General features: G+C 39.4%; 3 protein-coding genes across 6 annotated transcripts; 2 read left to right on the plus strand and 1 right to left on the minus strand.

Moving 5' to 3' along the window:
* Window positions 1-583: 583 nt before the first annotated feature.
* On the plus strand, window positions 584-9,769 carry BAG2 (BAG cochaperone 2). Its single transcript, XM_075747396.1, has 3 exons — window positions 584-974; window positions 7,759-7,868; window positions 8,892-9,769. Exons 1-3 carry the CDS (start codon window positions 820-822, stop codon window positions 9,290-9,292), a joined length of 666 nt encoding a protein of 221 aa, XP_075603511.1. The 5' UTR covers window positions 584-819; the 3' UTR covers window positions 9,293-9,769.
* A 2,177-nt stretch (window positions 9,770-11,946) lies between these two features.
* Window positions 11,947-59,131, minus strand: RAB23 (RAB23, member RAS oncogene family). 4 transcript variants are annotated; one of them, XM_075747412.1, is made up of 7 exons: window positions 58,917-59,131; window positions 27,301-27,502; window positions 26,350-26,435; window positions 20,559-20,715; window positions 18,928-19,010; window positions 17,570-17,662; window positions 11,947-16,700 (listed from the first exon to the last, which is right to left on the minus strand). In XM_075747412.1, the coding sequence occupies exons 2-7, from the start codon at window positions 27,453-27,455 to the stop codon at window positions 16,561-16,563; spliced, it is 714 nt and encodes a 237-aa protein (XP_075603527.1). In that variant the 5' UTR covers window positions 27,456-27,502; window positions 58,917-59,131; the 3' UTR covers window positions 11,947-16,560. The 4 variants fall into 4 exon arrangements, with proteins under 4 accessions (XP_075603527.1, XP_075603526.1, XP_075603528.1 ...); XM_075747411.1 differs by lacking the exon at window positions 58,917-59,131 and adding an exon at window positions 29,156-29,338; XM_075747413.1 differs by lacking the exon at window positions 58,917-59,131 and adding an exon at window positions 29,152-29,330.
* Window positions 59,132-62,906: 3,775 nt separating this feature from the next.
* PRIM2 (DNA primase subunit 2) lies at window positions 62,907-182,637 on the plus strand. Its single transcript, XM_075747397.1, has 13 exons — window positions 62,907-63,373; window positions 64,075-64,178; window positions 64,488-64,567; window positions 70,253-70,373; window positions 89,411-89,503; window positions 90,340-90,477; window positions 130,353-130,420; window positions 139,224-139,296; window positions 140,430-140,615; window positions 164,676-164,802; window positions 165,652-165,734; window positions 178,157-178,225; window positions 182,014-182,637. The coding sequence occupies exons 1-13, from the start codon at window positions 63,220-63,222 to the stop codon at window positions 182,239-182,241; spliced, it is 1,524 nt and encodes a 507-aa protein (XP_075603512.1). The 5' UTR covers window positions 62,907-63,219; the 3' UTR covers window positions 182,242-182,637.
* Window positions 182,638-259,292: the final 76,655 nt, after the last annotated feature.

Genomic DNA, 259,292 nt, shown 5'->3' on the forward strand with positions numbered 1-259,292 from the left:
TGAGGCCTGTAGCTCACTTTTTTGATAGCTTTATATAAAAATGACAGGTGGTGGGGGTTTTCTTGCTTTCCTTAAAAAAAGGAAAGAGCAAGCCAATGAACCAACCATGTAGAACAGTTCTGGAAGGCAAATCCTCATACTAACAGCTACCTTCTTGAATGAGGTTAATATAGATACTGAAAACCTCGTTATTCCTCCCTTAGCTTCCGGTTTAGCAAGAGCCAGGGTTAGTGCTGCTTTGGTCACAAAGGAAACTGGGGCCGGGGCTGCTCAGGGTCCCTCTGTGCCCCACAAAGCTCTCGGGGAGAAGCAGAGGTGCTGCGTGGCTGCCCTGCGTCGGGGTGCATGGCGGCCAGGTACCGCTTTCGGTGACCTGTGTGGGTGACACCGAGGTGTGGGTACCACCAGCAAACGCTTGTCCCTCAGCGAGTTTAATCTCCACGTGTCGCTGGTGCATCCAGCCTGCCATGACCAATGTTTCTGCTGCGCAGGTGGAGCGCACGGAAGGGCTGCCATGAGGGGAGCGCTGCCTTGCCCCGCTGAGCCGCCCCGCAGCCGGCCGGGGGCAGCAGCGCGGCCCCCCGGAGCGACCGGCCAGGCCGCGCCAGGCTACGCCAGGCGACCCGGCGCGCTGCGTGAGGCGGCGCCCGCGGGGCCGCGGCCCGGCGCGGAGGCGGGGTGGCCGCGGGGGCAGGCGGCGGGGCGGGCTCCTTCTTTGGCCATGAGCGAGGCGCCGGCATTCGGCCGCCGCCGCCGCCTGCGGGACGCGGGGAGGGAGCGGCCGCAGCGAGGATCCGCCGCCGGCAGCGGGCGGGTGCTATGGCCCAGGCCAAGATCAGCGCCAAGGCCAGCGAGGGGGCGCAGCAGCAGCAGCAGCAGTCCGGCGGGCAGCTCCGAGGTCGCTTCTACCGTTCCACCTCCATGGCGGACCGCTCCAGCCGCCTGCTCGAGAACCTGGACCAGCTGGAGCTCAGGTGGGGCCCCGGAGGGCGGTGGCACCGCGCTCCGCTGCGGCCGGGCAGAGCCGGGCCGGGCCGGGCCGGGGCCGGGCGGGCAGAGGGGAGGGGGTCGGAGGAGCCGCCTCGCACCGAGCCGATGGCTCCTGACAGCGGCCCGACGGCGGGCGCAGGGCCTTCCCCCGGCGGGAGGCGGGGGGAGCGGCGCGGCGCTGCGGTGAGGCTTCCTGAGGTGACCCAGGGAAAAAGGCTCCCCCTTCGTCGGGGGCAGGGGGGACATGTCTGTAAGTAGCAGATGCTGCGCTAAGGTGAGATAGCGTGGTCTGGAAATACGTGAAAATAGGAATATGTGTGTGACTGTATGAAAAACAGACGTTTTTCAGAGAAAGAGCAAGAGGCTTTTTCGGATTTGTTACCCATTTCGCTTTGGGGAGTCTTTAGCAAACGGGATGGGGGTGCCGGGGCAGCAGTGACGGGACGTGTCCCAGCCCCGTGGTGGATCGTGTCCGTCGTCCTGCTCTGCAGAGAGCCCCGGAGCCCCGTCCCGCGTCCCTCGGGAGCTGTTCCGTAAGATGCAGGAAAGCCGAGGATGAACGTGGTGTCGTTCGGGCTCTTGAAGGCTCTTGCAAAGCCTTTAAGCCGCAGAGCTGAATGCCAGTGTGTGAGGCTTCGTGCCTCCAAACCTGCCTTTGCACTTACTGGTTCAGCTACAGATGTTCTCGTTACCTCTGCTTCTGTCGACCTCCTCATTGATGTGTAATAAATCATGTAACTATAATGTGAATAGCATTGCATTCTGCAGTTTAGGTGTATTTTTCTGAAGTAATTGTGAATACAATACATATTTCATCGTTGCACCGAGACGTGTCCTGTCTCCTCCTGCTACTTTATGTGCCCCAAAAATTCCCATTTGATTTTTTTCCCAGTTCGGCTGCATTTCCTTGCCTTTAATCATCCTTCTCGTCCTCTCAGCTCTGCCTAATTACAGTGTCCTTTCTGAGGTGGATGGATGTGCGGGGTGCTGTGGGTGTACCCCTGATTCACCTCCTGCTGGTACTGTTTCAACACACCCTTTCCTTCATTACAGTTGCATATTGATCAGAGGCTTTCACAGAACCACCCAGAATGTTTCTAGGACTTTCCTGTAATTAAAAGAACTCTGTGGGATACAGGAGTTGGTGTTTTCCCCTTTCTGCCTGCGTTACTTTGCATTATTCAGGAGTGGACTCTGTGTGCTATTATATTAGCCTTTCACTTAGCTTGATTAAATCTCCTTGAAGTCCTTTGCAGACTTCTCTGAATTTGACTAAACAAAATCACTGTCTGCAAACAAGTCTCGCTGCTCACATCCAGGTCTAGCGCATGAATATATATGCTCTCAAAATGAGCATCAGAATATGCAAAAATCTGTTTTAAATTTGCCAAGTGACTCTGAAACAAAGCAGACAGTTTGGTTAACCAGAAATTAAACCCCAAATTAAACTTCCCAGTTTACTGTGGGTCTTTCAAACAGACATAGTTCTAAATGTGGAACAGTTAGGAAAAAAAAAAGAGTCAAACTGCTTGGATTAAAGTCACTCAAGTCTTATTTTTTTGCCATGCACAACTAATCAACATGCCACATTTCGAAGTTATTTGAATGACAGGAAGAAGAGCTTCCACGCTTCTTCCTTCTCCAGCCAGTTTAGTTCAGCTATTGACCCTTGAGATGCTGCTTGTAAATACGAGTAAAAATTTGTCAGAGTGAACTACAGCCTTTCATTAAACCCCTCAACAATCCTCAGTTCTCAAGTTGCTTAAGGTTGGCCCAGACCCTGCGGCAACCCTCGTCCCTTCGGAAACACTCTGGTTTGAGCAGCCTTCCCTTCCCTCCACCGCGGGAGCTGCGGGGTATTTATGTACCTCCCTGCTAGGTGTCTGCAGAGGGACTTTCTTCTGTAGGGAAAGTGAGCGGGAAAGGGGGATTCATGTGGCTGCCAGGGAGCGAGCCCCCGGCAGGGCGGCAAGGGGGGCGGCTGGCACGCTTGTGCCTTGGAAGGGCTTGGACCTTCGTGCTGCCCTGGCTGCTCGCAAATGCCGAGACATCTCGGGAGCAGCTGGAAGTGGGACCGGAGTCTCTGTTTATGAGTCACCATGTCCCGGTGGTTGCGAACACACAGTCCTAGGTGTAATGGTACATGAGATACGTCAGACTCCTGTTTAATGTTTGTACTTTTCCTCCTGTTCTCCTTTGGAACAACCAGTTTCCCCCACCATCCATTTGTATGTTCATGGGACCGCTCACCTGCAAACAGAAACTCAGTTTAAGCAGCTGAGGTGGTGCTGGGCCAAAATCGCCTGCTTTGTCTCGGACCAGTGTGCTCAGCTCCGTTTCACGAAAAGAAGCTGTACCATCTTCAGATCTTTCTTACTTCCTTTGAAAACTTATCTGCACCTCCGGCGCGCAAGCTTAATAGCGAGCTATTTAAGTCAGTCATTAGTTTAAAGGACGGAGTTATTGCAGCTGTCGTAAGAAAGCGGGTATCGAGTTTCTCATCTGGAAACAAAAGCGCAGGCTGGTCCACCTGTTCCGCGGGGGAATGCTCTGCTCATGTAAATGGTATGTAGGAAAGAAAGGCACTGCGCGGCTCATCGCTCTCCAACTGGGGAAAATCAGAAGTAAGGAATGTTTTGGGGGTTTTTTTAGTCTTAGGTAATAGATGGAATATTTAGTTGACGTTCAAAGCAACAAATACACTCCAAGGAAAAATATGATGGGATGTTTTCATTTGGTAGAAAAAGACCATACTGCTGCATCAAGAGAACTGATGTTTGGGCATAAATACAAATATTTTGTGTTCTCTTTTCTTTCCCTCCCTTCTTTGGTTGTTTTTTTGAGACTTGGACTGTGTTTCCACCCTTTTCCATGGCAGTCACCTCTGCTAGAAGTTTATCTCTTCCAATCTTTTTCTTTTTTTTTGTCCCCCACCCCAAAAAAGTAAAGATTTGCACAAACCTATGAAGTCAGAGCACACTTTAGGAAAGAAGTTATGAGAGCCGACCGTGAGGTGTGGACCTGACGCTCTTGCAGCGAGTAAGGAGGGAGAGGTGTGCAGCTGTGCAGTCCCTGCCGGGGCCGGGGTCTCTCCCACGCTGTGGCCTGCCTGAGCCGGCAGCCAGAGGCCTCAGGCGGAGAAATAGGGTGAGGCCATGGTGGATATCTCACCTTGATAAAGCCCCCCAGCATCTTCTCTGGAGCACTAACTCTTTTCCTGAGGCTAGTGTGAGTGGTTTCCTTGGGTTTTGTGGGTTTTTTGGTTGTTGGGGTTTTTTTCCCCCTAGACCACTTTCTGAAATGATCCTGTCCTGTTGTTTCGACCTCCGTTCCCTCTGCTGCCTTGCCTCACCTTTCTCCGGCCGTTTTCCCCATCTTCTGTCGGAGCGTGTAACTCCCGCATGCGGCTCGCTGGCTGCTGCGATGCTGCCCTTGCTGCCAGTACGGTGTGTTATCACGCTGTGCCTCCACCCTGCCCACGAGAGGTCTCTGAAACCCGAGGAGTTTATTTTTTAGGGTTATTTAGCCCTGTCACGCTGCTAATAATTGGTCAAGATGGAAATTTTTAGAAGGGATAGCAGAGGGGTGCGGGAGTCGTGACGTGCTGCGTCCCCTGCCCCTTTTCCCTGGAGCAGGAGCCAGTGTGGGTCCTTCACATGCCGTTACACCATGCCAGGGTAGGCACTCATTGTGGCTGCCCTTTATGGAAGCAAATACACTGAAATGAAAATCCCAGCGGATTTTAGTTGCGTTGCAGTTGAAACAAGTGGATAAATTAATTCCCAAGAAGCAATTATTGCAAATAAAATAGTTCTCGAGATTTGGCTATATGACTTCTTTAAAATAATGCCAATCAAAGCTCTAGTTGGTAAATTATGGGGGTTTTTTTTCAGTATACAATCATTAATTCTGATAATTTGGCTTTTTGGTCCTATCACACATACCAGCAATGCTTTGGGAAGCAGTGCTGGTTTAGGCACTCTCCTTTGAATTACACCAATTCAGGGTGCATCTCTGCAATGCAGTTTTTCCACATTCTTCATCGGACCCAGCAAAGCCTGTGGAAATCACGGATCAATCCATCCTTTAGTTTTAAGTCAGTACAATGATACACTAAATCTGATTTAAAAATACTATTATAGTTGAAATTCTGCACTTCCAAATTTTAATTTTAAGCTTTCCAGGGACCACAATGCATTTTTAAAATGGTGAAAATACTAGTTTTTTTTAAAAGGCATGGTGAGGCATTTATGAAAATATTGCTAGACTTCCTAAATTATAAAGTGCAGACATCTGAAGTATGAAATGACTCCACCTGCCTCATTGCTCTTACTAACCAGTCCAAAATAATAATTAAAAGTATTTGCTCTTGGCAAGAATTTGCATTGCATTAACTTTTCCCACCCCTCCTCAGAATGAACATTAAAGGCAAGGCCTGAAGCTTGTGCTTTCACTGACTAAATCAGGCTAAATATTTTGTAAAACAGAACCATTTCATGAGCAGGCTGCATGTGAAGTGACTACTTATAACCTCAAATGGTCTCATTCTACCTTTTTTCCCCCTCTTTTCTCTCCCTGCCGTTTTTCTGAAGTTACCTGCCCTCAGCCAGCCTTTGAGGAAGGAGCGGCAGCTCCATACCTATCTCATCAGATAAGTCTTTATCTATAGAAGCAGCGATGATGAGCCACCACCATCTTGGGGCTGCATCCAGTAATGCTGAAGAGCGCAGAGCATCTAAGAGGCTTAACGATGTTTTGGTTTGTTTCCCCTTTTCTGGCCAGTTTTAATAAACATTTCAGGATAGATGGATTCCCATGCTGCTTAGAGCAGTTAGACCTCCCGAGCTGTGCGTTGAAAGCATTTGAAACTGTCAGCCCCATTCACGTGATGATACTCTGTTTTTCTCTGGGGTCTGGGAATGCAGCATTGATGGTTTTTGGCATGACTCTTGCAGCTTGGCAGGTCCTGTGCGAGCCCCTACCCTCCCGCCTCCAGGTCAAAGCCAAGGGAGGGGAATGTTTCCCTCTTCTCCCCAGTCTCCAAAGCAGACAGGTCCCCAATGTGCTTTTTCCAGATGGCTGGATGCAAAAACCCTCTCCCTCAAACCATGGTGGGGAGTAAAACGTGAATTAAGGAACTAGACTCAAATTTTTAGCATGGCATTTTCATGTTGCCCATCGCCAGGTTGGTCATGGATACAATGGGTATCCTGGGGTGCATTAAGAAGAGGGTGGCCAGCAGGTTGAGGGAGGTTCTCCTCCCCCTCTACTCTGCCCTGGTGAGGCCACATCTGGAGTACTGTGTCCAGTTCTGGGCTCCCCGGTTCAAGAAAGACAAGGAACTACTGGAGAGAGTCCAGTGAAGGGCTACAAGGATGATTAGGGGACCAGAGCATCTCTCGTATGAGGAAAGGCTGAGAGAGCTGAGTCTGTTTAGCCTGGGGAAGACTAAAAGGAGATCTGATCAATGCTTAAAAATATCTAAAGGGCAGGTGTCAAGAGGATGGGGCCAGACTCTTCTCAGTGGTGCCCAGCGACAGGACAAGGGGCAACGGGCACAAACTGGAACACAGGCAGTTCCATCTCAACGTGAGAAAAGACTTCTTCACTTTGAGGGTGACGGAGCACTGGAACAGGCTGCCCAGAGAGGCAGTGGAGTCTCCTTCTCTGGAGAGATTCAAAACCTGCCTGGATGTCATCCTGTGCAACCTGCTGTAGGTGATCCTGCTTTAGCAGGGGAGTTGGGACTAGATGGTCTCCAGAGGTCCCTTCCAACCCCTACCAATCTGTGAATCTGTCTGTACCTTATGGCACGAGGATGGGGGCAGACTATAGCCACGCAACCACACAGCTTACCAAGACCAAAGAGTTACCAGGGAGAGCCGTTTCTGATCTGCTTTCCCCTCGCCCTCACTGCATCACGTGTGAGCTTCAGCACAGTGAACAAGACTGGAGTAGGGGTCCTGTTTCAGGAGGAACTGGGTATCATGCTTCCCTGCAAGCCCAGAAACAGGAGCTGCTCCTACAGAAGCTTCCTCCCCGTGTGAATCACAGCGAGCATCGCTCCATGGAAAACACCAGTAATCGTGGGGATAGGTGGTCCAGCATCTTCTCCCAGTGACCAGAGCACACTGCTTAGGGGGAAGCCCTTGTCACGTTAATAAAAGTGTGTGAGCTTTGTCCCTCTTGCCCATTTTTCTCTCCCTGGGGTCGTTTGGCTACAAGGCGGCATTTGAGTTTTCCGGAGCGTTTGTTGCTTTGTAGGTGGGTCACAGGGGTTCTGCGCTGCTGGTGGGGGGCAGTGGGGGGGCTAGGCCCCCTTGCTGCCTCCATCCTCGCAGCTGCAGCTTTTGCCCTCAAGTGCCCTGATGGGGGCTCAGTTCCTTTTTCTAGTTAAGCAGTTGATGATAATTGCCAGTTAGCTACAGCACTTCTGCTACAGGGCTGTAGTACTGTCCAGCTCTGGATGTCCAGACTAACCGCGGAGTAGGATAGAATGGCACTGTCAGTAAAATAAAAGATTTAAATCTGATTGAATTACTGTTGTTTTGGGTTTTATCTCCCCCCCATTTGTGTGGTTTTTAAAATTATACTGAACCTGGGAAAAAAAAAAAAGTTAAGACATGGGAGAGGGTCATGAAATCAGAGAGTCTGGCTTATGGATAATTAAGAACTGCCTGTACTACTTAAGCTGAAGTTTAAAAAAACCCAGTTCTCAGCAGCTATATAGGTGAACAGCCATTTTATTAAACATTTTGTTTGGTTCAGGGTAGAGGCTTTCCGTGACGCAGCATCTGCTATGGAACAGGAGAAAGAAACCCTGCTCGAAATGATCCACAACATACAGAACAGCCAGGACATGAGGCACATCAGCGAAGGTGAGAGGCTGCTTTGCCGTACCCTGCCACCTGACCTACAGCCCAAACAGCCCACGCCTGAGGGAGCAGCACCGTTTGTTTGCTCCTTGCTGGTACAGGCAGGGGTGTTGGAGCCAGCTGCAGTTATTGAAGGGCCACGCGCTACCCCGGGGTCCCCTTTGGCTTCACTCTGCACATTCACATACTGTTCAGCTGGGTGGCCTGCCATCGATGTCGCAACTGAGATGTGAAAGCCCAGACCCAATTCACTGATTTATTTTCGAAGTTGGGGTTAATAAAGCTCAGCTGAGGGAGAGAAGTTGATGATTATGATGATGATTAAATGCAGTTGAAAAAAACCACCATTTTAATGGTTTTGACTACTGGACAGCTGTGACTGCTACAGTGTGCAGCCTGCAAGAATGATTGTTGTGGTTGTGTGATATATGGCTTTAAATATATTCCCTAAATCTGTATGATTTATATTTGGTGCTTTAAAAGTTGCTGGTTTATTGGCTCTTCAAGAGCCTCCATGTCAAATATGTTGTGTCCGTATTTTAGGAAAAAAAGTTTTCAGAAAATAGAAACCCCTTTTTTCCATGGCCCCTAATTGCATTGATGATAGTCAGAAATCAGTTTTCTCTTCACGGTCTTCCGGAGTACTGGTAAATCTTTCCCTCACAGTGGCACAAGAGGTCCTTAATGTGCCAGTTCTGTAAATGAATAATGTTTCCTGATAATATTGTATGCTTCGGTTTAATGTGACACAGCAAGGACTGTGTCAGGAGCGGAAAAGCATTGCTTACGTTTTTAGCAGAGCTTAATGCCTCACTTCAAGTCAGAAGATCTGCTTCTGTGAAACAAGAACTTAAATGCAAAAAACTCATTTCTGGCCCCTGGAAATCTGCTTGATTGCCACTTACTTAAAAAGCCAATCTATCTTGTTTATTGCAAAGTTGTAGCAGTTTGATTGTCTTGATGATGTTATTTGCACAGGAAAGTATTCACCTGTTACCTAGAATACTTTCTTGGTTTTTGGTTTAGGTGAGAGAGAAGAACTTAATTTGACTGCTAATCGTCTGATGGGCCGAACCCTCACTGTGGAGGTTTCTGTAGAAACCATCCGAAACGCCCAGCAGCAGGAATCCCTACTGCATGCCACAAAGATGATTGATGAAATTGTCAATAAACTTCTAGATGATTTGGAAGACTCCAAAATCCGCTTAATGTCACTTTATGGTGCGTGCACATCTGACGTGCCAGCAGGACCCATCGATCAGAAATTTCAGTCTGTGGTAATTGGATGTGCCATTGAGGATCAGAAGAAAATCAAAAGGCGGCTAGAGACTCTGCTCAGAAACTTAGAAAATTCTGAAAAGTCAATCACATTGTTGGAGCACCAGAAATCATCCGTTCGACAGTCTTGCAACAGCAAACAGGATTAAACTATCCTCCTGGCTACTTCTGGCAAAGGGCAGGAAGAGCAAATCTCCGTAAAAAGCACACAGAAGCTAAGAAAAAAAAATTGTCTGTACAAGCACGCGCGTATATACGCATGCACACGCACCAAAGTACCTTTGTTTTTTTGGGAGGTGCGAGCATTTAGTGGGTTTTGGTAGCATTGGCATTTTCTTTTGGTAATAAAGAATGCTATCAGGTGTTCTTCTGTAGAGTCGATACCGCTCTATTGCAAATTGTAATTGTGCTTCTGCTGAACTGTCAGAAACAATCAAAATCCAGCCTTTCCTCCATTCTCCTGGTTTGTTTTTTTTAAAACTAAAGTTGTTCTGTCATATAGTGAGATTTCAGCTTTTTTCTGCTGTATAGATGGTGTATGAACCAGACTTTTGGGGACAAAAGACAAATCATTGCAATAAATTGAAAACATTAATAAACTCTATATTGTATTTTCATAAACAAAACACTGTCTTACTCATTACCATTTATCATTTTAATAATTGGGACCTATTCATAAGTAATTCATAAGTAGATTGCAATAATTTCAAGCGCCAGCCAGCCCACCACTGAGGCAGTGAAAGGTGCCCCCTCCATCCAAAGGGCATGACCATGGCTAGAAATGAACCTCATGGTACCCCCTTCCACGCCTGCCACTGAACCATCCTGCCTCCCACCATCCAGCGGGAGCTGGAAGTTGCTGTGAGGTTTTTTTTAAAGGTAATATAAAGGGGAATGGTATTTTTCAGCTGCTATGCTGCAAATTGGTTTTGTGTTATCATCTGTGACTCAAAAGAGCAAAATGATTCAATTCTCAACTAGAAGATACCATTGTTTCTTGTGTAGGACAATACTACACTTCTTTTTAAATTTAACCTTACTCTTTGGAGGAAGGGTTTTATTGTTTTGGGGTTTGGTTTTTTTCCCTTCCAACCCCCACACCCACCCACCCAAAATTTCAGCTCATCATTGCCACACTGATTCACCAGCTGTGGGTCAAAAGTTGCAGATGTTAGGGTGAGCCTGGAGTTTCGCACCCCCTCCATTGCCTGTCGTCCTGCACCAAAGGGCAGCAGCCTCCTCAGAGGAGCTGGGCGCTCTGCGGTTCAGCCTGGCTCTTGGGCCTCTGGGCTACTGCTCAGAGACCTGAGCTTGGCTCAGATGAAAGCTCAGCATTTTGGTCGCAGAAACAGCACTTCAGGTGGGGGCTTCCAACCCAAATTTTCAGCTTTGAGGTTGTGAAAAGAATCTGGTGAAATTAATTCTATAATTCCACTCTAAAAATATAAAAAGAACCAGTTTATTTTCCTATGGCTTAGATCCTGGTGAACTTTAGCAAACAAAACTTCCACCTATTTTAACAGCATTAAACCCCTTGACAATAATATATTGCACAGGTTGTTCTCAGATACCATGCTGTGAAATAAAGTTGATCATAGCTTATGGATGCCTAGACTATTCCTTCAATATTTATGGGTTTAAGGCCATTATAAGGTTATCCAGGCCAAGAGTGCCAAGGGTTTTTTTGTTTTCTTTTTTAGATCCTCTTCATTGCACCAATAGCTAAAAGTATTTTTATTTTTTATAAAACTTGTACAAGTGTGTGTGTTCTCAAGGACAAAATGACATGATCACAACCAGCATATCTACAGATTAGTTAATAGCGTAGATTTGACTTAGTTTGACCTAAGTTACTAGTTTTATTAAAATTCTTTCTTGTTCACCTTCCACTTTCCTAAATCCTATCTCCTCTGACTCCTGTGATTTACAATTGCATACTGACAGGTTCCATCCATTAAAGAGCCTGTAGATTTGAACAACTGAATTTTAAAACCAGCGGTAACTGTCCTTAACATTTCTTTCACACAGTCATACCTGTAAGGCACAGCAGAGATCTTTTTTACTGTCGTTTCATATGGGCTGTCAGTACATACAACCCCCACCTCGATCACGTGTCAAAGCTTCAGTTTTCTCAAGGTTTTCAACTCAACTGTAGTTAAGCACTTCACTGACCTAAAAATACCTGACCATAAAAACGTGAGTTTTCTCACATTTCAGGATTTTTTCTTGCCTAAACCATTACTAATTAATCCTTATTGGATTAAGCCAACAAATTGGTTTTCTGTGTACAAGACTGCATGCAAGAGGAAGCAGGAGCACCTTACTTCACAGATTCCTCAAATACCTGGGTACAGGCAGACCCAGATGCTGCAAGTTCTGTTTTACTTTAAAAAAGTAGTAAAATAAGTGACTATCTACCTGTTTCTTCTCAGAAAATGCATCAGGCCTCTTTGATATATTAATCATATTTTAATACCACTCCCAATGTCTACAACCATTCACTTAAACCTTGTCACTGCATTAGCAAGACCAATCACAACAAATAAAATGACGAGAAAGAGCAGAACAGAATCTGCGTTTTGTATTTAAACTGTGCGCTGGAGAAATGAAAGGCAAGAGCTCAGAAACAGCATTTATATGAGACTGGGCTGCCCACACTTGGTCCTTTGAGAGTATCTACATGTACTGCCTTGGATCCCCACGCACGGACTACAATCAGGCACACACGGTTCTTGAGCAGATTCAGGTTGCACAGCTACAGGGTTACGGCACTTTTTTGCAGTTTAATACACTGACACTATAACCATGGAAGTAGTGACCTGTATTGGATCAAACAGCGATCAAATCAACATGCTTAAGTTGCATGATACAACTCATGTCACGTACAAGAGAACAGAGTTAACTGGTAGGGATTTTACAGGAACAGCATACACAGAATATTCAGTTTTAAACATTTATTTTCCCACTTGAGGATTTACTGTAAGTTATGTTGAGTCTTTTATCTAAAAATATATTACATTTACTTGAGATCACGATGGTAATAAAGAGTTATGTACATTATCTGTATTAACCATTCAGATTCATGTGAACTTGCAAGTCATTTATTAGTAACGATGCATCTTTATCCTAGCAACGAGAGTGGGATTTCTCCTGATCCAGATTAGTTTTTACTTTTTTTGATGAACTTGAGTCAGTTCTGCTAAACCACATTTATCTCAGTAAGCGAAAAAAGAATACTCACTCCACAAATTATGTATCAGTATTACCCTACTACTAGAAACCTGAGAATGAGTCTAGTTCAGTACTAGGACTCACCTGGCTTTGAGATGACTCATACAGAACACTTCTTCCACACATACTGTTTGAAAGTTTCTCTTATTCTATTATAGCACCTTTCATCTTAAATCTAAAAATTGCTGCATTTTTTCTTCTATAGTTTTATTTTCTGTTTGGATACCATATTTAACAAAGTATTCTCTTCTGTCAATACTACTTGAGCATTAAAAAGAAGATGTGCACAGTTGCTGCTTCCTACAAGATGGTACGGTAGTTTCGATGAAATCAAGCTGCTTGGACCACACTTGTTCTCTAGCTTACATCCAGTTACAGTTCAGGTTCTGCAACTTCAGCCAAAGGTTTGTGATTACATTTAGAAAAGCAGTAGGGGCTTAGGCACCATCACTGGAATCCCAAAAGCACATCTCTTAGTTTACTGTATGACTCAACTCCCACAAGAGGGTTCCGCAGTGCAAATAATTAATTCTGTTATTAACTGGTAGCTATCAACTTGAATAGATTCATTAACAGGTTCAAAGTGCATGTACACTGAGTATTATGCATGTGCCTCTGCATAACCTCCAGGCAGTACGACGTGCTCACCTGCTCAATTCCCTTTAGTGTAATGTACATCTACAGAAGTGATGCAAAGGAAAACTATGTGTCAGGTATGCTGTAGCCCAATATTGGGGGGGGGGAAGAAAGAGCATTTTTACTGGAGCATAAAAAAATGAAACAGAAAATGAGACTGACAGTATAGTAATTCAGGCATTCTGACTAAAAAAGGTAAGTGTTCTCTTAAGAAACACTGAAAATAAGAAAGCTCCGAAATTGTCTTAATCAGAATATTTAATTTTTTAAAAAATTATCCACATACACACAAGCACAAAAATCTTAGTGTGATCGGTCTTACAACTTTGAGATTTGTCATTTCCAGTTGGAAACACATCTCTAGCGTTACTGCTTTGCATCGAATGATGCCCCACTTACTGGGAGAACACCCATTCACTGAATGGACACAACACGGGAGCGGGAGGTGCTTTAGCGTCATACTCTTTAGTGAATGCTTATTTCACTAAGGCATTAATGATTACTGAAGTTTTCTACTAGTGGTAGCGTTATCAGTTGAAAGCACAGAATTCTGGCAAGATTCAGATAATACATCCAATGAGCTATTCAAGAGATATTAACAGATAGGAGTGCAATTAGCTTAGTCTCACAGAAGAAAACTTCATGTTTTGTGGTGTGAACATCTGTTGCTCCTAATCCAGGATGCTGATCTGCCCCAGGTGTAACAGAACTACATCCTCTCCCACCATGCAATCACACAGATGCACAGAGAAGGGCATTTTTATTACCAGCCCGGCACCTGTAGGTTTTGGAAAGTAAAACATACGATATTTTAATGAGAACACTTTGAGCGGAGAGTGGGGCGATGTTTATAATAAAAATGATTCACACGGGACAATGCAAGTGCTGCACATTTAGGCACCTCTCTTCATCCAAAAGGCAAAAGTTACTCCCACTGAATAGTGATGTGAATACTTAAGGATTCCTACAATGTGCAAGTCATCTGGTTTACATCTACACGCTAACCCCAGCGGGATAAAAATTAAATTTTCAAGCAGCGTACATGCAGAGCACTCTCCAGAAAAATGCTAATTTGGACAGTCTCCATCTCAGTCGTATTGGAGAACGAGCACTGCAAAGTCACAACAAAGAAGAGCCACTTTAGATTTAAGACGGGCATGAAATTAAAACTCACTGTAAATATATATTCCTACGTTAAAGTGTATGTGTACTAAATTTCAACATATCCTAAATTTAGCAAGTCTGTCAAGTTTCCACCTATGAAAATTTCTACTGAGTTTTCAGTCCTTAAAAGAGTGGTTTGTAATGACAGACTTTTAAATACAAATGGCTTAAGTAATAGCACAATGTCTACAGTATAACATGCAATAGTACAAATGGTCATTAAACGTAATAAAACTTATTTTTCAGTACTCTGTACAAAGTCAAACAAGGCAAAAAAGATGTTCCAGACACTTTGTGGTTTTCTTTTTCAAGAAAAATGAATAAAAAAATGTGAAACTGGCAGACAGACAACAAAATGTAAAGTTTCCATATTAAATACAATCGTCAAAATTCTTCACGCATACGCGCTATCCTACATCCTGAAGTTGTAGGTGGCCCCATGATGTACAATCATAAGTCTTATCCTAAGTACCTTACTTCTTAAATTGCTAAGACAGGACTCGACGCCATTTGTACATACATAAAGTGATTAAATGCACTTGTTAAAAAATAAAGGCCTTTATCCAAGAAAAAAGTCAGGAAACGTTATGGGAAGAATGCACAGTTTTGCTGCAATAGCAAAGGGGGTCGAGCACCTTCTTGCCAGCAACAGGAGATGCTCTAACAACTTGTCAAAGAAACAACGGTACTCGTAAAAAGTCTAATATAGTAAACATAAAATACAGAGTTCAGAGATCTTTAGTGTTTGTGCATAACTTGCCACCCACTTCTCTCCCTGCAGACAGTGGGAAAAAGAATACATTTCAGTTTTCATACTCATTGACTTAGAAACAAAGTAAGTCAAGCTTCCTACATGAATTCACACAGTGAAAAGTCCTTCCCCCAAAAATATACAGGATCACTCAACTCATTTTCATTCTCATAAACCATTTAAAAAACTATTAAAACTCTGAATTCATTCAAGCAGCATATTTTGCATTTGTCACCGGCAGGTTTGTTGTAGAAATCCTAGAAAGTTAAAATTATATCATACCATACAAAAACATGTAAACAAAATGGATATTTTTTAAAAAGGCATGCATGCTCTTGAAGAGGATTAAAAAGTGTTCATTTTTGGTAAATAAAAGGTATCTTCCTTAGCATTTTTAAAAGCACCTTAGTGATTTAGGACCCTAACCCCAAATAACTGTAATTTAGATTTGGGCTCCTGAACATCTAAATCAATTCTGTAAAATTACTTTAGCACTTTGAAAAATTTTTGCCATGTCTCTGATCTTGCAGAATTAGATTTTCTGTAACCAGCAGCTAACTCTGAATCTGAGAGAACATTCAAGAATGTCTTGTTAATGTTATTCAGTCATCAGCTGCAATTTTTTGGATCCTCCATAACTTAGTTTACGGTATCTATGAAAATTTTTTTCAAAGATGATCAATATTTTGTGACACCACTTTACAAACTTGTTCATAGACAACACAGGATACAACAATCAAATTTGAACAGGAATATGATTATATTATATCTTCCTTCTGAATAGCTATTAGTATCAAAGACTGTGTTATTTGTTCAACTTGTTAAGACTGACAAAAACAAACTTACAAAAACATCTGTAGCGCAGCATTAGGTAAAAAGAAGGAGCATTTTTGGCACCATACATTTTTAAAATCTAAGCTTTTAGGCCCAAAGTCTAGCAAGTTAAATGTACACAGCAGCAGCTGGAAAAGCCTCATCTGAAATGCAACATTTTTAAAGGAATTTTTTTTTTGGAAGATGTCATTTTATGATCATTAGCTGATCTCCAAGTAATGTATACATTGGAATTTAGCCTAAATATTCATACCAAATGTTTGTATCTATACCTTAGCACTCATATATATAATACAAGTATATTGCACTGACAGAACTGCCAGAATCCATATTAATACAGTCAGGCATAACATGTAGTGTCTTCTTGTTGCTCTTCATTTATCTTAGTATCCTGACCAACAAATTCTAACATTTTCTTTGAAATTTAGTTGCAAGGTTGCTACTGTACCTTGGGCCAAGGTGTTACGGTCTGTACCTATATTTGTAAGTATTACCCCTATGTTAAACGTGCTTTGCGATTCAGCAATACCTAGTTGATAGCTCTGTAAATAATTCCTTGAAAAAGGAGAAGCTTGCCTAAATTTTACAAAGTGCATGGGGCAGCCACGGTTCTGTGTTTTGCCACCAGGTGTCTCATTCTACACACCAAACCCACAGCATCAGCAAGTTTATCAAGGATCCCATTGCCACAAGATTTGCTAAAGCACTGGTAAAAATACCTCTACAGCTGGCTTTATTCTGTACCTAATTGCACAACTTCATCCAATTCACCGGACTGGGTTTTCTTCCTCCCAAAGTGGTCTAAGGTATGCTGCAGTTGCTAAAAGGACTTCTGTTTTTCTTGGTCCTCTGTTTGTTTGGTCTAAGGTTGATGACATCTCCACCATTAAGAGTGCTAGAATTCTGGCTGGAGTGACTTCCACCAGCTGTATTAAAAACACCTACAGAATTTAAAGAGAAGAAAAGTATTTGCATTTCTTTACTTCCTTCAGCATAATACATTAACACGTAAGACGCAACACTTACTAAGGCATAGTAGTGCACCTCAAATGCATACTCTTAATCTTGAAAGGCTTTATCTACTTCTGGGTCAATTTTGCAGCTAAATTTGAAATAGAGCCAGCTGGAATTACTAGCCAGGCAGTATTTAAAGCTGGTATACATCTATGTAATTGAAGGGCAGCATATGCACTCATCTGCATATGCATATGCTACTAATTGCATGGTAACAAAGTTATGGTTAGTTGAGTAATATAATAAAAGAAAAAACACGACAATTTTGAAGTTAGAAACTTTGCTGAGATAAAGGTAAGGAAAAAGCCTGAATAAAAAGGGAGTGCTTTAAGGAAAATAAACGAACTGACTCAGAAATGCTTTAACGGAGGACTACAGAAGTTCAGTGTTCCCTTACAAAAGACATTTTACAAAGACGACCTGATTACACGCCAGATTCTTTCACCGCGAGTCTCCTGTAAATCCACACCAAGATGAGTAACACAAATACTAATTGCATTAAAAAACCCAAGAAGCATCCCTTCTCAAGTCCTTACACAATATTTAAATGAATTTACTAAAAGGGCACTTGCCAAACATTAGCTAGAAACTTTAGTACATCAGTTTGACAGTCTTTTCACTTTAGAGAGTCACAAAGTTATTTTATGGAAGGAAAGGCGGCAAAATCCTCAGACAGGAAGGTAATAATTAGACCCTGATTCAGCCTCTATTAACTCCATAACGACACGGATGAGACTATAAGCTTTGATGGCAGAAAATACTGTTTCTGGGGGTTTTTTTATTACAGTATACATACCAATCTTGTTACTGCTTGTATGTACTAGTTCTGGATCTTCAGCTGTTTGTTGCTTGAGCCTTTGAAGATATTTATCAGCCAAATACTTAAAAACTAGAATGTTGAAATGAAAAAAGGTACATCAGAGTATGCTTAAAAATAATCTGCACATCAATAATAATACCTTTGTATCAAACTTCTATGTGGTGACAAAAGTGCACTCGACACCACAGGTTTAGCACGATCTGGTAAGTGATTCTCTCTCGGCAGGCCTGCGTACCGGAGCAGAATCCAGATTAGTCCAGTGTCTACCCAGGTCTTACAGTTTCCAGTACTGGGGTCGTGCACAGCAGACAGAAACATCTCAATCGTCCTGTAATAAAGCTGGCACATACATATTGCCAAATGTTCCAATTAATGCAACTTGGAACTCTGTAAAGTTATGTAGAAAATTAATATACATATATTTTGCAAAAAGTCTTAAGAATAACAGCAGTCATGTAAAGTAAGGCTCTTAATAAAATTTAGCAGCAGCATTTTTCTAATTAACTCATGCTACCCTCATTTGTATTGGGATATCAAAATTCTACCGAGGATTCTGAAAAATCTACAGGAGAATTTTCAGAATCTGTATGTGTTATGATTATTTATATTTGTAATAAATAACTCATGGAAAGATGATACAGAAACATTTTCTCTTGCAGAATTTTTTTTCCAAAGTGAATGATGTTAACAGAGAAGAAACAATTTGTTTACTATTCACTTTGCCTGATTAAACAAAAAGTTATCAGAGACTGTAATTCATTATTATTGAAACCTACCCCGCAAAAGACAGTGACTGAATTTTATAACAGTACTCTTACGAAATTAAATATGTACATTAAAAAGCGCTACTTGGGAACCAATAAACCATCACCAGCAGACAAAAGACTGCAAGAGATCCAATCTTTTGATGTACTTTACTTGAATATAACTAAACTATGAAATAATTGTTTATATTGTTTATTAACTATTAATAATTACTAAATAACTCTCCAAAAATTTGTATATTGCAATAATTGAACTTCTACATATAATTTTTTTAAAAGCTCAGTGCTTACTGACAGCCATTAGGACTAAGCAGCCTTAACACACAGCACTTCTAAACATTGAAGGTATGCACGGTTTGTGTAAGAGAAAAGTAAGACATACACAGAGAAATGGGCCTAACACACTGATATCAAGTAATTCTAGTTATGTTTAAAGCGTGCTGCTAAGAAATATAAAAAGGATCGCCAAGAGCATGCAACAACATAGGAAGTAACAGATCAGCTCCAAACTAGAGAGCCGTACAGTGCTACACAGCAGCAGGCAGGACAGACACCTGCTCTAGCTCGTACCTTCGGTTACGTTTAGGTCTTCCTTCACAGACGCTCGGTAGAACCTTAATTTTAGCTTTTTTGCCAGTGCTTCTGCCTCTTCGCTGCACAATAGAAGATGACTTTGTAAGTACTAATTTCTATTATTTGTCAGCATTTATTCTTACAGACAAAGTGCTTCCTGGTAAGTTAAACATTGCAAGATGGGTTAAGAAAATCAGACATTCAAAAAAACCCCGGATCCTTAATTTCTTTACAGTATCTCCACTATGACAAGAAGGTATTTTACATGAAGTTTCTTTATGACCAAAAGTGATTGCTTTTCAATATTTATTGACTTCATTAACTAAAATTTCCCAGGGTCAAAGATAGGTGTCAGTGAAACCAAAAGGAAAGAGGCTGTAATTAACAACACTAGAATCAGAACAATTACCACTGCGAAGTTGAAACAAGAACAACAAAGTAAATCTTAAATATATTTTAATGAAGCAGTAGACTATGCAATCAGATGAGTGCAGAGATGAAATCAAGAATTACTTCTGTGAAATGAAAAAGAACTTGTGCTACATTTTAAGGAAAAGATGAAGAAAACTATGAAAATTTCCCCAAGGTAGATCACATCCCCAGAAAGATGAAGTTACTGAGGCAGACAGAGTATTCTGAGAACAAGATGAAGTTACTGAGACAGAGTATCCTGAGAACAAAACCTAAGTGACACACCATGAAAAAAGGAGGAGTTCAAATGCAATTTTGCTTTTCCTTTGAAAAATCCTCAGTATTCTTTGCAGAGGGACTAGAAGCTGATTTATGCCATCAATGATAGCAAACAGAGAAGAAAGCCAGTGCAGAAAACAACAAAAAGAAGAAATAATGTAAATCTCTCAGGGAGATGGTATAAATAAAGAAGTAGAGAATGATCAACTTCATCATGCAATATTTTCTACGTGATATGCTGTGGTAAAGTAAAGTTAGCATTTGTTAAGCTGATTTTATGGCAAGAATGAAATTGGTCACATATACAAAGGCAGAATGAACTGACAGTAAAATCTATAGAGAAAAAACACAGTGAAGAGCACCATGCACAGTTTGAGAATACTAACAGATAGAGTTATAATGTTTTGATAAAAATGAGCAATAAAAACAAATTAAAGTGAGGCAAAGAACATGAAGATACTTTTTCAAACAACCTGTTTAATACTACTTCATCATTTTAGCTAGCATTCACCAGCCAAACTAGACACTGTAACTTCACTGGTGCACAGCACAGTTTCACAGTAACTGTAAATTTTAACAGGAGAAAAAATTTACAGTTTTAGAATTTCTGATTTAAAAATAAAAAAAGAGAATCAATCATATCATGGCACAACCAAACTCTTCATGCTATTCCTCCATTTTTTGGCTGACTCTTCAGAAGGCAGCGTGAAGCAAAAACAAAGCTCCTAGCTTGGCAAGCACACCTGCCCAACTAACTACACTCATGCAGCAATACCTGTCACCTGTGCTTCTAGGGCACATTTTGATGCAGAGTATAGGTCTGACAAACTAAGTATCGTAAGTCTTCACCAGAAACTCCCATAGATTTTTTTTTTTCTGAACACATGTATACAGCGGGCATATATTGTTCATTAAAAACAGTAAGATAAAACTCCTACTTCTTTATACAAGAGTCATCAAGAAGATCAATCTTATTCTGGACAAGAACTGTGGGAATGTCTCCAACTTCAGTCACAACTTTTTCCTTCCAGGTAGGGATTGCTTTGAAAGACTCTCTGTCAGTTGTAGAAAACACAAGAACACAAGCCTGGGCTCCTAAAAATATACAAATCAATTACAAATAAATACAAATCAATCAACAAACATTAAAAAATAAGAATCAAATATCATATTTCAAATATGAGATTTTTCAAGGTCCTGCCATAAAAGTGCACTTATACCACCAGGCTGTGTCAAACCACTAGTCATAAATTCCCCAAATGAAAACAGATTACCGTATTATTTTGATCAACATACCCATTCTTCATGATGGCTATGGGTCTGTTACCTGTCAAGCTATTTCCAGCATGATGTATATATGCAGGAGAAAGGAATAGGAGAGGGCGTGGAAAGGACTAGAAAAAGGGAAAGGGAGGTTTGCTTATTGCTCACTGTTTTCCAGACTGCTTAATGGGGGCCAGAAGGCAAATATTTTTCTGTATGCAGTATCTGTAAACCACACTTGACGTTATTCTTTAATTTGGATTTTGAAAAGCAGAAAACTTTTTCAGAGAAAGCTGTGAATATTTCAAGTAAATTGCTTAGTAGCTTTTTGGAGAAAACAAGTGTGTTTCTAATTCGTATTCATTCTATCACAGCACTATGGTAAGTTATACAAAATGTTTTGTACCATTTTTGTTATTGTTTTGTAACAGCCTTAACAAACAATAGTTAAAACCACATAGATACTGAGAAGGTAATTCCATGGCTGAAATAATACTTAGTGGTGTTTTGACCGTCCAGTCCCTTTGTTATCCTCAAAAACTACTTTTCTTTGCACGTAAACACATGGAGAAACACTTTATTATTTATATGCCTTTTATATATGTGATATTTAGTAACAGACTGTAAAAGGAATAGATAGCTAACGTCTTTAAGACTCTAGTATTATCTTGTGGTGAGCATCCCAACTTAATTACATATAGCATGAAAAATTATTTCATCAGTATGAATTGTCTTTTGAGTTTCACCAAGTATCCTTCATTCCTGTATTCTGTTTGTCTTTGTATTTCTTAGACACAAAGCACTCGAGTTCTTTTATTAGGTTTCCTTTTATTTACCTTTTCAAAGCCAACTTTAGTCTACCTTTACGGAAGTTTTCCTATGCTCTTTAACATTCTTTCACATACCCTTAAGACCCTTCTGGCATGGTTTTACACAGAATAGTAACAACTGCCCTTGGAATTTCAAATCAAGCTCTACCAATAAAATAGTAGCTATGTAGTCTTCCATAACTTTCCCTATTACTTGTGGTTTAAAATTTTGTTTTCCCTAATGTCCAGACAATATTCTAATGTATGCAGTTACTCTGATGCAATTCCACTTAGAATCTTGTGAGATAGATGTAAAATTAATTAGTCTTCCCAAAGCAGGCTATTTTGCATTTGTCAATACTGAATTTAACCTATGGTCTTGCAGTCTAGCTTAATACAGCCTCTCAAGTTCTTTGCTCTACTGGAGATGAGAATATTTATTAAAAGACTCTCACCATCTGATAACATCATCTTGTTCAGTTTTAAGACTAAGAAATCCATTGCGAAGTTTCCACTCTAAGGCATTTTCACTTCATCTCTCTCCTTCCACTCATTCCTTCTGAATGCCAAATCACGGGGATAACTTGGTAATGGTAACTTTAGAGGGAAAAGTCCTAGCATGTGGTAGGTGAAAAGGGGGTGACTTACAACATCAGACCTTATCTAATTAAGATATAATACATGTAGAATGCAGTGGACAGAGACAGTAAAAATAACTCGGCTTGGTCATACTGGTCATTTTAAAAGACAATTATACAATAGGCTCTAATTAGGAATCAAAATGAAATATTCAAGATTCTGACATTTAAAGGTTCTCACCGGGAAGTTAACAAACAACAGTAAATGAAAGTGTCTTTCCTCATCAAGAGATATACCTGTGTATCAACAATGACAAATTCTATACATATATACTATATGTAATTGTGTATTTCCAAATGTCTGCTGAAGGTTTTGGTCACTGGATTGGAAAAAGTATCAGAATTTACTAATCCAGTAACTCTGCAAAATGCTTATTTAAGAAGAGAAGAACAAAAGAACAAAAGGAGTATTCTTCTCATACTCAATTCAAAACAGTATCGAATGTAATCCTTCTGAAAGTATACTTCAGTTTAGTGCAGAAGTTAGTATGGCCACAGAGTTCACCAGAAGATGCTGCACGACGGAGTTCTTACTACGTAAATTAGTTTCATCTTCCAAGAATATTGCTAAATACTCAATATTTAAATTGAGAACATAAACAAGTTTAAGAAATTATAATGTCCATGAAGGAGCTCTAAGGAGAAAAGAAAAAAGACAAAAACCAGGATTTACACATGTAAACACCTTTCTGTATGCAGTCACTGACCGTATTCAGGAGAGTCAGTGACATTATCTCATCCCCTCCAAACAGAGTCATACGCTACCTCTGTCATACCACAGATTGTGTACAACAACAGACACCAACAGCAAGGCACAGGATAGTGTCAGGCAGGAACATAACAGCTAAACCCGGGACGTTCTCTATGAATATTTTAAATCCAAGTTCTTTTGTACAAAGCTGTTTTATAAAGTTACTTTAAAGCACTAGAAAAGACATTGGATTTTTTTATGTGCAATTACTACTTTGATAACCCCTGTATCTTTATTTTAAAAAGGCTCCAACTGGCTGCAGAATCACAGATACAATATTCCTAGACTAATTCAGAAAAAACCTAAGAGAGTAGTGCTACCATCTGTATTTGACTGAAGTACAGCATAAGCTTGTCAGCTGAGTAGGTCTCAAAGATCTTCAGCAGACTATCTCATCCTCACAGACTCCGTAACCATATTTTCTCCTTTCATAATGGTACAAAGCCTATGTAATAGAAAATGTGTAAAGAGATTCCTTGCCAGGAGTGGACTCACACAGGGCTTTATACCTATTCATTTCACTCTTCTGTTCCTTGCCTCAGCTTTTTCAGGCGATGACAAACCCCACATGTTCGCTGTAAAATTGATGGTGGCTGCTTCAACCTTAAACTGAAATAAAATGCAAGGTCAAACGATATCATCCTCCAGAAGTTCTTGTTTACTGTTGATGGTCTAACCGTTGTGGATCCTGGCTGTCTTTAACAGGCTTAGCACGGTGTAAGGTCTCACTAACAGCATTCAAAAAGAGGGCTGCCTTGTTCCAAATTGGACCAGGACAGTCTTGCAGCCTCCCCTTTATCATCATTACTGCAGCTGAAAAGGGTGACAAGTGCAAGTTAGAGCAATGCTATGAAGCCTAACAAAATATGAAGCCTAACTATTCTGCAACAAAACGAGGAGTCTGAGAATTTGACTAATCAGCAACTGAATAACAGACTAATGAGCAAGGTGTCTGTTTTCCATCAAAAACAGACAAGATAGCAGTAGTAGTGGCTGAAAGAGGATGCAGGCATGAAATGGTGTTCAAATACCACCTGAGAAACATCTGTAACATGGACAGAACATGTGGTGCTGCTAATGACAGCCACTTGTGTATGTACCTAGCCAATCAGAAAATGTGTTATTTCCATCGGACAGAAACTGGTAAGAAGACACATGATACAATATTAAAAAAGAAATTATTAAATACATACAGAACTTCCTCCAACTCTTTGAATTTAGGCTGCCGGACTCCTTACATTGTGTGATCATGGGCATGCAGCTACACCAGCTGCACATATTCACCTGTACATAGAAAACCACATGACAAATCCACTGTCCACTCCAATTTTCTCTGCAAGGCTGAATGAATTCGGTCCCTGGACAAGAAGGGCTCAGAAACAGGCTCCAAAGCATTCATTATGTGACCATGGAAGAGCAGCTGATCCCTGAAGAACTGACAATACACAAGGTTCCAGAAGAGTGTGTAAGCCCTAGTGTAATGATAGTGGGACAGTGACCTGTGGGAGAGGCAGACCTAGAAGTAAGAGCCAACATCTATCTTACCTAACTTGGAGGCGTCCTCCCCTTATCACCAATAATTGGCAATGAAATCCTTGCTTTTCCAAAGTAAGCTTGACCTTTTGCTTCTATAATATTGTACTCGCAGACACGATGCTACACCAAAATTTCATTCCAGGCTCTTATACTTTCCCTTGTCCTTCATGAGTCAAAGTCTTGTGTAGAACAGGAGCTGTATTTAATAGCTTGAACTGTTAGTACATCCATCACAGAGTCATAGAATGGTTTGGGTTGGAAGGGACCTCAAAGATCATCTAGTTCCAACCCCCCTGCCATGGGCAGGGACACCCTACACTAGACCACGTTGCCCAAGGCCCCATCCAACCTGGCCTTGAACACTGCCAGGGAGGGGACATCCACAACCTCTCTGGGCAACCTGTTCCTGTGCCTCACCACCCTCACAGCAAAGAATTTCTTCCTAACCACTAATTTAAATCTACCTTCCTCCAGCTTAAGGCCATTACCCCTTGTCCTGTCACTACCTGCCCTTGTAAACAGTCCCTCTCCAGCTTTCCTGTAGGCCCCTTCAGGTACTGGAAGGCTGCTATAAGGTCTCCCCGGAGCCTTCTCTTCTCCAGGCTGAACAACCCCAACTCTCTCAGCCTGTCCTCATTGGAGAGGTGCTCCAGCCCTCTGATCTTCTTTGTGGCCCTCCTCTGGATTTGCTTCAACAGCTCCATGTCCTTCTTATGTTGGGGGCCCCAGAGCTTGATGCAATACTCCAGGTGGAGTCTCATGAGAGCAGAGTAGAGGGCGAGGAAAAAAATAGGAAAAGTAGTATCTTTCTCCAAAGAAACGGTAATCATCAATTATGAGCGAAAACCAGAAACATTAAAAAATCCCAACCCCCTATTAGTTGCCAAAACCAATCATGAAATATAAAAAGGTCAGAGGACTATACCACCCTGAAACGAAACAGCATGGCATAACTATTGTTTTATCTCTAAATGAGGTATTTTTTCTAAGATTTTGTACCATAGTAATAGATTTTTCCCAGCCATCAGGTAATTAGTTTGACAAGAACTGAATGATGGAATCTTTGCCAAGACATTTGTATCTCTCATGTTAAAAAACAAAAAGGAAAGATTTTCACAACCACTGTTAAATTATATGGAAAGAAAGCCTAAGTATGCAATTTGTAACTGGCTAAATAGATAACCTACCTTTATATGACTGAGTAATATAGTTTCTATTTTATGAAGTACATACACTTTCCTTCTTACTCCATTGTGTTAATATGTCCAAGGCAGTCTGTATTAGCAAGAGAACTGCTGTGCCTAGTAAACTACCTTTCTGGGATGACTGGTGGATTATTTTTTTTCCTTGGATTAATTTCTAAACGCCTCAGCCATAGTTTTTGGAACGTTGACAAATATATGTCTTACAGAAGTAAGAAGGCACTTTTAGAGGGAAAAAAATAATTTTGCATTTGATTGTCTGAATGGCGATTGCAGATATTTGTCTCATTTTGTTCTATGTTTTTTAAAGGGCACTATTGAGCATCCTGCATAAAGTGACACTTAATTAAGGCAAGGATCTTACACGAAGGGGAAAAACATTTAAGAACTGTAAAAGGTGAACTAAAAATGCTTTGCACACACACAAACTAACTACAATTCTTAATACAGAGATAGGAAAATATCTTAGAGATGCACAGACAAAAAAACCCCACAAAACAACCACCAAACAACAAACATAGCATTTTCACCTCTATAGTAGGCCTTAGTTATTGCATCAAATTCTTCTTGTCCCGCAGTGTCCCACAACATTAGCCTGACATCTTCATCATTAACTCTGAAATAAACGACATGGTTTTGTAATAAATACAACAAACAAGAGCAATTCAAAACAACAGACATGGAGATACTTCTATGTCTACAATATAAGAGTAATTCAGTTCAAATTTAACGTCATTTAAATACAATGTAACTTAATTTGATAATGGTTCACCTCTGTAACATGCTATGGCAGTAATCCCTCAATTACATTACAGGCTCTTTCCTGACAATCCATGTTACATTTTCCTCTCCTTTTCTTCTTCTTCCTCTACATTTCCCTCTATGAGGAAAAATAATATAGACTTCAGAACAAAACTGAAGTGCCTGAATAACGGTCCTTTTGTCTTTTTAATCAGCTTACAAAATTTATAGTATTTTCTTACTTGTCATTACCACAGTATTTTCCATTTTATCAAATCTAATTGGGTATTATCTGCTTATATTACATAAAGACACTAAATCTATAGTGTATTTAATTATTTTTTCCACAGTCATTTTAATCTATATTGGCTAATAAATTCTATTTATTCATAGAATAAATCATTCTATCGTAAGCACTTCCACTTCCTCCACAAGAAATTAAAAATAATAATAATAATAAAAATCAACAGGTGGTAGAATACAAAGGAAACTTGTCAGAAAGCTTAGTATGACAGAGGTTCCAAATTTTATTTTGCTTTTGATTTGTAATTCTAAACCTTGTATGGAAAATAAAGCGATATAATTTTAGCCCACTGTGTAAGACAGAAAACAACTCCCTTTATTGTGCTTTGGAGACAGCAGGCCTTGTTTCAAGCCTTTGTAAATCTCAGAATTACAACAGAACAAAGAAACAGAGGGAAAGGTAAAAATCAGTAGTATGGCATCTGTTTAATACATACTGGATTTGTCTTTCCAGGAAATCTACACCAATAGTTTTCTTGTAGTCTTTTGTAAAAATCCCCTTGCAATATCGCTGAATCATACTGGACTTTCCAACAGCTCCATTTCCTACTACCACCACCTTGATGGCCACCTCCATATCTTCTTCCAACATCTTTGCAGCCCAAGTGACTCTCTAGCTTATTCAGGAAACTATTGATTCTGTAAAAAAAAAGTAAACAGCTATGTTCATAAAAATGCTGTGAATAGAGAGCAAGAGGAAATACAATCACACATTAGGAGTCACAAAGATTGTAGTTTATTTTCAGCTCTACCAGACTGCTTAAGCAACCTTGGCCAAGTTATTTAGCCCATCTGTACTTTGATTTGCCATTTATTAATTGGAAATTAATAGAACTCTTCATAAAAAATATCCTTCCACTGTACAAATGTATTGTCATATGTTGATGATGTTCCTCATGTTTCACTGCTATCACATACAAGACACTCAACTGATCAACCTAGCACACGTAGCATAAGTCTGAAGTACAGCAACTTCTAACTCCAGCCACTGTGCTCTTAGACCTAGTTCAGATATCGTCACCCAACCCCAACACTGATGCTTTGAAGACATAAACCTGCATCATTCTGTGATTATATCCCTTACTCCAGTTCTTATGAACTTGTCTAAATGTGTCCTTCTGAGGAAGTCAATAAAAATCACGATCAAATAAATTTTGTGCACTCTTACTAATTTTTAGCACGTGAATCAAAACACTAAACGTATAATTACTGGGTAATTCTGAAGAAAACACATTTTCCAAAATTCTTTTTTTAAACAAGAAATTGAATAATCCGTCTTAAAAGATTTCAAAACGTTTTCACTTTTAGATAATTTAACTTATCAACACACAATACACAAGTTATTTACATTTAAAAAGTCTGTATTATAAGTATATTAGGTGTGACCACAATCTCACATCACATGGCCACTGCAAGGAAGCCACCTAATTTCTCTCTGATTTAATTTAGTCGGAGTACACCATCCAATTAACCAGAGACAAAGCCAAGTGGCTGAAGTACACGGACAAAGTTCACAGCGCAAGCGGTTATAACAGACACAGAACTCTTTATATAAACGAAAATTCCAGTGTGCAAAAAAGGAAAATAATTTACTGGGCTTACTGTAAAAATATTTCATTCAAGTTTTGGTGAGTTTCTTTAATGAGGAAGAAACAGAGGTGCGCGTAAAAGTTGTTTCCCCCACAACTTTTTGCTGTGCTGGGATATCGCCACAGTAGCGCTTCGCATCTGCAGAGCGGCAAATTTCCTCCCAAGAGGTAAGTGGTTACTCTCCTTCGAAAGGAGGGGAAAACACACCTATTTTAAAGACCTTGCCCATCACCACACACAGGCAGCCCGTGCTGGAAGAGCTGGGCTACCCGATACCCTCGCTCCGGCTCACCCAGGCAGATAATGTTTCTGGACTGCCTTTGGTTGCATTACACATTAGTATACGCGGATTTTTATCAGGTATTCGGCAAGCACCGCTAAAACTGCCGCTACGTCGGCCCCCAGGAATCCGGATGGCCATTTTAAGCGAGGACCTACGCTCGGCAGAGACAGCCCTTCGGTGGTCTCCGGGAAAGGAGCTGCCCGCGGCCACCGGCGCAGGGAACGCCGCCGCCGTGGCCGCGCTGAGGGCGGAGGCTCAGCCAGCCGCCTCGGCCCCCCTCCCGCGGCCCCTCCGGCGCTCGCCCCGCCGCCTCCCCGGCTCCCTTCCCCGCCAAGCCCGGCAGCACCCTCCCGCCTCGGAGCACCCCCAGCCACCGCTGGGGCCCCGATTCGCGCCCGCCCGCGGCCCCTCTCACCAACCCCCAGCAGGAGCGGGGCGGGCGGCGCTCCCTCAGAGGGCACGGCGGCGGCTCCACCTCAGCGACGGCGAGGGAGGGAGGGAAGCAGGGAAAGGGAGAAGGAAGGAAAGCGAGAGGAAACCGCTTGCTGGGGCCGACCCAACCCGGACGCACATCCCGGCTGCCCCGCCCGGAAACGCCGTCAGGACTGGGGGCGCCGCTCGGGGAGGTGCCCGCCTGCTGCCTCCGCCCCCGCGGCCCCCGGCTGGGGCGGCGTGGGGAGGCGGCCGGGGCAGTCGGTGGGTACGGGACGGGATGGGCAAGCGCGGGGCTGGCGGCTGGCCAGGAGCCCCTGCCGTGGGGTTTGGCTTCGGGGCCGTTGGCCGCCCGACTCGGGGGAGAAGCGAGGGAGAGATGCCGATGGGATCTGCCTCTGTGAGAGGTTTTCATCTGGGTGCCTGAGGAAAGACCCGGGCAAGGCTGATCTTCCCGGCTCCCAGGTACTCTCATCCCTCCTTCACTCCCACCCGTCCGCCTTTCTTCCTCATCTCATCTTCCATGGCAAACAAAACCGTGTTTGGCCATCCATTAGCTTTCCTCAGGCTGTTCCTGTTCCCTTTTTTTTTTTTTTAACCAAGGTGTGACCGTGTCCATTTTCAGTCCATCACCGTGGCACATAGTCATCCAGCTTCCACACTTTTTATAAAACGGAATATGATGGGGTTTAGCATAATAGATGTGATAGCCTTAAGATCTGAAGATGTTCCATTGTGGGTTATTTTTGAAAGTTAGACTGATAAAAGATGTCCCCTGCCTTAAAATCCCTTTCTCTCTTCCTGTTGCGAAGCCCATGTCGTTGGCTGGGGTGGCTGCTCTCAGTGCCCCCCAGCACTCCTGCTGCTCAAGTATGGCCAAGGAACACTTGGGTATTACAAGTTCAGGTTGCTGAAAACTGCCTTGCACTACTGAGGTCTTTTTATCCCTGTCCCATGCTTCCCAAGGCTATGTCTTCCTTCTAGAGCCAATTGGTGTTGCCTGTGCCTAAATAAATACCTTTTGGATTAGCGCATTTTTTAGCTACACCTCAAAAGAATAGTTAAATTTTATGCATGGTTTTTATTCTGAAATTTGTGCTTTCATTTTGTTAGTGCTGACCCTGGCTGCTAGTCTCAGAGTCTGTCTGATGCCAAAAGGCCTTGAATTAGAGAGCCCTCCTATTAGCTGTAACAAATTTTTGTTACCTGCCTAATACCAAAGTTATTACATCAGAAATGCACCTTATTGCACTTCCCAAGTTTCACCATGGGAGACGTGAGGTGCATGGCTGGGATTCATCTCACCTAATACCTATATTGTAAACATTTGTATGGTATGGTTCACCTGCAGATGGCTGTCAAGTAGCCCAGGTGAACTACTCAGTTCCCTCCCTTGACTGGAAAGGGAGCCTCTGGCCACAGGTGTGTAAGATTAGAAGAGGAGATATATCCTAAATGCCCTAATTTAGGCAGTAAGTTAATGACTGCTGTAAATAATTTTGGTTTCTAATTTCCTGTTCTTTAAAATCCATATATTGGGTAAAGCTTTTATGAAGTATAAGGCTAGAACATGTACTATGACCTGTCTGTCATATTGGTGATGTGCAGATATTTCATTGTGAAACTCCAATAATTCAGCAAGGCTAAACCATTCCAGCATGTCTTATGGGTATATTGAGAGCAATTCAGGAAACTTTTCATATCATGTCTCACAAAGGAAAGAGAAGAATGGAGGAACTGATGCATTCACAGATTTCAAGGCTTTAGCATATATGTGATTCAACGACTTGTGATATCAGCCAGCAGCGTGACTTGGTTGCAACTAAAGAACTGTATCTCTCTTCAGTTTGTCTAAATGAAAATTCTAGTCACTGGATCTTACTACATCTTTTCATGGTGACTGACTAGCACCTAATCTTTTGGATTTGCAGGTATCAGGACGCACTAATGAAATCAGCCATGAAACTTCTGTTTGACAAACAGGATATCCCAAGCCCCGTGAGACACCTATTGTAAGGCTAACTTTTCAGCATCCAGAGTACTTTCTGTGATACTCCTTTGAATGCTTCCCCATATTTTGATGTTGTAAGCAGATACACCAAATTAGGAAGCATATTATACCAAATTAGATGTGCAGAGGTAAGGCAACTTCTTACCTTCTACTTTGTATTCCCATTTACAGAAGCCCAAAGGATCATGCTAATCCCTTTTGCCATACCTTTTCTCCAAGGTCTCCTATTCCGACAGTTTTCTCTACAGTCTCCTGTGATTACTGCCTTCCAAGACATTTTTTTAATGTGAGCATATAGCCCATATTCTTTTTTTTTTTTTTCAGATGTATTATGGTGCAGTTAGCTACAATGAAATTATTTTGTTTGACTGCAAGGCAAATCAAATTGATCTATAACAGGAAAGTAGTGCCGTCCTTTATTAAAGTCATATGTTTGCTAACAGCAAGCTTTAAATGAATATCGTTGTCTAATTAATCAATAAAAATGTTAAATAATCCTTCACCAAGAGTCCTTGGGAGTCCCATTAGAGTCACTCTCGTTGCTGATATCTCCATAATCACAGCTACATTTTGAAATCTCTCAGTGAGCCAGTTCAATGCATCTGCTGCATGTCCTGTTTTTTTCCACACAATATATGCATTGCGGCCAATGTAATCCTGAAAAAAAAAAAAAAAGAGCAACTTCTTGATATAATTTGTTTTCTGTGAAAATATGCTGCATGCTGGACTTTTAGTCACTATATTTTTGTTAATGTGATGAAAATATCTCCATTTATATATGTTTATATTTTACTGTATTAAATCCTTTTGAAGCTGGATTTTAATGTAGTCGCTCATATAGAATATCTAGGAGCTGAACTGCATGCTAATAAGTCATTAAGAGTAAGATCATACAGCTGACGTAGAACCTACAGTGTCAGAGACACAAGTGAACTGTGATGCGCTCCTTTGAGTGGATGACTAAGATCCCCAGTTCCCACAAGCTCCTAAACTTGCTGTAGTGAGGTATGCAATGAGCTGCAGTGATTCCCTGTCCCAGGCTCTCTCTCCTCTGTACTCCACCTCTTGACAAAGAGATGAGGTTAGCACTTACCAAAAAAGATGCTTCTCCATAATTCAGCAACTCAGACTCATAGACACAAACCATCTGGACTTTTTGAAAGGTTTGAGTTGGAAGCCAAGGTTCACCTCTCAAATCTGCTGCCACTGATATTCTTCATTATTCTTTTCTCTCTCTCTCCCATTACTAAGAGCCTTGCAAATTTACAATTCTGACCTCCCATTTTCTTCCAACCTACTATTTCTTGTTATCACTTATTTTTGTAGATTTTATGTATTTTCCTCTCTATAGTATCAGAAGAACTAATTTTCCAAACTATGCCTGTAAAGAATCATCTGAGTAGCCTAAAATAAAAATGATCCCAAGCTTCTCATTAGATTACAAGCTTACACATCACACCCAGTATAGTGTCTTCTCATAGCAGTTTTATGTTTTCTTTCTTTCATTAAACAGAACATATGCTGAAAGTTGGAAAAAATACACAATCCAATCACAGCAATATCTAGGTATGAAAAAAAAACATCCACTTGAATGCCACAGTGTAAAAGTGTCAATAGCTATGACGTGTTTTTTCACATAAAGCCTATCTGTGAAATATAAAGTCCCATTTTTAATCAATATTTGCTTGCATTTTTGACACTAAAAATTTATTCTACAAATAATCCAGTTTTGCTTGGCATATAAATGGAAAAACAGGCAAAAAAAAGTTCTTAGAAGCTATACCATTTTTCATTGCCATTTATTTTTAATTTTCATACTTTTCATTTATGTATCATATTCAATTTTAATTTTTATATACTTCACAAACATCAAAATATGAATTTTGAGTATATTCTTTTTGTATTTTTTGAAACTGATGATCATATGATACAGCCTGACATTGTCATTTTGTAATCCCAGGGTTGGGGCTATGTCAACAAGGTCAGAGAAAGTAAGATGTGTTGCACTGAAGTATTTTTATGGCTATTTTTGTAATTCTGAGCATACTAATGTTTATGACTGCAGTTATTAATGCATTGTTATGTAAATCTTAAATATGCCCAAACCAAATGTGATCTATGAGTAGAAGTTAATGAGCCTTGAGATGTTAACAGTTCTGAAGATGTTTCTCATGCTGAAGGCAATAGTTTCCATGCTTAAGTGTAAATAAAATAAATAAACCAAGATAAGTTGCTGGCAGCAGTGCTTTCAGCTAATTTCAACCAACATATTCAGCGACGCTGTTGAATTATCAGGTACAAACAATATATCATACAATGACAAAGTAGAAATTCTAAATACAGTTATTTCTGTTAACTCTATAGAGATTGATAAAAATATCAGAATACTTGAACTGTGTGCTCTATGTTTTTTGAGTAATAAAAATGTAAAGAGAAGAGAAATGGAAATATTTGAGGACAACATCTGGACTGAAACACTAAATAGTAGATAATTCATTTGTAAGTATTGAAGAATCATGCATAGTTTTAGTATTTGCTATAGCTTACTTCATCTGGAAATTCATTTGCCCAAAGAAAATGCTGGAAGTGTTTAAAGTTGTTGCATTCAGAGTTTCTGATAAACTGATATTAGCTGAGTTGTTTGCAGTAATGGACTTGCTTCTCTTTTCCTGCTCTTTCTACTTTAAATACGTATCTGGTGAATGAAATATAATGGCTGCTTGAGAAAGAGAGATCTGCCACCAAATGAGAAGGAAATGAAGATATTAACCCAAATTGGGTAATCATTTGAAAGTATTTCCTGGTAGCACAGAAAATGCTTATTTAACAGTTGACAGACAACAAAGGTATGAAGACATAGATAGCAAAGGAGGGAGGAACTGAGTCAAAATTAGCAATAAAGACCATGAAGTTAAATATTTGCTATGGCATTAGCACCACATTCCCCTGCCAAAGCAGGTTCTGAATACTGCTTATCAATCTTTCATGTGATGGATCTCCAAATCAAAATTTTAATGACCAGGGGCCAAAATGAGGAGTGCTAGAAGTAGAAATTTATTTAGGGGATAAGAAAACAAACCAAACGTCCTTCTGATTAAAATTTGCCGCTGCAGGTAGCTGAAGAGAACTGTCTAAATGATGATCAGAAGGCTTAGCAGTCAGATTTTTTTTATTAGTAATTCATTCCTATATTTAAATTTGGCAGGATATGAAGTATTTTGGAGAACACAGTGCTTAACTAGAGTCAGGCAAACTATAGGCTTCTTTTTACTTTCTTTTCAGGGAATGTTGTTGATTGGAGCATTACATCTGAGTTTCCAGAATTTGGAGTGACAGAAATAAGTTTCAAGTTCACAGTGTTACATTTAGGCACCTGAGTTCATCTAAAACCATGTAACAGAGGCTATATGAGTTTTGGGTATGGTGAGGACTTACAGCTTGCCTGGAAATCAGTGGAGCTGAAGAATCTGAGTAACCTAGAAAACTATTACCTGTATATGCACATGCATGCACATATAGATGTACCTTACAGTACATGTGCATGTGTTGACTGAAATATCTTGTGCAAATGCACTTTTTTTGTTCTGTGTATTTTGTGAATAAACATTTTGACAGCATGTCTGGGAAGAATTAAGCAGACAGAATAGTAACAAGGTACAAGAAAGGTGACAATAATCCTGTGAAATTAAACACATTCCAATTAACTGGTTTCTTAAAACTGTGAAATGTCTAATACAAAAAAAAAATTGAAATATCAACAGCAATCATTACTGTGGGGAAATTAGCTTGCTATTCAACAGGGTAAAGTCAAAAGATCTAAGAAGATCAGAGGAAAGCAGATACTTCCATTGCTTTAGTCTTGAGGACTTGTTATGAAAACAGACACAATTAATTAAAAAAAAGCTACCCCAAGACCTGAGCTATGAAGAGTTTTTCTTGCTACCCACTGTCATTTGTAAGTGCTGTTCAGACTATGCAGAGCTGTATTTTAATCCTCATGTGAAATTAGAGGAAAATGTTCCTGTGAAGTGCAAAACCTTCCTAATGATAAACTGATGCCGTTCAGGGACTGGAATCACCAGAATGCAATAAGTTATAGTTAAGTGAGGTCACTCTCAGAGGCAATTACGGGTTTTACAATGACAGTAATTTGCTTCTTTTCTTCATAGATATATTGTCACTCATCAACATTTAGTTTCCTCCACATTTTTCAAGTTCTCTTTTGAGTCACTGAAGGCTTTACAGGGAATAGATGATTTGAGAAATACCTTGTGTGACCTTATCTATTTTGTGGCCCAATCTTGGCAGTCAGTGGGATGTACTTAAGAGTGTAATAGTATTTGAAACTTGCAGTGGCAGGAATTAGAGAAAAAAAATCATACACATGCAGATCCCTGTAGCTAGGCATGTAATGTATTTGCCTGCTTGCCAGAGTTTTATTACTTGAGAAATTTTTCAGGGACTGGAATAATTCATAGTTGTCACATTAGAGAAGTGGAAAAAATCAGCTTTGTGTACAACAAGTCATATGTGTGCAAACTATTTTTGAAGTAAGCTAATGTCTTATGTGAGACTGATGTAACCTTATTTTAAACCTGCTCTGTTAGATAGAAGGTGTTCATTTACTGTATTGAGTAGTCAGCATCTTTGTATCCTTATTTTTGGAAGCATTAATTCTCCACATTACAAATTTTGCATGCTGACGGGTGTCTTTGCAGACACTTGTTGCTAGAAAGCAGTTTAAATGTGAACTGCCACATTATGTGCTGTTATTCCAGTCCAGTCTGTGAAGTTTAGCCCATTTCAGACAAAAAATACCACAAACAAGCTAAATGTTTGAGATTATCATAAACCAATTTTCTTTCAGGACATATATTTCTGAAATCAAGACACTGATAATCACGGTCTGAATAAAGCTTTGAAATATTGCACTACTACAAAACAACACAAGTATTTGGGGAAAATGTTGCTATGATCTACCAGAGTCAGGAAGAGACTTGTATTTACCATATGTTACAAATTTGTCTATGTGATATCTCATCTGGCTACTGTGACATGCCATCTGTCTTGTACTCAAAATCTATGGAAAAGTAACTGCTGAACTCTGTAGCGAAGAGATTGTGGATAAATATTTTGAGGTTAGGGCAGATGTCTAGGTATTTTATATTATTAACTTTGTATATTTTTGTAGACATACAGTTATCTTTTAGCAGCACACAAACCAAAATGAAAGTGTAGAATTATTAAGATGTTACCCTTTTGATATTTGCAGCTAAAGGAGACCTGTAAGGTATTTGTGATGCCACTAGTAGATCAGATGGCAGACGGTATCTAATAAAGTATTCCATCTGCACTTACATTTTAAACTTCATAGCACTGTGAGATGAAGGTGTCCTAATATACAAGTTTATAGATGAAAATGTTTTACATATCAACTAGGATGTTTTTGGCAGAGATGAAAATGCTCTACTTAGGTTCTTACAGAAATACAGATTTGTTTTTCCCCATGGTTAAGTCAGCAGTCATGTAATGGTTTTGGTAATGATGTGGGACTTTAGAAAGTTGTTCCTGAAGTATGTCAGGACTGAGTTTAGATTGATTTTTAGATACTTTTGTACATACATTTACAAAATTTAACAGGATCTGTTTTAAAAAACCTGAACTCCAGTTATCGCCATTCACTTTACAGAAACACAAAGAAAACTGTAAAATATAAATGATGCCAAAAAGGACACTCTACAAGAGTGAGGCAGGATATTTTGCATTAGAGCAATCAGAAAACTGTCAGGCAGAATTGTCAAGAAAACTGGTGCAAGGATAACAGGTCAATTTGCTATGAAATCTGTATCATTTTACTTTAATTCACACTGACTTAAACTGAATAAATCTGCTGCAAATGAAATGAAACCTTGTATTTGATTAAGTGTACAGACAAATAAGTACCAAATGTTTTGACTTTAGTCAGTAAAAAACAATGTTAAAATAAACTTGGTATTTTTATATAATGCTTTAGTACCCTTCCTTTTTCCTTCCAGCTTCGCTTGTGGCTGACAGAATGACAGTCCTTTCTAGGCTCTGCCTTGGTGCTCTCTAATGAAGATCTAATTTTCTCTGAAGCTCCCTTAAACACTTATGGTTTGAACAGCGGAGCCTGAAGCTGAATTGTGTTAATTCCCATGAGGACAACAACTGTAAGTCACAATCAAACAGCTCTTCCCCCAGACTGTATGGCCTGGTGAAAGCACACCCTGTGCAGTGTTACTTCTGAGCGTCTAAGGCGGGGCGAGGATGAAATGGCCTCTCTGGATTATAGAATCATAGAATGGTTTGGATTGGAAGGGACCTCAAAGATCATCTAGTTCCAACCCCCCCTGCCATGGGCAGGGACACCCTCCACTAGACCACGTTGCCCAAAGCCCCATCCAACCTGGCCTTGAACACTGCCAGGGAGGGGACATCCACAACCTCTCTGGGCAACCTGTTCCAGTGCTTCACCACCCTCACAGTGAAGAATTTCTTCCTCATATCTAATCTGAATCTACCCTCCTTCAGCTTAAAGCCATTACCCCTTCTTCTGTCACTACTTGTCCTTGTAAACAGTCCCTCTCCAGATTTCCTGGCCCCCTTTAGGTACTGGGAGACTGCTGTAAAGTCTCCCTGGAGCCTTCTCTTCTCCAGGCTGAACAACCCCAACTCTCTCAACCTGTCCTCATAGGAGAGGTGTTCCAGCCCTCTGATCAGCTTCGTGGCCCTCCTCTGGACTCTCTCCAACAGCTCCATGTCTTTCTTGTACTGGGGACCCCAGAGCTGGACGCAGTACTCCAGGTGGGGTAATGTTCCCTTGTTGGAGCCACTGGAGCGGGGACTCGGAAGCCACAGAGGGAACTTGTGTGGTTCATACTCTGCCTGAAAGACTGAGGTGCAGATTTGTTTGGGGAGCAGAGCAGGGGGAGGAGAGCTAGAAAGCATATCTTGGCTGCATGTAATTTTATCAAAAGCTTTGGCAGATACTTGGGTATGTATTTACTAAGCCTCCAATTAATTAAGTGTTCTGGTTTTTGGCTAGGATAGAGTTAATTTTCACAAGAAGCTGGGAGAGAGGACAGCCAGGAATAGCTGACCCAAACTAGCCAAAAGGGTATTCCATACCATATGGTGTAATGATGCAGGGAGGAAGGCTTGTTGCTTGAGGACAGGCTGGGCATCGGGTCGGGTAAGCAAATTGCATTGTGTCTGACCTGCTTTGTATATTCTGTTATATTGTTGTTATTTTCCTCTTCCTTTGCTGTCCCAGTAAACTGTCCTTATCCCAACGCATGAGTTTTACCTTTTTTCTTCCAATTTTCCTCCCCATCCCACCGGGAGGGAGTGAGTGAGCGGCCATGTGGTGCTCAGCTGCTGGCTGGGGCCGAACCATGACATTAAGAATAACTTATTTGGGATTAAAAGATTGTAACAACTGACAAAATGCAAAAATATGCAAAGTCATTAAGTGTACTATTAAAATAACATAACTTGTTTTCTGAGATTTTATTTAGTGTTTTAATTAAGAATGGCAGAAATTCACTTATTCACTGTGAAGGAGATATTAATAGAAAATTAATAAATTACTAATAAATTCATATACAGTTCTGACAGTAGTTATGATTCTTTCTATGCCTACATAGTTATTTCTATTGTTCTTAACATGTTGTATCTTATACTTTAAATGCTATAGGCTTGTTTTAAATAACCGCTGAAAAGAGCAACAAATATGAGTTATTTGATAAAAAATGTTGATTCCTATGTCCCAGTAGCTGACCTGACTTCTGTGCCTTCTCCATAATGCTGGGGTTTTGTACATTTGCCATCAAGTGTAGATTTCTTAGGATTTTTTGTGTTTGTGATTATACAACATGATGAGCTTGGAGGGAAATTTATGTATATTGAAGTTGCTGTATATGTTTCATCAAAAATGAATTTTTGTAAGGAAATAATTTGCTGTGGGAATGCATTAATTGAGGTAAAATGTCATTTGGACAAACCACCTCTCTCCGCTCAAGTAACTTGAGTCATATTTTTACCAGTATGCTGGAAGGACATACTGGAGGGATAAAAGATTTGAGTCCAGTCAGAGGAATGTGAACTAGATTTCAGTTTTCCAAATTATAGCTCTAAGCAGTGGGCAAGTCAGCATACAGAACTGCCAAAATGCTGCCTCATGCTTTGTGTGAGGTTGGAAGCTCACCAGATGATGACTCCTAGGGCAAACAGTGCATATTGTTCTTTTCTCACTGTCCTTGGGGACATGATGGCAAGAGTGCTTTGTGATAGGAGAGCTTAACTCTTCATCCTTTTCACCCTTGTACTATGTAGATTTTTAGCACACTTTCTGTTTCTTTATCACCTGATTTGCATATGCCCTGTGACCATGTCAACATATTCTATGTAAGGAGCCATGACTGCCACAGCCCCTTGGCCTCTAATTTGCCCTAATTTGCTGATTTTTTTGAATCCTGACTAAATGAAGACACTTTAAAATGGGAATTAGTTTTGGGGTCTAAAGCCATTAAAATAGGCCCACACAGGAGAAAATCTCTCTCTGCCATTTGTTATTGCCTGGTTCAATCATCTCGCAGTGCCAGCCGCTGCAAATCCTGACTGGGGAGTGTTACTCTCTGCCTAACTCTTGTTCATTTCATATATGAAATGGCCCTGATCCTGACCTGGTGATGTGACTTTGGACCTGCCTGGTCACCAGGGACTTGCCTGGGCTGTGACTGACCCTGGTTACCATCACCAGACCTGTCTTGCTCTCCTGGCTCAGGCGTGGTTGGACTGTCCCCTTGCTGGTGTCCTGCCACCTTACTGTTACTGCAGCTCCTGACTGGCCTTCCCTGGGAAGCAGCCCACTCTTTGCTTCTCACAAACAATTTATGGAAGACTTTTTTTTTTTCATGTCAGAGTTTTATCCTTTTTTACCTGTATTATTTGTTGGGGTTTCTTTGCTGCACTGTTTTCGTGCATCTAGATATTATATTGAGCTAGGACTAAGAATATATATAGCTGATTTTAGGAAAATAATAAAAATAATTAATAAAATACAATTATATAGAAGATTTGTGGTCTATGGGTAAAGTCGGTCTTTTAGTGCTTTTGGAAATATTTGTCCAAGAAATCAGAAGTCACAGTGGAGGAGGAAAAACGCCTGAAATCCATGAGACCGTAAGTCATTCCTGAACATCAGCTCGAAGACTTACTTTTCCTGTTTTCTGTTTCACATTCATACATTGCTATTGTATGGCTGGTTACAGCTGAGACAGGGTTACAGGTCTTACCTCAGTATTCAGTTCAGATCATAGAATCCTAGGATGTCCTGAGTTGGAAGGGACCCATAAGGATCATTGAGTCCAACTCCTGGCTCCACACAGGACCAGCCAAATCAGAGCATATGACTGAGAGCGTTATCCAGACGCTTCTTAAACTCAGTCAAGCTCAGTGCTGTGACCACTTCCCTGGGGAGCCTGTTCTAGTGCCCGACCACCCTCCCAGTGAAGAACCTTTTCCTGATATCCAAGCTAAACCTCCCCCATCGCAGCTTCATTCTGTTCCCACAGGTTCTATCACTGGTCACCAGAGGGAGATGTTCATGTGCATTGCCAGATGACTACAAATCTCAGGAAAGCTCACAAGTTATTTTCCCAAAATGCCTTTTGGAGTCAGCTATATAAATTAACCTTTTGATGGAAAATATACATTGATAAAATTGATGTCAAGTAAAATGTGACTGAAAAGAGGAGGAAATTACCACATAGCTTGTCACTGCAAGGTGTGGTAGGTAACCTGGTAGAGTGCTGCATCTTGCCTTACACAGGTAGCTTGTCTATAGCTCCTGTCAACAGAGGGATTGACTTTCTCTGCCAGGGGCTCTGTTGAAATGAATACAGCTCACGCTTGACTTCCTGGTGGCATGGTGAGTCATTGAACTTCTGCCAAATGAGCAGGCCATAGCTTCAAAGGAAGCTGTAAGTAACTTGTATGTAGAAATCCGCCATTGACCAACATGTCAAAATAATTTGGGCTGAAAAAAAATCCCTCCACTGATATCTGTTGGATTAGGAAAAGATTGTATTTAGTCAAGCATAACTGTATGGTCATTTTGCTAGATTAGAGATGAGATTTCTTTATCTTGAAAATGTGAGGATTTGTACATGAGGGTATCACCAGATCCAAATTCCAAGTCCATCTCTTAGCAGTACTCTTCATTTGGGGTATGCTGCGCTTCCTAACTTCTCCTAAGTCCACAGGAACACTGCACCCAACTGATACTGCTTATCTCCACTATTAACAAATTCACCTTTGTAAATTCTGCTGTCAGAAAATTGAAATAGCCTGTTCTTCCAGTATTTGAGTATTTGGTATTTGAGACCCCACTATAAGGCTAAACCCCTTTCTTCTGACACTGCATCCATTACATGAGATGCCTGTCCCATATGGGCCCAGAGATGAAATAAAAGCCTTGTATTTTTTTCCCCTCTTTTCCATACACTCTTGCTCCCATATTGTACTGAGGGTTTTGGTTTTATTACTGGATTGCTTTTCAAGCTTTTCTCCCCCTAGAAAGGCTAATGAAACTCAGTAAGTGCCAATGTGGGTCTGGAAAGTCTGAACAGTTGGGATAACTAATCTACTTTCAGGTTTGTCTTTTAGAGCTTTGCTGCAGTACAGCCTTCAGTAATAAAAGACATATTAAGCTCCATAAAAAAAATCTTCTCAAAAAGCAGTAAAATGTTCTTCAGGAAAAGACTTTTAAATGGGCAACTCTAACAATGTTATACTGAATATCTCCAACTCCCCGGAAGGAAGAATAAAAGTAAAATGTACTAGCCAAATGGCAAGCATCAAGAGCCCAATATATCTCTTTCTCATTATATGAGGTTTTTAAAAGGTGACTGGGAGACTAGGGACCACATTTTTATTGTAGAGTTGCAGGAGAAAATTAAAAAAATGGCTCTATGAAATGTTCTCACTAGCTAAATTAAGAGACATATAATGAAGCACTTCATCCAGCTGGCTTTTATAGCCAATGGCAATAGTAAGTCTTTTAAAAAGATGATAAAAGAGAAAAAATGAAATATTGCATTTACATGTTGTGTGGGGAGAAGCTGTGGCATAAAGAGGATCAGTTATCTTGAAATTTCACGTGTAGAAAACAGAAAAGATTATTTTTGGTGGCTATTTTAGACTTAGAACTTTGCTATTTTATCTTGAAATCACAATATTTTTTGTGCTGCTTATTTTCATGTCTATTTACTGATACTTGATACCTTCAGGTAAATACCAATCTTCTTTAGTAGCCTCCTTGTGCTTCCAGAGTGCATATTCTTGCTCATCACTTAGACACCACACACTGAACATAGTAACAGTACTGACTGTCTTTTCACAATCATTATATGTAAAGAAGAATCTTTGACAACTGAAACAAAATATTTACATCACCTTAAAGACCAGTAAATGCATTAGAAATAGTTTAAGGAAGTTAGGGCAAGTTGTGGCATGCCTGTAAAGAAAGAAATCAGTGAGTTGTATTTATATGATAGATTAAAATGAAGGCATTATTCTGCAGGAGGTGGAATTAGGAAGGTGGTGTAAGTAAGCTTAACTTGGATGGGAAGATTCAAATCAGTTAGGAAAGTTTGGTTTTCAGTACCACAAGGCAGAAGTGAAAATATGGAATCTGAAAATGTCTTTTTTAACGTTGACTCTTGCTTCTGATAAGAGGTTAAAACAGAGCTTATGTATTTAGGTAAAGTAGATCCAGATTGTCAAATGTAATTATCAATTAGAAAAAGACCAAATTAAAAACAATACAAAAAGGTTACAGAAATGCAAAAAGGTATTACTAACACGCTAATAAAGTTATTTCATTGGCAAACCCCTTTTTGTTATGTTTCAGAGTGTCAGTGAATGAAGATTTTGTTACATTGTCTCTAATGTTTAAGTAAACTGAGGACTGGTAAAAATGAAGCATTTGTGAGACAGAGAGTCATTGCTTTACTTAAACATTATGACTATTGTAACAAAATCTTCAATCATTTACTTTAGGATTTTCTCTGGCATACTCTAGAGAAATAAAGACCATAATTTTGACAATCTGACAGGCTATGTTTTAGCGCCTGTTATACAGAAGCTTAAATTCTGTCAGGGAAAAAAAAAAAAAGCAACCTTTATTCAGTGGGCTGTTAAACACCGTTAACTCCTTGGGAGGTCAGTGGAAGCTGAGCAGGGACTCAGCCTCCAAGGAGCTCTCTGCTATCTGTGTTCTACAGCCCTTGGCCAAGATTCATCCCCTCCTGCCCGTAAACATGGGCACCTAAACTGGGAACTCTTTGTACAGGTGTCAGAAAAAGACAGACAAATAGAGAAAGAGCAATTCAAGTAATATTCAAAGTTGTTCTGTGCATCTGCTTACTCCCCCCATTGATTACAGAATCACAGAATGGCTGAGGTTGGAAGGGATCTCCAGAGGTCATCTGGTCCAACCCCTCTACTCAAGCAGGGTCATCTAAAGCCAGTTGCCCAGGACCATGTCCAGATGGGTTTTGAATATCTCAAAGAATGGAGACTCCACAACCCCTCTGGGCAACCTGTGCCAGTGCTCAGTCACTCTCACAGTGAAAAGGTGTTTCCTGATCTTCAGAGGGAATCTTCAGTGTTTCAGTTTGTGCCCATGGCCTCTGGTCCTGCCACCGTGCACCACTGAAGGAGCCTGGCTCTGTCCTCTGTGCACCCTCCCTTCAGGTATTTATATGCATTGGTGAGATCCCCCTTGAGCCTTCTCTTCTCCAGGCTGAACAGCCCCAGCTGCCTCAGACTTTCCTCACAGGGAGAGATGCTCCAGTCACTTAACCATCTTCGTGGCTGTCGTGGTTTTACCCCAGCCGGCAGCTGAGCACCACGCAGCCTCTCATTCACTCCCTCCCCATCGGGATGGGCCCTGGTCTCTCTCCAGTATGTCCATCTGTCTCTTGTACCAGGGAGCCCAGACAGGACACAGCACTCCAGGTGTGGCCCCACCAGTGCTGAGTAGAGGGGAAGGATCACCCCTGCTCTACCTCCTGGCAGCACTTCTCCTAATGCAGCCCTTTGTGGCACGGGCACACTGCTGGCTGATGATCAACTTTGTGTCCACCAGGACACCCAGGTCCTTTTCTGCAAAGCTGCTTTCCAGCTGGGTGGCCTCAGCATGTACTGGTTGGTGCCTGGGGTTGTTCTTCCCCAGGTGCAGGACTTTGCACTTTCCTTTTTTGAACTTGTTCAAAAGGTTCCTGTCAGCCCATTTCTTATTTAGAAGAAATTTATAAGAAACAGAGAAATAAGAAATAAATTTCTTCTAAATAAGAAATTAATTAGATAATGGAAGCTTATAGAGGAAGGATGCATTTGTTCTATTTCCCTTTCCCTTTCCTAGGGCAGAGCGCCTATGCCTAAGTCATTCATGATAGACATTTGTCTTGTTTAGTTTTAACAAGCTCCAGTAATGAAAACTGGGCAAGTCCCCCCAGACACTTCTTTAGTATGAGCTTTTTCCTTATGTCTACCCTGAAATTTTCCTTGCTGTGATCATTGCTTTTCCTCCATGATGGTTTTTGAAAATCATGAAGTTCCCACTCTTCCCTAACTGTCTTCTCTTTATTAAGCTAAACAACCCCACTATATTATATCCTTTTGATTTTAGATCTTTGACTTGTTGTTGGACTCTCCAGTTTTTTGTGCCCTTCTTGAAATATGATGACCAACTGCAAAACCATATTCATGGCCTCACTTGTGGACTTGTGGTCTGGACTTTTGATGATGGCTCCTACTGAAATTTAACCCCTCACCTCCCCCCCAAAAAAAAAAAAATGAAAAAAGATGAACTACCTTGAGCTGAACAGCCATGCAAAAGACTCATTGTGCTCATCAAATTCAGTGAAGGTTCATCCAATTTTCATCATAACAATGCAAAAGACAGAGACCTGGGCTTTTGTTTGTTTTGGAGCAGAAAATCTCAAGCTTGCTTCCTATATCTCTAAAATAATATGTATCAGCTAACTGTGATTTCAAGCTGTGTCTATGTTGTTTCTTTGCAGTCCATCTGCAGAGAACTTCATATATACACTGCATAAAAGCAAGGGTGGGCATCCAGTTTAAAATTATCATTTTGACTACCTCTGTACTCAGCAGAAAGAGGGAGGACTCCTGGAGGGTGATTCATAGTGGGATAAAGTAAGTATCAAAAATATGCTGGAGATCTTTTCCTCTCTCAGACCTCTCTCTCTCCAGTAATCACTGAGGCAGCCAAGTCAATTAGCTTAAATTAGACACCTAAGCTTTAGATGGCTGAATTAGGTGAGTGAAAGTAATTAGCAACAATATTCTATTTCAGAAATTCTCCTTACTACTGCAAAAAAATTACTACTGTAAAAGATGACCTCATGAAATATTATCCTGCTGAGTGCTTTGTCCAGTGTGAGTGAACAAAAATGCTTGTAAAAACAAAATAGGCGCAGTTGTGGGCTATCTACTCCATAAACTACACACACATTGCAACTAATGACCTGTGGTGAATCTGCTAAAAATGCCAAGGGTTGAATTACTGCAGTATGAGCAAATTGGGTGGTAGGAATTGGCTGGTTTTGCAGAGATTAAAAAAATAATATAAAACATCATGTTGAAAAAGATTTGCTTCAGTCAGGCTTCTGCAGCACAGACTCAGAAATATGCAATTTCTCTCAGTTTACACAATCATCACCGGTGGTTTATACAACACATCATGGATTTGATTGTTCAATAAATTACTGAGGTTAAGAGCAGATTTCAGAAATAAGGGTACATCAGTTGTTATGGTCCCTATTTTGAGTTGGTTTGTTTGGGTACGCGTAGCCATACCCTGTGATCCTTTACAAGCAGGATAGGCACAATATACGAGTACTAAGCAAGTGCTTATCGACTCACACAAAAAATAGCTTGTATTTAATGACCCCTTAGGTTAAGGATTAATACACTCACTGCTCCAGGCATGGCACGCAGGGTCTTTCCTGCCCAGCCAGGTATCAGTCATGATGGGGAGGGCAGGCTGGTCCCACACCTCCCCGCAACAGATGCATGGGGCTGCTGAGCTGCTACTTACCACCAGCTCCACCGACACTTGTGACACTGGTGACTTGTCCCAGCAGCTCCTGACTAGTCCATGGACCAACAAGCCTCCCTCTCTTTTTTAATGTAGGATTATACACCTTTCCATGCCGGTGTTTTCCCTCTTGAATTCTTGACCTGCTATCACACCAGTACCTGTCATTTTAATTTTTCTCATCTCTGTACAGACTCTCAGCTCATTTTCAGCAGTCTGAGCAGAGGTTGTGCAGCTGTGGTGTCAGAGCTGGCCCCTGGATCCTTGGTGCACAGACTGCTAAAGCCCTGGTGATGGGGGAAGCTTGCAGCAGGGTACAGAAAGAGAGACAGGGTTCAGTAAACAGGATACACATTATTAAGGTGATGGGAGAGAATGAATTTGGAAAGGGCATAAGATGCCATTCTTCAGGGCATGCACCAGCTAAACAGCAAAGTTAGGAAGAAACTGTCCTTATATATCCGTTCGTCCATGACTGATTACCTTGTGGATTCTGTGGAAATTTCCTTTGCAGCATCTGGTACCAATCACTGTCAGAAACAGATTGCATTAAGTAGATGCTTGGGCTGCTCCTGTATTTGCAGCTCCTGCCCTGTGCATAGATGCAAGTATATGTAGTGATAGGACAAGGGGTAATGGTCTTAAGCTGGAGGAGGGTAGATTTAGATTAGCTGTTAGGAAGAAATTCTTCACTGTGAGGGAGGTGAGACGCTGGAACAGGTTGCCCAGAGAGGTTGTGGAGGCCCCATCCCTGGCAGTGTTCAAGGCCAGGTTGGATGGGGCTTTGGGCAACCTGGTCTAGTGGAGGGTGTCCCTGCCCAGGGCAGGGGGGGTTGGAACTAGATGATCTTTGAGGTCCCTTCCAACCCAAACCATTCTATGATTCTATGATTCTATGATTCTATGTGTAAAAAGACCTACAACCAACCTATGTTCTGTATTGTCCTGATGTGAGTGAGTAGACAGGTGTAGAGAGTGATTGTAAAAGATGTATCAATGGCTACTGATGTTTTGCACCAAATAGTTCAACATTTCATTTATCAACATTACAGATGGAAACCAACCCACTTTTACTTCACTTGTAGAAGGATATCTATCTGTTCACATTTTTATATCACATTTTTATGTAACTGATGTCCTTGGTGATGGTTGCTATGAAAGAATTTTGGCATTTTACAATGTCCCACTTATGGGGCTAGTGCACAGTGGTCCTCTTGCTTTAGATTTATATTTTCTACTTTAGTAGCTTTAGATTTCTTTCAGTACTGAGGCTCTTTGCCTAGTGATGGGTTATCAGTCACCTTAGCACTGGTAGGAGTAAATTTTTATTATTTATTATGTTGCCTTTCTCTTTAGCACTTGTCTCTCTTGCATTTAAAAAATATATGAAACTGATTTCTGTCCTAAAGCATCACACAGCTCAAACTTTTTTGGCAAAAAAAATGTCAGGAGGACATGTTTTTGTCACTTACAAAAGGGATTCAATCATCACATGTTTTCCCTCATGTACAAATTTATAATAGTTAAAGCTCAATGCTACCTTCAAGGTAGAATAACTATGGTGATGCAAAAATGATGCCTGTGAGAAGCCCACTGACTGGATCGAGTTAACCCTGGCTCTCATCCAGGGAACTCCTTTGTTTCTCAGTAAGAAGGATTCAGAAGTACCATTTGATCCTCTTTATTTGCATGTGACTTTTGACTTTCCTTTTTGCTTCCCTACAAACAGGAGATACTATTTATTATTTTCGGATCGATATAACAGTAATGAAAGAAATAACTTCATGCAAATCAGGGTAGACTGTTGCTGTGAACCCTGGAAAATTCCAGGCTAGAACAAGTCTCACACAACATTGCTGAGTGTGATTAGGTGATGCTAAGGACTAAAAATCCTGTGGACTTTGCTATTTCCTTGAGCACTTCCTTCAGATCAGCAGCCTCTGCACTACTCTGAGGTAGCTAGGATGTCTGCATATCTTGGATGAAACTGCTAAGTAGATGTGGATAGGCATATCAAGGAAATTAAGAGGATAAGCTGTTTAAAAGCAAGGGCAAATGGGTATGATCTGGTAACTAGAACTGAAGATTGTTTGAAGGTGGTGTTTTGGGGCAAGGACTATGAGTACGCATGGAGGTTCAGGTTGCTAAGGCTCCTAATGTGAACTGAAAGTCCAAGGAGGGTTGGGGTTCAGTTGCAGAAGGAGCCCGAGACTTCAAGCTTACGTCACTGCTCCATCTTTTCTTCTTACAACTTCATGGCAGGGATCCAGCATGGGAAGCAAGGAGACAGAAAGTGTTTGCCTAGTCATAGCAGCTCCACATACCCTGAAAACCAGTAAGTATATGTAGGAGCTTAACATTTGAAGGAAATACTGAAGATACTGCTATCTGCCTCCCCGTGCTGTGCCTCTCACTCAGTTGCATGGGAACAACAGTTTGTGTGCTTACAATGGAAATTGGATGGTGAACTGAACTAGTGTTCAAAAAACACTTTTTTCTTAAAGTCAGATCAGTTTCCTGATCCACTTTGCGTCATCACACAGGGATAGAAGAAAATGCCTATGTTAGCATCACTGCTGAATTTGCCATAAAGTGAAACTATGGTGTGAGAAACAATGTGAGATATGAAATATTCTATAGAACTGAATTCTGGTAGTCATAATTCTTAAGGACCTTACAATAAAATACCTTCTTCTGTAAGACATACAAGAGAACTGAGAAAGCAATATTGTGACAAAAAGTCTTGTTTTTTCCTCATCAGAAACAATGTGCTGTTAAGTTTGCACGATGGCCACCATATGACCTACCGGCAATTGTCCCCATTCCATGTGACATACTGTGGTGAAGACAGGGACTTACTATTTGAGTAGCAAATGTTGTCTACACAGCTGATCTCTGCTGACTGCCTTTGCAGACTGTTGCTAATGCAATTGCAGAAGAATAATTCTATCTCTGCGTTGGCAGCTGCTGATGGTGGTGAATGATTCCTCCTAATAAGAGTAGATTCCAAATAATATAGATAGAAACCAAATAATATAGATAAACATCTCAAAGATGGTAAACATTAAACACATTGTCTGAAAATTGGCAACTAAGTAGATGAAAGAGACCCAGATAAATGAGTGTGTTCACCACAGACAAAAAAAGCAGAAAATATCTGTCACTTTTGATAGAGCCACTACTTAGCTTATCAGTGTCCAGGCTATGCTCAGCACATGTACTGTCTTCTTCTGGCAGCAAGGAAGAAGAGGACTTAGGAAACAAGAACAAGGAAGAAGATGAAGTGGTTGTGTGTGAAATGGAGCACAGGGTTGAAGACATGGTAGGGATGGTGATCCATAAAAAGCCAAGTTGTCTGTGTTCTCTGAATCATAGAACAAATGCTGTCCTTCTAATGCCATAGAGAGATCAGGAATTACACCAGGTCCCAGATGCTTCAGGGAGATCTTCTTTATTCAATGACGTATTCCCGCAGCCTGTGGGGGTCACTCTCCATTCCCAGCTGGAACGAAGCTACTGAGAAATCCAGCGCTCTACACCACAGCAGGGAGTGCTAGCTTTCTAGCTACACAGAGCTGGAATTAGTAGTTTTGAAACATCTGTGTGGAGTCATGGGTATGGAGAGGAATTGATAACATGGCTTGTTATCTTTTCCCTTCTGTTTTTAGTTATTTCAATTCTCAGGTGGATCTAAAATTCCAGAAATAGTGTTATTAATGCCTGTAAGAAATACAAGATACACTATCTAGTCAGGTTTGCTCTCTCGAACTTTTGGTTTACTTATCTACAATTATAATTGCAATGAAGAAGCCAAAAACTGAGATGAGAAACTGGGCAACCATGTCACACTTTAATGAGCTGAAACTGGTTTAGACACCCTATCACTGACAAAACTTCAGCCTAAATATGCGAGCGTTGCCTGAAAATGTTCTTCCAGCTGACTGCCAAAGGCTTTTTCTGTATTAAATGAGACTCCCATCGCTTGATTGATTTTTTCATAAATTTCAGTCCTGACTTTTTTGTGGCTCATGTAAGTACCGCTGTTATCATCCTAGCCTCTGTGTCTGTAGTCCAAAGTTGTCATAACTTGTCTGTACTATTTCTTTTGTTTTAAATGTCTGTTTTCATGAATCTCATATGTAAAAAAAGAAAATTCCTTCATTATGTTTCTAAACTTTCAGGAATTATTAAAATGCAAAGAAATGGAAAAATGTAAATTAGTCACAATTCATTTATTCTTTTTTTTTTCAGTCTGTAAATGCGTGCAGTAAGAAATAGCAATGCTTTGCCTCCCAGGGTCAGGATGTAGGTGTTTTTACAGTATTAGTCACAGAACTTATTGCATATCAAGCTATTATTGGGACATTTTGAGATGTTGATGCCACGACATCTTTCAGACATGCTGGTTTATACCTGTATAATGAATTGCTTCTCCAAGAGCATGGTTCCTACACTCCACTGCAATACAAACAAGAAGGAAGAAAGCTAATTTCCTATCATCTTTATACAAATATTCTCAACTAAAAATGTATCCAGCATACATAAAATCTATTCCTTTTTAAAAAATAACCCACAGTTTCAGATAGTTGAAGAAATCTGAGTAACTCGGCTCTAGTCAGGCTTGTGTAGCAAGCACAGCTGGACTCCAGACATTGACTCATTCTCCAATTACCACTACCCAGCTTTTTTTCCAAGCGGCTCTCTTCTGCCAATAAATCTTCCAGCTTCCCATGATGTACTGTCAGGCTGAGATCATGTCAATGTAGACATAAAAACTAAATCTATGTCCACACCCATAAGGAGGAAAATAAAGAAGAAATTTGGAACTAACCAGCAACCATAAAAGCAAAAACCCCCAAACAACTGGGAAACATACAGACAACTTTAGAACTTCCTTGTATAGATAACAGTGGAAATATTCTGCATCTGTGTTTACCAGGCCACCCTCTGTAAGTCTTCTGTATTTCTGTTGGAAGCAGGAGAGGAAAGTAATTTGTACTTAAGAAAGGCTACCCTTAGTTAAAAGCAACAACACAATAAAATTTGACTTTGTAAGATGTTACAGCCAAACTATAGGGAAAAACCCCTATGTTTTGGTAAATATGAGAAAATAAAAAGTGGTCTCCACCAGCCCCATTCTTGCTGTTATAAGTGAATAAATAATTATTGATCTAAAGGACCTTTTGCAATGTCTTGCTGCAAATTTCAGATATGTAATATGTTCCACATTCTTGTGACCACAGCATGTGGGCTTTACTAAGTTTTGGCACAACCAGATCTCCCTTTTACTTCAAGTTTACTCCAGAAAATTTGGATTTGAGTTTAACTGAAAGATCCTAAGATCCACTCTTTCCTAAACCAGTTTTCTTAGACCAAATTTAGTTGTACGGATGGATACGGTGGATGAAATTCTATAGCCTGTTGTATGTAGGCAGTTTAAATATATTTCCTTCTGGCTCTAAAATCTATTAAAAAACAAAGCAAAAAAAGTAAATAATAGAGCATATTCTATTTTTTCTAATTGTGTAACCAGTCTCTTTCTGTAGGCCACCAGCAAGCACCTTACAGTCAACCCATCATCAGTAGACCGCAACTTAAAATAGGCAATTGTCACTGATGGAAAATGTTGTGTCAATCAAAAAAACCCCAATTTCTATAAATTGTTCTGTTGAATTTCCAGAGCTATCTCATTTTTAAAGAGTTTTTACAGATATCCAAAGATTCTAGCCATATGACTTCTTAGTCCTGTGCAGCATGGGAAAGACAATATTCCAAAGTAAAAATGTGGCTGAAAAACCAGCTAGTTTTTCAACAAATTTATATAAAAACTTGGTTAGTTTTGCAAAAGCTCAGCCAGGCATTTTTTTGTCTTTTCAAAGCTCAAAAATGTCAAGGAGAATGAGTTTCTGACATCTTCTTTGGCTGCTACTGAAAACTCATCTGTATTCAGGCTATTACTCTTGAACTTTGAAGATTCTGTCATAGCAACCTTAAAAACAGTTAATGAGTCCAACTTTAGCTTACTGAGGGAGACAGGAACCTTAGAAGTCAATGCAGGTGTTTTTATACCAGGCTCTGAGGAAAATGCTCAATTAAGAATCATAGAAGTAAAACACTATGAAGGAGGATAAATGAAATGGGAAGTTATGCTACTATTTTGCCTCCAAAGCCAATAATCTGTAAAAGCAAATGTATTTGTAATTATCTAAAATGTCATTACCTCCCCTCCTCTTCTTTTTATGTGTCACATCACTGAATTTTCAGAAAAGCCTTTTGTCCGATGTGTTCCTTTGAATTTCAGTACTGTCAGGAGACTGCACCAGGAAGGTCCAGCTGTGCCGGTGTTGCCTACTTGGCCTATGCCTACGCTTGGAGGGACAGTGGGCTGGGAGGTGGGAGCTCTGCTCCTCTTCCCCGGACAGTCTGAACTCCTTGGATGGCAAGGCTGAGATGGAGCCACAGTGAAGAACAGGGTCTAGATCGCTTCAGCTGCGACTGCTGAACGGGGAGCGCCTGGAGATGCAGAGTAAGCAGGTAAGTAAGTCTGATGCTGGTGAAAAGAAGTGTGGGAAGAAATAGGGCTGGCTATAGGGCTGCGAGGGAGGGAAAGAAGTGAACTATGGTGGCATTATCCATGCCACTGGGCTGGGTTACTACTGTTACTCCAACTACTGAGTTACTGCTACCTCAAGTGAGGCATGCCTAGGCAGGAGAGAGAGTGGGCGAAGAAAATACTGAGGGGATAGGGAAAATGAGCATCACAAGTTCCTCGGGCCCAGAAACTGTCAGTGAGTGGACTGAGATGTTTTAAGTGAACTGGGATGACAGATGAGGAGACTGAGGAGGTAGGGATGGCAGCCTAACCAGCATACCTGTGAGGACACCTGAAATTGTCCCTCTCATTTTGATACTGCCTGCTGTGTAGTCCCCTCCTACAGTTTTGGCTTTCCCAGTGCCCTGTGTAGAATTTGCAGGATGCCATGGGCATACAAAGAAAAATGAGATGTTCCCAAGCCTGTAAATAAATTAACACTCTTGGCTGTGTTCCCTGAGAGTATCACCTGCTCCCTCCTGCAAGGCAATGAGATCAGTTGGCGTTGGATGAGGAGGTGTAACACGGAGGCTGTGCTGCCTGCTCACAACTTGCCACCAAAATGCTACTGGCAGCTCTGTCACTGCCATAAAACTGGATTTTGATGTAGAAAATTCTCTGTTCACCTCTGTGCAAGAGGTCCCTGAGAGATGATACCATGAACTTTTAAACACTAAGCCCCAGTTACTGTCACAGAAGAGCATATTTCTAATTATCTGATTTTCTCATTGTCCTTCTCATTCCATTAAATCTTCAACTAGTTGGACTTTCTAATCAAAGCCAAATACAGTTTTTCTTTTATTACTCTTCTGGTATACTTAGCTTTTTCTACTAACAAATATATTATTGTTATGTAGTAGCTATTTGTACACCGTACAGGGTTTTGTTCTGTGTAGTTTCTTGTACTAGCCTCATCTCTCTACTGTGTGAACAGCTTCTAGGGATACATGCAATATTATGAATTTGTTCCACATGGTTGGTTCTTTCTCTCATACCCTTACGAGAGGGAGAATTGTATGTGAAGTTTAGTGCTTTGTTGCTGCATGCTATTGTTTTATTTTAAAAGCATTTATATTTATTTAAAAATTTATGACAGGAAGGCAAAGAAATGCCTGTACTTGAAGTGAAAGCATGGAAAAGTGCCTCCTCAAGCCTCTGTCATCTTTTACCTTGTTAGAAAGATGCTTTATTCCCAAGGAACAGAGTTATTGACCTTAATCTTAGGTAGTCCTTTGGCCATGGAAGTGTTTGTCCTCAAGAGTAAGAGAAAGACTTTGCATTCAATAGAGAGCCAGAACAGGGAACAAAGAAAAGACAGAACCTTTTTTTTTTTTTTTTTTAATTAACAATGGGCATATGCTTCGCTGGGTAAAAAACTGGCTGGATGGCCAGGCCCAAAGAGTTGTGGTGAATGGAGTTAAATCCAGTTGGCGGCCGGTCACAAGTGGTGTTCTCCAGGCCAGTTCTGTTTAATGTCTTTATCAATGATCTGGATGAGGGGATCGAGTGAGCCCTCAGTCAGTTTGCAGCCAGCACCAAGTTGGGCGGGAGTGTTGATCTGCTTCAGGGTTGGAAGGCTCTACAAAAGGATCTGGACAGGCTGGATCAATGGGCTGAGGCCAATTGTATGAGGTTCAACAAAGTGCAGTGCCAGGTCCTGCTCTTGGGTCACAACAACCCCATGCAATGCTACAGGCTTGGGGAAGAATGGCTGGAAAGCTGCCTGGTGGAAAAGGACCTGGGGGTGTTGGTCGATAGCTGGCTGAATATGAGCCCTGTGTGTCCAGGTAGCCAAGAAGGCCAACAGCATCCTGGCTTGTATCAGGAATAGTGTGGCCAGCAGGACTAGGGAAGTGATGGTCCCCCTGTACCCAGCACTGGTGAGTCCACACCTTGAGTACTGTGTTCAGCTTTGGGCCCCTCATTACAAGAAAGACATTGAGGTGCTGGAGCGTGTCCAAAGAAGAGCAACAAAGCTGGTGAAGGGTCTGGAGCACAAGTCTTATGAGGAGCGGCTGAAGGAACTGGGGTTGTTTAGCCTGGAGAAAAGGAGGCTGAGAGGAGACCTTATCACTCTCTACAACTACCTGAAAGGAGGCTGTAGCCAGGTGGGTGTTGGTCTCTTCTCCCAAGGAACAAGTGACAGGACAAGAGGAAATGGCCTCAAGTTGTGCCAGGGGAGGTTTAGATTGGATATTAGGAAAAATGTCTTCACCAAAAGGGTTGTCAAGCATTGGAACAGGCTGCCCGGGGAAGTGGTTGAGTCACCATCCCTGGAGGTATTTAAAAGACATGTGGATGTGGTGCTTAGGGACATGGTTTAGTGGTGGACTTGGCAGTGTTAGGTTGACCGTTGGGCTTGAAGATCTTAAAGGTCTTTTCCAACCTAAAAAATTCTATGATTCTAGGAAATATCAAACAAATTTGTTGGAATACAACAAACAGTTCAAACTGAAGCACACACTAAACCACTCTGTGAGCTCTTTTTGCTATGTGACCCCTCAGCTGTGGACTTTGTATGAAAAAAAAAAGTGCTGTGTTGCCTTGAGACTTCCAGTCTTCAGAATTGTTGAAAAAATCTCTGAAATAGTAGGTGATTGTAAACTACAGCAGCTCTAACACATGGAAATTTTCTGTTATTCTAAACCAAAACTTGGGCTGGCACTCTGAAATGGAGAATTCAGTATTTTTGATGTGCAACCGACCATTTTGCTGCAGCTAAACTGTGCTCATTTTTATTTCCCTGCCTATATGTGCCCATTTATTGGTAGCTTCCCTCGCAAGGTGAAGGTGGACAAGTGTGCCATGCTGTACTATGCAGTCAAGAGAGGAAGGAATTGAGAGAATATTCAGGCTGCCAGAGAACAGCAAGAACAAAGAGCAAAGAGAAATGTTGATTTTTACCCATGATGACTGCCACTGTAACTGTTGTCCCTGCCTGACTGATACTTGCTTTATTCTACTTTCAAAGTCGACTTTGCCTAAAGTCTGGTCCAGAAGACCTTGGAAGAACTTTCTCCCACTAGCATGGAATATCAAGTTATTGCAGATATCATCACATTAATCATAAATTGGCAAGGCACTCAACACCTGCACGTGTACTCAACACTCAGTATATAGTTACATATCTGCCATCATTTGTACCCATATTTAACTGTATACAGTTAATTGAGAAGGCAAAACTGCAGGCACTGAAGTGTGCAGTACCATGCAGATAGCCATGGATGTAATGGGTCCATAAAAACTAAATATATACAAAGAGAACATAGTCCCTTTTGAAAGCATTTGGGACACTATATGCTAGGAAGAAAAATGCTGCTGCTTTTTTGTTTTTTTGCAATGCATCAGTACTACCTAAAATATGACAGTAAGGTATACCAGCTGGATTCATTTAGATTCATTGTGATCCACCCTTGCCATTTACCAGATTTGTTATAAAAATGTTAAATCTTCAATATATCTAATAACCTTGTGGTTTTTTAAAAGCCGTATGTTGTTAATAGCTGCACAACTGATAAACTTGGTTTCCTAACCAAGTATAAACATAGTAACCTCTTCTAATTAGTGTGGCTATATTGTAGGCAACTTTAACAGTGATTTAAAAGTTATTAGGATGAAACTCAGCTTCTGAAATTTGTTATGCAAAGGTACCACGTAGTTTTCAAAACAATAATGTGTGTACCAGATATCTACATATTCACATAAGTGATCTGAAGAAAGATTGCCAAGATAGTGGTGCCAATAGTTGTTCTAGCTCTGAGGTCTGAAAATAAATCAACAGTTTTATCAGCAAGCTCTGAATTTTAAGGAGCGCTACAGTAGGAACTGACATCCACTCTGCTGGAGGATGGGGTTTTACATTCTGCAGCTACATTCTGCTTCCAGTGAAACCAATGCAGTTTTAGATAAGACTTAATGGGGGGAGGAGCCATTATTTGAACTTTTCACCGTTACTTTTTAATAAACTGGTCAGTATTCCTTCTTGAGCTCAACGTCCACAAAGCCTCAGCCAAAGAAAATGCTAGAACAAGACAAAAGTAACATAAAGACAAAATACTAAGAACTAAGACAAAGTATTGTATTTGTTTTCCAGTAGGAAGGTAGCTCAACAGTTAGCTAGTATGTTAATAATCTTGATCTCATATGTCTTGCTCAGGCAACTTCTAATCAATTTGGAATTTTGCTTGCATAAGGAATGTAGGAGTTATGTCTAACTCCTTATGCTGGTATAAACTCATAACTGGGAACAGGACCCAGTATTATGTACCAGGGAGACTCTTTTCCCCAAACTTGCAAAAATGCTTAAGTTTCCACTCCTATGCATCACTTACATTTGAAAAAGACCACAAAACCCAAAGCCAGAAAACAAAATAAAAAAATCCCCCAAACAAACTTGAGGTAAACAAATGGAAAATAAATCAGCTACCCAGGCACCTAAATTTAGGCAGGCTTGATGTTCTTTTGGAGGCCACCAGGATACCTACCTCTTTCCAAGCATTCCATGGGAAACTATTCCTTTTAAAAGAAGAGCTTAAAAGGTAGATGCAGGTTTAGTGGCTAGATTAGGCAGACCGGATCCCACCCTGGTGTTCATTTTTGTAATGGTGAAAGTGCTCTGGGTAAGTCTAACACAGATTTATTAGCAATGGGAAGGCAGCTGGCCACTTACGTTTAGGTTGGAATTTTGCAGACTGTTTTACACAGCGACTGGGTATTTGAAAACTCAGTGTGTGTCAGTACTGAGCAGGACATTTTTTCATGATCAAGTCATAGGCTTAATACGGGAAATCTGCTTGGCCAAGTCTGTATTATTCAATAACCCTAAATAAACACCAAAAAGTCTGAAGAAAATCCTTAATCTGCAGTAGGTATCTTTTAATAGAGATGGAATAATATTTTGGAATTTTCAGACAGTAAGAGATTCTGCTTGTAAAAATATTTTAAGCCTTCTTCGCATTATTCTGAATCCTGACAATTATTTTTTTGTATGATTAAAAGAAAAAAAGTCCTAGATACATAGCTATGTCTAGTTTTTATGTTGGATAGCAATACTTTTGAGGTTAAAGAAATTTTTCAGTTACCTACAGATTATTTGATAAGAAAAGATCCTATTCTTTACCTGCTATACAGGTAGAAATTTGATTAATCTCAAGAGAGTATGAGAAATGAAGCAAATTTTAAATGTTATGTGTAACAAATGCATTTTTTTTCTTGTAAAGTAGTTTAGTGGTAATCATTTCTGAGAAAAGAAAACATCAGTATTGATACAGATAGACTGAAAAACTGTGTGTTTCAGAAGCTCACAATTTAAATATGGTAAAGATAGACATTAGACTAGGAAAAAGGAGATCCTTGTGCAACAGAATACATTAAGTCTACAAATTAATTCTACTTTCTTTGTCCTGATGCTCAATAGTTCGAACCTTCCCTGTCTGTCTGTTTGGAGCAGTGGCTGAGCTCAAGCTGTATTTGCGCTGCTCAGCCAGGATGTTTGTGTTAACTGGCTGGTTGCTGCTGCTCCCTGCACAGAAGAGGCTGAGTTCTGCTTTTCTTTCTCCTCATAGAAATTTGAATCTCTCTCTCTCTTTCTTTTACCCAGGCTCTAATTTCTCAAATTTGCAAGTACTTCTTATCTTTGATGCTTCAACCCGTCTCTCTAACATTGATCGAATGCTCAAAAGTTATCAGTGGAAGATTAACAAGAGAAAAAAAGAAACAGGTCAAAAAACTCCCCAAGCCCCAGCATGGCAGGCAAAATTATTTAAAGCACATGGAACATCTTATAATGGAGTACAAGAGTGGCATCCTTTCGGAGAAGCCTAGCACAGGGACACGGCAGATTCTTCCTTAGTACGTAACCTGAAAAATGATGCTAAGGGATTGAAAATATGATATATAACAGAACAAGGATCCAGTGAGCATATTTGCTACAGCAGCCTAAACATACTGAAGAAGGTGCATGTAGTGAGAGGCAGAGGTGGATGATAGACCTACCTGTCAGGATAAATTCAAGAAGATTGTGAAGATGTATCCAGATTTCTTCCACCTGTGTACTACAGTCTTGGACAGGGGACTTGTGGAATAAATCCAAGATCCAAAAGCCCTGGACGAGTGGTGCCAGAAAGAGCGTCACTCCCCACTTAAACAAATTAACACTGAGAGACCAAGAGCGTATTCTGACTAAAATAGCCCCCTGAACCTCTCTTCACTGCATGATTCACGCTTTACTCACTTTGGAGCCTGCAGGAATTTAAAGGCCAGCTGAGAACATTTACCCTGCTATTTATAGTAAGTACAGAGGTATCTGTGCATCATGGTCAGAAAAAAAATCTTGGTGTAACCTGGATGGCAAATATTTAAAGAAATAATAAAAAGCATGGAGCAGAGAACTGCAAAACAGACATACAAAGATAAGTTGGGCTAGCAATGACACAAATACACTACAAGAAAAGTGCAAACTTGCCAAGACTTCCAAAGAAGCCAGATCAGTAAAGGAATTCAGTTAAATGATGGAAAAATCTATAAATAAATATTTTGAATAAACAAAAGTTAAAAAATAAAACCAAGAATAATATTTTAAGAGGTGAAAACATCAAGAAAGCAAGTTATGAAGGCAATATATATAAAGACTGAGTTACATGGGAATTCAATCAGGCTGATGATACATGCAGTAAATGAGATTGTAGGTAAATTAACAATAAGAGCTGAAAGGGAGCTGGAAGCAGAGAAGGGACATTTTGCGCTAATCCCTGCTATCCATAGAGATCCAAACAGCCCAGACATGATGGATGAACGGACAGCTTAAAAGAGAGGCTAGATATTGGCATCACCATGTTTACCCTCCTATTAGCAGTGGTAATCATGCAAGTAGAGAAGAAATGGGCTCCGATGGATTAGCATGGGGCACTCTGCTAGTTAGTGTAACAAAAGTGGGAGTACAAACTGTGCGATGATATATATTTAATGCAAATAAGTAATTGGTTTTTGTTAATTAGGTGGCAGAACAGGTTGGGGTATGATGGATTGGACTGTGTTTGGATGGGATGATGGGGACAGTTTGACAGCTGACCATATGGACGTTGTTGTAAAACATTTGTGAGGTGGGCTGTTGCAACATCAATGATTGTGTTAAAATACCTAAAAAATCAGTCCCTGTTGGTAATGTTACTGTGGAATTGTTGAAAATATACATTAAAAAAAATAACTAAAATACTATTGAAACTGTCTGTAGGTTTCAATAAATACATCAGTAAGAAAGTTTGGGTTATGAGATTGTTTGAATTATGGTTTTGGGAGTTTTTCAGTAAGATGATATCTTGTCACTTCTTTGTCTGTTTTCCTTTCCCAAGAAAAGGATTTTTGTGTGAAAGGGCTGACAAACCCCTTGTAACATTTTCCATCTTAAGATTTATTTAGGTCTAGTAATATAGATGTTAAATTTTGCTTCTTAATATCTGCTGAAGTAATCATATGACTTTTTGCAAAAATGTTAGTGGTAATGGTTAATTGAAATAAAAAAAAGAAAGAGATTAGGTCTTCACATAATTTCAGACAATTCAGGGATCATTACTCAGCATTAAAGGAACAGAAACTAGTAGTGAAACAAACAAAAAAAAAAGGCAAACGTAGAAACTTTAGGGTTTCTAAAAGCATGGTACCACTTATGTGCCAAACCCTAAACATTAAGTGAAATGAAATGAAAATGAAAAGCATTCCTGGTTTCTACAGAGTGCTCTGCAGCATTGTCACACTTTTTCTGCTCCGGTCCAGGCTGGGTGCAGCACGCAAAGCGAGTGTGTGAACTGTTACCTTACTCCTAGACCTGCCCTGGATGGTGCACTGCCAGTCTCAGGAAGATTTCTTGGATATTAATGTGCTGGTCAGCCAAAGGCAAAAACTCTGCCTTCTTGCAGCTACTAGCTGGATTTTGGCAGATTCACTCCTACTCCTGAGCAACTTGTGTAGCAGCTAGGTGGAGAAGGGAAGAAACTGCAGGGATGAGCACCTGCTATGCAAAAAAAAAAAAAAAAAAAAAAAAAAAAAAAAGTTGGTTTGGGTTAAAGTTGCTTTGTATGTATATAAAGATATAAAGGTGCTTTGGGTTAAATATATTTTTAAAAATACAAATATATAGTGATAGAATCCCAAGCACAACTACAGGCTGGGCAGAGCATGGATTGAGAACAGCCCTGAGGAGAAGGACTTGGAGATGTTGGTTGATGAGAAGCTCAATGTGAGCCGGTGATGTGCACTTGCAGCCCAGAAAGCCAACCATGTCCTGGGCTGCATCAAAAGCAGCATGACCAGCAGGTCGAGGGAGGTGATTCTATACCCCTCTGCTCCGCTCTTGTGAGACCCCACCTGGAGTACTGCATCCAGCTCTGGGAGCCCCAGTACAGCAGAGACATGGAGCTGTTGGAGAGAGTCCAGAGGAGGGCCACAAAGATGCTCAGAGGGCTGGAGCACCTCTCCTATGAGGACAGGCTGAGAGAGTTGGGGTTGTTCAGCCTGGAGAAGAGAAGGCTCCGGGGAGACTTTACAGCAGTCTCCCAATACCTAAAGGGGGCCAGGAAATCTGGAGAGGGACTGTTTACAAGGACAAGTAGTGACAGGACAAGGGGTAATGGCTTTAAGCTGAAGGAGGGTAGATTCAGATTAGATATTAGGAAGAAATTCTTCACTGTGAGGGTGGTGAGGCACTGGAACAGGTTGCCCAGAGAAGCCGAGCTGGTCTAGCGGAAGGTGTCCTTGCCCATGGCAGGGGGGTTGGAACCAGATAATCTTTGAGGTCCCTTCCAACCCAAACCATTCTATGACTCTATGATTCTATGAATGTTTTTATTCTGGAAATCTGCAGAGCAGCCCTGGAGATTGAAACTTGATTTTCTATCCTGTTAAACTGTACAAATGGTCCCTTGACAGAGGTTTGTCCCAGACCAAAGAGCACACCTCGTGGTTTGAGAATTAGCATGGACATAGGACTATTCTCCATAGGCAATTTGGATGTGGCCACCTTGTTTTGAAAGGTAACTGGAGTGGGTTATCCTACATCAGTTCAGCTCAGCACCATGTTTAACCTGCTGGTACAGAGGTAAGCTGTGGTTTTAGGCCAGCTTCCAGTGGCAGCGTTTGTTAAAGCTGCAATCTGATGACTCGGCAATGTTTTAGGTGAACGCACGACTAGTATGTGTCCTGGTCCATGATTGCTTTGCTGTTCTTAAGAATGACTTGCCAGCCTAAGCTACTGATTTTCCTCACTTTGTGGGTATAAACTATATGTTAATTTTGATTTTCCATCCCTTTACACTCTGAATTTGTTGCAAGAACATCAACCAACTTCTGTGGTTGGGGAAAATTAGCAAGTAAGTGGCATTTTGAGGCAGGGACACAAAATGGAACAGCGGTTCTCTGCCTGTTTTACCACAACATGGGGACTTGTGGTACAGTTGATTAGTTTTTTTACTGATTCCTGAGGCACAACTGTTGTCTTTGCCAATTTTACAATTTAATGTAATTTCTCCAGAATATGCAATTTCCCTATCTGTAATGCTTTGTTATCCTGCTACCCTACCAAAGGGGGGGGGGGGAAAAAGAGGAAGAGTATTTGTTTCATTCAGTGGCAAATATTTTTAAGCATCTGCAGTCATGAAAATGATGAACTGACATAAAGTTAGTTACAGCCTTATCACACGCTGTCACAAAAACCAGGCAAAAAGACCCATTCCATCAGTTTAGGTATCGGGGTACAATGGGCCAGGCACCATAGAGCTCCCGCTGGGGCTAGAGAGGCCCCCGCAACCAGCCCGCAAGTAGCCGAAACCACCATTTTGGCTGCGGGCACCTTTCCCTGGGATTCTGCACGCTCCGCTGTCGCCAGCCAATTGCTGCGCGGGAGGCGTGGCCCGGGTAGGCGGGGCTGAGCGTGAGAGGCGGTGGAGAGGCAAGAGGCGAGGCGGAAGTGGGTGGGGTTCGCCGTGCGCGGGAAGCTGGGGCGCCTGGCCAGGGCGCAGTAGCAGCAGGTTGGGGGGCTTCTGTGTTTCGCGGTGGGCGGGGGTGGTTGCCATGGGAACCAGGGGTTGGGCTCTCCGGGAGGGGGCCGGAGGCAGCCCCGGGGCGGCTCGGTGGCGGGCGGGCCCTGTCCGCTCTGAGGGCCGCCGGCGGCCTTCCCCCTCCTTCCCCAACTTTCCCCCCTTTCCTCTCCCTCCTGCTCCCCCCCCCCCCGCCCCCTCTTTCCCCCCAGTGCTGCTTCCCTCGGGGTTGAGCGCCCACGTCGCCCCCAGGCCCGCCGGCGGAGGAGATGCAGTTCAGCGGCCGAGGCAGGCTGAAGCACGGGCAGCTGGCTGGGGACCGGCGGGATCTGTACCCTCACAGCCTGCAGTTCTATCTGGAGCCCCCGACGGAAAATATCTCGCTGGTGGAGTTTGAAAGCTTTGCCGTCGACCGCCTGAAGCGTGAGTAGCGTCCCCGGCCGTCTGCCCCTGGAAGCTTTTGATTCTTCCTGTCATGGCTGTATGTGGTTTTGGCGGGCTTAGATGCTCTCTGCCTGTTATTAATGTGAACTGGCTGCCTGCTCATGCTGAAATGAGCCCCCTTTAAAGGAAAACGTGTTGCTTTAGGTATTTCGGAGAGCTGTGACTGATTTCACAACGAGCGTTTGGTGGATAGCGGTCAGGACTCTATAGTTTTGGTTTACATTGGTGTTTTTTATGAGCATGTTTCACTTGGTGTTGTGACCTACCTAATGTCTGTCAGGACAGTGATTCAGATCGTTGAGGCTGGGAGCACGGCTTCCCCTGAACTCCTGAAAACCAGTGAATCGAAGGTTTCCATCTTTACAGTGCTTAGGGACTGATCCATCAAAGTTAGGTTTCTCCTTTTCCTTGCTGATTGTGTGGATCTTGGAGCTGGGTGAGCTCTTTACGACTTGTGGGCTACAGGGTAAGGTGGGCCACACACCTCATCCTCCACCATTCTTACCCCTTCATTCTCCATACCACTAAAAGCAATTCTTGTGGCCTTACCCCAATTTGTGCATTTCCCAAGATACGACACAGGGACAACATATTGAAAAGAAATCTAACATGAACTTTTTCTATGTGTTTTTTTGTGGTTTTTTGTTTGTTTGTTTTTTTGTTTTGTTTTTTCTCCACAGTGCTCAAAGTAGTTGAAAACCTGGGTGTGAGCTATACGAGAGGTAGTGAATCGTACAAAACTAAGCTGGAGGCTGAGCTCCGGAGACTTAAGTTTCCCTACAGAGTAAGTAAAAATGAAAAAGGAAACTCTCTTGCACTTTATTTTCTTTACACCATTCAAGAACTTGGTAAAAATGTATAGGTGATGAAATACTATTCCTAAAACTTAAATTCTGTCATGTTGTCAGAGATGTAGTTTTTCTTTGAGAGTACAGGTTTCTTTCTTTAGGACAACCCCCTTCTTTAATAGTCTTGCATTTATTGTCTTAAAGATGAGTATTAATACACTGTTGAACAGCAATGATAAATTAATTGTGGATTTTTAATCTGGGAGAGATTATTTCTCTGAAATAATAAATAATGCCTTCTGTAGGCTCTGGCTGAGGATGACTATGAGGCAAGAAGAAAAGACCATATCTCTCATTTCATACTACGCCTCGCTTACTGTCAGTCGTAAGTACTTTTGTGATTATGCTGTACTCATATTATTAATTTTAAATGTACTCAGATACTACCTTGCTTTATTATAGATATTACAGATATTTTAGAGTTGTGTGGCTACTAGATAGACAGGGTGTCAAACAGAGGGATTTTTTTTTTTTGTAGGAACCTGATTTCAACTGTGATGAAAAGGGATATTTGGGATCAAAATTAATATCTAGATTTTGTAATTATTAAAAAAAAGATAAACTTTTGGGTTTTATGCATAGAACATTGATTTGAGTCTCTTTGTTTTGACATCTTTTTTTAAGATTAAAGCACCCAGTATTAAGTGTTTGTCAGGCATTCTCAGTGATTGATAACTGTTGCGTATGCTTAAGCTGTTGATTACTGTCCAAAGACCTGACAATGTAAATAAGCTTTATATTATTGTCTAAAGAGAGAGCCTTGTTTCTGGCATACTAAATATGCCATCTGAGTTTGAGGTTTTCTCTACTGACTCTGCTTTTCTTCCAAATTCGTTGCCATGGATGGTTGCACTGCAGTTTTTTTGTCACATGAAATCTCAGGCACAAAGTTGGTCTTATCAAGTGCATTCCTTTTGTTTCAGCTGTAGTTTTTGGATAAAATTATAGTGCACTTTATGTCTGTTAGCAGCTTTGTTATGCATCAGTGTGAACTGCTGACTCCTTGCCATTGCAGTCCTTTTTTAGAATTAAAAGTAGCAAATATGAAGTGTCTACTGTTTTGAATTGTTAATTCAGTTGCACTTTAAGTTGCGATATAGTTTGTTTAAATTAGATGAGTGTGATAGTATGCATATTATGATACCGTGATAGCTGACGTGACTGAAGTGCTGCTATGGATAGATGCAGATTCATAACGAAAAATAGACTGGGAAGGTGAGTAGGAGGGATTGTGTTCTAGGCTAGGATTTGGTGCTGAAATGGATGGGGGCTTTGCTTTGGAATGGGTGATGAGAAAGTTGAGAGTTTTGGGACAAGTGTTGGAGAACAGATAAAGATAGCGAACAACATGGTAGGTGCCTGCCATAGACCATCTGATCAGAATAGGAAGTAGCAAAGGCCTCAGAAGCCTCCAGATGGAGGAAACCTCACCATGCCAGACCCTGGGTGACTTTAACCACCCTGAAATCTTCTGGATTATTCACATCCCACTCTGTTGCCCTTTCAAAAGACAGCTGGGCTGTGCGGAAGATAGTCTGTTGATTTATGTAATGAATGAGCCAGCTAGATCTGTGATGCATGTACAGCGAGGAACAGGTTGTGGATGTGAAAGTCAACAGCAGCCTTCGCTGCAGTTACTCTGATAGTGTTGTTTAAAATCCTGAAAGAAGGGAGCTTGCTGAATAACAGAATTACAGCTGAAATTCCTACTACCCTTCTCTATTCTATATGCGTTATTTGTGATTATGAATAAGAAATACAAGACTGATTTCTTTCTAGCACTTATGTTTGCTATATATATTTTTATGAACTTCCTTATTCATACTGGTCCTGCTGATTTTTACAAGAAAATGTCTTGCTTTATCTATATTGTATCCTTAAGTAGCCTGGGACTAAAAAGCCCCTGAAAACTTAATGTTTCTTATTATGCACCTTGTGGCATTTTGAATAGTCAGTTTGGTTTCAATTATCTTCTCTTGTAAAACTTTAAGCATTTAGTTATTCAGGTGGGACCATTGCTTTTCTGTGGGTGATAAGACACCTCGAGGGCGTTGGTAGAGACACAGTTGAAGAAAGTTCTGCTGTTCTGGAAAGTAGAATTGTGTGGTGGCAAGAATCTGATCTGGACTTCAAGAGGAGTCTCTTTTTGGTTGGCCGGTGGCTTCAGGAAAAATGAGTTTGAGCCAGATTCACAGAAGGCAATACAAGCCACGTAGCAAAAGCCTGAAGGTTAGGTATCTGGTTCAGGAGTGGAATTCACTAAGCTTTGTCCACTGTGCTGAGAAGGGAGGAAGGCATATGTGCGTGACTCAGCATGCTGAGTGAAAGGCTGCCTCAGTCAGAAATAGCCAGGCAGGGACTTGGCTAAACATGTGCCTTTGTCGGTGATGTGCTATCTCTCCTCTCCTGCCAACATCTCTGTAATGGCTCTGGAATCTCCTGGAAATAATGATAGATGCAGGTAATGGAACTGCTTTCTTTTTCTGTGCAAGCTATCTTTTTAAAAGAAGGTCCTTGGTTTTAGTATGAGAGCTTATTTGACTGCAGTGCTTGCTCACAAAATAAATGGGAGACATGTTTTCAACCCTGTGTTTCAGGGAAGTATCTTAAGAATTAGACTAGAGGCAGGGCAGAGGTGGACAGCTTGTTGAAAGTGAACCACCATGCAGAAATTAATACAAGCTATTTTGGGCCACAGAATCAGGAGGAAAGAGTCTGGTTTTGTAGTCTGGGGGGGAAAAGAGCCTTTCTTAGGGAGGAGGGGCCTTGGATGCAGCTCCAGGGCACTCTTTTTAAACTACTTGCAAATGTATTTTTGTGTTCATGTTTATATACAGATATATTGATGTACTGTTTCAATAAAGCAGCTTCATAGTCAGTTTGTACTTAAAGTTGGGTGTTTTTTTTTTTTTTTCAGAAGTGGACTTAGTGACTACTTATAAAATGGAAAATAGCATCTTAAGCACTGTGAGGTGACCCTGTACGCAGCATTCTTCATCCTCTCTTGTAAAGCAGCTATTTCAGGGATGAGATATTTCCATGCTCTAAAACTGGCATGTTCCAAAGATAAAATTGAGAGGCAAATAGAATACTGTTCTCTAAGTTTTTATCATATTAGGTCAGAAAAATAAGCTTGGCACAAATCATTAGGTTAATTCATGGAAGCTATTAAGGTAGGAGTGTTTGAAAAAGCATACTTAAATAGACATAAGTGCAAACTTGCTTGAATTCAGTGCCCGGTGGCCTGCCAGGCAGTTGTTTATAGGCTTGTTTTCCTGTGACACCGTCTTTTTAAGTTTCTAGTTGGCCAACAGTGCCACCCAGGGGTACAAGTTTACATCAGGTTATTTTTTTCTAGTTTGCATCAGTCCTCACTTATAAATTGGATTTTTTTTTTTTTGTTTGTTTTTTGCATGGTCTGAAGTGGCCAGCTCCACCGTTCTTGTCAGTTAAATTTGTAATGTAGTCATCGTCTCTTGACTGTCCTTCTGTCTTCTGAAATACAAGATGTTAAAGCTTTTTCCCACGTAATGTTGCTAAGATATGGTATGTACAGTCTGGAGTGAACAGTGTCATCCATACCCTTCTTTCACACCTCTTGTAATATCACTTATATCTGTAAAGACCAGAAATAAAATAATCTTTATTTGTTCACTTTCATGGTAAACACAGCTCTAAAGAGAATTTTATTTGCATGTTGGCCATTGTATTGGGTTTGCGTGGCAAGGCTTTGGTAGCAGGGGGGCTACAGGGGTGGCTTCTGTGAGAAGCTGCTAGAAGCTTCCCCTGTGTCTGACAGAGCCAATGCCAGCCGGCTACAAGACGGACCCGCCGCTGGCCAAGGCCAAGCCAATCAGCGCCTCTGTGATAACATATTTAAGAAAGAGAAAAACAGTTAGAGTTTTTGCAACCAGAGAGAGGAGTGAGAAGATGTGAGAAACTCTGCAGACACCAAGGTCAGTGAAGAAGGAGGGGGAGGAGGTGCTCCGGGCGCCAGAGCAGAGATCTCCCTGCAGCCCATGGAGGAAGGATGAGGGGGTGTAGCGATTCCACCTGCAGCCCGTGGAGGACCCCACGCTGGAGCAGGTGGAGACACCTGAAGGAGGCTGTGGCCTGTGAGAAGCCCGCGCTGGAGCAAGCTCCTGGCAGGACCTGTGGCCCCGTGGAGAGAGGAGCCCACGCCAGAGCAGGTTTGCTGGCAGGACTTGTGACCCCGTGGGGGACCCACGCTGGAGCAGTTTGCTCCTGAAGGTCTGCACCCCATGGGAGAGACCCACGCTGGAGCAGTTCGTGAAGGACTGTAGCCCATGGGAGAAACTCGTGTTGGAGAAGTCTGTGAAGGACTTTCTCCTGTGAGAGGGACCCCACGCTGCAGCAGGGGAGCGATGAGAGGAGTCCTCCCCCTGAGGATGAAGAAGCGGCAGAAACACCGTGTGATGAACTGACCGTAACCCCCATTGCCCGTCCCCCTGTGCCGCTGAGGGGGGTCGGAGGTTGAAGCCGGGAGTGAAGTTGAGCCCGGGAAGATGGGAGGGGTGGGGGGAGGTGTTTTAAGATTTGATTTTATTTCTCATTCCTCTACTCTGTTTGGCTTAGTAATAAATTAGATGAATGTCCTCTGTAAATTCAGTCTGTTTTGCTCGTGACGATAATTAGTGAATGATCTCTCCCTGTCCTTATCTCGACCCATAAGCTTTTTTCGTTGTACTTTTTCTCCCCTGTCTAATGAAGGAGGGGAGCGATAGAGCAGCTCTGGTGGGCACCTGGCCCCCAGCCAGGGTCAACCCACCACAGCCATGACCATGCATTTCTGCTTCTGTCTGTTGCGTGTTTCTCCACTTTCTCAGATTAGCTGTGAGGAATCTTGAAAGTCACAGGAACATAATCTTCACTTTACTTAAGATGGAAGAAGTAAATCTTGCCTCTGCTCTGACAGTGAAACTCTCTCTTCTGTTCAGAGAACTTTCAAACATACTTTTGTGCTTTTTTTGTTTTCTGGTGTAGGAAAACAAATGCAGTATAAAGCTGATGAATTAAGAAAAGAGTAAAATTGCCACATCCTAAGGTTTTGTTACTGAGATGAATACAGAAGAACTGCAGAAGATCAATCATAAAAGCATTAACTTCCACTTTAAGTTGCACAGGTTATTAATACATCCCAAGCACTGAAATTGTACCCAGGGTTATACTTTACAAAGCACCTTAATGGAGCCTTTCCATCTGGAATTCTAATTGCTTTTCTCAAAGCTGTATTTCAAGGAGAGGTTTTGTCCACAAAAACACAAATAACTCCATTTTTCTTTTATGCTGTCTACTGATTCCTGTCCCTGTGTTCTTACTCATTCTCCTACTTGTTCGGTTGCTAAAACCCCTTTTGCTCTTTTGTCAAGTGTTAGATGTTCTATTTGTGTTCCTCACTCAAGTTGATTGTCATTGTCTGCTTCCAGGTTATTTTTACCTAGGATAGAGTACTGTTGTTACAGTATCTGAGGTATGTGTGTGTGCCTTCAGCTGGAGGATACCCCAAAAATGAGAATTAAAAGAAGTAGGCTTCATAATGCATTTGCCTTATCAGATTAACTGTAATGTTAATTGTACAATGAAGAAATATTGTGAAGAAAAAAACCCCTGTCTTATAAATACCCAAGGAGAATGTTATCTGCAGTTGGTTATTCTTATGTGAAACAAGTAAGAAATGTTGAGTACCATTTAAGAGACTAACAACTTTGATACCTGCAGAGCAATTTTTAGTGTTGAGATGGACTACCTCTGTTCTTCCAAAACATCTGCAGTCATGTTTGTGTATTTTCTCTTCAAAAGTCTTTACTGATTGAGTGCTCCTTCCTGAAGGTTTCCTACCTTCTCTTCCAAGCTCTTCAGTTTGTGGGTCCCATGTCAAAGTCAGCGCTACGTTTACTGCTATGTTAACTAGGTTTGACATCTAGTTTATAAAGAAAGAGATAATGCTTAATCAGAAAAAAATTTATTTTTAATTACTGTTTCTTTGCAGCGAGGACCTCAGGCGTTGGTTTCTTCAACAAGAAATGGATCTCTTGCGGTATCGCTTTCATGAACTGACTGAAGCTTTAAGGCAGAAATTCCTGGAACATATTAACCTATCTTTTGAAGCTGTAAGTATGTTACTTTCTGGATTTGTGTTACATAACATGGTGCCTGATGTTTTTTAAAATTCACATTAAAATAGTTTTAGTACTTCTGTTTAAAAAAATAAACAGTGCACTTGTGGCTTTAAAAAACAGCCACACAGAACTTCGGAACTTGGAGGATAGTTACGCCACAGAAATGAGGATTAAGTGATGTAATTTTGTGCTGCAACAAGAGAAGTTCAGTCTGCTTCAGTCAACCAACACCTAACTGAAAAATGTGTAATTACAAAAGCAGGTTAAAACCCGATGTCATTCTAGTTCTTTACCAACTTTTGAAAAACCTTAAAAATACCAAATCTGTGTAGACAAACAACTGTTGCTTTCGAGATGCTTTAGGGATATTACAGAAGAGTTGTTGCTGTTATATACTGCTTCATTTGTCTGAGTTAACATGTCTATTGCAGTTTCTGCATTAGTGATTTCAGTAAAATTTTGCATTGCAGCTATGAACTATTCTGTTAGAAAGCTCCAGCTTTGCCTGTAGCTCTCAGAGTAAAGTTAAATTAATGTACAAAAAAACCTCTTAAAATACTGCTTAATTAGAAGAACTTAAATATTCTAAAATATGTGACTGACTGATGCTTTCTATGTTGCTGGATTGAAAGATCTGGCAGCACTGCATGTTGATGATGAAAGATGACTTGTGCAGTGTTGAGAATGACATTGTCTAGCTGAACAGTAACTCGTGGCCTTTCCTGGGTCTCTGAGAGACTATTGAAAATGCCATTCCTTGGTTCAACAGACCTTTCAGGGAACGGTGTGTTAGTGGAGCCGTATTTCCGCTGCTTATTCCCCAGTCTGATTGTCCTGTCACAGTTTCAGCATTCAGGCTTGTGAGAATAAATTAATGTTTACAGGTTGCTGGAAATAGCTAGGAGTATGGCTTGGTTCTGTGCTATTGAATGTGCCTTCAATATGTCAAGATGATTAAGAAGGTATTATGTTCTTGCGCCTATTAAGGCAACAAAGCATCATTTAATTGAAAATCTACTTCCCTGCTTCTACTGTTTTTCCCCCTTCCAATCCTGGTGGGAATTTCGAGCAAAGCTGATCTCTCCTTACACTATCATGTATAAAGTATTTGAATATTACTAAGGAATTCCATATGTATCTGAAATAGGTCTAAACTCTATGGTGCTATGTAGGGGCTACTAAAAAATAAGGTCATTGTGAAAGCAGTGACGATGGAAATCAAACTTTGTGTTCCACCTGTTAGAAAAGGGAATGATCTCCAGGAAAAGGAAATAAGTTCTGATATTATAATGCAATCTCTGTATTACTGAACTGATAGGAGTTCTATTGGATTTTAATTGCTTAAGATATCTGAAGGAAGTTAGTGAAATTTCTTTAAAGAGAAGACAGATGCCTTGCATTTCCTAGATTATGGTTCTGCATTAGAGAATTGCAGTCTGAGGTAAGTCAGAGCTGCTGAAGTTCAGACCTCGGTGTAGTCTGGCCTAGCTATGTCTCCAGTTTACAGTTCTAAGAACCACTGTAAGAAGTGATTCTCAGTATTTAAGAACAGAACTGGTCAACTTTTTTTGTGGAGAGGGGGAATAAGTGGATTGTCTTGTACAGTTTTGTCACAGTTGTCTTCATTTACAGCAACAACAAAATGAAGCTAAACACTGAGAATTCAGTAACTGTCACTTCTCTCCTTTTCATGTTTGCTTACATGCATGGGACAGCGAGATGTGTATTCTTACAATTTTTTTGCAGAGCTTTGCAGACTAATTCCTGAGGTTTTTGTGAATTATGGACTGACAATTATTGCTTTATAGAGTCAAGAAGTCTTCAGACCCACTCAGGGATAATATTTAAGCAGCTGTTAAGATTTTCTTTAAAGACTGTAGTGCCAAAGATCTTATTTAGCAACTCTTTGGACAGAATGAAGTTGTTGACAACCAGAAGAAAAAAATACCAGACTCAGAATTTTTTATGACAGTCAGCTGCAAAGAATTTGAAATGATAGTAGTTCTGATCTCATGATTAAAGAGAATTTTTATCAAAGAACATGAACTTTCTGAAAATAAAAATGGAAATGAAATTTAGTGAAAATGAATGTTTTCACTTTTTTAATAGGATTTCTTATGTCCTGTTGCTGGCATTTATATTGCTAATGGAGCAAAATACATGGGAAGGGGTTTGTAAAATGTGTAAATATTTGCTCTGGGGAGCTGTGCCTGGTTATAAAGATGCCCTTTACTTGTAAAAAGGAGGCTATAAACTGTTCAAAGTATTCAGATCAAAGATGATGACTTCAGTATAATGAATTTGTGTTTGTATATGCATAGGATTATGATTGTTCAAAATTTTTACAATGTTTGTGAAAATAAGCTTCTCTGTATTTAGTATAAATTATGAAAATTGAAGCTTAGGTAAGTTCTTCCTTGAAATGTTTTTACAAAGCTGTCACTGCATTGAATTAGTCCACCTTTAATATTTCTGTGAGAAGCCTCTGGAACCTGGGCTATCTGAAAAAAAAAAAAAGGTAAGTTTGCTTTGGCTTTATATTTGAGACATTTTTTTGAACTACTAACAGGTAGATTGCATTTTAATCACTTGTACGAAATAGCTTTGGCCAACCTGTTTTCTGGCAAGTATGCAAGATGCCTGGACTGGTGCTGGAACATTGGTTCAGTACTCAAAATTTTACACTGCTCTGAAATATTAGTGATTGTATTCTCCTACCAATTTATGCTGACATGGGCAAGAGGTAGAGCATAGGGTATTGAATAAAATGTCAAGGAAGGTAGAGGGTAGAAGGAAAGCAGGAATAACAGTGGGGAAACAGGAATGATAGATCTCATTCTCACTCTTTTTTTTCTTTTCTTTTGGTGGTGGTGAGCTGTTAATTGTAACTACCATAGTATGAAATGACAGCCGCATTTGGTTCCTTTATTGCAACTTCTGTACATCTTTAATTATTTACACTTCTATTTTACTCCAGTGTAGATGTTCGACTGTGACTGAGATTGATATCCTACTGGGGCCATTGACAACTGATATTCTTCTAGTTGCTTGTAAATTGTAGAGGGTAAAAAGTTACATAAATGGCAGTGGTGTTTTCCTTTTCTTTAAGCATGGATATGTTAGGTTGGATAAGAAGAGGTTGTCAGGTCACTCACTTGGGTTGTGCCCAAGAATAGAGACTGATGAGGAATTTTACTCTTCTCAGTTTGAAAAACTCAATGGCCTCAACTTCTGAGAGGAATTATTCAACATCTCCAGCATTAACATGCTTCAGCTTTTGATTTTGGCCACACTTTGGATCAGGAGCAGAACTATTTTATTTATTCCTTTTGGTTAAAGCATTCTGTGTAGTGTAATGAGTGTTCAGCTCTTAATCAGAATACAAAACCATAACTTTTTTTTTTTTGCAGAAGAAGGTGTTTTAATGAAGTGCTATTTTGCTTGCAAATAGTACAAAAATAATACAGGCTAATGTACTTTGTGGTATCTGGGAGTAGCTGTCTTAATTAGTTCATTTCCGTTATTTAATTTCTAATGCAGTCATTTACTTTCTAATGCAATACCAACAGCTTTAAACTAAATAGCTTTAAAGCTGTTGGTATTGCATTAGAAAACAAATTATTTAAGATTTATGCTCTTCAGATACTTTTAAAGTTTTTCAGATGTATCTTTTTGATATCTTTTTAAAAATTAAAACATTCTATTTTGAAGATGATTTCTATCTTAACAAAATAATTTGTACACCTTTCATGAATACTTCCACCTCAAAATTACTGTATTGAGAACTTAATTCGGGATTTACCCTGTGTTTCCTCAGAAAATAAGTTGTAGTTGAACCATGGTGTCAAAAGTGATGTTTACAGTATAGCCTCCTTTCCACTAATTGGAAGGACACTAAAGAAATTTAACTTTTGAACTTTACCTTTGACAGTAGTTAGAACTTTTGGGGGCAAACAGAAATTATTTTCTACACACACCCACCCACTCATTATTTGGTAGATTATTTGATACGTTAGTTGGTAGAAGTCCCTTCCATGTGTTTTCCTGAGAGGGGTTAGTCTTGACTTGGGAGTGATTAGGCTTGGCCTGGGAGCAGAATTTGTTACATGACACTTTTACAACAACAACTCTTAGAAAGTAATATTTTTATCAAAGTATTATTAGAAATATTTACTAGCTCATTTAAAATGTAATTTTCTTGAAGGAGTGTCATCTAATTGATAGCCAGTTGTGGGATATTTCTCTTGATGTAACCTGTTCCTTGGGAAAATGGCAATTTGAATAGCATTTGCTTCATGTTAGTTAAGATCCTGCTGTCTTGCAAAAAGGATCGAGTTGTTCAGTTTAGAGCCTTGGATGTAAAGGAACATTTGCTGAACATTTCTATTCTGTAATTCAGCAGTTCTCTTGTTCAGTAAAGCTTATTTTTATCCTTATTTGACGCTTTAATTTCTGGACCTCATTCTGTAATCGTATCTATCTGACTTTTTATGTGATGGTTCATAAATGGCTTGCTGTGAAGTGTCCATCAAATTTAGAGGGAGAAGAGACTGCAACAGACTAGTTAATGCATGTCTTGCTGTTTGACAGAAATACTCTTGCCTCAAAACTAAGTTTAGTTTTTTTAAAAAACAAAACAAAAACACCACGCATGGATCCATGACTCACTCCTTTTTCACCTGGTCACATTAAGTTAATAAAATTAGTGTTATGTGGTTTGTCAGCCTTTGCACATGTACAGATGTGTCAGTTTCCTTGGTTTTGATGTTTCCTTGTCCTGTGTGTTGGGTTTGCGTGGCAAGGTTTTGGTAGCAGGGGGGCTACAGGGGTGGCTTCTGTGAGAAGCTGCTAGAAGCTTCCCCTGTGTCTGATAGAGCCAATGCCAGCCGGCTCCCAAGACGGACCCACAGCTGGCCAAGGCCAAGCCAATCAGCGCCTCTGGGATAACATATTTAAGAAGGAGAAAAAGAGTTAGAGAGAGCTTTTGCAGCCAGAGAGAGGAGTGAGAAGATGTGAGAACATCTGCAGACACCAAGGTCAGTGAAGAAGGAGGGGGAGAAGGTGCTCCAGGCGCCGGAGCAAGATCCCCCTGCAGCCCGTGGTGAAGACCATGGTGAAGCAGGCTGTCCCCCTGCAGCCCATGGAGGGAGGATGAAGGGTGTAGAGATTCCACCTGGAGCCCATGGAGGACCCCACGCTGGAGCAGGTGGAGACACCTGAAGGAGGCTGTGGCCCGTGGGAAGCCCACGCTGGAGCAAGCTCCTGGCAGGACTTGTGGGCGCATGGAGAGAGGAGCCCACGCCAGAGCAGGTTTGCTGGCAGGACTTGTGACCCCATGGGGTCCCCACGCTGGAGCAGTTTGCTCCTGAAGGTCTGCACCCCTTGGGAGAGACCCACGCTGGAGCAGTTCGTGAAGGACTGTCTCCTGTGAGAGGGACCCCATGCTGGAGCAGGGGAACGATGAGAGGAGTCCTCCCCCTGAGGATGAAGAAGCGGCAGAAACACCGTGTGATGAACTGACCGTAACCCCCATTCCCCGTCCCCCTGTGCCGCTGAGGGGGGGTGGAGGTTGAAGCCGGGAGTGAAGTTGAGCCCGGGAAGATGGGAGGGGTGGGGGGAGGTGTTTTTAAGATTTGATTTTATTTCTCATTCCTCTACTCTGTTTTGCTTAGTAATAAATTAGATGAATTCCCTCTCTAAGTTCGGTCTGTTTTGCTCGTGACGATAATTAGTGAGTGATCTCTCCCTGTCCTTATCTCGACCCACAAGCTTTTCGTTGTACTTTTTCTCCCCTGTCTAATGAAGGAGGGGAGTGATAGAGCGGCTCTGGTGGGCACCTGGCCCCCAGCCAGGGTCAACCCACCACATCCTGAAAGGAGTGCTACATTGCCTTTCTTGACACTTTAATATGGGGCATTCAGTACGAGAAGAAGATTGTATCTTTCTTTTTAGTGAACAAGAAATACTTACTAATCTGTTCCCTGTTTTTAGAGCTTGCTTGTTTTTAGTCTATACTTCAAGAATATTTCCCCCTGATATGTTGAATGGTTTTCTGTCAGAATAGCAGATCACGGAATGGTTCTGAAGGTATTTCAGAATGTTTTCAGACTATTCTATACTTTATGTACTTAAAAAAAAAGAAAAAAGGTTTTTAAGGGACAGTGCTGTCATCATCCAGATAAATACTGAAGCTTTTTATGTATGGCATGTAATTTTCAGCTTTCAAGGCACATTAAATAGTCTGTGTGCAAAGTCAGTCACATAGGGAGCACAGGAAATCCTTAAGCAGCACTCAAAAGAAGTAAATGCTGACATTTAAGGTGACAGAGCCCATCAAAGAGAATATGCAAACACAGGTGTGCAGTTGAGATTTACATTAATTTAGGAGATTAAAGCATTAAAATCTTACTATAAATGAGTAATTACAACAATGATGCCTGACAGTTTCTGGCAGTAAAAGCCACTAACATAGGGGTTTTTTTTTTAAAGATATTTAAAGGCAAATATAGTGACTATTTTAAATATAGTCATTGAAGAAAATATTTTAATAATATATTAAGTTCTTCAGCATATGAAGGAATTATGTAAAGTAAATGGTTTTACAGGTAAGTGACACTTGAGTTTTAACTAGAAAGATGTTCTTCTTTCTTGCCACAAGCTGTGTGCATCTGATGTTTTCCTTTGTTTAAATTAGGAGTGCTTGATTTTATTTCTGCCAGATTGTGATACAAGGCCTGTTTGGAGTTAGCTGACATTATGCCCAAGTCCCATTTTGTCATGTAACTTTATCAGTGAGGTTGGTTGTCTGTGGGGTTTTCCACATGTCCTGCTATGCATGCACCCCCTCGTTCGTCCCCCTCTTCCTACCCCAACCTTTTCACTTGTCCTTTTCCCTTTTTTCTTGTAGCTGGTTATGCATGCCCATATCAGAAGCCCTTGAGAAATGACCATACTTAGACTTCTTTTGTTACAGTAGTGCTTTTAGACCTTCAGTGTGAGATAAAGCCTAGTTTATCGATTTGACGTTCTGATAGCCTTTTTGACATAATGAGAATGTTTATGGCAACTGCCACAAGTTGTTATTGCAAAGCTTTCAATGCGTCTGTAAGTTTGAGGAAGACTGCAGGATATCTGGGTCATTGGTGTTCCTAGAAATTCCTGAATTAAGGTGTTGAGTTTCCTATTGTTCATGTATTTGGTCTTACAGGACCTAACATTGGGGAAGATATTAATCATGATGATGATGATAACCTGAAGCCATGAAAATAGAGTAAATTTATTCTTTCCTTCACTCTGTATGTTGCTTTATCTTTTTCTTGCCCTTCAAGGTTGTGTCTGTGTACGTCATATTGCACAGTAACTCCTAGACGTTAGGCTCGATTTTTGCATGCTTCTGAAATATTAATAGGCACCTCTAATACATTCTGCTTCTTTCAGCAGTTGTTTTAAGATATTTTGGAAAAGTGGTGAGAGTATTGTCTTTGGAGTTTTATTTACACTTTTTTTTTTTCTTCTAATATATACCAACTTGTGCTTTGTAGCATTAAAGGAGAAATTGGGTTAAAAGTTACGTGGTTGTACTGGTATTTTCACTTTGCTCAAGAGGTAGAAATGGAGTCCCCTGGATTAGCAACTAGCATACTGGTTGCTGTAAATTAGTATTTGGAGTAATGTTTTCTTAAAAGGAAACTCTTATCAGCAGAAGTCATTCCTTGTGAATTTAACTTACATGTTAATTTCTGTAATTATTAGTGCTTTCTTCTTTCCATGAATTTGACTTTTTCCTCAGCTGTTGCTCAATCCTTCTGTTCCCTAAAATAACAGTGAACAGAACTTGCCTCTTAATTGTCTTTTCATAGAACTTTTCATATAGGAACTGTCACATATCTAATTTTTAGACAACTGCCACATATTCTGGGGCCTTTAACTTCTAATTCTTGTAATAGGTCTGCCGTACTCATTTTGCTGTTCTCTCTTGTTTCTCAAATCAGTCAAGTCGTCCTCCTCCACTCACAAAGTAACCCCAGTAACTTACTCATTTCAGCATCTTGCATTCCTACTGCCTGTGTACAAATCTCAGTGGAAGCAATGCCTAATTTTGCTCTTAAATTCTGGGGGATTCTTCCATGCCATAGTCTGCTTCAGTGAAACTGATAATGCACTTAAGCTGTTCATAATCTTTCTTTTGACAGGATTTAAATTTGGAAGAAAATTTACTGTCTGTCTTCAAGTAATGAGCTCTCCTGCCAATATTATATTCAATACTTCATCACTAAATTAAATGCATTTAGCATTTTTAATGCTTGCTTTTTCTTTGTCCTAACTTCAAGTCCTTCTGGTGTTTCTTGGCTACAACTTTTTCTTCCTCTATTGAAACTATTTTCTAATCTACTCAGTCATGCTCCTCTTCTCTCATTGTGTATGGCTGTGAATATTTTTATTATTTTAACGTACCCATTCTGTTTCTGTGGTGAGGGCAATAGCATTCGGTTCTTCAAATTTTCTTCTTTTTCATGGATGTGTGTATCAGTGTTATTATGGTCTCAACCCTTACCTGATATTTAAAAATGCTTTTTTGCTACTACATCTTGGCTTTAATTTGTTTTTTGTCTTCCCTGCTTTCTCTCTTGGATGCTCTCCTAGCTTATGTTTACTGTAGCAAAGCTGTGCTTTTCCTCAGAACACCACTTACTACTTGGCACTGTCAGAGGTATCTCCTTCCAAACCCTCAACCTGAGAGTTTCAGCCTCTTGGACAATTTTAACTGTCCAAGACCTATCATTTGTTCTTAGACATCAAATGAAAGATCTGTCCTTTTACCATCTGCAGCTGAAGTTCTCTGTAGATCTGTGATATATCTTGCGTTGACTTAGACACAGTGAACTTCCGGTTCTTTCCTACTTGGTTCTTGTGAAAACTTGCCATGAAACTTGTTCATCTTAACCAGTCAGACTTTGTCTCTCTCTGGGGGCTGTTTAAAGGTCTCTTCTCTGTTCATGTGGACCAGAATGTTCTGTGGTTGCTTTCAAAATACTGCGTATTTCTCTTTTTGTCTGTGACTCTTTCAATAGCACTTTGAAGATGACAGTTTTTTCATTTGCATTGTGCAGGAAAACTTCACAGTTTTGCTTGCAAAGTCCCTGGCACTTGTACATTCTTGTCTCACAGTGGTGGTCATTGTTCTGCTGCTTTACCTTCCTTATAACTTTTTTTTTTCCTAATGTCAAACCTAACTCTACCTTCCAGGAATGTAAGTTTATTACTTCTTGTTCTATCCACTAATTGAGAAGTGAGTTTTGGGGTTTTTTTCCCTTCCTCTTTTATTTGCCTTCTACATATAAGGTTACTCTAATTCTGCTTTCTTGTTGTTTCTTCTTTTAGCCTTTCTCTGTGTGTGATGATTTGTCATTTCTGTGGATGTCCTTTGCTGTTTTTTAATGGGACATCTTTTTTTTAAGTGCAGTGTCAGCTGGTCAGAATATTCCAGCTTAACCATTACCAATTCTAAGATGATATGGAGATTAAATTTACATTTTATTTGCATTTTCCCCCCCCTCAATAACATGATATTGCAACTCCCAAGCTGGGCTTGGGGAGGTCTCACAACCGCTTTTCTCAGCGCTCCTGGTTAGTCAGCTCTTCCTGTTCGTACAGAACTGGCTCATATGTAGAACCTTGCAAACTCCCTGCTAAAATACAGCCTTCATTTTTAGACCAGATTTTCTTGTCTGATCCCTTGCAGTGTCCCCAGCCTCATGGTACTTAAATATGTAATCTGCTTCTATTTTAATGTATAAGCTAGTAAGTAAAATATTAAGTTTTAGTTTAAAATTAGATAATCACAGAACTTGGCTTAATACTTCCTATTTTGGAGTTAAATTCTTCCATGCGTGGCTTTTCCAATTCATTTTACACCCAGGTTACAGGAGATTCAGTAGACCTGTTTGGTCATTTGCTCATGAAAAGTCTCTTACGAGAACGACTTTAAAGATTTTTGACACGATACGGCACCTGCTTTTTTCCTTATCCCTGAAGTCTGTTGCGCTGTCATAAAGGCGGTGAGGGTGGTTTAACACAATTTGTTTTTTTGACAGATCCACTTGGGCTATTACTTGTCTCCTTTGTTTTTTCCTAAGTGCTATCAGATGCTTTGATTTGTTGCTGTACCTTTCCAGGAGTTTAACTTCATATACTGAAATGTGGAGTGGAATGGAATGTAAAGTTTTATCTTAAATTTATTTTTCAGTGATGTTCGGTCATTATCTTGATTGTTCTGACTTCTTCTGACCTTTACTTCATCTTATCTTCAGACTGTTCATTCCTTGAAATAGACATAATTCCCCTTTGTTGCTTCCACAAGAAACGAAAATTAATAGTTATTATCATATCTTTATCTGTGGTATAAGGATGATGTATAATTAAATTTAGATTCCCTGCAATGCTTCTGTGCTGTGCTATCTTTCTGCAGTGTGCGGAAGAAATAAACTTCAAAGTGTGGTATATTTCTTCTTGAATACATCTTTCTGTGCTGCTGTTTCCTCTCCACAGAGCATAAAAGATCCTGTTGAAGTTATCTTAGAACTTCTTTGCCTCTTGAAATTTAAAAAATATTATAACTTTTTTTAATAACTTTGAGGTTAGATGCCTTATTTTTGGGTAACTGCCAGTTGTTGCAAAATTAACCATCTTTTTTTTTAATGCTGTTATAAAGCACATTATTTAATAAAATGTTTGGATCACAGTAATGGGGAAGGAACAGCAGATGGGAATAGTCAGCTGGGGGAGCTAACGCTCTGTAATGCATCTGCCAGCTTTTCAGAGGGAAGAATAAGAATTGCAAAATAAAAGGAAAGAGCAAAATGCATTAGTGGAGGTTTTTTTTTTTTTTTTCCACAGTAGCTCTTCTTTGATGTTGTGATTGAAGTACTTTTTTAGCAGCTTCAAGCAGCAGAAATTAAACTTCTTTAATTTCCATTTTTATGATCAGAGCACGGCTATGAGAGACTTTCTGATATCACTATTATGCTTTCTTCAAAAGCATTTATCTCAGTAGTGGGGTAGTTGTATAAATATTTGTAGTTTAGCTTCTTGAAAAAAATGTTTTATGACTGCCTTTTGGGTACAGAAGATCCTAAAGTCAGATTTGGATTAGTGAGAATTGGGACTAGTTTGTGTCCTTAATAAGGACAGATGTAGATGAAAGAAAATACTCAATACTGTGTCTAGCTACTAAAAGGCCATGACTCTAATCATCTGTTTTGGTACCAGGTGTATAAACCAAAATACTCTTCTGATTGGGTTTATGGCTTGGCATTTCAGAAGCATTGAATAATATTCCTTTCCCAAACAGGATGGGGAAAAAGGCTTAAAAGTGGAAACTGTCTAAAGCCTGATTTTACTGTGTGGAAACTCATGCCAAGCTAAAACAGTAACTATGTCCAAGTAGGCTGCAATTTGCATTTGTGAAGGAAATTGTTCTGAATTTTAGTTCAGTTTCCTGCTACTTGAATCTTACATTTGTCCCTTTGCTTGAAAACCAACGATGCTTGTCTTACAGGTTGCAGCACAGGTCAGAAGTGATGCATGTCTAAGTGGGAAATAGTGTCTTATTGCCAAAGTAAGCTAAAAATATGTATTCTGTCACTTAGCTCCCTGCTTAAAGTCATAATAGGAACAAAATTGTATGTGGAAAGGTTTAGGAGTAGTTTTTGGTTGTTTTTTTGTTAAATGCTAGACTTTATTAAGACAATGAAACACGTATACCGTTAGCACTTTAGGATGAAAGTAACCTGTTACGTTTTTTAAAGTACTTAATTTCAAAGGAAGTAATAAATTTCTCAGTTTAATCATTCACATTTCAGAGGATAGATTTAATTGAAAACAAGTGGCAGCTTTGTTGCAGAATTGACTGTTCCGTTTTTAAAATTGGGGTTTTTTGTTCCAGATAAAGAAAAAACAACCCATTGATATCTAGGTTTATGGCTACCTCTTGTAGTTGACTGTAGTTACGTGTTAGGGGAAGGAAAATCCTAGGGAGACCTCTTTCCTCAGAAGTAGCAGCAGCGTGGGAATCCAGTTCAACCAGTAGGTAGTATTCTTTAGGTCATTGAACTGCAGCCTGAGGATTTGGTAGGCCAACTAGCAGGTCTGTTTGCTTTACAAAAGACATTAGTTTGCAGTATTACTAACTGGTTGCAATCCAAAATAATTGGATTGATTGCAAAGCAACCAGAGTGTTCTAGTGAGCTAACATTGTGAGGGATGGGTAGATGTGGTGAGGTTTGATTAAAACATTTAGGCTGAAACTGAATTGTAGTATTCTCTTATAGACGTTTTAAATAAAGCTTGATTCACAGGAGAGTATAAACACGTCTCATAAATCTAAGAAGGAGAAGTGTTGGCTGGAAGGACGGGAGAACGTGCACTTGCCATTTTTTTGTAGACTGGCAGGATGGATGGGGAGGAGTCTTTTATTTACCCTTCTCTAATGGATACTTGAACTGTAAGCATGACTTTGTTATTAGTCATGGAGAAAACTAGTATTCTGCTGCAGTAATTCTAGTTGCATGTATTTATTTGCACATATGGTGTTGGTGATGTTCTATAAAATTGTGGAATTAAGTGATAAATGTGATTGAAGAATATATAGCTACTGGGGATGTCCCTTTTCACCTTCATAAACATAATGCACAACAGTTTGTAAATGATGCAAAATGCTAATTAAAAGTTTTAATTTGGTAATCATCTCTGTTTGATTAGAAACAGATGCTGATTATCTGCAGCAATCTAAATGGACCCTTAGAAGGTAGCTTTTATTGCTTAAAATTGACTTGTGAAACTAAAGTCAAACTAAGCCACAAACTGTACAGTTACTTATGCCCTCTTTAGTGCACTAGAGCACTATGATTCTACTAAATAGCCTTGTGCAATTCATTGTTTGAGTTAAATAGGACCGTTAAAGTCCTCTCTAAGGTCGAATCCTGTACCGGGTACCATACACGCTTTTTCTGGTTTGAAGTACGTTCTCTTCCTGCTTTGAAAAGGTTACGTGCTTTGAAGTAATAATTGCAATAAAGGCTGCAATAAAAATGAGATGATGAATAAAAACATTCTTCTGCCTAATCTAGCTGAAAAAAAACAGCCAGTATTTGCAATACAGTCTGAATCCTGAGGCAGATGTGCTGCTGTAACCCTGGATTTCTAAAGTCATGTGAAATGGCAGCTGTTCCAGAAATGCAGTGGAGAGTGGATGTCTTCTACACAATGTTCTTCAGCTTATGATAGGAGCAACAGCTTGTGTGATAGTGTGCTCTGGCACTCAGTGGTTGACCAGGGGACACTTGACTGCCATTTATTTGATGGCTTGGAAATGATGAAAGAACAGGAAGTCCTAACCTGATCCCTGTAGTTCCTTAGTTCTTAGCAATTGGTAATCTTGGATTCCTGAAAGAAACTTAGTATAGACAAGGAGAATGGTGTCATCAGGTATTCTCTCTTTTTTTCTATAAATATTTTAGACATTCTTTTGGGACATAAGGGAAGAGAAAATTGGGAAATCAATAGTGTATTTTTAAAAATTATATTCATATAGTATTCAAGAAGAAAATAAATTCTTTGGATAATCAAGGTATTAAGTTCTTTTGTAGTGGTTGAGGTTAGGAATGTTTCCAAAATGAATTTATTTTTCACATAGCAGTGAATGAAGTAACTTTGGAAATGTTTATATTGTGCCTTCATACAGCAGCATAAAAGCTGATAGGATAGTTTGCACAGGATGTAATTACACTGCAAGTAGAATTTACTAGCTGCTGTTTTGGGTGTAAGCTTTGTAAAATGGTCTGTAAACACTGAAATACTCTTTCCTGCTAATCCTGTGATTGAATCTAGAGAAACATTTGTTAACAAGTTTCTGTAAAATTCAGTCTGATGCTAGCATCCTGATTTGTAAATGGAAGAAAACTCATTGCCTTATTTCTCATAAGGATCTTCTGTTAGCTCTTCAGTCAAGTGTGACTCTAATATGTTTGTGGTGATGTTTCTAGAGTAATCTGTAGTAATTGCTTTTGTTCAGCTTTCCTTTTCATGGATGTAGGGAAATGTTTGTCAGGAATGTAGGAAACTGGGCCTGTGTCACTGAGTTTCTCTGTGATTATGGTAACCATGAGTTAGCTGCCTAGTTGAGGAAGATCCATGAAATGTCCTGTCCATTCCCACTCCTGACTTTAAAAAAAGCCCAAACAACATTTCAGTCAATGGAGAAGAATACATAATAATTCCAAGTGCAGCCCTTTATGTTTTTAGGGGTGCCAGCAACCTGAACTTGAGCTAACGTAGTAAGTTGTAGTACCATGGCAAATACCATTTTCTTAATTTGTTTGTGGCTGGCCAAAACAGAATTGATATCTCTTAAGAAACACTGTCATGAGATTTGTGAACAACAGACTTATGAGCCTCTGGAATGTTTTATTTAAGACTCTTCACGCTCTTAATTGGTAGGACATCTGGGAGTGATGCCCTTTCCTAATCAAGCTAGTATTCATTAACCAGCTGAATACACTTTAAATTTACGTTCTTAAATTTAATCGTATCTAGGTTAATACTTTCGCATACTAGTTCAAGCTCGGTTTGTACTGTGCTGTGTGGCAATGGAGAAGATTGACAAGGACATGATTAATCTGTTGGATACTTAAAATTGCAGTATAGCGCAGTATTGAGAGAGTGGCGCCATCTTTTTTTGAGAAGGGTGTTTTGCCACTTGAGTACCAGCTGCTCAGTGGCTAAAAGCACATTTTAAAAACTTCACTTTCTAAGGACACCAGTAGCGTGTCCGTGGAAATACCTGAAGCTAAGTCTTGGAAACGGACTTGTGCATTAAATTCTTGTTCCTCACTGAGAGACTTAGAAACAGCAAAATTGTTGTGCATATATAGTAGTATAATGTGTGCATGCATCTTTGTCTCTTCATTAAAACAGAGTGAGGATATCAAATTTATTTTGAAGTTTTTGGACTGCCTCATTGCCAGTGTTTGTTTAACCAAGCCTTACATATTAAATTATTCATATTTTAATCTAAATTTATGTTTCTTTGTGTTTCCTGGACAATTCTGTGATTAAAATCAATGAATAAACTGCACATAGAAGGCAAGAAAACTAGAAATAATACAACTTGTCCCAATCCTTCCTTCCTTTCCCCTCATGCCTTCCCTTTTTATTCCTTGATTTTTCTAATTTTTCAAAGTCTCAAAAAATTATGATGAAGTGTTGAATTGTTTCAAGCTACAATATGAGACCCACTGTCACTGAAAAGGGAAGATCCTTTTCCTGCTGTTACTGTTCTTTACTTGTGCAAAGCAAAGACTGACTTGGTGATAAGCAGTTTCAGTTTATTAAACTGGCAAGAACAAACAAGGCAGAACTAGCAGATTGTTTTCTGTGGGGTGAGTTGAACCAGTTTGGTGTGGAGGGTCAGATAAGCACCAGATGATACCCTCAGAAGAATCCTGTTGATTTTTTAGTCTTTTGTACATCACATTGTTTTATCTGGCAAACACCATTGAGTGCTGTCAAAAGTTAAGTAGTCTGTCTATCTTTCTGATCTTGATTAGAATCCTAAAAGCTGTATTTAATTGTGTCTAATTTTTAAATGATTACCGGAATGTGTTCTTGCAGGTGCCATTTTAGGATGAAATTATTAAATGTACAAACTGTAGTGTTCTTACTAAAATTTAAAAAAAAAAAGCTTTTCCAGCTTGCATGAACCAAGAAAAATTGAGATACATGGCTCGTGATGTTCCCTATACAGAGTACAGACATGACCTAGCTGAAAGCTTGAATCTGAGTTTAGACTATTAGGAGCTTATTTTCATTCCATTGCATCTTCAATCAATTTTACACAATTTTATGTGGAAATGGTGAAATCCTTAATGTCAATGCAAGGTTATTTTTAATGTTCTGGTCTTTAGGGAAGCAAGTTTTATTTTTAAATACATTCTGGAGTCATCTGCCAGCTTTAGTTAGGTGCTAGGGATATCCTTGTTTCTTATTCCGCACTGTCTGTTAGTTGAAAACATGAAAGCAATGGGAATTTGGTGAAAAGGCAAGAAACAGAGTGTTTGTAGGGCTGCATAACCTATAAGATACTTGAGGCTGTAAGCAAGTTATTTAACAGCTTTATAAGTATTATTTATTTATATGATAAGTATTGATTTGCAATAATATTTGCATTTGTTTAAAAAATACAATTTCTGATGAAACTGTATTTTTTGTAACACTTTCCACAAACTTATCCAAATCTTTAGTCATGGCCCATTAACCTGTTTTTCTGGAGGTTTCACCAGGACCATTTTTACCCCAACAGTGTTGTGTTTTTTTTTTTTTTTTTTTTTTTGCTAGGATGATGCAAGAAAATATAAAATCACTGTGACTTTACATCTTTACAAGATTGATATGGTCAGATTACCAATAAAGAAGGATCTGGACAGCTTGTGAAGTTCGGAGTCAGTATAATTATTTTAAGTGTATATTAAGATAAAAGAAACCTTGAAATTAAATGTAAGACTGAATAAGATGGTTTTATTGATTAAAATGAGCAAATTAATTTTTAAGAAACAAATAAACAAGGAATCCTTGCCTTTCCCCCTGTCTCGTTCTCCCCCCAACCTGCAAGCCTGCCTGTAGAACAGTCACTGGGCTGTTTTAATGGCTTTCTGTAAAAAAAACCCCATGTGCTTGGTTCAGCTTGACTTTTCTTAGTGAGGTACCTTAGAAGAAAAGATGCAATTGTAACCACTATAGCTGTACGATATGTTGTACTGTTTTTATTAGAAGGCAGTTTCACCGAGGGTTTGGAATGACATGGTAGACTGGGCTCTCTTAAGCAATTTCTAATAAGAAAGCATAAACCAGTTACATTTGAAAAATGGAAGTCAGTGTTCTGGAATTAAAGTAAAACTTTGGTCTATACAAGGTGAAAAACAAGATTGCAGGCTTATGTAGTGACTTAGATTTATTCTTAAACAAGAAATATATCATCTGGAAAGAGTAGCAGGGTTTTGGTAGCGCGGTGTGAAATTTGTATATAGTTCCAGGTTGTCACGTTTGAAAAGCGGGAATCTTTCAAAGACTAACAAAAATAAAATTGTGAGGGTATTTTATAGGATGTATTTTCTTGTATCATTTACACAAACACATTTAACTGTTTTGATACAGCTACTTTGTTAAAGAAAAAATCATTTCCTTACAGGCTGTTTTTCCCTGGAGCATTAGGTTTTCACATGCAGAAATATAATGCTACTGTGTTCTCTGTCTTGAAAGTTACATTCTTCTGCCTTGCTGGCAGCTTTATTATTATTTTTTTTAAAGCTGATTTTCCTGAGAGAGTACTACAGATTACATCAAGACGCGGACAGGGTAACCATAAGCCTTTAGACATTGCTGCCTTGGCCATTTCATATGCATCTATCAAATCACTTTCATAGATTTGCTGAGCTACTTCTCCAAGTTTGAAATTAAAAGGTCCTTCCTATGACTTCCAAGGACAGTGTTTTGTTTTGTTTCATTTTCTCAGTTTTTCAGCTGAGAAGAAGGAAAAAAAATCTTGTTTAAATGTCCATTTTACTGCGAAGAAGTGTTAGTCAACAAATTATTCTGCTCCATTCACTGAAGAAACTGAACTGCTTATCACATCCCTTTTCATGGAGAGGAAGGACACCGAGTGCCTTTTTTATTTTGCGTTTGGACTCTTGGTATCTCTTGCATGTGATAGTCTTGGCTTGGTTCCTGACTTGTCTCTAAAAGCTCCTTTGACTGCAGCCTTATATCACCTCTCCATAGATATTGGAGGACATGTCCAGTGTCTGTATAGCAGTGTCACACAAAGTGTTAGACTTGGGTGGCATCTGTGTCCATCTATGTTTTGGGAAGGTATTCTGTGTTCCTTAACATTTAATCTCTTCCAGGTAAAGACTATTTCTGGAATAACTTATCAAGAACATATTGTGTAAATATTTTAAGAGTGTTCTTGCATGTAGTTAATTTACTAGGTATAATTGTTGGATTACCAGTGTCTGATTTGTTTTATCAGGGTGGATTATTTATGATTTATTTTTTTTTTTTTTAGGTTTTAAAGCCTGAGCTTAATAATGAATTAAAGCAAAACAATTTGATTTCAAATGTTGTTGTTAATTGTTTTCTGTTGAACAAAATAATGCTCTACTGAATAGTAAAATAATTAAAATATGCTAATTTTAAGTGTGGCTTTTCTGCTGTTTGGTGCTACCCAAAACGTACATTATCGAGTACTTGAAAAGCATAATATATATATATTCATGTGTATTTAGTATTTAAGTTTTTATATTAGGAAATGTAACATTGTCCATGATTTTTCAAGCTAGAAATACCTTAAGATAAATTAGAATAGTGCTGCCTAACTTACCTGTTTTAAGAACTGTGAAAGCACTAACATTTAGAGAACAGTAAATATCTCATTGTTGTTGCTCCTCAGAGAGGGAAAAAAAAAAAGTGAGAAATCCATGAATACAAGATGATATGTCATTTTTTTAAAAGTCTGGACTTAAAAATGAACTGAAATGGATGTTTTTATTAAAAATCTAACAAAGTTGTTTAAGTCCTTACTAATTGCCAGTGAGTCATCATGCTTTGCTTTAATGCATGCAATAAATCTAGATATGAGCAGGGATTGTCATGTTTTATTTTGAAGAGCTTGATTTTTAAAAAGCATGTTTTTATAGTTCTTGCATTAACGTTTAAAATTACTATTATATTTTAAAATCTACACTACTGCTTCAGAAGGAATGTTACTTAACACTATTGACCACTAGTGTTTTGCTGGTTTATGCTTAGTTAATTATTAGTGATCACCTGCTGAATATGTAATCATTCTTTTTCCCTTGTCAACTAAAGTGATGATATATTTACATATTAAGTAATCTTTTAGCTCACATGAATTAAAAAAAAAAAGCCTTATTTTGAAGTATTTCAGTAGTTTTAAAACAAGCTCTTAATTTTAGATTAGTGAAGACCTGAAAAATGAATTGGCAAATGACCTGTGTTCATCAACCCCTGGCTTTAATAATAAAATGAAAGACCAAATGTTCTATAAGGTAAGTAGAAATGGGTAAGTTCCACAGACTTACGTTCATTCTCTTTCATTTAAACTTGGAGTTAGTAATTTTAAGTTTACTTAATAATGTAAATGAGAGTTCCTCTTCTTCATGGTAGTATAAGGCTAGAGTGAGAGACTGGGAGAATGAAGGGAGCTTTAAACTACCATTAATGTCTTCTGTTCTCTTCTGCTGTGCCTCGTCTTAAGTTAAAACTGTCTTAAGTTTTAACATTTCCCAGACAAATGACTTAACTTGCCTGGCTGACGTACCGTTCAGGATGGAGACATTCTCAAACATCTGTTGCTGGAACAGTTGGACTTTGGTCTGATTTGTATCAGTCTGAAATTCTTTTTGCAAGAGAGCAAGGGAGAGGAAAGAAGTATTTAATGTAGCCCACTGATTCCTCTTTGGAACAAAGTTAGTTGGGTTCCAGATCTGTTTCCAAGACCTTTTATATGTAGCTTACACGAATCAAATATTTCAAGATGTCTGAAACAGGAGGCCAACAGAAGTTCATTTTCAAATATCAAATGAGTAACTGATGCAAAGCTACATAGTTGGGCTAATAATCATAGATGAAACTTTAGAGTAGCTTATTTTGCCTAGTTGTGTGATTTCCTATAAGTAAACAATATTTTCCCACCAAAATAATGATCAGCTATTCCAAAGTCAACATTTAATTTCAAAATCTTTGGGTTTTGCCTGGATAGAGCTTTGTTAAAAGACAGAGAATGACTTAAAAGCTTTACTGATCCATCTTGAATCTTAGGGTTGTAAACATTATTACTGCATTATTTTGCTATTCTACAGGGTGGATTTTTCTTCTTTCTCAGGTTGGACTTGCAGATGCTGTGGATCTATTTAGAGCCAGAAGAGTGTTTATTAAAGACGGCTTTGCGTATGTGCCACTGAAGGAGATGGATGCGATTGTTTTGAATAGCTATAGAACAAAGTTATCTAAAGCACTGGCGGTAAGTCTGATAAAGTCTGACAACTTTACAACTTTTGTTGTGTTGTTTAGTGACACTCTTGGACAGTAGCCTTTTGGATTTTTAAATTTATCTGCTTCCATCTGGAGAATACCAGAAACCCTATCAAACGTGCTGACAGCGCTAAAAAACAGTTCATTATGAGCTGAGAGTTCATTAATTTTAAATGAAATTTAGCATGTGGTGTGCATTGTAAAGAAATTTCTCCTAGAGGATTTTAAAATTGTTCCCCTCAGAGAGAGTAATGTGACATTCAAAATGTTAGGCCCATACAGACAACTGTGCATTCTCTTTGTATCAATCTTTTCTCTCACAACTTTTTGCAACACTTTTTTGTTGAAACAAGTAAAATAGTGATTTGTTGGTGGGTTTTTTTCTTTTTTTCTTTTGTTAGTGAGAACTGAAATGAGGATAAGTCAGAACTTGTCAGGCAAAAATAGTGTATTCATTGTATGAATGTTTGAGGTATCAAATCTAGTTTGGACACCTATGGTAAATACTGTATGTGAATGCTCTTCTGTTAGCAATCTGGCGATCAATGTAAGAATTGCTAGTTTTACAATATTAGACTCTTCACAAGATTTAAAAGTTGGTGATCATGTATAATGCACAGAATTTGAGTCCTAGAAAATACGGCATTTAATAACACGAAGGCAGTTTGGATTACTTTTTAAAAATGTTTTCAAAGCCTTGTATTGCTATGTCACATTAATATCAAGGTTGGCCATGAGTGTTTAGTAAACAGTGTGAAGTAAAGATGTGCTTCTTTAAGAAGCTGCCAATATGCTAATTTTCTAATTTGTTAATTTTGAATGTAACTGGAGTCTGTGGTATTATTTAATATGCAGTGACAATGACGACACTCTTATGTGAACATTTCTATGAGAACTCTTTTAATACAACTTCAACTGAAGGATGTCTCTAGTTGATGCATAATGTTCTTGCTGATAGCTGGTAACACTTGTGGGGAATTTAAAAACAATGAATGTGTTCTATAGAAATGTGGCTAAGTACACAGCTTATCTGCATCTATTCCAAATACTTTTGAGGAGTTTCATGGACTTCTGGAATTTGCCTGTTGTCTGAGTAGCTGAGGAGAAATCTGAAAAACAGTAGGAACTGTAATGAGTAGGCTACCTGACTTTTCTTTTGGCAGAAAAATCTGCAACTTTTTCTTATGAGCACACACTATCTTGTGTAGAATTCATTTAACCCAGATTACTTTGTTAAAACCAATAGCTGCTTTATAGTAAAGAAGCACTTCTTTATGTTATCCTCTGTAATCACAGCTTAGAAATTTTATAGAACTATGTTTTAAGTTACTGCAGTATTTCAGATTTGCATTAGTTTTTAGTTTAATACATATGTTTTGTTTATTCAAGTTCACCGTACTTTAAGAGTAAGGAATAAAAGATGATTAGTGATTTCTGACTATTCCAAAGCTTCTGATTAAAGTTGTGGGATTTTGATTACTAGTTTAGTTTGCAAAACCACATTTAATAAGCTGTTTCAGCTAATTTTAGCCAGCACAGTGCACTACTAAGAGATACTAGGAATATTATTAAATTGAGTCTTTTGGAAATGAAGGTAAAAAATCCAGCATGTGTTACAGAGGTCAATCTAATGTTATTCTGTTACACCAAACATACCATAACTGGAGTGTTACACTTGGTAGCTGGATAATTAGTGTAGTTCTCACTGGAACAAAACTATAGTCATCAATTACATTTCAGTGAAAGTATAAGAATACACTTTTATAGAAAGGATTGTACATAAGGAATCTTTTTCAGATTTAAAGATGGTAACAGTTTCTTTTCCACAACATACAAATTGGGAGGATAGTCTTTAGCAAAGTACCCTTTTTTCCCTCAGTCTTATTTGGAGCGAAGACGCACGTTTCAGAAGAAGTTATACTCCAGTATTGTTTGTGAAAAGTAGTTGTTGAAATACTGTTTGGTCTGGGCTTAAGTTTTGCAAGTACAGCTGGTTTACTATAGCTTGGTACTGCTTTTGTAGCACATGGATGTTTGTATGTGTCTGCTGCAAAAGAGAAATCAATGGAGAAATGGTACTGAATTTCAGGCACTATGACAGTATAGAGGTCTTCATGACTTTGCACAGAAGTTGTGCATTGTGGCTAGACTTAATTAAGAAGTAATAGAGCCTTAAACAGCATCACTGATTTGTTGTTTAATTTGTCTTTTAATGAATGTATTTGATAACATTACTACTTTGGTAAGCATTACTTACGTGTGCTTTTGGGAGTATGTTTTAGTGGTTTTGCAGCATCTGTCTGTTTGCACTTTGTTTGGACTGTCTAATGGGCAATCCTTGGTTTATTAGAATTTGAGAATTAAATATCTTAATGGGCTGATAATCCAAATTAGGCTTGAATGCTCTTTCTAAAGAAGTGGTTTGTATCTTCACAGGGCCATAAAATTAGGCTAAATACTTGTTTCTTCTGTGGGGTAGTTTGACTTTGCCCAATACTTCTGGCTTTGACAGTCTATTACAAGCTTCTAAAGGACAAAATACCCTGAGTATAGATAGCGCAAAGATAGTCTTTCAGGCACATAGTTTTGAGGAATCTTTCTTACAGCTCTCGTTAGTGGTTCAGTTCTTCAATGTTAAAGCAGCATCATTTTCTACATGTGGGCTGTTTGTGTGGTGTTATTGATTATTTGTACTGCGATGTGTGTTTTGCCTCTCGGAGGTTGTTTGGTGCTACTCCAAGCAGTCACATGCACAGATTTTTGGAAGGAATTATCCCTACACAGGAATGATTTCATGATAAAGGCCTGCCCTGTCTTTTCCGAGGTGCCTGTTACACTTTAAGGGAGTGTGCTTGTGCTAAAGCTACTTTTCCTAGGTCTCCAAAGCATTGAATAATTTGGGTGGTCGCTCAGCCTTGCTGCATTGCTCACTGCATTGCAGGCTCATGTCACCACCGTCCTGCATGTTACAGGGTGATTCTAGCCAGGATTATAACGGAGGAATGTAACGAGAGTGAATTGATGTGTTGATACTGAGCTTTGAGAGAACAGTAAATAATTCATAGTACTGACTTTTTAAAAAAAGACTTATGTTGACACTGGCACAAATTCAGTTTAATCAGAGTTATGTTTTAATTGCTTAGTAGTCAAGCCCATGCAGCAGTCCTATGTTTTGTTTCATCCTTTAAAAATAAGTTTGAGATCTCGATTATGTGGCCATTGCTTGAGGCTCGGTAATAGGAGGAGCTAATACTATTTGAGCCTTCTTGACAATTGCAAATGCAACTGAAGAGGTTCATTTTATGTGCAAAATCAGTACTGCACGGACCTTCTTTCTGTATTCTCTGATCCATTTGATAGTAAATAATTTCCTTTGTGCCATTAATGATGATTAAACTGTAGAAAGCCTAAACATTTTCTCTAGCTCATGTAAGTTGTAGTATTAGCTCTACAATTGTTTTATAACTTAAAGCAAACTTTTATTAATTCAAATTGCTGTATATTTTATTCATGAGGGGTTCACTGTGTTTGGGCTAATACACAAACATTTCTGCAGTAATGCTATGCTGCATTTTGGTAATTTCAGTTATAGCCATGCAGTGAACTTAGGTTGTGAAATTCTTGGCAGTATTGGATCTTCTTTTTTGAGGATAGTAATTTTAATTTTTGATTTCTTGAAATCAGAAGATTTGGCTAAGTGTCGCGGTTCAGACCTGCAGACCCATATCAGAACTGTGTTATACTTGATACTGCACAGAGGAGTGCTCTGTGCACTCCACAGAGAAAGCTGAAATGGGACAAAGGAGGGAAAAGAGAGAAGAGGCTGCTGAATCATTGCCTAGGACATGCCTTTATCAGCAGTGTCCTCAAATAATTGAGAAAATGACTTAGTGTTACATTAGCAGTTGTCTGACTTGTTTGAACAGAGGTTTGCACTGGACAGCAGTTTGCCTCCACAATTCCTGCCCTGTGTGGTTAACTGCAAGGGCATAGGGGTGGACTACATCTCCCACCTGCTCAAAGTGCTGCAGTGTTCAGTGTGAGCTTCCCTGTAATGGCTGATTCCCAGAAATAGCATAATTTTTGAAGATGCATTTAATTTTTTTTTTTAACTACTTTTCTTATAGTACCATTCATACTTAAGGACTAAAACAAATACTCTTCCTGTGTGATTGATCAGAAAATCCTTTATATAGAGATTATGGTTTCTCATATTCTGTCTTTCTCATCCTACTTTCCCCCGTCATCGTTTTACCCCAGCCAGCAGCTGAGCACCACGCAGCCGCTCACTCACCCCTTCCCATCAGCATGGGGAACAGAACTGGAAGAGTTAAAGTGAGAAAACTCGTGGGTTGAGATAAAGACAGTTTAATAGGTAAAGCAAAAGCCGCGCGCACAAGCAAAGCAAGGAATTCATTCACCACGTCCCATGGGCAGGCAGGTGTTCAGCCATCTCCAGGAAAGCAGGGCTCCGTCATGCGTAATGGTTACTTGGGAAGACAAACGCCATTGCTCTGAACGCCGCGGACCCCCCCTCTCTCTTCCCCCAAGCTCCTTATAAACTGAACATGACGTCATATAGTATGGAATATCCCTTTGGTCAGTGAGGGTCACCTGTCCTGTCTGTGTCTCCTCCCAACTCCTTGTGCACCCCCAGCCATCCCGCTGGCAGGGCAGTGCGAGAAGCAGAAAAGGCCTTGGCCCCGTGTAAACACTGCTCAACAGTAGGTCTATAGAACAAAAACATCTCTATATTATCAATGCTGTCTGCAGCACAAATCTAAAACATATCCCCACACTAGCTACTATGAAGAAAATCAATCCTCTCAGCTGAAACCAGGACACCCCCCCCATCCCATTGAGGAGGGGGAGTGAGTGAGCGGCTAGGTGGGAGTTTGGCCCTTAGCTTGTGGTGGGTCAACCTTGGCTGTTCTTTTAATTTTCAGTCTCTAGGCTTGTAGTTCTGCTGAGGTTGGATACTGGAGGAAAGTAGGTTCAACACTCTGGTTCCAGCTCCTGAAGTCATATTAGCTTCTGTGTTTCCTGTGCTCCTCCTCTGAAACAGCTCTTGGATAAATTCCAGAGGTGGGGATAATAAATATTGAAAAACCTGACTCTGACTGGGATCCATGCATTAGTGTCAGGTGTTGGCATCAACTAGATTGAATCAATACGTCATTCTTAATGAATGTTACAGTTCAGACTATGTTTTGTCCTAAAGTTTTAGTGCATATTTTAAAGCTATAAGCAAATGCTTGAGAATGTGTAAATATTCCTGTGCAGCATGAGTGCTTTTATTGTGGGTTTGAAGAGTTTATTTTATAAAGAATTGTAATTATTGATGATAGCATAATTGAACTTTCCATTCATATTCTAATGGCAGTTTTTCAATAGATTTGTCATACTTATATTTAAATCCAGCCCCCTTCCCCCCCTCATCTTGAGCCTAGCAATTGAAGTAATAACTTGGCTGTTCTTTCTATTATAACTCTACTGCAAAAAGTTGCTTTTGTGAAAATACTCTGTCAGAACATCATATAGGAGCTAACCATCTGCAAATGAAAATATTAACTGCAAATAGCACAAACTGGTACCATAAGAAATCAAGATTCCAATGTTAATATCTACAATCTTGATAGTACGTGTTTCTTCTTAATTTAATGCCTACACTTTTTTTACTTTGCGGTGTGATCTTGTGTAATCTGATAAAATGTCTACAAATCAAATTGTTGGGTTTTGAGGACTTGGCACGGAAGGAAGACCTCACTGGTGTTTTCCTGACTTTTCTGGGTTTTTTTGTTTATTCCTTTCCTTTTTTGGGATGTAATCTTCAAAAGTGTTAGAAATGTGGATCAAATAAGTTGTTTCTAGCTTTACTAATATTTGTAATGATTTGTCTTTTAAAATTAAATATTAATCAAATATGCTATTTTGGTTTATTTATGCTATATGTTCAAAGAACCTGCTAATTTGGGAACAGTATCAGTATACAAGGCACCGCCTGCCAAACATTTTCTTCCTAAAACATCTATGTTTTCAAGCAGTGAAGCAGAAAGCTTTATGCAGTGGCATTAATGTTGAGAAAGTATGATTGATGATGGTCTTGTCATTTGAAATTCATTTCAGGTGTTGTGTTCCCAGTGTTAACTTAAAGTAATTCACTGTAACATAAATGGATGATTTTTATAATATGCACATACAAGGTTAGTAAGGTAATAACTTTGGCAGTGCAGAGTAAAACATGATTACAGTGACTTTGTCCTCTGAATCTCTCAGATGAAGTTTGCTGTGAGAGTTTTTCAGAGAAGCAGCTGGTCTTCATTTCTGAGCAGTATTATATTGTAAGGTCATTGTCTAAGGCACAGGTCTACTGAATAAAATGGCAGTATTTTGAGTGGGAGAAGTGAAATCAAGGGAAGTGACTTCAAGTGTGTGTTTGTGTGTCAGAGAGGACTCAAGCCTGTATGTGGAATGGTTACTGCAAGGCAGGGAAACTCCTTGGACTTTTCTTTGTGGACCTTCTTTTTGCCATGGCCCTTTAATTGTCCCATTGTTGGCTATTTTCTGAAATCCATCCTTTAGTGTTTTATCTCCTCTACTAATTGAAGTACATGTGTTTCTTTTAGACACTACACAGATTGCTAGCATAGAGTAATTATAAATAATATTAAGAGGCTAAATTAAATTTAGCTGTGTTCAGTATTATGCCTTTTCTATTTCTTCTATTTGTTTTTTGCATCTACTACAAAGTATAAGATTTTATTAAGTACTAAATTTGCAGTATAAACAATTACTGTGGTCTCTGCATGGTCCTGTTCTGTTTGATTTATATAGAATACTTTCATCTTCAAATCAACATAGGAGTTTCATGATAGTAAAACTAACAAAGCAAGATGTACAGGATTTGAAGCATGCATAAGGCTTGCTTAACTCTTGATGTTCCCCAAATTTCAGGAAAACTAATGGAATGGAATATCCTAGCAGGAAGTACAATTTTATTTCTATGTTGTGTGACAGATGTGATAACCTAGAAATGCATCAGTTTATAAAGTACCTATTTAATGTCACGTGACAATTTAGTAACAGTAATTTGAGAATGATGCACTATAGTCAGTGGGAAAAAACTAATGGCATATGTGGTTGGTAAGTAAACAGAAGTCTGTATTTCAGGATGACACTGTGTTGGAAATTTGAGTTTTCTCCTGATTATTTTCTTATGACCTTCTGTGACCCATGGACAGTTGATAAGTGATAGCTATAGTAGTATCTATCTGGAGTTAGTTTACACTGGAGTTAATGACAAATTATTTCATCAACTGTGTTCTGGCTGCTTCTTGGAGAAAGCTAGTTAAGTTTCTGGAAGTTACCAGGTAAGTGATCTAGCTGATGTTTACTGTGCACCACCAATGGAGCAGGACTTGAGTGACACAGGGAGCCATCCAAACTGCCAGTGAAGATGTACCTACTGTGTTTCTCAGCCTTCCAGTGTTTCACTGTGGAATGGGACTGATTTGTGTGTACAGTTGTTTCCTGGGGAAACTTGATTCATATATCTCAGTAATGCTAGCTGAATCCCTTCTGTGATAGTGGGGACTCGGATTTCTCACCTGTGTGTACATTAATAGAGGCTCATTACTGAGATCCAAGTTTCAACCACTTAATAGTTTTATGTGTGGTTCAAGAGACTTGATTTACCTACCACTGCCAGGTATGGTAAATCATAAACTTCACTTGAAATGAATATATTGAATCTTGCCTACAATGTTGCAGAATTCTGTAAAGGACCGTAAGTCTTAGATGTGCTTTGTCTAAACCGATTCTTTCAAGTGATGTAGTTGCTTTTAGAACACAACAGTTTTTCAATGGGCTTAATAAATGGACTCTTAAATTCATGATTGTTGCAAAGCAGGATTGCTGCCTCACTGACGCTTTTGAACAAACTTGGTCAAATCCTGGCAGTTACATTTTTATAACATTTCTAAAGAGCATGCCTCTTTTGTCCTAACTTTCAAATTGTTTATGACTTAAACTTTACAAGTATTTATGTTAAATTGGCAGTTCCTGTACAATATAAATAATACGCTTATTCTTGCTTGTCTCTTTGTCTAATTGCTCTGGTAACTCGTTTCATCACTTCTATTAGACAAATTAAAAGTTCTTCTACTTGAAAGCTCTGTGGAGTACATGCCCTTGTCTTGTTCTTAAAATTGGACTTTTTCTTGCTCCACCTCATCCTTTCTGCTAATCTCAAGCCTTGTGTCTTGAAAGAAATGTGAGGGTTTTGGGGGTTCCTCCCCAGTTTCTTTATTACACTTTAGAGTGCCCACCTTGCATTTGCTTTTCAAAGTGATTCTTTTCTTGCTTTACTCCCTTGCTAAAAGCTATTTTAGAAGTAAAAGGAAGAGGAACTTTTTGAAAACTTTGCAATGTAATCCTAAAAAATTCTATATGAAGGAAAAATCATGAACAATGCAAGAGTAAGTGCACCTGCATTCACCATGGTGATTTTTCATTATCTCCATTGTCTGTAACACTTCCTTCTCATGATATTTGGTTAGACATTAAATTCTGGCTAGCATATTGCATATTTTTATAAACTTACTCTACAGATATCCAAAAAGCTGCACCTTGTTAATAACCATTTTATAGCATATGAAATACAGATGCTTGTAGAACTGGCTGTTGTAAGTAGTCACAGTGAAATCAGTAAGTCTTGTAGCAGTTGAAAGCAACGTGTACAGCAGTGGGTTTCAGATTAAGCCGTCAAGAAAGAACTGAAGTCATGCAAGTTATTTTGAGACCTATATTAAGCTGTAGTATCTTAAGTTATGATTACAGTTTGAATTAGCAATTTGGATTAATGGCAAAAAAGGCTGCAACAATATGGAATGTAGAAGGATAGGAAGAGGATATGTTTTAAAATGTTTAATGCAAGTTTATGGAGCAGGCAAAAAGAAATAGGTTGAATCAATAAAAATTGTGATGACTACCTTTCCAATTACATGGTTGAGGGTTGTTTTTTTCATACATTTTTCCGTGAACTATGGAGAGTGGCTCTTCTGAGTAAAGTTTTACGATATTCTAAGCCACTGAATACTTTACATATGCGATGTTAACATGTTTTTGCCATTCCTACTAATGATAAAGATCAGCTGACTGTTGGGGAGGGACTAAATCTTAAATCCTTTTTTTCAATCAGAAGGAAAAATGGCAAACGACTCTCAGTAGCTCAAAGTCAGACATGAAATAAATTGAACAACTGATAGTTGTATCAGATGACGCTTGGTTAATTAATGTATAGAATCTTTCTAGAGGTTGAAGCACTTCTTTAAGCAGCAAGCGTAAGAATAAAGTATGCACAAGTCTCATCTCAGAAATGCCTTTGCTGAGACATGTTTAAAAGAAGTTCTGCTGTAAGACTAATTTAAAAAACCCACTAATTTTACTGATTACACAACTCAAGTGTTTTGAACTCTTTTAAGAAAAAGACTGTAGCAATATGCTTTTTGAACTTATTGAATATTTATTTTTAAGATGTTTTAAATATAGATGAAGTGAGTATTTTTAGAAATGCTAGTCACTGTCACTATTGCTGCAGCTGATTTCTGGGTGGTCTCATTGTATGACTTTCTATTTTACTGCAATTTCCCAAAGTGACATTAATCTGTTAATGTATTTCTTCTGCACTTAATTGCTAATCTGCATAATTATGCTAGAGAGGAAGTGGACATTTTTCGTAGTTCTTGTAAATGAAGATTATTTATGAGAATATTTTTTCCTGGTAATAAGAAAGCAAGATATGTTTCAGAGGCGTTATAGTTGGGCAGAATTTTTACAATAAAAACACACCCTGGTATCTTATGGGCAGGCTATACAGGCTGTCACTGAAATCACTGGAGCGCTTTCTTCCTGAAATATTAGAATCGTAATTTAATTAGGCTGCAAATACAGAGCTAGGGTAGTTAAACTTGGCTGTAGTAGTATTGGGCCTGTTGGTGTACCCTACCTGACCCACTCCCTTCCCAGCTGTGACTTCATTTAGCAGCTCTGGCTTGTGAAGAAGCACATCGTTATTTGAGCAATTACTTGTCTCCAGGAGAGCATCAGGTGCATCTGCATTGCCGGTACTCAGCTGCCAGGTTCCTACTGGATCATTACTTTCTTTCCTGCTAGTGGCCAGCAACATTCCTGCCGCAAGAGGGCTCTACTTTATCCCTGAATATCTTGACTGCAGGGATACATTTTGAAGTTGGGTAATTAGTGTATTATGCTCAACTGATTACCCTACGTTCCCCAGCTGTTTTCTTATTGAGTTTCTCTTGGGTACCTTACACGGATTGTCATCGGCTTTTGGTTGGTTGGTTTGGGGTTTCTTTTGGTTATGCCTCCTGCTGGATTATCTCAGGTTATTTTATAGTTCACTCCTAATCTTTTTTTACTAAATTCCTATCGGGAAATTCTGACCCACTGATGCAAGCTACCTCTCGCTAGGGAGCATGCTTTCTAGTTAATTGTCCAATTCTCCTCTTACTGAGGAGTGTAGCCTTGCATTTCTACGAGAGGTGTACTGTATTGTATCTGCATGCCCAGTTATCTCATGTGATCTGTTCAGCCTGAAGAAAGGTATGAATTGAAAGTTAGGTGTGCAAACATTACCAACTTAGCTTTCGTTACAAGAGGCCTCATGCTGCTGTGTTCCACCTTTACAAGTCTACCTTAATCTGTAAGTGTTTCAAGCCTGCCTGGACTTAGAAGCACTCAAATCCTGAAAGATGACAGCAGGTTTATGTGGAGCACTTTGACATTGCTGTGAACTGAAATTTCTTATTCTGGAGCGGCTTGCTTTTCTCTTGAGGTATTTAAGGAGGAGGTGGTCTAGTAGCAATACTTTCTACGTTAGTAGGCATGTCTGTATGGCCTTACCTGGGCTGGTTTTTGTTATTCCTTGGATCTTCTATTACTGTAAAATAGAAAACCAGGAGAGGTTTTCCATAGATTCTACATGGGTTATGGACATTTGGTAGCATGTCAAGTATATATGTAAGTATTTTGTATCATCTTATTTGTCTGATGCCTCACTTGTCTGAGAGAGGAGGCACAAAAGTACTGTAATATAGATGTTTTGTAGTAAAAATGAATTTTGAAAGGCAGTGATGGATTTATTCAGGGTCATAGGAAAGTCTCCAGGTATAAGTGAAATTTTGTAACAGCTTGTATGTGCTGTGTTGATTTTTGAAAAGGACGCTGAATTAGCTGTTCAGTGTCTGAGTTGTAGAAAGGCAGAAAATAAGATGAAATGTTGGAGAAACAGACCAATGAAGACATAGAGTTTCAATTTACATGTAGCTTGTGAAAGTTCTTTATAGCTATAATTTTTTTCTGTATTTATGTAAGTAAATTTCTTTTTATTTAAATACTAGTATTTTTCTGTTTGTAAGGTTTGATGTTTAATTTAAATAATCTGTAGTCTTGAACAAATATTGGAAAGCAAAGGTTTTTTTATTATCATCTGTCATGAGTTAAGCAAAATGACATGGTTTATTAATGACTACAGCCTTTGTTTATATATGTACATATGAAAGAAATGGATTAAATTTGGTTGTAGTGCTTAGAGCTTAAGTAATAGAAATACCCATGGGTTTTGTCTGTTGTTTTCCTAGTTATCTTGCCAAAATGAGGTGAAGGTTGTTCTGTTACCACCTTTGTTAATTCCAAAGGATTTGTGTTTCTTTTTACTCCATCCTTTTGATGTATAGACAATAAAAATAAATTTTAACATGTGGACACTCCCCCCCCCCCCCTTAAAACTGAACTGTGAATCAGAAGAATCCTCTTTAGAGTACGTGAAAATGTTGAATTACTTCTTTAAAAAGTGGGAAATAACCAGTTGTTAAAGTGAATGAATAAAATTATTAATGGATTCTTACTCCAAATGACAAGTTTCTAAAGTAATTTTTGGTGGAGTTGAGTCTCCCAGGCACTATTGTAGTACGTTAGTCACATAATACCCTTCAGTGACAGAAAGCAAATTCCTGTTTCTCAATAAAAGTTGATGATATCTCATATTGCATGAACGAATAGTAAAAGAAATGTAACAGAGGATGTAGGCTAAAGAATAAGAGCTATGAATTAGTTTATAATATATTTAAATTTAAAATCAGTCTCTTATCTGTCACATATGATAACATTTTTACCTTGTTAGATATTTTAATAAGTGGAATTTCAAAGGCAAATTACATATTTCTTTTGAAACATGCTTCTGGACTTTACTGAAATTGTTTCTCTAGATTGTTTTCACTGAAGAAAAAAAATAAAAATCTTAGGGTTAATCTGCTTTTCAATTTGGTATGTTCTCTGATGCTCCTGTCAGAAACAAAGGGTGGCATTGAAGAGGACACATCTTGATGCTGGTAGTTACTTTTTCTTTCTATCCTTACAGTCCAGTTGGACTTTTGATCTGAAGCTATTTAGGGAGGAATAAAGAGGGTAGTGTTGTGGATCATCTGATGATGTGCATTTGCCTAAATTGAGGCTGGGGAGTAACCCCTGATTTTCATCATCAGTACACTTCCTAGTGGAAAACTGTTAGGCACTTCTATCCATCTATATATTTTTCTTATGGTGTAGGATAATGATGATAGAGTCTGCAATGAAAGCAGAGGGATGATTGAAGTAATAGTTAGAGAGGCAATAATAAAAAATTCTTCCAAGCTGCATGCTTTTGAAACCAGCACTGTGTTAGATCTGTGACTTTGGGGAATTTATTATGGTTCAAAGATAATGGTAATTCTTGTGACGTACACGACCTAGTACCTGGCTCTTTAAGAGTTGGATTGTTTTATGAATGAATGTGGGGATACCTCAGTTCAATTAATACAAAGAAGAATACATCAGATAATGCATGAGCATAAACCTGTGCTCTGTTGTTGAGGGATTAGTAAGTAGCTGTGGAGTAGTGGAGAGTGAAAGCTCCTGCCCTGCCCTGTGCAGGGTGCTCTGCCAGCACTATCCTAGCAGGTCTGTGCAGAAGCTATATGAGGGTCATTGTGAGCACTTCTTTCAGGTGGAAGCCTTTCCTGTTCCTCAGGCATGAATACTATTATGAGTAGTAGAAGGATATTAGTTGCAAAAAAAGAAATAAATTTTCTTTTCTTATCCTTTTCATAACCTCCTGTGCCTTTGTGATGGTGTCTAGAAGCCACAGAGAAACCTCCCAGGAACAGGCAAGAAGAGGCTATTGCTTCTGTGTGTGTGTTTGTTTTGTAAAGATATGGTTCACCGTAGAAATGTACTACTTTGTATAGCAGATGGTAGCATGCTCTTATCTAACAAGTGATTGCTCCAAGCTCAGGATTAGTTCTTCAACTTTTTTCCTTATGTTTTCTTGTGAATGTTGGGTAGCACTATTGAAAACTAAGTCATGGTCACTAAGAACTTCCCTGGCCACTGATGCATAGTGCTTCAGCCACTTAAATGTCATAGCAAAAGTAACCACAATGGGATTATGTATCTGAGTTTAATGAGATGACTTATATTTATGTGATCCTGTTTCTTAAATTTTTAATATAAGCATTACAGTTTAGATTTAGTGTAGTTCACATCTAAGCAAACAGTAGGTTCAACATGAGCCACTAGAGCCCTGGAAGTAGAGAAGGTCAACAGTATCTTGGGCTGTATCAACAGAAGTACAGTAGGTAGGGAATCCCTCTTTACTTGACACTCATGAGACCACATCTAGAATACTATATCCCGTTTTGGGGTTCCTGGTACAAGAAAGATGTTGGTAGATTAAGGCAAGTTTAGTGCAATTCTACCCTCTGTTTTTTCTGCTTGTCTTTACTGACAAAGTTGAGCCTACTCTTTACCAGATCTTCATGTCTTTTCCAGAAGAGCTGTTTCCCAAGGAGCTGGCCAGCATCCTGTACCAATGCAGGGATTTATTTTGTCATAGGTACAGGACTTTTCCGTTGTGCTTGTTGAATTTCATGAGGTTGCTGTTAGCTCAATCCTCCACCTGGTTTAGATCCCCTTGAATGGCCCCACTGCTCTTCGGTGCATTGACTGCTTTCCTCGAACTGATGTTTATGAATCTGATGAAGATGCATTTTGTCTCCTCTAGGTAATTGGTAAAGTTATTAAACAGCATAGCTTTTGGGATAGGCACTTGAGGAACTCCCCTGTTAACCGGCCTCCAGGTAGTGTACAAACATTAACTGCTATCCTTTGAGCCTGATGAGTGTTTTTCATTGGGAGCTGCTGGTTTGGATTGATCTCATTAGAAAGTGTTGCTTAAAATGCCATTTATTGGAGGTAATGTGATAAAGAGAGGATAGTACTGATAATCTTACTCCCTTCAAGTTCTGGGAACTCAGGAGTTGTGGGACATCAAATTAGCCACCAACCAGGGCACGTCTCAGTTTGTAGATCCTGTCTGTGAAAGGTTACCCAATTTTACTCTTTTGAGCTCTTAGAGGATTTTCTGTTCATCATTTCCACATGTTCACATAAGAATTTGTTGCCACACTTTCAAATAAGGACAAGGACATGCAAGTGGCTCAGTTGCTGGTGGGAGCTGCCCACAGGCTCCTTCATTACAATTAGCCACCTGTTTGTCCTGCAGCCAAGGGATATGTGTGGCACAACACCAGAAGGCCAAGTTATACGTGCAGCGTAGCACAGCCCAGATCTGTGCCTACTCAGGTTTACTGTTAAGGGAATCCCTAACTTGTTGATGTACAATGATTTTCTGGTTGGGATCACTACAGTGAGCCAAATAGATTTTTGCCCATCCTAGTATGTGACTGGACTATAAAGTTGCAGTTTAGATATGGGGATATTGTAGAGCGCTGTATCAAAAGTCTTGTTAAAGCCAAGGCAGATGACATCCACTGCTCGTCAGTTGCAGAGCTACTGATTTTGTCTCAGAAGGCAACCAGATTGGTTAAAATAAGAAAAAAATTATTTACCATTGTTAAATCTATGCTGGCTATTCCTCAGGACCTTCTCCATTGTGTGCCCAGATACGCATCCCAAGGAGACCTGCTCTCTGACTTTCCCAGGAACTGAAGTGAGGCTGACTGGCCTGTTGTTCCCCAGTCATCCTTATTGCTCTGTCAGGAGATGGGTGCAGGACTTGCCTTCTGGTCATCAGTGGCCTTTCAGCAATGATGGAGAGCAGGCTTACAACATCAGCGCTCTCAGCACCCTGAGAGTTACATGGGCTTGCATCAGAGGAAATTTCTTGGTAGATCCCTTAATCCTTTTTGACTACTTGGTAGGTCTTCGCTTCCTTGAATAATCTCTATAAGGCATTTGCCTGGAAAACTTTGTCAGTGAGGATGGGCAGAAAATGTGGAGGGTAAAATTGCTCTCTAACTTGCATTTGTATTAAATTATTGTCTCTAATTTGTAGCAGTACTCTTGAAGCTAAAATACTTCAGATCTATTTTATTTATATTTGTTTTTGGAAATTTGAAAAGGATATACGTAATATTCCTTTTTTGTTTACTGTGTCCTTTCAGTTAGCAAATGTAATTAAACTATGCAGTTTTAGTATTACCTGGAAATGGTACAACAATTATACTTCATTGACTGCATGATTGGACTTAAAAGTATTCTATTTTTGCAGGAATCAAAATGCAAAGCGTGGAGATCACAAATTTAGGTAATTCTGTCAATTTTAAAGTTAGCTTTAAAATCTTTTTCTAAGGGTTATTTTTGCTTTTTTTTGTGGTTTTTTTTTTTTGTTTTTTTTTTTTTTCTCCTGAAGTCTCTCTAGATTGCGGCAGCTCCACATCTTACATCATGCAGTCTAATCGAATATTTTGCCTACTGAGTGTGGAGTTTGGATCAACTTTATCAATTTCATATTTTATAAGCTGACTCTCTTTGTAAGCTATGGTGGCAGTTTTAGTTCTGGTCAACACAGAGTTAATGGGGTGAGGTTTGAGAGAAAATTCTGGCTTGCTATTGCATCTAGTCTCGCTTAAAATCAAATTGTTAATGCATTTTTCTTTTGGTTCTTGCCTGACCCGTGATGCTTACTAATATATGTGTCCAGATGCTTAATTGGCCTGGGAGGTTATAGCTGTGCCTTCTGGCCTTGGCCATGCGAGGGCACCACAAGAGTGCTGAACGAGGTAAGGCAGGAAAGTTGTGCCTGAAATGCAGCCTTTCTGTGTAGCAATGATACTCCGTTAAGGAGGAGATGAAGGCATGGGATTGAATTCTTAATTCTAAAGAAAAATTTGTTGTATTTGGTCTAATGTGGAATGTATGTAAATGAGGTTGATTTTATTCTCTTCATACACACCAAATGCAAATAAGCATTTCACTAAACGTCATTAATTTTTAGTTCTGTGATTAATTTCCCTCTATCTGTCAGTATGAACTGATAAGCAAAAGTTATGAAATGATGAACATTTAAAATTCTGATGATGTCTTAACAGTAGCCTCATGAATCTGCTTGCATATGTCATTTACGGTTACCGGGCTTTTATGTATTTGTGATATGTCGCTCATTCTAGTTTTTAATCTGGTGTAGCAGGTATTTCCTGATGCATTCAAAGTTTTCAGTGTCTGAGGTAATTCTATGTTTTGTGCATGATTTTATGACTATATAGGTTAATTTTTCAGTCATTAGACTTCATTCCTTAAGATTTAACATCAACCAGAGTATCTAACAATAAATGAGCAATTATGTTTTTCTCTTAATTATTGTCAAGACTGCTTAGCATTGTTTTTGGTTTGTGGTTTGTTTTCTTTTTTTAATGGGCAATTCCTGTTTTAGTTTTCTCTCCTTAGCATCTTAGTTAATTTTGTTCCTAGTGTCATTGTATGCTTATTAAATGGGCATATTTGAATTCTGCTCATTGTCAGATCTATCTTGTGTTGTGTGTTCCCTGCCTGGCAACAAATCCAATTCTACAGCAAGCTTAAAAAACCCCACAACTCTATTACAGAGATCTACAATAAAAATAAATAAATAAAGGAACCACACTGATTATTTTTGGTAGAGCCACAGCTCTAAAAAAACAAACAAAAAAAAGTTACACTTAGGTGGTTAACTGTGCAGCTTACTGCAGAGATAACAGAATTAGGTACATGTGGCTCTGTTACCTTCAGCTCCATTTCTGCGCTGTGCCATGCTGTGACTGATAACTCTGAGAAGTAGATGAAAGTAATAACAGATGCAGTTCCATTCTAACATCATGATTTTATCCTTAGGATTTGTGGTGGTATCTCTAGTGACTATTGTGCATGTGTAGCACACGTGGAGGCAAGTACATTCTGAACATGCTTCTACATATTATGGCTTTACTGCATGTGAACTTGAATATAGTGCAGACGTAGTTGAGATTTGCTTCTAATGCAGCTCAGGTCTACCTGATTTAAATCGCAATATAAATTCAGGTTGTCTCACATCCGGAATGGGCTGAAACCCTCTTACTGCTGCTGTTCTAGCTGGTAAACCAATGAAGAAGTAGAGACAAGTAACAAAATACATCAGTTTGGAATGTGTTTATCTGCTTCTTCAGTTGTCTACTCTTGTGGCAAGATAAAGCAATAAAATAGCCTTGAAAAATATTTGACATGTTTTCTGATGTAATTTGTCTGTAAGCAGCACTTCTTCTATAGCTCAGTTTTGCTGTTTTCCTCCTGTAACAAAGTTTTCTCCTGCAGTTTGCAACAGTCTTTCTGAAAGTAATAAAAGTAATAAGAGATGTAGTATCATAGAATCGTAGAATGGTTTGGGTTGGAAGGGACCTTAAAGATCACCTAGTTCCAACCCCCCCTGCCATGGGCAGGGACACCCTCCACTAGACCACGTTGCCCAAAGCCTCATCCAACCTGGTCTTAAACACTTCCAGGGAGGGGGCATCCACAACCTAGTACTTCCTCAGTATGAGAAATCTGACTTTATTAGTCCTAACCATAAGGTATTAGTGATACCATAGTGATAAAAGTTGACTTCCCTGTGTTTTTCAGTTAGCTACTTGCATTTATAAGCCTTGTTTGTGAAGTTTGAGTCAGAACAGCAGTGTGCTATATATGCTCGTGTACTGTATTGAATTGAAAATATAGTTTAATCAACTCTGTTCTGATCCAGTTATGCAGTGTTGGATTAGAAAGCCCCACAGGCGGGCATCTGTTTCTAAAAAAAACCCCCAGATATCTGAAGATACTCTGAGCACTTGAAAGGATTTTTTTCATACGTCTTACTGACCATAGATCAATGAAACTGCAAGTCTGTCTTGAAGAAGGGCTGTGTCAGGTATGGTTACTTAATTATTTCTTATTAGAAAGATAAATTTTATTTATGTACGAGAGGAAATGAAGGGTCTTTAGCATACAAAGTGATTCTAAACCAACCCTAGAACTGCATGGCATGAGTTAGAGTGAAGGTATTCTAAACTTTGCAAGCTAGCCCTAATAAAATATTTTTGTTTGCTTACAAAAAAAAGTTAATCACTACTTTTTGATGTACCCTACAGTGCATTTAAATGTTTGTAATCATTAACTAAGAGTACTATAAATTATATATACTATAAATGTCTATTTTCAGGCATTTTTTTATGATCTAAAACTCGAATCAAAAGAATATGTTAATTTAAGAAAATGAAACAGACCTGTCAATGTAGTCACTGAATTTACTATTAATTAAATTAGAGTTGAGGATATGTATCACTGCTGTGGTCAGACAGTCATTGTGGAGCAGGGTGATTCATTTCATATTTGAATGGTGAAGTTCTGAATGTGTCATTCGTAAAACAAGATTTGCCTCGCTAATGAACAAAGTGAATGGTGAGAATGGTTTAAATTTCTTTTTGCTTATTACACCTTTTCACGTTACCTATCAGTCCTGAGTACTTTCCTCAAAAAGGTGAGGACTTAGTCTTCTTTATATCAACTAAGTCATTAAAATTCTCTGGAACACATAAGGAAGATTAAAAACACAGACAGAATATTTCAACTTAAATTTCATTGTTTTTTGACAGAGATTGCAGTTTCTTTTTAGCATAATAGGCTGTCATATAAAGTGCTTTTTTTTTGTTTTGGGTGGGGTGGGTTTTTTTGCTTCTTTGGGGATTTTGGGGTGGATTTTTTGTTTAAGTGTACTTGGTTAACCATTAGGACTACGTAAAAAACAGTTACATTTTTATTGAAAATAGATGTGAGAATTAGCAGATTCTTGTCTCTGATCATTTGGTAATATGCAAAAATTAAACATGATGTTTTTAAACATCTTTGATGTATTTTAATTTAAAAAGACCCTGAGCTGCCTTACGTGACCACTTACTAGTTTTTGAAATGTAATACTTGGGTTAAACAATGATGTTTTATGAGGAATATCTTGGGTTTTTCTTAATTTTCTTGTCCTTAGACTTGACTAATTAGCTTGTATAACTTGTGTTTTATCACCAGTCTGTTTCCACCTAGAAGCCCTGATGGAATTTTATGACTTTCCTTGCATGTTCTGTTGCTTTTGATCTCTCTGTTTAGTGCGAAGTCGGCATGTCTTACTATCCAGTTGTATTACCACAGCGACATTGTTCTTGAAAGATCTTGATCCAGCATGAGATTAGTTCACTCTGTTCAAAAGTGCTTTAGAGATTGCCAACTCAACAGCGACACGAATGCTCCTACCTCGTTTCATGCCAAAAATAAAAGGGGACTGGTTTCTAACCCTGGACTTGTGGAACTGAGCTTTCATATTCACAACTTAAATTTAGGAAGATGATCTGGGCTGGTTCTCTGCCAGTGGTTCAGGAAAGGAGGTACATTTATACCGCCCACAGGATGCATACTTTCACATTGTTTGCTCTGCTATGATCTCCTAAACGTGGTGGGTGAAGACTGTTGTCCTTGTCTTTATCCAAATTTCAAACTGTCTTTGACAAACTAAGTTACTAGTAACCTGTGTTCAGGTATACAGTCCATGTGTACATTACCTTCTTCATCTGGAGTACTTTATAGATGTGATGTTCGTTGAAGAACAACTGAAATGGCAGTGGATGGCAGGGATAGAGCTGGCATGCCCCTTCCTGAAAAGAAAGGGCACTGGGCCTCATATGGCAGGAAATGACCTCTTGCTAGATGATACAAAAGAGCTCCCTATTTTGAATAATGCTACTTCACTGGTAGTGAGGGTTTTGTACTTTGTGTTTATATATGATTATTTCATTGAATAATAAGGTAAAAGATAAATTGGTAACATTGTAAAAAAAAAAACAAACAACCCAAGCCCCCACCCCACATGACAACATGCCATTCATATGGCTTTTTGAGCACATAGTTAAAACCATTACAATTTCTAAAATAAAACACTGCACACTGTTTTTTATTTACTTTCTTCATTCCCCATCTATCCTGCAGCACTTGGCAATGTTGGATAAAGAAGTTGGGAATACAGGAGTGAAGTAGAGCCTGGGAAGAAGAGGAGGGTGGTGGTGGGGAACATATTGTTTTGGTTTTTGTCTTTGTTTCTCACCATCCAGATCTATTTTAATTGTTCAATACATGAAATTACTTTTGCCCAAGTTGAGTAATTGGTAAGTGACCCATGAGATTTTCTGTCTATTTTCTCCCACCCTCCTGTTGAGGTGGGGGGAGTATGTGAATGGCTGGGTGGGAGTTTGGCCCTTAGCCAAGGTCCACCCACCAAACTGGTTTAGGGTTCCTATTTTATGACCCACTCACACATTCTGTGAAGAAGAGAGAGTCGCATCAAACAAGTCATTTCCTCCTCTTGTCGAGCTGTGACCGGTGCCGTGGACTCTTAACAGGGCACTCCAGCTGGTCAAGGGGTTCAGGTCTTGGCTGGTGGCCTGGTTTCTGTGCATAGTGCTTCCCCCTTGGCCTCAGCCTTTGGCAGTGTTGGATGTTCATGGATATCTCACCTCCTTCTAAACAAGGCTATTACTTTTCATTTTATTTATTGTTTTCTAATTTAGACACTTGGCATAATTTGTCAATGGCCTGGTTGGTGATGTTATCTCTTTGATCTTCTCCATATCTTAAGTCCACTTGCTGCTGTTACCTGAGGTGCTGCTAGCTTTTGGCTTTGTGATCCAAATGTGTTGTAAGAATGTAGAGCTGTTACAAGTTCATCCATGCTTTTGTCCTGTGCACACCTAAACCATTAGAGCAAGGCAAATGTAGTCTTTAGGGCAAGCTTATCCCCATAAAAATTATCTGTGCTTTCCTCATTTTCCAAGGGGGTACTAGAATCATCTGATGAGTTAGAGCTGGACACGTGTAGTCAAAGTCTTATTTTTTGAGTGATACTTCCAAGCAGGCTCGGACAATACACAGTTGTTTTCATCTCTCACTTATTAAAGGCATTAGGTGCAGAAAGTTTGAAATAAAAAAAATTGTTTTGTTGCATGTGCCCTTCCATTTTGACTTATTGAATTGACCTTAAAGAGCAGAGATAATCTTTTAGACAAATAATTTCCCATTAATCCTTACTTTGTAAAGCAATGTCATATATGGGCTGTGAAGTGACTGTGATTGCTCTGGCATTTTATCAGAGCTGTCTTCTGCTTTCTCCTAATCTCTTCCATTGTCTTTTGTACATATTTGAAAACAGTTTTATTTTCCCAACCTCAGTAACCTTATTGCCCTTGTCCCAGATAATTTTTCTCTTGCTTGACTATTTGGTACAGGATTAGTCTTGGTGAGGCCACAAGTTAGTGTGAAAAGAAGCTAGTTTTCTTATGCAAAATGGAGAGTGGCATTTCACATGATTTTGAGTAACCATTAGAGAAAATGTTGTCAAAAGCAAAATTAAAGTTTAAGAACTGTGCAGATTTGGAGTTTGGGCTTTTATGGTCATAGGGATGATGGAGTATATGGAGTGCTATAGGAGGTATGCTTAGTAGGACTTGTCATCAGTGTGTTTCAGGAAATTAGTATTTAATGAATATTTTTAAAAACGTGTCACTCAACACATCTGGTCACAGTTTAGTGAGAAGATCACTGGAGCCTTTTTGATGTCCAAGTGTTACGCCAAACCATTCTGCAAAGAATTAGTAAGTTAACTTTTATTGACAAGTGATTATTTGTTATTATTTACTATTGCTGTGTTGATAAACTATCCAGAAGAAGACTAATCCATATTTGTGTCTAGTCACTTCTAACTTGTATATAGACCTTTTTTTTTTATACTATATTTAACAATGGCTTTGCTGAACTATGTAGAAAGTAGCTTTTTATGTACTGTATGTAGTCTTCTACACAGGTTATTTTCTGTCATGTGAGCATGCTACAAGCGGTTGTGAGCAGCTTAGATCCTTAAGGGCTTTACAGTTACTCAGGTGCCATGGCAAAACAGATTTGATGGTAGCAGCAAGAGTTCTTTGGCCAATATAAATACTTGAACTAGTAATTGCAGCCTCTGATCCTCTGCCAATAGTAATTACATCCTCTATTCCTCTGCCCCAAGGGTGGTGAAGTGTAATTCAGAAGGAACCAAACTTCTGCTGTCTGTTGCCATCAGATACTTCCCAATACCTGTTGTATATTTTCACATCTCCCAGTGGATCATAAGCTGTGATTTGAAGAATGCTACAATATTACAAAGGATATGTACCCACAGGTTTTGCCTTAAAACATGTGGGTCTTACTTTAGAAAATGGATACTGGATCTCTTCAAAGACTAATGCTTGGGGAGTGCGTTCTTCATAAAAACTTTTTTTAATGCCCCCTTTATTTGAGGACATTACTGTAAAGTAGCTTCTCTTGTGACCTCAAACAGCCACTTATATCTTTCAATCCTGTACACTCTTGGTTGCTGGACTCCATAGTCTTTTTCAACCCTCGTGCTGCAGTCATTATATGCAGTTATTTGTCCAATGTCTAATTATTTCATTAGTGATCTCACAGTAAGTCAGATGCATTAGCGAATAGGAGCAGCTTTCAGACTTTCTTCCAGATGAGCAGTAGTCAGAAAAAAATACAGGCTGGTGAGAGTCATGGTCCTAATAGTGCCCTCTAATATTTTGCTAGTGTTCTGTTCTTGAAATCTGCCCCTGAAAAGTAGTAGAAGCACTTCAGTTACTAGTTATAATTATACTATATTTGGCTGTTAATCTTTTAAATTACTTTGTTATCTGAGCAGGGGGCTAGTTTCCTGTGATTATTTAGTTGTTTGGATACTTCAGAGTTTAACAAACTGAAAACTCTGAAAAGTCTCTTGTAGTTGACACACAACACATTTTCCTAGTGTCTCTGCTGTCCTGTACTGTTTATGTTCTTTTTTTTGAGGTGTTTTGCTTTCTGAGCGATAATAGTGTCTCTCACCTAATATTTTCCCATGAAACTTGTTAGGACTTAGTGTCTTTCAGATTATTTTCTCTGTCAAATGTGGTGACATTGGCTAAGATGGGCAAAAGTTAATTCTAACGCTTAGAGATGAGTGTAAATAGCAGAATCACTCTAGCCTCATTTTCTCTAGGAAAAAATGTGCAAAATAGTTGTCATTGTATTTACTTACCTTTTGATTTTCTAGACCTATGTTGAAGGAAAAATTAGTCTCTTTGTCAGTGAAGCTGTATTAGTTATTGTCCGGAGAGGGGCATGGAGACTGAAAGATACAGTGTCTTGATGATATTAAATGTAATGCTTTTCATAGGATTCATCTTTAGGAAAGGATTGAATTGCCTTTATATTCTAGTTAGGAATGGATTTGCTGGCCTATGTGTAACATTCAGTTAAGGCAGGTCATTCTGTATGCTTTGTGCAATTGCCCTTTTTCTTGAAGAGTCATTGGCTTTCAGGTCCAGGGTGTTTTCCATTAAATATGTATTTTAATCTAGTAGGAGGCTTACTAAGAAGAATATAGGTATGAGGATATCATGTTGGAGAACTTAAAATAGTTCACATTCATTTTTGTCCTTTACTAAAGCTAGACAAAATTGAGTATTAGCAATGTGTCCTTGTGGCAAAGAGTTCTGATAAGACTTGCACTGGGAGGAGTGTTGCCAGCAGGTCAAGGGAGGTGATCATTCCCCTCTACTCAGCACTGGCGAGGCCATAGCTGGAGTACCATGTCCAGTTGTGGGCTCTCCCGTACGAGAGAGATATGGACAGACTGGAGAAAGTCCAACAAAGGGCCACTAAAATGATGAAGGGACTGGAGCATCTCTCCTGTGAGGAAAGGCTGAGGGAGTTGGGACTGTTCAGCCTGGAGAAGGCATGGCTCAGAGGGATCTTATCAATGTATATAAATACCTGAGGGTGACTGAGCACTGGCAGAGGTTGCCCAGAAAGGTTGTGGAGTTTCCCACCTCGGAGATACTCAAAAGCCAGCTGGACATGGACCTAAGCAACCCGCTCTAGGTGGCCCTGCTTAAGCATGGGGATTGGACCAGATGACCTTTGGAGAAGGTCACTCACATAACCTCCGGAGATGTCCCTTCTAACCTCAACAGTTCTGTGATAAGGTAGAAAAGCAGTAGGAAGAGGTGGCAGAGCCAGTCCATTTGAGGGACTAAACCTGCCATTACTATTACAGCTTGTAACTTAGTGGTAATTTTTACTTTCTCAGCTTCTCTTCCATGACTCTAGTGATTCAGGCAGTCTTTAGCAAGTGTGTATGGAGTACAATATTTGCCCCTTTACAGCATCCTTGTTTGTGTACAAGATCTCTCTTCTATACCAGATGTATTCAGGAAAGACATTTTGGTGGGATAGTCATTTTTTTTCATGAGTATTCCCTATGTTCTACATCTCATTATAATACCATTGCATGCAGGACTAATTAAACAAGCCAGGAGAAGTTAATGTTCACAACTTGTGCTTTTCCAATGTTCTTGTCTTATAGTATGCATGCTTTAAGATCCAAGATCTTGCCAAACTGTGGTGAAGCATTCTGGGTTTGTGTCCTGATGCTTCAGGAGCTATAACTGGGATTTTGTATCAATCTGAACTGAGCTGTGGTTTCTTTCTACTGTTCTCTCCTTTACCTCATCCATAAATGGTCATTGTTTTTACTGGTTCTGTAAAACATAGTACTATTGCCATTGTTATTGGTTAACATCAAGGGATAAAACACATCTAATTGTTGAACATAAGAAGTAGTCTTACATTCCACATATCTTTCCACAAGCATATTTGGTTAACGGCTGTTCAGCATGAAAAATTAGGACAAAAGAGAGGACAAATAATAAATTAAAAACTCAGATAAACAAACTCTGTGGAATGGGAGATAATTAAGAAGATACGAAAGACCAAAACTATCAGACTGGTGGTTGATGGACCATTGAAGGAGCAGCACAAAGCCTTGAGGGAAACTAGATTATCATGTCTCAACGCAAAGAGCAAACTTACATTATGAGATATTTGAGGAGTCTTGTGGGATTGTGTAAAAGTTATTATGGATTGTCTACGGGAAGATCCAAAGGCAGGAAAAGGGAGCATAAGAAATCTGCTGATTGTTAGGCTTGTGTCCAGGGCCTTATCACTGCAGTAATAACTTAATAAGAAAATCTATCTTACTAAACACTATTCATAATTGTTTTCCTGGTATAAGGGTTCTCTCTGTTCTGTGTGTGTGGTGCTGGTGAACTTCCATCCAGTGTAGCTGGTAGCTAGCTTCAGAGGTCTGAGAGGCAGATCTGGTGGCAGGATACTGGAGAGAGCAGAGGGTTTGGGAGTCTGTGGCTGGAGGGACTGATGTCCAAGCCAGCTTCCAGAGAGAGAGTCAGGGCTTTGAGGGGCGGCCTCTGGGGAGACCACAGTTTGTGGCCAGCTACGAGAGGCTCGTGTGCATGAGATCAGCCAACATGTATGAACAAATCAGACTTGTGTAGTTTGTGTAGTTTGTTTATCATCTGCTGTTTGTGCATGTGTGGTGACTGTTCTTGTGTTTGTGGTGTTCTTCTGGTGGCCAGTGGTGTCTGTACACTGTGTGTGTGTACATCTGAGGGGTACATGGCCAGCCTTACTACTGGCAGGGGCTAGCATTAGGGGGTGGCAGCAGTCTGCCTGTGGTGGGCTAGGAAGGAGAACATCCCCGGACCTTGAAGCCCACCAGCTTCAGCTTCACTTGAGCAGCTTGCTGTGTGTACTGCTGCTTATGCTTAAAAGCACCAAGCAACACGCCTCAATAGGAGGTCAAATGGAGGTCCCACTGCCATCGTTAAGTTCTAAGGTAAAAATACTATGTTTTATAGTTAAGTAGTTTTTTTGAAGGCTTGGTTTTCTGCTTCATGAACTTGAGTCCTGGGGGAAATGTTTTTATGTCAGAGTGTATTTTTATTCAGAAGTAAAATATTTGTAGTAATTGCAAATGTAAATAATCAACATTTTAAAAAAGGGAATAAAAAAAAAAATTGCATGTTGTTGGAGTTGCTAGTAGTTTTCCTTAATGCAAATGTCCCTTTCTGTTTTGGAAAGAAAATATTTAAACATTAACTCTTACTCGTATTTGGGAAATGTCATTGCCGTTGCTGGCAATTGAGAGTTGAGATTAAATAAAATGTTTGAAAATGATGATAAGTAGGCTCAGATTAATGCTGGTTTTTAGCAGCATGAAATTTGAGTGCCTGTCATGGTTTTTAGCTCTATTCACTAAAGATAAGAAGGTAATCACTGGTACTTGAACATACGGGAAGCTGGGGCTTAAAACTCTTTCAGAGGTTGGCAAGATTTGATTTTACTTCTTAAAAAAACCCCACAACAACATTGTAAAATATGCATAACTGAGCAAAAGTATTCCAAATACCTTTTTTACTTTTAGAAGATAGGTATATTCTAAGTCTTAGCAACAAAACAATTACTTCCGAGCAGTACCACATGTTGAGAGAATAAAACACTGACATTCAAGTGCCGCCTTCTGAGGTTTGAAAGGAAGAGGTTGGCATTGGAGAGGAAGGTTGGTTGGAAAGGAAGAGGAAGAGGTTGACTGTTGTAATAAAATCCTGCTATGTTTGTTGTTACTAAACATCAAGTGTGGAATTCTTAAGGATTATTTAAATGAATTTGAAGTGTTAGAGTAACTTTCTCAAGAAAAAAAGTGAATATGTTAAACAGAGAAAATGCTTTGCAATAGGATCCTTTTTCCTTAGATGTTAATATCATTACACTGGTGTTTAAAGACTGCATAGGAGTATTGCCTTGGTCAGCGTCAACTGTGGTAAATAATCCTGGTCCCTAACAACAAGTGTATTTTAAGATTTTTGTTAATTATTTTTCTCTGAAAGCAATCTATGAGTAAAATGATCTCGTTTCTAAACAACCACTTCACTTCATCCTTATAACTCCCAAAAAAGGATTTAACAATCTTGTTAGAATTTGTGTCTAATAGCTAATCACTAGTAATTTTGAAAATTTTACTACATTGCCGATGAAAATGTGGACTTTTGAGGATGCTTAGAGAATGGAAATTCTTGAGGATGCTTAGAGAATGGAAATTCTTGTATGGAAAACAGGAACGCTAGTAGTTGTTCAGAAATACTAGGTATTGGAGGTCTGTATTATATGATGTGTATTTTGGTTTTAAACAACCATGATTCTTTTTGACCATCTTTGATACTTGAGCAGTTGAGATTAGAAAATTGGCAGAACTTGTCTGATCTCCTGTGGTTTTTCACAGAATCACAGAATGGCTGAGGTTGGAAGGTATCTCTGGAGATCGTCTGGTCCAACCCTCCGGATCAAGCAGGGTCATCTAGAGCTGGATGCCCAGGACTGTCCAGGCAGGTTTTGAGTAACTCCAAGGATGGAGACTCTACAACCTCTCTGGGCAACCTCTGCCAGTGCTCAGTCACTCTCACAGTGAAAAGGTGTTTCCTGGTGTTCCAGTGTTTCAGTTTGTGCCCATATTTCCTCTGGTCCTGTCACTGGGCACCACTGAAAAGAACCTGGCTCTGTTGTCTTTGCACCCTCCTTTCAGGTATTTATATGCATTGGTGAGATCCCCTCTGAGCCTTCTCCAGGCTGAACAGTCCCTGGTGCCTTGGCCTTTCATCATAGGAGAGATGCTCCAGTCCCTTCTTCATTTTAGTGGTCTCTCTCCAGTATGTCCATCTCTCTCTTGTACTGGGCAGCCCAGAACTGGACTAAGTAATTGATTCCCAGTTGTTAAATCCTGTTAAGAAAATTAAATATCTCCTCTGAAGTTCTGTAATAAAACTGTTGTATAATAACTGATTTTTATACACTTGCAGATGTATTTATTTCCTGTAGTGCCTTCTGAATGGCATAGGGCATTAGTAATGAGGTTTGTCAAGATTAATAACTACATAACAGCTTTTTAACTCGAGATTTTTATGATGGTCTGCATTGTAGGATAATAGATGAATCCCCATAGTAGTAATGACGATTATGGAAAATGAGATGTTAATTCAGTGGATTGGATGGGTATATAGATGCTTGTTATTTCTCTTTTTGACTGCATACTGTCTTCAGTATTGGATAAGTTTTGTTAGCGTGGTTATGGTTGTTCTTAGAGCAGTTTCGGAACATATCATTAGTGCTAGACTGATGACGTTTGTGATAGAAAAATCCTACCATGGTTTCTGACAGTAATTTTGAGGGTACTTAATGAAGCAATAATAAATCTTTTGTGCTTTCTAGCTGATCGCTTCTTGTGTGATGTTGGCTATTAACTTCTACCAAATTATGCAGAGTTGTTGGGTTTCTTAATTTTCTTCTCATGAATGAAGGTAAAAGGGGGGGAAAAAACCCTTCAAAATCATAGCAGTGATTTCCCCAAGATTTTAATGTTATCTGAGTGACCTTCTCCCCCTCCAATAACTCTCCGTTGATGGAAGTTAATTAAAGCAACAATCTGAAGAACAGATTCCAGGTTACCTTGGAATACTGGAATCAATGTTTAGTCTGTGAACCTGGGAGAATGACAGCAAAACATAGAAGCTTCTGTTCATAAATAATGCCATAAAAAGAAACAAACGATCTGTATGCAAAGAACAGTAACCAGTATTGAAGAGATGGAGAAATATGTGCATGTATCAGAAGCTGGTAGAGAAGTAAAGTAAATTACTTCATTTTCTAGGCTTGCTCTGAAGACAAGTGTTCCAGTACACTAACTACTTAGTTTTAAAATTACGAGGTATCTGGAACTAGATACAAAAAAAGACTGAGGACTAAATTAAAAGTTGAGAAAGCTACCAGTAAAGGGCAAGTCAGTGGTGAAACAGTTGATAAAATCACAGAAGAACCTTTACAATTATGGGAAGCAGTATTATTTAACAGAAGATTTGGGGTTTGCTGACAAGGTAGCTTTCTAAGTGGCTGCTTCAATCTACATATAATTAAAGCCTGAAAGACACTACGCACTATTGTAAGAAAGATGGAATTAATAATCTGTTTTGGGGGAAAAATATCTAATGAGCATCTTGGTAACTGTCAACTTCAGCTTTGTGTTAGAATGCAGAACTACAAGAGATGAGTTCATTTACATACTTTCACCCTAACATGCAAGTGAAATGAGTATATGCACAAATAACAATGATGCAAAAACCAGCAACAGTTCACTTACCAATTAAACAAGGTTTAATTATTGAAAATTTTTGCTTTAAAGATTAAATATTAATCTTCAACCCAGATGTTATTTATATCTCAATGTGAATATGAAACCTAGACATTTCCAAATGGAAAAAAGAAATCAATTATTTTCAGAAGCAAATGCTTCAGGAAAACATTAATTATTATTCTGAATGCATTTGACAAATGCTGAGCTGAAAGTAGTGAAATTTGGTTTCTTCAAAGTTCTTAAAGTATTAGGTAAATATCCAGGACATGCTAGTAAGGAAGTTCTTCACAGCTGTTAATTTGTTTCTTTTGCCATGGAAGATTTGTCCTTTGGCAGCATGAATTAACTGACTAAATATAAAAAGACATTAGTGATATATATAATATTTATAATTTAGAATATATATTTTATAATACAACTTTTATATAGCTTTTAAATTGTTAGATATAACATTTAAGCAACATTGATAACAATTTGTGCCCTCCACTTTAGAGTCAAAAAAAAAAAAAAAAAAGAAAATTACAGTGCTAAGAATGTAGGTTGAATTCCATTTTTTTAGAAATAAGTTAGCTGTTGCCTTTGATTTGCTTTCCTTAAAACACAGAAGGCCACTTTGCATTCTCTATGATTTTCTTTGGGCTGGTTTGTGTTATTGTGAAGGTTGTGTGTGTGAGAGAAGAGATTGTTGGGGAGTTTTATTTAATTAAAAAAACACCAACCAAAACCAATAAACAAACCCACAAAAACAATTTCAGCCTTATATTGACACCTATATCAACCACTAGAGATTCATGAGGGAAACTTTTCCCTGCCCTATGAAAATGTCACTGAGTTGTTACATTTGTACTAAAAGCCCGGTAATGCCAATCTTTATTATTTACTTCCTTCCATACCTTTGGTGGTGCTATAAGAAAATAGTCTAAATGCTTTATGTATTGATTTATATTGGCCTATTACCAATTTCTTTTTGCAATGTTGAAAATGTGTTCGCTTAAATGGTTTTGTTAGTTTTGAAAAATGTTATCTCCTGTCATACAGATACGTGTGAACAATTCACGTGGAATACATGTAATATTAATTGTTTGCTTTAGTTTTTATTGAGCATTTTTCAGTGTAAGTGCTGCTGAAATAACTTTTAATAGCTGAAAAAGCCTTGGCAAAAATTGCTTATTAATTTTGTACAACACTTGAGATTTGTAAAATGCTGTGAAAGGTTAAACTCCAGCTTTTTTTCAAAAGACAATTGATCAGCACTAAAATGTCAACTGTCTAGGTACAGCAGCATACCAGCATGCAAACACTCCTCTCCTATTTCAGTATCCCCAGCTGCATAGCATCTGCATTGTGACATTTTGTTACAACATTAGCAAGATAGCTGATGTTTCAAAATCAATCAGTTTTTATTGGTATGAGGCAGCCTGCAAGTTAGTCAGATGTTGAAGGTGTTTCTCTGAAATGTAATTAAATTGAATTCTTGGGTTCTGGCAATATCTGCGTCTCATGACTTCTTAGTGGTGGCTGCAAAATCATACAGTTTTTAAAGACCATGTAAAGTTATAGTTCTGAAACATCTTTTAAAAAAAGGGCAAAAGAAAGCAATATTAAGATTTTCTCAGAAGTACAAAACTTTTCTAGACATTATATTTTAAATTTAATTTAAGGCACGTGTTTTGGTGCCTGGTGTATTACAATGCAAGATAGAAAAATAGGCTACCTTACTGGAGAGTTCATATCCTTTAAAACTACTTTTTAGGGAATTGCTAGCTAAAATTCAGGTTTTGGTGAAAATGAAGTTGTTTTAAAGTTTTAGAATTCCTATTCATCAACAATGCTTCTAATAAGAGAGAAATGTATTAAGAAACCTGTTGTGACTATTACTTCCCCCATTTAGGCTGTATTCTGGAATAAAAGGTACATCAAAACTCATGTTCATCATCAAAGACAATCGGATTGCAGTGGGAAAAAGATTTTACCTGAGTAATTTATGTTTGAAATAAGATGTCAGTATATAGAAAAGTCTCCCTGTTTAAATAAGAGCATGGTCTTGATTGTATGCATTGAGAAACATTTGTAGTTGGACTCAGTATAAGAGGAGCTAAGACTTAAAGACCTGTTATTTACTGTAATCATGCTGGCTATGCATGTGGTTCATGTTGATCCTAAATGCTATAAATATGTAAAGAGTATTTTCATGTGCGTAGTGTATCTTTAATAATATAGTGAGTGTTATGACACAGTCCTTAAGTAGAACTAAGATGTTCCTACAGCATTATTTTCAGCCTGTTTTGTACCTTAAAATGGGGTGAGGGGAGGAAAGCCTCCCAAATGCTTTTGTAGCATCTCCTGGAGACTGCTTTTCCTTGTGATCGAGCAGAGACTCCAGAAGGATAGCTAATCTAGATAGACTAAGGATAAGGAGAAAAATCCTGAATTAAGGTAAAAAAACTTTCACAGAAAACATCTTACTGCCCTCTCTGATTTTTCGGATATCCCCGGTGAGGGAGGGAAAGCTGGAATCTGTATTTTGAACTCTCAGATATGTCGTGGCTTCTGTGCTGTCAATAAAAAAGTATGTAGGTCTGGTTTTGGTTGTCTAAGAGCCAATACTCTGTAAGAGTGATTACATCTGGAAAACAACTTAAAACATTGCTGACCAAACACATCTTTGAATAAAGCTTGTCTAATATTAAGGAGTAAGTTGGAACAAGTGTAGTGCCTAGTAATGTTAAATAGGTATCTCTAAATGTAGTCTCTCTTTAAAAAATTCAGGAGAAAGATGTGAATAGGTAGTGTTGGATTACCAGACTAAAACATAATTTTGTTTCATTCCACAAAAGATAATTTCTAATGGCATACAGTTACTTTGGATGTGTTATTGCTGCATGTACTACTACAATGTTACATATTACTCATATCTTTGTGGCCACTTATCTTTTACCTTATCTCCCTGTTGCACTTCACTGCTGTGCAGGCTTGTACTCAGCTAGGTGATGTGCTTAATGGGAACAAATAAACCATAGTCACAGGTATAAGAAGGAAGACTTTCTGTTTCTAATAGATGTGCAGCATAATGATTTTTAATCATTATCTAAGAATTGAATGGTTTGAGGAGCAATGCAGTTTGATGTCACCTCTGCTGCTACAGTTTGTTTGCTAGATAAATACATTATTAATAACAAGCCTGGAAAATAGGCTTGTTATTTAGCCTTTGATGGAGATGAATTGTTCATATCAGGATGTTGAACGGCAGGTCTGAGGAACTTCAGGAAAAGCTGTGTGTGTACCACAGGTGAAAGGAGTTCCTTTCTTTGTCTTCCTGGTCACCAGGTCAGATCCTGCTGTTGCTCAAATTAAGCTAAGTTTGTTTCTGACTGGTCACAGAAACATTCCTGCAAAAAGTCACTGTTTCATTAAAACTTCCAGCAGGATGTAACACTGATTCAGCTGTGGTATAATTGCTATTGCCTACACAAACAAAGTTGTCAAGTTTATATTAGCATCAAGTTTTCCACTTTATTTATTTTGTTTTGCAGATCTCTTGGGGAAAATCCAATAGAGTTGTAAGTTACTGGTATATTTAAGCCTGCCAGATAATAGTTGTTTGGGTTTTTTTAATTTTTTAAAATATCCTTTACAGGCCATTTAGAAATAGGCCACAAGTTTAATATCTTTTTCCCTGTGCTCCAACCTCGGTCAAAAAAACACTCTCTTGTATACCTTTGGCAATAAGTTTGTAATGCTACAGTTCATACTAACCAAAACCAGTTCTAGCAAACAATCTAAACTTTCATGCCTTTGTTTTCCTTTTAGACAACACACCAGGCCACTGTAACCCTTCGGGCTAATAACTAATGCTTTTCTGAACCATCACATATGTATTGTGTCCTTGTCAGAGCAGACAGGAAAGAATTACCTAACTAAATGTTTCAGGGCAACAGTGAATAGGAAACTTTTTTAAGATGAACTAACAAAAAGCAAAGATCACAATTAAGACAATTTAACAAGAAGGGCACATTCTGTGAAGTGGCATATTACAAAACAAATGAAAGAGAAAACATGTAAGTTACAACTTATTCCTTAGGCAGCAGTGAGAGACTGAACTAGATTCTCTCTTTAAACTTTTAAAGTCCTAACTGTAATAATTTAATGTCTGACCTAAGTTGTTGGTTTTTTTGTTTAAAATCCATGCAGCATTATTAAGGAAGCATTTTAGTGATGTGTTTACTCTGAATATGTTGAATTGTTGACGTTACACAGACAATGTTTCTTTCCTCTCTTCATAAAAATATTTGTTAAATTGCATTAAAGCAATAAAGAACTATCTAAAGCTTTCACTTGGAAGGCTGAAATTGAAGTTCTGATGTCCAAACTAATTTTGGTTTTCTTTTATGCTCTCTACTTATTGTAACAACTGGAAAGCAGAAATGCAGGAAGGAGTTGCCTGTAGCGCTAAAGGCATTGAAGCGTATCATGAGAACAAATAGTGGTTGGTGGGAGAACAGACTAAAGAATACAAAATACAGTAAAAGAATACGCTAATCCATGATTTGTTTCTTTGCTTTCTAAATATAAATTTTCTCTCTATACGTAACCATTTAGTTACCTAATCCCTCATTTTTCTGTTCATCAATACATATAATGGGAAGATGCAAAAGCCTTCACAGTGTAAATTTAATACTTGTAAAACTGTTGTCTGTAACCTGTAGTGTAAAACTCAAAACATGTAGGGTTTTGTTTCCCTTCTAATTCTCTTATTTCTAATTTCTGTGGGTTTGTTACTTTCTAAAATTTGATTCCTAGTTATCTATTTGAAATCTAACAAAAGCCTAACAACTGTAGTTATTCTATGCTGCATCAAAATCACTGTTAAAGAAATTTGTTCTAGGTGTTTTTCACTAGTGCATTAATGACATTTAGTTGAAGAGTTAGAGCATAGAATATAGGAGTGTTATTTCTAAATTCTTAGAAATTTGTAGAACCACCTTCAATAGATTTTGTACGAACCAGTAGTAGCTCTTTTTGGATTCCTCTAAGATAGACAACCAAGCTTTCAAAATCGTATCTGAAATCTATGCTTAAGATGAAATTTATCAGTTTCTTATTGGTGTGAAATGAGTTTATATACGTATGTGGTGGATTGATCCTGGCTGGCAGGAAAGCCAGCCCTCCACCTCCACATCTTTCCCTGAGGGATAGGGGAGAGATTCAGGAAGGGTAAAAATGAGAAAACTCATGGACTGAGGTAAAGAGGAAGGGGGGGGGGGGAGGGGGAAGGAAAAAACCCCCAAGTGGTGTTCACCACCAGCAGACCAGTACCCAGCCAGGCCCTGAGCAATGGCTACTTCAGAAAACTTGTCCCTCAGTTTTATTGCTGAGCATGATGTTTTATGGTCACAGGTGATGGTAGACTTTTGCAGATGGCAAAGGTAACTGTTTATTTTCTGTTTGTTAGTTTTGGATGGTTTTGTTAAAGCCTTTCCTTTGGTTTTTATGGCTGCCTTGACCAATTCCTACTTTAACCTTGTTTCATCTTTGCATTTGGATTAGAGCCATTCCTTCACACCCATTGTTAGTGGTGTAACTATCATAGCAGAAATACACAGAGAAAAACATTCTAGGAAAATCTTTTCGTCTGTGACGCAGAAGGCTCCCAAACCTATGCCTGGTTGTAATCCAGACCTTGTTACAGTGAGCAGTGGAGCACATATGGGGGTGATGTTTGTTCTGGAACTGCCAGTGGAGATAAAAGTTTAGGTAGCCGCTCTAGAGAAGCGCACGTGTTTCCAAGAACTGCAGAGTGGCTGCTGGCAACTGTGGGCTCACCTTTGAAAGTGCTATGTATTTCAGAGGTGCGTTTAGCACTTGATAGAGTAGTCCTCCGTTCAAAGTCTCTGCAAGCTTCCTTCAAGTAAATTTTGTTATAAAGCTTGGAGTTATGAAGGAAGAATTTATTGGGGGAAAAAGCAAGGTAACTTTCCAGAGACTGAGCATTCTTTGAGATAGTCTGTCCCTAGACATAGTTGCAGTGCAATCACTCTTCCTAAAAAATACAAGTCCCGTATGATATAATCCTGCTTGTCTGGGTTTTAAAAGAACTGAGGAGGCAAAAGGGTGCTAAGCCTGCTTGTACCGTGTTTGTTAACGCATGAAAGAAATAGCATGAATGCCAGCACAGGTAGTTCCTGGAGAATTAAAAAAAGGGGGGCTTGGCAAATTGTGTAGAGGCAGATCACAGGCTGTGGATGTGCATGTGGACAGCATGCCATCAGACACTCCTTGTTCTAGGAGTACTTAGCAGTTGATAAGAAAATAACTCTTCGTAATAATTTACATTTTAGGGTCTCTAATGCACCCTGTTAAAGGAACTTTCTGGTAAATTGTAGAAAGACTCAGGAGTAATTCAGTAGCCTGCCTTAGCTAAAAGTAACCTTTGCCACAAAACTCTTCTTTCTGTGCTTTCTTCCTAAGCCTTTCATGCCATTTTTCTCAATGACATCCAACTTAATGTGATGGGTGGGGTTTTTTGATGTATTCAGCAAATGGTCTGACAGCATATTAAAATTTTCTTGTGCAATACAGCTAATTAGGGCATCTCATTTAGAAAGTAAACTCTGTGAAAATAAAAGTTTTCTTACCTTTTTTGCACAGAAAAACACTTAGCAAATAACTCTCACATGGTAACATCAAAATCAAGAAATTCACGCACTTCTAAAAAATTGAGACAAGTTAATTGAGCCATGAAAATCTTGTTCTTAATTGCCATGTGTAAAAATGTCATTGCCTTCCTGATACCATGTGGAGCTGCTACTTAACTTCAGGCTTTGTGTCCAGTTAACTTTCTTCTAAGATTTATAGTAAATCTTCTGTACCTTGCAATTTCATGTGCTGGTCTCATGTTTCAGAAGTGGAGGGGAAGAAAAACAGACCAATTCTTAGACATCAACCTATAAGTTGTCATCCTTTTGCCTTCATTATTACTTGAAGTACCACTGCCAAATCTCAAATAATTCTAATATTCATGTAGTTTTCCAGCCATCACATGGTTTCTATATTCTCAAATCATTACCTTCTTCATGCCGTATGAAAATGTCCTGTTTATTTGCCACAAATGCAGCATAGTGCACACTAGAAATGTGTTGCGTAGAGCTCAGTAGAAAAGACGAATTCAGCTTCTTGTTCTTCTACAAGATTGCATAAAAATGTTACTGAATTTTGTCAAAACTTTAGAAAATTTGCTTTTGGAAACCGTGGTTACTTCAAATGTGTGAAGATTCTGATTTGGTTTTTCCCTCCAGTGGTCATGCTTTTGTGTTTTGGTGTTTGTTTTGGGGTTTTTTTGTTATGTTTTTGGGTTTTGTTTTGTGGGTTTTTTTCTTACTGTTGGCAATCTGAATTGTAGCAAAGACAGCTGGTGACTCTGGTACCGAAGCTGGTATGAAGTTGGACCAAAGTTGTTGTCTAGCATTAATTTACTTCCACATTTTTAAAAGCGAATTTTATTTACAGTGTGGCTCACTTGAAATACAGTTGAGAGGAAAGAATTTATACATCAAAAATCTACCTTTTATTGTTATAATCCAGGTAAATTAAAGGAAAATGTGCTCTTTCAGTTAAAACTGTTCAAATATTTTGATGGGCTCTCATCAACTGTGTTGAGGTCTCCTTAGTTTTAGATAGAAGAGTGGCACGAGGATCCCACATCTTTCTGAAAACAAACATTTGAACTAGCATAACAGACTGTTCTAAGAGTTGAAAGATGTATGATCTTATTTTCACAAGAGCATATTCTGTAGAGAACTTTATCCTGTCCTTCCAATCAATGTAATGGAGGAAAATGGGGATTCATTTTGCTCCTAAAATTTGCAGGTTCCATAATTGTTGGTGAACCACTAAGATAGTAAGAAAAAAAAATTAAGAGCAACATTGGTGATGTGGATTCTCCTGTGATTTCAAGGGATTATGTTGGGGTTTTTCCCCTTTAATGGTGGTTCCCAAAACAGCCGCTTCTTCCATATTCTTTCATTGCAACATCAAGAAAAAACTTGGTTAAACACTGAGATCGCTAGTTCTTGGTTCTACCTCAATTCCTACAAGTGTCCCAAATTAGTTTTAAAACAGTATTTCTGTTCATTGATAATGTTTACATAACAATGTAGTTTATTGTGTATATAACTTTGACAATAATATAAATACTTCTGCAGGTTTTGAATTTTACTGTTTTTTTACTTTGTACACCACTGTCCAGTTTGACATTCATAAACATAATTTTGTCATAAATGCATTGTTTTTAATGAGAATTTTTTCTGGTTAAATGTAATATTTAAAGTACTATATAGAGAAAAATACTATATGCTTGTCCTTTAAAAATATATGTTTGTATGTGAGCATGCACACAAATATTGTTTTCTATATCAGTTAAGTTATTAATAGAAAGGGAAGCAGATGGTATTTCAGGTAATTCAGGCTCTGTTCTGATTTTAGCCAAGTGGAATAACTTGGCCGGTATTTAGAGGGCTTCCAAGTTGTCTTCAGAAATAATTTCTGGTTTTATGATTGTGTTTAAAACAAAATTAGAGGGTTACTTTATAGAGGTCACAAATATAAAACAATACAAGTATTGGCCTTTAATACTCATTGGTAAGAAAATTAGTTTTTTTATCAAAAGAAACTTATGAATACACAGCTTAATGAATTTTTCACATCTCAATCTAGCTCCATAAAATAAGGAGAATGTGGATAATGCTTTAATTGCCAAGATACCCACCTTTTTTTTAAAGAAGGATGAATGGATTGCTGAATCTGCCTGACTTACCTGTACTACAGCAGTCAAATCGGCTGAGTACACTTGGCTTACCTGGGACTGAGAAGAGCTGCGCTTTGAAGCTGTGATTGCTGCAGGCCAGGACTGGCTTAAAAGCTGAAATGCCCCGTTCCTCCTTCCCTCCTGTCCTTGTGTTCAGTACCTTCAACTTTCACTTAACAGGCTAGCTGTTTTGAACCTCCTGTCGTTTAGCTGGTGGTTGGTATTGCTAGCTTGAGGCACAAGTTTAAAATTTGGCCCCAGTCTGACTTCTGCCTAGCCGCAAAGGTTATGAAATGGATGTGATGAATGGATGATCTTTCAGAAAATACTAAACTCCTCCATAAGTATACAGTCCACCTATGAGCCAGTGGAGTTTGGCATGGAGTTTCTTACAGTTACAAATAAACCCCCTGTACCCAAACACTGATCGCAGCTTGTTCTGGGGTATATTTATTTATGGGTTATAAATAGAAGTTGTGGCCTGCTAGTTAGTCCTACTTCAGTGCTTGTGTTTACTTATGTTTTGGAGCCAGCAGGGTGAAGCTGCACTGTTGGTGCTAAAAGGGTTTTGTTGTTGTTTTTTTTAATGAGATTTTTAAAGAATATGTATAACTGGATGCATGCTATTTCAAGTTACCTGCAAAATACAAACTTGATGGTGATTTATACAATATGAAATATGGTGAAATTTTAAATTTGTGTGAAGGTAGTTTTCAAAATACATCCTAACTTGGCAGCAATAGAATCATGAAATGTATGTTATATCAAATATTTTATGTTAGATGTACGTCAGCAGTATCAGAACTGCTGTGCTTGTAACTATTATAGGTGGAAGTAGACACCTGTATACTGATATTAAGCAAATTTAATACATATATTTTCCCAATTATTTTAGTTAATACACCAATTAACTAGTATTCTGTGGTAGTGTGACATATACTTGTTGATTTATTGACTACTAGGTTTATTTTTTCAGAAAAAGTTTCATGTTTTAACTAGTCATAGGAAACAGCTACAAGAAAGAAGTATGTATTTAGTTTAGAACAGTAAAATTGCAAAATACAGGTTACGCCCATTTAAAAAAAATATACAGAGGCATGTGTACATAAAGTCATATAGTGCTAAATATGTAAATTTTTCTATACAAATGTAAATTGTATATACAGTCCATTAGGCCATATTATTTACATTATGTGGTTGCTAGAAGGCTGTCTAGGTAGAATACAACTTACAGTTCAAATATGGTAAACTTACAGTTTTCCAAACTTACAGTTTGGAAAAAGTATACCACTTTCAACGATGTCTTGCTATTTAATTCAAGTAACATTGTAATTTTAGCAAAATTGTTTTTCACTGTTTAACTTGGTTAACTTGTAAAGATTTCTGCTAACTTCAGATTCTGGAAGGTTGTGCTTAGTTATTTTTAATAGGAGAAAGTATGTCTTATCCAGTGTTGAGTAAAGTTGTAGCAATGCAGGGTAATTTCTTAGATAATTCCTACTTTGTACTATCAAAGTTTTAAAGCTAATATTGTATTAATTGAACCTCTGTTTTCTTCTAGCTGACAGCACGATCACTGCCTTCCATACAGTCTGATGAGAGACTGCAACCTCTGCTTAATCATCTCAGGTAGCATAAACTGAAAGCATGAATGTATTCTTTCATACAGATTAAAATAATTGTACTAGTAGAATGGTTTAGCTACAGGGTTGGCTGTTTTTTTTTTTTTTTTTCCAGACACCTCATCTGTGCAATTGGCTTTGACTGGAAAAAAACAAACCCTGAAAGTATGTCTTCCAACAAATGCCTCATAATTGACATGAAACATAATTCAGCGAGCTGGTGTTGCTTCTAAGTAACAAAAAAATATTTGTAGCTTTTATAAAAACTTTTTTTATAATAAGTGCAAAGTTGTTAAGTTTTTTTTATGAACAAAACAGATTGCAAATTACACTGCTCAGAGTATAGGCCTTCCTTGTTGCAAATATTTTATGCTTTATGATCTTTTTGGAAGATTTCTCCATCACTGTCATTGATGAATGGAGTCTTATTTTCTTCTTTTAATGGACCTAAGGAGAGTGCTGAAAACATGAACCATTAAGAGTGCTCTACAACACAGTTGATACAGCCTGCCTCTCTTAGTGGTGTACAGTATATAGAAGCTTGCTACTTTCTTTGAATGTGTTTGGGGATGAAGAGTAAGAAAAAATACTTTTCTGATGTTCTTCAGGTTAGGCATAGATCTGGTGTCTTCTGTACACAAACGATTGTTTTTTACTGCTTGATAGTGTTTGAGAGAGTTATCTTACTAGAGTAGTATGCAGGAGAACAAAGACTGTACAATTAGAAGGAGATGCATTGGTTTAGAATCATTGAATAATTTAGCTTGGAGTGAACCTCTGGCGATCATTTAATCTAGCCCCTGCTCAATGCAGATCCAGTTAGATTGGGTTGCTCAGGTATTTATTCAGTTGAATTTTTAATATCTCTAAGGGTAGAAATTTACTTAAATATTGAATGTCAGTAATGAAAGCTCTGGTTTTTTTTGAACACATACAGCTTTGCATTAAGATCACTGAAATTATGTGGGATGAATTAGAAACGGAAGCAGTGAGGTGCCATCATGACAGCACTGCACCAGAATTAGAATGCAGAGTTAGCATGATCTTTATTTCCTGTGGTGCTCTACTGCTTGAGATATCTGTACCCAAAACCTGACATTTTATTTTGATTTAACAAAAAAAAAAATCTCATAATTGTTTAGGAACAGTTTCATATTTTGTTGCTTTTAGTGTAAATCAGAATAGGAAAAATAGCTTTCATTGTATTTCTGCTTCTTTATGTATGATTGAACTTTTGTTCAAGAGCAATGAATGAAAAGAATATTGCAGTGTAACTGTTATGTAGCTGCTATGGGGATACTTCTGAATGCCAATAACCTTCTATGTTTTTATTACCATACATCTTACTGGGATTTAAAAAAATATGCCTCAGTGGCATACCTTTCTCCATTTGAAGCTAAAGAGCAATTAGGCTAGCTTTTTATAAATCGTGCTCTCTAGGAGTAATTGCTGAGAAATTTGAATTTTCTTTTCATATATTCTATGCATCTATGTAAGTGGAACAGCCTTCAGTATTACAACAATCAGTCTTCTCTGTGGTTTTTAAAAAAATGTGGGAAAAGGAAAGGTTGCAAAAAAGTTAGTTTAACATCAGCTCCTTTAACAGGGATACTATATCCCACATTTATGCACATTCTTACATTATCTTGAGTGTGTATGTTTAACAACTAGTGAGTTACTTCCATTTTGCTTTTGTGAAAATGGAGGGGCTGTTCCCAGTACATTTGGTCACCAGTTGGAAAAACTACACAAATGCTTCCGAGTTGCATTTTTGGAAGTTCCTTTAAAATGGACAAAATACATCACACCTTGCAACTTGAAAAACAAGCTCTGGCAGTGAACAGACAGATGACCAAATAGGTGTCTCTTACTTATTTCTGTGAATCTGTGATTCGTTTTTGCTTCATCTTGCTCATAAGAAAGGAGAGTATTAGCTAGTTGCAGGCTTTCCTGTACCTTCATTGTGTAATTCTTACAGCAGTATTTTATTTTTGGCATGTGTCAATAGAGCTTTATCAGGGGAGCAAAGGCTTAGATAGAAGTGTATGAAAAGAGCATACAATTGAAGGTTACAGAGCATTGTTTGGTTGTTAATGCCCCACACATTTTTTGGCAGCTATTCATATCTGCTTGTGACTTTTAAATTAGCTAGTCCTCACAAAAGGTCATTTTACTGTGGATTATGTCTGCAGAGATTTTTTTTAATCCATGCCCATTTTTTTAAATGACCATAACATGTATTTTGTAATTGGACTGTTCTGGACTAAATATGTATTTTATCTGTGACTTAGGTCCTCTTTCTGTCCTATTCTGCTTTCTAATATTAATTGTACTAGACAAAAAATAGAGAACGTTTTTAGTTAAAATGTTAAAATGTTTGATGCAAGAATGTGCTTAGGGATTTTGCGTGCTCACAGTAAGCTACAAGGAGATTTAAATTGCTAACACTTTAGCAATTTAATAGAAATGGAAACTTTATGTCTAAATGCGTGTGAAGAACACTTCTGCAACTTCTACTTTGAAAGGAGTTTATATGGATTTTTGCGATGAAATTACAGGGTTGGAACACTCTGTTACGCAGTTTAAAACAGTTGTAAACACTGTTTAAAATCTTCAGCAGGAATAACTTCAAAGATAGACAAAAGCTGTCATATGTAATCCCATCAAACTACTATAGGACTGTACCTGTATATGAATTATGAGGAGAAGCTGAGTTGACTTTGTTTAGTCTGATAAAGAGGCGGCTTAGGGATGATCAAATAGCAGCCTACGATTCTTTGAAGGAGAAACATCACAGTATTGGAATTCTTAATGGTGCCAGAGGATATAACAAATGACAGTGGTCACATGTAGCAGCTTTGGAGGTTTAGATCGGATGTTAGGAAAAATGTCTATGCTAGAATGATAGTGCAGCACATTGCCCAGAGATGTGGAATCACGGTTTGTGGAGATTTTTAGGATTCAGCTAGAAAAAGCCATGGCTCACCTGACTAGTGTTGGCAGTAGTCCCAATTAAAGTGGGGTGTGGGACTTGCTGGTCTTCTAACATCCTTTGCAACCAACATTTATATGATTCTGTTAATTCTGTCTTCAAATGGTAGTTTAGTTCACAAGGTTGTAGTTCAGTTCACAAGGTTGATACAGAAAGGAAGTGTTTTTCAAGACTGGATTTTTTTTTAATGGATAGCACAATATTCATGCAGACGTTCACCCTCCTTCTCATTTATGCTTATTTCACAAGCAAGTAAAGAAGAATGCACACCTTCATAGACTGGTGTCATTTACTATCCTCAACATCTACAAAGTGCCCTTCCTATGCTTACTAAATCTCATGATATACGAACAGATCTGTGAATGATACAGTATTTATCAGAGTGGTCCTACAGCTGTTTATTTGAAAGACATAGATCCCATTCTTGGTAACATGGATGTAGTGGAGGTTTCTTCTTGGTCAACAGTGGTGCAAATGTATGTATTGATTTTTAGTTGCAAGATATGTTTAGAAATCTTTTGGTAACTAAGATTTTTGGATTTTAGAAAAACAGTTTTTGTGTAATTGAGTCAGGCTGAATGGAGTGAGACAGGAATTTGTATGTGGAGGTAAAATAAAAGTGGTTTTTAAGTAAAAAGTGAAGACATAGCTGCTTGCATTCCAGTAAACCACAAAAAGAAATTATGAAGAAATATAGGTATTTCTAGGTAAGTAAGAAGCTTGATCAGGAAGTAACCTCAGGAGCTGCGTCGAATAAAAGAAAGGATGAGTCCAAAATAAGAGCTAAAACTGTAAGCAAAAAATAGGAGAAGGCGAGGGTGATCACAAGCCTGGTTGGTTTGTGTTGTAATGAGTTTTCAAACCAGCAGTAGGAAGCTGTTTGGCAACGTTTAATGACATGGAAAAATGAGGACCATTGTTCACAGAACATAGGATAGTCTTAATTTTTTTTTTTTTTTTTTGTGCAAGGTTGTTGAGAGTTTTTAATAGAAATGTAGAGAAAATAATCGCAGTCTGTGGAGAAAGCAGTGCGGTGTTTTCTTGTGATGAAATCAAGGGACCTTGGGAATCTCTACTGTAGAAAATCGGAAGACCTGGCACCTAAAATTGCAAACTCAAAAGCTCTAGTCCCTTGAGCTCCTTGGGACAGGAATCCAGCAGCTTAGCTGCCAAAGGCCGCGTGACTAGTGCTGGCTTCTTTATGCCCAGCTCCAATCTACTGCATGTTCTGGATGGATAAAGCATACTCTTTTTCAGAGCACAGCCTTTGAAGGCAGTTTGTAGAGTTCAGCTTTTTGGTGAGTGGTGTCAGGTATCAAGAAGCTTTGACCTTGCAAAGGTCATATGCTACTTTTTAATGTAAAAATAAGAAAATGTTTATGAAAAACTTTTACTGTTTGCTTACTCTGTGGAGAATTGAGCTTTTGAGAGTCTGAAAAGTAGAATTTCTTTTCTTTTTTCCCCTCCCTCCCCACTCCTAACATTGGATTTTCTGTCCTTGCAGTAAAGTTTTCTACCAAGTCCAGATGTAGTGGTAAGCAAGATTGAGAAAGTCTGTCCTCTTTCTAGCAGTAACTTCTGAAGTCTTATTTTGTTCACTTACTGTATAGGAGAACTTTTCTCTTTGGGCCTCCCCTTACCAGGCCAATCCTTTCTACAGATGCTAGGAAGAAGTAGTTTTCTTTAGCTTAGCAATTTTTTTTTCCAGTATTGCTATGATTCTAATAAATACTACGGGGTACAAACAGATAATCTAAAGTGCTTATGGTAGAGCAGCTTAGGAAGTTAACCAGCACTCATCCTGGGATATGATAACTGACTGGTCATTTTTAAATGGTTGTTTTACCAAACCATTTCCTAATTGGTTGTTTAAAAAAAAAAAAAAAATTAAAAAAAATTGATCTTTAGTTGCAAGATATGTTTAGAAAACTTTTGGTAACTAAGACTTTGGAAAAAGTCACCTAAGTGACAGCTGTTTTCTGTTGTTCTATGCTACCAGTTTAGGCTGGAGAAAAGGAGGCTGAGGGGAGACCTTATCACTCACTCTAACTATTTGAAAGGGGGTTGTAACTCCAGGTGGGTGTTGGTCTCTTCTCCCAAGTAACAAGTGATAGGACAAGAGGAAATGGCCTCAAGTTGTGCCAGGGGAGGTTTAGATTGGATATTAGGAAAAATTTCTGCACCGAAAGGGTTGTCAAGTACTGGAACAGGCTGCCCAGGGAAGTGGTTGAGTCACCATCCCTGGAGGGATTTAAAAGATGCATAGATGTGGCTCTTAGGGACATGACTTAGTGGTGGACTTGGTAGTACTAGGTTAACGGTTGGACTTGATGATTTTAAAGGTCTTTTCCAACCTAAATGATTCTGTAATTCTATGACTTTTGGATTGTAATTCTTGTTTTGTTTGTAGTTTGCCTAAGTAAAGTGGTGCAGATCTGGTTCTACAAGTAAATTTAGATACTTCTTTAGTAGAATCAGTAGTAATAGACATACACAGCTCAAATACTTTTAATTATTTATCCGTTGTTGTGTAATGAAAAAATCTATTAAGTACAGTAAGCTTACCTAGTGCTCCAGTGTGTGCCAGAAATAAGACTAAAGAATGAATGAATGCATGTATCATTAAATTATTTGTGCTCTAGTAAAACCAACTCTTAGCTATATGTTTTTCACTCTTTACAATATTGAAATGTCACAAAATAATCTGTAGCACTTAGTATCACCATTTAGCTAAATTCCTTTCTTTCTGGAGTTAGCCTCTATATGCCTTGAGAAGATTTAAGAAATTACCTGTGTAAGTTACTTGAAAAATCCCTCTTGCACAAATAAATTTTTTTCTTACCCAGACTTTGCAACCTGATTTTTGGACGAATATGCTGTATCCAAAGCCCCCGTTTGCTTTATTGCCTGCTGTACTGTCAGCTCTTGAGTTTGGTTGGGTTCTGCTGTAACCGTTTCTCTTGGCCTATTCTGCAGCCCTGTGTATATCGTCATTCAGGAAGTCTATATATTTAAAAGCTGGGCATTAGATGCTTCTGTTTGTTTTGAAATTACTTTGGTGACAATGTCTACATGAGTGTCTCTGCCCTAGTTTAGGGTTACGTGAAGATGAGGCAGCACATGCAAAGTCCTGTGCTATTTTGGCTAGACAGTTACTGTTAGGAATTATCATGTGTTTGTATGTCTGTACAATTTAGTATATACAGCAAGTAAGGTGTTACATGACACAACTCTGAGAACAACTCTGAACCAACTGGGTGGATGATGGGAGAGCAGTAGATGTTGTCTGCCTTGACTTTAGCAAGGCTTTTGATACTGTCTCTCGTAACATCCTTGTTAGCAAGCTTAGGAAGTGTGGGTTGGATGAGTGGTAAGCGAGGTGAGTAGAGAACTGGCTGAATGGCAGAGCCCAGAGGGTTGTGATAAGCGGCGGAGAGTCTAGTTGGAGGCCTGTAGCTAGCGGTGTGCCCCAAGGGTCAGTGCTTGGTCCAGTCCTATTCAATGTATTCATCAGTGACCTGGATGAGGGGACAAAGTGTACCCTCAGCAAATTCTCTGATGATACTAAGCTGGGAGTAGTGGCTGACACACCAGAAGGCTGCGCTGCCAGTCAGTGAGACCTGGACAGTCTGGAGAGCTGGGCAGAGAGGAACCTAATGAAATTCAACAAGGGCAAGTGTGGGGTCCTGCACCTAGGGAGGAATAACCCCAAGCACCAGTATAGGTTAGGGGTTGACCTGCTGGGAAGCAGTGCTACAGAGAAGGACCTGGGAGTCCTGGTGGACAACAAGTTGTCCATGAGCCAGCAATGTGCCCTCGTGGCCAAGAAGACCAATGGTGTCCTGGGGTGCATTAAGAAGAGTGTGGCCAGCAGGTCGAGAGAGGTTATCCTCCCCCTCTACTCTGCCCCGGTGAGGCCACATCTGGAGTACTGTGTCCAGTTCTGGGCTCCCCAGTGCAAGAAAGAGAACTGGACTGGAGAGAGTCCAATGGAGGGCTACGAGGATGATGAGGGGACTGGAGCATCTCTCGTACGAGGAAAGGCTGAGAGAGCTGAGTCTGTTTAGCCTGGAGAGGAGAAGACTGAGAGGGGATCTGATCAATGCTTATAAACATCTAAAGGGTGGATGTCTAGAGGAAGAGACTAGATTCTTCTCTATGGTGCCCAGCAACAGGACAAGGGGCAATAGGCACAAACTGGAGCACAGGCAGTTCCATCTCAATATAAGGAAAAACTTCTTCACTTTGAGGGTGACAGAGCGCTGGAACAGGCTGCCCAGAGAGGTTGTGGAGTCTCCTTCTCTGGAGAGATTCAAAATCTGCCTGGACGTCATCCTGTGCAACCTGCTTTAAGTGATCCTGCTCTAGTAGGGAGGTTGGACTAGATGATCTGTAGAGGTCCCTTCCAACCCCTACCAATCCGTGAGTCTGTGAACAAATAAAACAACATTGTGACCATTATGACAACAATGTGATGATTAAACTAATATAACGAATGCTTATAACATTTTTTTTTTTTAACATGCTCTGGTCAGATCTGTTGTTATCTCAACCCTTTGTGCCCCATGTTGGATGCCAGCTTCCCCAGTTGTATCTGGAGTATGACGTTCTATACTAGGGAATATCCCTTTGGCCAGTCTGGGTCAGCTGTCCTGGCTGTGCTCTCCCAGCTTCTTGTGCACCTGGCAGGGCGTGGGAAGCTGGAAAGTCCTTGACTTAGTGTAGACACAACAACTACCTAGCAAAAAACTAAAAACATCAGTGTGTTATCAACATTATTCTCTACTAGAAAAAAAACCCCAACTCTATCTCAGCTGAAACCAGGACAATGTCCTAGGTGATGGGACAGAGTGCGCACTCAGCAAGTCTCAGATGATATACAAGACTGAGAGGAATGGTTTAGACCAAATGAGTGTGTTGCCTTTCAGATGAACTTGGACAGTCCCTCTCTTTGGATGGAGAAATGGGTTTATGGGAACCCTATGAAGTTCAACAGAAGGGAATACCAAGCCCTGCATCTGGGGAGGAATAACCCCATGTACCACTATAGGCTGAGGAAGAACTCTCTTTGCTGGTTGAGGGATGTGACCTTTCCTCCCTGCTCAGCACTGGTGAGGCTACATCTGGAGGGCTGTGTCTGGTCCTGGGCTGCCCGGTACTTATGAAGAGAGGTTGAGAGAGCTGAGATTGTTCAGCCAGGAGGAGATAAATTTCAGGAGGGATGTGTGTGTGTGAGTCTTATCAGTACATACCGATAGGTGTCTGATAAGGGGTGAGTAAAGAAGACAGTGAGACTCTTCTCCGTGGTAGCCAGTGATAGGCTGGGGGGCAATGGGCACAAAGTGAAGTATAGGAAATTCCACTTAAACATAAGAAAACACTTTTTTACTGTGAGGGTGATCAAGCACTGGAACAGCTCGGGTCAGATGGCTATGGAGTCTTTGTCCTTGGAGATGCTCAAAATCCAGCTGCATGAGATGCTGAGCAACCTGCTGTAGTTAACTCTGTAGTAGGAGGTTGGACTAGATGATCTTCAGAGGTGTCTCAACCTCAATAGCAGCGTGATCCTGTGATCTGAATTCTGAATGACCCCTCACCACTCCTTTCAGATACAGGGAGGGAGGGTTTCTTTACCATATTGACTCTAATGTTAGTTTTATAAATCTTATATAACTGTCAAATACTGTTTTCTTGGTTTTGCCTGATACAAAATATTTGCAACCCTTAATTGGTAAAATAATTTCTTTCTAAATTTGTAAACTAGAATTATTTTTTTAACAGTTTTAAGTGATGCTGTACTGTTTGCTTTGTTTTTCAGCCATTCTTATGTTGGCCCAGATTACAGCGTGCAAAAGAACACTGGAAAAATTTCTCTAGAACAGATCGATGCTGTAAGTCCTCTGTGTTTATTGAGTTGTATTTTGATATGTAACTTTTCAAATTCAAGTACTCTATGTAAAGACAACATATAAAACCTTTATCTTTTTTTGATTCATATTTGCTTTGTAGCTCTTGAGAACTACTCGAATGAAATTGAGATAAAGTTTAAAATGGAGCAGAATTTACTGAAAATGCATCTAATCAGGATTTAGACTGGAACTATAATGAGTTGCTTAATTTGCTGCTTAATTTTGTGTACTTTCACAAATACCTAACATAATTATAACCATAGTTTCACAAAATTTTCTTATTAAATAATTTTGCAACCCATGATGTTTAGTTTATGATTATTGCATTGCAATATTAGTCTTTTCAGTGCTCTTTTTTGGGCTTCTGACTTACAGAAGGGTTTTTCAAACAAGGAAGTAAATAAAATGGATTGTAAAACCACATCAGTGGTGCAGAGACAATTAAAAACACATTATAACTCCTTTATCTGAACTTGAGAAATCATTTGTGCTTTCAGTGTCCATCTTAACCATGACAGTGTTTCTTTGGTAGTGAATTCCGTGGCAAGACTCGGATGTTAAAAATAAAAATGCAAAGCCCAAGTAAACTTGAATGTTACATTTTTTTTTATCTCTGAGATCTTGCTTTATAAGAAATAGTACTCTTCAGGGAAAAAAACCTGCAGATTGGTTGGAATGATTTTACTCCTGCTTGTACTTTTTCAAAGATGTTTTAAAAAAAAAAAAATCCCCTCTCCCAACCCCCAAAAAGTCAAAAGAAGGTCACCTCACCATTCCAGAAGCTAAAATAAGGAAGAAGCTAGAAACATTGTAGTGGAACTGTGGATGTATTTTTCCTGACAGCAATTAAACCTGTGTTACTTTTGTAGCTGAAGATAGTCTGAGACTACCACCTGTATTACTCTGTCCTTTGGATTTTGTTCTTGAGATGATTGTTGGATTTGATGGCTTACGGACATACTTGGGTTATCATCAGTCCCAAGGTGCTCTGTACATGCATATCTTTTCTTCCAGCCATTGGCTCCATTAGTGGAGCTAATTAATAATCACAATGAGCATGTATCCTACAAATTTAATGATCAGTACACCTTAAACACCAATTTTTCTCTCAACAGCTTGCTGTGAAATCATTCCCTCTTTGCATGCGCCAGTTGCACAAAGCCCTACGTGATAACCATCACCTCCGTCACGGAGGCCGTATGCAATATGGATTGTTCTTAAAAGGCATCGGCTTGACTCTGGAACAGGCACTGGAATTTTGGAAGAAAGAATTTATTAGAGGAAAAGTTGATGCAGACAAGGTAATTCAAAAAATGAAAAATATCTAAATATGTGAGTATGGGAATGTAGTTAATGTGTACATTGTGCTACATGTTTGGATAGATGCTTGTTAAAGTAGATAATTGAGCAAAAGGCAGAGTGATGTCTTTTAAAGGTGGGGTGGGTTTTTGTCCTCTCTTTGCTTATGATTTTACTCATTTTGTTGGTTGGTCTCCTGAAGCATGGGGAAGAAAGGCAAGCCACAAAGAGGCTTTTTATAGATGAGGACTAGAAAAATCTTACTTTACCACTAAATCACTAGGAAACCAATGTCCTTTGTGAAGTACAGGCACTACGTGACTAAATTAATTCACCAAGTAGGTAAGTAACCACAAACAGTACCATCTGAGAGGCAAGATTAGCCTTTTTTGTTGGGTAATTAAAAAAAAAAATTGGATAGCTGTGTGTGAGGTGAGTTTGTCTTAGCAAATTTACAGTCTAAGAATAAAAGAAGAAACTGGAGGTGAATGAAGACAGAAGAATGTGTTCACGGAAATAGTGAGAAAACGCTGTGAGCAATGAGCAGTATTATTGACGTGTTAGTCAATGGCCTAACCCTTGCTAAGATTTTTGGGAGTATTGTGAGTGAGGAAAGTGTAACATACGTGTGCTGTCTCTTTGAAAGCATGAAAAACATATGCTAATTTTTGGAGATTTGTGACCTGCTCCTTACCTTAAACAATCTAGGTAGAATCAAGCAGGGTTCCTCTCTCAACCATCTCTGCCTTGCCTGCGGTATGTGATAGAGCAGATATTTCAGACCTTGTATCAGTTTTGTTTGGACTGTGATACTTTGCGTCCAGTATTGTGAGATCTCAGCTTTCCAAAGTACTATGAGGTATTTTGGAGTGCTTGGTAGACAATCTTTCATTGGCTTAGGTTCTCTGAGACATGGCTATTTATACAAAATATGACACAAAAAGTAATGCTGGCTACAATGAATTATGGTAAGTATGTCTCTTTCAAGTCCTGGAAGATAGATCAACTGATCTGCAGATTTTTTTGGGAAGGGGAAAGGGATTTGAAGGTATGCATGAGTACCTAAACCTCTGTAAATCTAGCTCCTTAACTGGGATGTGATTTAAGAGCAGATAGGTTTTTTGTTAAAAAAGAAATCCAAAATGCATTACCTTACAAAGGTTTCAAGAAAGGATTTGAAAAGAAGTAATAAATTTTGAAGTTGAATGCCGATTAATTACTAGCTGAATTCAGGAAAATACAGACTCTTCAGCTGCAATTACCTGTGCTTAAAGAAAATTGAAAGAATAAAAACAAGCTATCATAAACAATAACAATGTAAATATATTCATTTATCATTTCTATTTAAAAAAAAATAAAGAGTGTGAACAGGTCCAATTCCACCTACTTGTGCTTTGATCCTACATGTATGCCCATGTATGAAAACGTATGCACCTTGGATCCTCTTTTCAGTCACAGGGTTATGGCTTTCTAGTATAGCATCTCTCTTGATAGACCCTAGAAATAGCTGAAGTTTTATGGTCCTGTGTTTAGCTTCAAATTTAGAAAGCACATTGTGAACGACGGAGTTGTAGTTACTGCATTTTTCACCAGGAGGCTGCTATTTCCATGTGATTTTCATTCTTCTCAGGTTCTAGATAACTAACTTCAGATTGGAGTAAAAAAAAAAAAAAAAAAAGCTGATTTTTCACAACTGTAACTGAAGTCAGTGGCCTGTGGTTTTTCACAGTAAAATATCATATAATGTTTAATGTCCTGAAAAAAATTGAAGATTAATACAATTCTTATTGATACTTTTTTCTTCTGACATTCTTATTTTCTGACACTCATGCCATTGTTCCTTTCCTGTAGAGTGGAGATAATGATACTGTTTTTGTCTTACTGGAGCGTTGTGAAGATATGTGCATGATACTTGCTAAAGACTAAGGTTAATTATTCATTACTGACTGGTGTATTGCAAAGAGGGAGTGTCAATTTGCTGCAAATGGTTATGGTTTCAAAATTTTAAGTTGACGTTTATCTTTAATCGCTGCAACATTTATGCCAGTTCTCAATCCTAAGAATTCTTGGCACGCAACTTCAGCAGGAAGGAAGTTACCTTGAACACGTTAGCGTAGGCACAAAGAAAATTTGCACTAAAAAGAATCTCTGCTGTGCTCTGAATCATTGGTGTGGACATAGCCTAGGGCTCATTGATAAAAATACTGTAGAAAAGTTTGTAGGAAACAATATTTTACCTTTAGAGCGGAATCTGTAAAATATATTGTCAATGAAGTGTGAAACCACGTATTCAGTGGAAAAAAATTTATCAAGTAGTGCTTACAAAGAAAGCACTGAAACTGGTAGAAATGCTCTGTTGGCAAGGGGGCGGGGGATGATCAGGTACTGGCATGTTCACAGCAGAGACAAATGCAGAGGGCAAAATAAAACATTTGTTTTCTTTAGCCACTGTAATTAAAATCACTCTGCAAATTGCTAGGCTAAGAGTGCCTAAATGGTAAATTACTGTTGTTCAGATGATAGGATCAACTGTCAAATGGTGGTAGATGTGTTACTTCTGACTGAATGATTATATTGGTTGACTTCATAACCTCAGTGTTATTTTAAGGCTGGCTTGTTTTTTTTCTATAAAATGTAATCTTACTCTAAACAGATATTAATTCCCATAGATTCTTCCACATCCTGTTCTTGTTACTTAAAAAATAACTTCTCTCCCTCAACAAAGAGGGGGGCAACTCTAGTAAGCTTTTACAATACTTGATGCAAGAAAGTAATCAGATGAATCAAAACAAATTAATAATTACAGTACAGTTGTAAAAATGCTCTGATACTTGAAAATAAAATCCTCTTATAGCGCCGTTACTTGGCTGTTATTATTTTCAGATCTATTTGTATGGTTAGTCTGTGAATGTGAAACCAGAGACTTGAAAGATGATGCAGTGTTTAGAACAAAGGAAAGAATGAAAGCTGGATCAGTTTCTTAAGGCATTATTCAGTTACTTCCTTAGCTAATAGCCTGGAATCAAGGTTTTGATACAGACGGATGACTGAGGCAACCCATCACTTTGTGCTTGCCTTTGCTACAAATATGCTTGTTATATATATATTCTTTTTAGCAGTATTTGGTGCATGGTAGTATGAAATGCTCTCTTCTAGTACTCTGCTTGTCTTTTTACAGAGCAGTTGCTAGTTGTGCACTTCTGTGTTGAAAAGTAATTGCTTTGATATTACGATTTGTTACTGCACTGATTTTTCTTATTTTTGTGTATTCTACTGAAGTGCATCTGAAAATTGCACAAGAGTTTTCTTGGTTTTTTTTTTTTTAATTATTTATTTATTTAATAAATCTCCAAAACTTAAGCATTACTATCTTTACAAAATTATCCTGATGACAGAACAGCTTTCTGGTCCTTGTGACTTCTTACTGAGAATGAGACATGGCTTTTTAGCCCCTGTGTTCTAGGACTCTTTCCTGGGGGATGTGGTGGCATTCAGGCTAGTGAAGCCTCTTATTCTTCCTGACTTAATTTTCCAGATTATCTTACTGCAGTTTCGTATGGCTTGTTGCTTTCTGTAGCAATTGATCACAAATGGCAATGAACATGTTGTTTTCTAGTTGTCAGAGATTCCTGTCTGAGGTATAACTCTTCATCTCTTCCCACTAGTGAAGGTCCTCATGACAGACATTTTCCTGGAAGAAGGAAGAGGAAAGTTTACTCAGACTTAACCTTGCTCAAGGTCTGTGATGGGTAAAGAAACAAACCCTTTACAATAAAGCTTTTGAGCTTCAATTGATTATTAATATATTCTAGATGTTTCTTCCACGCAAGATGATCATGTATGAAACCAAGGACAGCCAACTTGCCAGCTATATAGTGCATCGATATGCGAAGGAATACGTCTCATAATCTGTTAAGAAGCAATGAAACTTTGGGATGAAGATACAGCCCAATGAGATAGTTCCAGTGATTTGATTTTCCTGGCTCTTGCATTTCTTTTCCAGATGATCTTAGGAGGTCCTTGAATCTGGATTCAGGAGTGAGGCTTTACCTCAATTGCAAACAGCTACTGGTGAATGATTCTAACAGGGCCAAGCAGAAATTCCATGAGGGGGAGCTTAGACTAGAGACTTCCTGAGGTCCTTTCCAGCCTGAATTATCCCGTGATTCTGCATACAGGTCTGAATACAGGTAAAAGTACGTTGTGAGGGCTAACCACTAGAGGGAGACAAGATCATAAGGAATAAACAAATATAACGCATAGATGTAAATTAGACATGCTTATAGTATAACGCTTTGTAGGTCTATGCAATTACATTACAAAATGTGCGCCTCCCCCTCCCCCCTGGTGTATTTAAATGAAAATAGAAGTAAGTACTTGAAATTCTGCAGGGCAGTGCATTTAAGCACACACAACTATCCACAATGCAATTTGTAATGCATGAATGATGTGGTGGTTCTTTAAAACAACCTCCACCTTCTTAAACCCCCAGGAATATTTTCTTCATCAGTCAGTTGGTTACATTTGGTTTTGATGTTTTATTTTCTCATTTGTTTGAGATTTTGGGGGTTGATTTGCAGCTAGATTTTTTTTTTTTTACTTGCTCCCTTTGTACTGGGTAATGGTGCCTACTATTTTGGGAACATATTTTGATTCAGAAATCAGAAAAGTATCTTTATTCTGTCACATGTTTAATTATAATTCTATAATTGATTGTATTTTGCTACTTTTATTTTTGAATTACTAAAACTTTACAAATCTGCAGCCTAGAGTGACATGTTGAACAAGCTACAATTTTTAAACATCTAAGAGAGAAAGATATAAGTATAATTGAAATTCTTCTCCATAGATTAAAATCTGATCTTTTTTTTAATTGCACATCAGTAGTACTGTAATGGAAAGAGATGGCTAGGCTTGAATTCTCCTGAGATATATAAAGGCTACTATAAAACTTTAAGGAAATGTTTACTGTCTTCTAGGATATGTTAAAAAAAAAAAAGTAATAAAAGTGCAGCATATATTACCTGTAAAATCTTATCCCCTGAAATCTGTGGAAGTGGAAGAGTATATCATGGTAAAAAAGCATTAATATAGTTAAGCATATTGCCCTTGCTTTCAATGGCTAGCAGGGGACTAAATAGTCAAGTTCTTGATTAAATTGTATTTTTACATTAAACTTATCATAAAATGAAATAGAATTTTTTTCCTTCCATGAGTGACTGTAAAAATTAGTTTTGGTAGAACCACTTACTATCTGTATTTCTGTTTCGTTATTTGGAAATTATCATTTTATAGTCTAGTAGCAGTGGGATAAAACAAGTGCATTTTAAAGATTTTGAGTGAATCATTTTTATTCTGTATTGGCAAAATGACATTCTATTCATAACATTACGTTGAATGGCTATGCTAACCTAGTACATCTGAGCATAAAGAAAGTCAAAATACTTCTATGATATGTTTCCAAATGTTTTTTGTATTCTACAAACAAAGCTAGCTCTTGAAATTACTTTAATAGCAGGCTAAAAGTGATTTGAGAAGAAATATGAAAATGCATTTTCATTTACATGACTCATTTTGATTCCCAATCTTACTATTGAATTTACATTAAATGTTTTCTTCAAATGCAAGTTTGGAAAAAAAAAAAACAACCCACCAGTAATGTGCAATTGTTATGGGGATTTCAAGACAGTAGGTGATCCAAGTGCATGCTAGGCTTGAAGGAAAAATTAATGCTTGATTTGAATTTCAACTCCAAAGGCTAAAGGAAAGGACTTTCAAATTTCACTGAGTTCTTTTGTGTGGTTTTGGTTTGGGGTTTGGTTGTGGGTTTGGAGTTTTTCTTGTGTTGTCCTTTGTGGCATTCCTCTGAACAGCCAGGTCTATGAAATCAGAGTATTTGTGCAAAACTGTCAAGTGACTCGACCAAGACGCCAGTTGTTAGGAGCTGAACAGCCTTTGCCACAGTGATACACTGAACACTGAGTTCAAAATGTCCATAGTCTGAACTCCATAGTCATGTTAGTTTCCAGAAATCGGCTTGATGGCAGTGAATCAGTCATCAGGAGTTCTACTCCATTCATACAGCTTCCTTAATGGGTTTTTTTTGCATATAGATTGAAGCCTGGAGGTTAACAGGTGCATTGTTCCAGTGGTACAGAACTGCTGTTGAAGGTGATACTTATGTGAAGAGAGATGGCTGCTGAGATTGATTTGGAGGCATGTTCTTGGCTGAAGAGGATAGTCTGGAGTTCGTTTTATATTTTTATTAAACAATATGTAGAAGAGGTATTTTGACTGAATTTGTTCTATAGTTAAAATTTACACAACTAGGCATGAGAATTAAAAGCGTGACTTGAAGCTGTAAGTGCATGAATTGCTGTTGTTGCATCTGAGTCAAGGTGAATTAGTACAGCTTTCTTGTTGGTTGCAGCCAGAAAAAGATTTTGTTTTCTTTCCTTTGGCTGTAGTAATTTGCTAATAAGCAGCAGTGACGAGTTGGACTCAAACAACTGAAAATCCTGAGGACTTATGTTGCGGACAGCTATTATTCTTCCATATGAATGGTTAGAGCTGAGCCTGAAAACTAGGACTTTCTTGCAAAACCTTTGTGGTCTGGCCATAGAGTTTAGTCCAAGGAATCATAATATCCTTCTTTAGCTGAATGGAAAGAAGTTTCAATTGCCTTTAAAACTGGGGTTTTTTTGGCAATAAGTTTATCATAGTAAGTATGTTAAGTCTATGCAAGATCTATGCTGTCATATATTTTAAATGTTATTTAGAGTTATGTTTTAATATGTGGGAATTTTGTCCTTTCTGTCCTGCGCACGTACATTTATGCTTGCCAGCATTCTGTTCCCTTCTCTTGTGGAGCATTTCAGAATTTTGAAACACTCAGATGAGTACTGTTGGCATATTACTGACCTACTGGTCTGCATGGTTTGATTTTTTCAATTTGTTTTGTATACCTGTTGACCGAAGCACTAGGAAGGAGATCTGTAATGGATTCTGGAAGTGAGAGGACTTGAAAAAGCATGCTCACAGGAGTTGCATTTGATGATATTGCAAGAAGTAAGATCAAACGTGAATAACTTCTTGCAGAATCCTGTTAAATTCTGCTAAGACATAGGAAGGAGCTGGGATAGGATTTGTCACTGTATCAAATGTGAAGAATATTAGCAATGCCTATAAACACATACCCCTGGCCCATGGCTAGAGGGAAGTCACTGTCAGCATTGTCAATGTTACTTCTGTTCAGTCTTATAGACACAATCATTCTGAAAAGACTACAGAAAATTAGCTCATCTAGTTAGAGCTAGAGATAGCTGTTTGCTTCCCATTTAATTAAGCAGTTGTTTGCATCAGACAGTGATTTTTATTAGGAATTACAGTTAAATAGTAGTATGGAATTGCTGTCCTTAAAATAACATGTCATGTTGTATTTATGGACATTACTGTATAATGCAATTAATAATACAAATTTTGCAAAGCAGTTGATAGTATTTCTACTTTCCTGACCAATTGGAAATCCTGACTTTGCTGCAAAGGGATTTGTTTACTAGTGACATCTACACTATTCACGCTACTCACACAAATGTGTGCAAGTGTATAGGTATTGCTGCTCTCACCTCTTTATTAAGTGAAGAATATAGATGTGTGTTCTGTGGCTCTTTCTCTCATAGCCCATTTTACTTCTTTTTCCAAATTAAGCAAGTAAATGAAGCACATCATAGCTCCAGTTGACATATAAGAAGTCAGATGATAAATCATATGTGACTATAAGATTAGATGTTCTTTGTGATACATAGTAGAAATGTCCTACCACTTACTTCAGCTAAATATGATGAAAGTTATCAGGTTTTCACCATTTCTGCCCATATGCAATGTATGTAATCATCACTGAAAAGGTACTGTTAACTTACAACTTTGTATATATAATATATATATAAATGAATATCTGTATGGAGAGAGAGAGAGACTGTGTATATAAAGTCTGCACATGATTTAACTGTATTCAGATGTTTTACAAATTGGATTAAGAATAGTAAATACATGGTAAATGATGCATAATGTTGTGCTATTGAATTCAACTAGTTAACTTGGGTGGTATTTAAATTTACAGGTTGAATATTCACTGGTAAAGGGGTTGCCCACCCCTGCACCGAAGTAACAATGCTTTTTAGTATCAGTTAAAGGAGTTATTGGTGTTTCCAAAATTAGCCACGTTCACTTCCTCTTCCCCCCCCCCCTCCCGTGGTAGATGCTGCATCAATTCCTTGTACCTTTTGGTGGGGGAATAATCTGCAACTTCACTTGGTATTGTTTTCTTTCAGCATGCGTTAGAATTTTGTTTTGCCAGCCACATTTGGTGTTCTGAGCACTAGAAGGAATAAAACCAAAGCAAAATCTTACTTTTTTACCTTTTTCCTTGTAAGAATGCATTTTACTTTAAAACAATATTGCCTGACCTTTTAAACCCAAGGTCCTTACAAGTTTATCAGTAAAATTAAGGATATTACGGAGAAAGGGCCTTTGGGACATAATTATGTAGATTTAAGAGAGTGATGTAGTTTTAATTATGCCCTGTAGCTAATGTAGATGCATATTAAACTCAATCATGCTTCTGTGTATTTCTCTCTGAAACTTTGTTTTTTCAGGCCTTAAATTACTAATCAGCATATCAGTATATCTTAGTTATCTAAGCTTACTGAATATTGACATGAATCTGTTTCACTGTTTGTCATTTTATATTTTAATTATTTTTTATAAGACAGTACTTTTGTTACAAAATGTTGTGGTTTTTTTAAAAAAAACCCTTAGAATTAAAAAAAACCTAATTTTTGTGTAATGGATTCAAAATCTCAAAGCAATATTTCTTAAATGGAACTGGTATAAAAACATTATTTTTCACTATAATTTTGTTTCATGGGTGTTATTCAAATAGACCACAACTGATGATGATGTACTAGAAAACATAAATAATTTTAGACTATGATATACTTGGAGGTTATTGTGTGGACACCTAAATATTCCAGGAATCACAGTAATATGTGCTATGATAAAAATCTGTTCTCTTTCACTCCAAACACAATCACTGTTTCAGTTGCTACCAGATTTCTCAGTTATGTTCTTTTAAAACTGGAATTCCCTGGTCTTTGTTATGAAGCAAGTTACAATGGCATTTTCCTATGATTACTTGCTTTAAAGTACTTAAATTTGTTCATTTTTTTTTTTACCCTGTTAAAAATGTACTTATTTGCCCTTAGTTTTTATTTTCAGTTTTCGTCATCTGTCTTACATTATACAGGAAAATTTTGGATGGTCTTTCAGCTTGTAGTGTGTCTTACAGAGAAGAGCTTTAGCTGTATAATCTCTCTTCCAAGACATTGATTACGGTGCTGGCATAATTTTAGTGATGTTTTTTAGCTGTACAAGCTACCATAAAAAGTAGGATGAGTTTTCATAGTTGTTACATATTAGGCACTGAATTCTGTATTTAGTAATCTAGTGTATGAGCAGGTTAGTGATAAGGTTCTTGCACTGACAAGAATGAAAGCAATAAGTATTTTTCCTGTACTAAAACTAATTTAGATCAGAATCTGGTGTCTTATGGCTTGTTTTATTCCCAGCAACGCACATTTACTTTCCATACTGTAGTATCTTTTTAGAACTGTGTGTATAAAAATGGATGTTAGAGCCAGACCTTTAATTTTTGAAGATTCCTTTTGTAGTCTTGAACCACTTGTCAGACTTGCACTTTATTATCACTGTAGAAAGACTGTGTACTTGTCAGAAGAGGTTTCTATTTTATTAGCCATCACAGCAGCAGCAAGTAAGTCAGTCCATGACATTTTAAGAAAAATAATAGATGGATTTGTCTACTCGGGTGCCAAATTTCAAAGTTCAGCGATTATGAAATATCTGAGTGTCACTAAATATGGTCTTTAGCAAGCTCTGTCGAATACCTTCGTAACTATACAGCTCTCTTTTTATAGCCATCTGCTGAAAAATACTTGCTGTACGTTGCCACACACACCACCAGTAATGTATTTAAGCTCTTCAGCTATTTACCCCAAGTTCTGAGGCAAGGGATAACTGGTTTTGACATGCAATTCTATTCATCTGTATCTTTTTATTACCTTGCAGGACAAACTGAATGACACAGCAGGTCTCTTCCAATTGTGTGCCTATGCTTTCTGAACAAAAAAGTTTTGAAAGAATAGTTTCTTAATCTTGATATAATTGTTTGAAATTAATAAAATAATTTTAAAATATTGATGTTCAGATTTCCTGTAATCGTATAAACTGACTTCCAAATCAAAATCCAGAATCCTGTATACTTTGCCTTCTCTTTTGATAGTGTCCATGTAATTGTTGTAACATCATATAGATGTAAAATTGCATCTGTCTATATTCAGCCAGCAAATCGTGGCTATATTTCATATTCAGTCATCCAGAAAAGCAGCATGTTGTATCAAATGTGCACTCTGCTGATATACCACATAGGCACAATGTAAATAATAATGTATTTTTACTTTCAGAATTGATTTAACATTCTGCTGCATGTCTTTGAAATCTCTTGGATCTCATGAATAAAGACAGGACAGCTCTTTCATACATTATTTGTGCTATGCACAATTCATGTTTCAGAAATTTAATATATTGATTTAGGAAAGTTAAATTACTATGGTAGAGCCTAAGTATTTCAACATTATAAAGGTTGTTACTTCTTGAAGGAAGGTTAGGTTCTGATTTTATATTGTCACATACACTGCTATTTAACAGTGAAACTGAATTCTGCATAATGTGGTATGCATATGTGGTCCCTTCTTAAGTCCACTCACACAAGGCGGAAAAACATGTCCTTCAAATACCTTCCCCGCCCCCCCTTCTCCTTTCTGCTGTTGTACATGGGGGAGCAGAAGCTAGTGGTCTTTATGCAAACTTCATTGTTTAAATTCCATTTTTAAAAAATATTTTTCTAATTCATCAGCTTAATGGAGTTGGATTTGGGGCGTGAGAACTAGGGCAATACCATTGGGCTCTTTCTTGTATTTTGTTACCAGAGTTATTTCCCTGGTTTTAGAACCTTACAGCAGGCACTAAAAATCATAGAATCATTGAATCATTTTGATTGGAAAAGACCTTTAAGATCTTCAAGCCCAACGGTTAACCTAGCACTGCCAAGTCCACCACTAAACCATGTCCCTAAGCATCACATCTACATGTCTTTTAAATCCCTCCAGAGATGGTGACTCAACCAGTTCCCTGGGCAGCCTGTTCCAGTGCTTGACAACCCTTGCGATGAAGAAGTATTTCCTAATATCCAATCTAAACCTCCCCTGGCACAACTTGAGGTCATTTCCTCTTGTCCTGTCACTTGCTACTTGTGGGAGAAGAGATCAACACCCATCTGGCTACAACCTCCTTTCAGGTAGTTGTAGAGAGTGATAAGGTCTCCCCTTAGCCTCCTTTTCCCCAGGCTACACAACCCCAGTTCCTTCAGCCGCTCCTTATAAGACTTGTTCTCCAGACCCTTCACCAGCTTCGTTACCCTTCTTTGGAGACACTCCAGCACCTCAATGTCTTTCTAGTAGCGAGGGGCCCAAAGCTGAACACAGTACTCAAAGTGCAGCCTCACCAGTGCCGAGTACAGAGGGATGATCGCTTCTGTGGTCCTGCTGGCCACAGTATTTCTGATACAAGCCAGGATGCTGTTGGTGGTCTTGGCCACGTGGGCACACAGCTGGCTCATATTCAGCCAGCTATTGACCAACACCCCCAGGTTCTTTTCTGCTGGGCAGCTTTCTAGCCACTCTTCCTTAATCCTCTGTAGCGTCGCATGGGGTTGTTGTGAATAAAGTGCAGGACCTTGCGCTTAGCCATGTTGAACATGTACAGCTAGCCTTGGCCAGCTTGGGGGATCCTTGGGGATCTTATTAATGCTTATAAATATCTAAAGGATGGATGTCTAGAGGAAGAGACCAGATTCTTCTCTATGGTGCCCAGTGACAGGGGGCAATGGGCACAGACTGGTACACAGGAAGGTCCATCTGTGTATGAGGAAAAACTTCTTCATTTTGAGGGTGACTGAGCACTGGAACAGGCTGCCCAGAGAGGTTGTGGAGTCTCCTTCTCTGGAGATATTCAAAACCTGCCTGGACGCTATCCTGTGCAACCTGCTTTAAGTGATCCTGCTCTAGTAGGGAGGTTGGACTAGGTGATCTGTAGAGGTCCCTTCCAACCTGTGAATCTGTGATCTCTCTGTAGACCCTTCCTGCCCTCAAGCAGATCAACGCTGGGGTGCATGTTACTTCTGAGACAGTTCAGAGCAATCTGGCAGTAGAGCTGCTGGTTGCGTTCTCCCTGCAGTCAAGTCATCTTTTAATTAATGATGAATTGTCAAAAGTTAAGAAAAACAGAAAAAAAAAATTAGAGATGGGAAAATAGCCTTGTGCATTTTAAAGCCAGCTTTCTTCTGTCGTTGAAGACAGAAAGACTTGTCATACTTGCAGTATAGTTCAAATATGTCTTGATTACAGTGCACTTTGTGCTAAGATAGAACATAAAAGTGTATTTATATGTAAGCAGTTCTCCTTATTATGTCAGGAAGGGCTAATATCTGTTTTTCAGCACTTCTGTTTCATTTGATGATCATCTTAAAATGTGATTTTATATTTTGTTGTGCTGTTAATATAGAAAAAAAAATCTGTTTTTCAGCAGACTTTTTGCAGAGAGAATGCCAGTGTTCTTAAGTCAACCTGTGCTTTTTGGAGAGCTCCAATATCAAGTTTACTCTATGTTCAAAAGGGTTGACAAACATCAAATTTCTCTGTACGGTTTTGTGTTTTAATGACTTGTTTTTGCCATTCTTTTATGACTGCATCAAAAAAATTAAGTCTACATGTTTCAAGAGTAGACATAAGGAAAACTTCCTCAGTCTGAGGAAACTTATTCGTTACTCAGGCTCCTTTCCAATCATCAATTTATCAAAATATTTTTCAATCTGCACTTATATTGGGGATTTGCTGGTATCTTGAGATATTATGTGATTTGGCCCTTAATATCCTTCTGTTCTGACACAAATCCTTGTCCCAGAGAGTTAACCATATCTCAGTAAGAGACAAGTTTTTTCCCACAGTTGTATCACATTTTGGTACCTTCGTCACTTGGATTGTTTGAAAGGTATTCTCCAACCCAAGTCAGTGGATCTCTCTGAGTGATGCTACCGCTTCTGGAAATCTGAGGCTTAGGATAAAATTGAATCTTTTGGACTTTATTGTATCTCATTACAGATTAGATTGGGTCGGTCATAGATTTCTAATGAATGAGGACTGCTTTGCTAGTGGACTGTCATAACCTGATGGTAATAGCACTTTACTGCTCAATCTCATGATCAACGAAGAAGGCCTGCCTTGTTTTTTTTAAACTCACCTAGCTTCTTGTGTGCCTTTTGTCATCTAATGCTGAACTTGGCTTCAGATGTCATTCTGATTAGTGTATAGATTGAGGAATAACAGTCTGTAAAGGATTCATAATAACATTGCTACACCGCAAAGGTGCTTGCAAGGGGATGCAGTAATAAATGAAGTCATTCAATAATATCTAATCAGTCAAGATGGAGAGCTTACTCAGGTGAACTCCCTATGCAAGGTACATGGTTTTAAAAGGGAAGAACAATTCTGTGGTTTAAGTAGTCCAAAAAGTGTACAAAACCTTCCAGTCTCTGCTTCAAATATTGCATATTTAGGCAATGCTGCGTAGTTCAACCAGCTTGTAAAATACAAACAATTCAGTGAGCAAATGATGTCTTCCACTGTGTCAGGAGGTGGTTGCTCTTTGGAAACGATGCATAGACAGAGAATTTCAGCTGTTGTGGTTAACTTGCTCAGATCTTTTGGCACTCTGGCAAATGTACTAAGTAGAACTGGAATATTGGATAATGAGCCAGACTTTCTTGGATTAATTCCAATATCCTGTAGAGGTCTTTGAAATTGGGAACACCCTAGCAGCCTGTGTCAGCAGCAGAGCTCTTCAAGAGCAGATCAATAGGCACTGTTCCTTTGGACTCATTTCTGGTGCTGTGGTTGAACATGTGTCTGTTGTTTTAATGCCAAGAGTCCTCTTCAAAATGAGGCAGGTCCTGCTCATTTTGGTTGTCTGAAATGGCTAAGACCATTTTTCCCCAGATCTCTCATTTTTTGAGTTTCTCTTCTGCTATCCCAGTGACCTCTCATACCCTGCCAAAGTTCCAGTTTGTTGTATAGCTGCTTGGATAGCTTTGCTTTCTGGTATGCTTTTTCTCCTTCCTTAGAAGGAAAATTATTATTACTAGACTGAAGGAGCCTGCCATGCCAGACTGTTGAGTTAAATGGTAACAATTTTCTGTCTAATATTTACACTGGACTATTTTCCATGAAGCAGAAGATCTCCCAAATATCTAGGGTATGAGCTGGAGCCAAGAGCAGTGTCTCTAAATCTCTTCTGAAGCCCATTTGGCTGCCACTTTGGCCTGTTGGAGTCTTGTCTGCTGAATGTCTCTGTCTTCTCATCCACAGCTTTAAGAAGTTGTGATGGGCTAGTGAGAATAAACCTCTGTCGGCGTGCGGTATAGACCTCATGTCCCAGTCCTGCTTTTTATTGCCGATTTGTCTTATAACCGGAGTCCAATTGGATACATTTCAGGATTCTTCACAAAGTTACAACATATCTCCATGCTCAATCAGTTTTCTTTCCTATTTCTTCCCTATACTTTTAGGTTTTTATTGTACATGCTGATCTAGGTTATAGTATATGCTACAGTACAATAGATCATGAGCTACATGAGACTGCAAATGCATTACATGTTGACTGTGCTCAAATAGAACTATAGAGCATTATATGAGAGCAGTCTTGTTTAGAGTATTGATAGGGCTTGGATAAACAGTAGAAGTTCAGTTTTTGTACTTTGTAGGAGTCCCTGGCTGGTCTTCATCCATCTTCTCTGAAAAGCTGTAATTTATGCAGCAGTGCTATACATGTAAGTATGGATTTCTCCCAATTCTGATACAGGCTTAATGAATTTCTTTTCTCATTGGTATACATATTCTTTACACTGGGATCCTAAGATGCCATTATGATCAATAGAGATCTAGCCTATACAGTCAATAGTGTCTAGAGAATGATTTATTTAATGAGCCTCTAGGTGCCTACCTTAGGGTAAATTGAATTGCTCCCCAGGCTCCTCTGATTGCATTGACCTCCATTGACAATAATTGGAGACATCTGGATTTAGATGTCTAGGGATGAATCTTATTCCTATAGATGCACACAGTTAGTTACTATTCTACTTCCATTTAACTTGTAGTCATTTTTTTATTGTACCGCATGCCAAATTGCTGTTTACTTTGTAATCTGTTAACACTCTTACATCTCTTTCAGTGATAACGCTTTCTGTGTTCTGCTTTGCCACTAAATGTTTTAGGAACTCTTATTCTCTGTCTACCACTTCTGATGTAATTAACCTCATTAATTTACTGCTTACCTTCTGCTGAAAAATACACTTCCAAGTTACATCAGTTAAAGATGTAACTTTGAATATTAAGATGTGAGAAACACTGAAAATCATCAGCAGAAAAATCTGAAAGGCCTTGTGCTTGTAATTCATGGAGTACCAGAAGTGCGGTGTGGGGTTTTTTCCTCACTGAATGAGATTCCTTGGTTTAGAAATAAATTATTGGATTGTTTTTTCTGTCTCACATATTAAGCTTTCTAGAGGAGTGTGTTTTGGAGTAAATATTTAGTATAGTATTCAAGATTGTTATCTGATATTAGAAAGACTTTTCTTAAGAGTTCCCTAAAACCGTAGAGAATGGTCTGCAGAAATTTGTTGAAAAAAAATTTGATTTATTGAGTGTTCATTTGTTATTTGAAGGAAAGTACCAACATATTTTTATAGATACTTAAGAAAAGCACAGTATCTCTTGTGGTGTTGAGAAATATTGCCATTCTAATGCTGCTGTTTGATTCTTGTTTAAACTAAGACTTAATATTTTCTTCTATTTAAAAACAAAGCAATGGAAATTCTCATCACCTATTCAGTGTTAAATTACCATATAAAATATTTATTTTTGTCCTGGTTTCAGCTGAGAGGATTGATTTTTCTTCATAGTAGCTGTGACCCAAACTGACCAAAGGGGTATTCCATACTATATGACGTCATGCTCAGTTTATAAGGAGCTTGGGGGAAGAGAGAGGGGGGGCGGCGGCGTTCGGAGCAATGGCGTTTGTCTTCCCAAGTAACCGTTACGCGTGACAGAGCCCTGCTTTCCTGGAGATGGCTGAACACCTGCCTGCCCATGGGAAGTGGTGAATGAATTCCTTGCTTTGCTTTGCTTGTGCGCGCGGCTTTTGCTTTACCTATTAAACTGTCTTTATCTCAACCCACGAGTTTTCTCACTTTAACTCTTCTGATTCTCTTTCCCATCCCGATGGGGGGGAGTGAACGAGCGGCTGCGTGGTACTCAGCTGCCGGCTGGGGTAAAACCACGACAATTTTCTTGTGATAATTTCCAATTTCCTTATAATTCTTGATTAGAATTCGTAAACATGACTATTTCATTGTGTAGTTGTTTCATTTGAAATGACAAGGAATTTACACCTCTATGTTCAGTAACGCTCTGAACTGCCAGCATGAAACTTTCAATATTTTCAATAAGATTATGTATTAATTTGTTAGTGGAATTCTGATATGGGTGAAATAGTCACCTACAAACTGATTTTTGCCTTAAAATGGCTGTTCTTTCTCTCAGTTTTTTTGGGGGTTTTTTGGGGTTTTTTTTTTGGTAGTGTTACTCACTGGAAAATTTTGCACTAGGTTAAGCAAATATTTAGGAAAATTAATGGTTCTTGGGAATTATCAGAACAGTGATATTCACAGATACATAGCATTTTTACCTTTTTCTAAGTTTGTAATTTTTGGAAATATTAACGGTATTTGAGAAAATTACTAATATAATTAGCAGAGTACTATATGAATTGACTTAGGCATTGTAATCCCATAAATTATTATACTGCACCAATCTCCTAATAAGGAAAGGATTTATTTCTTTCAGATATATCTATCTCTTTATCCAAGAAAAATTCTATGTATAGGTGATATGCCAAGAAGATAGGACATTATGCTAAGGGAATCATATATCATATGCTGCAGAAATAATCTTTAAACAAAGACTGCTGTATAATTCTGTAATCACAAAGACATTTCAGTTTACCAGAAGTAGAAATGAATCAAGTTTTAAAATAAAAACCACTTAGGTTTTTTTTTTTTTTCCTGTTCTTACTGGTGAGCACTGAAATGAAGTCACAATTTTACATGCTCTTAGTTGTTTTTAAAGTAGTTTTTAAAGTAACGTTTACCTTTATGACCTCCACATGCTGTTATACCCATGGAAATTTTGTTTTAGTAGCAGTCTACAAATGAACAGTCTTCCCTGTGCCAGTTTCTTGTTCAAAGACTTCAGTTTGTTTGAAAGCAACTCCTTCATTGTTTGCTCCAAACAATCAAATCTGAATTGAAATGTTTATTCTTTGACCATGCGTTTTGAAATGCATCTTCTGAATTTTTTCAATATAATGTACGTGAAACATCAGACAAAAAAAAAAAAGTATTGATAACTTTGATACAGAAAGAAAAATTGTGATGTCTTGAAGTAGCTAATAAAATCTTTCATAGATGACCAAGTGTGTGCCTAAGAAAAATCATGTTGTTACAGGAGGTGGCTTTACAATGTGTTGTGCTGATAATTTGATGCAGTGTCTTAAGTCAGAAGACAGCCTGCTGTGGGTTATTTTATGCTTTTCCTGATTCAAAGTCTTGGTCCATGTACATGTATGGAGAAATAGTGTACGTTACTGTATATTTAGCTAAGTTACATTAAGGCAAGCTTGGACTACTGTAAATAAAAGCCTACCTTGTCATATTTTTTATGAGTGGTGTGGGGTAGCCCAAAAACTAGTTCACCAGCCATGCAGTTTACACTTATGTGGGTAGTATACAAGGAATCTGACTGATCGAAACTCTTCTGATGTCCTTGTGATAGATGGAGCCATCTCCAGGGCAAAGCAATTCTTGCCTCGTGTTTTGGAAAACCTGAAATCAGAGGGGAAGAAGCTTTTTGTACTTGATGTGAATGGGTCTGTGATGATTGCTGCACAACATGTTAGAATTTTCTAGCTCAGTTTTAGCTGATGTCTCTGATCTGTACCTTAAACATAGAAATCGTGCCACAGGTTGAGAATTCAGGATAAATTGAAACTTTTTGTCATTGGCAGATGGAGAAGCTTTTATTCGTGCTCCTAAATGACAACTGTGCTTGGGAAAAGATAACCTCAAGTTGAGGTTATTTTAAGAGTGTGATTTAAAAAAAAAAAAAGTTGCTTGGCGAAAGATATGCCAACTAAGCAGTGTCAATAGTAATGATTTGAGTGACTGCCTAGGAAATGGATGAAAAAGTGAACCAATTATTTCAGAAGATACACAAGTTTGTGTGATAAATTTATGAATTTGAAGCTGTTATCCGTACAGGCTCAACAATTCGAGACAGGAAATTACCCAATGACTTTTTTAAAAAAAGTGTTGAACCATTACTACTTTGAATTTTGCAGAGTTGGAACTAATCTGGTGGTCAGCCAAGAAGCTAAACAAAATTACTGTAGTCATTTTGCTTAGTTGTTAGACTTTAACTACTTTTATATACTTGTATAAGTTTTTATGCATCTATTTCTTACAGTACTGGGAGATTTATTTATTTAAAGTGGAACATGAAAGTTTTGCGGAAGTGTGGACCTGAGCACGCAGGGCTTGGAATATCTGTCAGCAAATTATTTTTCATCCTAATACGCATGCTGAATATCATAATTGATAACAAATTTTATGGAGGACCTAGTTCTACTTCCAGATACTAATCTGCAAATATGACAAGTGATATAAGGAAAGTAACTCTCATTGATGACATGATACTTATTCTGCAGTGGCTGGAATGCCTTGGGAATGTTGTTTGTTAGTGTTCTCTCTTTTGAAAGTCTCTTCAGTTGTATCAGATTGATAATTGTGAGGCACACATGATCCATCCTTCCCTGCTTTGTTCAATGAAAGCTTTTCTTCAAAGGAAAGCATATACCTGCCAAATGGTCCATTTGATGTACATCCTCATTCCATATCCAAAGATCTTTTGTGCATTTATGTGATCAGAATTTATTGAAAATAGCATTTCCTTAAATTCCTATCTGGAACATAGCAATCTGGTATTAGGCTATACCAGTTGCAAATTTATAACTTATATATATATTATTTTTTTATACCATTTTATTTATACCTTACTTATACCTTAATTTACAACTTGTATGTCTTCTATTGAAGGCTGTCTAATATAGTATGTGTCTTAACTAACAGTTACAAGGCAAATTACTCTGCATTAGTCTGATAGGTGAATATACCACATAAAAGCAAAATATAAGTTCCTCGCTACAGTACAATCATCTGTATCCAGTGAATTGTCCCCCAGCCTCCTGGATTCTGGCTTTAGACTACTGGTTTAGTCCCACTGATCAGTGCTAAGAGCTTAGTTTCTTATAGGGAGAAGTTGTCCAAGAAAGCCTTAGTGTCACTTGTTCTGGGATACCCAGGATCATCATTAGTACATTCGGTACCATACACTGGACACCTCGGTTCATTACAACGAATAGTGATGCATAAAAACTCAAAACTACCCACTTGTCATCAATAGTGCACTTCAGACTACTGTGCATCCTACAGCCATGCCTGGAGCAAAGAGAAGTCCTCAAAAAACTTTATATCTTCAGGGATCAAGTTAAAGCACAGATAGTTGACTTTCAGTCTTTTAAAACAACAATGCACACTGCTGCTAATCCCAAGTTTTGTACATTCCAACGTCAGAGTGACGGATTTTGATAGATGTTGTTGAGGGGTTGTCTTTGCCTCCGCTTCTTGACTTCAGTGTGAACCAGTTCATTGCTTAAACAAGACTTATTTCTTGATCCCTTTCTCCCTCACGAAAGCCACAGCCCATCCACCCAGCACATGAATTACACACCTTGCGGATTTTGGAAAGCTCAGAGACCTAAGTAGAGGAAAAATAACTGAGATAGTTGAGATGTGGGCTGTACTGTTAAAAAGTTGCAGGGAATTCCTTCTCTCAAGTATTACCAGTAGTAGGTGATCCAGTACATGTAGATACACAATAGTGTAATGATGTTGCTTTAACATTGCTGTTTTATTGTAACTTTGACAGTAAGTTTCCGTTGATATTTAGCACAGACTATGATGGGATATATGTGAATACTCATTTCTATGATAATAGAATATTTTTTTGCCTGTGTATTCCTGAATTTTCTTTGTCTCAATGGAAACTGGCAGGAGAATACAAGGTAAATGCACTAACTCACACAGCATCTTTATTGTTGAGCAAGTTCATATCAGGCTTCAATAGAAACCTTGTAGGTTCTTCTAGGGCCATCACCAAAATGTTTTTTTCAAAAAAAGCTGAGTTTTCACCTTTTACAGTGTTTTGCCATAATGACCTTATAGTAGATTGCAGTTAGAATATACTGTAATAGTAGTTTTACAGGTTTTTATACTGTTTATCTGAAACAGTTTAAACCCAAGCAATTTATATCCAACCTGTCCCAAGACCATGTTGTGTTATTACATAGCTGTTGTTTCTATTTACTGCACGAGCTGCTTCTCAGCACAAAATAGTAACTTAGGTAGTAAAAGTAATTTCTGTGGGCATTAAGACAAGTGATGTGAAAAGTACAGCTCAAGATTTTAGTACACAGAACTGTTAAAGAGGGGCATTCATTCCTGGCAAACTAAGCAATACATCTTGAAGCATTCAAGATTGCTTTTTCCTTACCAAAAAAAAATAAAAAATAAATTCATAGAGTCATAGAATAATTTAAGTTGGAAAAGACCGTTAAAATCATCAAGCCCAACGGTTAACCTAGCACTGCCAAGTCCACCACTAAACCATGTCCCTAAGCATCACATCTACATGTATTTTAAATCCCTCCAGGGATGGTGACTCAACCAGTTCCCTGGGCAGCCTGTTCCAGTGCTTGACAACCCTTGCGATGAAGAAGTATTTCCTAATATCCAATCTAAACCTCCCCTGGCACAACTTGAGGTCATTTCCTCTTGTCCTGTCACTTGCTACTTGTGGGAGAAGAGATCAACACCCATCTGGCTACACCTTCCTTTCAGGTAGTTGTAGAGAGTGATAAGCTCCCCTCAGTCTCCTTTTCTCCAGGCTACACAACCCCAGTTTCCTCAGCCACGTGTAAGATTTGTGCTCTAGACCCTTCACCAGCTTCGTTGCCCCCAGGTCCTTTTCCACTGGGCAGCTTTCCAGCCACTCTTCCCCAGGCCTGTAGTATTGAATGGGGTTGTGACCCAAGAGCAGGACCTGGCACTTGGCCTTGTTAAACCTCATACAGTTGGCCTCAGCCCATTGATCCAGCCTGTCCACATCCCTCTGTGGAGCCTTCCTGCCCTCAAGCAGATGAACACTCCTGACCAACTTGGTGTCATCTCCAAACTTACTGAGGGTGTACTCGATCCTCTCATCCAGATCATTGATAAAGACATTAAACATAAGTGTCCCCAGTACTGAGCCCTGGGGAACACTGCTTGGGAATGCTGCTTGTGACCAGCTGCCAACTCGATTTAACTCCATTCACCCCAAGTCTTTGGGTCTGGCCATCCAGCCAGTGAAGCGTACGCCCGTCCAAGCCATGAGCAGCCAGCTTCTTTAGGACAATGCTGTGGGAAATGGTGTCAAAGGCTTTATTAAAGTCCACGTAGACAACATCCACAGCCTTTCCTTCATCCACTGAGAGGGTCACCTTGTCAGAGAAGGAGATCAGGTTATTCAAGCAGGACCTGCCTTTCGTAAACCCATAATTTAATCTAACTGCTTGTTCACATATCCTTTGTTAAGCAAATGAAATATGCTTTCATTCATCTTTTGCAAAGAAAGAGGAAAGGTTGCATAGCTTCTGGATGGAAGAGTAGGTGGCCATAGGATCACAGACTCTCGTCTTCAATTTAACAGGTTCACTCAGAGGTTAGGAATTAAAATATGCATCTTTGTCTCTGATGTTTGCTCTTTTTAGGGACTAAATATACCATTTGCAGCTCCTGCAGGAGCAGCAGCAGGACCCAGCTAGCAGCTGCTGCTTGCCCTGCAGTGGGGAGGAGTGGTGTCCCTGTTCCCTCAGCCCTTCCCAAGTACATGCACACACCTATAGCAGATCCTTATACACTTGTACTCTTCTTTGTAATGAAGAGTTGGTAAGCTCTCTGTTGCGAGCAAAAATAGTTTTCATTTACTATTCAACCAACCAGTTCTTTTCTCTCCTGGGCAAAAGGGTAGACTAGATAGGAATATTCCTATGTGCTGGATCCTGCCTGTGGCTATGCTGGAAAACACGATGCTATCTTGTTTCTCTCTCTTTTCTTTTTTTCCTGCTTTTTTTAAAAAAAAATAAAATTAAAAAATAGAGTAAAGTCACTTTGTCAAATGCACAGCAATGATTAATTAGTCAATATTTGTTTGGAGCTTTGGTTATCTTAAGCCTTATTTGGAAACAGTGCTGAATGTTACTCTTCTTGATACATTGACTTGATTATGACCATCGTCTTGATAGAGAAGTTTCTTTTTTACCCTTTGAATCAGGTTAAATTTAGGATTTTGTTCTCAAAGGTTGTGTATATTTTTATACACAAAAACATACTTATTTTTCTGTTTTATTTTAGATATATTTTAGCAGATCAAGGTATTTCATAGGTATCTGAATAGTCTGAATTACTATTTGGATGTCCATAGGCCAAACAGGGAGCTACTTTTATGTGTAGAAATGAGAGTATCCCTGAAGTAGTAGAGTTACCAGTTGGATGCTTGAATGATTTCTCTCAGTACGTTACATTGTTTTATATTAGTAAAATATTAGAGTAAAAATTATTTTAAAGTGGTTTTTGAGAAGAAAACATGAAGTCTTATGGGAGTTGTTTATATTTAATTCGTACACAGAACTTTACATACCGTTAATGCTAAAATTTTGAATTGAGCGAGAGCACAGTTGTTCTTTTATGTACTGTCACAGCATTTTTGAGAAGAGAGACTGAAGATGTGTAATTCTAAATATGATGCTTCATTATTTTATTCTATTTGGGTTTTGTGCAACTAGAAGTATGGTATTTGAACAAATGTTCCTTGATGTCTTATAGCAGCTAATGCAACTTAGCAGAATCTGTATGTTAAATCACCTGATTCTACTACAGATTTTATGTTGCGTGTTGCCACATATAAAATAACATGAAGTCATGTCATTGAATGTTCTCCACAGGACTTAACTAAAATGATATATTGATAGCAGTGTACTCAACTGCCAAGGTAAATGTTTGTTTACATCTATATTACTGAAGAAGATTTCCCTTTATTGGAGAAGTTGATAGTCTGTCAGTAGACAAAAGAGATTTGCTAAAATCTTCCTCTTTTGTACAAGTTTACTCCATTTTAGAATCTAATGGAAGTTGAACTTCAGTGCTGGAACAAAGTATGTCAAGCATTATGCTCTGGGAGAACACGAATGTGAACCTGAGTAAAGAAATCTACATTTCTAGGTTTTGCTCTGATAAAGCAATCAATCTATGGACATTCATGAAAGATTTTAAATTACTATGTTTTCTCCATTTACTAACATCATGGGGTTCAAAATTTTATCTTTAAATCATCTTATCTTTAAAGTGATTAGTGCATCAGCTGAGAAGACCTTAAATCAATGCAGTTATTCACTTGTCTTGTGATGTGTTGGTAAAACATGTATATGTGCATATCCAAGTCTATGTAATATAAAATCAAAGCTAGCAGCAAGCAACTCAATTTATATTTTTCTCAGTTTGAATATGTTTGGAAGATTTATTTTGATATCTAATATTTCCATTTGCAGAGCAGATAGAGTCACTCGCACAGTATGTAAGAATTTATTATTTTGTTTTTATTTAGTTTGACAAAGGATATGCTTACAGCATTCGCCACAGCTATGGGAAAGAAGGAAAGAGGACTGATTATACCCCGTACAGCTGCATGAAGATTATCATGTCCAATCCTCCAAGTCAAGGGGATTATCATGGTGAGTTCCTTAAAAAAAAAAAAAAAAGAAGAAGAAAGAAGAAAAAAGAGAAAAATAGACGAAACACTTGGGTAGAGAAGTTACTCCCTTCTGTAGTCTCTTAAATTTTGTATTTAATTTCAAAGCCACAGTGGTCTTAGACTGTTCTCTTTAGATTGCACTTGATAGCTTCTGGTTTTATGTACATTGTGTCATGCAGTGCAAGGAGACTTTAAATGTATAGATGCTTTTAAAAGTGACCAGTTAGAGGTGTTTTGAGATATGAATTCAATCATACAAAAATTCTGAAGTTTGCTAGGGTAATTTGAAACCTCCTACCTCTCTGTGACTAAACATGGAAAACCTGCACAGTCTTCACTGTTGTTACTCCAGTACTAAGTCGTTCATTCAGTTGTGTCTCAAAACTAATTCTGGGACAAAGAAACTCCACTCTTATTTAAGGTGGTGGAGCTTTCTAAGGTATTTCTAAAGTAATATTTTTACAAAGGACTATGCTTTAAAGACCAGTTGGCCCTCATTACTTGTCCTTTCCTGGTTTTTTGCACAGCTATTAAATGTACCAGCGCTATCATTGTTAATAAGGAACTAACTAAAACTCTTTTCCTGTCAGTGAATGAGAACTGTGGCCTGTTTATGTTGGGATATTTTATGCAACTTTTGAGCCTGTGGTGCCCTGATAACCATACAGTGGAGTAATTATTTTAAAAGAAAAAAAAAAAAGCAATTGTACACATGGGCAATTAACTTCCTTATTAATAAGCTGTTAGACAATTAGGAACAGCTTAGCTGGTCTCTTGAGTGCCTTACTGTGCTAACTCCTGGGTAAACAGCCTTGTTTTTTACTGTCAGGGTGCCCATTCCGCCACAGTGATCCTGAGCTATTGAAGCAGAAGCTGCAGTCATACAAGATCCCTCCCAGTGGAATAACTCAGGTAAGGCATATTTTGTTTGATGCTTTCATTAATAAGGCACTGCTTTTCAATTTTACTTTCTATTTGCATAGGAATGCTATATGCAGTTTATCAGTATGTAGGGTGAAATATCTCATCTTATGAAAAGTTTAAACCAGAATCTTGGCTTTCTGATGTGTTGCTTATTGTCATCACCTTTTATTGCTTAATATTATGAGTTGGTTTATTACTATACTGGATACAATGCAGAATTTTGGTTTACTTCGTTTTACTGCACTGTGATAAAAAAGAAAGTTTAAATGAATCTGGCAATATTTTAAAGAATTTATTTTTATTCTTGCAGTGACTTGTGGAAGACTCTACTATGTAGTCAGTAGACATAAGCAATTGTTTTCTGTAATAAACTTCTAAAAACCATACATTCTTAATCATCCATTGCGCTAACTTCCCCTAAACAACAAAAGGACATGAAATTCCTAGTGAGATTAAGGAGAGATTTTTAGCAGCTTTTCAAAAGGTAACATTAAATTGAAAACTTATCTTGTATAGCAAGGGCGATGCAGAAATTGGAACTTTTTGACATATGTACTGAAGGACTATGACTCCTATTGCTTGCTTTAGCAAGGCTATAAAAGGATGCCATCATCTTCATTGGAGGAAGACGTATGCATTAGAGTTAATCTGAGACGGTTCAGCAAAAAGTTGTGTATGTTAACTGCCCAAAATCTGCTTTAGGTTCATAGGAGAAACCAGCTTTAAGTTGTTGTCTTTAGTTCATGTGGAGTGTTACCATTGCTTGTCAGTCATTGAGTGTTGAACTAGATAGAAAAGAATGTGAAAGTTCTACCCAAAGTAGTCTCTCTTTGAAGGAATAATTAAGATACAAATTAAAAGAAAATAGTTTTAAAGTGTATCATTCATTCATATTCATTCTTGAAAAGTTCTTGAAATACCCGTAGTTTTTCCTAGGAATGTTTTCTTTCATTTGGTTTTTGTTTTTTTTTTTCTTTTTTTTCTTCTTTTCTCCTGGCTCATATAAATAAGCATTTGACTGTCTTCCATATATCTGACAGACACAAGAGATACTTTCCTTTGACTTTTTCTTTTTTATATGCATCAAAAATTGATGCCTCTCTGAGATTTTTATCCTGCTAATCATTGGAAAGATTGGGGAGGATTTACTGGTTTAGCTGCCTTGCAGTGTGTGGGTAGGATTTAGTAGATGTTACTTCTTCAGTGAATTTGCACAGTGGGGTGGTATCTTTATATTTAACATAGTTCCTTACTTGATGTGAATTGGGTGCTATCTTATTGTGTATGTGTGGTTTTGTGGTTTTTTTCCTTTCCTTGTAAAGTAGATTGGGATTCAGGAGTCATCTTACATTTTCTTGTCAAAAGTGACTAAGAAAAACTCCCCATCAGCATCTTCCCAGCCTGGAAATGAATGCTGTGCTGTCCGCAAATTTTGTGGTGTCACTTTAAGTGCAGTCAGGGTACAGGGCTCTGGAGTGGCCACTCCTAGTGCTAAAACAAAAGAAACCCAAAACAAAGCACCTCTGCCCAAAAACTAATAAGGAAAAAAAAAAACCCCAAAGTTGGCTGTGGCTGGGTTTTCAGAAATTGATCTTTTACATCAGACAGTCTTTGAGTTATTCAGTAGTAGGAGGAGGAGGAGGATTGGTTCACATCTGTCTCCAAGATCTCGTACAGATCCTATTGCTACCACTCCTCGTTGCTACATTTGCGTGGTCCAATACCGTGTGCAATGGTGGTAGTAGTTGTTGAGTATCAGAAATGCTTTTCCTTTAGCTCAGTGAATGGTTATTAGGGGTGGATGGTTTGTCAGCCTTTCAAAGCCTCTCATGTAATTTCCAGTATCTGGGCCTCAAGATTGACATTCACTCAAACTGTACCCTTTGAGTCTGTTAGACCACCCGTTAACTCCAGATCAAATGAGAGCTTCCTTACAACCTGGCAGATTCCTATTTTTCATGAGTCATTCAGAGCTTGACCTTTCAGCTATGTATTTTAATAAATGGTCTGCCTTTCCTGGGGCTCAGGGCCTCTTACACTTGTTCCTTGCTTTGTTCCAAAATTCTTGTGCTGTCTTCAAATGTGACTTCATTTAGTGTCTTCTCTTGATCTGTATGCTCTAGACAAGTAGGTTGTCACAAAGTGAAAAATTCCCTTCTATGTTGTCAAAACCAGATCAGTGTATGTACCTAAATGTTTTTTCAGTTCACTCTGCCTGGTTTATGGTAGAGATAAATGTGTTGTTCTGGACTGAGGGGACACTCATGCAGAGGACAGCAAACGCAAAAGGAGCAGGCGTTTTACATCGGTTTTCCAGCACTCTGAGCTGTCTGCAATGAGTGGAAGTCTCATGTCCACTTAACGAAAGACAGTGTACAAAGTAGGTGAATCATCAACAAATGTGTGCCATGGAGTCACAGGTGAGACAGCAAATGACTGTAGTGGATCTGGATATGGGTTTGAGTTTTTCGGGGGTTTTTGGGGTTTATTTTAAAGAGTCAAGGATATTAGAACTATACCCCTGCTTGACTGTCTCACACAGTCCCTCTCTTGCCCCCCACCCTGGTGGTGTGTTTACTGAGGTCTCAACTTTATTTCCCAGCAAGGGAATCACTGCTGGTCTGGGAGGATGGGACAGAAAATCATGTCAACACCTGCTTTGCAGCTGCTTGCAATTAAAGTCTCGGTGGACTGTGGACTAAGGGCAGTCCCCATCTTTCATCTCTGTGCCTCTCTGATCTCCAGGATCATCCTCAGCTTCCCAGGATCTTCACCCTCATCTTTCTGGGCTCCCAAGCCCCCATTTTTCTTCATCTAAATAGTCTTATCTGCAAAACCTGTGGTCATAATCCTACCTGGTAGTTCTGTGTCTTGTCGCTTTACTAATGGGAAGATCAGAACACGTCACTTCTGTTTAGTCCAAACGTTATCAAAATTCACAACCAGACCGTACCAGTTGCAGCTAGCTAGCAGTTTCATGCTTGACAGTTTGAAAATTCAGTTTTGGATGTTTTACAAGCCTCTATATGAAATCTGTGCAAAAGTAACTTGAACCGACTGTTACTTGCTCAACTGCTTCCCAGTTTACTTCTTGATGGGTGATTCTGAGGGAGTTATGAGACTCCCTGCAGTGGTAACAGGTGTCAGATCATGTGAACAGTAGACTTCTGCTTCCCAGGTTATTAGTGGTGATGCATGCTTCTCTCTGCAGCTAAGAACTTGTTTTAAGGAATTCAAATGAAAGCTCAAGACTTGCAGTCCCTGTTGAGTGCAAATTACAGCATTCTGGAAATCACATTGAAAGGTAACACACCGGACCTTCCGTTCCTGAATCAATTCATCCTTTTGGCCTTTCCTGCTTACAGCAGATATTATATCACTACCAAGTTCTGCATAGGCAAAGTAAAATACTACAAGATCTGTGCAAGTAATGCACTGAGCAGTGAAACCAAAAGTATGTATGACTACATAGACTTAAATATTTAGTGGATTGCAAGCAGTGTGGAATGGTATCTTAGAAATCACCTTTTATGAATGGGGCACTCAAAAATTGAACTGTCAATCTTGGAATCTAACAAGAAGTGCTAGTATTTCTGTTTCTGGGATGGACAGGTTGTGGAACTGCTGTCAGCTTCCCTAATTGGGAGAGCTGTTCTGTGCTTTTCCTCTGATACTTCTCTTCAGCAAGAATGCTCCTACTGCACAAAAAAAATCCAAGACAGTTTGGTATCAGGCTACTTCACTCTGGAATCCCAGGATTCAGTCACTATGCAGAGATCTTCTAATTCTAGAATCTGGTCAAGATTGCTGTCCAAATCACAAAAAGTTTGACAGAGACTTAGCAGATGTCTTTATCAGCAGTGCCTGTAGGCTTGCGTTCATAGCTGTCTGTTGAACGCTTACTTTCTCCAGTTCATATGCAGTGATCTGGATCAGAACTGTTACTTTTTTGAAGGGGTTTCCTTTCCATTTGTTCACAATATTTTTAAATACTCATCAAGGTCCTGCTCTAATCTTAAAGACTTTTTTTTTCTTTTTTTTGCTGATGAGAGTCCTTGGGCTTTTCATAGGACAATGCTCTTTTAATGTTTTATGTGTTTCTCTTCAATTATCTTTGTGCTGTCTGTCACACAACAATCATGGCTTATTCCTGAATATATTGTATTCATTAGGGGGGTACAGACTCCTGAGTGTTGGTGGTTTATCTTCCATGAAGTGAATTTACAGTGCTTTAGACCATCAGAAGATTTGGATTTGTAGTACATCAGCAACCACATAAGTGATTTTTTTTTCCTAGTTCTCCCATAACTTTCACAGGTTATCTCAGCAGGTCCTTGAATCATGAAATGCAGGCCACTGTCCTAGTTGATCTCAAGTTGATAGGCAGCTGCCTCAGGTGTGTTTGGTTATTTCGGGAAAAAATTGCAAGCCACCAACCCATTGGTTTGGGTGTGTTTCCCTTGCTGTGTTTAGTGTTTATGCCATCTGTTTCTATGGGTTCTTACCAAATCACCTGTGCTGCACCTTGACTTCAGTTCTGGTTCCTAGTCTTTCCCTGTCTGTCCATTCACAACCTGAGGCCTTTGCCTGTTTCTGCAATTTATTGTTAGGACTTTCATCAAGTGCTTCAGTTGTCGTTGAGACACTCTGTTTTCCAGTGTAGATGGTAGTTGGTTCTCTGAGGTAAATTAGATTCTTCTCTGGTCAAGTGTTTGGGGGTTTTTTTAACAGCAAGAGTATATACTTCCATCTGACACGGTCAGAATACATCTACTAATGTTCTTTTCAATCTTTTCCAGTGTTTTTATATTGCTTATTTTGGGATATTTCTTGGAGTTGAAGAATGTGGAGCTTTTCTTTACTTTCTCAAGAATTTGCCTTCTCTGCTCAAAATTTTTCATTTATCAGACCTGTCCATTTTTATGTGAATGATGCATAGTTTTCCAAACGCTTATTTTGGATTTAGCTACATAGACACAAATTGGTCCCCCACTGGGAATTTAATCTGGTGTTTGAGAGTACTCACACGTCTTCCCTTCAAGCTGTGAACAAGTCCCTTTCTTGTTCATGAAGCTTGCTCCTCATGGCTATTACATGAACCAGAATGTGGGCTAGTGTCCAGCCCATGTGATAGTGGTTTTACCAAAGATGGTTAGTTTTCCAGTGCTATTCTCAGTCTTCTGTTTCTAGGGCTGTCCTTCATACTCTTGATAAGGAGCAAAGCTTTTCCTTTCGGGTTCACAAGACCAGGAAGTTTCTGAGGTTTTTTTCATAAGGTATTTGGCAGGTCTGTGGTGGAAACAAACCTCATCCTCACAGTGCTTTTCCAAAGGGTGCTCTGTGCATGGGCTAAGTGTGCAACAGGAAAGCTGGACCTGGGGATCATGGTGCAGAGCAAATGCTCTCAGACCTCACGTGACTTTAGTAGTCAGTCTGAGCATTGGACTGCTTTCATTGCAGTCATTTTGTAGTACAGTCAGTAATGAAAAAAGTGATCAAAACATTTGAATATGTGAATCTGCTTTTTGTGAAGTAACTAGATCCAGCCTGCTGTCCCAGTTCAGATTTTCTGAGGTTGTATTTTGTCAGGGATTGTATCTGCTGAAGTCACCTTCTTGAGGTAATATAGCAGAACATTTCCAGATCTTGCCTAGTTATTATATAGCCTAAAGCAGAAAGAATTACTCCTGATGTTTATTCTAAGAACTGAATTATTTAACTTTTATTACTTCACACTTTCCTTAGGTTAGGCTATTTCTTTATTTGTGATCATAGCTGTTTTTGTTTGTTTTTAAAAATACTTCTTGGAGAAGTAATACGGTTAGCTGAGCATCTAATGTGGCAATGTGCGATCGTAGATTTATACTATATTTCAGATCACATTTTATTTCTGTCTTTGATGTACTGCTAATCAGGTAAAATCTTTATGAAACCAGGTTTGACAATGGCTAATCAATTTGAAGAATATGAATATTAAAGCATATGTTAAGATAAATACATCCATTGTGGTGCTGTGCAAAGTGCACTGTAATGTCTTGCTTACGTATCACAAATAGAAAAAATTATATGATAGGCTTTGAATTCAAGTTATTTCAAAATATCTATTATTTCTTTCTGAAAGCTTTCTTGGAGAAATGGCCTTATTCCCAATTCACTGCTATCACAATAGTCAAAGCAAAAGGTAGTAAAAATTTCTGGTTCTACAGTCAGGAGAATCAGAAGGTCTAGACTAATTCTTTTTGCTTTTGCTCCAATTACTGGTTTCTCTTTAGGGAAAAATGCTTATGTAAATGAGCAGTAGATAACTTGAAAAGAAAGAATGTTCTTTCTAGTAGAATTGTTCTCTTAATTTCAAAAGCTGCTTTTTCCCATAATTGGATTAAATTAAAGATTTTGATTGAGTCATTGAACTTTGGCCAGTGTTCTCTGACAAACGTAGTGTTTTGGGGGATTGGAGGGTCTTCACAGAAATTGAAATAAATACGCCAGTCTGTGCCTAGGCCTCCGATATGGTTATATGTTTTAATGAATAAAAAAAACCCCAACCCACCACAGTAGACAAAAAACACCCCACTCTCCCTTCTGATGATCTAATATTAGACATTTTAGATCATTGCCAAATTGTTCTAAAAATATTTTCCCTTGCAGCTGAAGAATTTTTCCCTAACATCAGCCATCTTCATGGTAGTGCTTTTGTACGTTCTGGTTAAATAAGAGCAAATATTGCTTAAATAAGAGATCTTTTATTAGTTAAGATATTAAAGAAGAGATCTTTTATTAAGTCAGTATGTTTTGTGAAAATATATAAAACAGAAAAAAAATACAAGAAAAATTTATATTTTTGATATAGACAAACTTCATTTGGTACCCATTTTATTATTACAGTGAAATTTGTTACATCAAAGTTCCTTAAAATTTCTTTCAGCAATTCTAATTTAAAGTCTTTTCTTTTTTGACTTGTGGCTATAATAAATATTTAATTGATGATGATATCGTATGGCACTTAATATTTAATAATTTACCTTTTTTAACAAAATTCATATATTTACTTAGAACACAGATTTTGTAGATTTTTGTGGTGGAACTCTTTCCTCAATACATTAACTACTTAAAACTCAAATCTTAAGGTACCCTGACACATTTGCTACCAAGAAATTTTAAAAAAACACTACACCTTTGATCTAGAAATTGTATGTTCTTCAGGTTTCTCCAGTGGTGGGTTAAGACTCGTTATTCACTATCCAAAATCTCTCAGGTAGTTACTGTCTTTACTACATCAAAACCTCTTAATGCTTTAAAATGGTTAAATCTTTCAAAGTGGACAGTGTAAAAGTCTTGAAAGTAAGATTATTCAAGGAAACTTCATAGTGAAAATAAATCTTTGTGGTACTCTGGTGTAGAATTCTGTAAAAGTGAATGCTGAAAGTTTCCATGTATTTTTCTGTAGATGGAGAACATTTATCGATAGGTGACAGTGTTCAGCCTTTCCATTATTTAGAGAGTAACAGTTGTGAGTTAGGAGTATGTCTTCCTCATTTTATCTGAGATTATACTTTCTTTGACTGAATCTCTAGACCCTGTATTTTGACGCTACACTTTTATAGTTTCTCTGCTAAAATGTGTGCCTTGTTTAATTGTCTTGTATTTGGGTTATTTTTCAAGTATGAACATGCTTACTGATTTCAGTAGGACTACTTTTGCACATAAGCTGAACAGATACAAATACAGATGTAACCAGCCAATACTGAGCCTTCTTTTCTGATATTAAAGCTCCCACCTATTCTGATCACTCTGATATTATGTCTCTTGATCAACTCCAGTGACTCTTTTAGTGTGTGTTTATTGGTGCTGCAGTGTTAATATTACTGACACCAGCAGTGAGTAGAATACTGTAGAGTTATTAGCATGACGTGGCTTCATATCTTAAGAAAATTTACAACATCTTAACCTGCCATTACTTAAAACTAATTCTTTTAAAAATTTGAGTTACAGTATTTCAGACTACTAAATTTTCCTAATCTTCAGTTTATTGCTGAAAAGTTGAATCAAATGTTAAAAATAAGGAGGTATATCTGGCTATTGTCAGGTGAGATGCTGTATGTGATTAAATAAGCGTGGACTGTTAAAAAATCTGATATAAGTACTAGTAAAAAAAAAAGTGTAAATGTTGAACTACTGTACTGGTGGATAGGTGTGTGACAGTAAAACAAAAAAACAGCACAGGAAAAGAAAACTTGAGAGAATGCTGAAAGATGCAGAAACTTGGTGAGAAGCACAGCTAACCTGTTTGATAATAAACGGCTGTAAGAATACAGAAGACTTTTAGAGTATGTGGATGGATTTTATTATACATAGAACACATTTGAAAGTACATAAGGCAGATGTTATATTAAATTGGAAGCTATTAAAAGTTGAACTAGAAAATATATCTCTTAAAGTTTGGATTTGATATTCTAACCACCAAAAGGACGTAATAAAAATGTATGGTCAGATGCTATTGAGAGTGTTTATTATTGAATCACAGAATAGCTGCATTTTGAAGATGCCTCTGGAACTCATCTTGTCCAACCCCTGCTCAAGCAGGGTCATCTAGAGCTGAATGCCCAGGACTGTGTCCAGATGGGTTTTGAGTATCTTCCAAGGACAGAGACTCCACAGCCTCTCTGGGCATTCCATGCCAGAGCTCAGTCAAATGTGCCTTTTAGAACAAATAATATGAAAAGTAGAGTTAAAATGCATATTTTCTTCCTGTTGTTAAAGAGATGAATGGCATTAATTCAGTGTATTCAATTAGAAGCATTTAAATTCATTTGTCAAATCTTAGACTTTAGCTCCAGGAGCAGTTAATTAGCCTAAATGGGCCCTGCTGGTGTAGAAGGCACTTCTCTCTGTTTGTCCCTGCCTGTTGAGTTTCCATTCCTTTCCTTACTCTGGCCGTATGACTCCATGGTAAAATAGATTAAAAAAAATTATCCAATGACAGGTTTACCTGGGGAAGGTGAGAAGGAATGAGGTTTGTTTTCAGATGGCAGGAATGGGTGGACAGAATCAGGGGCTGTGTCTTCATACTTCGGCAGCTTCAACTTACAGTGTATTAAACTACTCATGAAATTTTTATTTAGAAGAGAAAGAAGGAAAAAAGCACACAAAAAAAGTCAAAGAGATTAAATGCGCAGTTCAGGATGAGAAGACAGGAAAACAATGAAGATGTGAAATAAAAATTTTTCAACTCATTGTTCTTGAAACTGTTGTGTTGCAAACTTAGAATGTACATAAAGCAAATACTTCAATTTTATTTATTTTGTAACTTTTAAAATATATTTTGAAGTGTTTCAGATGCTTGCTTTCATACTTGGTAACAGTTCAGGTTTTGACTCAGCATTTCGTTGCAACAGAGGAATGTGGCTTATCTATCATATCTACAACCAGACATGACTGTCTTTTAAAATAGATGGCTGTAAACTCATACAGGATTTGTCAGTTAACTGCAAATGTGTCGCTGAAAGATAGCCAAAAGATTTTGTAATCATAAAATGTACATTTTTATAGTGTTATTTTAAAACTATGTGAAATCAGAGAAGTGGAATACTCAGGTGCATTAACCCTTCTTGCCTTTGATGTTCACAGCAACGACTGTATAAACCTTTGAAAAATAGCCCACAACCAAGCAAGCAAAGCCAACTAGCATTAGAGCTGTTTCCTTCAAAATGATTAACTCAGTTTAAAGTTCATTTAATAAGCTGCCCAGGAGGTGCTGCAGCAAATATGGGCACATATTGACATATTCTTTTCATTCAGACATTCACTTACTCTTTTGTTAAGTATTTAATGATTTCCTTACTGACATACGTTAAATAAGAACTGTAGGCTAGAAAACCTCTACATTAAAAATGGAGGAAAAAATACAGGTATTTTTAAGAGACATTAATAAAATACCTTCTGGATCATGACTGCTTCTTTCTTTTATACCTTTATAAAGCATGCTAGAATACAATTAGGTTTTGTTGTTTGACAGTTGTGAGGCAAATTGCAGGGGAGAAATTGATCTGTTCTGGTGCCCTAAATATTGCCATGTGCAGTGCTGTGCGATCAAGTACTCTTCACTACAAAAAAGACAAAGAATATAAAAGGAACAGGAGCTCTGTCAAAGCTGTAACAATGATTTTCTAGCCTGTGAGTGAGTCCCTGAGGGAAAACAGAGCTTAAATATCAGAAAATCATCCTATACGTGTATAAATTATAAACATGAAACCTTCAAAATCAGTTTAAAATACAAAGGAAATATCTGAAAGCAGGAAAAAGGGGAGATGTCTGTACTGACCAGGAAGCGAAGGGCACTGGGGAGTCTTGGGGCAGGACTTAGTGCTGAGATGGTCACAAACTGACCTGAAACGGATGAAAACTGGGATGTGTTCGGGTATGTTCCAGCAGTTGCAACCAGTCGTTTCTTCAGTCACCTTTGAAATAAAAAGAAAGTTAGAAACGAGTTACACTTAACTGAATCTATAGTAGAAAGATTTTAATTTTGAAAAGGTAATTCTGCAATTTTCTAATAAAACAAACTAACTTTGAATAAGTGAAAATAACAATGGATAATTACAGAGCCCAAACTATCCTGCTATGCAACATCTTAGCTTTGAGTGCCAAGGATCTATAAAGCAGGTGGCTGCATACAGCTGCCAAATACCATCTTAACCTCATTAGCAGTCAGTAAAGCAACATCAGAAAAGCAAGTTGCAGATGGCAGCGAAAGAAAAGGCACATAAGAACCAACAAAGAATCCTTAAGTATGTACCTTTACTTGCAAAATAAAGTAATTTAGTATAAATGTCTTAATATCTGTAGAGGCAAAATATTCCTGCTGTGAATGAAGGTAGCTTTGAGTGGAGGTCTGTTTCTGGCTAACACTAGTGAAAAACAGCTGCAAGCTTGCTTTCATTATGCGCACAAATGTAGCAGGAAAGATAATATTTATTATGAATTATGATTCTGTTTTATTTAAATAGGGAATTGGTATTTTCTCTCACACAGAGAACTCCTTTCTAGCTGGACTCCATTCTATTGCAATTTTTAACTTGTTTGTTTGTTTCTTCTCTTAGCAACTTGTTCCCTATTAAAGTCAGTTAATGCACTAAACCTGCTCTTGTTTGGATACATTTAGTGTACTCCTTATTCCTCAACCCCATCTTATATGCAGGAAGGAGAAGGTAATAAATAAATAAATATATGTACACAGATAGTGCCAAATTTCAGACTTCGTTGCCTAGTTGGCCTTAGCCTTGATCTTTTACAGAAGTTTTAACAGGAGGTGGCAAGAGGGATAGAAATGTAATCAGTTGGGCTGTTACAGAGAAACATTGTGGCTAAGTACTTTCTTGGCAGAGTGTTGCTGTTTTTATCCATTCAGCAAATGTAATTTATTTATACATCTGTCAATAAATACAAGGTGGCATCCAATAATGAGTACAGCAAGGATTTAAGCTGGAGTGTATTGCTGTGTTTGACACAAAGGTCAAACTTGGGAAAGGGGCTTGAAATTAACATTTCTTGAAAACTATTTTTCCTTCCACTGAGGCTATCTCTTAATTCCAGCAATTTTCTCTGTTTGATAAGCAGAGAGAGCATACATTTTGATTATATGAAGGAGGGAGGTAGTGATGAAACTTTAAAAAATTTCAACTGGCATTGCATTCTGGTGATAAGAATGGGACTTTATGCAGCACAGAAGAGATTACCTGAAGTAGAATTGGGAAGCAAATTGTATTTACAAAAGATTTTCCTAATAGGTGTTCAAAACAGGCTATTCACTCACATATTCTGCTGAGCTTGACTAGAAATAACTTCATTTCAAAAAGGACAAATCTGATTGAAGGTAAAAGCATTCCCTTCTCACAGATACTTGTCTAAAGGATTTGCATTAAATTTTCTTGATGGGAGCACAGTAGTATTTTATTCTGCATCTGCATGAACTGGTAATGTGGAAAATAAAAATACAAATCGTGTCCTTGATTGCTTCATGCTTCAACCACTTGAATTACTAGATTGATGTCTGCAATTATGGAAGAGATGTTGCAATATGATAGTTTGACAATAACTGTCACAATTATATTACCAAAATAGAGATTCAACTTATTCTTGAAGTTAGGAGTATTGAAATTACATTTTAAGGATCAGGCGGATCTTCCTGTGGTTTTGTCTTGGATTTAATGTAGCCAGGGTATTTTTAAAGAACTACAGTATGTCTAAATGTTGTCAGTTATTAGTAGGATACACAGATGTGAAAGATGTCTTGTGCTGCAAAGTTCCATGAGGTATTATACAAGACTTGTGAAATACCTTGTCATGGTAAGTATAAACAAGATGTACTTGTGCTACTTCTGAAACCGTTACGTTTTTCTCCCTATGTATAGATCCTGGAATTGGTGAAGGGCATGCATTACCAGCTGGCCTGTCAGAAGTACTTTGAGCTGACGCATGATGTAAGTAGCTGCTAATTTTTGTTGTACTATAATCGCTGTCTTTATCTTGAGGAAGCCTTGCAAATCATGCATGAAGTCCAGAGACTATTTGCAGTTTTCACATCCATCATTAGCTGTATTGCCTTGTTAGTTTTAATTTCAATAATTTCAAACACTCTTTTGTAATATTCTGCGTTTATCTATTGATGTTATTAATACCCTGAACATTACAAGATGTAGTAAAAGGTTATGCTTTCTTCCTGAAAACATCAATATTGTTGAATTTTGTCTATTTCAAACCGTTTAACTTTTTCAGTATCCTGGTTTTAAACAAGTTTGTGGTTTTTAATCTGGTATGCAGGTTTGATATTTTGAGATATACCTCAAAAAATAAACAAAAAGGATCTAAAAAGTGTCATTAAAACTCTAATCTCCCAGCACCTACATAGTTAATATTGTTAATTTTCACTTTTTTTTCCCACTTCTTTAGTCATGTGTTACTAGTTTTTAAATAAAGACGAACATTCTCAGAGCTTTCCCATTTGCGTAGTCATAGGTAAAGAAAAATATTAAATTAAATCCTTCACAAAATTGTTATTAGCAAATGGCTACAGTCCATCTCTATGTAATTTCTTGATTCAAAGAACCAGCTTTTGCATTGGTTCAAGATTCCTTGTCATCAAGAAAAAACAATGGAGCACAGCCCTTCTTATATCTTTGTTCTCTCCACAACTCAAAAAATGGAAACATCCCTTTCAAACAGACTATGGAACAGCCTTGCTAAAGATACGGATGAAGATGCGATGACCCACCCAGAGATATCTACCATTGACTTTTTTGTTCTTGCTCGCTTTCACATTTGATTTAAATTGAACTGTTTGTCTCCCCCATATTCCAGCAATCATATGTGTGAATGTATAGCAAAGATATACTCTGAACCCATATCCAGTGTTGTTTTGGCAGCTGTAATTTGAGAGGAACACTTTGTCTTGCAGTCTTAGAAAATGATAAAATATGTCTAATATTCTGGAAGGAAATTCAAAATTATGTATAATTTGAAAATTAGATACTACTTGCCATGTGTAAGGCTAAGTCAGTAGAAATAATATTTTTCCAAGATGACTATAGACTCCAAGGTCAATGTTCACCAAAGGGTAAATCAGCACAGTGCTGAAGTTCTGTTGCATTTTAGGAAAGCTATATCTCCATTCTCCTATGGCAAATTCCAGAAAAGCATTCTTTTTTTCAGTCTTGTGGTAATATAAATATCTGTCTGTGCTGCTTGCAGTAAGAGTCATCTTTCTGCTTTGCTGTTGATAAGTCTTTTAACTTCAGTGAGAGAAAGCAGAAGGCCAGTATGTGCAAAACGTGTCGAATCCAAAAAAAGTCTTGTGTTAGTATCGCTTACTAGATGGAATAAACAGTTCTGTCCAAAGTGACAGGCCTTTTCACTTGGATCAATACATGTTATAAGCTTAAATTTTTGACTGCTCAGAAAATACATTTTTCTTTGGGCATAGTGAATTCCAGATGGATTTACAGGTGTAAATGGATAAAGCTGTTAGAGAAATCTAGTGTCTCTATTTCTGGTAGTAAATTTCAGGTAACTTACAGCTAAGTTAACAATGCAGCTTTTAAAATTGATGTGTTTTGATCTGTATTGCCTAAAAGCATTGTAAAACTTAGAAAAATTAACATGAGCAGTCTCACATAAAAAAAGCCAGGAAATCTGTGTATGTTTCACCTCCTTTTTTGTGGTCAAATTTCTTGTGTATTTCCACCCAGAGCAGACTATTTTTATTCAGAGAACCTTGTTGAAAATTACGCAGAACAGAATTGTTTATGTATCACTAGATCATAAATGAAGGTGATGATGATGAACAAAAGTTCCCCTTTCTCTCTTCGGGCTTTCAAAAAAAGGTGATAAAATGAACAGGCAGATTTATTTTTTTTTTAATTAAAATAGGGTACATTGGGTCATACTACAGTTTTAACTAACAACCTGTAAAGAGCTTTTAGCCAGATACTGTCAAATCACCTCTGAAAACATGGTTGTAGGTTCCATTCACTCAATGAGCTTCTTCTGTAGCTTATTCCAATTTGTTGGCGAAAGAAGAGTTTAGAACAAAATTAAGAGTTAAAAAGTCTTAAAAAGTTAAATTGGTCTGAAGAAAATGAGATTTTAAGGTTAAAAAAATAGAACTAATTAAAAGCTTCTTCTGGGAAAGCCAGCTTTTCACTGTATCACTTCTTTTTAAGCCTTTTTGGTGTAAAGAAGTAGTTTAGTTCCCACATAATGGAGATTGGAGCATGGGTGAAAGCTGGCTGGATGAAACTCATCCAGATAAGACTGAAATGAAATTTAGTGGTGGCTTCAGGTTTCTTTTCTTTTGAGTGCCAAATTAGCATGCTAGGCCTGTCACTTATTTTTAAGATTTTTCAAGCAAGGTCACTTACTAGAGTTGCTATTGTCTTTTTCATGTCTGAATTAGATTTCGTTATACATGTTGCCGTTTTCTGATGGGGCTAAGCCAGGTGATGGGAATGCATTGAATCAGGGAGCCATTTAAAATGCACATTGATTATTTGCTTTATGATTTTTCACAAGTGGCTGAAACTTAAACTGATGGGTTTTGGCATATTAAATCAGCCACAGTGTATGTCCTCATAAGACGCTATGTGTGTGCAAAGTTGCTTGGAATGCTTGAATTGCCCCCACTCTTCTGGGAAAAAGGGAAGATAGTGCAGAAAATTGCTAGTATATGGCTCTTAGTCTTCCTTGGTTTCTGGTATCCCAGGTTTGGGAAGTTTTCCAACATTTTTAAGAGCAGTATTTTTCTTAAAATGTTCTTGGTATTCACATGAACTGGCAGGCAGATAAAGGTGCAGATTGCCTGAATGGGAGGTAGAAGCACCTTTTAAAGTAAGCATTTCCAACTTCTGAGCCCCTGAAAAGAGATACAGAGGTTATAACTGAGACTTAAGGGTATGTCAGAATAGCTTACTTCTAAAACTGAAAGTTTGTTGATTTGAAATATTTGATGAGCATTAATTAAATGTTATTTATCAAATAATTACAGAGCTGAAGGAATGCACCTGCTAAGTAGAAAGGAGCAATAAAAATATGCTGCACCTTATGCTAGTTTTCTGTATTCTTTTCCACTGAAGACTAAATGTTCTTTGGTGTTGGTTGTGCATCTAGTTTCAGATGCTAATGTTGGCACTGTTGGAGCAGAGATAAGCTTGATCTGTTGGGCTTCTGTCTTAGCATGCTGCCTTGTAAATACTGCATTTGTGGCTACTGGAGAAAACAGAGAAAGAAGTGAATCTACCCATTTCCATTCACAGTTTCACACTGGTACTTATGATCTAGATTTATATTGTGAAGTTGTTACAACTTGTAGTAGTATTCTCTACTGCCATTTGAACTCTAGAGTTGTCTCAGTCCCTCTTTTGGGTAGGGAAATGCTGTTTTAAGGTGTAGGTTCAGTTGTACTACATCTGGAAAGGTATGACATTTTATATGTTTTGAGGTGTTATTTTTCTTTACTACAGCAAAGACAGTGTGAAATACTGTTTGAATATGCCAAAGCAGTTGTTTTATTTCGAACATAAAGGAACAAATTTTGTGATGAAAGTAAATCTGTGTCATGCTAATATTTACCGGGATAGTATTTACAAACAGATGCTTTTTTCTTCAACAAAATTGGAACTTATTAAATTGCTAATTAATTTGTTCTTGAATGTGAAAAAATAATATTTTTTTAAATAAATATAATAACTCAGTGTTCCTTTCCTTTTATGTGCAGGTTGATGACATTGGATTTTCTCTGAATCATCCTAATCAGTATTTTACAGAGAGTCAAAGGCTCTTAAGTGGTGGTAGAGAACTGAAGAAGGAACTAAATAATTCAGGAAACTCTCAACAAAAAAGTAATAGTCAGGAAAGCATGAATTCAAATTCAACTCCCACCTCTTCAAGTACAACAGCTGATGCAGAACTGGAGGGACTGGAGGCATACTTCACTGAAGACTAAGCAGTGTGTTATTTGTTTTTTTGTTTTGTTTGTTTGGGGTTTTTTCTTTCTTTCTTTCTTTCATTCTTTCCCTTCTTTAGCTGGATTTGTCCTTATGCTAAGGAATATGCACTTCACTACCTGGAAGACCCAGACATCTAGTGCTTTGAATAGCCTGAAGAAAAGAAAGATAGGTATTGAAGCTGTAATTACATCCAGTACTTATTTTTGCTGCTTCAGGATACTGTTTCTTATGGCATGTTGAAGGATGGGAAATGAAAAGTTCCTTCCCAATTATTAGGTAATTTTTGCCTGACTTGCCTCTTTTGTTTTTCTTCAAATTGTTTAAATATTTTTATCCCATTTTGTGGTCACTTTTATATGTTTCTTCTTAATAAATAAATTGCAGAGCCAAAATTTGTGGTGTTTTCTTTTTAGCTGTATTTGGATGGTAATTAAGTAGGAGTTCTTACGATCAAAATTACCCTCTGGAGGAGTGAGTCTGTCTGTCTCTTTTCTATATGAGGAGCTTAGGGAAATCAGTTTCCTAAATTGCATGCCTTGAACTAAATTTAGAGAGCCGGTTTTGGTGCTTGAATTAGAACATTATCAGAGTTTAGACACCAGTATGTAAGAAGGTAATCCACATAGCTGATGCTCTACCAACTGACTCATCTTGAAGAAGCTAAAAACTTATTAGCGTATATTCCTTTAAAAGTTTCCATAATGTCTGAGCGTGGCTGGAGCCTCCTGTGTCCTGCTAAGCTAAACAGCTGTCTGAATGCAGCTTTGGGTCACCTAAATTCCACCCATTCCCCCAAAGCCGAGGTCACCAAACACACGAACGGCATTAAATCGAGCAGCAGCCACTGTGCGGTGGGTGGAATCTCTGAGTAGAGCTGGTATTTTGTATCAGGCTGTTAGAGTATTCTCCTGGGGATTTGAAAGGCGTGAATTTTATTTTATCTGATGCCTAAGGAGTTTCAGGACAACATTACACCCTCCCTAGAGAGTGACCTAGCTACTGGTATAGCCCTGTAACCACATAAACACAGTATTGCCATTGCTAGTAACTTGCAGTAACTCTGCCAAGGCCTTAGTATGAAGACTCACTGAGCTTGATTATTCTGGGCTTATCTTGCCTTACCTAAAGCTTTGTTTTAGCCATAATGGCAACTGTCAAATGAGAGCTTAGCTTTGGACAATTGTGTGGTGTACTGCCTATGTTTATGATGATTTTGATATATTTCTGTAGCTAATGGCTAGCAAGTAATAAGTAGTTATTTTTTGTAGAATGAATTGATCTATGATCTTAGGTGCCAGAGACCCCACGGGTATAAACAAGTCATCCATGGCCAAGTGCTGTTCCTTAAAGAAATGCAACCTAAAGAGTTGTACAAAATGAGTTTTTTAGGGAAAAGAGAAGAAAGAACAAATATGCAATGTGAGTAAACCACACTGTATATGTAATTATTTGGCTGTAATGTGGAATTGCCAGACCAATGAAGAAAGAACAGCAAGTAAAACATTTTTGGAAATGTGTAGTATTACACCAGGTGGACTCTAGGGAGAAGAAAGAACGATGCCCACCATCAGCATCCTACTCCTGATGAACAACGTAGGACTCCTGACGGCGTGCTGTTGATCCCAGGACCCCAAGGTGCAGCGGAAACATGTGTGCAACACTACAGAAAGAGATAGATAGATACAAATGTGTGAGTATATAATGTTTGCTAGTTGTGTTATGTTAGAGGTTTTATTTTCTCTACAATAATTGACTGATTTAGACTATTAATATTGCGACTGGACTAAAGACTATTTGATTATTGTTAAGATTTTGGGCCAATTGTAAACCTTTGGCTTCTCATATGTAGAGTGTTCCTTTAAGGGCATGTAACTTGCACAGGGCTAGTGCAACGCCAGGCTTTAAAAACCATGTCATTTGTTGTTAGAAGATGATCTGCCAGGATTCACTGTCCCTTTTCTCTTCCTTGAATTATTCCTTAATTTATTTAGGACTGTTTTGTGTAAACTACCAAACCTCTTTCTCTTTGGATATCGTATATCCGAAGGAGTTGTAGAAATCCACCCTGGGCAAAGGCTCTGCGCCTGGATCCTGGAGGGTGGTTGTTCAGGGCCCAAGAAACAAGGAATTACAACTGTGGGCTTGGTTTCTCCTGTTGGTAAAGCTCCTGGCAGCACCCTCCCTGATGTGTGGAAGTCCAGTGGTTGTATTAGATGGTTAAGAAACTTGACCTTAGGGTTTTGAAGTGTCCTTTCAAGTGCTAACTGAACTCTAATTTTATGTTACTGAATACCGGAGTTTGAGGTGCCTTAGTGGACATGGTGGATCCTTTTAATAGAAGTGAAACTGTTTCAGACCTGCAGTGAGATTGATGTTCCTTAGTGAAACAACTGGGAGAGGAATGAGGTGGTCGAAACACTGAATGTAGGTGGTGTTTCCCATCCAAGGGAAACTGCTATTTCTGATTCAGTAGAAACGTTTCTTTTATACCCGAACCCTACTCATGTAGACATTGTCACTTGCGTGTGAATAAAACTGCTAGCGCTTCATTGCTGAGCTTTCCAGGTACTTTGAAATCTGTTATGTTGGGAATGGGTGGCTTGTTCACGTATTCTACCTTGCATTGCTACATTAGCAGAATAAAGTTATTTTTACGAAGTCAAGCATAAAATTTACAAATAAGTTCTATTACAAGGAAGGGAATATAACATCACAAATCCTCTGAGTGAAAAATCTTCATCTGAAATGCAACAAACATAACAGTATGTGACACAGCCTTTGTCCTTCATTGCTTTACTTCATTATTGTGAGTTTACCTCTCTTGATTAATAGTACTACAAATTGCTTTAAACTGTATTTTCTTCCCTGTTTATTACCTGTCAGGTGGACTATAATAAAATATATAGCAGAAAAACGTACAAATTATAGCATACAGTTGCAAGTAACTAGCAAAGGATTTAAATTAATGCTTTTGTTGCTGTTGGAAGAAAAATAGCAATTTATTTTCATATTTCACACATTTTGACCATTTTGCTTTTTCTTTGAAAGCATAATATTTTGAATTTGATAATACAGAAAAACCCAAAATTAGAATCCTCCTTTTGAGCATTTGGACACCAAGGAATTGTTCCTCTTCTAGAGCTTTAAACATTTACTGCTTTGTAATTTCAATACAAATCACTTGTTCCTTGATTATAGAGCTGTTAGTGATTTTGCCTTTCCAATCTCAAAGAATATGTAAATCATTCATTTGAAAACATTTCCTGTGTTGTAGTAGTGCTATTAAAAAAAACAAAACATATTTAGTCAGAAGATAAGGATTCTGAAAAATGAGTGACCTTGATATGATTGTGCAGTAGTCAGAAATAACAACGAAACCAAACAAAAACCAAATCCCAAACCCTACTCTCACAAGTTGAAAATAAAATGTGTTTCTACAGTAAAGCATTGCAGTTGGGTCTGTTTGCAAGCATCAGCTGTCCTTCCAAATGGTTCTTTCTAGTAAACTTTTGTTATATTTTGCAACTTGAAAAAAAAAACAAAAAAAACAACAAGAGACATACAAACATCTGAAGTTTGAAACTATTCTGGTCCAAGACACCTGTGTGTTCTGGATCATTAAATGAAATATTAAGATAATATGTGGTTGCATTTCTGACAGGATGCACACAACTGCACCTGTTGCCAACCTGCACCATAGCCCTGCACAGCCATGGCGTTCATGTAGGAAGTACTCTTCTTTGCAACATCTGATCTTAAATGTACCACAGTTAAATTTAGAGGAGGATGTCTCAGAAGGAACGCCAATCCATAGCTTGTAATCTTTTGAAGTGCTAGCATCAAGGACAATAAAACAGTCTCTGACCTCAGAGCCTTTCAGGATCTAATGAAGAAGAGAACTTTACTATTGGGTCTTCCGTGGGAGGAAGGGTGAAGAGCTCACAAGTTGTGTGTGACTTTCAAAGTGCTCTGCTGCAATGTGGAGTGCAGCCAGTACCATGGCACGACGGGAGCGGATCTGTGGAGCTGAACAGTTGGTGCTGAGCATGTGGCGTTCCTTCTGTGCGTGCTTTGGGAGTTTTACTTTGGACTAATTTTACAATATGGCCGGAGCGGTTGTTAGGAGATAATGTTGCAGAGCGTGCCTTTTGGGTGAATTTCCTCAAAAAGGAATCCAGTTTGCATGCTTGCAGCCCTGCTTCCCCCCGGAGCAAGTGGGGATGACAGGTTCCCTTGAAGACGGTGAATCAGTCTCAAGCCCATGTAATTGAAAGACAGATGGCAGCAAGAATACATTTAGAGGATGAGATGGGGGGATGTCTTTGCGATGCAGGTACTCACTCTGTGGTGCTGTTATTTTCACATGGTTGTGAAATGTGAAATTTCTTGTGGTTTCTACTATCAAAATACTTATGGAAGTTTAATATGTCAAAGATTGTACAATTTGAAAGACCTATTTTTCCCACAAATCTGATAATATACAAAATGTAATAAAAGGATTCCAGAAACCCCGGGTTAGCTCCCTGGGATATCCCCCCCCCCCCCCCCCACTATAACTAGGGAAGGAAAACACTTAAAACCTTGCACCTATGGCAAGAATTTTTTAGTTTTACTTAGACATGTTGGCCTGTCAAGGACATTTATGTTACCTGGGTTGCTATCACCTTCTGGTTTCCCAGCCCAGCTTTGTTGCAAGGATGTAAAGCTTAAAGAATTCATTTACGCTTTTTGTTTCTTCCTTACGTGTACTTAAGCAATTAGGGCAGGGCTGACAGAATCCAGAGCTTTTGGGCAAGCTTATCCCAATATAATTACTGATGCTTTCCTTGTTTTCCCAAGTGCGTATCAGAAATATCTAATGAATTACAGCTGGACAGATGTAATCAAGGTCTCGATATGCGTGGGTAGATTTCACATCATGATACCTAAGTTTTTTATTTTATTTTTTTAAAGCATATATTGTTGTGGCTTAGCCCCAGCTGAGCACCACGCAGCCGCTCGCTCACCCCTCGCCTGGTGGGATGGGGAGGAGAATGGGAAGACAACGGCAAAGCCTCGTGGGTTGGGGTAAGGACAGGTTGCTGGGATGGCAAAGGGAGAGGGAAATAACAACAGTGCTTAACAGAATATATAAAACTGGTGATACAGTGCAGTTTCTCACCCAACGACCATACAACTCAGACCCGTCCTGGAGCCTCACCGCCCCTCCCTGACTAGCCCCCCTTATATATTGAGCATGATGTCACATAGTATGGAATAGTCCCTTTGGCTAGTTTGGGTCACCTGTCCTGGCTGTGTCCCCTCCCAGCTTCTGGTGAAAATTAACTCCATCCTAGCCAAACCCAGGACAAGCATATTCTAAAACCTGCATCTACTTCAAGTCTTTTAAAAACCCACAAAATAATCACTTTGTCCTTTTAGGTCATTCTATCGGTGTTTTTCTTGTGTGTTTTCTCTCTTTACTACACTGTAGGTCTGCTGAATAACTTAACTATCTTCTGCTGTTCAGTCTCTATTTTACCATCCTGTGTATTCCTCCTTATCTACTACATAATAGATTTTACTGATGATGGTTTTTAGAACTTATATGAAGTCCACTACTTTGTTCGCATCAGCAGGGTAACGTATCCTTGCTGCCATGCTTGCTAATCGCTGCCTTTCATGTTTTATTTTCCCTTCTATGTTTGTTACTCCGGCAGATGGTACAGAATGTTGCCATCCTTCGCTGGCCTGTCTGAATCAGACGCCTAGTTCATGTCAGTGGATCCTAATTTTAACAAATCCTTTTGAGAGAACAAACCTTTCTTTCCACTTTGATCTGTACTCTTAATACCTTTACCAAAAGTACTTTATCTCAACATCAAAACTTCTACTTTTGGTGTCTAGTTCCCAAAATGAAAAACAAAGACTTTCACCCTTTAGCTCACTTATTTGTGAAGATTTGATTAAATCCCTCAAATGCTGAAGGATCTAAGGCATACGAGTTGGACAAAGGTTACGATCAATGGGTGCAATTCAATCCCCCAAGGAACCTGAAGCATTTATGTAGGTAAATTGATTGGAAAACAGGCATAAAAATGGTTGGAATAATGTCAAGAGTGAATTGTAGCTAAGAAACATATAGGAACAGATTTCTAAATAATAGGAATAAATAAACAACAGAGGAAGCACTGGAAGACTTCAGAAGTGCGTTTAGGGTAGGCGAAAAGTAGATCAATGGCTGGAGAGGGGAAGGTGATATTGATGTAGATCTGTCGAGGGAGAGCAGGACTTGGTGATTAGGCTGCAAACAGCAGAAAGGTGTATGAACTCTCAATATCTCTTAAAAATGATAACCACAATGAAAGCATCACAAGATGCTATGTTTCTAGCTGAAATGCAAGTTCTCAGCCAAGTTGAAGATGTTTTATCATATAATCATAAACCTTGATTAAGATGGTTCATGAACATGGGATAATGAAAAGGACCTTAGTATAGCAGAAGCAGATATGACATAATGTTAATATTTATTTTTAAAAGAACGTTATGGTCTACTTAGGATCATAGTTGTATCATGGGAGGTGTTACACAAACAGCCAGTCTCTGCCATGCTTAATGGTAGCAGTTATAATGTGAATTTCAGTAAAAATCAAGTTAGACCAGAAGAAGTGTCTTTGCTCAACCTGAACTAGTCAAATTGATGCATGAACTACTGGATGAAATGTAATGGTCTGTGTTGTACGGTTTAAAGAAGATCATCCGACTGGCCCTTTTGGCCATTAAAGTCTATGACACTGGGATTTATTTTAAAGTTTGATAAGAATCTAATCCTCCAAGCTGCGTAGTGTCCTTGGTTCAGACAGCTGCTCTAGTGCTTTTGGGTAGAATATAGAGGCAATCTGAGTAGACAGACCTAAGAGTCAGAAACGCGTGATTCAGGTACGCAACGTTCAGGTCTGGAGTGTCAGTGTTTTGGCCAGCTACAGTTTTCAGGGAAATGGTTGGCTGTAGAAAAATACCAGGAAACCTGCTGAATGACGTTAATTCTATTCTGATCTCTGGTGTTAGGGCATAATTAAAAATAGGTAAAGTTCTTAACGTTGTAGGTAAAGAATAGTTGTAATTGCTGCTGCTGCTATATGATTCTGAACGAAAAAAGGGGGAATCCTTGACACTACGGCTTAGAAAGGAGTTTAGAGGTTTCTTAGGCCGTCTCTCTGTTAAATCAGGAGGCACTGTTGAAGGCAAGTTTTACCTACAACTGGTCACATTTTTGTGCTGAATGTGGGCATATATGAAATAAGTGCAGTACTCCTCCCCCTGCCTAGTTCTACTCAGTATGTTTAGAAATGATCCTTCAAAAAATATTTCTCACCTTTTAAACATGCATTTGAAGAATATTAGAATTTTGTTTTGTAAAAATTTCAAATGTATTATGCAGTGGAAAAATACATTTGAATGTTCTGTTTAATTTAATCACTGAAATTTGTGGACTTTGTCGCCTCTATATTTTGACTTAAACTGATTTTTATGAGCTATGTAAGGCCTTACCTTGAAACCTCAGGATTTTGCAACTTTGGATTAAAGAATGCCACTTCATTCTTCTTCTCTTCAAGCATCAGCTAGAAAAAAATCCCTACACAATAAAAATTGTAAAGACCTTCATAGGCCATACGAAATTAACTCCTCCCTTTGCCCTTCTAAAGTTCCCACCAAATGAAATGGTGAATGCATGTAGATTAAAAAAAAAAAAAAAAGAGTAAATTTTCTTCTAAACACATTTAACCAACTTTCTGTAAAAGTTTCCCTGTGACACCCAGGAGGCCTCATGACAATATATTTATGCCAGTTCTAGATGCAGTCTTTTTCTTTTGATCTCTAAATTGTTTTGGAGCATATGTTAATGGCACTTCTTGTCTGAGGGAAAACCAAACCAACCTCGCTATCCTTCTCAGAAATAAAAATAGTAGAATATTCAGCCTGCTTAACTGCTTCCAAACTGAAGGCCAAAGCTAATCTGAAGCACAGCTACCAAGCCGGCATATCCAAATCGATTAGCAAGCAGATTTGATGAGATATTCGCTCTTTTTAACTGCAGTGCGGGCTCCCAGCACGTATCAAGTTCGATGGCAGAGGAGAGAAGAGCCACTTGTTTCCTGTAGGTAGCTGAAAACTATTTTAAAAAACTTCACCTGTGTGACACTTAGTTAAGGTACTTAAATACAGATACGGGAGGGAAAAAGCATCTCTCTATACCATATACCCGTATAACTGGTTCTGCTAAAGCGCTTTTGATACATGTTTTTTATGTCTGAGAAAACAATAGCTGTAGTGATAACAGACCTCTCATATTTTTGCAAGCAATGTTCTTGCCACACGACTATTTCATTATGTTATAGGTTCAATATTTATTAAATTGTCTGTTGTGCAGAATTTAAAACACAGTAAGCCCAGTTTTCCAGGAATACTGCTCACCTCTCTGCAGTAACCCCAGCCACCAACACTCTGGGTTCTCAGTTCAGATCCAGTTTCTCAACAGGCTAGTTACTAGCTGATCTTATTTTTGATCATGTAGCAAACTCTAGAAATGCTTTTTTCCTTTCTAGAATTTAGTGCCCTTCTAAAAATTTTCCTTCTGCTCTTCAGATTTAACTACCCAGTATTTCTGGGTAATGTTAAAAAAAAAAAGGATTTTTAAAAAAGCTTTTAATCACATTTAAACTGGAAAAATGCTGCATTATTAAATAATGGTCTCTTATTAAAGTTTCTTAAAGTCAGTCGGAACTTATTGCCAGTGATGTAGTTTGTTCCCAAAAAGTTACTTTTTTTTTCCTTCATGTAAGTAGACCTACACTTTTCCTCCTCATTCAGAATGGCTGCAAGCACCATTTTCTCTAAAAAAAATTACCTTCAGAGTGTTTCTGTAGCCTGGAAGAACAATATCTTAAAGCAGAAAAGAGAGTAGTACTCCTATATCTAGTGTTATTTGTTCAGTTGTCACCTTCTTAATCACCATAACTATAGAGAACACTTAATTACTAAGACCTGATGTCGTCCGTAATTCTGGAAGAAATGTCTAAGTGAGTTCATCCCAAGCTTTAGTAAAGACCATTTTTAACAGACATTGTTAAACTGACATTATAAAGGAGTGAATAGACCCCTTCTATTTTACTGAGCAAGATTTATGCTGCAATCGGTGTCAACTGATGTCTTAACAGAGCTGCGATTCATAGCAGCAGACTGAAGTGTTTGCTCTTTGTGACTTTTTTCAGCTGAGGATTATGAACCGGGCTCTGCCAGGCAGGTGGCCTGGGCAGGGTACCTTGACCAGCTGCTTGGAAAACTCCAAGATCTTCCATGAAGTTGAATGCTCAGTGTATACCTACGCAAGGAGGTAATCAAGTTGATTGGGATTAATGTTTTTAATTGTGTGAACTAAAATTAAGTGGTAGGAATATACTAGAAGTATCTTATTTCCTCGCTCTACCAGCAAGTTGAAAGTTGTTGGCATCCCCTTCAATTCCAGATGTCTAAATATTTTAATTAAAACCAAACAAACATCACCACCACATGCTATTCCAGGGTATTTTTGAAGAGTTTTAATTTTCAACTGTTGCTGAATGATTGTTTTGGGAATGAAAAGTTGGCTCTTCTCTGTCCTCTAAATAAATAAATGGATTCGGTGTAATTTTTCAATGTATCATGGTGTTAATGTCTTCATGGTTCACTGTGGTGAGGTCCTTGCAGGCAAATCCTTGAATGATGCTTAACCTAAATCTACTCTCTGGAAGTCAGGTTTTGGTTGGTTTGGGGTTTTTTTTTTGCTTGTGTGGATAATTTGCAGTGCTTCACTGAGCAGAATCTACAGCATGAATTAGCTGTATGGCCGAATTGTGCCTGCGGAGGGAAAATGATGAAAGGCGTGGGTTACTCTGCATCTGTTTGTTCTGCCAGGTGGAAGACTGAAGTCTAATAAATGTAATACTTCTAAACTAGTTTCTGTGGGACGTTTGTAAGTGATGGGTAAAGCCTTAACTTCCCAGGGGTGAAGAAAGGAGCGTGAGGTTTCTGTTGGCAGTCACTCCTGCTGTTGCTCACCGTTCACAGCAGTTGTTAGTACTGAGAGGAGCCTGGCCTGGTCCTTGGGGTGACAGGATGGCTTTGGAATAGGGAAGGGAGGGATAAAAGCATCAATAAGTTTATTTTCTGTGTGGATGAATCGGTTGTGGCATAGTGAGTTAAGCATGTTGGCTGCATGTGTCAAAGAGAGCCATCAGATCCCTAGGAAAACAGGAGGTCTTGTGGGTGACATCTGAGGGACTTTGTTTATAACTCATGGTTATTAGAAGACAAATATCTCAAAAAAAAAAAAAATTCCTGTATAGATTTTCATTTCTATAAACGCACAGAATCATGCTATCAAAAGAATTGTGACATTAAACCTGGTTGTTTAGTGTAAAAAATAAAAAATTAAGATCACCCTTACCCATAAGCAAAATAGTATGAAGTGATCATTTCAGAGTATAGTTAGTATTCATGATCACAAGCTGCTGTTATTATTCACAGCTGGTAATGGATGGGTGATTCAACCCCAAGAACTTTTTTCTTTGGCAGGCAGCAGGCCTTTCCGTTTCTGCGTGCTTCCTCTGGGCAGGGATTGAGTGGAAAACACTCCCCACATGGCTTTTGGTATCAGGTTTGCTCTTCTAAATAGGTTTGGCTGAATGGAAACATTCAGATGAACTTCATGTTGTCTTCATCTCGTTTCATATGTTCAGGAAATCAGGAAGGAGGAAAATACTCACCAGGAACATGTGGAGACCCATCTGCTTCCTTCATCAGTCTCTGGGAAGCCAAAGGTTGCTTAAATGACAACTACTCACCAGAGTTGCGGTATTTTGGTCAATAGATTGTTTTTTTCCAAAAAGAACACCACAATTTCCATTTCTGATCTCCAGTGCTATACTGAGATGCCATGTGCTGCGGATTGCTATCCTGTGACTTTGGAGCATCGACAGACTGGAGCGTGACAAGAACAAAGTGTCTTTCCCTGAAGGACAAAACCTGTCTGGATTCATTTAATCTGCTGCTGCTACAACACGCTTTGCTCTATGGAAGATGCACGCTGCAAGGAGCACATGGCGCAAAGTGCACAGAGGTGCAGCACTTGGCATCTTATTCACGTCTGAATGCAAATCAGACAGCAGCTTCCACTGCTCTGCTTAAAAAGATACTGGAAAAAAAATATTTTGAAATGACAAGGAAATGGTTGGAAGCTTATAATAATATTATGTGTATTAATTTCCAGAGGAGCTATTGTGGCAGGGTCTCATTGTTCGTGGTCTTGTTGCACAAGAATAGAGCAAGACAGAATATTTTTTGTCCTCAGCAGCTTACAATTTAAATTATGAGATGTTGTGATGATTGAATGTAACAAATATGAGGGGCAGATGTTAAAAAAAATGGAAAGGACTGTGACCAGAAGATGTTTTTACATAGATGCATCACTGCATAAATTGAAGGTTTGAGGTGGGTTGTTAAAATAGACACAATAATTATGTCCATAGTCTCAGCTGGCCACTTGCCTATCCAATATGAGCTGGCAATTTACCATAGCTATTGTGGCAGAAATGGGTACTGAGGAAGGATTTGAAATCAATGAATACAAAGCAGGAAAACACATTAAATCAAATTACATGCTAAGTAACCCTGAGCTGAAGTCTGTGCCTCCCTTATTATCAGAGTTCTCTTGCTGTCCACAAACTTTTCAGGATCTTTGGCAATGCAGAAGCTCTTGTGTGAATAGGGGCCCTCACGTTCTGGTACTTTGTTTTGCGTTATTGATGTGGGATTGCAGCGATAACAAAAGGCACAGGAATCCTAGGCACTCCTTGAAACCAGCTGGGTGCTTCTGAATTTTAGGTAGGCGTGCGGGCTGAATTGCAAACTGTTTGCACCTTTCCAGCTGGTGACATCAACCTCGAGGACGTTCATTTTAAGGTTTCACCAATGCACATAAACGATAATAAATCCACCGGCTTGGGTCTGTCGTGCACAGTATTGTTCCATGGGCTTGATTTCAACTAGCAATGCGCAAGCAGTGGCTGAAGGAGAGGAACTCTCATCCCTCTGCCTGATCCGGTCACTCACTGTGTCGAACGCCGAAGCCTGTGAGTGACAGCGGCTCAAACCCCACTGCCTGGGAACGCTGTATGAACATTTCTGCATCTGCAAAAACAACGCAGAGTCAGTGGTACCTGCTCGAAGAAAGGAGAAAGGAGGAATTTAAGATGCTTAGCTGAGAAGGAGGTTCAGCCAGCAGCAAATATTGACTGCTGATGGAACAAAAGGTAGAACCAGGTGAGAATTATTATTTTTTTCCCCCAAGGATCATTTCCGTACATACTACTCCACATGCTGCACTTCTGTTTCACATACACCTACACGAGAAGGACGCTTTGGTGTCTGACAAGACTTTCATTTGTGATGTTGCTCTTCTCAGAGTCCAGAAAGCTCTATCTGTTCCCTTGTCAGGGACTTTTGGAGAAAGAACAGCCCAGATCTTTGTTTTGCTGTCGTCCAAGTGTCCTTCATTCAGCATCGTAATCTTTTTGTTAGCTTTATAAAAGACCTTTGTATTAGCCTTTATGTTTTGTTTTCCAAAGACACACTTCTGTCCTGTGAGCATTTTGACACCAGCAGCCCCGCTCCCGTGTCCGACATTAATGGTCCGTGCAGATAGATGGTTTATGGATTGATCCATAAGAAGTGCTCTGGAGTCAGGCTTCTCTCTGCAGACCTCTCAGCTCTACCCTGTTCAAACAAAAAAATCCACAATAGCTGGCAATTCTAATTTGATGGGAGTAAAAATACATTGGCTTTGAGTGACACTGGGCTAATGCACCTTGTGAGATGACATTTCTAATTTATCATTTCAGCTATGTTAGCTCTTAGGTGTCAGTTCATAATTATTTATAAAGACCATTTTAATGTATTGGGTTTTGGTGCACAAAATTGCATTTATGAGTGATCGCAAGGGCATCTAGAGCCTGGATTTCTTTGTTTCTTTCAATCCATATAAAAATAAGTAAATATTATGCACACAAACTAGTCCTGACTCCTTCTGTTTTGAAAGACCTTCTGTTTGAAAGAAGCTCTGTAATTCAGGTGAGAAATACCGGAGTTGCTTGCAATCTCTCAGTCCCAGCTCTAATTCTTGTAGCATAGAATGGCAATAACCAGCTTGATATATACTTATTGCCTATTCAGTGTATTATTTATTCTGATGGGAAAATCTTAAATTTTCATTGCTGTTGCTGCTGCTTTGAACTCCCTGAGCATTTTGAATTGAGATGAGTGCTTCCTACCTAATGAAACTAAGTGAGTGAGTCCTATCACTTCCTAGTCCGTATCTCATCCCTGGCAGCTGTAACCGGCCAGATGCTCAGGAAAAGGACGAGTGGGCAGTGATCCTTCTCTGTGCAGTCCATGAATTTTTAAAACACTTTTTGAAGTAATTTATTTTTTTTCTACCTTCGCATGCTTGTGTAACAATAGTTCCCTTTATGTGATTATGTGAAAAAACACTTCCTTTTTGTTATTTTAAGCTTGGTGCCTGATCGTGTCATTATGTTGTATGATAAGAAATAGCACCTAAGTGTTGCTTTCGCCTTCTCAATATAACGGGTCCTAGCTGTTCCCTTCCTCAGTTATTGCTTTCCTAAACTGGAGAGTCCTCCTGCGTTTAATATTTCTGCACATGGATGTTCTTCTATGCCTCTGATATTTCTTCTTCCTATGTCTTTTTTGTATGTGGTTTATCTCTACCCCAGACATCAAGTTGTGTTTTCAGTCCCGGTGCTCCGGAGACTTGCTCGGTCACTGTTGCAATGCGGCTAATGAGTCTCATTACACATCCGGAGGCATGAGTTCACATCTCCTGTCGAACCTGCGTGGAGGCTGCTGCCAGCTAACTCGGCTGTAATTGGGTACCAGGTAATTTCGGCTGGGGGTAACCAGAGGTGGCTGGACACGATGCAGAGAAAATGACTCTCTTGTGTTTTCTTTGCTCCAGAAACGGAGATGCCTCAAACACATCTGCCTGATAAGGATCTGTACTTGAGACTGACCTGCGTGAATATTTATTAGGGTATATAGATCAATGAATTATCTAGGCAAGGCAGCAGAAGCAAGTAATTCTGTAGCTAAGAGTTTGCAACAGCACATATTTTTTCTAATTTAATCTCTCATATTGTTCTAATATTTACCAACGCAGAAAACAAACATATCTTGTAACTAGAATACATATGTAGGAGGAGGTAGTAAATTAAACAGATATAATGGAAGGATTTTTCATAATATTGTTTTTCATAACATATCTAAGGCATTTTAAACTTTGTAATACTTCGTGATGAATGTTGAGATTAATATAATGACTTCATTTATATGAAGTATAATCTAGGCCACTCCATGGAGCCCAAAGTGCTCTGTTTAAAACACTTCAAACGTCTTTTGCCTCAAGCAAAAGCTTCAGCTGTAGTAAGAAATCTACTATTAAAAAAAGGTAGTCTATTAAAAAAAAAGATGCTTATAAAAAAAAAAGAAAAAAGAGAGGGGTGGATTCTGTCTTCACTCCTAGCTCTCAGAAAAAGGATAAATATAGGGCATCGGAGGTTCTGCAAATTGTTACATCTTTTGTTTTCAGAAAATTGGTTGTAGGTGTGACAAACATGATTTATCGTCCCTTTGGACTGCATACAGATACTTGATTGATTTCAGTGTTGTAAAAGCCAAAGCCAGCCCCATGTTTTATCACCATACTCCTCTATGAGAGATCCTAAAGATGAGATGAAATGCCCCAAATGTAAAATATTTTTATGATTACTGATCGACCAAGGAATTGGATTGTGTATACTTTGTAAACACTTTCCCTTGTTCTGGGAATCACAGATCTCATAGGCTCTAAACACAGGTATTTAAGGTTCTTAGATGTCTCTGTATTTGAACGCCATGTTTTGTATTCCAGTCTTGTGTTTTTACAGCTGGAGCGAAACTCTGGCTTCAGCAAATTTCGTATGCTATCTCATGTGCTGCAGCAAATGATTTTGGATTGATGCCATAAAACTGGTCTATTTCATATTTTAATTATTATTTTATAATCATAAGTAACTTTTCACAATTTGTAATATGCAAATGATTACACAGACAAACAAATTACAAAAATATGTTTTGCTTGGCAGATTTGGTTAACTATGGATTAAGAAAACTCTTATTCCTGGTAACTTCTCTGTTTAAATGCAACCTAATAATTTATGACAAACAGCTTTTGGATGCTTGGAGATCCAGAATGGATACTTGATTAATTTTTGGCATGAGGATTGAACTATCTTCCCCCGCTCTAGATATTTTCTTTCTAATATGTTGGGATTAAAGAGACATGTCTGGAGCTAAGCAAGGAGCATATTCTGCCTCCCGTTCAACTCTTCCTAGCCAGAGAAGTTTTTATTTTACAGAGCTGCCAGGTGAATATGTTAAATAGATTTCATGAGCACTGAAAACATGTTCGAAACAGTACTTCAGTCACTTTATTAGTTTATTTCTGCCATTCCAAAATTGCTTTAAAGGAGACCTTTTTTTATTTTTTTATTTAATAGTACTTTCAGGAACTTTCAGGAGAAGTTTGTTAGAGAAATGGAGTTGCATAAGGAAATTTACGATCTTTGAGCAGGCTCCCAGTAGTTTGGCTTTTACCTTGTGTTTCTGATTTGGAATGGGTGAATGAAGCGTTGCTTTGAGTTTGTCCACAAGTAGTTCGGTAAGCAAATGCTTTTGTTCCTGACAAAACACTGGAGAAGAGTAAAATTTCAATTTCCTGCAGTTGCTTTTTGAGCTTGCAGTTCCAAGGACACAGCATCTAAGAGCCTAAAAAGATACTGAACAAGAAAGTCAAAAAGGCAAAATATTTTTTTGACCTTGCTCCCTTCAAGAATGCCAGACATCTACGCTGGAGGGCAGGTGTTTCCCTTATCCAGGTACCCCAGCCTTTGGGGCAGAGGCAGTGTTTCCTCTGCCTGCTGAGCAGCATCCAGGCTGGGGAGCTACCTTGCCTTTGGCTGGGGCTGCTCTCGTATGCAGAGTCAGTCACTTGCTTTGCCTTTTTATAGTAGGCATATATTCTTATAATCTCTCCTGATTCAGAAGAAGTCAATTTTCTATTTTCCAGAACATGTTTTATTTGCTCTCTACTGCTGATTAACATACAAAATACACCGTTCTCTGCCAGATGTTCTGTCTCTTGCCTCATCCCTTGAATTTTAGTTGTATGGAGGGGTGAACATTTGGGAGCTATTCTATAGTAATTTCTTTTTCTTAAATGACGGGGTAAGAAGCTGTACTAATGAGGATTGTTCGGGAGGTCACACCACCAGTGGCAGCTGTCAGGTTGCATGGTGAGCCACAGATGGTGGCTGAACACAGTCAGAAATAAATGCTTTGTCACAACAGACTGTGGGCAAATCTTACTACTTCTGTGCTCTGACATACATATTTCTCATTAGTGCGGCACGAAATGACATACCTTAAGCATAAGTATAGGTAGTATAGTTTTTTTTAATTTGTTTTACTCAGTATTTAAAAAATGAAAATACTCTAGGGCCTGGAGGGAGAAAACAGTTTTATCTACCTCCGCTACGAAAGGATATAGAACGGTTAGCAAAGACAGTCGTGAAAATCTGCAGAGTCATACCTTTAGGCTGCATAAACAGGTACAGTATTCAGCTTGCATGATAAAGTATGCTAAAAGGGAGCTAGGTGAATTAATCCTGCCAAGAAAAGAAGGTTCACGGCCCATCCAGGATAGGTGGAATAGGGCTTTGCCTTGGTGAACTAGGACGTGATGGGAAGACCATTAAGATATGATAAGAAAAACAATGTCTTGCCTGCTTACCAGAAACTGCCAGAGTTTAATGCCAGCTGTGAGCCTAAGGCCAACTATTTCCAGAATTTTGATCTGATTGCAAACCCTTCCGTCCATTTACAGTGACGTTTTGGCAGGGATGAGCCTATATCTAGGCTTCTCTGGTCATGCCTCTAAAATAGTGTGCGCTCCCTGGGAAGTTGTGGAGAAGGGTGCAAATGCACAATTTGCTGTCTAAAGCTCTGAAGTGGCTGCAGTAACAGATTTTGCTGTTGACACAGGTTTTTCCTGCTCCATTAATCTCTTCATCTCTCTGTGACGCTTTGAGAAAACACACAGCTCTCTTCTTGATGACCTTGACCATGGAGGAAGGGCTGCACAACTGCCCACATCGTGCTGGTGGTGGGCAGGGGACAGCTTCTGACACAAGCAATCATGTTTCACTTTCATTTTCTTCCAAATTTGAATCACATGATATTTTCTGGATAACAGGAGCAAGCAAAAAATGAAGGCCTCTGATTGCTGGAGCCCGGCGCAAGGCTGAAGAGCTTGTGGCTTTGGTTGTGTATGGAAAGCTGCTGATTTCATAATGCTTTTGCATATGCCTGGTTTTCATCTGAAGTGACAAGTTTTAGGAAGAGCTTGTCATTATTACAAATAAAGGAGAGTTGCTTTCAGAGCTGTTCAAAGGGAAAGGAAAACACCTTTGTATGAGGTGGGGAATGGGAAGTCACTAATGGAGCCAGGAGCTCCCATGTGCCAGCAGCTGGCAGAGAAGCCCTGGGCTGGGGATATGATGGAAATGTTGCGACAAGAGTGAGGGAAATGCATTCATTTTCCCTTCTTAATAAATGTACCAGATTCATGCTGGCTTAGCAGGCACCATCCTGTTGCTGCTGTTAGTGCTGACGCACTGAACATCACCTTTCTTGCCACTCAAAGACCATGCTGCAGAGCTCTGGAGGGTTTGTGTTCAATTTGAGATGTGGCCTTGAATTTTCCTGGTGATCTGTGGCAAATAATTGCCTACCTGCCTCACCTGCAAGGCAGAGGGAAGCATCTCTCCTTAAACCCAGCTCTGGCCCATTTGTATCAGTCTATACCATGTGTATTGTATCTCCTGCTTTGTGTAGCGCTGAGAGGATTGTCTCAGCTGGAGTCTCCAAGCTTGCCTGCAGTGACAAGGAGCAATGATGAAAGTTCTCTTTCCAGGCACTCGATGTGTAAAGGTGCAACAATAGATTATAGTAGGAACAAATATTCCAGGTGGCCTCCTCTAGCATCCTGATGCTGAAAAATCTGGAAGTTTGGGGCACTCCTGGTTGCTAATTCTGTAATGGTTTGGATTCGACATTGGTCCATGGATGCTAGATTTCCATCTGACATTTGATACTACCTTCAAACCTCCTGGGCTTCTGACAGCTCACATAGAGCTCTTCCTACTCCCCTACCACAACATATCCTCTGCTTGGGTCCTGTCCTGGTTCTGACTAGGATAGAGTTAGTTGTCACGAGGAGCCAGGACAGGTGAGCCAAGCTGGCCAGGGGGCTATTCCCTACCATGTGAGGTCATGCTCCCCATAACAGGGGGCTAGTCAGGGAGGGGCGGGTTCGGCGCGGCTTCGGGACGGGCTGAGTGTGGGCTGAGCATCTGGTCGGTTGTCGGATCGGTAAATTGCTTTCTGTTATCACCCACTGTGAATATCTGTTATCAGCACTGTTGTTGTTATTTCCCTCTCCCTTTGCCGTCCCAGTAACCTGCCCTTATCCCAACCCTCGAGGCTTTGCCGTTGTTTTTCCGTTCTCCTCCCCATCCCGCCGGGGGAGGGGTGAGCGAGCGGCTGCGTGGTGCTCAGCTGGGGCTGGGGCTGAACCACGTCAGCTCCTACGGCCCACGTACCACCTGCGTGGCGGGGCTGCAGCGTGGTGGGCGTAAGGTAGGGAAGGAAAACTTCTGACTGCACGGGTGGTGCAGGCTGCTCTTGCCTTGAGTTCACTCTTCGGCTCTGTTGATCGCTTTAACAGTCAGTTCAGATGCAGCCAGGAAAAATCGGCCGTGAACAGCTCTATCCCGCTCCTTCAGAGCATGAAAACCCCTACTTAAGTTATTTGCAGTGTTGTGGGTATCTAATTATTTTGGATTTTCTGTTTCTCTGTGCTTGCGTTCCCTCCCAGCACAGCCGGCATGACTGTGCCTGAAGCTCAGGGAAGAGGATCCCAGCTGGATGCTTTTGACCAGCTCAGCTGTTTTGTTTCTTGCTGTTTCCAACACAAAAGCTCTGGAAGTTGGTTAAATACTTTATGAATTTCTTTCCTACCCTAGCGAGATGGTGCAGGGACATGCAGGTCAAAACAAGAGCTGGGCTTGGTGAGTGGACGCTGGCTTCTCATAAGACATTTCTTTATACATGTGCAAGGTTTAATTACTTAAACCAAGTTTAGTTTAAGTATCTAAACCAACCTACCAGCTAGGTTTGAGGGGATTCACAAGGCAGAAAGGAAGACTGGTTTTGTATGGACTAGAAAAAATTATAGTGAAGAAGGGCCCCAGAAGGAAAAGTGTAATAATCAAGCCCAGGACATGACTACCTCAAAGGAGGAAAAGAAAAATAATAGATCTTCACAGGTCTGACTGATACAGGCTGTAAGAGAGGGAAGGGGGAACTGGAGATCACCCTTGAGATATGGAGCCAAACATACAGCGTCGTGGATGTGGCATTTCTAACAAAGGATTGGGAGAGAAGACAGAGAATTAATTAAGGTTTTGATTTTATTTGCACTAAGCTTGGAATGTCAGGGAACCTTTTAGAGGGAGCTGCCAGTGAGACAGCACAACCTGCAAATGTGAAAGGAATTCAGTTTGTTAATGACTGGAAAATTTCTGAGTCTTAATGAAATGGCAGCAAAGTTGTTATTTGTGATGTCTCTGGTGCACAGTTCAAAAGAAACTGGGACACAACTATGTTCCAGTTGAACATAGAGGGAAAGGGGGGGGGGGGGGGGGGAAGCTCAAAAAAAACGCCCAAACCATATAGCTTTCTAAAATGGTGCCCTGAGGCCTTTTGGTAGTGCTTGTAACTTGTGATCCTGCATTTTACCTATTTTGTTAGGAAACATTGAGACTGGTTCTCATCTTACAGGTTGCATCATGTACCCAAGCTCAGGTTTGGTCAGCCTTGCTTTCCCCTGCCCATCAAGCTCTCGGTACGTTTTAGAGGTAGAGGTTTAATTGCTTTTACATTTCTCTTCAGTGGCTCCAGAGCACTGTAGATACGGCATCAATTTGTCCTTTTTCTCCAGTCCTGCTCAGCATCTCTTCTGCTCAGTGGGACAATAGGAGGATTAAAATGGATTAAAATTGGGTAAAGTGCCAAGGCACCAGTAATAAATACATGAAAGAACAGAACTTTCAAATATAACTCACGAAAAGGTGGAGTGGCGAGGAGGGAAACGCAGCTGTATTTTTGGATGGAGATCCTGACAGGTCTATCAGTCAAGATGAAATCTCACATTACACGGTGTTTGTAGTCCAGAAATTCCCCTAATTGCTTTGCTGAAATCCTTACAAATTGATTTGCAGATTACATTGAAATCATTTCTCTCTCTACTGAAATGTCATTTTTGCTAATAATGGACATTTTGAAACAGGAAATGAATAATGTGCAATCCATTTGAAATTTTAAAGGTGGGTTCATGGAGGCAGAATGTAATCTTCCAAGCTGAAGTGAGGTCGTTACCTGCACTCCTCTGATAAATGTCACAGGGTGTTTAGTGACTGTGGGAGGGGAGGTCTATGAGGTGAACTCATCCTTGTGGATTCAAATCGATTTTGAGGTATTTGCACTAGCATTTGTCTCATTATGCATTGAAATTCATGGCCTTGAAGTCTTTGACCAGGCTTTCCTCATCCTTGTCAGGGTTTACTAACATGAGGCTAATTGCTTTCTTGCTGCCAGAATAGGGAGAATGATGGTTTTGGGTGTTTTTTACACAGCTTTCTGGAACAGGACCAGCTGTGCAGGGTCTGAAGGGACCTGCTGCTCTCTGACCTCCACCAAGAGCTCTTCAGAGAAGTCCTACGGTAAGTAAAGACGGTCAGGCATGAATTCTAAAAGGTCCAAACATCTAAATCTTTTTATACAGCACGTGTGGTAAGATAACAGCACCGATTGAAATGTGGTACCTAATAAAATGCATTTCAGGAGACCAAACTTCTTTTTCACAATTTCCAGTAAATAATTAGAAAACTACCCAAACCACTTAACTAGGCCACAAAATGTTTCAACTTTAATGAAAGGGAGGTGTAAAAGCCTCAGATATTGCTTACATTAAAGAGATGGGCTGTTGAGCTTTCCAATAACAGCAGCATCAACAAGACTCAAAATATAAATAATTAGTTGAATTTGCAGGCACTTGGCTGAATTGTAAATTTAATATAATTTCATTGATTCTCCCCATAGCTAATACAAATTTATATTTATCTGAGCAGAGAAGGGGGAGAGAGAAGAGCTGGGAAGCCCTTACCTCAGAGTAAATCAGATTGATTTTTACTTAACTTTCTCAAGGAATTCTGAATAGTTAAACAGGAATTGTACCCCAGTGATTACGATGAGAAAATAATTGCACTATTAAAAATAATCACCGCCTGGGATTTATATCTGAGCGTTTGCCTTACGTGTTCATATAAAATGGTCTGAACAATAGATGTGTAATTATAGGTATTTAAGCGCTGTTATACTGAAGCAATTGCTTAGATGTGAAATCAGATTTTACAATATTTAAAAAGAATATATATTTATTCTTATAATAATTTATGATAATTCTGTTCAGTTGTAATCTCTCACTATACTGAGGCTTTTTTCAATTTTCCAGTTGAGTTGTTGATTTGAAGCTTACAAAACCCAAGGATTTGAAGTGCTTTGTGCAACCTGTGTATATGTGTGTTTATTGCATGTGAATGGAAAGTTTTTGATGTAGGGAAATTCTCATCTGTCGAAACTAAAGGCTTGGGGAAACGCTTCAAGAAGATGTCTGTTACAAAGGCTCCTCAGGTTCCTGCTTTGCATCTGCAGCAGAGAGGTTGAGGGAACCCTTGATGGCACTGGCGCTTGCACTGGTTTTATGAGACCCCGGGTCAAGCCTCAGAATTTTGGTGGTCACCACACCCATTAGCTTGTTTAAAACTTCATTTAGAGAATTTCAATTTCTAGCAATTTATGGACACCAAAAAAAGTCCCGACCCAACCCTATGTAGAGTATAGCAGCTTGCTTTTGAAATCCTCTTTCTTGGATAACTTAAAATCACTCCATGTCCTCCTCAGGGGTCTAGAGGCTGCAAATTGGAAGCCAGTCATTTCATTTATATGGGAAGGGTGGAATACTGATTGCATAGTATCGTGGCTGGGGAACTGCTGGTAAATCGGGCATCTGAAGGAATGGTGATTTAACACTGGATATCCGCAGCAATTATCTCACCACTGTGGTTTTCTCCTGTCCCCTCCCAAAGGATTTTGCTCATCCTTACGACAGGCAAAACTCAGTAGTGATACATGAACCATTCTGTTAAACAGAGTTGTTTTTTTTCTCTGCAGCCTCATTATGAATGTAAGATGGTGCGTATGATGCACCCAGTAACAGGTACGTAAGAACAGGCTCATAGAGAGATGTGTATCTTCACGGCATTGCAGTGGAGTGATTAACACGGCTTGTTTTCTGGATGACACCAGGGTCACAATTCTAGCCTAAGGGACATCATTACTTACTTACTGATTTTTTTATTTTTTTATTTTTTTTTTTTTACTGAAAAGGATTGCAACTTGAGCCCAAAATGACAGATGAAATTTTTGTTTATATATGAAATCGGTCGCATTAGTATCTGGAAATTAGCATGACAGATATGAAACTCCTGCTTGAATTTCAAAAGACAGCTTCCTTTTGCAGCTCCCTGTGGATCACATTTGAGGTCATTAGCAGGCAGCAGGGAAATTGTAATTTTGCTTTTCTTCAACCTAACCGTTCCTCTGTGCAGCCCCTTTTCTACTCACGTTGCCACTTCTACTCAAGTTGATTACTAACACGATCTCTGAATAAACCTACTAGTTATACAAGAAAAGATGAGAATCTGAGTAAAGCTGTTAAATCTACGTTTATAAAATTATCTCCCTGGACTTAATTATCACTATCCTGCTGGATGCTCTGATTCTACACTTGCTTATCCCTTGACTTCATTCTCTTGTTTGATAATACAACTTCTCATAATCCATGTAAGCTTTGCAATATATTTCACTCACTTGCTGACATTTCACTTTGTTGTTGATATTCATCACTAGGTATCCCAAAAATGCCCGTCAATTAATCAGTCATCAGTCTGCAGAGTGTTGTTAGAGCCAGGGGCTAAGCATCCGGCTTTCAAATGAGGGAGCATTTATCAATTCATGTGACTCTCACTATGAAAAAAGAGAAATAGTATGATGGCGTTGCCAGCAATCTTTAGGATGGTTATGTACAAGGCAAACTCTGGACCAAATCCTAATGGAGCTCTGGGAGATATTTTTCAGCCTCAGTGGGCTTTGGCTCCTTCTAGCCTTATCTGTTGTGATTTGCCAATTATTCTGTCTCATTATTAAAAACAGTCTGGAATCCAGTGTGACCTTTAAATGCTGCTTTGAAAATTAGAATTTTACAGGAATTTTAAGATAGTGAGCTGGCTGAAGTGACTGCAGAAATATTATAGGTTGACTTTTCTTCAGACTTTGGAAGAAAATAATAACTGAAAAGCCACTTTTTGGTAACCCTCCCCCCACTTTTCCATGCACAATTTCTCCATCTGTTCTACACATTTGAATATTATTTTTTTTTAATGGGAGCAGCCTATTTCTGCAAGAACAAGCAGGCTTCTGAAAACCAACAGCAATGATGACCACAAATGGAGTGTGAGCTGCGCAGCACAGCGTAACACCTGGGGCAGGGTCCTCATCCTGACGTTTCCTCCCACCAGACTTAGCTGTGTCACAGGAGAAGCCCGGAAAGGATTTCTCTCTCCTGTGAGAAATATTGATGCATTCTGCTTAGCAGAGAGCAGCTTCCCAGACCGTAGGTTGTTTTCCAAACCCACTCTCCACTCATCCATTTGCCTTCAAAGCCCCAAGCTCAGGAGTTGATTGGCTTTAACTGAACAAGGTTGTCTATGTGTAGTAAATATGTTTTCGTTAGTCATCTAAACATTGGGGTTCTCTGTCCGTGTTCATAAGCAGTGTCATAATTAGTGCTAATACATTTGCTTCACCAAAATGCATTCCCGACTGTGCTCCATCCAAGGAGTCTGGTGGCTCTGTGTAATGTGTAGACAGTTAAAGAAATGCTATGCTGGGTCTGTCCAAATGTAATGCAGAATTTAAGGGATACTGACAGTTATATAGGCTCTTAGATTTATGAACCCAGGGAGATTATAAAGCTTTTGCTAGAGCCGGTAGCTTGTGGTGTCTAAAAAGGTGGAATGACATCTGTGCAAATGCTCCATGGACACTTCCTCTTTGCTCTTCAGCGTACGCAGGGCCGGCGTACATGCTGCTGACGTAACAAGTAGGAGAAATATCTCCGGTTTCTCATTAATTACTGTTTTAGCTAAGTTCCCTGGGAGACTTGAGTTCTGCCTGGCCAGTTAGGACGATTGAGTCAATGTAGCCCCAGAGCTGGCTCAGAGCTTCTCCCCACCAGACGCGGATGCTCTGGGGAGGAATTGCCAGATCCTGACTCCATGGAAGGTACAAGCGGCATGGGGCGTCGAGGCTTGAGAAAGCCTAAGAGCTTTGTTCTTGTGCAAACAGTTGACTCTGCACTCAGGGCTGGCTCTGCTTTCAATGAAAGATTATTTTAAATATATGTGTGTCTAACCTGTATGTCAGTTATTATCATTTTCCTCCTTGTCTGGTAGCCAGAGCAGAATTTTTATGTCAGAGGTAAGTTAAAAAGGCTGATGAATTTTTTTTTTTTTACTTATTTATGAAACATGTTTCTCAGAGGGAATGGGTTTTGAAGGGAAGTTCCTGGTCTGAAAGGGGCAGAGGGGGAAATTAATTCCCATCTTTCTCTTTTGGGATACATGTTCTGATTGGTATAGTAGTCATTTTTGAGAAATATATGATCTCTAGGTTTTTTTTTTCAAATCCCTTTTCCCCAGGATACAAGGAAAAAAACAAAACCCCAAACCTTTGGCAAATTTTGCAAGACAGGAAAGTCATCCCGTCCAGACTCATTTAGCTATTCCATAATATCCATCAAAGGTCTTTAAGTAATATAATTTTTCAGCCCTTGGTTTTGACAATACAGAACAGTTACTCTCCATGGTATTTGATGAGTAATGATATTCAATGAGTACTCGAGCACTGGTTGCTGTAGAGATGGAAGCTCAGTGAAGAAATCAGGGGCAAACAAATGCCAGTCATGAAGTTGTCAGAGTGAGGAAAACAAGACGTATAATTAGCAGAGTTGCAATTCAGATCCTGCAAAATCTTCAGTGCTGAAGTGTCAAATTTATACATGCATCGTAACTTTTTATCCTTTTTGTACTTTATCGACCTGGTTTTAGGCAGGCCAGAAACGCAGAGTGAAGGGAGGTGGCAGTGGAGTGACTGTCACCGCTGTCGGGAGCTGCTGGGGATAGCATGTGCCCCAGAAGCAAAGGCTGTGGCCACGGCTGGAACCGGGACTGGAGAGTCAGGATATGTACATACAGGCACACGTTATCTATACATACATACACACGTGCATACAGCTTGGTCAGGGGTGATTTATCCTGGAAGCAGTGCTGCTGCAGCAGCTGTGCCGCGTTGCGTGTCTGCTGAGCCCCGCAGTAAAGGTGCAGATACAGGTGCCACTTTTGTTACGCTATTTCCTCAAACAGCCCAACTAAGCTGACAAAAGCCTATCTGTACCTACGTAGAGTTTCCCTGGGCTAAGCTAAGATGGCTTTGAGGTACGATTTGTATTTATTTATTTATTTAACGTTCATAAGCGACGTAGCTGTCCCAGCAAAGCTTTACAGCGTAGCCTTAACCTCGATAAGATGACCGCTGTACTGCTAACCTTTGCACAGTGCCATATTTTAGGCAGGGCTCACTCAATTTTTAATAGGATGTTCAATGTAAAGTAGTACTGCAATCTGTCAAGTCAATAAAAATGCTTTTTCCTCCCCAGCATATACATGTGCTCACCTGTTACAGTGATACTGAAATGATGCTGGCTGCATCGTGTTTGTAAATAGTGCCAGATTGGGACTGCATGCTCCGTTCCGTAGGAGCATGTCTGTTGAGGGACGGGAGCATCACTCAATTAACCAGCTCCCTTTGTTTTCCCTGGATATCTCCTTGGCATTTGCTCCTGGGGAGGCAGATCCTGCAGGCAGCTTTATTTGCGGCTCAGGAAAAAAACACAGTGTAATACGCTCATGCCGTATTTATCATCATCTTGCCTGCCTTGAGAAGGAAGCTGCAGAAGTTGTGATGGATGGAGGACGACTCAACCAATTTTGCTGTGGTTTCTATAAGTGGCGTTCTCCATCTTTGGGCAGAGAGACATCGTGTAATTTCTTGTGGCTGTGCCGCACAGCGGAGCTCTGATCTCTCTCAGCAAATGACCGTTGCCTTTTAAAGGAGTTTTGCCTGATCAAGTACTGGAACTGCAATGGTTCAAAAAGTGTTTGGCAATGGTTCAGAAGAGAGCCTGCTCCTCACCCCTCCCACCCCTGGTTCTCTGGGGGTAAAAGTACAGCAGCATCAGGTTGGGGTCACATATAGTATAAACCCCCCCAAATAATTTAGTTGCAAATTAGACATACGCATTCAGGGAAGAGGATACTAATGAATTCACGTTTGCCATTTAAACTGAGCGCTGGTAACAGCTACCCCTTATTTATATTAATATGATTTTGAATTGTTTCCGCTGTATTATCACTAAAGAGACATATTGTTAGATAAGAATATTAACGTGCTCCCTGAAGAACAAAGTTCAGTGTTGTCTTATTTGTTATCCCAGTTCACTTCTCACCGTGGATTTATTCTGTCCCCATCTGCTTCGCGTTCCTTTTAAACAAAGCTCTAAATAAGTGACTCCAGACAGATGTAATTTTCCTCCGGCTTGTCTATGCCAACGTTTCCCCTGTGTCTGTGGCGAGGAGGACTTTCCCAGCCCCTTGCTCGCCGTGGGGTCGGTGGGGCTGGCAGTGGCCAGGGCTGGTGGGGCTGACCCTGCGCTGGGGGTCACCGTGGAGGCTGGGGGTGCAGCGGTGCAAAGCCATGCCACGCGTCTTCCCTGCTTGAAAGGCTGCGCGGAGACTGACGGAGGGAGGGTACGGGCATGATGACTCAGACCGTGGTAATTCGGCTAATCCCCTGCTGAATGCGTGGCACTAGGAAGTGACTTTTTCCTCCTTAATCAGATGAATGAATGCAAAATGTGACTGTTCCCTACTGGCTACGTTGTATTAAGTGCTGAACAAAACCCAGAGATTAAATAACAGCTCCAGAAATCAATCTCGCTAGCTACTTATTGGGTTTCCCCCCCTTCAAATATGCAGCGATGATATAAAAGCCTAAAACTGCAGTAAAAACAGTCAGAAGATGAATACTCTGCTTTCAGACATTGACTTTCATTAGTTTTTTAGAAGAAGAAGGAGGAAACTTCTGCATGTAATTCAGAGAATTGTGTGTTAGAAAATGACAATGAAGTAACTTCAGCAGTAGTAAAATAACTGGTGTGCCTTTTATTTCTTCTCAACTATTCTTGGTTATCTAGGGAATGAATCTTCTCTTTGCACCATGAGGCTCAGCCATAGGTTTTAACAGAAATAATTTGGGATCAGCTCAGAAACAGCGATGTCTGCTTGCAGTAAAGAAATATCTCCTAATCAAGAGAGAACCATGGAGGGAATCCTGATCTTTCTCAGCTAGTAGCTTTAAAAAACTTGCTTTTCAAGATGTTTGATAAAATAGGTAAGTCTGCACAATTAGCTAAAATTATAGATTTTGGGTCAGAATAGCCTCCAAGATTGGTCTAACCTGCACCAGAACTGGGCAAAGCCTCTGTCTTCCCCAAAGTGGGCTGCAATAGCCAGGCCTTTGGATATCCTCATGCCCTGGAGTGCCACGCAGATCAGGTCTGATGGAGAAAATCAAAGCCAAGCTTTCTCCCATCACTTTTGAAAGGTTACCGCTCCCTCCCCCCAACACTAAACATGTTGCCAGATGTGACTGGTGGTTGTTAATTAGGAATTATTTTTACTTCCCACCCCCTCAAAAAAAAAAAAAAAAATCAACAAACCCCCAGGTTTCTCTAAAGAAAAGCAGAAAAATATCAATCTTATTGTGCAGAGAGTAATGTTGGAGAGATGCACTGCTCAGCTGATGTGTCCCACTGTGTACAGTCGGGCTTGTGGCTACGTGCAGACGCTGGATTCATCCAGGCGGATATACATTAGGTTCATCTGTTTCATGTTGACATAAACTCAAGTGCTCTCAACAGGGGCTTGTTGTGCTGAGACTGTCACCTTGAGTAATGGCTGCTCATGTGATAACTCAATGTAACTATTGGATAGCGAATGACTTACCGAGGCTTTTTGTCAAACCACTGTACAGCACAAATTCGAGTTTTTATAAATGGGGACCGATGCCTGTTATAATAAATCAGAGTATTTGTTTCTCCCTGTACTTCCAGCATATTTAATTTACACCCATAATCAGACAAACCCATTGTGATTATAGACTTACTTTTGCCATTGAAGGTGGCAATGGTGAAATGCACTTCTAATTATATTGCTTTCAAAATTCCTCCCAGCTGTCCCAGGAGAAGCCAGCTGGGCAGCACACTGCAGGGCACGGGCTCAGCCCCGCTGACCTCAGTAACAACATGCCCACCAGCGTGGAAGGACTGCCATGTTGTCATCACAGGTGAGGAACAAATCTCACCTTGCATGGGTACACGCTTTGCACTATATAAAGTAATAGGTTACGCTGCTGATTTTGGAACTTTCTCCCTGAATGATGGCCTTTGGGACCCAAAAAGCAATGAGAAGAGACTTGCAATGAAGAGAGGTGGGAAATGAAGCAGGTTCACGGTCACGGAGGGATGGAGCTGGTTTGAGGAGTGACAAGACTGATGTCTCCAAGAAATTCTTTGTCTCTGATCGTAATTTCTGGGGAAGGGTTATTGCTCTGGTACAGTCAGCAATATTAAATGAACATTTTGTTGCACAGCTTTTTATTTTTGGGATGTAATACAGTACCTTTTTCTAGTTTTACTAATGTAGGCTGGATACATTTCTTCAACAGCAGTCAGGATATATGGGTGGCTTTCTCCCTTCAGCAATGGCCTTTTTATGGCATTCCCTAATCTTGTCTGGAGGGAATTTGCACAGGGCATTGTACAAGGCATTCACATAGCGCAGTCTTCTTGTGGTTGTGGCTGGCAAATCCAACTTGCATGAGGAGTGACAAAATAGCTCTGGTGTCTCTTACACTGGCGATGGTGGGGTCCCTAAAAATGAGTAAGAAACCTAGGTGTAGAGTGCCTTGTTTTTTTCCTAGAGAGGGCCAGCATGTAGGCTAATTTGTAGCCTTAGGTATTAATTTTGCCACAGGCTGTGCTAACAGCAAATGATGGGGTCACCCGTGCTTCTAGGCTAGTGGGATACTGGAGTTGGGGATGCTGGGAGAAGCCTCTCACTCATAACGCTGTGTTTGGGGAGCTTGGTAGCGATTTTTGGGAAAAGAGGCCTGGACAGCCTGACGTGCAGGGCTGCCATAGACTGATGGGATCACGTTTTTGCCCCATGCGCTTGCTCTGACTCCATAACAATGATCCTGCACACTGGCAACAGAGTGGCTTAGGCAGAAGAGGGGACGAGTGTTTCGTCTTTGAAATTATTCTGTATTTAATGGCTTTTGAAGAGCATTTGCTCCCTCCAGGCTTCTTCTCTTGCTTCACTTCTATTGTGGTGAGGGAAGAAGACTGATTTTTTTTTTCTTTTCTGATTTACAATGGGAAATAACTTGCTTATAGTTTAGTGTTACTTATACCACAGTGCTTAGCAGAGGAACGCTTACCTCAGCACCCGAATTCCCACCACACAGTCCATAGACCCCGGATCTGGCAATTTCAGCAGCTTTACATGAAATACATTTTCTTCCCATCCACATAGTTTTTCTGCAGGAAGCTTCACCCATTTTGCTCCAGTGCATTTACTAGAATGGTTGGTACTTCAGAGGTATAAAGCACCAGTTCTCTTCAGCCTCACCTTGGAGGATTCATTCAGAGAAGGGTTTTCGGTACCCAGTACAAAGTACAAAGTCTGCACATAAAGATTATTGATGTTTCTGAGACTTATTGATGATGGCCTGATTCCCGGCCTTTTGTTTGACACAGGTAATGTGGGGTGAATGACAGGACAAAATACTGTAAACCAGCTTCCATATTTTAATCTGGCTTTTCAAAAAGGGGAGGGAGATTGTTTCCTGGCATCCCTCCACAGCTCTGCACAGCCTAAAATTAAATTGCTAGAATGGAGCCCTAAGAGATTTTAATTTACATTTCAATAGTCCAAAGTAGCGGTTAGTAAATCTCCTTGTTGCCTTAAGCTTCAGGTTCTAGTTAATCACTAAAGTTTTTGATATAGGGGAGAAATTACTGTTTAACTTTGAGGGTTAAGGTGTAATATCCTTTGCTGTGGAAGGGTATGAGCACAGGAACTCTGCCCCTCTGTTGGAAGGGTTCAAAAAGTGTCAACCCATAGCTTTTACTGACTGCCAGCTCAGCTGAGAAGTGAGGCAGGAGGAAGGGACTTGTGTAAACCAACTCTGCTCGGACTGTGTGCAGAGGAGCACCACAGTCTCTCCTCCTCTCCCATCCCTTTCCCACCCCGTGTGATTTATTAACTCACTGAAGCCAAAAAAAAAAAGGGGCCCCCAAAAGGTCAAGAAGTGTAGTTTGATGCATAGACAGAGGAGGCAGGTGCCTAGGCAATCAGGGACACGACCGTGACCTCGCTGCCAAGCTCTGTCCATGGCAGAGCCCTGGAGAGCTGCTGCCACAGTCCCCGGGCTGTGTGGGAGAGGGGCAGCCCTGGCCGGTCCTTCCCGTCCCTGCGATTCCCCTCACTGAGTGCAGAGAAAGCTCTCCAGCGCTGCTACCCTGTCAGCCCTCCATCACATTGCCGGTTATCTTCCATCCTCCTGTCCTGTTCCTGGTGAGTCCTCTGTCCTGTAGGACCAGTTCGCTTACATGGCTGAGAGGCAGCAAGGCAGCTCCCCATGTAAGGTGCTTTTGATGGTTTGGAGATCCTTGAACAGAGTATTTTATTCTCAGATTAGTGCAGGAGAAGATGTAGCAGTTGGCAGGAAATACCGAGACGAGTTTGCAGCATGGGTGGCACGAGGCATCTTGTCCTGCCCACTGCCCGGGCAGCTGCGAGAGGCGGTGCTGCAGCGAGGAAATGGGTCTGTCAGAGTAAAAGAACAAATTACTGTAATGGGGAAGGAAATCTGTTCCTGGCTTACTGATGCTTAAAAGAAGCCGAACTGCTCGTTTCTGCAGATCCTTTGCTCCTTTCATCTTCTTCCCTTTCACAAGGGCAGTGTTCCCTCACTACCCAGACCTCCCTGGCGCAAGGGGGATGCTGTGGGGAGTTATGTTCTGACCTGGCAGTGGCTGTTCCAACCCGTGCCTGTAGTGTGCCGGCCAAGGGAGGGGGAAACATATAGGTGGCCCTGACAGCAGCTGGTGAGAGCACCCTAGGCTGTAGGGCAATGCTCTGGTGCATGAAAACACTGCACCTTTATCTTTAAAAGTCTCCTCCTTGTACATTTGGGACTTGCTCCTGCAAACGGTAGGTGCAATGGGTGCCTGTCCTGTTGCGATGCCAATATCTACCGGTGGACTAAAAGAACCTTAAAAAGAAGAGGAAGGATATCCCAATACAAAAATCCTGTTAATGAGAAGGATTCTGAAGAATCCCACTGCACAGTCCTTCTGTGGAGTTACTCTCTTTCTACCTTTGGTACTTTTCTTCTGGTAGGAAAATCATATTGCAGTTGTGGAAAAACCCCCACACTTTCCAATAAAGTAATTCTAAGCAACTCTCATCTGGCATCAAAATTACTTTTGATACAAGCAGTTCAAATGTTAAAAGTGCATGTTGGATGGGAGAATATTCATCTGAGCATCAGCAGTTTCCTGGAGCAGAAACAAAAAGGTAAGTTCCAAGCATCTGTCTGATTAGAAACTAAAAGGGTTTGATTTTACCACTGAGTATGCTGTGGGGTGGACTTTCAGGGTGTTCCCTTTGCCCCTTCCCTTTACCTCCTGTTATACTTTCTTTCTTGTGTTGTCCTTCCTTAACATGTTTTCTGTGTCTCTTCTGGACAATAAAAGCCCCAGTCTCATTTCCCAGATGCCCATGTGCACCAACTGCTCTGAATCCCGTGAGGGGTTTCTACGTCTGTTGGAAAAATCAGCTGACAGATACAGCTGCAGTATGTTTACCTTAAGCCTAAAACCCAAAGCCCCAAACCTAAGAACCTGTTCCCTCAGCAGCACTATTATTCCTTGAGGGTGACCTCCCAGATTATCCTGGGAGCAGCTACAGATGCTGACAGATGCCGTAAGTGCTATATGACATTACAAGAAATGGAGCCAGGTACCACGCACGGGTTACTGTAAAGAAGTGGATGCTTAAAAAAATAATTTTACAGCAAATGAAAGTATGAGGCAGTCGGTGATCTCTGATAGTGAGGATCTGACTCACTTAATGCTTGACAAATGGGTTAAGCTCAGTGGCTGGCTTTGGAGGAATGGAGCATGCACTCAGCCCAAGCGTAAGCATTTTTTCCAGAGTAACACAGAAGTTAATGTGCTACAATAATAGCAGCTGCTTTATTTAATGACCCATTTCATCAAGTAATTCTTGTCTTTAGCTATGAAATGCCAGCAGTTTTCAAGAAGGCTGGGAGTGTCCCAGCAATGATGGGCTTATTATGTTATTTATGAGGGAAGGGAAGAAGCAAATGAGAAATCTAAATGATTTCCATCGATGGTGGAGGTGTCCTCTTCTGACTGGGTCTGGCACAGCAGCCCTCCAGTTGTCTCTCTCTCATGCCAGGCAGAAACCTCTTCCTTTCCCTGCTCCCTACTGCTCAAAAACATTGTGTGATTACAGGTAAAATGCAAAAACTGTTTTAGAAGAGTTCTGGTGTTGGACCGCAGATTCTGCAGGACGGCGCTGGAGTTTCATGCAATGCAGCTTGCTCTGACGCCACTCCTCTTTTCTTCATCCTCTGCCACTGAGGAAGGAAAATGAGGAGCTCTGCCTTTACTGTCCAGCAGCTAATCTGGTAAATAATAGATGGTGATCATAAATTATGCTTCTTTATGGAATACACTGGAACAGATGTGGTTGCTTGCCTACAATCACACATGGTCCTTATTTCTCCAGAAAAAGGATATTAAGAGAATGAGATACAATAAAATATAATTATTCAGCAATCATTACTAACTGGAAGATAATGTAATGCAGTTGTGTCTTTTGTATTTAAAAATGAGAACAGTTCTGCTTGTTCTTATTCAAAGTCATCAAGTGAATTAAGCTTTTAACGTTGCAGAGCAAACATGCTTTCAGGAATGCTTCTAATTTGCGCTTAAAGTTATTTTTTCAGTCTTGGGGTGATCAGCACTTCATATACTGTAGCTTGTTCTTCATAGCTGATTCTTTCAGACACTGCTTTGTGGTCCTGCCTGGTATGGGCTCAGTTCAAAATGGCCATACCAGAATTCCCAGCAGGTCAGAAAAAAATGTGAAATGTGCAAAGCTACATAAAAAACATAAAATCCACAAAGTTAGTTTTAAAACTGTTTCATGCCTAAGCAGTCATTATAGGTCTGGTTGGAAAAAATAATAGGGGAAAAAAAAATTTAAACAGACTATTGGAAGTAAAGCTTGTGGTCTGTCAGGTAGCTCATCTGGGAGGGTTATTTCAGTCCGGACCATTTTTGTAGTCTGTTTCCTAATGCAGTTCCACAAATGTCTGTGCTGCACAGCGGAGGGGCAGGAGCAATGGAGTGAAGGGATGGCCTTCACCCAAGCGTCAAGAGGTGCTGTGCTGGGGACTCATTTGGTGGTGGGAAGTGATCTGCAGCTGATCCTTGGACTCATTGTAGGTGGTCAGACCCGTCCTTTTCCCAGGTGAGCATGCTCATAAACCTATATGATAATATGTGAGATAAGATGAAGGTTGGCTAAAAATGTATAGCAACCTCTGACCTTGTTGAACATCCAACTTTCTTATGTGATATGCTTTTTACAGTTTAACATTTACTCTGGTAGTTTTTATAATATCCTGTTGTTACACTCTGAGGAATTGAACTTTTTTCTCCATTAATGCATTTCTATCAAACAGGCAAATATTATTTTTTTCCCTGTTTGCTTTTCTCCCATGCAATGTCCTCTTTTTTTCTTTGTCTTCCAGCATGCTGCAGTCCCCATGAAAGTCTCTTGTGACTGTTGCATTGGATCAAAGTTCAGAGTTGATTGCTTTCCACTAGAGACTCCCCTTGGTCTCTTGTTCATATGCTCGCTTGTGTTTGTTAAGTAGGTAAGAGCTCTTTTTCTTGAGTTACTGTTTAATGTTTCACTGTTTATCAGAGCCTAGGTTACTCTTCTTTTGTAAGTAGCAACATGTCCTTTTCTGCAGTGACTGGCGGTGGAGTAGCCTCAGGATAAAGGAAAACAAAAACACAAAACCTGTTATGGTGACATGACCTTGAAGGGGATCCCCTTTATCACAAACTCTCTCTGCTCCTTGTGCATGGGTAGGGCTGCTAGGGACAGTAGAAGCAGTGTGTTTATTTTCTGAGTTTTTTCTCTCAGTGTTCAAGGTGAGTAATTGGAATTTCATTCTCTCATTGCTTACCCGTGATGTCCAGAGTTCACATCTTAAGGGACATTTTATCTCTGGAGAGCTAATATATAAAAGTGGCACATTCTTATGGAGCAATTCCATTTCCTGTGTGCATATAGATTTGGATTTAGTTTTGCTAAATTTTTTTCTGCTTATTTTTCCTCTTGCTCTTGGTCCTGCAAATACACCTGGAAAGAACTGAAATGGATTTTCTTCTGACTTTCCCAACTTAAGACAACTGTTAAATAAGTTCCGCTTTGCGGTGCCAGCTAGAATGCCCCATACATCCATGGAAGGACACTAAAGGCACGGAGTGTAGCATGGGAAAACTTCAGTGACGGTATGGGTCAGGAGTAACACAGAAGGAGCTCTGGGTTAGCTGGAGTCAGAAATACCAGTCTCCTTATTTGCAAAATGAACAACTCTCATGTGAAGTCTTGAAGACATGATAAACCCTTTCATGCTGTTTGTGCAGAATTCGTTGAGTTGTTTTTGAAACAAGGTTTTGTTAGAGACATACCACTGAGACCCCACCTTGAAGACGAATAAAACTTTCAGGTTTGTGGAGTACACTACTTTGTATATTAATTTGTATATGCTTTTTATTTACTGAAAATCACAGCAATTCATGTATGACAATTTTTTCTGCAGCATGCCATAATGTTTCATTTTTGAAGTTAGGGTCAGTCTTAAATGTTATTTCAATTGTGTTGTGAATAGCATCCATCAGTAAGAGGAAACACAGAGGGCAGCAAGTTTGCTCTTGAGTCCAGCTCTCATGGTCACGGGTCCATGGTTTCTGGGTAAGAGGTGTGAAGCCAAAGACAGTGAATGTTTCTTTGTATACACCAAATACCCTCTTCTTTTATTGGTAAGGTTTAATACCATCCGTATCAATGTAATGGCATTATTCCAATGGGAAAAGATGAGCCTCCATTGCTCTAGTTTCACCCCTACAGGGAATGAAACAGTAAAGCAGCACTATGGCCATAAGTAGACCTTTGGTCTTCACACAGTTTGGTACTGTGCAGGGATCGCTATAGAAAAGGAAGTATTTGACAAGGTTAGTGAGAAAGGAAATTAAATCTGTGTAAGCCTCTGGAGTTTTGGTTTATTTTGGGTTTTTGAACAGCACAGGCTTACTAGGAAGTTCTGTGAGTGTCTAACCCCCATAGCAAGCAACTGAAGCCACAGCATCAGAAATCAGGTATGCAAAATACCAACAAATGTGGATCTTGTTAGCCAGGAGAGTGTATGTTCAGGCATGTTTAAGGGTACCCTAAACAAATATAAAACATGTTGTTTAAGTTCCCATACAAAATCTTATCCAATTGCAGGTATTGGAACTGAAAAATGGGAAATTATAAACCTTTCCAGGCTTACCTGCGAGCTCTGAAAGCATCCATGACACAAGCAAAACTCCTGTGTTTTTGATGATAGAGAAATTTATTTATGAAACTTATGAAAACAGTTGATATTAGAAAACTGAAATGCTTGTAGCAGACTCCTGTGCCTGGGGGAAACATCGGCTTCTCAGGGCCCCGTGGTATTCCAGTAATAAACATCCTCCACGCAGCGAGGCTGGGCTCATGAATTCAGCTGGGCACGGGGAAGGCTCAGGTGCAGTTTCGCTCAGGTGCCAGCTGCAGCCCAGCAAAGCTGTTTGTCCCTGGTCCTGCTCCAACCCCCCCCAGACAGGCTGCAGAGCTGGGAGAGCAAGTTACAGAGAAACTGCAGGCTGATCTTATAGCAAAAACGAACTTTTAATAACAGAAAGTGTAGTGGAAACAAGGGAGGAGGGAAGGGGAGAGAGGACTCTGTGCACCCCCTCTCCATCAGGCTGTGCCTCACGTGCGGGGATTTGGGGGTCCCCTGCCTCTCGTCAGGACGGCAGGGACCCGCTCCTCCTCCTGCCATGGGGCACAGGTACTCAATAGCTCTGTTTCTGGCAAGACATGCTGAACTTCTCTTAATTCTTTCTCAAGAACAGAAAAATCAACCCATGGATTTATTTTCCTCTTCCTGCCCACCCCAAGTTAAACTTGGCAAATCTGTAAGCAAAACATCGCAGCCTTACAGATATTTCCAGGCACAAGTTTTGTGAGGTAAACATAAAGCCCCTCTGAAAATTACAATCCTAAATCCATCTGTCTTCAGCATAACGTCTCCTTTAATAACGACTATCCACTCATCAATTTTCATCTATGGAGAACTGAAATAGATAAATCTATATTCATCTGTATTAACTACAAGTTGGCTACAAGGTCAGGTTGCTACTATAACTTCATTAGAAAAAGATTTATTTTTTTGAAAGGTTTAAACAACATGGACATTACCTTGTTGAAAAGAGGTGGTAGATACTCTTCTGGGTGTTCTTCTCCACATGGATATTGTTCACTGTGCTATATGGTAACATTGCTATAGGTAAGGTTTTCTTGGAGTTTCCTTTCTCATTTGTATTCAGGTACATTGCACATAGTTAATGATGGCTGACACTTTGCTGCTTCAAAAACAAAATGAGAAGCTAAAATCTCAAATTTTCCATATCTATTTTCAGCGATTGAAATAGCTAGGACAAAAATCCCCCTCATGATGTGGGTGGTGCTTGCATCAAATAATTAACAAAACTTTTGCTGTATAGTTTATTGGATCTTCTGAAAATGCTTGTTAGTTATAGTGGCACAATAATGATGGATATGACAGATGAAACGCCATCACATAAATATATATTTCTCAGACAGAACTGCAGTGCTAAAGCACAATTCTGAGTTTGGGTCTCTGTTCCACATATTATTGCAAAGCATACATAGGCATTCTGTCAAGCACTAGGTTGTGTAGGGGTTTGAGACCACCAGCTAAGAAAAAGAAAAAAAAGTAGTAATTTTTTAGTTAAAATGTATATACTCTCTGAAGCAGCTGATCATGATATAACGTCACTCACTAAATGCTAAAAGACAGAGCTATGTACTGAGTGTCCTGTACCTGTGCTATATTTAGGGGATAATTGTGTTCAAGAAAGGTGGGTGCATATACATTCATGATGACTTGCATAAAGGTGTTACCAGGAGTGGGTTTTTTTAAGTCAGTCAGTCTACCCATCAGTGCTTTTTCTAACAGAATATCCCAGCAGAGAGCATTTGCCTGCCCGGAGAGAAACCCATCCCCAGGAGCTAACCACAATTTCAAACAACAGAGGAGCTTCAATACATTACAGAGTGCTGCATATTGGCTGGCTGCTTCTCAAGTTAAAGATTCAGAATATATTTAATATGGATGAAAACTGAAACCATGAGTTGTAAACTATTCATGGAAGAGCAGTAGACTTATGCAATCAGGTAGGGGCACTCACTATGCACCGGCGAGGAAGAATAGATTCGGTATCATTCAGATCAATGCGCTTCAGTACATTCTCTTAAAACATCCCAATTTCCAGGCAGCCTGTAAACTCTGGCCATTTCCTGAAGCAATTAACAAAGTATAATGCAAAAGCAAAGCAGAGCTGAAAACAAAACTGAAATATCAACTGTAAAACATGGAGTGAACCTCATGTCACTTCTCGCTTAGTCATAGCTAAGTGCTGTTAATCATCGACTCTGTGTAGCATTGTCAGGTGAATGTCTGAGACTTGTGTGATTTATATGCCTGTTGTTCACTTTGCAATGCAAATGACTGGAAGTACATGCGGTCTGTTGCCAAACGTCAGCTGGGAGGAGGTAACCTGCAGCTTTTTGCACTCTGGGAGTATCTTGAGCTCCTCTTGAGTCATTCCCACAGGGTGCATAACCTTTTTCTAATTTGTTCATAAATATCTGCTTGTGTAAGTATCCCTGTACTATCAGAATATCTCATCATTCCAAATCTTATAGCATAACTCTTTGCACCATAAATATTTACAATAACAAGACCAAGCTCTGTGGTCACGCATCCGATGGTATTGCTACTGGCATGTACGGACCAAGTGCCTAACGTAAGCATTTTGTACAGCTAAGTTCAAATGTGTTTGTTTTGGAAGGAATAGATCTAAAATAAGAATGAAAAGAAGTAGTCCATGACTTTTGTGTGGGCAGACAGGATAATAGATGATACTTTTGAAAAGGGAAAGACAGTTTAAAACCTTTCATTTTTCTCGTACAAGCATTAATGAAATGTGTTGGGCCAAATGATTCCCTCTGTGACTCTGTCAAGTGCAGCAAGTACCCTAAAGATCATCTCTCTGTTTCAGAAGTATCTATAGCAAAGCTCAAAGCAATGCCTGGGTTGAAATGTAGATGTTTTATGTTTGTTTATAAGCTGCTGATTGTTAGACATAAGTTCAGATTCCGTGCTAGTAAAAGGAGCTTGGCCTTCATCCTGCCACGGAGTAGGAAATCCCTGAAGCTGTTGTGCTCAAGCCTCACACTGCAATCATCTGGTGCCACAGAAGGGCCTTTAAAATGATGTTTTCTTCAAGCAGCTAGAAACGTGTATGGAATAAAAAAACCCACAACCACCCACAGTGAAACCTTTAAGTTGTCATTATTCTTTAGGGGTTTTCCCTTGCGTTTACCTTTATGTCTCACATAGAGAACACTCTCCCCTCCTCCATTTCCATGCTGAACTTGTGTAAAACTCCAGTCCCCTCTCAGTATATTTAATATTGATCCAGCTATTTCTGAGTACCTAATGACAAAATCTCTGAATCGCAATAATGCCAAGAAATATCTACTTGTTTCTCACCAGCTTTTTCTAGCACTGTGTTCTCTTTGAGATTAGAATAACCTAGCACTCCCTTAGGTAAGAGATAGTGGTGTATGAAACATTTTGCAGAAGGGAAATCTGTACATCGGTCCAGTTGTCTGGTTCAGTCCGGCACTTCACAATATATTGTCTTTTAAGAGAATAATGCATTTTGGCAGTTACTTTAATGGGAGAATGCTGAGCTGCTGTTGGATGGAGGTATGTATTTTATAGAATCATAGAATGGTTTGGGTTGGAAAGGACCTTAAAGATCACCGAGTTCCAACCCCCCTGCCATGGGCAGGGACACCCTCCACTAGACCACGTTGCCCAAAGCCCTATCCAACCTGGTCTTAAACACTTCCAGGGATGGGGCATCCACAACCTCTCTGGGCAACCTGTTCCAGTACCTCACCATCCTCATAGTAAAGAATTTCTTCCTAACATCTAATCTAAATCGACCCTCCTTCAGCTTAAACCCATTACCCCTTGTCCCGTCACTACACTCCCTCATAAACAGTCCCTCACCACCTTTCCTGTAGGAAATTTTCTGTTCTGTCAGGGCAGTGTTGTCTTGCTGTTGCTGCTTAGGTTTTGGGTCACATTAATTTATTTGTTAAAGGCACTAAATTCTTTGTTCAGCTGGGATGGGTAGGACGAACAAGCTTTATCTGAAAACAGATGTGATGCTAAGAAATCCAAAATCCATTGCTGTCTGGAACTGTGATGGTCCCCAGAAGACGAGACGTGCTCTAAATATCACTTTTTACAGTTCAAGTAGAAAAGATATTATCATTTCATTTCAGAAAAATGCATCTTCATGTCCTGTCATGCAGCCTGAAAATCTCTGTAGTTTTATGATGATTCCTGACAAATTTCAGCTTACCTTTCTGGATTTTCAATTTTTTGAACAACCAGCATGTACTGGTAAGTCTCTTGTAGTGAGGGTGTCAATGACTTGAGAAATGTGATTTCCTCGATGCCTGCAGAGTTCTCTATACATTTTCAGATCTTTTTTCCTCTTTCCAGAAGCTTTGTCAAACCTTTCTTTGTTAATCTGTAATAGTTTTCCTATGTTCTTTAATGTTTTATAAGCCTATTTAATCAGTCCATTATACAGCAGTATAAAAGTCACTTGAATGATATGTTCTCCGATAGTCATAACTTGGCTCAACACCAACAGAGTAAACAGCTCCATAGATCTTTCTACATCACCACCTACTTATTCTTTTCTCAGACTTGACTTATGGATAGACTTTATTTATTTCTCTATATCTGAGCAGTGATGCCATGTACCTCTACTCAGTTAACAAGTCTGTGTGACTGCAGAGATCTTCAGTCATCCTTTGATTATGTTTATCTTCAAGTTTTTCACTTCACATTATCTTATCATACCCATTAAAGGTGAATCGAGAGCCCACTGAGGTAACTCTGAGGCTTTGCTTTAGTGAGCCTCATTTCTGCTCATGGAAACACCCAAACTTACTTGTGACAAAGATAGGTTGGAAATACCTTTGTCTGTTATCTGTTAATTAAATTAATAATTAGCATTTATTATTTAAAGTAAAAACATGTTACCCTGACATCTAGTGAATACTGTGTCCTAACAACAGAACCTTTTATTAAGCTGACTCTTGCCATTCAGAAAAGCTGTCTTAAACTTTTAAATTGGTTCTAATTCTCCACACACCTTCCTGAATGGTAGTAATATATTTTATGAAAGTCTGTTTTTTTTCACCATTGACTGCTGGGATTCAATGCAGTAACATTAACCCATCATTGCACATTTCAAAACCTGACAAATTCAGGTACCATTTGAAAGGAGACTTTCTCCAGTTCACATATAAAGGAGTTCATATTTGCTCTGCGAGTCATTTCTTACTTCTGAAATTCATTCCCTGCTATGTGCAAAGGTTGAGTTAGGTTTCTGCATGTGGTTTCAGATTTACGGCTGCAGTGGTATTGCTAATCACAGGAGTAAGTCTGAGATGGAAAAAGGAGTTAGGAATGGTTGGCAGTTCCCTGAGAAGCTGTATTAAATGTTCAGGTATGAATCATTTCAATGAGGAGGAAGAATAGGAAGTATTATAAGAAAAAGATTAGCTCAAAGCAAATCTTTGTCTAAAAGTCTAAAAAGAGCAGATGTAGAGGTTTGGTCAAGTTACTAAGGATGAATTAGAAAGAATTAAATAGGAATGAGAGAAAAAATTTAGAAAAACCAAAGCACACAAAGATAAGCAAGCCAAGAAGGTGCAGCATAAACTACATCGTTATGTAAGTACAACAGCAGGAAGAAACACCTTCCACTCAGTGAAGAGGGAAAGTTGTGATCCTATGAAACCTAAAATACAGAAATATTTAAAGCTTTCTTAGCTTCATTTCTCAGATTATCACTTGGCCAACTGCTATTTAGACTGGCAATAAGTGGATGAAAGCTCAGGTTAGACCAGTGGAAAGACAGATGGGAGGGCACTTAAAGCAGTTTAACAAATTGTCTGGATCATGACACTTGTGCCAGGATATTGGAAGAACTGGCTGAATCAATCATGTTACTAGGCAGAAGGGGGTTATAAAACAGGTAAAACCAAGAATAATCAGTAGTGAAAGCAGGCCAACAGTTAAAAACATCTTTCCAATAAATACGTAGCTAGCATTTTTACCTAGTATAGTGTCTCTCCCTGAGTCTGTAAAATGAACACGGACAGTAAGAATTCACAGTGTGTCAGGAAGGACGAGCCAGTAACACCCTGACCTGCTCTGCTCAACAACTTTGCAAGGGTTGCATTTCTTAAAACAAGAGAAAGCCAGCCAAGTATAACAGGTTGCACAACCATCTCTTCTCTTTCCCCTTTCTTAAACCCTTAATACATCCTCAGTGCTAGTCAAAACACCCGCTGTGCCATGGAAACTATCTTCAGTGTACGTTCAATCAGACAAATGGTACAATGTCTCCAATTACAGGTGTGTAAAAAAAAAAAAAAAGAAAAAAGAAAAAAAGGAGGGATATTATGCAAATTATGAAGACCCAAGCAGAGTTCTTCAGGCAATCTGTGTGCCGTCACCCGTGGGGACACACCTCTGCTACCCGCAGGGAGAAAGTAGCAGCAGGCAGGATCCTGGTGCGAGGCGATCGGAGCTCACAGGACCTTCTCTGCTCCTCAGCTTCCTGACAAGGCACAGACATGCACTGTCCATAAGGGCACAATCTCTCTTTCTGCTTTGCTGATTTTTGCAAAATGATGCAAAACTGGTAGCTATCATCTTTTATTTTCAATGTATTAATGCTTCAGCACTTTCCAGGAGAGCTATGGATTCCTGTGTAGTCTATTTATTAGTCTGCTTATAACAGAATGCTGGTTTTAGTTACTTTTTGTGGACTAGAAATATGAATTTCCAGGGAGTTTGTAGGCCATACGAGGAAAATCACTGCATTAACCGTGCGGTGTAAATGACGACTGCAGAGGACTGTACAATGTCTGCGATTAATAACGGTCCTGGTATTGCGGGAGACCCAGACCAGAAATCATTGTTCGATTCTACTAACTACAGAATTACCAAATCTTCATGTAAAAGATGGTCTCTTTTCTGGAGGGTTTATAATCTATGCTTTAAGCCAGTGGAAGGACTTGTCAAGCAGGGGTTGGGCAGCGTAACACAGATGATTATGTGCAATTAACCTGACAGTGGCAGTCGCAGAGCGTCTTCTGCCCTCTCAGTTTCTCCTTGAGCGTGGGCTATGGCTGCTTTTAACAGTGGGTCTCAGATTTTCTTATCCCTCAGGCCTTCTCCTTTCTTCAGAGGCATCTTCGGAGCCTTTAATTTCCTTTCTGAACCTTTCAATTTCTTCCTAAATCTTCTTCATACCTCCCCACGGCCTTTTTACTATTTTCCTCTGGTATTCATATCTATCTTAGTTTTGGTTTGCAAACTAAAATACCTTACATTTCAAACAGCAGTTATAGGAAATAATCACTAATAAGCTTTCATTGTGCCCCCTCTCTTTTTTTGTTTGTAACATTCTTGTTTTCCTTTTCTGCCTGTTATCTCTTTAAGTTTATGATTCTTATGGCAGAGATTGGGATTTTTTGCACCACCTGCTAAAATAGGATTTAAATCTATTGGCACCTAGATGCCTGTTATAGACCTTTGTGAAATGATATTAAAAACAGAAACACTAAAAAGGTTTTGGTTTTGAATACACAAAAATCAAACTGTCTGAAAACTTACTGCAAAAGAATATAGGGTTTGCCTGGGGGGGGAAGTGAAAGAAACTAATCTTCCTTGAGGTTGGATAGAAATTTAGAGTTTTTATTATAAACCATTATGTTATGTTTGACTATGCAAAAAGTTGATAAATAGTTAATTTACAATAGAAAAAATCCTAAGAATGGCCTGGTGCATTCCAGTTTGAATTGCATTGATGAAAGTAGCACCAGCCTGAAACTTTTGTGAATGTTGAATTTAATTCACTTTGAGTGAGTCTTACACAAGCAACACTTAAAGGATTCATGCCGTGCAGTTCAGGCAATATATTTTCGATAAGTGGAAGGTGTATGTGTGTGAAATAATAGATATACAAGGGCTTCCTTTTCTCCTTTGGTTTAACTTCTATCCCAGTAACACCTAACTAAAACCAAAAATTATGTCTTAGAAACATCCTTATACATCTGAAAACATTGCTGCAGTTGCACTGTTATTAACATCCAAAAGATCAAACTTTCAGGACAGAAAAAAAATCAGAAAGGGCCTTTGTACAAGTTCTGGTCTTTCCTTCCTTCCTTCCTTCCTTCCTTCCTTCCTTCCTTCCTTCCTTCCTAATTAGTTTATTATTCACATATTTCTCACTGCAAGCATATTAAGTATAACATGGAGATGATCAAAGCAGCTGAAGTTTTGATACTGCATTTCCTTGCCAACAATTTATAGCAAAGCAGATGTGCATGCAAATCACACCTATCTTAATTCCAGAGATCGCTATCTCAGTCAATTACTTTAAAATAACTTATATCTTTGAAGCATAAAATGTGATAAAGAAGCTTTAATCTTGGATAAGGAAGGTGTCAGTAACTACCCAACCAAGGGCAAGACTGAAACATTCAGTCACATTTTCCAGGCTTTATTGACCTCATGGGAGCTCTCAGTAACAAATCAATGACAAGGTCTTCTATGTGTAAGAGTAAGAATTGTGTGCATGTGTGTCACAGGTAATAAGACGTGTGTCTTGTATTACAGATGATTTGCTTTTTAGGCAGATGTGCTCTAAAGAACATGAAACCCAGTGTTTTCTCTACCTGAAAAAAACCAGTGACATTTTAACTGAAAATGCATAAAAAGAAAAAAACAAAAACCACAACATGCTTCTACACAGAAAAGCACAGAGACTGAAGCATCAAAGTCCATGATACTTTGTACAATTGATTATTTTCCCCTTTCCTTTGCTTACTTACGCCAATTTTATGGCAGTCTTGTCTCTGTAGAAGCCCCTTGTATTCGTGTATATCCTGGTTTTGGCAGGAACAGCATTAATTTTCTTCCTAGCAGCTGGTTTAGTGCTGTGTTTTGGATTTAGGATGAGAATAATGTTGGTAACACATTGATGTTTTAGTTATTGCTAAGCAGTCAAGGACTTTTCAGATTCTCATACAGCCCTGCCAATGAGAAGACAGGGGCGCCCAAGAAGCTGGGGGTGGGGACAGCTGACCCAAACTGACCAAGGGGATATTCCATAACATATGACATCATGCTCAGCATATAACTGGGGGTTGGCTGGGAGGCAGCATGACTCAGGAACTATCTGAGTATTGGCTTTGGGTGGTGAGCAATTGTGTTGTGCATCACTTTTTTGGTATATTCTATTTTTTTTCCCCCATCGTATTAAACTGTCTTTATCTCAGTCCATGAGTTTTACTTTTTTTTTTACTTTTTTTTTCTTTTTTTTCTTCTTTTTTTTTCTTTTTAATTTTTCCTCCCATCCTACTGGAGGGAGGGAGTGAGGGAACGGCTGTGTTGTCGTTTTCACTGCCAGCCACGTTAAACCATGACACACTTCTGCCTTCTTCAAAAGCTAATGCAACCTCCATTACTCTCAAGAGTCAGTCTATCCTAAAGAGTTCTGTCAGAAAAGGCACTCAGCAATTCTGAAAAATAACTGTCAAGTCTTTGATTTCATAGAGTGACATAATGTGTAGTCTTCGCCTTTCATTTGGCAAGTCTTGTTGCCTAAGCCCTTCTGTCCACAGTTGTCAAGCACATATATTTAACCCGTGATTCCTCGTGTGGCAGATGGTGTGATTAAAATCAGGTTGAGCACGAGCTACTTTCAGAGGTCCCATGAATGCTTGCAGTCTTCTAATTTCATTTTTACCCTCTTCTTGAGGGACAGAGAAGTTCCTCTGCAATTAGCACCACTGACTGAGAAGACGTGCTAGACTATCCCAGAAAAATGACCTTTTCACATACTGAGCAGGAAGAATTCAGCAACAGCAGGATGATTTTGCTGTGGGAACAACTATGTTTCTGTCAGAGCAAGCGTCCTTGCATGGACCTGTATGCTGAGTACTCAGGCTGCCGGTGTAATATAGATGCATCAAGAGCCTAACAGAGTTCCTTTTTTATTTAATTTTTTTTAAGTCTCTAGCTTATATGTCCATTTGGTACCTCTTTTCCCTGTCCTCACCTTTCCTTTGTTATTGTAATTACAGCTGGTTCAACAACAAAATTTTTAACATCTTTCCCTTCTGCTGAACATCAAAAGTATTGATTTAACACGTCCCTTCTGTGTGTTTCTTTTCTTGTTCCAGGGTTTATTGGAAAGCAGACTGGTAGTTAAGACACATGGTTTTTTTGTTCTCTGTATGTGAAACCCTGATAGGACACATAAACAACAACCGCTGCTCTGTTTCTACTAAAAATAAAAAAATCTTGCCAAGTCATACTCTGGTTATATCTCTACCACGGAGCACAATAACCTATTTGTTGGCAAGGTGCTCTGAGTAGGAAGCATTTTCCCCAATAATTTCTTCACATCTTCTCTTTTCATTTCCTGGGTTTCATTTGCAAGCAGTTTGATGGCACTTTCTCCCAAACCCTGGAATATCACACTTACGCTGCTGCTCTTAAACCCCACCAGGTTCTGATGAAAAAGAGATACATTTAGAATCCCAGTCTGGTGTCCACAGTGGATCTTTCCACTGATACATCATCAGCAACGGTTCAACAATGGGCAAAAAGTCTCCCAGGAAAAGGTTTTTAAATTGGAAAAATCCTGTGTATATGTCTAATAGAAAACACTTCTGAATAATAAAAATACAGTTCCTGGTGATTTACAGATGGCTTATCTCCCTTGAAAAGAGTATGAACAGAACTATTTCTCTATAGCATTAAGCAAACCAGTAAAAAGAACAGTTTTAGTTTGCGATGGAATGTATACATCCTTCTCATGTACCTGTGTCTCTGCTGTTTATTTTTGATTTTTTTTTTCTCTCATCCTACTGTTCTCTGGTGAATTTATGCATGTACTCATGCATTGTCATAATAGCTTTGTCTTGCCCACTCTGTTTTGTTCTCACATTTTGTATATTTGAAATGAGTTAAATATAAAAGGAGAGAGAAAACCTCTGTGGTAGATTTTCTTTCACATTATCTCAGAAGAGAGTAGTTCATTGCTATGCTAATGGGGAGCACGTGGCGCAGGGTAATTGTTACAAAATATTCCTTGCAGACATCTATCATCTTTTATTGTCGAACACTAAATATTCTGCTCACAGTAAGGATGTGATTCACTCTGGGCAATAAGACACCAAGCTTCATGCTATTCTAATTGCAACCAGCCTCTACAGTGTTTAGCCATGGTGGTGCACGAATAGAGTCCACTCTGAATAAACCACCGTGGTGCAGCGTGGGTGCTGGCAATAACACGTACTCACTTGAGGAAGGTCAACTGTGAAATGAATTTATAAGAAAGATTGACAGGTCACAAAATCTCTGATTTGATTCTAACAGGGCTGATTTAGTTAGAATGTGTGTATGGCATATGTTTATAGAGTGTATAATGTGTGTAGTAAGGGTACGGATATAATGCTGCTCTACAGAACTGAAAAATTTCCATTTTCCAGGCAGAAAGAACAGCCTTATATTATCCATGAGGTCAGACTAGATGATCATAGTAATTCCTTATGGCCTTAAAATTTATGAGTAAAAGCAGAGTGGTCCACAAAACCTACTACCATCTTAGCTAGGCTGAGCTGGTTTTCCTTGCAGACATTTAGATGAAGAAGTAATGGTTGTTATTGAAAAAAAAAAACAAACACCCCCCCCCCCCGAAGCTCCTTTGTAAAACGAAGGGATAATAATAATTCTGAACTACCCAAGGGTGTTTTGTGGATTATTTAGTGCTTTCACTGCACGTTGAAGATTCTCCTATAAAAGGCACTGCTATATGTAAGTGCTGAGTATTGCTATTATTACTAAAGGACCATAATGGTTCTAAATTTAGAGTTATGGTTCAATATAGAGTTTAAGCTCTTTGCCTGGGTTACAGCCACGAGGGTCTGCAAGTAAGCAGTCCCCGTCAATTACTGACAATGACATATGTAAGATAGTGCCTGCTTGCGTCTCATTATTTTGATTTGAAGACACCGTAGCAGGAACATTCAGAATGCTAAAACCCCAAGAGAAGATGAACGTGCTGATAACAAGAGCATAAAGCTGTCAAAGACAGAAAACCTTGAGTATGTCTCCAAGCAGGGCTTTTGCCAAACTACGAGCTGAACATGCCCTTTGAACACTGTAACATATATTGTACTCTATATCTCAAACATACATGTGCTAGCAAAAAAAAGCCCAACCTGTAAGAATGTTAAAAATAACACTTTTCTGACACATTTTTGGTTTAGAACAACCACCTTTTGAAAAATGTAAAGATTACTTATGTTGGCAATCAAGTCTGTCTAGAAGTATAGGGGCAGCGTTAGGAATTTTTGTTATCTTGTAATGGGCTATTAAGTATTGGGCCACACATGATCATTGCTTGTTTGGTCTTTACTCCAGTGCACACAGCCATCTGTACTGGTTTGGCGCATGAAATTCCATTTGGGTGTAGAGAGGTGAGAAGACCCTCAAGGAACACGGGCAGCAGGAGGGCGGTGGTGGCACGTAGCCGCTGGTGACTGGTGAAAGCAGCAGGAAGGGGGCACAGGCCCTGCCACCATCGTGTCCAGTGTGGTGGCCCCGCTGCTCTCCTTGGTGAGTAGGAAGGATGCCTTCAGGCAAAATCTGTCCGGTGGGTATGATTCTGTACCGCGATTCCTGCCCTGCAGGGGTGAGAGCCGGAGGACCTCCCATTTAGCACAAGCTGAGGGAGTTGTATTTTCTGCAGATTTACTCTAGAGTAGTTCATCTGGATCTGAAAGGTTAATCAGAGAAATCTTGAAAATGTGGTTAGTGCTGATGGGTTGTCACCAGTGTTCCTCTGCCAAGAACTTTCAAGTCAATCTACCTAAGGGGGAATTAAAACAACCCTTCCATGTGTTTATGAGGAATATTTTGTTAGACAGGGGCTAACATACACCAGATGTAAAATGTACTGCAAGTACAGCTTCTCCTGGGAAAACAGTCAATGAGTCCATGTTTAGTGGTTAAATTCTTTGTGTTGTATCAGCTCTTGTGTAAAGAAGAGATACCTGCTCTTCTATCCTTTAATTTATTAGAGGAAAAGAAAAAAGTATTTGAATAGCACAGGTACCCTTCCTTAGTAAATGTTAGACATGCTGATAACTCAGTTATGTCCTCAAAAATAAGTACATGTATTTGACAACCACTATTTTTCCCCATAAAAGAAACATTTTTGCTTTTATTTTTGGAATTCACACTTTGACTTATTCAATAAAATATAAATAGGCACCAGTGTAGCACACACTCATAGCAAGAACAAAACGCTGTCATGAAAGTGATCTACCACACAGAAGCCTGCTGTTACCATTTCTTTACTCTGCAGGCTCATGCCACTGAAAAAACTGTGAGTCAAGCCTAACTCTTTGCAATCAGAAAATAAGATGGTTGAATTATTTAACATATGAGAAACTGAAGTGATATGAATGCAAAAGGCCAGCAAGTAAGACCAAGTACACTGCTGAGGATTGTCAAGCGTTTCTAGTCTCCAGAGACATTTGTAAATCCTCTACCCACAAAAGTGATATACTGTTTATCTCGGTCAGGCTGCCAAATAAAATATATATTTATATATCTTCCATTCCAGGCTAAGCTTCATGTAAAAAATGTCATCAGGAAATATGAAGAAACACATGGTGATAGTACCCATTCGCTTTGCGATTACATTAATTTTCCTCTTATGGCTGTTCATTTTCCGTATCTAGGTATGCCCACTTGCGTACCTCATTTTCAGACGCGTGGCACTGACTCTGCTGAGGTGTGTGGCTGAACTCATGTTCAGTCTGAAGATGCTGAAGTTTTGCTAAAAGACTTTTTCAAGCCAGGCAGCTCTCATTTTCTGCATGCTTCCTGCACTTCCTGATTTCTTCACACTCAGACATCACAAAAACCAGCCCTTGTCAGGGGTCCTGCCTGCAAGGGGGCAGAGAGGAGGGTGTTTCAGGAGGGATTTTCAGGGTGCTAATGGAATTAAATATACGTTACATTAAAATGAATGTCTGTAAATGGGGAAGAAAATTGCTTATTTTTGTGTGGGACAGGCCAGGGACAGAAAAAAGACAGTCCTGCCAAGAGATGGACTTCCCTATTCCTTAAGGAAATTAAGCATGTGATCTTCTGAAGATCTTGACCCCTCTCTTGACAGCCTTGTCCGGCTCCCTGTTTTCTCAGGCTACAATTCAATCAGCTCTCCAGCCTGCTTTTTCTCTGTTAGGATGAAGATGGTAAACACCTTTGAAATTGCTATAAACCCTCTGGTGTCCATGCAGAGCAGATAAGCTTTAGCTGTTTGATGGCCCTTCGGAGGTCATCTGCAGCAGTCCTCAAGCAATCGGGACTGCCTTTGCATGTAATAACAGTGAAGTAGCCTTCGTCTTCCACTCTCGTACCTTTGTTATGCACACGCGCAGCCTACGTCCTAGGGATCATCGAGTTGGAAAATCACCTAAAAATAGGAAATGCCAAACCTGAAGCTGAGACAATTGTAAATTAGGGAAAGGACAAATTCTTACGTGAGGGAGTAATACTGCCCCGGAGGGAGAGAGTCTTTCTCAGCCTCTGCCACAAAACTCCTGGCTGTTTCTTGTCTGCTGACTTTTCTCAGACGGCCACTGGCTGTAAAGATAACATTTTTTAGCACCTGACTGCGTACATACAAGTTGGATGTATCCTTTTCAATTGGGTCTCCAGAATTGCTTCCTAAAACTGCCTATTTCCTCTTTATTGGCTTAAAGAGAAAGTAGATGGCCAGCTCCAGAATGGATGCCTACACCAAGTGCATCAAAGCCTCAATGAGTCCCAGCCCCTTGGTGTTTGCTGTTAAACAATATTGCAGCATGCAAGGCCTGGGGCATCACACCGAACAATTGAAACAAAATGTATTCATTGAGGTGAGTACTGTTTATTTTACTCGCTAAATGATGTGGTAGAGCCTATAAAGAACATGGTATGACCTTGTAGTTATTAACTGTGTCATAGTGACTTTGCACAAAGCGATGCTGTCTGCAAAACCTTAGTTCTACCATTTTTAAACTTTTAAATCCTTGACTTTGCAGCCTTCAGAAGAAATGCCTATGTATTCTTGGGTTTTTAGAAGTCATACTGAAAAAACTCAGAAATTTTCACTTGAGAAATTGTCGATTGACAGAACTGGAGCCTTCTATCACACAGATCTTTGTCACTTCAGCAGCAGAATAACTGATAGCAGATTATCATCACTTGTGCTTACCAGAAGTAAAGAATGAAAAATGCTTTTTTCAAGGTAGTTTACAGCCCATGGCTGATGTCAGAGGAGTGGTGAGGTTTAAGAAGTTGGAGTTATGCTCTGCATTTTGAAGAGGAAGTTCCTTTGGTGGTCAGAGATCCTGTTTGACTACATCTATTATGATCTCTTCCTCAGTCCTCTGAGGTCAGTTCTCTTTCTCAGCTAGTCTCAGTCTTACTGGCTTCTCCTGGCTTCTCATCAGGTCTTAGGCATTTCTTGTCTTAATCTAGTCCTTCCATTGTTTCCTCCTTGTTCCCTGTTTCTTTGCATCAGGCAGCAGTCTTGCCTTTGCTGCCTGGGTGCTAGAGCTGGTAGTGCTTCAGACTATTGAAGGCCATGTCCTGAGGTTTTGTTCTTGTGTTTTGCAATCTGCAGATGATGATAGCTGGGCAGAACAGTGGTGGGGGAAGGTGCTAGTTTTGGAAAGGATCGCTCTCATCTGCTATGTAAAAATGTGATAGCTGCAGGCAGGCTGCCTGCAGTCGTTCTGGGAAAATCAACGACTCTTCAAGGAGAGGGAAACCTTGTAGAAGTTGTTCCCAATCTTCAACAAGTGGCTGCTAGGCATGCTTAACCTGTGGTTGTTTGTAGGCTCCCCCTGTCATGCTCCCAGAAATAGGAACAAAGTGTGCAAGGGTTGGTGATGGTATGAGGGAAATGCATGGGCAGTGCCACCACCTGGCTTGAGATCAGTCTTGTCAATGGACCGAGGACATGCGAAAGCCTGAATTAGTCTTGAGAAGGCTGGGCTGGGCTATTGCTTAAGGGTGGTTTCTCTCCTCTGCCGGAGTGTGGGTCTTTATGGTGATAAAATTATCAGTGGCATAATGAAAGACAAGGCAGAGTCCATGAGATGATGACTGAAAAAGTCAAACTTATTTTTGTTTACTATGGTGTTTTCAGGCAAAAAATTCCTTTAGGAGTACAGTAGTTCACATAGACTTATCCAGGAGGGTTCTGTGCTTCCCTGACTGGAGATGAGTGCACTCCTCCACCAAGCAGTTCATTTCCCGTGACTGTCTGAGTCACTGTGCACAGTCCCAAACCAAGCCAGCTGTGTTCAGGTGCCCACACGCAGACTTAGGTACCTCCCTTGTAGCACACTGATTTGAAACTGTTATTATTACTATTATTACTAGAGCCATGACTTCACAGGGAAAAAAAAACCCTCAGTAAGGTTTTACAAGAAAAGGAAGATAGTCTGCTAGTTTTGCATGTGCTTTGCAGCTTGTTAATGCTACTATGTAAGCAGTCTCTGCCCCTTTCCATCGAGCTGTCTCTGTGCAGTTTCTGTAAGGATGGGGCATCTGGCACAGCAGCCAAAGTCTATGAGAAAACATAATATATTTGGGGGCTCATGTCTTCAATGTGTTTAAATGTCAAAGAAATAGAGTCTGTCTGCCTTGCCACTGTCTTTCCTGAGCATCCCAACCTGCTGCAGCACCATAGAGGAAGGTCAGTGCAGGGAGGGGAAGTGCTCACAGTCCTGTTTCAAAATAAGGCACAGGAAACTTCAGATTGTGCTAGACCACCCCAAAGGAGTAATTCCTGAAAGTTTTGCTTTAAATGTTTCTTGCGCTGTGCTGCAAAACGCAGCTGCCAAACCATTGGCAGGCTTGGTGTTGAACAGTGAACTTAAGCTGGGAAGGGGCAGATCATTTAATAGTGACACCACATAATTTGTTGCTACTATATTATCCTATTAATAAAGAGTTTGGCATTAACATTTTGTGTAAATGAGGATAATTTATTAAGTGGACAAAAAAGAAACCAAGGAAAACAGATTGCTCCAGAGAGCAAAGAAATATATCACTGCAAACATACATAATGAATGCAATTTATAAACCACTTTTAATTAAAAGTTTCTAACTTGAATGATTTCATTTAGTTGCAAAATGTGAGTATGTTTTAGTAAGCCAAACTTCTCAGTTGATCTTTAGGCCCCTCTTAAGAGAAAACAGCTACTATGTTTGTATCATAAATGACATACTATGTCATTAAGAAATTGTTTATTTATAATTTACCAAAGTGGTGTAAGCACAGTGTTTGGGGGCCGTGCTTTTGTTCATCAGTGTTTCCCCCGAATTAATTTCCAGCTACCTAGGCCTTTTAGCAATCACAGTTATTCTTTATAGGACTGATGAATAACACTAATATTTGCTTCATGCTTTTTATAACAGACGTGAATAACTATCCCCTACCTTGGGAACACAAATGCTTGCTGTATCACTCTTGAAACATACACTATACATTATCATAGGTTTAAATACACACATAGAAAAGATGCATCTGCTACAATGAGGAGCCCGGTGTCTTCAGATGGTTGTTTGCTTTCAGCGTATTAGTGAAGAAGATTGTCTTACTTCTGTCTCATAAACCTTCTGGTTTTGCACAACAGCTTGCTGCACAGACTGAAGCAAAACTGCGTTCCCAGCTTTTGAAAGCGTTGAGCAACTGGAGAGAAAGTTGAGCATGAATGGCAAAGACCAGTATTTTCTACCTTACGGTCTTCATTGCTACAAACAACACGTATCCACCTGAGACGGAGCAAGGACAGCTCTGGGAATGATCAGTCCACTCCACCTTAATTTTAGGGTTCAGTATCAACAATTCAGGAAAGTCTGGGGCTTGAAATAGGGGTTGGATGTCCAGTCCAAAAATTGACTTGATATTCCTTTGAGATACTAAGCTTTTATGGAAGGTAGAAAAATATTGTACTTAAGCAGAGGTTGACCTACTTATCTGTTTTGTTTTGGTTTTTGGGTTTGGTTTTTTTTTCGTGTGTGTGTGTGCTATGTAGCCTCCCCTTGTTGTTCTTTCTGACCAGTAAAAGACTTGTTCAGCTGATTTTTGGGTAAAGATGGTATACTTTGTATTTAGTACGCTTGGGAAGTGGTAGGTGAGACACGAACTTGTGACACATCTGACTAATATTCCCTCCTCCTGATTCCAAGCAGATTTAGACATTGATTTATTCCCTGATTAGCTTAAATTTTGGAGTAGGATTTGTGAGATTTAGCTTTGAGCCAGGGAAAAATGTTTCCCTCTCCAGGTTTAACAGAACTGAAGGTGCTTTTCTATCAAAGCACCACAGTGAGATTTTGCCCAGGTGACTCTTCAAAAGGCTGAAGAGCAGGGGGACCGAGTCTGTCCTTGGAGTGTCATTCTGTACTCCCACAGAGTACAGAAATTCACAAATTCACTTGTGAAACTTTTTTTAGTAAAAGAGCAGAAGTTATCCTTAAATAACCTTTAAAAATGATTAATAAATAAAGTCATTATAAAAATAAAGGCCTTGCATCTGTGTCAGGAAAAAACGGTGCTAGCCCTTGCTAATACCTGCAAATAGCTCTTTGTCGACGTGTATTGGAAGTTGTATTTGGCCACAAGAAAGTGAAAGAAGCTGTATAAACCAGGAGAAGAAGAGGGCTCTTGAGTACCTTTTCAATGAGGTTTGGGAGTGAGAAATTTAATTTTCTAACCTTCAAACTAGAAGCCCTCTGTGCAGATCCTGAGAATTCACTGTTCAGCGTTCATGAAATGCTGAAGTTTGCAGCTTCTTTCTGAGACATCGAAGTCAGGATTTCTCCCCCATTCCTTTTCTCTTCCTCTTCCTCTTCCTCTTCCTCTTCCTCTTCCTCTTCCTCTTCCTCTTCCTCTTCCTCTTCCTCTTCCTTTTTTTTTTTGGTTTAGTTAAAAATGAGAAGGTTTATTTTACCTCTGTGTTAGCACCTTAATCTTTTCCACAGATGAAAACAGGTTTCAGTTTGCCAGTTGGCCTTCCTCCTGGTTACCCGCAGTTCTGTTTGAGTAATCTCACAGCTTGAAAAACTGGCATAAGTATAATATCATTTCATTTGATATTGCAAGAGTTTCTTTCTGTTTTTTCTCCATGTAAGTTTTGAGAGTCAGGGAACATTTTACGCTCAGTGATTTCCCTCCTACATCATCATTTTGCACTGTCAAGTGTGCAAAGAAAGAGCTAGGAAGCTGTCTTGGTCCTTTTTGTAGTGCTGATAATCAACGTGCTGCCCTTTGCGAGGCCGTCATGTTCAAGTACAGGATCCAACACCTTCTGAAGAAAACTGCCAGCACTTATCTTTGAATTGCTTTTTCTCTCTGCTCCAGGCAAATGTTCACATTGCTTTTCTGGCTTTTGTAAGGAGACCACAGTCTTGGCTACACTGATCTGAGGAGCAAGAAAAGCATGGATGTACTTGGACTTTCTTACTGCAAAGGCTGCTTATACTTATTTCAAAACCTCTCTCAGGCCATTGCACTAAAGTTTCAGAGTGCTTTGATTTTCAGATGACAACATGTGATGTGGGGAGAGCTTTTGGGCTTACTTCACCCTAGTGCTTATGTGTCACGGATGTGGTCTTGGTGTGTTTACGTCTCATCCTGCTCCCTGCTATGGTGCCCTGCATTCATTTAAGTCATTGCCTACCCTTGAGACCATCACTCCCAAATAGCAGGGACATATCATCATACTAAAAGACTATTCTAGGAATTGGAAATGTTATCATCAGTGCATGGACAGCATGATTTTGCTGATTTTCCCATGCAAAGATCAGATTTTTTCTCCCCTGCCGTTATTTCATAAATATCTGGAGCTAGGCAGCTGCCAGGAGGTGGTGCTGATGTACTCCTCTTGTTCATGAGCTGTGTGATGCCTCTGAGCGCACTGAAGTTTGACTTTGGCAGGCACACACAAGCTAACAGCATTCAGTTACATTTTCACGTCAGTTAAATTTCATGTCACCGAAGCTTCCTGCAAATATTGTGCTGCTGTATTGACTCTGCTGTGAGGGAGAGCTGGACTTTGGTCTGTCTTCTGCTTCTAAAACACATCACACATCCTTCCAGGTACCGGTTTCCTCATCTGCAGAATGGCAGTATTGATATCTAGAAACTCCCTAAGAAAAGCATCAGAGATTAAGCAACCAAGGTTCAGATCAGGCAATAAAGATATGAACTGCAAGTGCAAGTTGCTCATTTTGTAAATGCAAATGGTTTGGGCGAGGGGTTCAGAGTGATGTACGTCAGTTTGAATTGCATTGCCTGGGAAAGGTGGTGATATTTCCCTTGTACTTCCCTGCATTGGAGTGTTCCCATGGGACCTGGAAGCTCTGTGAGCCCATTTCACCCGGTGAAGCAGTGTTTCAAGTCGATGTAATCAGACCATCACCTTCAATACTCCGAACACATCCCTGTTACATGGTTGCCCCGGAAGACTTAAAGCCCGTTCTCTCCATGACCATCTCACAACTCCTTGTCCCTCACTGGGCTGCTGCTCCAGGTCCAGCTAGTCTGACACAGCCCCTTAGTTTGCTGCTGTGGCTTCAGACAATATCTGCCTCACCTTGGACTTCTAGGTGATGACCAGGCTGTTGAAACTCTTCTCAGTTGTGTTCTGCACACTCAGCATTGCCCAGAGCACCAGGCTCCTGCCCTCACGGCTCCCGCGGGCTCCTGGCTGCCCCACTACCCTGAACGTATTTTTGCTCGGCTGCTGCTCTCCTCTTTTCTGCCCTTGTCTTTTGTTGATAACTAATATACATGTTATAAACTCCCTCATCTACTTCTAGAGCTATTCTGCAGAAATATGGCCAGCAACCTATGGTCACACTGGCAGGTACGAGCTGAGGAGAACTGATACTAAAGAGCCAGTGACTGCTTAGTGTATCAGCTCTTTGGGTTCTCCTCAAATGATGATCAAGTAGACCCAGCTTGCATTTCTTGGTGTGCAATTAAATCATTGCTGTTTCTCCTCATGGCTTTCCTTCTGTCTGTTTTTTAATGTCTAACGTACAACAATTCCTCATCTAAGTATGTTTTCTTGTTCATCTTTTCCTATAGGCAGCACTCATCTTCTCGCTGAAGGTCTGCTTCACAGTCATGCTCTGAGGCTTGTAGTCTGTCTTCAAAATGGCATAATCTGTAACAAATGTACCATGTAAGTAAGTTAAAAATACATTGATCTTTATTCCTGCTCTGTTTGTGAATGCTTGATAGGCAAAGAAATATTCAGGAAAGCAGCGTTATAAAACTCTTGTGAGCACGAAAACTAAACCCATACTGTTAAGCCAGTGGTATAAAAGCTTTGACTTCATAAGGACAGATAGTTCTGAGTATCATATAAATTCCCTCTCTGGGGACTAATGCTCAGATTCACTGCTTCCAAGTACTTCAGAATTTCATGTATATATTTTTTTCTTTCGCATTGTATTGGGCCTGGCTGAGATGGAGTTGATTTTCCCCATAGCAGCCCTCATAGTTCTGTGCTGTGTGTTGGTAGCGAGCAAGGTGTTGGTAACACACCAGTGTTTTGGGTGCTGCAGAGCAGTGCTGGCACACATCAAGGCTGTCTCTCCAACATTCCCCACACACCAATAGGCTGGGGGTGGGCAAGATCTTGGGAGAGGACACAGCCAGGACAGCTGACCCCAACTGACCAAAGGGATATTCCATACCATATGACATCTGCTCAGCAATAAAAAGCTGAGAGAAAGCAAAAGGAAGGAGGGGGCATTCGTTATTTACGATGTTTGTCTTCTGGAGCAACTGCTATGTGTACTGAAGCTCTGCTTCCTGGGAAGTGGCCAGACATCTCCTGCTGATGGGAAGGAGGGAATAATTTTTTTTCTCTTTGCTTTTGCTTTATTAAACTGCCTTTGTCTTGATCCACGAGTTTGGTTTTTTTTTTCCATCTTATTTTTCTCCCCTCCCTGTCTTGCTGAGGAGGGGAGTGATAGAGCAGCTTAGTGGACACCTGGCATCCAGCCAAGGTCAACTCATCACACATGTAAAGGTCTGTCTCAGCATGACATCATGGCAGTTACTCCTTCCCTTTGTTGTGAGTCTATACTAAAGTTAACTGTAAATTCAGTCTTGTAACTAAGTTTCACCTGCAGAAGAATACATACTCTTCAAGGAAGTTTTTGGCATTTACTGAAGTTTAGTTCTCTCTCAAATGGACTCATTTAAAATACTGGGCTGTAAGGCAGTCTTGAGCAGTGAAACTCATAACCTCTCATGTTTCTGCATGGATGGAAAGAAGCTGATGCTCTGATTGGTTTCCTACACAAGTCTCTGGAGAGATAAATACAGCAAGGGAAATAGCAAAGACCTTACTGTACAATAATCTGTTTCAGTAAAGTCTGCTCTATAAGAAGGATTAAAGAACTGTGACCAGGATCAAGTAAAATGTGAGCATATGATTGCTAGATAGGAGAGGGGCAAAATTGATATGGTATTCTGCTGAAGTCTAGAAGAATTCACAATATCCTCTGGGCTTCTGTTGCAATGACCAAATAAATGCCATTGTGGGTTTTGTTTTTAACCCTATTAATTAGCTTAACCTGGTGGTTACCTCCCCTGCCCCTCCTCCAGCCCCCTTCCTCTGGTAGCACTAAAGCTTTTTTCATAAGGGTAGTTTTTGATGAGATTTGGTTGAATAAGTGCAAATAGCTTCATCTGTTTTGGGTCTGAGTCACTGATGAACTCAAATATCTCCAAATAGTCATGTCAGGAAATATTTCCATTCAGACTTACTTTCTCTTGTCACAGATCATCACCAGACCAAGTTTTTCAAGTCATCTTCTCAGACTGTCTCTGACCCTTGAGTAACTCTACAAGTTACACACTTGTATCTCAGCATCACCCTAAAAAGAGGTGTTTCCAAGTGTTTTTCTCCCTAAGAAGCAACAAAGCTTTCTATTCTTGCCTTCTTGCTGGATTATGTTTATGACAGTCCTATTTGACAAGTATAAGTCTCAAATTGCTTAGGGTCAGGCTTTAGCTTGGAGTGGTATGAAAGAAGATCTCTCTGGAACTAGTAAATTATGCCATGGTTTACTTTCTGTTGAGACACCTGAATAAATTAGTCTAATTTGCATTAAGAGAAGATTTAGTTTAGATATTAGAAAAAGCTTTCTCTTTAGAGTGAATGCAACATGCACGGTTACAGAGTGTCTTGAGTTAAGTTCATGCAAGCAAGTTGGATATGCGGGGGTCTGGAGACAGGGACCCTGTCTTGGTACAAGGAAGGGTAGGGTAGACAAGAGGTATTCAGCCTGATTCCTGTCTCTGGCTTGCCCAAAACGGTTCATGAGGGTGCTGGTGTGACTTATTCTGGTGCACCAGTGGTCTGCTCTGGGCCAAAGTCTTCCTCAGCTCGCCCTTACCAGGCAGGTCCAGGGCTGCTGTAGGGGAGAAGGAACGCACTGGGTAGGTGCAGCTCGTCCAGTGCTCTGACAAACTGGGCTTTCTGTACCCGCAGCCTCGGTCCCCAAACACCAGGAGAGATGCAGCGGGATGCCAAACTCCCCTGTCCTTGGAGGAGAAAGTTAAATGGGCTGTCCTACGTGACCTCTTGAGCACCTTCTGGTTCCGCATTTCAATGATTCCATTACACAATAAATTAGGAAAAAATAAAACTCCATAAATACATCACCTATGACCCTGGAAATGGTAGTTTGCAGAACTGCTTTCCTGTGTTTTTCATTCAAGGCGTATTGTGCTGTTCATTACAGTATGTCAGTGTGACAGTAGCATTATTCTCTTATTTACAGTTCTTCCTTTCTCTTCAGCAGTGAAAATGAAAAGGAAATCAATGCCATTAAAGAGAATAATGACAAACTCACCTCCTGCAAGGTCTGTGCTCATATATTTATTTTTTTCTGAATTCTCATCTCTGAATGTACTTGTACAGATGTGATGGACGAATGGAGGAAAGCTCCAGGAAAGCACCACTGCAAAATAGAGAAATACCGTGGTAGGCCACTGCATTTGCAAAAGACTGAGAACACTCTTGTGTTCTACATCCCCCTCTGCCCTCCTGACCCTTACAAAAATCTGCTGTATGATTAGAAATGTCAGGGAAAAGGCTCAAGGAGATCAAATTAAATGACACAGGAGACAAGGGGAGCTAGTACAATTCTGTACCAATCAAACAACACTCAAACTTCAGTAACATCATTGTGGCTTTCAGTCAATCTGTGCATCATACTGTGAAGCCTCAGATCAAAGAGCTGTTAAAAATCCACTGAGGAAGTTCTCCATCAGGCAAGAGCCTGTGGTCTCTTGCAATTTATTAAGTCAGAGCAGCACCTAACACTGAACTCTGCCAGCAGGGCAATATTTCATTGCCCTTTTTGCGCAATTCTGAACTAAAACCCTTTTATGATTTTCCAGATTGTGAGCAGAGCGTACAAGGAAGGGCACAACGTTCGGAAACCACTTGGGCTTTCAGAAGTAAGAAGGCTACAGTGTGACTCTATATTCTCTGCAAGACCCTCGTTCCTCTGTGCTGCGTTGCTCAGTGGACTATATTGACCGTGCAGTTCCTCCCGAGCATGAATTTTACCGAGGAAAGAAACAGCCGAGATAGAGGGCAATGTGTATATCCAGTACAATGCCTTTGCTCTAACGAGTGGGGCAGCCGTACAGCATTTAGAGTTGCTGACTATAAAGGATGAAACAAATCCCATTTGCATACTGCTCTCAGGGAGGGTGTTTCATTAGTGAGGTTCACCGTCTTTGTACTGTACCAGTCACTACCTCTGAAACAACCCTGCTGGGCTGATGGGAAGCAATTTAGATGGGCTCAAAAATGGTTCAGTAAGATGAAAATTTTCAGTGGATAATTACCAGGCCAATATTTCATAGGTCTGACTGCTTGCTAATTAACATACCTTCACTAGATGTGCCTGCAGCCAGAGTAGAGCCTATTAAGGAGTGAGCTACCAAATTATGTAGTGAATACTCCGAGGTAACTTCATCCAAAGAGAGGCTGCCTATGTGTGATGTGGCTTGGAGGTGCTCTATTTTGGCTGGATGAAAGGAAAGCTAAGCTAAACTGAAATGGAGAAAGGTGCAGCAGGCGGCTGTATGTTCTGGGAGGTGATCACTGATCACAGAGGAGAACATCGGGGCAGACAGTGATGGGTGTGGGCTGTAATCAGAGGGTAAACATGGAGAAGAGCACCTAGAGCAAATGACAGTACTGGCATAGGAGCAGAAAGCAATAGGTTTTGGCACAGTTCATAAATGTTAGAGTAACGAAGCTGCAGAGCAGGGGCATGGCCGTCTGCATGCGCTTGCGGAGTCAGGACATCTATGGTCCCCAAAGGAAAGAAAAGCATATGAAGGGCTGTTGTATGCAAAGTGTGTGTGTGTTTGTGTGAGCCAGAGAGAAAAAGGGCTTAGTCTCTCTTGCTGAGAAGGAAAATTGCTGTTGGCCTCCCTGTTGAAAGCACAGAGTCTACAATTGTTGGTGCAATAATTTCATTACAGCATGTTCAGGTACCTGGTGGTGATGCTCCCAGTGTACAGAGGTTGCACACCTTGCAAGGGAATTTGTTGAGACTTTCCTAGTAAGCACTGTATCCTGTATCCTCAGCACATTTCATACATCATGGCTGGTTTCCCCTGGGACAAAATATTTCTGTTTCAGCTGCATTACCCAAGAAATACACCTGCTCCTTTATGTAATCAGCACCATCTCTGCAGAAGTGTAAATAGCTACGCATTTACCTGACATGGCAGATGTTAAACATGCTTGTAAAATGGCAGCTAACGATTGAGAATTAGCTTTGCAAAATCCTCCATAAATGTTATAAATAAATAAAATAGGTAAAAACCACATCTTTGTGCAGTTTTCTTCATTCATTTGCATTTATGCTGCTCTTGAGAAGCAGAGTCCTAGATAATCTGTGCCCATGTAGAAGTACATATGTTTTTACATGCTTTTAACCATTTTTCCTAAACTCCTGTAGAACCACTCCATGTTGGGCGTGTATGTACACACACATTAGAGAAATACATTCATAAATATAAAGGTAGATAATTTGCACGTGTGTATGACTGTGTGGTATGTAGGGTTGCAAAGGAGGACGAGAGAAAGTAGATTCACTGCCATTTTACTGCTGCTTTTGAAACGCTTTCATTGCTACCTTCAAAATGCTGCCAGCTCTTCAATTTGATGGAAGACTTTGCTGAGGAGCAAGATAGGAGTCACCAGCACCTTGGTGGTGTCTTGTCTCTATGGGAGAGAATGTCTCCTGGCTGGCAGTATCTCAGCTCAGCAGTCACTGGCAGCTGGAGGAAAAAGGTATATCCTTGCCTTCTTCATAGCCTTGCAAACTTCTGTCTTGCATGCAAGTGTGAGATCATACCATAATCTTATTTTTTTCCCCCCCACTACCTCAAATGTTCTTCATATGGGCAGAGGAGGGATGTGCTTAAGGACCTTAGCTGTAATTTCCCTGGAAACAAGCTGTTATATTCTCTTCTCACATAATAACACATTCATATTACAGGCAATGCGTATATATATATACTGTGTGTGATTTTATATGTACAGTATATATATATATATGTGATCTTTTAGATATATGTACATGAACTCATTTATGTGCATACCTGCATTATTTTCTAAAGACTGGACACATATAATTTAAAAATCAAAAACTATAAGTGTTTTGTAATTAAATAATACAAACCCTATTTATTTCTGTTCTATAGTGTATAATGTTGATATGGATGATTGCACAGGACTTTAGGGGTATGTGTGTTGGGATACCTCATGTAAACATGCTTACCTTATGTAAGGTGTGATTGCATTATTGTACGTGCATATAACTTAATTCTGTAATGCGGGAGTATATATACATTTATATATACTTTTAGACTAACCCCACCAGACAGCAGGCTAAGTTCTTCTCAGCAGCTGGATGCTAGTTTGAAAGCTAAGGCACCGCATGTGCTGTTTATGCAATGCAGCTACTATAGGAGAGAAAGCTGATGTTTAAAATCTGTAAAAAGATGCTTCAGCAGCTGTGCTATCAGCCAGTGAGCGTGGCATTCCCTTGCTGCTCCCTTCAGCCACAGAAGACTGTAATTCAATAGAATGCGAATCCTTTGCTGCCTGAAGCAGCCAGGCAGCAGGCCCAGAGGTCCTTTCAAATCAGGGTTTTTACAGTTCTTCCGAAGCCACAGGAGATGCTGGTGCTCTTCTGCTTCGCAAAGACAAGCAAAACTGCAGCAACACAAAATCATGGGAGGAACAGCTCAGGAAGCTCAGCATAGCAGAGAAATGGGGACAAAAATCCTGCCTGTTACTATATAGTAACAGAAGCAATACGACAGTCATGGAGACTCTTACCCTTTCTTTACCATAAGGGTGTTACTGGCCACACACATGATCCAGCTTCAGCCCTTCCAGGAACAAAGAGGCTTAATACCCTTTCTGCCATCCCTGCCCTCAGACCTGGGTGTATTCGTGTCTTGCCTGGGACAGCGCTGGCCGCTCAGCTCCCCTGCGGCTCAGGAGGGGTGGGAAACCTCTCGGTACAAGAAGTCCTCAAGGAAAACCTCACCTGGGGACAGGAAGGAGCAGCCCCGTCGTTGAGGCAGCATCGCAGAAACTCCTTTCCGCCTCCAGGCTGCTCTTTGGAAAGAAGCAATCTCTGTTAAAGGTTACCCTGCTGTATCTGCCCGTATCTACGTGTCGCAGCCCCTTTCAGACTGGAGAATTGCAGGGACCTGTTTCCTACCCATGTCTGCTCCTCTTGAAGGGAAATTAATAAAAGTCTTCTCATCTTTGCCAGGAACGTCTAAGCAAGGTGCCTCTTCGAGTGCTGTGACCACATATTCAGATAGGCATGTTCAAAATTAATTTGCCTCCCCCCCAGTTTCCTACAGGTTAAATTCCCATTACTAATGAAATGAGCTTTCCTGCCAGCTAGACTGAACCTTCAGTTTGTGCTCTGTTTACCTAAAGAAGGGTTTAAGATGGTTATCTAACAGAAAATACTGTATTTTCCTTTGCCTTGTATGGCAAATCATTATTTAGGGCCCAATGCAGCAAAGCAGGAGCTCTTGCTACCCTGTTGGGAAGTTAGAAGTAGCATTACACTGCTTGTGTGCTGAAAGCTGCATGTGCTCCTAAATGATCTCCCTGGATAGATACCTCACTGACGTCACTGGAAAGTGGATGAAAAACACTGCTTTTGTTTGGCTGCATTACATTTTGTACGTATGTAAAAGATTGCAGGATGCAGAGCAGTGTGGAGTCAGAGCCATTCTGCTTTGGCTTTCAAAATCTTTTCCGCGTTTGAACTGTAAGTGATGATGCTCTAGCACTTGCATAAAATCTGCAAAAAGTATGGTCTTCTGAGTCATATTTTTATTTCAGCATGATTTAAAATCTCTCCTCTACCAACCAGTTGAATAACTGGTACCATCCATTAGCTGAACTTAAGTGTGGGATGATCAATAAAACATGTAAGTACCTCATGCTCAGAGCATGTAAGGATATAGCAGAGGAACCACCTCTGATATAAGTTTGTGTTCTTATGATGAGAGTTTTCCAATTTCTTCCTTTCCCAATTCCTTCATTCTCTTCCTAAGAGCTGGTGACTGCTGGATACAGGGCTCTTAAACCTTTATGGTGGGTGGTTTGTTTTTTTTTTTGGTTTTGGTTGCAGCTTCTTGCAAGGCATTGAGATAGTCACATTCTGGTCTCCTCGCCCACAGCACCGTTATGAAAGGGAAGTGGGGCTGAGCCGGTTGAAGCAGAGCGTGATCCATCCACCTTCCGCTGGCACAGCACAAGGCAGCCCGGAGGGTCTCTCCGCAGTGCTCAGGGGCTCAGCCACGCTGCTGTTAGACAAATAACAATAAATCAGGCCCAAAGAGAAACCTATTTTCTAGGTTCTCTCATGCTCTCTACCCATGCTCATCCTAATGCTGGCAAAACACCCTATTTTTTCCTGGTTTTCTAGGGAGGTTTCGTTGGGTATGACAGTGCTGTAACTGCTTCTTGTACATAATAGGTTTAGATGTGCAGTAAGCTTTGTATTGCTGCAGTGTGCTCCAATCCTTTACTTTACAGGGACATTTTAAAGATACACCTCAACTCATTTACTCCACTGGCTGATCATAGACTTAAGAATACAAAAAAGATTTCCAAATGTTGATGCTTTACGCTGTTAAATATTGCCTGTTTCTTCTCTGTGATAGGATTTCTTTGTTACTTGGATTGCATAGTGTTTTGAGTTCAGTCTTGCAAGACTCTTCAACAGAAAAATCAAAATACCTAGTGGCTCTTCTGCCTGATTAATGAGCCACTATGAATATAATTCTAATTCTTCAGTTAAAAATGTGAAATGACACTATTCACGAGTCTGCATTTTCACTAGTGTGCAGGTATATTTTATAAGCTAGTCCAAAAAATACTTACGAAGATCTCCGCTTGGATACTGACTTTGTAGACCATTTCTCAGACTCACGAAGGTGCCAGTGCACACCAACATCTTCCTCTGATAGTTTGTGGCTTCTTTGAGTAAACCACAAACAGCCTTTTGTTGCAGTGGGACAGAGCTCTGCTGTGCCACCCGCTGGGACGTATCCTGGCCCTCAGCTCTTCTCCTGACCTCACCTTTGCAGCGTGGGAGCTTGGCACCTGCCCTGCAGCAGGAGGGAAATGCCAAATCAAGAAGGGCTCCCTGCTCCTCCTCACTCTCCTATAGTTCTGGGTGCTGCCTGCTGTGTTGCAACAGCGTTGAGAGGTACCTGGTGATAAAATTACTGACTACTATGGACTGTAGAGCTAAAAATAAGGCAGACACAATTTCTTCAGCTCTCAGCAGAGCACACAAGCTGGCTACTTGATATTTCCAGCCTCTCTGTGTTGGAGAATGAGTTTTCAAAGAGTTGCCTGAGTGTCACTATCTCTGCTCCAGATGAGGAAGAGTGCCTTCAGTTTTCAGGCAAGCCTTAAGTTTAATCTGAAAGGCCCAACAAGCTATTGCAATGTCATTTCTTCAAAAGTCACGTCCAGCGATACTTCCAGCTTCTGCTGGAATGCAAACACTTCCTCTGTTTTCCAGGGGAAAGGAAAGCAAATCTATCCTTCTTTTGTCTTAAACAAACTGACTGTGAGATAAACCTAAAAAATGAAGGTGGCTTTGAAAAACGCTAATTCACCGTTTTCATTTTGTGTTTGGGATATTGCACAGGCCCATCAGTAAACAATTGCTCTCTGATTTCAATTTCTATTTTATTCAACTGCACGTGTTTTATGAAAGTCACACGGAGCTACATGTACAACAAGATGCCTCCACGACAGAAAATATAAAGAATCAGAAAGATTAATGTAATGGTAAAGTATAATACAGTGCCAAAAATAACAGTTCTTTGAATGTATGTTTAACAGATGAGTTGCTCATTCTACATTAGTTGACTGTATAAGGCTATTTATGCATCAATCACTTAGTTCAGCCTGACTTCTGCATTCATGGGACATAATTGATCTTTAAAAGTTTTATGAAAAAATCACAGACTGTGAAATTAAAGGAGGTCTGTTGTTTAACTTTGCATTTCTATCAACAGTAGAAAAATACCTGTTTTCTCCAGAGAAAGAAAATAGGTAGATAGATAGTATTAAATCTGTATTTATATTAATTTATTACTGCAAAATATTTAGTACCATGATATTTTTCATTTTGTATCTGGAATTTCTGGAATAAAAGCTAACAACATTGTGATAAATTGATTCACTTTCAGGAGGAATGATGGCAATATTTTATCAGCATCATACCTGAGTTGCAAGACTCTTCTTTCGGAACAGCATGAGACAACTCAAGCATTAGAGAGATCTGGGTCTTGTGCCTAAGGACTACGTGCCTTGCAGATTTCATATGGTGTTATTTAGGAAATTGAGTCTGGTTGGGTTGGGATAAATGGGAAAACATTTCACTCGTTCCCATCATTTGGGAGCAAATGGACAAGGGAAGAGGAATCACACTGCTCTTCCACTGGCCAACATGGGTGTGGTAATTTAGCACAAATACACTCCAGCTAGGAAGGAGCTAGCTACACTGGGAGCTAGGAAGGAACAATGGTGTCCTGAACCATCGCATCTATCTCACAGTATTCATGCCGGTACAGCAGCACCTTGCTATTGACTGTGCCCTTGTGACAAAATGAAGGCATTAGTTGTTGCTGCAGTAGGGATTGTGATTAAGGTGCTGACACCAGCTTGCTTTGCTACTACCTGCAGTTTTAATGAATGTACCGGTTTCCTCACCTCCTTTTGCATCTTTGTTTTGAAATAATTAACAACTTCATCTTCTTTGTTTTCTAGACTTTTTGTAGGAGGGACTGCAACGAGTAGTCCCTGCACACCTACCCCTTTATTTCTTCAGCTGTTTAATTTTGAATATGTGTCAGATACTTCTACACTTTTTCTAAGATGATTAATGCTTTGAAGCCAGAAAAACAGTTAGAGAGCTGTGAACTAGCCTGGCAATGGCTTTAGCTGTGTGTTATATACTTTAATGTGTATCAGGGCTGAACAGAAGTGGAGAGGGAGATGGAAATTATTCCCAAGGCCCATGTACTTTCATGGACATGAAAAATAAATTGCTTAACCTTTTAGAAGAGCCTCATGTGCTGCAGTGGCTTGCCTCAGACCCCAATGGTAGATGAAGGAGCCCTTCCTGCAATTTGAGCCTGCTGGGTTTGCAGTAGCTGTGCACAAAGGACTCTAAGGATTCATTCTTACCCTCCTCTGTGATACTCCCAAATCCCTCTGGGCCCCCCTTGTGGGCGGTGTCCCGGTGACCTGCTGGTTCATCCTTAGCCCTCTGTGTAGGGATGGGGAAGTCAGGGTTGAGGAGTCTAAGGAGGATTTGCTGTGCAGCTGAAAGAGAGCGATCTGGGGCCAAACGTCCTGCAAATGGATCTTGAAGGCACTGCATACAATTACTATAAATTATTGACACAGAACAGGAAAAACCACACTTAATGCATCAAATAAAACAGAGTGAAAATAGCTGTCTCCTTCCCTCACAGTTTCTCTCTTATTCCTGTCACAATCTAACATGGAGTTCCCACGGCAGACAAAATTACAGCAGCAGGACTATTTAACCTAGACAGGGGTTTGCGTATGCAAACATCACAGCTTGTGTTCCAGGGCGATCTGTCGTAGTACAGATAGTTCTGTCTCTGGTTAAACCTTTATGCTGTCAGATTATATTTCCCTACTTTGCATGGTAATTGTCTCCTAATGTTGTTAGGTGGCTGCAGTGCCCAGTCCGATAGTTGTGCGATTTGGGACACTTGCTATGTTGTTCTCTGCTGCAAGAAAGTAATTTTAATTTGGTAGGATTCCTGCAAAGGCTTATTCTGTGCAATGATCTAGCGAGGTGTTCCAGGAGCATGCCCTCTACCTTGCTCTCCCAATGAATCAGTGTTGGTTGAAAGAAGAATCAGAGGGTTTTCCATAGATCTCCAGAGAAAGTCACAACAGACCTCTGCTTGAAATTTGTGCAATGGGTACAGAATAGATGTCAGTAAAAGAGTTCAAAGAAACTCAAAGTGTCACTGCATTGGGACTGGTGACTCAGCTATAGGGAAGAAAAAAGTGATGACTCTGTAAATAGATTGGATGAATTATACTAAAGGCAGGAACATGGGCTGTAGAGGTATTGACAGATTAATAGGTGTAATTATCATAATTCTGTGGGAATCAGTTGAGTAATGACAGTATCTGTCAGGTAAGTGCAGAAGATCGTTCCTAAGCCATTGAGAGGGATCCAAGTAGCCTGTAAAGAAGTGTCCAAAGAGGAGGGAAATGGGTCAAATCAAAGAGAAATTTCAGTACAATTACAGTCAATTAAGTGCACTGTTATGTGTAAAACATTTTTCTGAAAATCTTCTTTCTTCCCTTGATTAAATCCTGTGGCTGTATAAACTGTGGACTAGCTGTTCGGAATAATTCACCACAATGCATTTCAGCATTCCCTCCAACAGCCAGCAGGAAAATAAGTGGCCTGTTAGTTTTTAATGTTATAAGATCAGGCCACTAAAGACAGGGGAATGGCCAAAATAGGTGGCAATGCTCAGGCTGCTCACCTTGCTCTTGGGTCTGTGATGCTTGCAGCTAGCTTCCTAATAAGAGCAGAGTGTAACACGCTGATGTTGCTGTTTCAGAATGATTTCTCAACACGGACAGGTGGTGTTTAAGGAAGCTAATGAGAGGATTGACTTGGCAGAGAATGGCAGAGTCAGAAGACATATCACAGGTGTCCTGTCGATAGAGATGGAGAATGGGATAGACATGTCCAATTACTGCCCAATATTGTGGCTTCTTCTTACCAGCCACATGCTCCAAGCAATGATCATGTACACACTTCATCTGCTCAAGTGGGTGATTTAGCAAGGAGAAAGTCAAGCTTTATCTTGTAAATGCATCTTCCTTCAGCTGCTGGCATTGACACATTTTGTTGTTTGCTATGGTTGAGACTCAGTTAAAACATGACAGGCTTTGATAGACCGCCTCAATTGTGGTTTTTTTTTTTTTTTCTTTTGATAATATGTCTTGCATTTTGCAGTACTCTATAGAAGATGAAGACTGCTTGCTGATAGTAAGACCTAGTCAGAAGAGAAACATGACATCATACACAGAAAATGGATATTGTTTATGGATTTGATAATGTTGGCTCAAATGTCTGCATAAAAAGTTCCCTTTCAATTTTTGTCAGAATCAGTCACATCAAATGGCTTTTAAGTTCCACTTCAGGTAAAATATTCACCTCATGGACTTTGCCAAAACTTTTAAACAGGGGTAGAAAAAGCAGAATTTATGATCCACTAGAGGAGGCTCAGTAAATCCCAAAGGAGCCGGTGCCTCTTTGAATGCAATGCCTTTTCAGCCTCTGTTTTCCAGGCTCTGCTTTCTACTTTCTAATTTGGTAATTTCCTCTACAGAGTTCTGTTCTTGCTCCACTGAGCCTGCACCATGGGAGTGAACTGGCTTTGCTTTCTGCGCGGGCAGGCTAAAGTTTCCTTGGAAAGCGTGGCTGGGAGGCACTGACATCACTGCAGCCTGCGGTCACAGCATCCCCGCAAAGTGCACATTGCTGTTCTCAGTTTACAGATGGGGAAACGAAAGCAGGGGAGTGAAGGGATTTGCCTAAGGCCACATAATGAATCAGTTGCTTGTGTCGGATTAGTTACAGCTCAGGACTTCCCTGCTGCCAACCCTGCACTTGCTCCAGCAGACCGCACCGTTTCCAGTGCCACAAGGAGACACAGGATTGTTTTTGCCCTACTAGTTTAGAGGACATGCAGGTGGTCTTACTCAAGACAAAAAATAATCCTGCTGCAAATTGTTGTAAGAGACTTTGCTCTCCTCACACAAGGTGGCAGCTCTGGAGCAAATGGTTTCTGCTTGCATGGTTCTTGGCACTGTGAACTTAATGTCATTGCACAGAGGTTTTAATATCTTAATGACATTTTTCTGATAATGATGTTGTACAGGCTGACAAAAATGTGCTAGGTTAAGGCATGGAAGTCTGGATGCCTTTCCATATTCTCTATCCATACACAAAAAGTAGAAGTATATGTGTCTTGACACACAACCCAAAAGCTAGGGTAAAAGTAGACCTGCCCATCATACCACATGGGATAGTTAATCATATCATGTAACTTTACTGAAGAGGACTGACATAGAGAAGGGCAATCATCCTGCAAATGTTTCCTCCTGGACACATGCCCACTTCTCAGTCTTTGGTGGGCTGACAAAGAGCAGTAAATAGTACAGCCAGCAGCCAGTGTTTGGAGCACCGTGGTCCCGAGCTCTTCTGTCTCCACCAGGACAGCTGTGTGTTTGCTCCAGCAGCTGGGGACGGTTGCAGGAAAGGGTCTCTCTAGGCACTTGAACTCGGGAGCACTGCTGTGCTTAGGCAAAAACAACAGAAAATGTGAGGTGTACATGTTTTGACAAGAAAACCAATAGCTAGAGTATGAACAGAGCTGCCTGTGACGTGCACTGGAACATGTAGCTAAATAGAGCATGTTTCAGGAATAAGGGGTAGCAGGGAAAAGCCATAGAGGCAGCAGAGACTATCTGAAAGGCAGAGATGCATGGCAAGCAGAGGAAGGTAAGGATTTGTTCCTGCAAGGTGCTGAGCACTCTTAATGCCCGCTGAGTTCAGCGGAAGAAGGAAAAATCCTGCAGTCATGTCTACGTCAAGTTTGAAATGTCTTAAGTGCTCCTGAAATTTCCTTCTTATAGTTACTGCCATTTCACTGCAAGCAACCTAATGCGACCAGATCCACTGCACTTTTTTTTTCATCTGATCTTTGCAATACTAAATTGTTATATCTTTCTGATCATGTGTTCTGACAAAGCTCATCCAGAAGTGTACAGCAAAAAAAGGCGACTTTTGCTGCTGTCACTTTTATTGCCTCAGTGAATAATACAAGAGAGAATTTTCTATCCCTGAAACCTGTTTCTGGCTGGCCCACATAGTAATGTCAGCTCTATAATGTTTTGCTCCTTAAGAATGACATTATTAAAATATTCAATGGCTTAAGTAGGATTCTCTTTGTAGTTGGGATGCCCTGATAAAACACCTTTCTTTAAAAGTGCTCATCTTCAGGTCCATACAAATATTTATTATTGCTTGTACACATGAAAACCACAACTACTCAGACTGCATGATAATTTTATATCCAGGATATAAAAGATAAAGTGTTCACCTATGTCCATAAAGAGTCAAATCTGCTTCCTTCCAGGCTCTCCCTCACCCCCCTTTCAGTCAGTGGGATGTGAGCAGGGAGGGTGGGATCAAGCCCTACAATAGCCGTGGCAGTGGCACTGCCACATGCAGAAATTTCATTTCTGTTGTTCCCAGCTGGAATGGCGTGTGTTCCTCCGTGTCTGCAGACGAGTGGTCACATTGAAATTGCCTTGCTACATGTAGCTTTTTTCATGGCGTTGAGATAAATCAGAGCTCTGCATGAAAAGCAGCACTCCATCACACCTGTATGGACTTGTGACATTATCAGGATGGTTTTTGTTTGTCAAGCAGTCAGTGCATTGCATGGAGGCAAAGATACGTCATTTCTGGCAGATGTAATCTTGCTCTGCATTCCTGTTTTATGTAGAAACAAAAAAAAAGTCTTCGTTCCCATTACCACACTGTTACGAAACACATGAAAAAAACACAAACCAACCAACCAGGTGAAAACTTCATGTGCAGAGTATTTATAAAGCGAACATTGCAGATGCTTTCCTTTTGCAGGGTGGCGTATGATTAGCTGCACAATAATGTGAGTTATTTATTCAAAAGGGGATTGAAGGCCTGTTTCTTCTAGTCTCCCTCGATGTGCACAGGCTTCTGATAATTCATAGCTGGACTGCAACGTATTGTTGGCTGCCACTGCTCTGGCATAGTGCAAGTTGTTAATCACAGCCGCTTCCAGGGGACGTGTTCTCCACTTGTAATCTGGAGACATGACTTCTTCGGCAGAAGATCTGCTGCCATTAAATATATGAGATTAACTGACATAAATCTGAGTAAAATATCTTCTGTTGTATAAATCTACAGCATATCATACATAAGTGCAAGTGTGTATACATATATATGTGTATGTATATGCAGCTATGAAATGCAGTGTTTGGAAGTAATGTAATTACGCTTTTGTATTAAAAGTCATGCAATCCTTAGAATTTTACTGAAAAAAAGTCATGATGACTTCAGAATTCCATCAATTAGATATATTTTCCATTATATATTTTTATGTCTGTATTGCCTATGAGACATTTTTATGAAATGGTGCTAATTTGTTGTAGGCCAATTCGGTTTACAGCATTATTTTAGCACAATGCCTACTTCAGATAATGGTATTTATTCATTGGTAGGAATTTCTAGGGATCCCACTGTGTGGTTTTTATGCTTTTTTAAAAATAAAGTTTCTTCACCATTCTTTTTTTTTTGGTGAAAGTCTGAAATCAGAATTTGGGCAAAGGCCACCTTCCAGCCCCAAATTAACCATGGTTTTATAAAATATGGTGCTATGAACTGCTCTCATAGCCAAGTCTCAACATGAAATTCATGTTGAGGTATGAATACAGGCAGCCCTCTGGCCATGTACTGAGCCGCTGACATATTTATCTTAATCCCTCTTTTTTTTCTTCAAGGATGGAGCATGATCTTTCACTTCCAGAAAATGCTGGGTTTGCCATGGTAGTGCACTGCTGGGCTACTGTTTCAGGATGACAAAGCAGGGAAGTCAGAAAAGCAGCTGCGTTTGTCTTAGAGCCCAAAGAAGCCGTCATTGATGGGAGCATCACACATTTCTCCATCGCTGTTATTATTAGCAGCAGCAGACCCACAGAAATCTGAGGTACATACCAATGCACTCAGTGATGTACTTTCAGAAGCATTAATGCTATTTTTTTTTTTTTTTGGTCAGAGGCACTTTTCTGCAAATATAACTGTCCTCATGGTGGTGAACAAGCTGCAGTCAATTAGTCCTGAATACTGGACACACTGAAATAACAAAGTAAAGAAGAAAAGGAATAATTTTTGTAGGTGGAATGAAGAACAGATCTTAAAAATGCACAGACGAGCTAAAATAAAAGGAACAGAACAGAACAGAACAGAACAGGAGTGATTGAACATCGCCCACTTACTGTTTTAATAGCATACTCACCTGAAAGGACATGCTGACAAATACCTACACCCTCAATATTTTTTTTGATTTTTTAATTTTTTTTAAAACAATATTGTTGATACATTGATACTGTATCCAGCCATGGTAGCTTGGAGTTATAGGAAGCCTGAGCTCTACCTACTCAGTGGCAGAGGAGTAATTTTTTTTGAGCGTTGGAGACATAACATGAGTTTGGTGGGTGGCTGAAGGGGAAAGTTATTGTCTGTGGCCTTTTCTTGTAAGAAGCAGGGTCTGAGCTGAATAATATGGGAAAAGTAATGTCCAGAAAAGTAAACTGCAATTTTATGGCAGGGCTATTGCTAATATTTGGAAGAGAAAGTTAGGTCTTAAGAAGCAGGAGGTACTGAGTGGAAGGTGTTCCATGGCAATGTTTAAGCAGTATCAGGTGGCTTGATACTGAGAGACACTGAGTTTTGAGAGTAGGGAAATGCAAGGGATCTGGAGCTAGCAAGCAATATATAAAATGAGTCATCTGTTGTCTGTTAACATTTATTTATAGGTTTTGTATGGTTAATGCAGAAAACTATTTCCTATTCTGTTCACAATTTCTATGTGTTTGGTCAGATGCTGTAAGCACATAGACAAACCTCTGTTTCCTATCAGTAGTTTTTTATTTGCCAATGTGTGTGATCCTCTGTGGAAATAATTGCTTGAGATTGTTTTTATAGGAACATTTTTGTCTTATACAGTACTAAAGTAATTATGATTATTGCCATAAACTTCCTACAACTGATTTATTTAAAAGTAATGCATTGCCCTTGATGTGATTTTACACAGGCTCTGAGAAATATAAATGAACATTGAGATCAGCAAGTGAAAACACTTGATCTGCCTTCCTGTAATTTTCCGCTACTTGTAGTGGGCTGTTTGCACTGGTGCAATAACCATATCCAAGTCATAGGACGGAGTCCCAAATAATGCAGTCTTTGGGTACATGTTCAAACCACCTTACACGCCCAACAGTCATTTTAGGCATCCTATTCTGAAGAAATAACCGTTATTGAACTCTTCTTCCAAATGTATAGTGCAACCCCAAGCCCTGGAAACTTTCTTGTGTAGGTGGTGTTATATAGAGTTATATAGAGGGAAACGTGAAGCCTGGGAATGTCTGGGTGTGGAAACACTGAGGGAAAGTCAGGAGAAGGGCTGTGCGAACAGCATGTGTTGATGGCCTGCAAGATCCTAGCACACATCTACCTGCAGCTTCCCACCAAGTCTGGGAGACAAAGGGCAATGAGCAAATCCTGATGAGGTGGAGATGGGAATGAAGAAACTGACAGTTTCTAATGGGTACAAAAAGGTATATCTAAAGCCAACATATGGTCACCAGCATAAGAGGAACCCAGATGTGAGAAGGACTCTACAGCTGGTGTCCCTTGTCTCCTACTTTATTGCAAGGACTGCTAGACACAGCACCTGCATATACATGGCCTCTTGCCTGGATGCTGCACAGACGACAGGCTCACACATTTTGGTGTTGTGAGTAAGTGGATATGAAAGGGTGAGTATGAACAAATGAAATTGGTTTTGTTTAAAAATAAAATCACCTCCTCCGCCTGTAAGTCCTGCATTGTGCTTTCCTATGTGGCTGCTACGATATTGTGACTTTATTTCCCACAGTGTTGCCTGCTGTTCTGCAGGATTAATGTATTCTGTAGACGAGGAGAAAATCGGACTCTATATTTAAAACAAAGCGCTTATCGTGCCTCTTCTTGCAAATTATATATTGCAGTAAATGTGCAGTGTACTTTTTTTATTTTGGATTGTATTTATAGAGAACTCTGGAGGACGTCATAACAAGTGTGGGTGGATACCGTAGGAGGTGAACTAGGTACATCTGGTTGTGGAAGATGATGGCAATATTCTTCAGTACAAAGATACAAGGGGCAGAAAACAACCTGAAGAATAAGACAGGTAGGAAGAAGGTGTAGGGTCAGTTACGGCTGTCTGCCAAGGGGTGACACAGAGTGTGGCTGGGTTGATATTGGGGAAGACCATGCAGATAACTGCTTGTCCAAGGAATGGTAAGAATATACCAGGCTTGTAGGGGAGGTAGTATTTCACTCTACAGAGGAAGGACAGAAGGATGCATGTCAGGATTGACTGAAATGGATCAGAAGGTCTGAACTGGAAAGAAACCATGGTTTGGAGAAAGGAGGAGAGCAGACAGCTTTGCAGAATCTCTTTTCTGTGGCTCTGTGAAATAAACTTCCTTTGGTTTTGGGTAGGAGTGGATAGGACACATATATGAACAGAAAGAGGCATAGTAATTTTTCTGGTCCCAACAAAAACATCCAGAAGAACTGAGGACCATTGAAAGAATCATAATTTCTTTGGAGAAGAGATGAATGGAGGAGGAAGTCACCTTTTAATGTAGAACCTGGCTATGAGATTGGGTGTAATATGAAACAATACCTTATACTTATAGATGCTCTTATGAGGAGCAGCTGAGGGAACTGGGGTTGTTTAGCCTGGAGAAAAGGAGGCTGAGGGGAGACCTTATCACTCTCTACAACTACCTGAAAGGAGGCTGTAGTGAGATGGGTGTTGATCTCTTCTCCCACAAGTAACAAGTGATAGGACAAGAGGAAATGACCTCAAGTTGTGCCAGGGGAGGTTTAGATTGGATATTGGGAAATACTTCTTCATCGCAAGGGTTGTCAATCATTGGAACAGGCTGCCCAGGGAAGTGGTTGAGTCACCATCTCTAGAGGGATTTAAAAGACATGTAGATGTGGTGCTTAGGGACATGGGTTAATGGTGGACTTGACAGTGTTAGGTTAATGGTTGGACTCGATGATCATAAAGGTTTTTTCTAACCTAAATGATTCTATGGTTGCATGATTGCATGATAGAACTATCAGCCAGTTTCTGATTCATAAAGTTGAAACAGCACAAGGCTAAAGGGCAATACTAATGCTTCCTTCCCAGCTCCGCTGGGTAAACCCTAAGGTGCTACCATACTGGGATGAACAGGAGTGGTCTGCATGTTTGCTTCTGCACGTGGGTCCTCGTTGACATAAACCTACA

This window comes from Balearica regulorum, chromosome 3 (assembly GCF_011004875.1).
Source record: "Balearica regulorum gibbericeps isolate bBalReg1 chromosome 3, bBalReg1.pri, whole genome shotgun sequence".
Classification (NCBI taxonomy): domain Eukaryota; kingdom Metazoa; phylum Chordata; class Aves; order Gruiformes; family Gruidae; genus Balearica; species Balearica regulorum.

What these genes read in the sequence shown, in the direction of transcription:
- BAG2 (XM_075747396.1), top strand. Translation starts at nt 820, where the DNA reads ATGGCCCAGGCCAAGATCAGCGCCAAGGCCAGCGAGGGGGCGCAGCAG. An exon ending in CTGGACCAGCTGGAGCTCAG is followed by an intron (nt 975 to 7,758) that starts GTGGGGCCCCGG and finishes TGTTTGGTTCAG; the next exon opens with GGTAGAGGCTTTCCGTGACG. An exon ending in CATGAGGCACATCAGCGAAG is followed by an intron (nt 7,869 to 8,891) that starts GTGAGAGGCTGC and finishes TTTTTGGTTTAG; the next exon opens with GTGAGAGAGAAGAACTTAAT.
- RAB23 (XM_075747412.1), bottom strand. Translation starts at nt 27,455, where the DNA reads ATGTTGGAAGAAGATATGGAGGTGGCCATCAAGGTGGTGGTAGTAGGA. An exon ending in GATGACTCTTGTATAAAGAA is followed by an intron (nt 19,011 to 20,558) that starts GTAGGAGTTTTA and finishes TCTATTGTGCAG; the next exon opens with CGAAGAGGCAGAAGCACTGG. An exon ending in AGACCTAAACGTAACCGAAG is followed by an intron (nt 17,663 to 18,927) that starts GTACGAGCTAGA and finishes TCAACATTCTAG; the next exon opens with TTTTTAAGTATTTGGCTGAT.
- PRIM2 (XM_075747397.1), top strand. Translation starts at nt 63,220, where the DNA reads ATGCAGTTCAGCGGCCGAGGCAGGCTGAAGCACGGGCAGCTGGCTGGG. An exon ending in TTAACCTATCTTTTGAAGCT is followed by an intron (nt 70,374 to 89,410) that starts GTAAGTATGTTA and finishes TCTTAATTTTAG; the next exon opens with ATTAGTGAAGACCTGAAAAA. An exon ending in ACTTTGAGCTGACGCATGAT is followed by an intron (nt 178,226 to 182,013) that starts GTAAGTAGCTGC and finishes TTTTATGTGCAG; the next exon opens with GTTGATGACATTGGATTTTC.